Source organism: Ranitomeya variabilis, chromosome 2, assembly GCF_051348905.1.
Source record: "Ranitomeya variabilis isolate aRanVar5 chromosome 2, aRanVar5.hap1, whole genome shotgun sequence".
Lineage (NCBI taxonomy): Eukaryota > Metazoa > Chordata > Amphibia > Anura > Dendrobatidae > Ranitomeya > Ranitomeya variabilis.
In genome coordinates, this window is record NC_135233.1 from 1,072,484,827 (window position 1) to 1,072,773,184 (window position 288,358).

Here is a 288,358-nt window from a genome sequence, read left to right on the forward strand (position 1 = left end):
TGTTGCCTGGTTGCTCACATTGCACACAATACATGCTGTTAGTTTGGCTCAGCAGTTCATTAAAAATATTTCTTTGTCCACTATATTACTTTCTCTCCTTGACAGCCATAACTTTGGCTGCTTCAAATGTACAAATGGTGAATATACAAATGGCTATTTGTAATCCAGATTAAAATACTGTATACCGAATGCATTCAGACAATCACCTAGCTGCATTTCTTTTAAAACATTTACAGATGTGGGAGACAATGCCAATAGTGACACAATCTTGAGAAATGTTTGTTTATTCACTTCACAAACAGTTCTAAGCCTCTATATGTTTGCTGTTTGTCATCGTAAAACATTAAAGGGGTTGCCCACTACTTTCAATTAACCCCCCAATGTATCCCCCCGGGGCCCCTGATGAATTGTGTGATTATCTTCCGTTGCCGTTTTCACCTGTGAGCGGCGCTATACCGGCGGCTGAGTCCGGGTCACGTGACCCCCAGGCTGCAGCCACCGCTTATTTCCGCCGACGTCACGTCAATTTCCAGACTCTGGAAATTGATGTGACGTCAGCAGCAGGCGTGAGCCAGCCTCACAGTCAGCAGTCACTCCTGCGGGGCTGTGCTGGGGGCCTGCGGGGCTGTTCTGGGGGCGGGCGGGGCTGTGCTGGGGGTGGGAGGGACTTGCTGGGGGCGGGGCTAGGCAGGGAATCCACGATGTGATGTGCGGGGCTCTGCGTGCCGGCGCGGGTATGTGCGGGCCGGCGCCGGTATGTGCGGGGGGCGCCGGCCCGCACATACCGGCACCGGCACGCAGAGCCCCGGCCCGCACATACCGGCGCCGGCATGCAGGGCCCCGCTACCTGCGGGGCTGTGCTGGGGGCGGGTGGGGCTGTGCATGTGCGGGGGGCGGGGCTAGGCAGGGAATCCTCGATGTGATGTACGTGGCTCTGCGTGCCGGTGCCGGTATGTGCATGCCGGTATGTGCGGGCCGGCGCCGGTATGTGCCCCGCCCCGGCCCGCACTTACCGGCGCCGCCCGCACTTACCGGGGCTCTGCGTGCTGGCGCCGGTATGTGCTGGGGTCTGCTGCGGGGGTGGTCATTGGGGTGTGTGTGTATGTGTGTATGTGTGTCTCTGTGCAGGCATCGACCGATGGGACTACAAGTCCCATCGGGCTCTGCCTGCTACAGTGACAGTGAGTGACACATTAGCCAATGATGGGACAGTAGTAGTCCCATCATCCGGCTAATGTGTTGAATGTAAAAAAAAACAAAAAACATACAGTACATAAACACATACAGAACATGCGCCATGCACCATGTGACGACATGCAGCATGCGACGACATGCGCCATGCGACAACATGCGCCATGTGACAACATGCGACTACATGCAGCATGCAACAACATGCAGCATGCGACAACATGCGCCATGTGACGACATGCGCCATGCGACAACATGCAGCATGCGACAACATGCGACAACATGCAGCATGCGACAACATGCAGCATGCGACAACATGTGCCATGCGACGACATGCAGCATGCGACGACGTGCACCATGCGACGATATGCACCATGCGACGACATGCGCCATGCGCCGACATGCGCCATGCTACGACATGCAGCGTGCGATGACATGCAACGACATGCAGCATGTGATGACATGCAGCATGCGACGACATGCAGCATGTGACGACATGCAGCATGCGACGACATGCAGCATGCGACGACATGCGCCATGCGACAACATGCAGCATGCAACAACATGCGCCATGCGATGACATGCAGCATGCGACGACAAGCGCCATGCGACGACATGCAGCATGCAACGACATGTGCTATGCGATGACATGCAGCATGTGATGACATGCGACGACATGCAGCATGCGACAACATGCAGCATGCTACAACATGCGCCATGCGATGACATGCAGCATGCAACAACATGCGCCATGTGACGACATGCAGCATGCGACAACATGCGCCATACGACGACATGCAGCATGCGACAACATGCGCCATGTGACAACATACAGCATGCGACAACATGCGCCATGCGACGACATGCAGCATGCGACGACATGTGCCATGCTACGACATGCAGCATGTGATGACATGCGACGACATGCAGCATGCGACGACATGCAGCATGCTACAACATGCGCCATGCGACGACATGCAGCATGCAACAACATGCACCATACGACGACATGCAGCATGCGACAACATGCGCCATGTGACAACATACAGCATGCGACAACATGCGCCATGCGACGACATGCAGCATGCGACAACATGCGCCATACGATGACATGCAGCATGCGACAACATGCAACATGTGACATTATGCGACATGCCACATACAGTACATACATACATACAACATACATACAGACATACAGTGCATGTAACATAGAGTACATACTCACCATCACTTGTCACTTTGATCCCCAAAGCCATTGTCATCTGTAAAAAATATTAAAATAATAAACAAACAATATACTCCCTGATCCGCAGAAATCCAATTAAAACGAGTGTCCCTCGACGATCTCCCGTGGAGAGCAGGAGCATCTGCTGATGCGACCACTCTCCAGGGGCTTCAGGAACACAATGAGGGGAGGAAGGTATCCTTCCACAATGTATTCCCCACAATGTATTCCTACGCCCCTTTGAGAAAATAGTCCCTAGTCTCACTTTATGGCATTGCTGTATGAGAAAGTTCCCACGCAGCTTTTTGCCATAAGGTGAGACCAGTGAACTATAGTAACCTCAGTGATGCACTGCAGGAGCCATTGTTTCCTGTCAGTGTGTCACTGAGGGTCCTATAGAGCAGTGACATCACCAGATGTCACTGTTCTATAGGGGAGGTCGTCGTGGGACACTCGTTATTAATTGGACTACGGCGGACAGGTAGTATACGGTTTATTATTTTACGTTTTTTGCAGGGGCTGAAGTATAGTAAGTATGGTGAAATGAAGAATATTAAAATACTTTTTCCTAATGTTTGCGTGTTTTATTAACCCTTTATTAGTATTGGATTAATAACGGATAGGCGTCTTATTGACGCCTCTCCGTTATTAACCCGGCTTAATGTCACCTTACAATAGCAAGGTGACATTAACCCCTTATTACCCCATATTCCACCACTACACGGGAGTGGGAAGAGAGGGGCTAAGTGCCGGAATTGGCACATCTTACAGATGCGCCATTTCTGGGGCGGCTGCGGACTGATATTTGTAGCCGGGGGGGATCAGTATCCATGGCCCCTCTCTAGGCTATGAATATCAGCCCGCAGCTGTCTGCGTAGCCTTTCTGGCTATAAAATATAGGGGGACCCCACGTCATTTTTTTGGGGGGGTCCCCCTATTTTAATAGCCAGTAAAGGCTACGCAGACAGCTGCAGTCTGATATTCATAGCAGGCTACAAATATTGGCCCCCGGCCGTCGGCTTTCCCTTTCTGGTGAAGAAAATTGCGCGGGAGCCCACGCAGTTTTTTTTCCATTTTTTAATTAAATTAAACACTCATTAAGGCCTGTTTCACACTTGTGTCGGTAAGGGTCCATCGCTATGCGTCGGGCCTACGTACTGACGCATGTTGTGAAATTTGTGCACGTCGTGGGCAGAGGATGCAGTTTTTCAACGCATCCGCTGCCCATTCTGAAGTCCGGGGAGGAGGGGGCGGAGTTTTGGCCGCGCATGCGCAGTAGAAAATGGCAGACGCGAGGGTCGTGCCAACGGTCCGCCAAAACACGATGCATCCGTTGCACGACGGACGCGACGTGTGGCCATCCATCTCGATCCGTCACTAATACAAGTCTATGGATAAAAAACGCATCCTGCGAGCACATTTGCAGGATCCATTTTTTTCCCAAAAAGACGGATTGCTAAAAACGCAAGTGTGCAAGTAGCCTTAGGCTGCTTTCACACTAGCATTGGTAAGGGGCCATCGCGCTGCGTCGCTAATAAAAGTCTATGGAGAAAAAACGCATCCTGCAGACAACTTTGCAGGACGCGTTTTTTCTCCACAACGACGTATTGCGATGTGCAGTGCACGACGCTAGTGTGAAAGAGGCCTTAGAAACATCGGCCTTTCTATTATATATCTATGGATATATCTATCTATAGATATATTTATAGATAGATATATCTATAGAAACATAGATGTATCTATCCATATATTTGGCTGCTTTCACACATCAGGTTTTTGCCGTGAGGCACAATCCGGCGAGTTTTGAAAAAAACGGATCCATTTTTTTCCGCCAGATCCGTTTTTTTTTCATAGAGTTGTATTAGCGCCGGATTGCGCCTGATGCCACACGTTTCATCCATTTTTTACCGGATCCGTCAAAAAAGTTGTTTCTGCCGGATGGAAAACACATACAGAGGAACGGTTTTTTCTGTCCGGCGAAAAAACGCACAGCGATGGATGCGGCAAAAAAAGTATGAAACTGAGCTGTGAAATGATGAATCCGGCCTTGGAATCCGTTTTTTCATGCATGTTTCCATTCAAATCATGCACATTTTCCGTTTATTTACTTATTTCCAAATACGGCATTAAAACCGCGCATAAACCGCACCAAAAAAAGCATCAAAACTGCACCAAAAACTGCATCAAAACTGCACCAAAAACTGCATCAAAACCTGGTGCAGTTTTGCAGGTTTGGTGCAGTTTGCAGTTTTGGTGCGGTTTTGATGCAGTTTTTGGTGCGGTTTTGATGCATGTTGTGAACTCTGTTCTCGAACTCCCTCCTGTGGTCAGGAATGGTATTTCTGTGAGTTCTGTCCGTGGGTTCCCTCTGGTGGTTGAAAGTGGAGCTGCTGGTCTGGAAGTGGCTTCCTCAGCTGCATCGTTTAGGACTGGGCTGGTTCCTCTATTTAACTCTGCTCAGATCGTTACCTGATGCCAGTTGTCAATGTATAAGTACTGGTTCAGATCTCACTTGGATCTCCTGATGACCTGTCTACTTCAGCAGAAGCTAAGTCCCTGCTAAGCTCATTTGTTGTTCATTTGTGTGCTGAATATATTTCTGAGTACCTGCTAAGTTTTGTCCAGCTGGCTATCATGATATTGTCTTGCTAGCTGGAAGCTCTGGGTTGCAGAGTGGCACCTACTGCACCGTGAGTCGGTGCGGGGGGTTTCTTGCTCACTCTGCGTGGCTTTTTGTAGTTTTTTGTGCTGATCGCAAAGATCCCTTTATCTATCTTCTGTCTATTTAGTAAGTCTGGCCTCCTTTGCTGAAACCTGTCTCATTCCTATGTTTGTGCCTTCCTCTTAACTCACAGTCAATATATGTGGGGGGCTGCTCTTTTCCTTTGGGGAATTTCTCTGAGGCAAGGTGAGGCTATATTTCTCTTTAGGGGTAGTTACCTCTCAGGCTGTGAAGAGTTGTCTAGGCAGAGTCAGGTACGATCCACGGCTAATTCTAGTGTGTGTGATAATAGGATTAGGGCTGCGGTCAGCAGAGCTCCCACTTCCCAGAGCTCGCTCTATTTTGCAGTTTTGACTATCAGGTCATTCCAGGTGCTCCTAACCACCAGGTCCATCATAACAGATGCAGTTCTTGGTGCGGTTTTGATGCAGTTCTTGGTGTGGTTTTGGTGCGGTTTTGATGCAGTTTTTGGTGCGGTTTTTGCGCAGTTTTGATGCAGTTTTTGGTGCAGTGTTTATGCAATTATGGTGCGGTTTTGATGCATTTTTGATGCGTTTTTTATGCAGTTTTTGCACGGTTTTTATGCATTTTTTAATTCGCTTTTGTTGCGGTTTTTGCGCGGTTTTTAGGCATTTTTGTGCATTTTTGGAAGGTAAATAAAGATGTATTATTGAACAAAAAAAAAAGATTTGTGATGTCATTATTGTCCAACCTCCTCTTTTACATTTGTCCAACCCACACTCCATTAAACACACAGATAGACATATAGATGATAGATGAAATGGATAGACAAATCTACATATAGATAGATCTATAGATGCATACATCTATCTATTCATATATCTATCTGTAGATGTGTCTGGATAGATATATCTATTGATAGATGTATGGATAGCGTAGGGTGTGTGTCCACTGTCTGGATTACATCCGAATGAGCTGCAGATTGGATGCTGTGTACTTGTAGTCCCATCGGATGATGCCTGCACACACACCCCAAAAGACCCCCCGCACACACACAAACAGCCCACAGACCCCGCACACACCTGAACAGTCCCGCCCAGCGCCGCACACATCCGAACAGCCCGCAGACCCCGTCCGCACACACATACACGCGCACCGTCACCGCCCACACACTTCCATCCTCCCGAGCTGCTGCGTTTCTCGGACCCACATCCGCCTCTAAACTGCAGATCTTTTTTACATCTGCTGTTTTGCTGCGGATGTGCCCAAGTCAATGAAAGTCTAAAGGTGCAGAAACGCTGCAGTTCCGCACAAAAGAAGTGACATGCTGCGAGAAAAAAAAGCTGTGTTTCGGTGTGGTTTTTTCTGCTGCATGTGCACAACAAGTCTGCGGCTCCCATAGACTTACATTGGTTGTGCACTACACTGCGGATTTGATGCAATTCAGTGCGTCAAAAAACCCTGCGGATCTGCAATCAAATTCGCAATGTGTGCACACAGCCTTAGCATTTAGGGAACTTAGCAAAAAAGCCAAGCAAAAAACAAGTGCGGGATTGCACTTTTTTTTGCCATTTCATTGCACTTTGAATTTTTTTCACATTTTCTGTTACACGACATGGTAAAACCAATGGTATCGTTCAAAAGTAGAACTTGTCCCGCAAAAGATAAGCCCTCACATGGCAATATTGATGGAAAAATTATGGCTCTGGAAAGAAGGGGAGCGATAAACGTAAAAAGTTCCAGTGGTGAAGGGGTTTAGAAACATGGATATGGACATATCTATGGAAATAGACATAAATATATCTGTATCTATCTATCTATCTATCTATCTATCTATCTATCTATCTATCTATCCGTCTATATGTGTGTAATGCAGTGTGGGTTGGACAAATGTAAAAGAGGAGGTTGGACAGAAATGACATCACAAATCTTTTTGAAGATAGAGGAGGGAGGGGTTGGGGTGTGTTTTGGAGTGGGTGTGCCAGGTTCGTGCTTAGTAGCAGTGCAATGCATCATGGAACTTGTAGTATTAGAGCACAATAACTCAGGAGAAAGGAAGTTGTCGATTAACCCCATGAGAGCTGAATCCAGCACTAAAGATGTGCTGCTACAGCATGATAAAAGGTAATATTGCTAAAATAAACACAGTAGATGTTTTCAGTGGCACATAATAGCAAGATTTATGAAAAAAAAATAAAGGTTATAGTAGTGAACAACTTCTTTAAGGTTTACTGAAACTATGCCTGTGGTGGTTTGATCTAAATCCTTGTGGCTTTTATTTTCTAGGGGTTTATGGCCCCTCGTCTGATGACTCCATGATACAGTATCTCAGTTTCATCCAACCTTGAAAAGTGGCCACTTGAAGGTGTGGGTGAAACTAGAGTTACCACATAGTGTAAATCACTATATAAGACCAGAGAAACATGACTAAGACAGATGCCAAAACTGGGGTACCTGTACATGTACAGTGTGCTGATACCTGCATAATTGGGGACGCCCATGCAGTGTAGGTAATCTCCCAGGGGTTCTCTGTCTTGATGTTGCTTCTCTGATATTCCAGACAGATGATGTTTAAAAGCCTCTTGGTGATGATCTAAGTATACTGTATGTAGTTAATCTTCTTATATACGTAATCACTATATTTATTTAATCCTTTTATGTACTTATTAACCTGTGTATGTTAACATATACAAAAGTGTATGCACTCACACTATTCAATCATACTATTCCTTGATTTTTTTAGTTTGCAATAAAATTGCCTTGTATTGCAAGTATTAGCCTTTTTTAAAGCCATATCTGAACCTTAGTGTTAAAAACATTGCAAATAAAATTGCCAAATACTACTGTAAATAACTGTGCAAAGAGGGAACCATCATACCATTAAAAATACGAGTGGATTTTCATGGGCCCATCCATCCAGCCAACGTGTTAAACAAAGGAGTACGGGAGTACAAAATGCATATTGTGAAGAGGATTTTCATGCGCGCATCCAGTATGTGGGTTCTAAGACCTAATGGGGTGCATGTGACTATGCAGCGGGGCTGGCCTTCTGCCAATGTGTAAAACAAAGGAGGACAGGAGTAAACGTATAGAAGAAAACATTTCAGCTCACCCGTTATGAGTCAAATCACTGTGGTCACGGAAAGATCTGAGCTCGGAAATAGCGTCACTGCCTGGACGCGCAAAACTTGAAGAAAAAATAGGGAAATCCGGCTTACATGCAGACAGTTTTCATCCATCTCACACTATTCAGTACATCCCCGTAGGAGAAGCACTTAGAGCAAGGAGGAACTGCAGTAATGAACCAGCTTTCAATCGTGAAAAATCTATTATCAGAAAATGTCTCACCCATAGGAGATATCCCAAATGGACCATAGAAAGAGCTTTTAATATAGCTGACAATAAGCAGAGATCAGAACTCATAGGTAGCATGTTTGATATTTTACATAGCCGCAGTGATGTAACAAAGGAAGCACGGCAGCTAATCAAAAACACACACTCTGAACAAACTGTTCTAGTACTTACCTATAGCACATATTTCAAATCTATTTCGGAGATTGTTCTCCGTAATTTAAATCTCTTGAGAGATGATCAGATTATGGATTCAATCCTCGAAAATGGTGTCAAAGTAGTTTCCAGAAGGGCTCCTACATTGGGCAATTTCCTTTCTCCTAGCTTTTTGAATTCCAACACATCTAAAAATCCTTCAAATTGGTTGTCAACAAAAGGTTTCTTTAAATGTGGATCATACCTCGGCAAAAACTGCCTTCACACAAAAACAGACTGCAACTTTCTTTTGTTCAAAATAACCAAAACATTTCTTCATAAAAAGTTTTTTAAATTGTGATTTGGATCATGTAGTTTATATTATAGAATGTGAGGATTGCGAACTATTTTATGTGGGTTCCACAATAAGAAAACTAAAAGATAGGTTTCGTGAACATCTTTATGATATCGTACAGCCGACAATTCGTCATGTGTCTAATGCGTCTAATCATTTTATAAAAACTCACAATAGACAAACTACATCTTTGAAAGTTTTTGCTATAGAACAAGTATATGAAGACAAAGGCGGTGATAGGGAAAAAAGATTGCGTGATAGGGAAGCCTTTTGGATTTTTTGTTTAAATACCAGGGCACCCCTAGGATTAAATCTTAGGAAAGAAATTATGTTACATTACTAATAACTGTGTTGTCGATTTTTGTCTCTTCTTTTTTCTTTGCAGGGTTATCCTATTTGTATTTGTATTGTCTTGTTTCTTATTTTGCTTGTATTCACTTATTTAGTTGTTTTTTTCTTTTAGGAATGTTCACAGGTTTATTGCTAATTTTATCCACCTGTTGGGAACAGTTTACAGAAGGTGTGGATTCTCCACCTTCGTACTGAGGACTAAGGACACAGAGGTTGTTCAAAACGCGTTCAGTGGTTTATGGCTGTTCCTTAATGTTCTGCTGGTCATCTATAAGCACTTGTCAAATTTATAAAATGTTTAAATATATTTTTTGCTATTTTAATTCATGGATTTCCCTATTTTTAATTCAGGACAGGAGTACAAAATGCATATTGTGAAGTGGATTTTCATGGGCCCATCCAGTATGTGGGTTCCAAGGCTTATTTGGGTGCATATGAATTGGTAATAGGGCAGGCCTTGAATTCATTGCAACACTCTTTCAGGTGTCCCTCCTGGACATCATGAAAGGGGTATTGTGGTGCGTCGTAATTCTTGGCTGCCCATCCACTCGCAGCATAGGCTACAACAGCTTAGAAGACCCACTGTTTCATAATGGCCCTTTAAGAAGATTAATGCCGCCTGATGAACCAGTAAAAATAGGCTCTGTGACTTTAAGAGTCCCTCCTTCATAAATGAAACAAGATGGGTCTCCTTATGTGTCACACACCACATGGCCAGCTAAGAGTGTTACATGTTACAATGACATTTCCCAGTGAATGCATTTGTTGTGGTTGAAAGCAATGTTAAAGTTGAAAAACGCTTCAAAAATGCTGCTTCTGAACTAAGCCTAAGTGGGGGAGGAAATTTTCTTTCTGGGGTTAAATATTTGGCCTTACAGGCAAGTCATTAACCTGCAAAGGATGTACCTTGACATATTTCCCCACAAAATCTGGTTTCGTTTTAATGTGTTTTTTGTGGCACTGGGAAAAATGGCATGAATCTCGGAAAAAAATGATTAAAGTTGTGAACTAGGAGTCAGGAATGCTTCCAGGGGTGATCCCCATGATGTTCCTGTGTCATTTGAGCAGTGTTTCCTTAATTTCCAGACTTTTTTGACCTTTAAAGGACCCCCGGGGGGATCACGGCAAAAATACTCGGGTCTCCCATAGACTTACATTGAGCTCGTTGTTCTAGTTGAGTACCAGAATATTCCAATCTGCTCGACCCAAGCAAAGAGCACCCGATCATTTTAGTGCTCGCTCATCACTAGTCATAGTCAAACCTCTTACCTATATGACCAAGAAGGGTACTGATTTTTTTCTCTTGTTCTACTGAGGATTCTGATGCCTTTGCTGCCCTTAAGACAGTTTTCTGTAAAGATTTATGCCCTTAGTCAACCTGTCAAGATTCCTGTAGTCCTTTTACAGTTTGATCACTAGCAGCTGTTATTGTTCACCTTGAATAATTGTGCTGCAATTCCACTCTTTACCATTAAAAGCTATTGTTGTGTTCTGCAATTGCCCTTTATTAAGAAGGCAGATTCTGAATCTGTGGAATCCTTATTGTTACCTGTTTAGGCCTACTTAAAGCCATAAATGTTAGGGGTCGAGTTCCCACCTCTGCACAGGGGGAATCTCGGGCCATCTCCGCTGCGGTCTCCCATTCTTCTCCTGCCGCAGTGGAGCCTGCTCATCGGAGACGTCGGTCCCAGCGTCTCACTCACTCTGACTCTGTACAGAGTTACTACTGCTTTTCCTGCTTCTGCCATTGGAGTCAGTGCTGGGCAGCGGCGAGCAGACGCTTCTGGGACTAAGTCTTGCTTTTGTCGTTCTGAGCATGCCCAGAGTAAGATCTCTCAGTGGAGATCGAGGGTCACATGATCAAACACTGCAGATAAGGCCATTAGTCCTTCAGGAAGGTCCTGTAGGTGCTCACGCTCTGTGGCAGCCTCTCATTGGTCCTTCTAGGAAGGTCCTGTATGCGCTGCAACTATTTAAGGCTCGCATGGCTGCACGGCCATGCGCTAGTATTGTTCTATGTTGTACTTTGCGCCAGTGTGGTCATGTATGATTGTGTTCAGGGACCCGGCTGAAATAAGCCCTTAGAATGCTGGCACCTCCAGCGAGGAGTTTGTGTATTTGAGTATTCAGGGACCTGGCTGAAATAGGCCCTAGCATGCTGGCACCTCCGGCGAGGAGTTTTGCGTGCATGCATGACCACTGACTGCTCTTGTTTGGGTAGTTAGCCTGTGCCACTGTGAAGGTTAACAGGGCACAGTGCTTTGAGTTCACAGCTACTCTGTGAAGTAACAGAGGTAGCTCATACCGCCATATAGTTCCGCCATTTGCTAGCAGCAGGTTCTCCTACACAGTGGACCCCGGGCTGCGAACGCATATATCATAATAAAGTCTTTATATCCATTTGGTGCGTTCCGCTAGCCCTAACAATATGAATCCCTCACTCATTGCTTGAGTATTAGGTCCAGCTGCTAGTTTATTTCGAGTCTCCAGCTCCTTAACTTTCTTATTCAGACTGTTCTCATTAATCTCTGGATTGTTTCCTATAACTCCTTTTTCCAAGGACTTCTATTACCACTTGCTGTTCCTTGCTCGTGCTCCTCCGGTCACCGGATTCCAGTAGTGCTGCACCAGTATCGTAATGCAACCCAATGTTGGTTTCACTGTGACATCTCCCTGATACTAAGAACAACAAGTTTGAGGGGGAGTCGATGTTGGGTTCCAGATGTGTCAAACATCGATAGCAACATCACATTAAATGGAGAAGTTTTGGTCTGAAGGATATTGTTTAGGTTGACACAAAAAATGTGCATGCGGGTCATCTAGTGAGGAAGTTCTGTCAGTGGTTGGGGATCTCTGCGTCCAGTGGCCCCTGTTATGTTTCTGAATTCGATCTCTTTAGTTTTTGGTGCAGCTTTATATTCTGCCCCCTGCTGGCGTCTTCTGCTGGTGATAGTTTCTTTTGGATGTTCTGACATTCTATTGATGTTTGGTGCCAGTCTGTGCATTTCCAGCTAAGGGTTTAGATTAGGGTTCAGACAATTTAAATTGTGAGCCCCATCGGGGACAGCAATGATAATGTGTGAAAACTGTAAAGTGCTGCAGAATATGTTAGCGCTATATAAAAAATAAGGATAATTTATTATTTATTAAGAGTTTTCGCTTTGCTGCTTCTTTACTATAATTTGCACCTATCTTCTGTTTATCTTTAGGAAGTAGGCAGTATATATTCGAACAGCACTTGGTTTATACTTTCTTTGGTATTTTATTAGTTATTTTATTCACTATGGGATCCTTTCTTTTTTGGGCACATTTCTCCTATTGTAGGTAAATCACACTCTGCTCTACCCTCCGATTCTTTAGAAGGAACAGGAAGCTAATTCAACAGATTTTTAGGCAATGAGTTCCCAATTGCGATCTCCCAGTCTGTGGTTAGGGCTATCTCTGTTCCCTCAGGCACCACAAGGGACTGAGGAGTCAGGATATCTAGTTAGTACAGTAACCAGCAGGGTCAGTTGCATGTTTTTAGTGTAACACCTATTAATTCTGAGTGATGATACACAAGTATAACAGAAACTCCATTTGCAAATGTAATGTACCTTATTATGTTCTGGGGTCTCTAAAGAACCAAGAGCATATAAAAGGTTTACTCATGCTATGCTCACCTTTATGGCCCCTGTGTTCCTCACTGTCCCTAGTTCGGATCTCTCCACATCTTTTAGTTCCCAAACGTGGGAGGGAAATAGTGTCATGACATCATGACATGCAGCATGACATTTGCGCTTGCATGTGCAGATCCGTCCTGGACACCAAAACCAGAACAGTACGAGAGGCCCAAAGATTCGAATGCTAGTGGCAGGGAATCATAAGATGTGAAATTTTTATAACCTTTTCATTTCCCTTTATGGTTCAGAAAGATGGTGGCCAGCAGCTGCCATTTTGCTAAATCTTCAGTGAAGCGAACTATAAAAAAAAACTGCATTTTGACGAATGTGTATTTTTGTAAAAATCATGTTTGAAGCAATTTTTATTTAGACAATTAGACAAAAAAGCGAGAATACATTTGAAAATGAATAACCAAAACACTGCCCTTAAAAATTACCTTTATTGTTAAAATGTGAATAATTTCAGTCTTGTAAATATACAAAACAAGACAACACAGATATGAAAAATGCTAAAATGTGAACTACAATTTGTTTCTATAAAATCACTGACAGAAGGCGTTTGCACAACAGTAAGACTCCTGTATGTTAGAAAAATGATAATTCGCAAGCATCACATACAAGTATGTAAAACGATAGTGGCAATCATTACTGAGATGTACTGTATACTTAAACGGTGGAGGATGACAGAGATGAATTTGCCATGAATTTCTTTCATTTTGATTTGTGTGAATCTAGCAAAGTGTCGGCCATCTTACAGGCTTAAAAGGGCTGGGAAGGGTTTAAGAAAAGAGACATTAATGCTCACTAAAGATGAGTGAATCTTTTGAACTTGATAGTTTTGCAGTATTCTCCCTATTATAATATAAACCATCAGGTCGGTGTCCTGATGACTGCTCTAGTCATTCTCTATGGGGCCAAGAGCAGCTCTCGTCAGCCCAATAGAGGCTACATGGAGAGGTGATCATGAATACGCATTACATATCCATTCTAACAAGGGTAGAAGTGCCCTGTTCTGCTATTGGGTGAGGTTCCCACCAATTAAGAAATTCTCATCTGGTATTGAGTCACTTGGTGAGAGACTGGCAGAGTGGCTCGATTCTCTCCTGTAAACTCTAGTCCAGAGAGTCCCAGGATTTAATAAGGACACGTGTGACATTTTACACATTTTTAATGACCTGAAATTGTCCTCTCAAGATTCATAGTTTGGGTGTGATGTAGTATGATTATACTCATCTGTTCCTCATCAGGTGGCTACAAGTGCAATGGATTTACATTTAAAATAATACTTTTTTTTTTACAGATCTTTAAAATTCTATCAATGATGTTGCTTATTTCTTAATTACAACAATTAGTTTAGCTTCAATGCTCCGTTTTGCTGGGATGTGGTTCCCAGTGGCTGGAGCCCCCCAATTACTAAATTATCACTTAATCTGTGGATAGATGATAACTTGTTTTCACAAGAGAACCCTTTTTAAGGTTTTTCTATAAAGGTGACAAAGTGATCACACACGAGGAATAGCACACATCCTATAGGGCATTGGACTGGCTGTTAATCCAATGGCAGGAGTCAGGTCTAGTGTTTCCCCAGGAGGAGCCTTAAACGTGAAGTTCTGCAGCAGTCTCGTGAAGAACATGTACAGCTCCATTTTAGCCAAGTTTTCTCCAGCGCAACTTCTCTTACCTACAGCAATGAAATATGTGGAAAAGTATAAAAAGTTTATGTTGTTCCATGGCTAAAGCAAAAGATATTATATTAATTCAAAATGGGCTGTTATAACAAAATTCTAAGTTGCCAGATTCCAATGTCAACCCAACATTTAAATACGGAGGCATAACCATCCTCTTGTCACAGAGATCCCCCAAAAGGAAGAAACTGTCCCCATTCAGATTCTCACATTTTCCCAACTCATAACCCACATAAATCATAAATGTATCCTCATGGAACAGCCTCATAGGGAGAAGATTTAAACAACATTTCTATTAATTTAGTGAATGCGATGATCGAGAAATGTTCTTATTTGCTCTCATCACTCCTACAAATTGGTAAAAGAATAACTCACCGACTGAAAAAGGAATGAACGCTTCTTTCCTTACAAATTTTCCACTGGAATCCAAAAAGTGTTCTGGGTAGAACTCGTCGGCTTTTACAAAGTGATTCTTATCATGAAGTACAGAGGTCAGCAGTGGGATCACCTGGATTCCCTGAAAGGTTCAACATTTGCATAATTCATATTTAATTGGGACTCCCCCCTCCTTAGACTTTATTCATTTAAAGGGAATCTGTCAAAAAGTTTTTTCTACCTCATCTGAGAGCAAATAAACATACTGATCTTATAGTCACTACAATATATCCAGATCAAGAAGTGTTTTCAAGTTTATAAAAAAAATAATCTTTATTTTAAGCAACTTTAAGAATACATATAATGCAAAGGGAATTATAAAAGTAAAATTGTATATTAGCCTGCAGTATTTAAGGTGCACGTGCAAAGAAAGGTGCAATGCTTATACTGGGTAAAGAGAGGGAAACTAAATGGTGGCAGAGCTCTGTCCCTGTGCAAACCACCAAACTCCCAAATGCTGACAATGTGTCACTAATGCCTGCAAATATGAAAGGGGTCTAATACCGAAATGAAATATACGTATTATCTGGGTCTGCGCCTGCTGAGAACATGTGATGCCAAGTGATCACCAAGGGGTCATCTGAGAGCAGCATATTGTACGCCAAATCACCTTAAATCCAAATATGTATCACTTAGTTTACTGACACTACTCAGTGCTCGACCGAGCATCTCATTGCTCGATATGCTAGGAGCTTGCAGAGTATGTTTGCCACTCTTTAGAGAGCCATAAACATGCAGGGATTGTATGCCACACTCTGAAGTGCCGCAGCCATGTTGGTTGTGGCATTACAGTGATTGGCTGGCCACACAGCATCATCAGGTCTATAGTAGACCTGGCACCGCTATGCTCATCACAGTAACATCCAGAATCTGGCAGTGTAGGGAGAGTTGCTGCTGAGCTAGGGAGAGATTTCCTTGCTTCGTACTTTGTGTGGGTGTACCATATATAATACACATATACATTTCAACTAACAGTCTGTCTGAGAACTAATAAAGCTGCATAGATATCAGTGCTAGGCGGGCAGGCAGTGTATGTGGCAGACTGCAGAGCATAGAGCAAGAGGGTCCATTGCAGTTCTGCCTGCTGCAGCTATTACAAATATTTGTAGAAAATAGCCCCAGGTATCAGGGGCCAGGAGTATTTTTTTTTCTTTTCTTAATCCTGATTATTTGCTCAAAAAGCAATCCAGAGAACACCGTTTTCATGCTCCATTTAGTTGTTGGCACTGCAGAATACAGCCAGATTTTTTCCATACTACAGCACTAAAAATCCAGCTATTTTCAACAGTGGTTTGTCTGTCACGCGGACATCAGTGCACCCAAAATTCTGCCATCTATGACCTACATTTATATTTTGTTGCCATGTCTTAGTGCAGTTATTGACCCCAGTTTGCCGAAAAAAATATTTACCTACAGGCCAGCTAGTTTAAACAGGGGTTTGTCCGTCACACAGATCACATCTGTGTGTTCAAAATTCTGCCATTTCTGGCCTCCATTAAAATTTTGCTGCAGTGTCTTAGCAAAGTTATTGACACCAGTTTGCTGAAAAAAACATCTGTCAAGCAGATCACATATAAGTTTGCTCCAAATTCAGCCATTTGTAGTCAACGTTGAAAATATTGTCCCCATTTAAAATGGGCAAGGTGTGTGGCAAGGGATGGGAAATTGGATGTGATGGTGATGTGGCATGCAGAGGCCGAGGCCATGGGCAAGCTGAAATTGTGCCACAACAAACACCCACATTTTCTCGCCCAACCTTCCTGTCCCAATTACTAGGGGAGCACAGAACACCACTATTGAACCCAGAGAAGGCTCAAAAGGTTGTTGGTTGGCTAGCAGATAATGCTTTCAGTCACTTAGCCACCACCACCATGTCTTCCACACGGTCAAGTCTAAGTAGCCATGAGTGTGAACTGAATATTACTCACCCTGATCCTCCTTCCTCTCACCATGACATGTGCCTGGAGACAACTGATCCCACACTTGGACACCCTGAAGAGCTGTTCACTTTTTCATTTAAAGATTTGGGCCTCTGGCCAGGTCCACTTGAAGCAAGGCAAGAGAAGATCGCATAGAGAGATGACCAAATATTTGAGCAGCCACGGTCACATGAAGGCGACAGTGAGAAAGTCTCACAAGTGGTGGACGCAATTGCCACAAAGTCAGGAGGAGGACCAGGGTTCGGAAGTGGAAGACTAGGTGGTGGATGATATAGTAACTGACCCAGCCTGGCAGGAGGACATGCAGAGTGAGGACAGCTGTACACAGGGGGGAGGTGTAATACCCCAACAGGCAGGAAGAAGCAGTATGGTGGCCGCAGACAGAAGGCGGGAAAGAGTTCCCAATAACACCAACATAACGAAAGTTGCCAGTGCAACTGATAGGTCTTCCTGACTCTGCCGATAACCCCAAAAAGGCCATTTGCACCACCTGCCAGGCCAGCATCAGCAGGGGTAGCAAAACTACCAGCCTCATCAACACCAGCAAGATCAGGCACTTGGCAGCAAAGCACCTGACTTTGTGGGCCAAACCCCAGAGTCCAGGAACAGTGTCTGCGGGTTACACCACTGCTTCTTCCGCTGTTGTGCATGCAAGTCAATCCCCTGTCCATGGTGTATGCGAAGATGCCTCCTGCCCTGAACATGTTGTTGCACACACTCAACAAGCACCATCATCAAGCACATCCACGTCCTTGTCCCTCTCTGCTTACAATCAAAGAGGATGCATTGCAGGCGAAGCACGATGAGATGGAGCAAGGAACCATACAGTTTGATTACGCACAACCCAGCCTCATATCATAACAACGTGGATTGAAAGACAATGAGGAAGAGGAGGAGGAAGAACAGGAGCTATTTTCATGTGCTAGAGATGGTAGTACCTCCACAACTGTCATAATGTCTGTTCAGGTGAGGAGGAGGATGAGAGCATGGTCAGTCATCCTCTTGGTGAGGACACGGAAGTCTTGCCTGTTAGCAGTCTGGCACAAATGGCTGAGTTTATGTTACGCTGCCTTTCACGTGACCCTCACGTTCTCAACATTTTGGGTGACAGTCATTACTAGTTAGTGACACTTCTAGACACATGCTACAAGGAAAATTTCCTATCTCTTATTCCCGAGGCAGACAGGCCTACTAAAATGGGGCAGTACCAGAAGGCCCTTGTTGTGGAATTATTAAAAAAATTCTCATCTGAAAATGCTGGTGGCAGAGGTCACAGTTTGTAAGACCACCAAGGAGTACAGGTGAGAGAGACACAACTCCAATCCAGCAGAGGCAGGGGAACACTGTCAAAGTTCTGGGAGAGTTTTTTCATTCCTTCAGAACTGGTCCTAAGGTGCGAGATACTCTCACAAGGAGTGCAAAGTTTGCGAAGATGCTGAAGGAGTACCTTGTTGACCGTACCAAAATCCTCTGTGATTCCTCTGAGCCTTATAATTATTGGGTATCCAGGCTGGACGCTTGGCATGACCTGGCTCTCTTTATCTTGGAGTTCCTGGCCTGCCCTACCACTAGCATTTTGTTAGAGCAGGTTTTTAGTGCCACTGGTTGAATTATAACTAGTGTTGAGCGATACCTTCCGATATCCAGAAGTATTGGTATTGGATTGGATCGGCCGATATTCAAAATATATTGGATATCGCCGATACCGATACCCGATACCAATGCAAGTCAATGGGAATAAAATATCGGAATTAAAATAAACCCTTTCTTTCCTTGTAGGTTAATTCTACATGAAGGAAAACAACTAAGAATAATGTAGGATGTATTGGGGGAGGTGGCGGTGACATTAAAGGCATAGAGGTTTAGGCCAATCAAATGGAATAGCAGGATTTTTTTTGTTTTTTAAGACGTTCAGAGTTACCAAGATATTGACTATGTTAAGATTTTTATATATTTTGTCAGATATTTATGTTTCACTACTTGCATGCTCTTCACCTTCTTTTTAACTCCTCCCACACTTTCTTCTTCATCATCCTCAGCAGCAAAAAAGCTCCTTTATGTACTCCTATATAGTGTTTTTCCACATCTAGCAGGATACGGATGGAAAGCCACTAATAGCATAAATTTGAAAAAATGTGCAGCAGGCAGCACTAATTGAAAAAGGATAATGGAACAGTATGAGGCAGTGATGCACCCTGAGCTGACTACAACCAGCAGTGGCTGCTGAACAGACTACAGAGTGAGCCGCACTCACACAGACACCTTGCAGACAGCTGTAAACAGTGCTGCAAGGCAAAAACAAGGTTCTCACACAGAACTAAATTAGCCTGGGTAAAGCACAATTAAGAAAATCGCTATCTCAAAACTGGCCCTCAGTCAGAACACAGCATCCTGTCTCTAACTGAATTCACAGCACAGTGAACCCAAAATGGCGGCGGCGACTTTTATAGAGCATCATGACATCATTCCAGCAGCCAATCACAGCCATGCCAGTAGTTACATGCCTAACAGGCAGAACAGGATGTGCCCACACTTCTAATGATTCCTCATTAGCTGAATTCTGGCTCTTTGAATTATGGGAACTTCTGATTCCGGTATCTGATATACTGAAAGTATCAGAACTCGGTATCGGAATTCCGATACCGCAAATATCGTCCGATACCCGATACTTGCGGTATCGGAATGCTCAACACTAATTATAACTGATAAGCGCATCCGCCTGTCAACTGAAAATGCTGACAGGCTGAATCTTATAAAAATGAACAAGGGCTGGATTGGGCAAGACTTCTCAACACCACCGAATGAAAGCAGTGTAACATAAACTCAAATCCAGTATCTTTTATTGTGAGATCTATTCCCATGCACCTCTTCACACCAACACATGGGTATACTCTTCCTGATTTTGGCTATTTGCTGTTGTCCTCATCCTTCTCCTCATCCTCATCTTCCACCACCATATTATGTTCATGTATACCTCCCAGGGGTAAATTTTTTAAGCCCATACACTTAGTGCAAGTGCATTACAAGTATAGGAGACCAGCACTTTTCTAATGGGAACATTTTTTTATGAGACCCTCCTCCACATCTCTTCCAAAGGGCATTGGAGTGCCTCCAAATTATTGGAAGCCCTTGCATTCACTGCATAGGCAAACACTATGGGAGACCCACTTTCTAATAATGGGATCACTGTTTTCAGGAGACCCTCCTGTATGTTTCTTCAAAGGGGTATTGGGGTTCATCTAAATTTTGGGCTTACCTTGCATTCACTGCAAAGGCAAACAGTATGGGAGACCCACTTCCTAATAATGGGAACATTGTTTTCAGGATGCCCTCCTGTACCTCTCTTCAGAGGTGTATTGGGGTGCATCTAAATTTTTGGAGGCCCTGCGTTCACTGCGTAGGCAAACAGTATGGGAGACCCACTTCCCAATAATGGGAACATTGTTTTCAGGATGCCCTTCTGTACCTCAAAAGAATCTTTAATATTAAAATGAAAGGCAAACCATGCCACCACAAAGTGACCAAACTTAAAACAAAACCGTGTTCCACCCAGTTAAAAACTATGGGATATAACTAGCAGTCCCTGAACCAGCTCCTAGATGATACCTGCCTGCCAGCGGAGGTTGACACCCTAGGGGGGAGCGTATTGGCGCCCCCGCTCAACGATGACTGACCCTAGGGGCCCTGGTACACTCTACAACCACTGGTGAGCCCCACTACCCAAGGACCACTATGTCTATACAAACAGATGCTGTCCTAGGGAAAGCTAGCACCCAAAGAAATTTAAAAACAATCTTGTGTTGGAGAGTTGGATCACATCAAGATCACTATGGCAATGCATACCTTATATTCATTTTCATCTTCAGTTTCATTTGTATTTTTATTTTTATATTTTTTATTATTTCTTCATTTCCCAGTTTATTCATTTTTCCATGCATGTAATTTTTATTGTTGCTGTTTATATCTAATATCTCTGATATTGTCATCTTCAATATGCACCATATACTATGTAATAATAATTGTGTCTGTATCCATATTATGGTTTCCACCAGATATATTCTTAGTATGTTTATTACCGTATTTATATTTATGGTTGCAGAGAGATATATAGATACACAATTCTTCATTTATTACTGCATTATGAATGTATGTATACTACATTACTAACCCTCTTTTTTGCAGCTTATTCTTCATACTAGCATTGGCTACTTTTTTCTTTTTTTTTCCTTTTTTTTTTTTTCTCTCTCCCTTCATCCATTCTATCTCCAGGTTGGTATTTTGAGTCACTTTATATACATGTGCAATTGTGATTGTCTTCACCACTAGCTTGCTGTGTCCAGATTAATAATACTACTTGGGGAAGGGTGTTTTGTGGTCATGTTTTCATTGGTTTTTTATTCATGTTTGTGCTTTGTGTATTTATACAATAAAGTTTTGATTTTATCCGTAGCATTAAGCAGGTGTGCACATATTTGTGCAGTGGCTTTCTTCTCTTGTTTTGGTATATGCAGCTTTTCATGCATTATGTAGCACCCTGATCTAACATTGCCATATATTCTATGTTGTCCATAGTAGTGCTCCTGACACTTTATATATTCACCCATCTATACTGCTGACAGATTCCCTTTAAGGCTGGTAATGCAATTGAATAATGTTTAGTAAAAAAATTAATAAAAAAATGTGTTTTTTTATGTATGTAAAATATTTAAATGTTCACAAAGTGTAAGCAAGAAAAATTGCATATAGCGAACTCATCCAACTAAAATGTACTTTAAAGTATGATATAAACCACACAGCACTTGGCCTAATAATAACATAAAGCAAAAAAATGAGGGTCGGTTTGTGTTGAAAACATTAAATGGTAATAGAACTTTTTTCCCAACACACATCAATGTCAAAAGAAAAATGAAAAAGTCATGGGCCTTAGAATGCAGTAGCAGAAAAAAAAAAATATCTACCGTATATATTCGAGTATAAGCCGAGATTCTCAGCCCACTTTTTTGGGCTGAAAGTCCCCCTCTCGGCTTATACTCGAGTCATACCCAGGGGTCGGCAGGGGAGGGGGAGCAGGGGCTGTGTAATTATACTCACCTACTCCTGGCGTGCTCCCTGCAGGTCCCTGCTTCCCGGCGCTGCAGTTTCTTCCTGTAGTGAGCGGTCACATGGTACCGCTCATTACAGTAATGAATATGCAGCTCCACCTCCCATAGGGGCGGTGCCGCATATTCATTACTGTAATGAGCGGTAACGGTGACCGCTCACTACAGGAGGAAGCTGCGGCGCTGGGGAACAGACGTGCAGCGACGGCACCAGGAGCAGGTAAGTATGACGGGGGCAGTGCACTATAGTCACCTGCTCCTCGTTCCACCGTCGGCGCCGCTGTGTCTTCCACAGTGACGCTCAGGTCAGAGGGCGCGGTGATGCGATTAGTGCGCGCCGCCCTCTTCCTGATCGTCGGTGCAGAGGATGGGAAGACACAGCGGCGGTCAGAGGTGGAACGGGGAGCAGGTGACTATAGCAAGTGCCAGGGGCCTGAGAGGTGAGTATGTAATTTTTACATTTTTTTAATCGCAGAAAAAGCATATGGGGCATCTTATGTGGCCATGTGCAGTGTATATATGGGGGAAATATCTGTATGGGGCATCTTATGTGGCCATGTGCAGGATGATATGGGGTCAAATATCTGTATGGGGCATCTTATGTGGCCATGTGCAGCATTACATGGGGTCAAATATCTGTATGGGGCATCTGTATGGGGCCATGTGCAGCATGACATGTGTTGTGAACTCTATTTTTGGGCTCCCTCTAGTGGTCACTAGCTGTACTGTGTAGTGTTGTCTTTCTGCAGGTTGGCTGCATCAGCTGGTTCGTTATCCTTGGTTGGTTTCCTATTTAACTCACCTGGATACTCAGTTCCTTGCCTGCTATCAATGTATTCAGTGCTCTTCAGATTCCTTGTGACTACATTGCTCCCAGTCTCTCCAAGACAAGCTAAGTTCTTGTTTGTTTATTTTCTGATTATCAGCGTTCATCATGTTTTTTGTCCAGCTTGCTAAAATGTGAATTATTACTTGCTGGTTGCTCTAGGGGACTGAGTTTCTCCCCCCACACCGTTAGTTGGTGCGGGGGTTCTTGAAATCTCAGTGTGGATATTTTGTAAGGGTTTTTTACTGACCGCATAGATCCCTTTTCTATTTTCTGCTATCTAGAATTAGTGGGCCTCATTTGCTGAATCTGCTTTCACCCCTATGTTTATGCCTTCCTCTTACCTCACCATCATTATCTGTTGGGGGCTTCTATATCTTTGGGGATTATTTCTCTGGAGGCAAGAGAGGTCTTTCTTTCTCTCTAGGGGTAGTTAGTTCCTCAGGCTGGCTCGAGACGTCTAGGAATTTTAGGCACGTTCACCGGCTACCTGTAGTGTGTTTGGGTAGGTTCAGTTTTGCGGTCATTCCAGTTTACCACCTCCCTAGAGCTTGTCCTATGTTTAGTCACCTTGCTGGAGTAATTTGTGATCCTCCACCACTAAGGATCATAACAGTATAGCAGGCCAAGAAGTGTTTTATGCATCGCAGAAGTGGGATTAAAAGAAGACCTGAGTACATTTTTTTTTTCTCCCGCTTTTCCTTTGCTGCAGTCTGTTCAGCTTCTTTCATCCCCTTGAACTCTGGGTGGTTTTGAGCTCAGCTGCAGACATGAATATTCAGACTCTGACTTCTAGTGTGGATCATCTTACTGCATGGGTGCAAAGTATTCAGGATTTTGTTATTCATAGCCCTATGTCTGAACCAAAGATACCCATTCCTGAGTTGTTTTCTGGAGATAGATCTAGGTTTCTAAATTTTAAGAATAATTGTAAGTTATTTCCATCTCTGAGACCTCGTTCCTCTGGTGATTCCGCTCAGCAAGTTAAAATTGTTATCTCCTTGTTGCGTGGCGACCCTCAGGATTGGGCTTTCTCTCTGGCGCCAGGAGATCCTGCATTGCCTAATGTAGATGCATTTTTTCTGGCTCTTGGAATGCTTTATGAGGAGCCTAATCTTGAGAATCAGGCAGAAAAAGCGTTGCAGGTCCTCTCTCAAGGTCAGGATGAAGCAGAGGTGTATTGTCAAAAATTTCGGAAATGGTCAGTGCTTACTCAATGGAATGAGTGTGCCCTGGCTGCAAATTTCAGAGAAGGTCTTTCTGAAGCCATTAAGAATGTTATGGTGGGGTTTCCCACCCCTACAAGTCTGAGTGATTCTATGGCTTTAGCCATTCAGGTTGATCGGCGTTTGCGGGAGCGCAAATCTTCTCATCCTTTGGCGGTATTTTCTGAACAGAGACCTGAGTCTATGCAATGTGACCGAACTCTGACCAGAATTGAGCAACAAAGTCATAGACGTCAAAATGGGTTGTGCTTTTACTGTGGTGATTCTACTCATGTTATCTCAGCATGCTCTAAATGCTTAAAAAAGTTCGCTAAACCTGTCACCATTGGTACTATACAGCCTAAATTTATTTTGTCTGTTACTTTGATTTGTTCTTTGTCGTCCTACTCAGTTATGGCTTTTGTGGATTCAGGTGCTGCCCTGAATCTGATGGATTTGTCGTTTGCCAAGCGCTGTGGTTTTGTCCTGGAGCCTTTGGAATTTCCTATTCCTCTGAGGGGAATTGATGCTATGCCATTGGCTGAGAATAAGCTTCAGTATTGGACGCAAATGACCATGTGCATGACTCCCGTACATCAGGAGGTGATTCGCTTTCTTGTTCTGCATAATTTGCATGATGTTGTCGTTTTGAGTCTGCCATGGCTGCAGGCTCATAATCCAGTCTTAGATTGGAAAGCTATGTCTGTGTCAAGTTGGGGTTGTCAGGGAATTCATGGCGATACTCCGTTGGTGTCTATTGCTTCTTCCATTCCCTCTGAGGTCCCTGAGTTTTTGTCTGACTACCAGGATGTTTTTGATGAGCCCAGGTCCAGTGCCCTGCCCCCTCATAGGGATTGTGACTGTGCTATAAATTTAATTCCTGGTAGTATATTCCCTAAGGGACGACTTTTTAATTTGTCTATACCAGAGCATGCCGCGATGCGGAGTTATATAAAGGAGTCTTTGGAGAAGGGACATATTCGCCCATCCTCTTCCCCTCTTGGTGCAGGATTCTTTTTTGTGGCCAAGAAGGACGGTTCTTTGAGACCTTGTATAGATTATCGTCTTCTGAATAAAATTACAGTCAAATTTCAGTATCCTTTGCCACTATTGTCTGATTTGTTTGCTCGGATTAAGGGTGCCAGTTGGTTCACCAAGATAGATCTCCGTGGTGCGTATAATCTTGTGCGCATTAAGCAGGGAGATGAATGGAAAACAGCATTTAATACGCCCGAAGGCCATTTTGAGTACTTGGTGATGCCTTTTGGACTCTCTAATGCTCCTTCTGTGTTTCAGTCCTTCATGCATGACATTTTCCGAGAATATCTGGATAAATTTATGATTGTTTATCTGGATGACATTTTGGTCTTTTCTGATGATTGGGAGTCCCATGTGAAGCAGGTCAGGATGGTGTTTCAGGTCCTGCGTGCTAATGCTTTATTTGTGAAGGGCTCAAAATGCCTCTTCGGAGTACAGAAGGTCTCCTTTTTGGGTTTTATTTTTTCTCCTTCTACTGTGGAGATGGACCCAGTCAAGGTCCAGGCTATTCATGACTGGACTCAGCCCACGTCTGTTAAGAGTCTTCAGAAGTTCTTGGGTTTTGCTAATTTTTACCGTCGTTTCATCGCTAATTTTTCTAGTGTGGTTAAACCTTTGACGGATTTGACCAAGAAGGGTTCTGATGTGACTAATTGGTCTCCTGCGGCCATGGAGGCCTTTCAGGAGCTGAAGTGCCGGTTTTCTTCAGCTCCAGTCTTATGTCAGCCAGATGTCTCTCTCCCCTTCCAGGTCGAGGTTGATGCTTCTTAGATTGGAGCAGGGGCTGTTTTGTCACAGAGAAGCTCTGATGGCTCTGTGATGAAGCCATGTGCTTTCTTTTCAAGAAAATTTTCGCCTGCCGAGCGAAATTATGATGTTGGTAATCGGGAGTTGTTGGCTATGAAGTGGGCATTTGAGGAGTGGCGACATTGGCTCGAAGGAGCTAAACATCGTGTGGTGGTCCTGACTGATCACAAAAATCTGATTTACCTCGAATCTGCCAAGCGCCTGAATCGTAGACAGGCTCGTTGGTCATTGTTTTTCTCCCATTTCAACTTCGTGGTCTCATACCTGCCTGGTTCGAAGAACGTGAAGGCTGATGCACTTTCTAGGAGCTTTGTGCCTGACTCTCCGGGAGTTTCTGAGCCGGCTGGTATTCTCAGAGAGGGAGTGATTTTGTCTGCCATTTCTCCAGATTTGCAACGAGTGCTGCAGAAATTTCAGGCGGATAGACCTGACCGTTGTCCACCAGAGAGACTGTTTGTCCCGGATAGATGGACCAGCAGAGTTATTTCCGAGGTTCATTCTTCGGTGTTGACGGGTCATCCTGGGATTTTTGGTACCAGAGATTTGGTGGCTAGGTCCTTTTGGTGGCCTACCTTGTCGCGGTATGTGCATTCCTTTGTGCAGTCTTGTGGGATTTGTGCTCGAGCTAAGCCTTGCTGTTCTCGTGCCAGCAGTTTGCTTTTGCCTTTGCCTGTGCCGAAAAGGCCTTGGACGCACATTTCCATGGATTTTATTTCGGATCTTCCAGTATCTCAGAAAATGTCTGTCATCTGGGTAGTGTGTGATCGTTTTTCCAAGATGGTCCATTTGGTGCCCTTGCCTAAGTTGCCTTCCTCCTCCGATTTGGTTCCTCTATTTTTTCAGAATGTGGTTCGCTTGCACGGCATTCCTGAGAATATTGTGTCTGATAGAGGATCCCAGTTTGTGTCCAGGTTTTGGCGAACTTTTTGTGCTAAGATGGGCATTGATTTGTCTTTTTCGTTGGCCTTCCATCCTCAGACTAATGGCCAAACCGAGCGAACTAATCAGACGTTGGAAACTTATTTGAGATGTTTTGTTTCTGCTGATCAGGATGATTGGGTGACTTTTTTGCCATTGGCCGAGTTTGCCCTTAATAATCGGGCTAGTTCTGATACCTTGGTTTCGCCTTTTTTCTGCAATTCTGGTTTTCATCCTCGTTTTTCCTCGGGTCAGGTTGAGTCTTCTGACTGTCCTGGGGTGGATTCTGTGGTGGATAGGTTGCAGCAGATTTGGAACCATGTGGTGGACAATCTGAAGTTGTCACAGGAGAAGGCTCAGCGCTTTGCCAACCGCCGCCGCGGTGTGGGTCCCCGACTTCGTGTTGGGGATTTGGTGTGGCTGTCTTCTTGGTATGTTCCTATGAAGGTCTCCTCTCCTAAATTCAAGCCTCGCTTCATCGGTCCTTATAAGATCTTGGAAATCCTTAACCCGGTGTCCTTTTGTTTGGATCTCCCAGCATCGTTTGCCATCCATAATGTGTTCCATAGGTCTTTGTTGCGGAGGTATGTGGTACCTGTGGTTCCTTCTGTTGAGCCTCCTGCTCCGGTGCTGGTCGAGGGCGAATTGGAGTACGTGGTGGAGAAGATTTGGGATTCTCGTATCTCTAGACGGAGACTTCAGTATTTGGTTAAGTGGAAGGGCTATGGTCAGGAGGATAACTCCTGGGTTGTCGCCTCTGATGTTCATGCGGCCGATTTGGTTCGTGCCTTCCACGCAGCTCATCCTGATCGCCCTGGGGGTTTTGATGAGGGTTCGGTGACCCCTCCTCAAGGGGGGGTACTGTTGTGAACTCTATTTTTGGGCTCCCTCTAGTGGTCACTAGCGGTACTGTGTAGTGTTGTCTTTCTGCAGGTTGGCTGCATCAGCTGGTTCGTTATCCTTGGTTGGTTTCCTATTTAACTCACCTGGATACTCAGTTCCTTGCCTGCTATCAATGTATTCAGTGCTCTTCAGATTCCTTGTGACTACCTTGCTCCCAGTCTCTCCAAGACAAGCTAAGTTCTTGTTTGTTTATTTTCTGATTATCAGCGTTCATCATGTTTTTTTGTCCAGCTTGCTAAAATGTGAATTATTACTTGCTGGTTGCTCTAGGGGACTGAGTTTCTCCCCCCACACCGTTAGTTGGTGCGGGGGTTCTTGAAATCTCAGTGTGGATATTTTGTAAGGGTTTTTTACTGACCGCATAGATCCCTTTTCTATTTTCTGCTATCTAGAATTAGTGGGCCTCATTTGCTGAATCTGCTTTCACCCCTATGTATGTGCCTTCCTCTTACCTCACCGTTATTATCTGTTGGGGGCTTCTATATCTTTGGGGATTATTTCTCTGGAGGCAAGAGAGGTCTTTCTTTCTCTCTAGGGGTAGTTAGTTCCTCAGGCTGGCTCGAGACGTCTAGGAATTTTAGGCACGTTCACCGGCTACCTCTAGTGTGTTTGGATAGGTTCAGTTTTGCGGTCAGTCCAGTTTACCACCTCCCTAGAGCTTGTCCTATGTTTAGTCACCTTGCTGGAGTAATTTGTGATCCTCAACCACTAAGGATCATAACAGACATGGGGCAAATATCTGTATGGAGCATCTTATGTGGCCATGTGTAGCATGATATGGGGGCAAATATCTGTATGGGGCATCTTATGTGGCCATGTGCATCATGATATGGGGGCAAATATCTGTATGCAGGATCTGTATGGGGCCATGTGCAGCATTATATGGGGCCATGTGCAGCATGATATGGGGCAAACGTCTCTATGGAGCATCTTATGGGGTCATAATCAACCTTTGTGCAGCATTATATGGGGCATATTTTAATATGGAGCATCTTATGGGGCCCATCATGAACTGTATGGAGCATTATATGGGGCTCCTGATTCAATATGGATATTCAAAAACACTTAACTTACTGATGTCTCAATTAATTTTACTTTTTATTGGTATCTATTTTTACTTTTGAAATTTACCAGTAGTTGCTGCATTTTCCACCCTAGGCTTATACTCGAGTCATTAAGTTTTCCCAGTTTTTTGTGGCAAAATTGGGGGGTCGGCTTACACTCGGGTCGTCTTCTACTCGAGTATATACGGTATATATTTTTAAAATAAGGCATTTTTATTATGGTAAAATAATAGAACAAAGAGCAACAAAACCAATACATGTTTGGTATTACCATTACAAAGTAGTTAAAATGTAATAAAACAAAAATAATAATAATTTTGTTTAGCATGGAAAGCTATGAAACCTTACAGATCACTTAAGGAATTTGACATAAATTCCTGTAAAAAATGCATGTTCATGGCTTCCAACGCCTTTTTTATTTGATAAGCAGAGAGCTCAGAGGAGGACAATGGATCCAAAATCAGAATATGAGCATTGAACAAATGTGAACATTTGGGAAATGGATGGAAAATCCCTGTCCATAAGGGGTTATCCAATACTTATCACTATATAAAAAATAGGCACATGGCGGTTTCAAATTAACACTAGTCTGCACCACTGCTCATGCCCCAAATATTCTCCTTCCTTTTATGTCAGAGTGGTTCTCAAAATACTTTGTCCATACTGGTTGAAACATAACATGACTAGTTTTTAGCGATACCTTCCGATATCGGGAAATATTGGATCGAATTGGATCGGACCGATACCCAACAAATATCGGATATCGCCGATTCCGATACCAGAAACCAATGCAAGTCAATGGGAAACAAATATCGGAATGAAAATAAACCCTTTCTTTCCTTGTAGTTTAAAAAGGATCTGCGGTTTTGCTGTGAGAAACACTGCAGATCGGGAGGAGGGAAGAGTGCGTGGGTGGAGTGTGGGTGGTGCATGGGCAGAGACTGTGTATGTGTGTGGGGAAGATGTGCGTGTCTGTGTATGGCGATCGCGAGGGTCTGCGGGGATCGCGGGGCTGCTGGGGGGCTGCAACGGGCTGTAGGGGTCTGTGCCGGGCAGGGGGGGTCTGTGCCGGGCTGTCAGGGGTCTGTGTGGGCCTCTCGGGGGTCTGTGCGGGCCTCTCGGGGGTCTGTGCGGGCATCTTGGGGATCTGTGCGGGCCTCTCGGGGGTCTGTGTGGGCCTCTTGGGGGTCTTTGTGTCCTTGTGCAGGCATCGTCCGGGCTATGCCTGCTACAATGACAGTGATTGATACATTAGTCAATGATGGGACAGTAGTAGTCCAAAAAAACACAAACATGCATACTACATACAAAATACTACATACATACAACATATTACATACATACTACAGTACATACATACTACATACAACATACTACATATATACTACATACTACATACACACTACATACAACATACTAAATACATACTACATGCATACATACTATATACATACAACATACTACATACATACTACGTACATAATAATACATACATACAACATACTACATACATACTACATACAACATACTGCATACATACTACATACAACATACTACATATATACAACATATATACAACATACTACATACAGCATACTACATACATACTACATACATACTACATACATACAACATACATACTACATACATACATACAACATACATACATACGACATACATACATACTATATACATACTGCATACAATACATTCATACATTACATACAATACATACATATAGACATACAGTACATATAACATAGAGTACATACTCACCATCACTTGTCACTTTGATCCCCGAAGCCAGTGTCACCTGTAAAAAATATTAAAATAACAAACAAACAGTATACTTCCTGATCCGCAGAAATCCACGAGTGTCCCACGACGATCTCCCGTGGAGAGCAGCAGCATCAGCTGATGCGACCACTCTCTAGGGGCTCCAGGAATACAATGACGGGAGGAAGGTATCCATCCGCACAGTATTCCTCCGCCACTGTAAAAAAGAGTCCCTAGTCCCACTTTTAGCATTGCTGTGTGAGAAAATTCCCACACAGCAAATGCCATAAAGTGAGACCAGTGAACTACAGTAACCTCTCAGTGATGCACTGCAGGAGCCATTGTCTCCTGTCAGTGTGTCACTGAGGGTCCTATAGAGCAGTGACATCATCCGATGTCACTGTTCTATAGGGGAGATCGTCATGGGACACTCATTATTAATTGGACTGCGTCGGACAGGGAGTATACAGTTTATTACTTTACGTTTTTTGCAAGCGCTGAAGTATGGTGAAATTAAGAATAATAAAATACTTTTTTTCTGGCTGTGTCTTTATTTTGTTTTTAACTCTTTCACTACTCTAGGATTAATACTGGATAGGCGTCTTATTGACGCCTCCCCATTATTAACCCGGCTTAATGTCACCTTACAATAGCAAGGGTACATTAACCCCTTATTACCCCATATCCCACTGCTACTCGGGAGTGGGAAGAGAGGGGCTAAGTGCCGGAATTGGTGCATCTTACAGATGCGCCATTTCTGGGGTGGCTGCGGACTGGTATTTGTAGCCAGGGGGCCAATATTATGGCCCCTATCTAGGCTATGAATATCAGCCTGCAGCTGTCTGCGTAGCCTTTCTGGCTATAAAATATAGGTGGACCCCACGTCATTTTGTTTTAGGGTCCTCCTATTTTAATAGCCAGTAAAGGCTACGCAGATAGCTGCAGGCTGATATTCATAGCCTGGGAGGGACCATGGGTATTAACCCCTTCCCAGGCTACAAATATTGGCCCCCGGCTGTCAGCTTTCCCCCTCTGGTGCAGAAAAATGCGCGGGAGCCAACGCCATTTTTTTTCCCGTTTTTTCCTTTGTGTTCATTAATCAACATCAGCCTATCTATGGATATATCTATCTATAGATATATCTATAGATACACAGATGTTTCTATCCATATATCTGTCTGGCTAATTTCACATATCAGATTTTTGCCGTCAGGCACAATCCGGCGAGATTTGAAAAAAACTATCCGTTTTTTTCTGCTGGATCCGTTTTTTTTCATAGAGTTGTATTAGCGCTGGATTGCACCTGATGGCCACATGTTTCATCCATTTTTGCCGGATCCGTCAAAAAAGCTGTTTCCGCGGGACGGAAAACACATACAGAGGATCGGTTTTTCTGTCCGGTGAAAAAAACGCACAGCGACGGATCTGGCGAAAAGCGTATGAAACTGAGATGTGAAATGATGAATCCGCCTCCGAATCCATTATTTCATGCATGTTTCCATTCAAATCATGCACATTTTTCATTTATTTATTTATTTCCAAAAACTGCATCAAAATCGCAAAAAAATGCACAAAAAACTGCATAAAAACTGCATCAAAAACGCATCAAAACTGCATCAAAACTGCATCAAAAACCGCACTAAAAACTGCACCAAAAACTGCATCAAAACTGCATCAAAACTGCAAGAAAAACTGCATCAAAAATCGCACCAAAAAATGCATCAAAACTGCACCAATAACCGCATCAAAAACCGCACCAAAAACTGCATTAAATTGCATTTGTTTTCCGGAAACAGCTTTTTTGAAGGATCCGGCAAAAAACGGATGAAACGTGTGACCATCAGGTGCAATCCGGCGCTAATACAACTCCATGAGAAAAAACTGATCCAGCAGAAAAAAAACGGATCGTTTTTTTTCAAAACTCGCCGGATTGTGCCTGATGGCAAAAACCTGATGTGTGAAATTAGCCAGATAGATATATGGATAGAAATATCTATGTATCTATAGATAGTAGAAAAAAGGAACAGCACAACACGTATTAGTTATCTTCGGGTGCAAGGCCCCAGGCAACTAGTCCAATGATTGCACCAGATTCACAGAGATTCAAAGAAGAGGCAGCACTCCATTAGTTCAGTGAAAAATGTGGAAGGTTTAATCGACCCACATAGCCGGGCAACGTTTCAGCTCCAACTGAGCCTTTATCAAGCGATGATGAAGGCTCAGTTGGAGCTGAAACGTCACCCGGCTATGTGGGTCGAATAAACCTTCCACATTTTTCACTGAACTAATGGAGTGCTGCCTCTTCTTTGAATCTTTATGTATCTATAGATATATCTATAGATAGATATATCCATAGATAGGCCGATGTTTATTAATGAATATAATGAAAAAAAAGGGAAAAAATGGCGTGGGCTCCCGCACAATTTTCTGCGCCAGAGGGGGAAAGCCGACGGCCGGGGGCCAATATTTGTAGCCTGGGAAGGGGTTAATACCCATGGCCCCTCCCAGGCTATGAATATCAGCCCATTGCTGTCTGTGTAGCCTTTACTGGCTTTTAAAATAGGGGGACCCCAAAATAGAAATGATGTGGGGTCCCCCTATATTTTATAGCCAGAAAGGCTACGCAGACAGCTGCAGGCTGATATTCATTGCCTAGAGAGGGGCCATGGATATTGGCCCCCCCCGGCTACAAATACCAGCCCGCAGCCGCCCCAGAAATAGCCCATCTGTAAGATGCGCCAATTCCGGCACTTAGCCCCTCTCTTCCCACTCCCGAGTAGCAGTGGGATATGGGGTAATAAGGGGTTAATGTACCCTTGCTATTGTAAGGTGACATTAAGCCGGGTTAATAATGGAGAGGCGTCAATAAGACGCCTATCCAGTATTAATCCTAGAGTAGTGAAAGAGTTAAAAACAAAATAAAGACACAGCCAGAAAAAAAGTATTTTATTATTCTTAATTTCACCATACTTACCATACTTCAGCGCTTGCAAAAAACTTAAAGTGATAAACCGTATACTCCCTGTCCGACGCAGTCCAATTAATAACGAGTGTCCCATGATGATCTCCCCTATAGAACAGTGACATCGGATGATGTCACTGCTCTATAGGACCCTCAGTGACACACTGACAGGAGACAATGGCTCCTGCATTGCATCACTGAGAGGTTACTGTAGTTCACTGGTCTCACTTTATGGCATTTGCTGTGTGGGAACTTTCACACAGCAATGCCAAAAGTGAGACTAGGGACTGTTTTTTACAGTGGCGGAGGAATACAGTGCGAAAGGATGCCTTCCTCCCATCATTGTATTCCTGGAGCCCCTAGAGAGCGGTCGCATCAGCTGATGCTGCTGCTCTCCATGGGAGATCGTCGTGGGACACTCGTGGATTTTTGCAGATCAGGGAGTATATTGGTTGTTTGTTATTTTAATCTTTTTTACAGATGACACTGGCTTCGGGGATCAAAATGACAAGTGATAGTGAGTATGTACTCTATGTTATATTTACTGTATGTCTATACTGTATGTATGTATTCTATGTAATGTATGAATGTATTGTATGTAGTATGTATGTAGTATGTATGTTGTATGTATATTGTATGTACAGTGGGGCAAAAAAGTATTTAGTCAGTCAGCAATAGTGCAAGTGCCACCACTTAAAAAGATGAGAGGCGTCTGTAATTTACATCATAGGTAGACCTCAAGTATGGGAGACAAACTGAGAAAAAAAAATCCAGAAAATCACATTGTCTGTTTTTTAATCATTTTATTTGCATTTTATGGTGGAAAATAAGTGTTTGGTCAGAAACAAACAATCAAGATTTCTGGCTCTCACAGACCTGTAACTTCTTCTTTAAGAGTCTCCTCTTTCCTCCACTCATTACCTGTAGTAATGGCACCTGTTTAAACTTGTTATCAGTATAAAAAGACACCTGTGCACACCCTCAAACAGTCTGACTCCAAACTCCACTATGGTGAAGACCAAAGAGCTGTCAAAGGACACCAGAAACAAAATTGTAGCCCTGCACCAGGCTGGGAAGACTGAATCTGCAATAGCCAACCAGCTTGGAGTGAAGAAATCAACAGTGGGAGCAATAATTAGAATATGGAAGACATACAAGACCACTGATAATCTCCCTCGATCTGGGGCTCCATGCAAAATCCCACCCCGTGGGGTCAGAATGATCACAAGAATGGTGAGCAAAAATCCCAGTACCACGCGGGGGGACCTAGTGAATGAACTGCAGAGAGCTGGGACCAATGTAACAAGGCCTACCATAAGTAACACACTACGCCACCATGGACTCAGATCCTGCAGTGCCAGACTTGTCCCACTGCTTAAGCCAGTACATGTCCGGGCCCGTCTGAAGTTTGCTAGAGAGCATTTGGATGATCCAGAGGAGTTTTGGGAGAATGTCCTATGGTCTGATGAAACCAAACTGGAACTGTTTGGTAGAAACACAACTTGTCGTGTTTGGAGGAAAAAGAATACTGAGTTGCATCCATCAAACACCATACCTACTGAAAAGCATGGTGGTGGAAACATCATGCTTTGGGGCTGTTTCTCTGCAAAGGGGCCAGGACGACTGATCCGGGTACATGAAAGAATGAATGGGGCCATGTATCGTGAGATTTTGAGTGCAAACCTCCTTCCATCAGCAAGGGCATTGAAGATGAAACGTGGCTGGATCTTTCAACATGACAATGATCCAAAGCACACCGCCAGGGCAACGAAGGAGTGGCTTCGTAAGAAGCATTTCAAGGTCCTGGAGTGGCCTAGCCAGTCTCCAGATCTCAACCCTATAGAAAACCTTTGGAGGGAGTTGAAAGTCCGTGTTGCCAAGCGAAAAGCCAAAAACATCACTGCTCTAGAGGAGATCTGCATGGAGGATTGGGCCAACATACCAACAACAGTGTGTGGCAACCTTGTGAAGACTTACAGAAAACGTTTGACCTCTGTCATTGCCAACAAAGGAAATATTACAAAGTATTGAGATGAAATTTTGTTTCTGACCAACTTCTTATTTTCCACCATAAAATGCAAATAAAATGATAAAAAACAGACAATGTGATTTTCTGGATTTTTTTTTCTCAATTTGTCTCCCATAGTTGAGGTCTACCTATGATGTAAATTACAGACGCCTCTCATCTTTTTAAGTGGTGGAACTTGCACTATTGCTGACTGACTACTTTTTTGCCCCACTGTATGTAGTATGTATGTATGTAGTATGTATGCAGTATGTTGTATGTTTGTAGTATGTATGTAGTATGTATTTTGTATGTATTTAGTATGTATGCATATGTTGTATGTAGTATGTTGTATGTAGTATGTATGTAGTATGTTGTACGTAGTATGTATGCAGTATGTATGTAGTATGTTGCATGTATGTAGTATGCATGTATCTAGTATGTATGTAGTATGTGTGTTGTATGTAGTATGTTTGTAGTATGTTGTATGTTGTATGTAGTATGCATGTTTGTGGTTTTTATTGTTACATTCAACACATTAGCCGGATGATGGACTACTACTGTCCCATCATTGGCTAATGTGTCAGTCACTGTCATTGTAGCAGGCATAGCCCGATGGGACTTGTAGTCCCATCGGACGATGACTGCACACACACAAAGACTCCCGAGAGGCCTGCACAGACCCCCGAGAGGCTCACACAGACCCCCGAAAGGCCCGCACAGACCCCCGGCAGGCCCGCACAGACCACCGAGAGGCCCGCACAGACCCCCGGCAGTCCCGCACAGACCCCCGAGAGGCCCACACAGACCCCCGAGAGGACCGACAGACCCCCTAGAGGCCCGCACAGACCCCCGAGAGGCCCACACAGACCCCGCCCGCACATACAGACACACAGTCTACGCCCACGCACCACCTGCACTCCATTATAGTGCATCATAACATCTTTTCAGCAGCCAATCACAGCCATACCATTAGTTAACATGCCTAAAAGGATGTGCCCACACTTATTAGGATCCTAATTGGTTGTATAAAATCAAACTGGCTCATTGCATTATGGGAACTTCCGATTCTGGTATTCGATATTATAAAAGTATCGGAACTCAGCATCGGAACTCCGATACCGCGAATATCGGCCGATACCCGATATTGCAGTGTCGGAATCCTCAACACTAAACATGACATTCCCTGCTGTAAGAGGAAGTAAGAAGACTGGCTGGGGAAACTGGCCAAAGGCTAAGTGATTATCTATGCCAAAGTGAAAATAAATAGTGGAAACCACTTAAATTTGGTGTTACGAAAAAATAAGGTTCAATATTCATTTTTTTACTTACTTTGGGAAGGAGATATCCTCTGAAGTTTACATCCTGAGTAGTAGCATGGGGCAGGTTGTTAGGAGCAATGTTTCCAAATCGTTGAATCTCGTGGATGACGGCATCAGTATACGGCATCTCTCTACGATGAATAGCGTGGGGCTCATTTGATCCAATAACTTTATCGATCTCACTTTGGACCTTTTCTGTTTCCAACACAAATAAATAAAAACCATATGAAAAAAAAGGATATTTGGTGACAACTTTTATCCATAAAAATCATAACATTTGAGCCAGATGTTCTCTTTGGCATTTGATATCATAGTGGTTGTTATGAAATTATAGTTTACGTGACCTTAATTTCCCCACTGCAGTAAATTTTTTTCCATATTCTTCTGTTGAGAAATTCTAAGACTCCGTCACATACAACTGATCTGACAGGCGCTTCTCTTTTACTTTCATTTCTCCTTCCTCACCAGATTGTGAGGAAAGCCCCTCCCTCCAGGTAGTCTCCTGTCTCTTGAAGGTCTGTGAAACCTGATATCACAGTTGGATTTCAGAGCTTCAGGGGAGAGGACATAGCTGCACAGATCTCTCAGGCTCATTGTATGTGAATACGTCACATTCAGTAAGGTTGGTATTTTATGTTTTTATTCATCACAATAGTTTATTTAGCTTGTTTTATGAATGTATAGCACAAAATGTGAGGATATTTCATAGAAATAAGGGAGATTTTATAAAAGAAAGTGTGCTGCTCAGGCATATACAGTAGTTCCCTAACATATTCCTTCTCTTGCTTCAGATTATCTGCTGAAATGGAGAGGAAAATGTACAATTTATCCAAACAACTTGATGTTGAGGAAGTAACAAACATGCTGTTAGATGATAGAGACCTCACACTGAATGAGGATTTAGGAGAGGAAAATGAGATTGATTCTCATGATGAGGTGGAAGAATGTGTCCTGGATTCTGAAACAGAGCAAGATGGTGACAGTGGTGAGGATGAAGAAGTTGGATCATATTATATTGGAAAAGATAAAAATACTAAATGGAACAAGAAGCCATTCCTGAAAAAACGTAGGGAACCTTTAAACATTATTACTCACCTTCCTGCAGTAATAGGAACTGCACGTAATGCAAAAACTGCAGTTGAATGCTGGAACAGTATATTTACAGATGACATTCTGGACTCTATTGTCACATATACCAACCAATATATAGACATTATAAAGGACAAGTACATCTGCAACAGAACCATCAAGCCCACAGATGAAATAGAACTGCGTGCTTTTTTTGGATTACTGTACCTTGCAGGAGCTTATAGGGCAAATAGACAAAGTTTGGAGGAACTTTGGGGTAAAGATGGGGATGGAGTTGAAAAATTTAGCCTTGTTATGTCCATAAACAGATTCAAGATTCTAATTCGTTGCCTTCGGTTTGACGACAGAACTACCCGAACCGAACGCAAAACACATGACCGACTTGCTCCAATTCGTGATATATTTCAAAGATTTGTTGTAAACTGTAAACAAAGTTATTACCCTGGAGAGAATCTCACTATTGACGAAATGCTCCCTGGTTTTCGTGGTAGATGTGCCTTTCGTCAATATATTCCATCAAAGCCAAACAAATATGGAATAAAAATTTATGTCCTTGTTGATGCCAGTAAGACCTACACTTACAACCTGGAAGTTAATGCAGGAAAACAACCAGAAGGTCCTTACTGTGTGAGCAACAAACCCATTGATGTTGTAAAAAGACTGGCTGAACCCTTATTTGGATCGGGTCACAATATTACAGCTGACAATTGGTTTACAAGTTGTGATCTGATTGATTATCTGAAAATTCAGAAGCTGTCATATGTGGGAACTGTAAGAAAAAACAAAAGGGAATTGCCGCCACAGTTTGTAAGTGTGAAAGAGAGACAACAGTACAGCAGTATGTTTGCATTCCATAATGGAAAGGCTTTAGTTTCCTATGTACCACATGCCAAAAAAATCGTACTTCTTCTATCAACACTTCATGATGATGCTGCCATCGATCCTGGGACTGGGGCAGAAAAAAAACCGGAGATAATTACATTTTACAATGCCACCAAAGGGGGTGTGGATACAGCAGATCAGATGTGCTCCACTTTCAACGTCAGCAGAAACATCAAACGCTGGCCAATGGTCATATTTTTTGCTATGTTGAATTTGGGTGGTATAAATTCACAAGTGATTTATCTTGAAAACAAGCTTGAACCACTCCGTAGACGATTGTATCTGAAAAAATTAGCCCATGAACTAGTACTTGGAGAGCTACGCAGGAGAAGCGTGAAAACAATCGGTATCCCCTCTCACCTTCAAGTTCAGCTCAAAAGGTTCCGCCCAGAAGATGATGGTGAAAAGTCACCATCTGCACCACCTCACAAAAGAAGGAGATGCACCACCTGCCAAACGGAAAGCGGAACCAGAAGGCTTTCAAATTATGAATGTCTCAAATGTCATAAAGCAATTTGCCTGACACATGCAAAAATGGTGTGTAATTCTTGCTATTTGCTCTGCAAGTGTGACTTTTCTGGGGAAACCTCAGCATCTACTTCTGATTGAATATGTTTTTAATAGTACTTAAGGTACCTTAAAATTAAGTTTGTGTTCAAAAATTTTCTTTGTACATTTTTTTGAGAGAGTTGAACTGGGGACTATTTGGCGGGAGTTTTGAAAAGTTTGTATTTCATAGTTATTAGTTTTATGTTAAGTAAATGTTTTTTTTTGCAACTGATTATGTGTAGTCTCTTTTATTACATCCCTATGAAGGTCACTGATCACTTTTAGAGCACTGAAATTGCAAACATTAGATATTATAGGTATTTTTCCAGCAGGCGCCTGACAGGCACATTGTATGTGAACTCGTTAGTCCGAATATTGTATGTGACGGAGGGTTATAATTTTGCCTAAAGCAAAAGTTATTTTTGACCCCTTGGAGTTGTATTTGGAATTTGAGCTCTCTTATATAAGGATCACTATTACAAAAGATCTTATTTCTTCTGGTGGGAATCTATAATATTGTGGTTAGTAGGCCACAGTAGTAGCCTACTAAGCTTACCACAGTAGTAGCCTACTCGTCTGGTCCACAGAAATGCTCTGCCTAGCCTATTTTTCATTTAGTGCACAACGTTGGGCATCTTAACTATTAACCGAGGTTTCAGTGCCGAGAAGGCCCCTGATGTCATGACACACACCATGTACTCGCAGCAGGTCAGTCATCAGTGGTTCTCAGTTTGGACGGTTGCATATTGGCGCCGTCCAGGTTGAAAACTGTTTATCCCCCAGACATGGATTACGGTGTGGGACAGAACGACGGACAGGTATAGTATATTGTTGTTTTTTTATTTTACTTTTATTACAGGAGAACAAGGGCTTAGCTGAACTTAGGCTTTTAAATAAAAATGGAATACTGTGTTTAGTCTTATTTCAAATAAAGGACTTTATTCTGGCTGTGTCTTTATTTACCATACCATAGGATTAGTAATGGATAGGTGTCTTATTGACACTTCTCTACTACTAAGCCGTGAGCTTGATGTCACCTGACAATACAAAGGTGACATCAACCCCACAAATATGAACCCCAATTGCCACCGCTACAGGGCAAGCGGAAAGACCCGGGCAAAGCTCCAGAATTGGAGCATCTAATAGATGTGCCTTTTCTGGGAGCTTCAGGCTGCTATTTTTAGGCTGGAGGGCCTATATCCATGGCCCGTTACCAGCCTGAGAACATTAGTCCCCAGATGTCTGCTTTAGCAAGGTTGGTTGTCAAAAATGGGGGGATCCTATGCCATTTTTTAAAATCATTTTTTTAAATAAGTAAAAAAAAAAACAGCGTGGTGACCTCTCTATTCTTGATAACTAGCCTTGCTGAAGCTGACAGCTGAGGGTTGCAGCCAACAATTGTGAGTTTTGTCTGGCTGGATAGAAAAAATACAGGGGGACAAACACCGGTTTTTTTTTATTATTTATTTAGATTGCAGGAGCGATTGATGAATACCCCCATCTTCTGCTCCTGCTCTCACTGCAATTAGCGGCTGCAGGTGTCGGATGAAGGGATCAGTAGTCCCATCAGCTGACACCAGTGACTGTAGGTAAGCTTTATACCTCCAATCACAGCTGAGCCCTCATGCTGTCTTTTGCCAGTGTGAGAACCGCGGCTCTCTGACTGGTGGGGATGATTTCCTCGCCGATCAGAAGCGGTGTTTGCTGGGCTGCCATGCACATGGTGAAGTTCGTGTTTTAATTAGTAAAAACAAAATTAAGTAAAAATTATACATTCCCACACATAAGGTGGGTCTCTTACTTTGGATTTCTGGATACTTCATCATTAGTAGAAGGCCCCATCTCAGGGTGGTTGAGGTTGTCTCCATGCCAGCTTCAAAGAGATCTGCAACCAGCATTGCTAGGTTTTCATTGGTAAAGTATAATTTAGGATTTGGCTTTTCCTAATGTAGAAAATACATCAAAAACAGATTCTTTGAGAAGCCACTTTGAACGGCTGCTCTAGCATGAATCCCAACTCAAGCATTAGTTACAACCATGTATCATGGTTGATGGGAGCAGAAAAGCTAACAATAGGAGAGTGTTTGTAAATATTGTTTACTCATGGATTCTTGCCAAAGCAGCAGATCAGAGCAGCTGCTAAAGGAGCATAAAGTTGATAGTTAGAACAACACAATATGCATTGATTTACAGCATTAGCATTATAGCAATGTGAAAAAACTGTTTTCTCTCTATTTCTACAATATATTTTATCATATGTGCTGGGCATATTCATATGCTCCTATTCACTAGATCTACCTATTACACTGGTCTACGGAACAAAAAACAAAAACATTTTTCTGGCATGGACTTTAAGAACAGTTTTAGACTAATTTGAGGGTGCTGAATTCAAATCTGATCTTATAATTTCTCTATCACATCACATTTTTGCGCTATAAGTATATAGCCCATTTTCATGAATTCCATGATAAATATAAGTAGTGTATGAAAAGTGCCGGTTTATACGGTTCACTAAGGTAAATTTAGTTTTCATTTAGTCTCCCAATAAATGTGAGAATATCTTTGTTTTCTTTGAAAAGGCATAATTCCCATTTGTTATGATAACACCCTTGTTTTTTGTGCTACTGGGACAGTAGAGCTACAGCAGAGCATTGGGTGAAAACTGAATGGCCACAGCGACAGAGCTTGGCATCTGGCAATAAGAATGTCATCCATGATCCTCTAGTAGATAGGAAGGACATGGTCTTTCCTCCCTTACACATAAAACTTGGATTGATGAAGCAGTTCGTCAAAGCTCTCAATCACAGTGGAGAATGCTTTAACTGTATATGTTCAACTTTTCAACTGGTCTTAGTGAAGAGATGAAAAAGGCTGGAATATTTGATGGACCCCAAATAAGAACACTTATGAGACCCAAATTTTATCACATCAATGAATGAGACAGAAGAAAGAGCTTGGAATGCATTTTGTAATGTGGTGACGAAGGGAATAAGAAAGCAGACAACTAGGAAGAGATTGTGGAAGAGCTACTAATGAGTGTGCAAAATCTTGGATGTAGAATGAGTATCAAGATTCACTATTTACACAGCCATTTTGACTTTTTTCCAGAGAACCTTGGGGATGTGAGCGAGGAACAAGGGGAGCGTTTTCATCAGGACATTAAAACAATGGAAGAACGGTATCCAGGCCGGTGGGACTCACATATAATGGCCGACTATTGCTGGAGCTTGATGAGAGACAACCCAGAAGCTGTACATCACAGATCAGCCAAGAAAAGAAAGTTCAAATAACTGCCATTTGCCATTCATCTGTGTGCCATATATATGTGTTTTTATATTTTGTAGTTTAATTCTATAAGTATATTTGATTTGCTGTACATAGACTTTGTAATCTTTGTTAATCCTTAATTAAAAATATACAAAATGTAGTACCGAAAATCATGTGCTTTTATCATAAAACATTAGGAGTAATTTTCATCAAAAATTGAAAATATCTCGAAATCCTAATGTTATAGACAAAAACGGAGTTCATATTCGTAATCAGCAGCCAAAATTGACTTAAAATATGTTTTAAAACCTTTTGCCAGAAAAATTGCGTTGACCAGTGTTATCTATCTATCTATTAGCTATCCATCTATCCTGTGGTGTGAATAAGGCCATGTAATAAGACTGTGCGGTCTAACACGGTATAGTCCTTTTTGGTTTGCTTCATGATAGTACTGCTCTGTGGTGTAACAGAGCTTTGTGCTCTGTGCACACTGAGTGACTTTTAATTCAGTGTGGTTTAAGTGTTTTCTCGCAGCCTTGCTTCTCCATTGTGCTAGCTGCGTTTTCTCCATCACAGCACGGTGGACCCCGGGTTGCAAACACACCTTATTATAATTTCTTATTTGGTACATTCCGCCAATCCTAACAGTTTGTCATCAGCATAGGTTTGATGCTGAAAGCAGTGGGACTTTATGAGCTGTCCCAGACCAAAGGTGTAGATGAAGAAGAGTAGTGGTCCTAGAACTGAACTTTGGGGGACAACGACAGATAGAGGTGAGATGAGGAGGTGGTCTGTGATTGGGAGATTTTAAATGTTCGGTCTGTAAGTCTCTCACTCACAGACCACCTCCTCATCTCTTAGTGATAGAAAGCAGAGGGTGGTTATAAATGTTATATTCTCTAACTGAATCTCTGTGACCAGTGGGGTACCGCGGGGGTCGGTGTTGGGATCTATTTTCTTCAACATATTTATTAACAATCTGGTAGAATAAGTAAAATATCGATATTTTCAGATGATACAAAACTATGTAAAGCGGTCAATACAAGAGAAGATAGTATTCTGCTTCAGTTGGATGTGGATAAGTTGGAAACTTGGACTGACAGGTGGCAGATGCAGTTTAACAATGATAAATGTAAGGTCATACACATGGGAAGAAGGAATTAATATCACCATTACACACTGAACAGGAAACCACTGGGTAAATCTGACATGAAAAAGGACTAGGGGATCCTAGTTAATGATAAACTTACCTGGAGCAGCCAGAGCCGGGCAGCATCTGCCAAGGCAAACAGGATCATGGTTGCATAAAAAGAGGTATGGATACACATGATGAGAGCATTTGTAGCGCCCCCACACTGCCGCAGGGCCAAGGGGTACCCGGTACCGGGCCTCTGAGTCTCTGCTCTGGGGTTGTCACGGTGGCTAGGCCCGGTCCGTGACCCTGCCGAGGGGCGCACAGTCAGTGATGAATAGTGATGGGTAGATGATGGTGGTGGTGAGGCTGTAATGGTGCGGTGCAGTGGTGCGGTGCAGTAAATAACGAGGACACCAGGTTGCAGTCTCTTTACCTCTTTACTGAAGATCTCTGGGTCCTCAGTCCGGAATCCAGATCACCAGGCTGCGCAAGTCCGGCCAGTCCAATGGCACCTCCAGAGTTCCCTTAACAGGTGGAAATCTGTGCCTTCCTTCTAGCGCTATGTGTTGTAGTCCTTCCCTGCTGTGCTTACGGAAAGTCCCCACAACTGTTGTGTCTGTTTCTTAAGTTCCCTGACAACTCAATTAGATGATCTTCTGCTAATCTTCCGTCCCTCCCTGATGTTGCGGTCAGGACGGCACCCGTTTGACGGGTAGGCTCGGAGCTCTTCCAGGACCCTAGAGTCGCCCCTCTCCACAAGTTGCCCCCCAAGACTGCATAGGTGATTAAGGTGAGACAGCCCGCCTGAGACTGACTGTCCTGCCGTAGGTTCGAAGTATTGCCTGAAGCTGTAAGTAGAAATACTTCCTTCGGCGTTCCGGCCACCGGTTGTTTGCGCCTCAGTAGGATGTTGCCTCGGTCTTACAGCACGACCCCTACTGGTATTCTCCTTCTTGCTTTGATCTCGTTTCTCACTCAGCACAATCTATCTCGCTTCCAATCCCTTCTTGGGCACCGCCGCTATACTGTGCAGGCACGGTCCCGTTATGTTCGCTCAAGTTGCCAAGCCCCTGTCAGGATCCCACCCCTGACAGGGACCCTACCGAATCTTCTCCCGCAACACCCTCTGCACAAGGTGTTGCCTGGTTCCAACCCAGTCAGCTTTCTGCCTAACTTCCTGCCTGACCCCCAGTTTTACCTGTGTGTGGAGAGTGGCCTAGTAAATAGAACCCTTAGCTCCCCCTGGAGGCCCGGCGGTGAAATGTATTGGTGTCTGTGATACCTGATCAGATGAACTCCTTCAGTGCCATCAGACGTACCATAGCTCCCCTTAGTGGCGGAGCCACAGTACTGCAACGACCAGGACTCTGGGGCGCTGCACTCCCCCCCGGTTAAATCCAGTACTCCGGGACTGGGAAGAAAACAACAATACAGGTTAGCAAAAAGACACGCAATTAGTTGAGTGCAATAACAATAAGGATACTTGAACAGAGCTTCCCTTTATGGGAGGTTAGGACACTTGAACGTTACAAAACATGGTTAAATATCACAACAACAGGCTATAAATAACTTTTCTTACCCAACCGGGTATTCTACTCAGTGTAAATTCTTGAACAATAATTTAACATTGCCTTTAAAGGACGTACACTCTAAATCCACTAAAGACCTTCTTATAATCACATTATAAGGCAATTTAACTTTTACATTCTCCTTCTTTAAATCTGCAGGACCGCCTGTCCTAACGGCGCCAGACCTACTGCCTCTCCTTTCTTACAGGACTGCTCCTTTCAGCCCGAGCCTTCTGTCTTTTCAACTACTATACACAGTATAGAACATAACGTACTTTCAGTTTAGGAATACTGAGCCATCTTCATATGGCTCCTAGGAGGACTCACTGACTAACCCCTACGGGTTCACTTTCTGTCCCCATTTTCTATCAACATTATCAAACATTTTCTTAGAGCATTAACTTCTATCTTTACTTTCTTGCTAACAACTATGCAGGACACTATGTCTACCCCTACGGGCCTACTGCACCTTTCTTCCAATGAACATTATCAGCATTTCTTTTACAATTAACTAGTTCAATACATATAACTTCTACATGTAAACATTATCATTTTCTTTCAAAGCATCGTTATCACTTTACTGTTCTAAGGCAGTATCACTCATAAGTACACAGATGAACATCCCCTTTAAGAGGGGATCAAGTCTTTATGAGGTAGCATATCTTCTCAGGCTACCAGTCCATACTCAGCAAAGGCTCCGGTGCGGTATCTTCGCAAAGAGTCTCTCTTTAAGTAAAACCAGTAGGGAGCGCCTTTAAGAAGGTGCAAGCTATTTACAATAAGTTTGTATCATGCACTGTTCATGATTGCGGCAGTTCTGGAAACTTGTGCAAACTTGGAAAAAACAAACAAAACAGTAGGGATCCCGGGTCAACAAAGGGATCCCTTTAAGAGTTAACCCTAAACGGGTTCAGCAGCAAATCAGGAAACAAACAGTTAAATGAACTATTTACATTCTCAGGGTATCGAGGTTTATGCTTCCAAATCTGGGGGTGGCTTCCGTGAGTACTGCCCTCCTCCCACCACCACATAAAGGGCATCAGCACCCTGGATAGGGGTCTGAGTACTCACGGTTCTCCTCAGAGTGATGGTCCACAGACATTTGGCACACAGGGAGATTGGAGCAATGACTGTCGGTCTCGGTGAATCATCGGAGGGTGGTGCTGTCACTTCCGGCTTGTATTTACATACGTGCAAGGCATACCACCCTTTGTCTCCCCAGTGACGGGTATACCGAACTCGGTCTCCCGGGTAGAGGTCCCGGCCTGGGTGTCCCTCGATGAGGTGCGCCTCCACATCCCGCCGGTTTACAAATACTTCCAAGGCCAGACCGGGCTCCTTAATGAAGCCCCAACCTCCCTGCAGCCGGAAGGTGCTGATCACGCCATAGCTCTGCGGGCCCCAGTTCTCTTCGGCAACCTGCCTGATCTGGGCCTTAGCTTGGAGATCCTTCTTCCGCTCTGCCTGACGCCGAAGCTCTTTCTTGCGGGCCCACTCCTCTTCCTGTTGGCGCAGCTGCTGTCGTTATTCCCTCTGGCGGATGACCTCGATACTCTCCCCTTCTTCCTGCGCGTCTCCTGGAAACCCAATCAGGTTGGTGGTGGTCGCGCGGGTCCACTTGAAGGTCACCCATTCTCCCTGGAGCTGCACGGACTGCTTGGTGGGTCGCAGGGGGCGATCGGCCGTCTGCAGAGTCTCCCAGGGCCTCTCGCATTCAATGCGGCTACACACCCGCCCGGGTGGTCGTGGTGGGGGTGAGTCCACATCCACCAGCAAGGACTCTTCGGTTGCTGCAGCAGGATCGGTATCGTTACCTGCCTCTGGAGCATCCCCGGTGCCGGTCTCCTCCGCCGTCGGCTGCGGGATCGATGCCTGGTGCGAGTGCGGCCCCTCGCCGGTGATGGTCGCTCGCTGGCACAAGCTCCGGAACTGCCGACACAGCTCCTCTACCTCCGCTCCGAGGACTTCCTGGTCTGCGCGGCCTGGTATGAGCTCTCTCGGCTCCCATTGGCAGGGCCTGATACGGGTCTTCTCCCCCTCTCCCGGGTGACTTCCGCGCTCCATGCTGCCAATCGGGTTCTGCCTCGTGGCATCCACGGGTTCCTGTTCCTCCCCGTCCAGGGGGCGGCCTCTCCCTCCTCCACCATCCCATACTAGGAGGCGGACCTTTCTCGTTGATGGACATATCTTCCGGACATAGTAGTATCGGTGAGGGGTGGGTTCCATCTTCGCGCCACTCTTCCAGGCTACGCCCACAATGACACGCCCCATCCTTCCTGCGCGCCACATAGCACTATAATGGCGGCGGTTTTGGCGGTAACTTCCAGCGGCAAATGGCAATACACAGTCTCTCAACAAAGTACAGTCCAGGCACAGTAAATCATAGTTCAAAGGCACACATGACCTGATTCTTCAGGCTTAAGTAGATCCTGTTCGTGACGCCAAGATGTAGCGCCCCCACGCTGCCGCAGGGCCGAGGGGTACCCGGTACCGGGCCTCTGAGTCTCTGCTCTGGGGTTGTCACGGTGGCTAGGCCCGGTCCGTGACCCTGCCGAGGGGCGCACAGTCAGTGATGAATAGTGATGGGTAGATGATGGTGGTGGTGAGGCTGTAATGGTGCGGTGCAGTGGTGCGGTGCAGTAAATAACGAGGACACCAGGTTGCAGTCTCTTTACCTCTTTACTGAAGATCTCTGGGTCCTCAGTCCGGAATCCAGATCACCAGGCTGCGCAAGTCCGGCCGGTCCAATGGCACCTCCAGAGTTCCCTTAACAGGTGGAAATCTGTGCCTTCCTTCTAGCGCTATGTGTTGTAGTCCTTCCCTGCTGTGCTTACGGAAAGTCCCCACAACTGTTGTGTCTGTTTCTTAAGTTCCCTGACAACTCGATTAGATGATCTTCTGCTAATCTTCCGTCCCTCCCTGATGTTGCGGTCAGGACGGCACCCGTTTGACGGGTAGGCTCGGAGCTCTTCCGGGACCCTAGAGTCGCCCCTCTCCACAAGTAGCCCCCCAAGACTGCATAGGTGATTAAGGTGAGACAGCCCGCCTGAGACTGACTGTCCTGCCGTAGGTTCGAAGTATTGCCTGAAGCTGTATGTAGAAATACTTCCTTCGGCGTTCCGGCCACCGGTTGTTTGCGCCTCAGTAGGATGTTGCCTCGGTCTTACAGCACGACCCCTACTGGTATTCTCCTTCTTGCTTTGATCTCGTTTCTCACTCAGCACAATCTATCTCGCTTCCAATCCCTTCTTGGGCACCGCCGCTATACTGTGCAGGCACGGTCCCGTTACGTTCGCTCAAGTTGCCAAGCCCCTGTCAGGATCCCACCTGTTGTGAATTTGGATTCTGGGCTCCCCCGGTGGCCGCTTGTGGAATTGGACTTGTCATCCTCCTTCCTGTTTCACCTGGTTCCATCAGTAGTGGGTGTCGCTATTTAAGCTCATTTCTCTGGTGGTTTCTTGCCGGTCAACAATGTTATCTGATGCCTCTCAGTGCTTGTTCCTGCTTCTAGACAACTACTAGATAAGTTGGACTTTTGTCCATGTTTTGTTTTGCCTATTTGTTCCAGTTCACAGCTGAAGTTTTGTTACTGTGTCTGGAAAGCTCTCGTTGATCAGGGATTGCTACTCTGGCGTTATGAGTTAATACCAGAGTTTAAGGTAATCTCTGGATGGTGTTTTGTTAGTGTTTTTCTGCTGACCATGAAAGTATACTATCTGTCTTCTGCTATCTAGTAAGCGGACCTCAAATTTGCTAAGACTATTTTCCTGCTGCGTTTGTTGTTTCATCTGAACTCACCGTCATTATATGTGGGGGGCTACTGTCTTCTTTGGAATATTTCTCTAGAGGTGAGCCAGGTCTTATATTTCCCTCTGCTAGCTATTTAGGTCTTAGGCCAGAGCTGGGCATCTAGCGATAAATAGGAAATGCTACCTGGCTATTTCTAGTTGCGCGGCAGGCTTAGTTCATGGTCAGTATAGTTCCATCTTCCGAGAGCTTGTCCCTCTATAGGCTTGCTATGATCTCTGCCTGCAGAGATCATGACAGTTTGACCGGCCACTAAAGTGTTAAAGACCCAGGTTGAGAAAGGAGAGTTATAAGAAGTCTGCTGGAATTTTTTTTTTTTTTTTTTTTTTTTTTTTTTTTTCCTCCAGTCTGCCTTGCTGCAGTCTTTTTTCTCTCTCTCCTCCTAATCTCTGTATGGCTCTGTGTGCACCTGACAATAATGGATCTCCAGAGTGTAACTGCGGGTTTGAATAATCTCATCACGAAAGTACAAAATTTACAAGATTTTGTGGTACATGCTCCGGTATCTGAGCCGAGAATTCCTTTGCCGGAGTTCTTCACAGGGAATAGAGCTAGCTTCCAGAATTTCCGAAATAATTGTAAGCTTTATTTGTCCCTGAAGTCTCGTTCAGCTGGAGACCCTGCTCAGCAGGTTAGGATTGTGATTTCCTTGCTCAGGGGTGACCCTCAAGATTGGGCCTTCTCATTGCCAGCAGGGGATCCTGCGTTACGCGATGTGGATGCGTTTTTTCTGGCCTTGGGCTTGCTTTATGAGGAACCTCATTTGGAACTTCAGGCAGAAAAAACTTTGATGGCACTATCTCAGGGGCAAGACGAAGCTGAAGTTTTCTGCCAAAAATTCCGTAAATGGTCTGTGCTTACTCAGTGGAATGAGTGCGCCTTGGCGGCAACTTTCAGAGAGGGTCTCTCTGATGCCGTTAAGGATGTTATGGTGGGGTTCCCTGTGCCTGCAGGTCTGAATGAGTCCATGACAATGGCTATTCAGATTGATAGGCGTCTGCGGGAGCGCAAACCGGTGCACCATCTGGCGGTGTCTATGGAAAAGACGCCAGAAAGTATGCAGTGTGATAGAATTCTGTCCAGGAGCGAGCGACAGGATTTTAGACGGAAGAATGGATTGTGTTTCTATTGTGGGGATTCTACTCATGTTATATCAGCATGCTCTAGGCGTACAAAGAAGCTTGATAAGTCTGTTTCCATTGGCACCATTCAGTCTAAGTTTATTTTGTCTGTAACCCTGATTTGCTCTTTGTCATCCATTGCCACGGACGCCTATGTTGACTCTGGCGCCGCTCTGAGTCTTATGGATTGGTCCTTTGCCAATCGTTGTGGTTTTGATTTAGAGCCTTTGGAGACTCTTATTCCTCTGAAGGGGATTGACTCCACCCCATTGGCTAATAATAAACCACAATACTGGACACAAGTTACCATGCGTATCTATCCGGATCACCAGGAGATTATTCGTTTCCTGGTGCTGTATAATTTACATGACGATTTGGTACTGGGATTGCCATGGTTGCAGTCTCACAACCCAGTCTTGGACTGGAGAGCAATGTCTGTGTTGAGCTGGGGATGTAAGGGTATTCATGGGGACTTACCTTTGGTTTCTATTTCGTCGTCCATTCCCTCTGAAGTCCCTGAGTTCCTCTCTGATTATCAAGACGTCTTTGACGAACCCAAGCTTGGGTCGTTACCTCCGCACCGTGAGTGCGATTGTGCCATAGATTTGATACCGGGTTGTAAATATCCAAAGGGTCGTTTGTTTAATCTGTCTGTGCCGGAACATGCTGCTATGCGGGAATATATAAAGGAGTCTTTGGAAAAGGGACATATTCGTCCATCTTCTTCTCCCTTGGGAGCTGGGTTTTTCTTTGTCTCAAAAAAAGACGGCTCTTTGAGACCATGTATTGATTATCGGCTTCTGAATAAGATCACTGTTAAGTATCAATACCCATTGCCATTGCTTACTGATTTGTTTGCTCGTATAGAGGGTGCTAAGTGGTTCTCTAAAATTGATCTTCGTGGGGCGTATAATTTGGTGCGGATCAGGCAGGGGGATGAGTGGAAGACCGCATTTAATACGCCCGAGGGCCACTTTGAGTATTTGGTCATGCCTTTTGGTCTTTCTAATGCCCCTTCAGTTTTCCAGTCTTTTATGCATGATATTTTCCGCGATTTTCTGGATAAATTTATGATAATATATCTGGATGATATTCTGATTTTTTCTGATGACTGGGACTCTCATGTCCAGCAGGTCAGGAGAGTTTTTCAGGTTCTGCGGTCTAATTCTTTATGTGTGAAGGGGTCTAAGTGCGTTTTTGGGGTCCAGAAAATTTCCTTTTTGGGGTATATTTTTTCTCCCTCTTCCATTGAGATGGATCCCGTCAAGGTGCAAGCTATTTGTGACTGGACTCAGCCCTCCTCTCTTAAGGGTCTTCAGAGATTTTTGGGCTTTGCCAACTTTTACCGCCGATTTATTGCTGGTTTTTCGGATGTCGTTAAACCACTGACTGATTTGACCAGACAAGGCGCTGATGTTGCTAATTGGTCCCCTCATGCTGTAGAGGCCTTTCAGGAGCTTAAGCGCCGTTTTGCCTCTGCCCCTGTGTTGCGTCAGCCTGATGTGAATCTGCCTTTTCAGGTTGAGGTTGACGCTTCGGAGATCGGAGCTGGGGCAGTGTTGTCGCAGAAAGGTTCCGACTGCTCCGTCATTAGGCCTTGTGCCTTCTTTTCTCGCAAATTTTCGCCCGCAGAGCGGAATTATGATGTTGGGAATCGGGAGCTTTTGGCCATGAAGTGGGCGTTTGAGGAGTGGCGCCATTGGCTCGAGGGGGCTAGGCATCAGGTGGTGGTATTGACTGACCACAAAAATTTGATTTATCTTGAGACTGCCAGACGCCTGAATCCTAGACAGGCGCGCTGGTCTTTATTTTTTTCTCGCTTTAATTTTGTGGTGTCATACCTACCGGGTTCTAAGAATGTTAAGGCAGATGCCCTTTCTAGGAGTTTTGACCCGGACTCTCCTGGTAATTCTGAACCCACAGGTATCCTTAGGGAGGGAGTAATTTTGTCGGCCGTTTCTCCTGATCTGCGGCGGTCCTTGCAAGAGTTTCAGGCGGATAGACCGGATCGTTGTCCGCCTGATAGACTGTTTGTTCCGGATGATTGGACCAGCAGAGTCATCTCTGAGGTACATTCTTCTGCATTGGCAGGTCATCCCGGAATTTTTGGTACCAGGGATTTGGTGGCAAGATCCTTCTGGTGGCCTTCCCTGTCACGAGATGTGCGAGTCTTTGTGCAGTCATGTGACGTTTGTGCTCGGGCCAAGTCTTGTAGTTCTCGGGCTAGCGGACTGCTGTTGCCCTTGCCTATTCCTAAGAGGCCTTGGACACACATCTCGATGGATTTTATTTCAGATCTGCCTGTTTCCCAGAAGATGTCTGTCATCTGGGTGGTCTGTGACCGTTTCTCTAAAATGGTCCATTTGGTTCCTCTGCCCAAGTTGCCTTCTTCTTCTGAGTTGGTTCCTCTGTTTTTTCAGAATGTTGTCCGATTGCACGGTATTCCTGAGAATATTGTTTCTGACAGAGGTACCCAATTTGTGTCTAGATTTTGGCGGGCATTCTGTGCTAGGATGGGCATAGATTTGTCTTTTTCATCTGCTTTTCACCCTCAGACTAATGGCCAGACCGAGCGGACTAATCAGACCCTTGAGACATATCTGAGGTGTTTTGTCTCTGCTGACCAGGATGATTGGGTTGCTTTTTTGCCATTGGCAGAGTTCGCCCTCAATAATCGGGCCAGCTCTTCCACCTTGGTGTCCCCGTTTTTCTGTAATTCGGGGTTTCACCCTCGATTTTCCTCCGGTCAGGTGGAATCCTCGGATTGTCCTGGAGTGGATGCGGTGGTGGAGAGATTGCATCACATCTGGGGGCAGGTTATGGACAATTTGAAGTTGTCCCAGGAGAAGACTCAGCGTTTTGCCAACCGTCATCGTCGTGTTGGTTCTCGGCTTTGTGTTGGAGATTTGGTGTGGTTGTCTTCTCGTTTTGTCCCTATGAGGGTCTCTTCTCCTAAGTTTAAACCTCGGTTCATCGGCCCTTATAGAATATTGGAGATTCTTAATCCTGTTTCTTTCCGTTTGGACCTCCCTGCGTCCTTTTCCATTCATAACGTTTTTCATCGGTCGTTATTGCGCAGGTATGAGGTACCTGTTGTACCTTCAGTTGAGCCTCCTGCTCCGGTGTTGGTTGAGGGTGAGTTGGAGTACGTTGTGGAGAAAATTTTGGACTCTCGTGTTTCCAGACGGAGACTCCAGTATCTGGTCAACTGGAAGGGTTACGGCCAGGAGGATAATTCTTGGGTCAATGCATCTGATGTTCATGCTTCTGATCTTGTTCGTGCCTTCCATAGGGCTCATCCTGGTCGCCCTGGTGGATCTGGTGAGGGTTCGGTGCCCCCTCCTTGAGGGGGGGGTACTGTTGTGAATTTGGATTCTGGGCTCCCCCGGTGGCCGCTTGTGGAATTGGACTTGTCATCCTCCTTCCTGTTTCACCTGGTTCCATCAGTAGTGGGTGTCGCTATTTAAGCTCATTTCTCTGGTGGTTTCTTGCCGGTCAACAATGTTATCTGATGCCTCTCAGTGCTTGTTCCTGCTTCTAGACAACTACTAGATAAGTTGGACTTTTGTCCATGTTTTGTTTTGCCTATTTGTTCCAGTTCACAGCTGAAGTTTTGTTACTGTGTCTGGAAAGCTCTCGTTGATCAGGGATTGCTACTCTGGCGTTATGAGTTAATACCAGAGTTTAAGATAATCTCTGGATGGTGTTTTGTTAGTGTTTTTCTGCTGACCATGAAAGTATACTATCTGTCTTCTGCTATCTAGTAAGCGGACCTCAAATTTGCTAAGACTATTTTCCTGCTGCGTTTGTTGTTTCATCTGAACTCACCGTCATTATATGTGGGGGGCTACTGTCTTCTTTGGAATATTTCTCTAGAGGTGAGCCAGGTCTTATATTTCCCTCTGCTAGCTATTTAGGTCTTAGGCCAGAGCTGGGCATCTAGCGATAAATAGGAAATGCTACCTGGCTATTTCTAGTTGCGCGGCAGGCTTAGTTCATGGTCAGTATAGTTCCATCTTCCGAGAGCTTGTCCCTCTATAGGCTTGCTATGATCTCTGCCTGCAGAGATCATGACACCCACCCCTGACAGGGACCCTACCGAATCTTCTCCCGCAACACCCTCTGCCACAAGGTGTTGCCTGGTTCCAACCCAGTCAGCTTTCTGCCTAACTTCCTGCCTGACCCCCAGTTTTACCTGTGTGTGGAGAGTGGCCTAGTAAATAGAACCCTTAGCTCCCCCTGGAGGCCCGGCGGTGAAATGTATCGGTGTCTGTGATACCTGATCAGATGAACTCCTTCAGTGCCATCAGACGTACCATAGCTCCCCTTAGTGGCGGAGCCACAGTACTGCAACGACCAGGACTCTGGGGCGCTGCACATTACACTGCCTCTGTACAAATCCCTGATTAGACCGACATGGAGTACTGTGTACAGTTTTGGGCACCGGTGCTCAGGAAGGATATAATGAAACTAGAGCGAGTACAAAGGAGGGCGACAAAATTAATAAAGGGGATGGCGTAACTACAATACCCAGAGAGATTAGCAAATTTAGGATTATTTAGTCTACAAAAAAGACGACTGAGGGGCGATCTAATAACCATGTATAAGTAGATAAGGGGACAATACAAATATCTCGCTGAGGATATGTTTATACCAATTAATGTGACTATCACAAGGGGCATTCTCTGCGTCTGGAGGAGAGAAGGTTTTTCCACCAACATAGAAGAGGATTCTTTACTGTTAGAGCAGTGAGAATCTGGAATTCCTTGCCTGAGGAGGTGGTGATGGCGAACTCAGTCGAGGGTTTCAAGAGAGGCCATGATTTGTTACTGGAGCGTAAAATTGTATCTTACAGTTATTAGGTTCGTTAGAGGCACATAGACCTGGGGATTTATTCTGATGGAATATAGGTTGAAATGGACGAACAAATGTCTTTTTTTTCGGTCTTGCTAACTATGTAACTATGTAACTATGTATGAGAAAATCCAAGATAGGGCCAAGTTTGTGATGCCAAGAGATCAGAGAATATTTATTAAGAGGGAATGGTTCACTGTGTCAAAGGCAGAGGACAGGAGGAGGAGAGAAAAGTAATGTCTTTTGTATTTGGCAGGTAGTAGGCCATTGGTGACTTAAGGATGAGAGTGATCGAGGCATGTTTGAAGGATGAGGGGAAGATGCCATTTTTTGTTGACAGATTGAAGAGCTGAGTTATCATTGGGATTAAGACTGTGGTAAGTTTTTGGATGAGGTGGGACAGGATCGGGTTAAGTACACAAGTGGTGAGATGTGATATGGAGAGAAAAGAGGAAAATTGATCTTACATAATGACATTCCAAGAAGCTGGCTTTGGAGGAGTAGGGCTAAGTACTTATTAAGAGGGGGTGTGGGGATTTTAGGCAAAAGCTTTGTCTGATGTTATCAATCTTATGTGTGAAGAATGAGGCAAAGTCTTCAGCTGAGATGAAAAGAGAGGGATGGGTTTTTTAACGATGAAGGAGACAATTGAAAGTATTGAATAGCTGTTTAGGGATGTGAGACAGGGAGGATATGAGAGATGAGAAGTAGGTTTGTTTTCCTGCAATGAGTGTGGATTTATAAGTAGTGAGGTACTGTTTGCATGTGATGAAGTGCTGTTTGGAATGGGATCTTTTTCATCTCAGCAACCATTGAAGCCGGTCTCAGTTCTTTAGTCAGGCTGGTATGCCAGGGCTGCCTGATGATTGTACAAGCTTTGGTATGTGTGAGCGGGGTCAACTGATTTGAGAGCTGCAGATATTGCTGTGTTATATAAAGTGGCAACAGCATCAGAATTGTCTAAGGAACTTATATTTGCAAGAGAGAGAAGGAATTCAGAGAATGGGTGTAAATCAAGGTGTTTGAGATTTCTGCAGGGGGTGTGCAAGTTTGTGAAGTGGGAATTGTGCACCTGAAGCAGAAAGGGAAGGGTATGCAAGTAGGTTGTGGTCGGTAAGAATGAGAAGTGAGTTAGAGTGGTTAGATAGGAAACAGAGATGTGGGAAATTGAGGTCCAGTGTGTGGCCCTCTTTGTAAGTGGCTGCGGAGGAACATTGAGCGAGAATGAAGGTGGAAGTGAGACATAAAAGCTTACAGACAGCTGAGTGGGTTTTGTCAATAGGGATGTTGAAGTCACCCATGACGATAATGAGGATGACAATGGAAAGGAAGTGAAGTAAACAGGTAGTGAAGTGATTGAAGAAGATGGTGGCTGGTCTTGAGGGTTTGAGGGGGAGTAGATGTGCATAGAATGCACATTAAAAGTAGTGAGAGTAGCGGAGGACGGCAGTGGAATTTTTGTGAAGGAGCAGTAATATGACAGGAGAAAACCAACTCCACCATGCTTGCTGCTGGGGCAGGAGTGTGGGAAAGGTGGAATCCACCATAAGTGCACCTGGAAAGGTCAGAGTTGGTGAGCTAGTTTTCTGTGATGCAGAGGAAAGAAAGATTGTTAGTAATGAAAAGATCATGGATGTAGGAAAGTTTGTTGCAGACAGAGTGAGAGTTTGATAACATTCCTGTTAAAGGGACTGGGGAAACGGGGGCTGAGTGAATGCCCATAAGGTTAGAAAAGTTTGCAAATTTGTGATCGATCAATGGAGGGAGAGATGACCAGTTCATTACTAGGTGTAGGGATTAGTAGGAAGTGGAGGACTATAGGGGTGATAGTGTAAAGAAACAGATACATTCTTTACTGTGACTACAGTATGTATCCAGTTACCTTTAATTCCAATTCTTGTCTAATTCAATGTAGTACACTCAAGTAGGGAAACGGATTGGACAAATTCAAAAATCGCCGACTTTCGGCAAAGTCGGGTTTCATGAAACCCAACCCGATCCTAGTGCGGGATCGACCATGAGGTCGCCGATCTGCGCGCAAAAGTCGCATTTCATATGACGCTTTCAGGGCCATTTTTTAGCCAATTATGGAGGAGGCAGAGTGTGGCAGCGTGAGGACATAGGTCTCGGTCCCCACCATCTTAGAGAATAGCATGACAGTGATTGGCTTGCTTTCTGCGGCCTCACAGGGGCTATAAAGGGGAGTGCACGCCGACCACCATCTTACTTCTGCCTTTTGTTTTGCAGGGACAGTGGAGGCTATATTTTTATGCATCAGCTCTGTAGCATATTAGGCTGCCTTATAAGGCTCCCTGATAGCTGCATTGCTGTTTGCACGCTGCTGTGCAAACCAACTGCTTTTTTAAAAGCAAAAATCCTGTTACTCCTTTCTGCACAGTTATCTTGTTTATTTTTCCACACTTTTGTGTGCAGCAGTCCTTTTTATTGCTGCCATACTTGTCCTGAGATCATTGTAGGGAGATTGAAATTGTACTACAGTCCTTGTATTTTTTCATATATCTTCCAGCCACTTTCTGCCACTTACATTGTGTTGTTTTATACACTGGACCTGAGTTTTGGTTCAGTCTCCCAAAAAAAAGTGAGATTCAGATTCTCATAAAGTGGATATACTACAGTCCTGTTTGTTTGTCGTATGTCAGCCAGCCACTATCTGCCACTTAGATTGCGTTGTTATATACACTGGGCCTGAGTTTTGGTTCAGTCTCCCCCCAAAAAAAGGGAGATTTAAATTCTCAACAATTTTATATACACCTTCTACCTTGTTTTACAGTACCATATAACGGTTGTTATTTTAATTAGATTTTCCAAAAAATGAGAAAGTCTGTTGGAAGAGCCCGTGGGCGGTGGTTGCCAGCTGGTACTGATGGTGGTGGTGGTGGTGCATCTGGTGGTAGTGGCAAGAGCACAATAGCACCTAAGGCTGGAGGTGTTGAGCCAGCGTCATCGTCTGGCTACACAAGGCCTCGAAGGCTCCCTCATCTGGGAGTAGGAAAACAGCTTTTAAAGCCGAGGCAGCAGGAAAAAGTGTTGGCTTTTCTTGCTGACTCAGCCTCTAGCTCTTTCGCCTCCTCTTCAGAAAGTTCCAAATATAAAGCTTTTCCTCCCTTATCGATGTTCTCCCTCACAGGTCATTCCACTTTGATTACTGGGCATCTAAAATAGACACCTGGCCTGAATTGGCAGAATATGTATTACAGGAGCTCGCTTGCCCTGCTGCTAGTGTGCTACCAGAAAGAGTCTTCAGTGCTGCTGGTTCAATACTGACTGAAAAAAGGACTCGTCTGGCTACCCAAAATGTTGATGATCTAACCTTCATTAAAATTAACCAATCATGGATTTCAAATTATTTTGCCCCACCTTCCCCTGCTGACACGTAGCTTGCCTGAAAAATGTCTTGCTTTTGGCCTCCTCTTACTGACTTCTCCAATTCCTCCATTTGCAGCTGTTGAATGTCCACCATAGGCCATTTTTATACCTCCCTAAGGCAGGTTTCACACGTCAGTGGCTCCGGTGCGTGTGGTGACAGTTTTCTCACATACCGGAGACTGACTCACGTAGACACATTAAAATCAATGTGTCTCTGCACATGTCAGCATGTTTTCACGGACCGTGTGTCCGTTTGAAAAACACGGAGACATGTCAGTGTTCGTGGGAGCGCACGGATCACACGGACCTATTAAAGTCAATGGGTCCGTGTAAAACACGTACCGCACACGGATGCTGTCCGTGTGCCGTCCGTGTGCCATGCAGGAGACAGCGCTACAGTAAGCACTGTCCCCCCAGCTTTTGGTGCTGAAGCCACCATTCATTTCTTCTCTCCACCAGCGTTCACTGGAGAGAAGGAATGAAAAATCATTGTTTTTTTTATTTTTTTTGCGGTTGAAATAAAGTTCCCGATAACCAATCCCCTATCATTCCACATAGAGACAGAAGCCAATATCTCTGGCAAGATGTTAAAGGGAACCTGTCAGACTGATTGACTCACTTAGCATGTTATCAAGTCCCTGTGGGCATGATAACATGGCTTACAAGCACCCGCATCATTGATGTGCTGTACATCATAGAATCATAGAATGGTAGAGTTGGGAGGGACCTCCTGTGTCTTCACTAAATCATCCCAGACAGATGTCTGTCCAGCCTCTGAAGACTTCCATTGAAGGAGAACTCACCACCTCTTGTGGCAGCCTGTTCCACTTATTGATCACCTTGTCAAGAAGTTTTTTCTAATATCTAATCTGTGTCTCCTCCCATTCAGTTTCATCCCATTGCTTCTTGTCTTTCCTTGTGCAAATGAGAATAAAGATGATCCTTCTACAATGTGACAGCCCTTGTAGCCCTTGTATACCTCACCCATACATGCAGCTCTTTTCCCTTACTGCATTGATCCTCTGAAGTCAGGTGTATGTGTGCCAGCACTGCACATGATTAGAAATTTTCTACATTTTCGATCATGTGCAATGTGTCTCTTTGAAGCCAGAACACATACACCTAGCTTCAGAGGATCAATGCAGTAAGGGAAAGAAGCCATGAGCATGAGCGAGGTATGTATAGCGCTGGTGATGATGCCGATACTAGTGCGCAATACCTTCCGATATTCAAAAGTATCGGTATCGGATTTGATCGGCCGATATCCAAAAAATATCGATATCGCAAATACCGATACCCGATACCAACGCAAGTCAATGGGAGACAAATATCGGAAAGTAAATAAGCCCTTTCTGTCCTTCTATATGCTGTGCCGGTGGGGGGAAGAGTGTGGACTATGCGTGGGCGGTGCATGGGTGGACACTGAGTGTCTGTGTGTGCGGGCAGCGTCTGTGCGGGCCTGCCAGGGATCTGTACGTGCCTTCTGGGGCTGTATGCGGCGTGCAGGGGATCTATGCGGCGTGCCGTGGCTGTATGTGGGCTGCCCGGGCTCTATGCGGCGTGGGGGAGTCTCTGTGCAGTGTGGGGGGTCTCTGTGCGGCGTGGGCGGTCTCTGTGCGGCGTGGGGGGTCTCTGTGTGGCATGCTGGGGCTCTGTACGTGTGTGCAGGCATCATCCGATGGGACTACAAGTCCCATCGGACGATGCCTGCTACACTGACAGTGATTGACACATTAGCCAATGTTTAAGTGAACTTTTTTTGTCCATCGCGTCCGCCATTTTCTACCGCGCATGCGCGGCAGATACTCCACCCCCTCCTCCCCGGACTTCAGAATGGGCAGTGGATGTGTTGATAAACTGCATCTGCTGCCAACGTCGGGCACAAATTTCACAACATGCGTCAGTACGTCGGCCAGAAACAAAGCGACGGACCCGTACCGACGCAAGTGTGAAAGAGTCCTTTATGAGCGTTGAATTAAATGCATGGGCTCCCGTGTGATTTTCTGCACCAGAGGGGGAAAGCCGATGGCCGGGGGCCAATATTTGTAGCCTGCTATGAATATCAGCCCGCAGATGTCTGCGTAGTCTTTACTGGCTATTAAAATAGGGGGACCCCCCAGAAAAATGACGTGGGGTCCCCCTATATTTTATAGCCAGAAAGGCTACGCAGACAGCTGCGGGCTGATATTCATAGCCTAGATAGGGGCCATAATATTGGCCCCCTGGCTACAAATACCAGTCCACAGCCACCCCGGAAATGGCACATCTGTAAGATGCACCAATTCCGGCACTTAGCCCCTCTCTTCCCACTCCCGTGTAGTGGTGGGATATGGGGTAATAAGGGGTTAATGTCACCTTGCTATTGTACGATCTCCCCTATAGAACAGTGACATCGGGTGTGTCACTGCTCTATAGGACCCTCAATGACACACTGACAGGAGACAATGGCTCCTGCAGTGCATTTCTCAGCCAGTGAGACTAGGGACTTTTTTTTACAGTGGCGGAGGAATACCTTCCTCCCATCATTGTGTTTCTGGGGCCCCTGGAGAGTGGTTGCAGCAGCTATTGCTGCCGTTCTCCAAGGGAGATCGTCGTGGGACACTCGTGGATTTCTGCGGACAGGGAGTATATTGGTTGTTTGTTTTTTCATATTTTTTACAGATGACACTGGTTTCGGGGATCAAAATGACAAGTAATGGTGAGTATGTAATCTATGTTTAATGTACTGTATGTCTATATGTATGTCATGTATGTAATGTATGAATGTACTGTATGTAGTGTGCATGTATGTATGCATGTAGTATGTATGTAGTATGTATGTAGTACGTATGTAGTATGCATGCAGTATGTATGTATGTAGTATGTATGCAGTATGTATGTATGTAGTATGTATGTAGCATGTATGTAGTATGTATGCAGTATGTATGTAGTATGTATGTAGCATGTATGTAGCATGTATGTAGCATTTAGCATGTATGTAGCATGTATGCAGCATGTATGTAGTATGTATGTAGTATGTATGTAGCATGTATGTAGTATGTATGTAGTATGTATGTATGTAGTATGTATGTATGTAGTATGCATGCATGCAGTATGTATGTTTGTAGTATGTATGAATGTAGTATGTACAGTACAGACCAAAAGTTTGGACACACCTTCTCATTTAAAGATTTTTCATGACTATGAAAATTGTCTTTCTGTTGTGAATTCTGTTCTTGGGCTCCCTCCGGTGGTTATAAGTGGTAGCGCTGCTGTCTTTGGATCGCAGCATTCATCAGGTGTGTCCACTTTTTGCAATTCTGACTGGGCTATTTAGTCTTGCTTGACCCTTTAGTCAGTGCCAGTTGTCCATTGTTCCTGGAGGATTCACATCCCTGCCTGGTCTCTCCTGCTTTGCTTTTCATTTCAACAAAGATAAGTTCTGGCTTAGTTTTTTGCAGTCCACATGCTGTGGGCCTTATTGTTCAGTTCTTTTCCATGTTTTGTCTTGTCCAGCTTGGTCTGTATAAGGATTTGTTCAGCCAAGCTGGTATCTCTGGAGATGCAGATATACCCTCCATATCTTTAGTTAGATGTGGAGATTTTGTATTTTCTGTGGTGGATATTTTCTAGTGTTTTAATACTGACCGCATAGTACTCTGTCCTATCCTTTCTATTTAGCTAGAAGCGGCCTCCTTTGCTAAATCCTGATTTCAGTCTGCGTATGTTATTTCCCTCTCCTCTCACAGTCAATATTTGTGGGGGGCTGTCTATCCTTTGGGGATTTTCTCTGAGGCAAGATAGTTTTCCCTTTTCTATCTTTAGGGATATTTAGTCCTCCGGCTGTGTCGAGATGTCTAGGGAGTGTTAGGTACATTCCACGGCTACTTCTAGTTGCGGTGTTAAGTTCAGGGTCCACGGTCAGTACAGGTACCACCTTCTCCAGAGTACGTCTCATGCTGATCCTAGGCCACCAGATCATAACAAAATTCACACGGAAGGCATCAAAACTATGAACTAGCACTTGTGGAATTATATACTTAACAAAAAAGTGTGAAACAACTGAAATTATGTCTTATATTCTAGGTTCTTCAAAGTAGCCACCTTTTGCTTTGATGACTGCTTTGCACACTCTTGGCATTCTCTTGCTGAGCTTCAATAGGTAGTTACCGGAAATGGTTTTCACTTCACAGGTGTGCCCTGTCAGGTTTAATAAGTGGGAGTTCTTGCCTTATAAATGAGGTTGGCACCATCAGTTGTGTTGTGGAGAAGTCTGGTGGATACACAGCCGATAGTCCTACTGAATAGACTGTTAGAATTTGTATTATGGCAAGAAAAAAGCAGCTAAGTAAAGAAAAACGAGTGGCCATCATTATTTAAGAAATGAAGGTCAGTCAGTCCGAAAAATTGGGAAAACTTTGAAAGTGTCCCCAAGTGCTGTGGCAAAAACCTTCAAGTGCTACAAAGAAACTGGCTCACATGAGGACCGCCCCAGGAAAAGAAGACCAAGAGTCACCTCTGCTTCTGAGGATAAGTCTATCTCAGTCACCAGCCTTAGAAATCACAGGTTAGCAGAAGCTCAGATTAGAGACCAGGTCAATGCCACACAGAGTTCTAGCAGCAGACACATCTCTGCAACAACTGTTAAGAGGAGACATTGTGCAGCAGGCCTTCATGGTAAAATAGCTGTTAGGAAACCACTGCTAAGGACAGGCAACAAGCAGAAGAGACTTTTTTGGGCTAAAGAACACAAGGAATGGACATTAGACCAGTGGAAATCTGTGCTTTGGTCTGATTAGTCCAAATTTGAGATCTTTGGTTTCAATGACCGTGTCTTTGTGCGACGCAGAAAAGGTGAACGGATGGACTCTACATGCCTGGTTCCCACCGTGAAGCATGGAAGAGGAGGTGTGATGGTGTGGGGGTGCTTTGCTGGTGACACTGTTGGGGATTTATTCAAAATTGAAGGCATACTGAACCAGCATGGCTACCGCAGCATCTTGCATCGGCATGCTATTCCATCCGGTTTGTGTTTAGTTGGACCATGATTTATTTTTCAACAGGACAGTGACCCCAAACACACCTCCAGGCTATGTAAGGGCTATTTGACCAAGAAGGAGAATGATAGGGTACAGTCACTAGACCTGAACCCAATCGAGATGATTTGGGGTGAGCTGGACAACAGAGTGAAGGCAAAAGGGCCAATAAGTGCTAAGCATCTCAGGGAACTCCTTCAAGATTGTTGGAAGACCATTCCCGGTGACTACCTCTTGAAGCTCATCAAGAGAATGCCAAGAGTGGGCAAAGCAGTCATAAAAGCAAAATGTGGCTACTTTGAAGAACCTAGAATATAAGACATATTTCAGTTGTTTCCCACTTTTTTGTTAAGTATATAATTCCACATGTGTTAATTCATAGTTTTAATGCCTTCAGTGTGAATGTACAATTTCCCTAGTCATGAAAATACAGAAAAATCTTTAAATGAGAAGGTGTGTCCAAATTTTTGAAGTATGTATGTATGTATGTAGTATGTACAGTATGTAGTATGTATGTAGTATGTATGTATGTATGTAGTATGTATGTAGTATGTATGTATGCAGTATGTATGTAGTATGTATGTATGTAGTATGTAAGTATGTATGTAGTATGTATGTATGGAGTATGTATGGAGTATGTATGGAGTATTTTTTTTTTATCATTCAACACATTAGCCGGATGATGGGACTACTACTGTCCCATCATTAGCTAATGTGTCAATCATTGTCAGTGTAGCCAGCATCGTTCGATGGGACTTGTAGTCCCATTGGACGATGCCCGCACAGAGACACCCTGCACGCCGCACAGAGACCCCGCACGCTGCACAGAGACACCCCGCACGCCGCACAGACACCCCGCACGCAGCACAGAGACACCCCGCACGCCGCACAGAGACACGCCGCACAGAGACACCCCGCACGCCGCATAGAGCCCCGGCCCACACGCAGAGAGCCCCATGGTCACGCTCAGACACCGCCCGCACATGCGCACACGCACACACGCAGTCTCCACCCATGCACCACCCACACTTCATTATACTGCATAATTTCACTATAGGAACTTCCGATTCCGATTTCCAATATCGCAAAAATATCGGAACTCGGTATCGGAATTCCGATACAGCGAATATCAGCCGATACCCGATATTTGCAGTATTGGAATGCTCAACACTAGCCGATACTTGTAAATCATGTTATCGCACCCACAGGGGCGTGATAACATGCTAAGGGAGATGACTAGTCTGACAGGTTCCCCTTAAATCTTGCCAGAGGCATTTGCTTCTACCTGGACTGATCTTTACCTCTCATAAATCGTAAAATCTGTATTCAGCAGGAGAGAACACCCCATTAACTAGTCAAAGGCCTCATTTATATATCAGAAACGAACCTTAGAAATCCATTTTATAAAGATCTGTTTATGTTTGTAATGTAACAAAAGGACTGTTAGGCAGTGCATTTACATATGAAGAACTACTTCTCGTTCTGGGGCACGGGGTACCTTACAGGTCCCCTTCATAGCTCACCAGGTGAGGTGGATCCTCTAAGCCTATCCGGGATGGCACATGAACCCTGGTGTTGATGCATCAAGCAAGAAGGCACGTGGGCAGCGAGAACTGTAAAAGCGCACCAGGAATATCTGTATTAGCACAATGGATGAAGTGATATCCAGCAGGGATGAATTCAACAACAAACGCTGAACCCAAACAGCCAGATGATGGATCACACCTAACATAGGACTAGGAGTCTAAGTCAAAAGACACAGGTGTGTGTGTTAATAGGCATTAGGTAGGTTTAGGTAGATGACATCATTGATCCACGATGGGCAACTTGCAAAACCCAACGTGGAGCACAACAGAGGGCAGCAGACTCAGGGGAAGGAAGAGGAACCTGGCATACCTGGGACAGGTAAATAATATAAGATATAATACAGATTTTCATGTGTACTATTGATTTATTAAATCAAAATTATTGCAACTTTTACTCCTTCTATTTCCTGTAATCTGAAACAGCCCCAGCTACCATGTGCCATTTATAATACTATGAAATTTACACTTCTAAAATACAGTAATGACATCCCAGCAAGCCATATAGCTCCACAACTAGACAGTTTTCCTATATAAAATAAAAATATATTGTGTTTTCAGCATGAATGCCAGATGACAAGCTCAGCTCTGCCACACGTGTAACAGTATGTATGTTATTACCTCTCGTTGTTTCACCAAGAACGAGTCGATAAGATTCCTCTGGTCATTTACATCCAGTTGTTCCCTCTGGTTGGTGAAGATCTCTCGAGTGAATGCGTGCATTTCATGTATATTCCTGACCACTTTTTCAGCCACACTCATAAACCAGCGCATCACAGATGGATATGTGTTATAAAGCTGCACAGAAAGAAATAGATGACCTTAGTATTTCTATTTCTAATCAGGTATGTTCCTAAAACTGTTATCCAAAACACAATAGTTCCACTTATACACAAGATATTTGCAATTGTTTTTTTTTTCCACTTGAAAAAGACACTAGTCCAGCACTGAAACACATTGTGGAAATAAAAACCTTCAACTCATCTTGGTCCTAAGGATTCTTCATTACAGCAGTACAACCTCATATCATGTTATCATCCAAATTGGTCAGCTTATCAGCATTGACTGATATCAAATGACAATAGAAGATCAAATTTGTAGTGGTAAAACACGGCACTCGTACTATCATGCGAGTTAGGTGATCAAGTAGGGCATCCAGCCCAAAGCAATCCAGACAATAGAGAAACTTGGCACTCAAAAAGTACTTTGGAGTGGATAGTACTTTATTCAATGTGCATCCATAGAGTCAAAAGTTGAACGTTTTCGGTCTACATCCGGACCTTCATCAGAACAATTATACTGGTATACTGGGAAATACGACACATGGAGGGCGACAGAAGTCGCATGGTGAGTTGCGAAACTCACACGCGACTTCTGTCGCCCTTCATGTGCGCGGACACACTCAGGATTCCTCTTCACATCAAGGCTTTTTTGAAAACTCTGTTGGAACCAGTTTTGACAGGATATACATATTTCCCAGTATATCAGTATAATTCTTCTGATGAAGGTCCGGATGTGGACCGAAAACGTTCAACTTTTGTCTCTATGGATGCACATTGAATAAATAACTATCCACGCTAAAGTACTTTTTTTGAGTGCCAAGTTTCTCTATTATCAAATGACAGAAGGATTTGGCGTTTTGGAGGTTTTTTTTTCAATTTTTAAGGCTATCCAGCATTATAAAGCTGAATTTATCCAGATTCCAGGAATCTGTGAATTTGACATGGTGGGGAAGTAAGGTTTCAGCATACCCAATCCTGTGTTTATTCCCCTATCTCCTTTAAACATCAGTTGAGTCAATTTTGTATATGTTGAAATAGATTGGGTCGTTTTGCTGTACACAGAGGTAGACACGGAAACACTGTCTCTTTATTATATATGCAGCATAAACTTAAACCACGGTGAAGTAAAAACAAAAACGGCCCTTTGGGCAAAAAGTGGAAACCAAAACAAAGTGGTAACACAAAGCACAGTCCTTTTGGTAGTGTTGATCCACCCTCTCAGGGTTATCAAAAACACAAGGTACAGGTTAGCAAAAACACAAACCCTTTTCTGGAGTTAGCCTCTCCAGGCACACTTAACACTGAATGCCTCCGGAGGCTGACTATTTAAACCCCAGACCGCACCCTTTGGTTCATATTATGAGGACAACCTCCCACCCACTCTGTGGTTGTCCACAAAAACCGAGCCCTTAAAACACCATAGTGTGCTGGAGAAAACTTCTGTGTTTCAAATCACTGAAGCTAATAGCCTCAATGAAACGTATAGCAAAAGGTGCAGCCAGCAAGTGTAACAATCTCCCTAATCGTCTGCTTCAGAGTTAATAATTGCATATTCGACTCACAGACTGATATTTCACATATTCTAAATAAAATGCATGATAAATATAGATATTTAAAATTATGAAAATTTTTTAAAATTATTAAGAATTATTTTAGCTACACCTGTTGTAGGGAATTAGAAAATTAAAAATATCTAGGTGGGGGCCTTTCTCTAATTACTCAGGGTTGAAAGAAACTACAGTATATTTCCAATAAAATGAGAGTGCAAACCAGCATTTAGTCAACACACCCCTTTTATTGTTAGGGAGGTTGGTACACTTGCAGGTAGCACCTTTTGCTATTTAAGTCCAACTCATACATGACACTTTTTTTGTCTTGAAAATATTTTAAACGTATTTCAATAAACATATAATTTTTAATAGATGATTTTCATTTGACATCAATTTATCTGGGATTCTCCAGATATGCTTTTTTTAGCTATCCTTAATACTATATGGAATTAAATATGTTTTTGCTTTTTCCTTGATTTGGGCTCCCATCTGTTACCAATACGCAATCCTAGGGAGCAAGTCTATAAATAGGTGGCTCACTCGGGTGGACCATACACTAATGAAGAAGAACGTAGTCTCCTTTGAAACGCATCAGTTTTTTTCCAATCTGAGAGCCTGTAATGCTGTGACACACTCTGCCACGCGCCCTCGCTTGCTTTGATACTCAGCGGCAGCGCTTCAGGCCAGAGCGTGCAGAGTTTGTACACCTTTTGCAAGCCCCAGGGAGGCATGCTAATGGGAGGATGGATCCAACATACAACGCCTGCTCCACTAGGACTTTGCCAGTGTCCAACTTAGATAGAAGTTGCAACTCATTCATCCCAGTAAGTACCGCACTCTGAACAGTCCTTTTGTCTTTGTGGCATTATGTAAAATTAATTCTAGCGGTTGACAGTCTTTACTCAAACAGGATTCACTCACTATTTATATTGTGCAGTATTGTGGTAGCTTTTTTGCCTTGATATAAACTGGAATATGAGTTTAAGCTTCGATACCTCAAAGTAACTCCCTTTTACTCTTATGACAGCTTTACAACCTCTTGGCATTCTACCATGCTGCTTCATCAGACAGTCATCTGGAATGGCAATGAGTAGGTCTATCTCATTAAGAGTTTATTTGTTGAAGACCCAGCCTTCAGAAACTATCTGCGGCAATCAGGTGTGTTTTGCAGAGGCAATGTTGGTACACAGTCTCTATTTTATGACTTTCTTATGACAGAATAAAATAAGAACTATTCTAATAAATAAAATTTGACAGGCCATCATTACTAGAGTTGAGCAAATTTTTCAAAACTCAGTTCCGATTATGATTGTTTTTGCAATATTCGCTGAACACAGTGGAACATTATTAGAGTCAATGGGAGTAGAAATTAATGAATATATTCAGAACTGATCATCAAACATAAATTTGGCACAAATAGGGTAAGAATTTGGTATGAATATGGCACTTTCAGATTCGGCATATTCGCTAAACTCTAATCATTACCACAAAATATCAAGGTAAGACAATCTAGAAAATTGCTAGAACCTTAAAGGTATGTTCAAATGCCGTCATGAAAACCATAAATTTGTATCCTGGTGACAACCCTAGGAAAGGAAGACAAAGGATTAGCTTTGCTGCAGAGGATAAGTTCATCAGAGTTACCAGTCTCTGAAACTGGGCTTTGGATCAGTGGAAATCTATTCTGTAAAATGAGGAGTCAACATTTCAGATTTTTTTATTGACAGCTATGTCTTTGTTGTTACGATGGTTTCTAGCTGTGTCAGCAGCATAGAGCGTGATGGTGAGCGTGAGCTTTGTTGTTTGACACTGATGATGATTTATTCCAAATTCAAGAATACGTAGCCAGCATGGCTACCACAGAATTCTGTAAAGACATGCCATTTTTCTGGTTTACACTTACTGGTACCATAATTTGTATTGCAACAGGACAAGGACCCAAAAGCAGACATACAAGTTATGTGAGGACTATGTAACCAAGAGAGAGAGGGATGGAGTGCTTTGACAGATGACATAACCTCCACAAATCATCCAATTGACTTGTATAAACAATGAAGAAAGCGGCAGCACTCACCAAACTTCTTATGCAGGTCACTTTATTGTGTCGGTATCTTCACGGCACGGGGGTGTATTTACAAGGTAATGTGGCAGCTGAACAACGGCCGTTTCGCACCTATCCGGTGCTTCAACGGGTTCAATAGGCAGGCGGACATGACGCCTTAAGAAGAACACACAATCAGTGTACCTCCCTGCAGCGTCATCCCGCTGTCCAATCAAGGCTTCAAACACATAAAACACATTAAAAACAACGTATTAAAAGCAATACTCACATAAAGCATAAATATACATGCTGATATATATCTGTACATTCTGACATACTAATGTAACTGGATTTTGTGACAGATATTACAGAGCGGATTAAAAGTCACCTTACTAATATGTTCATTTTATATAAATCTACTTGCGACTTTAATGGACAATCACCGTCAAATGATACAGAATTTAGAAAGAGTGCGCATATTAAACCATACCTATCCACACATAACGGTATCTGCGTACTAGCTGATCAAAGTTGGTTTCAGGTGTATAAATTCATAACGCTAAGAGCATATCACTATTTAGTCTAAACTTATACGTTTCTATAAAAATATCGCCATATCTATTTTTTCGTTTAAACCTGCCGGGCCCATCGCTTTTTTTCGCATGATCCATATAGCCTCACATTTAAGTAAAGCATTGTGATGGTCGCCCGCTCTAGTGGGTCTCCTCACTTGTTCTATGCCTGCAAACGTCATGACTGCTGGATTCCCCTCATGTATCTCACGTATATGATTGATAAGTCTTGGCACGCCTTTTCCTGTTATCACTGATCTACAGTGTTCCCTAAAGCGTATATTTAGGCACCTGATAGTTTTGCCTATATAATATCTGCCACATGGGCACCAGACCACATATACCACATATTTAGTGCGACAGGTGATGAGCTGCATGACTTTATGTTCAATGGGCCCAATATATAAGATCCCATCCGTAACATGTTTTCCGCACTGTGAGCAATGCCCACATCGATGGTTCCCCTGAGGGGTAGTGCGCTCCAGCCAATTGTTGGTTCTATCATCCGTAACCCGATTCTGCACGATTATGTCTCTTATCCGTGTACTTCTTCTATTCGAGATAAGAGGGCCTCTAGCCACAACTTCAGCTAAATCCCTTTCCCCATCTAGTAGGTGCCAGTTATTTCTAATTGCTGCTCTGATTTGCTGGTCCATTGGGCCATATTTAAAACAAAACGTAAACCGTTTATCCTTGGAATTGCCAAGATTAGCTGTTTTGTTACTCTGGTTACCCATTTTTCTGCGAGCTCCCTGCCATATGTGGTCAGGGTACCCCCCATCCTTCAATCTTTGTTCTAAATCATTAGATTGTCTAGTGAACCCCTCTGCTGTATTGTTCGCTCTTTTTGTTCTGACTAATTGGCCATAGGGTAATGCGCGTTTCGTGTGACTAGGGTGGTAACTATCAAAGTGCATAAGTGCATTAGTGACTACTGATTTCCGATATAAAGAAGTCCTGATTTCTCCATCCACTATATCGACGGCCACATCTAGGAAATCCAAGTGTAAATCTCCGAACACCGAAGTGAAAGCCATTCCCATGGTGTTGTCATTTAGGAGGGTAACAAACTCTTCAAAAACCTCCTCTGACCCATCCCATACTAGGAACATGTCGTCGACATAGCGTAAGTATAACCGTATAACTATGGCTATTAAACCTCCAGTTAACTGTTTAGTTGGCTGTCATACACCATGGAGGCGGATGCTGGTTCGGCTAGCACAGGTCTGAAAGCCGGCCGGGTGGATGTCATTAACTACTTCAAGGAATGCGAGCATGCTGATGAGGCGATATTTTTATAGAAACGTATAAGTTTAGACTAAATAGTGATATGCTCTTAGCGTTATGAATTTATACACCTGAAACCAACTTTGATCAGCTAGTACGCAGATACCGTTATGTGTGGATAGGTATGGTTTAATATGCGCACTCTTTCTAAATTCTGTATCATTTGACGGTGATTGTCCATTAAAGTCGCAAGTAGATTTATATAAAATGAACATATTAGTAAGGTGACTTTTAATCCGCTCTGTAATATCTGTCACAAAATCCAGTTACATTAGTATGTCAGAATGTACAGATATATATCAGCATGTATATTTATGCTTTATGTGAGTATTGCTTTTAATATGTTGTTTTTAATGTGTTTTATGTGTTTGAAGCCTTGATTGGACAGCGGGATGACGCTGCAGGGAGGTACACTGATTGTGTGTTCTTCTTAAGGCGTCATGTCCGCCTGCCTATTGAACCCGTTGAAGCACCGGATAGGTGCGAAACGGCCGTTGTTCAGCTGCCACATTACCTTGTAAATACACCCCGTGCCGTGAAGATACCGACCTGCATAAGAAGTTTGGTGAGTGCTGCCGCTTTCTTCATTGTTTATATGAACCACGACGTATTGCTCTGGCTATAGCACCCGACACTCAGCAGACCAGCGGGAGTTAATTTACTCACATGCTCGCAGCCTGACGGATCGGTGGTGCGGATCATTGCTTTTTCTTCTTGGACATGACATCCAATTGACTTGGTTTGGGATGAGTTGGATGCAGAGTGAAGGCGAAGCAGCCAACAAGTGCTCAGCACCTCTGTTAACCTTCTTCAAGACTTTTGTAAAGCCATACCATGTGACACTTGAAGCTGCTGGATGTTAAGGGTGTAAAACTGTCGACATAATAAAAGGTAGGGTTTTAAGGAATTTTAGGTTCAGTATAAATTCTGTTTTGGCTTGTTTTTTTTACTTATTTTTTCAAAATTAATTTCTTTGTTGCTTTGCTGCCATCAGTTTGAATTTATAATTTGCACATTCCAAACAAGGGAAAACATTGCTTGATGAACATGTAAGGAGGTTGACCAGACCACGGGTACCTGCATGCCGGGTTCAGAAGTAGAAAGGCTGCATCTTCTGTTCCCAGGGGACAGCTTTGAGGAGGCAAACCTTCCCCTGTAGCCTGAGGGAAGCCTGAGTGGGAGGGACCTTCCTGCAGACCCGGAGAGTCGGGGAGAGTCAGAAAAAGGTTCACAGCGTCTGGCACATTAAATGAAAAAGTGCACGAAGCAGGGGAGTCTGGCGCCAGCAGAGAGGAGTGAAGGGAGCAGCACAGAGAGCGAAGTTCAGAACTGTACGCAGCGCAGTGAGCAGTGCATTCTGCTTCCCCCATCTGAGTGTACCAGTGTGGCAATGGGCCATATAGAAAGAGCCCTCATCGCCTGCAGAGCAGAGAAGAGCCGTGCAGAGACGAGCCATTTACAGCGAGCCGAGCTGTACAGACAAAACAGAGATGAGCCAGCTGTGCAGCAGCCAGAGAGAGAAGTGCCCTGCCCTGAGAGCACCAGCAGTGTGCAAGCCAGTACCTGTCGTCGCCCGCCACCAACAGCAGGGACCAGAGAGAAAGAGACGTGCGGTGTGAGTCCTGTCTCCCTGTCCGTGAGTACTACACACATGCCCCATAAGAGTGACCAGGGACAGGACAAACGTTTACACCATGACCGTGCCATTAAACACCTACGGAGCCACTTTGGGCTCGTACAAGACCATGATCCATATTATCGTCAGCCACTTTGGGCCCGATTGACCGAGGCTGTCAGGAGATTTGTGCAGGAGACACATTGGGCTTAGACAGTACCGTGGCTCAACACCTTGTAGGCATCTACAGTATAGCGACTAGGGGCAGTGGAAGGTACCGGAGACCGACCACTGTTACCAGAAGACGGGGTATTGTTGGCTTGCTGGACCCCCGTTGATAAGGACACTGCATCGGCCATTGTCGGTGCCATTGAGTTCACAGCAGTAGCTGCAGTTTAAGGACTTCCTGACATCTGTGCTATTGGACCGCCGTTATTTTGTACCTTAAGAATATCCTTTGATCTAATGTACTGTTTGTCCCCCCCTGTATACCCCTTTTTCTCCCTACATCCTTTTCCATTCATGCTCTTTAACCCTATACCGCCCTGCTTGAAGTTTTCCCCTGTTAATAAACCTGTTTAACCCTTGCTCTGCTGCCTACGTACCATCACTGCATCCCACGTTAATAATAAATAATAATAATTTTATTTATATAGTGCCAACATATTCCGCAGTGCTTTACAAATTATAGAGGAGATTTGTACAGACAATAGACATTACAGCACAACAAAAATCACATTTCAAAATAGAAACCAAGAGGAGTGAGGGCCCTGCTCGCAAGCTTACAAACTATAGGAAAAAGGGGAGACACGAGAGGTGGATGGTAACAATTTGGTTGGTTGTTCAGACCAGCCAGAGTGTAAGGATTGGGTGTTCATGTAAAGCTGCATGAACCAGTTAACAGCCTAAGTATGTAACAGTACAGACACAGAGGGCTATTGGGCTAACTGTATAAAGTGTATGAGAACATGATGCGAGGAAACTGATTATGGTTTAAGTTTTTTTAATGGGCCACACAGGGATAGTTGGGTTAATGCGTTGAGGCGGTAGGCCAGTCTGAACAAATGAATTTTTAGGGCACGCTTAAAACTGTGTGGATTGGGGACTAATCGTATTAACCTGGGTAGTGCATTCCAAAGAATTGGCGAAGCACGTGAAAAGTCTTGCAGACTGGAGAGGGAAGGTTCTGATTATTGAGGATGCTAACCTGAGGTCATTAGCAGAATGGAGAGCACAGGTAGGGTGGTAGACTGAGATGAGGGAGGAGATGAAGGGTGGTGCTGAGCCATGGAGTGCTTTGTGGATAAGGGTAATAGTTTTGTAATGGATTCTGGAGTGGATGGGTAACCAGTGTAATGACTGGCACAAGGTAGAGGCATCGGTGTAACTGTTGGTGAGAACGTTCCTGCTTGTTACCTTAAAAGCATTCCAAATTATTGACTGGCAATGAAGACACACTTGAGAAATATGTTTGTAAAATTATAAGTTTAAGAGAAGGGGCACCTTATCGGTTGCATCCCTACTAATCACACATTACATATCTTGTGAATGACCTAAAACACTATTTCTCAAATACATTCAGAAGTAAAGCTGCTTACCATAGCCATTGGGCTACCAGTTAATTGGAAATTTTCTTTCACCATCTTTAACAGCTTCAAAAGTGTGGGATCTTCATAATCAAATCGTTTACTCAGTAAGATGGAGGTGATTATATTAGATACAGCAGCATTTATATTCATGTTGTTATCGAAGGGTTCACCTGGAAAAACAGTGAGAAAATGAGAGCCATAATTACAAAAAACAAAAATCACAAGCACCTCTGAACAAAATAAAGCAAGTGTGAACAGGAGCAAGCTACAATGACTGCACAACGTACTAACAAAAGAATACAGCTGCCTCAGGAGCGCTAAGATGTATGCAAGCAACAAATACTCTGCTCAAAAAAATAAAGGGAACAATAAAATATCACATCCTAGATATTTCTGAATGAAATATTCCAGTTGCAAATTTTTATTCATTGCATAGTGGAAAGTGTTCAGATCAATAAAACATAACAATTGTCAATGTAAATCAAAATTAATATCCCATGGAGGTCTGGATTTGGAATGATACTCAAAATCAAAGTGGAAAATCAAATTACAGACTGATCCAACTTCAGTGGAAATGCCTCATAACAAGGAAAAGATGCTCAGTATTGTGTGTGGCCTTCACGTGCCTGTACAACCTCCCTACTGCACATGCTCCTGATGAGGCGGCAGATGGTCTCCTCAGGGATCTCCTCCCAGACCTGGACTAAAGCATCTGCCAACTGCTGGACAGTCTGTGGTGCAACGTGATGTTGCTGGATGGAGAGAGACATGATGTCCCTGATGTGCTCAATTGGATTCAGGTCTGGGAAAGGGGCGGGCCAGTTCATAGCTTCAGTGCCTTCATCTTGCAGGAACTGCTGACACACTCCCGTTACGAGGTCTGGCATTGTCCTGCATTAGAAGGAACTCAGGGCCAACCACACCAGCATATGGTCTCACAAGGGGTCTGAGGATCTCATCTCGGTACCTAATGACAGTCAGGCTACCTCTGGTGAGCACATGGAGGGCTGTGCGGCCCTCCAAAGAAATACCACCCCACACCATTACTGACCCACTGCCAAACCGGTCATGCTGAAGAATGTTGCAGGCAGCAGATCGCTCTCCATGGCATCTCCAGACTCTGTCACATCTGTCACATGTGCTCATTGTGAACCTGCTTTCATCTGTGAAGAGCACAGGGCGCAAGTGGCGAATTTGCCAATCCTGGTGTTCTATGGCAAATGCTAAGCATCCTGCACGATGTTGGGCTGTGAGCACAACCCCCATTTGTGGACGTCAGGCACTCAGACCATCCTCATGGAGTCTTTCTAAATGTTTGTGCAGACATATGCACACTTGTGGCTTGCTGGAGGTCATTTTGCAGGGCTCTGGCAGTGCTCCACCTGTTCCTCCTTGCACAAAAGCGGAGGTAGTGGTCCTGTTGCTGGGTTGTTGCCCTCCTACTGCCCCCTCCACATCTCCTGGTGTACTGGCCTGTCCCCTGGTAGCGCCTCCAGCCTCTGGACACTTCGCTGACAGACAAACCTTCATGCCTCAGCTCGCATTGTTGTGCCATCCTGGATGAGCTGCACTACCTGAGCCACTTGTGTGGGTTGTAGAGTCCGTCTCATGCTACTACGAGTGTGAAAGCACAACCAACATTCAAAAGTGACCAAAACATCAGCCGGAAAGCATTGGTACTAAGATGTGGTCTGTGGTTCCCACCTGCAGAACAACTCCTTTATTGAGTGTGCCTTGATAATTACCAATAATTTCCATCTGTTGTCTATTCCATTTGCACAATATAATGTGAAATTGATTGTCAAACAGTGTTGTTTCCTAAGTGATTTCACAGAAGTTTGATTTACTTGGAGTTATATTCTGTTGCTTAAGTGTTCCTTTTATTTTTCTGAGCAGTGTATATGACATAATTCAGTCAGGATAAGATGTACCTTTTTGATGGATCCCTAAACCTAATATTTATCAATCATGCCTCTCTTGGGCTAAAATCTACAAATATTAAGGGCAGGTATGAATCACCCAATAATTATTCACTTTTAATGACAAGGGCCAATTTTTATAATGACAAGGGCCAATTTTTACAATTTTGACCACTGTCACTTTGTGTGGTTATAACTCTAAAATGCTTCAAGAGATCCTGGTGATTCTGAGAATGTTTTTTCATGACATATAGTAGTTCATGATAGTAGTAATATTTCTTTGATATGACCTCCGTTTATGTGTGGGAAAAAAAAAAGAAATTTGGCAAAAATTTTGAAAATTTAGCAATTTTTCTACTTTGAATTTTTAAATCACAGAGATATGGCACACTAAATAGTTAATATATAACATTTACCACATGTCTACTTTACATCAACACAATTTTGGAACCAATATTTTTTTTGTTAAGTTATAAGGGTTAAAAGTGGATCAGAGATTTTTCATTTTTACATCAAAATTTACTAAGCCATTTTTTAGGGACCACATCACATTTGAAGTCACTTTGTAGGGTCTATATGACAGAAAATACCCAAAAGTGACACCATTCTAGAAACTTAACCCCTCAAGGTGCTTAAAATCACATTGCAGAAGTTTATTAACCATTCAGGTGCTTCACAGGAATTTTTGGAATGTGAAAAAATGAACTTTTATCTTTATTTCACACAAAAAATCACTTTAGATCAATTTTTTTTTATTTTGACAAGGGTAACAGGAAAAAATAGACCACAAAACTTGTTGTGTAATTTTTTCCTGAAGATGGCATGCCAATACCCCATTTGAGGGAGAAAACTACTGTTTGGACACACAGCAGAGCTTGGAAGGGAAGGAGCACCATTTGACTTTTTTAACCTACAATTTCTTGGAACAATTGGAGGATGCCATGTCGCATTCGAAGAGCCTTTTATGCGACTAAACAGTGAAAATACATCACAAGTGACACCATTTTGCAAACTAGACACCTCAGGGAACTGATCTAGATGTATGGTGAGCACATTGAACCCTCAGGTGCTTTACAGAAGCTTATAACGTTGAGCCATAAAAATAAACAAAATTCTAATTTTCCTCACAAATAAGATTTTAGCACAAAATATTGCATTTTCATAAGAGTAAAAAGAGAAATTGCATCACACATTTTGTTGTGCAATTTCTACCGAGTACGCCGATACCCAATATGAGGGCGAAAACTACTGCTTGGGTACACGGCAGGGCTCGGGAGTGAATGAGCATCATTTGGCTTTTTGAAAGAAAAATTTCCTGGAATCATTAGCGGATGTCATGTCCCATATGGAGAGCACCTGATGAGACTAAACAGTGGAAACCCCCCTCATATGACCCCATTTTGGAAACTAGACATATCAAGGAATACAGTTGTGGCCAAAAGTATTTACACCCCTGCAATTCTGTCAGATAATACTCAGTTTCTTCCTGAAAATGATTGCAAACACAAATTCTTTGGTATTATTATGTTCATTTAATTTGTCTTAAATGAAAAAACACAAACGAGAATGAAGCAAAAAGCAAAACATTGATCATTTCACACAAAACTCCAAAAATGGGCCAGACAAAAGTATTGGCACCCTCAGCCTAATACTTGGTTGCACAACCTTTAGCCAAATTAACTGCGACCAACCGCTTCTGGTAACCATCAATGAGTTTCCTACAATGTTCTGCTGGAATTTTAGACCATTCTTCTTTGGCAAACTGCTCCAGGTCCCTGATATTTGAAGGGTGCCTTCTCCAAACTGCCACTTTTAGATGTCTCCACAGGTGTTCTATGGGATTCAGGTCTGGACTCATTGCTGGCCACCTTAGAAGTCTCCAGTGCTTTCTCTCTAACCATTTTCTAGTGCTTTTTGAAGTGTGTTTTGGGTCATTGTCCTGCTGGAAGACCCATGACCTCTGAGGGAGACCCAGCTTTCTCACACTGGGCCCTACATTATGCTGCAAAATTTGTTGGTAGTCTTCAGACTTCATAATGCCATGCACACGGTCAAGCAGTCCAGTGCCAGAGGCAGCAAAGCAACCCCAAAACATTAGGGAACCTCCGCCATGTTTGACTGTAGGGACCGTGTTCTTTTCTTTGAATGCCTCTTTTTTTCTCCTGTAAACTCTATGTTTATCTAACTATGCCTTTGCCCAAAAAGCTCTACTTTTGTCTCATCTGACCAGAGAACATTCTTCCAAAACGTTTTAGGCTTTTTCAGGTAAGTTTTGGCAAACTCCAGCCTGGCTTTTTTATGCCTCGGGGTAACAAGTGGGGTCTTCCTGGTTCTCCTACCATACAGTCCATTTTTATTCAGACGCCGACGGATAGTATGGGTTGACACTGTTGTATCCTCAGACTGCAGGGCAGCCAGAACTTGTTTGGATGTTAGTCGAGGTTCTTTATCCAAAATCCGCACAATCTTGCCTTGAAATCTCTTGTCAATTTTTCTTTTCTGTCCACATCTAGGGAGGTTAGCCACAGTGCCATGGGCTTTAAACTTCTTGATGACACTGCGCACGGTAGACACAGGAACATTCAGGTCTTTGGAGATGGACTTGTAGCCTTGAGATTGCTCATGCTTCCTCACAATTTGGTTTCTCAAGTCCTCAGACAGTTCTTTGGTCTTCTTTCTTTTCTCCATGCTCAATGTGGTACACACAAGGACACAGGACAGAGGTTGAGTCAACTTTAATCCATGTCAACTGGCTGCAAGTGTGATTTAGTTATTGCCAACACCTGTTAGGTGCCACAGGTAAGTTACAGGTGCTGTTAATTACACCAATTAGAGAAGCATCACATGATTTTTCGAACAATGCCAATACTTTTGTCCACCCCTTTTTTTATGTTTGGTGTGGAATTATATCCAATTTGGCTTTAGGACAATTCTTTTTGTGTTTTTTTCATTTAAGACAAATTAAATGAAGATAATAATACCAAAGAATTTGTGTTTGCAATTATTTTCAGGAAGAAACTGAGTATTATCTGACAGAATTGCAGAGGTGTCAATACTTTTGGTCACAACTGTATATTTAGATGCTTCACAGAAGTTTATAACATTGAGCCTTGAAAATAATAAAATTACATTTTCCTCACAAAAATGTTATTTTAGTCCCAAATTTTGCATTTTCTTTAGGGTAACAGGAGAAATTGCACCATACAATTTGTAGTGAAATTTCTCCTGGGTATACCGATACCCCATATAAGGGGGGAATACTACTTTTGAGGAACACTGCAAAGCTCAGAAGGGAAAAGGTGCCATATTGGAGTTAAGATTTTGCTGAAATGGTTTGAGGGTGACATGTCACATTGACAGAGGGCCTGAGGTGCTAGAACAAGAGAAACCCCCAATATATGAGCCCATTTTACAAACTACACTCCCCAATGAATTCATCTAGTGGTACAATGATCATATTGACACCATGACACCATATGCGCCTCACAGAATTTTATACCAATGAGCAGAGAAAAAAGAATAAACTACATTTTTACCACTAAAAGATATTTTAGCCACAAGTTTTTCATTTTTGTAACCCATGACTCCTTGGGTATTTTCCAGAAACAAGCAGCAATGAATGTTGCAGAGTAAAAATTGGAAACTGCCATTGTAGTGACCAGTATGCTGTAGTGATCAGTATGTTGCAGTTACCAGTATGTTATGTCCAGCCTGTGCTTCTGGAGACATGCACCCGTAAGTTAGGCGGGTTCTCATCACTTCAGAAATGCCAAATGGGGACAATATATGTGGTTTAGGCACACTGTGGAGTTCAGAAGGGAGGGGAGGCATTTGGATTTGGGAGCTCAGAAGTTGCAGAATTTCTTTTGGTGGGCACGGAGCCATTTCAGTTTTCCAGAGCCTTTGTACTACCAGTAAGATAGAAGCCCCTTATATTTCCTTTAATAGATGATAGACCTGTTAAATGACGTTTTTAGTACGTGCCGTCTGTCTGAACAGTCACAGCCAGAGGACCCGGAAGAAACAGCGGCGTGCGGCGGTGGAACAAGGCCAGGTGAATATCACAACTGCCAGGGGCCTGAGCCAGCGGCGACTCCGGCACTTGGCCCCCATACCGCACCAGTTTCCCCGCCTGCTCAGGACACTGGCACCTGGTCCCCCAGCTATGAGAGATGAGTATGTCATTTTTATTTTTATCACAGCAGCAGCATATGGGGCAAATTATTCTATGAAGCATCTTATGGGGCCATCATTAACCTTTTATGCAGCATTATATGGGGCATATTTTAATGTGGAGCATCTTATGGGGCCATTATTACCCTTTGTGCAGCATTATACAGGGCATCTTTTTTATATGGAGCATCTTATGAGGCCCATCATGAACTGTATGGAGCATTATATGGGGCTCCTGATTCAGTATGGACATTCAAAAACATTTAACCTACTGATGTGTCAATTAATTTTACTTTTATTGGTATCTATTTTTATTTTTGAAATTTACCAGTAGCTGCTGCATTTCCCACCCTAGGCTTATACTTGAGTCAATAAGTTTTCCCAGTTTTTTGTGGCAAAATTAGGGGTCTCGGCTTATACTTGGGTTGGCGTATACGCAAGTATATAAGGTACTTTGGGGTTTCCATCTAAATCACTGAGTAACATGATTCAGATGAAACCCTGAGGGATCCATTCACTATAATGTGGCAGCAGAGTTACTGTCGACTCTGTCTGGCCTCTGTTCAGAGGTGTTATTTTCAGAAGTGCACAAAACTGTAGCCGACAGCACTTTTATGCAATCTTAAAAAGACGGACACTGCCGGATCACAGTTCAGGCGGCGTCCACAGTACATCCATCTGTCTCATAGTGAATTTTTCAGTGGTTCCGTTTGAATCATGCTCAGCACAAAGCGTAGGATAAATGTGCACGGAGCCTTACTTCAATCTTTGGGAAGCAGATTGAAATAATCAACAGCAGGTGAATAATTGGTTTTACTTATTCCTTACGCTGTTCCTCGTGCGGTATAAGTGATTAGACGACTTTATTCTTCAGGTCAGTGTGATTACAGCGATACCAGATTTATATTGGATTTTTATGTTTGGCAGCTGTCACAAACTAAAAGACATTTTTTATTGCAAAAAATAGTTATTGCGTCCCTACAACTAGGGTTAGGGTTAATGGGTTCCTGTCCTCCCCTATCCACATCAGCAACAGTACACAGTAGGGGTTTCCTCTGTCCCCTCTCTTGTATGTATTGATAATGGAACATCTGGCAATAGCCATTAGAAAGAACCCCAGCATTCATGGTATTCCATTTGGGGTAGGTCAATGTAAATCGGCCTTGTATGCAGATGACCTTCTCATGTTTATTTCACAGCCTCGCATTTCCATCCCCTCCAAAGTCAAAGAATTTGAGACATTTTGCCATCTTAGTAATTTTAAAGTGAATTATTCTAAATCAGAGGCCCTTAATATAACTTTATCTAGAGATGAAGTTCAGCATCTTGAAGATAATTTTCCCTTTAATTGGCGGGAAACAGCATTAAGATGCTTGGGAGTAACCATCCCGACAGATCATACTAAGTAGTAAAAGATAATATGAACCACTGCGCTACCCAAGGTCAAAATACAAAAACTTACTTACTTGTTAAGAGGTCAGTTTTTGTATAAGAGCCACCTATTTCTTTAGGAGAGAGGTTGAACCTGATTGTAGTATTTTACTGAAAAGGATATCATAGAGTCAGTGAAATTGATATTATCAGGATCGTGCAGATGGATAATCACGGATATTGTATATATACACTTACTTATTGTGTGAGGCTATATGAGCTACACTTAAGGTATTCCTATGTGGGTTTTGATGCTTATCCTTCCACAGGTTTAAAGAATGATTCTGAGGGAAATCGTAGAATATATATTAAATATTATAGAGCGTTGATATCCTATCAGACCTCAACCTTGTGTTAATAATAATATCGATTCGGAACACTTACTGCTTACATTAAGCTCTGATGGCTGCACCTGGAGTGCTTGCTTGCCACAGTCTGGTGAACCGATACTGATAAGGAGAGGGATAAGGTGGTAGTGTGAACAATCTGTCCTAGAACTTTTAGAGCTAGCAGTACCAACGATATAGAATAAAACTATCCGTCACTCACCATATGCTTTCTGGAGTAAGCGCTGATCCTGATGTGAGTAGTATTATTTGTAGCGCTAATTCCTCTTGGCAATTGGTGGTACGGGCAGTGCCAGGGGTTACCTGAGGAGTCGCGTACTAGTAGGAGCGCGGGAGAGCACCAGCGCCTCGCGAGCCCCGGCCGGAAGCAGCGCTGAGGACGCGGTGATGAATTGGGGGCGGAGCTGATGTGACGTCACACAGAGTAGGGACGGGTGCGCGATGGAGACAAGCTGCCTACGCGTTTCGAGGGTTAACTTCCCTCTTCGTCAGGGCTATGTCTCCATTGTAGAGACCCGTTTTTAAATAGCCGCATGATTACTAATTGAGCGCCCTTTGGAACCCCTAATTGGTAATTGGCACAATAATTTGAGCTGATTGCCCACATTTAGCGATCCCTGATTGTCAATTAACATTATAGTTTGGACTATAGTTGCCAGACAGTTGGTTATTACGTGTATTGCCGTCAATTCAGAGCTAATTGGTAGAATAGTAAAAGAAACTTGGGGCTCTGTGTAGAAACGATAAATGTCTCTGCATGTACCATTAGACATTTTAATAATAAAAACATCTTTTATTAATTTATAGATTAACGCTTAGGATAATATAAATTAAAATTAGAGTTAAAATTAATCTTTTAAAAACAAACCAGAAATATATAAAAATAACCGAATATCCCTTCTGCGAAATTCCCTATATTTATTAAAAACCTAGAGGGATTAGAAAGATTTTGATGTGGATAAAAAATGTTTTTGTAATCATAATATATACTAATGTAAATGACTAACGAAAAAGTGGTGGATAAAACGAAATTATGATGTATAACTAAAAATATATCTGAGTATATATAATAGTACTGATCTCAAATCGCACAACTTGCTTACATATCTCCGCTTGTGTGTGTGATGAGGTTATAGGGGGGTGGGGTTCTTAAAAAGCATACAGTTCTATTTCTTGATTTAAGCCAGTCGGAGCCAGACTGTCTAAGGTGAATATCCACCTGGACTCTACCCGGGACATAGCTTTTATATAGTCCCCCCCTCGAGAATTGCGTGGGACCACTTGGATGCCCCAAAAAGAAATTCCACAGATGGAGTGGTTATGTTGTTCCAAAAAGTGTCGGGATAATGGATGTCCCATAAACCCCTTACTAATGTTATTAAGATGTTCCTTAATCCTATCCATCAATCTTCTTTTTGTACGGCCTACATAGATCTTTTCACATTTTAGTATGTAAATAACCCCTGTGGTTTGACAAGTGATATAGTCATTGATGAGATATTCATTCATTTCATTGGCGTCCTTGAAGCTGGTGCGAATCTCTTTTTTAATAGAAACTCGTCTACAGCATGTGCATTTGCCACATGGCATGAAACCTTGTAGTTTTACTTTGGGATTAGTTAGACACGTTTGTTTTTTATTAGAATTTTTGATGGGAATTACTGATTTCGTGGTTGGTGCAAGTAGAAGTCCTAGGTTTTGTGCTTTTGTGTAAACAAACTTAAGGCCCCGTCACACACAGCGACGCTGCAGCGATACAGACAACTATGCTGATCGCTACAGCGTCGCTGTTTAGTCGCTGTGTGGTCGCTGGAGAGCTGTCACACAGACCGCTCTCCAGCGACCAACGATGCCGAAGTCCCCGGGTAACCAGGGTAAACATCGGGTTGCTAAGCGCAGGGCCGCGCTTAGTAACCCGATGTTTACCCTGGTTACCAGAGTAAAAGTAAAAATAACAAACAGTACATACTCACCTTCACATCCCCCGGCATCCGCTTCCCACACTGACTGAGCGCCGGCCCTAACAGCAGAGCGGTGACGTCACCGCTCTGCTGTACTTTCACTTTACGGCCGGATCTCAGTCAGAGCGGGAAGCGGACGGCAAGGGACCTGACGGACACTGGAATGTGAGTATGTACTGTTTGTTTTTTTTAACTTTTACGATGGTAACCAGGGTAAACATTGGGTTACTAAGCGCGGCCCTGCACTTAGTAACCCGATGTTTACCCTGGTTACCAGTGAAGACATCGCTGAATCCGTGTCACACACACCGATTCAGTGATGTCAGCGGGACCTCAATGACCAAAAAAAGGTCCAGGCCATTCCGACACGACCAGCGATCTCGCAGCAGGGGCCTGGTCGCTGGTACGAGATCGCTACTGAGGTCGCTGTTGCATCACAAAACTTGTGACTCAGCAGCGATCTCGCTATGTGAGACGTGGCCTTTAGGTTTTGAAGGCAACAGATTGCCAATACACTTATCCCCCTTCAGAATGGGCCAGTGCTTATGAATGATGTTTTTAAAACGTCTGTGACCTGAATGAAATTGCGTTATTATTGGGACTTGCCCTATTTGTTCGTGTATAGTAGGGGGATTGCAGGTAATTGTGGTTTTGTGGATTAAGGAGTCCCTTGGTATGGTTTCTACTTCTGTTCTTGTTTTGTTTAGGGTGGATATATCATAACCTTTTTCCTCGAATTGTGCTACCAAGTGGTCTGTACAGTTTCTTCTAATTCTCAAGAATTGGCTTTTTGGGATATTAGAAAGCCAAACTGGCAAGTGGCAACTGCTAATATGAATGTAGCTATTTGAGTCCACTTGTTTGTGGAAGCCCTTGGTTATTAATTTGTTCTGTTCTACACAAATTGTTAGGTCCAAAAAGTTTACGCTGGTGTGACTAATGGTAGGCGTGAACTCCAGGCCATAATTGTTGGAGTTGAGACTGGAAATAAAAATTTGTAGGTCTATTAGTGAACCATTCCAAATAAAAAGGATGTCATCTATAAGGCGGTGCCAGATTTGCAGGCCTTCTCGGAGATCACTATCCTTGTAGATGAACTCGAGCTCCCACTTGCCTACATATAAGTTTGCGAAACTGGGCTCAAACCGCGTACCCATAGCGGTCCCGTGTGTTTGCAGGTAATACTGTTTTTCATATAGGAAATAGTTGTGCTTTAGAATGAACTCAATACCCTCAATTATGAATTGAATCTGTGTGTTCTTATAGGTGCCTAGATTTTTAAGAAAAAATTCTGCTGATTGGCAACCCTTTAGTGGGTCAATCACAGTGTAAAGGGACTTAATGTCCAGAGTTCCTAGGATGAAGCCGTTTTTCCATTCTATTGTTTCCAGAATTTGTAAAGTGTGTGTGGTGTCTTTTAAATACGCAGGTAGTAGTGGCATGCACTTCTGTAGGTGGGTGTCCACGTACCTGGATAGGTTAGCTGTCAAACAGTTTATACCCGATATGATGGGTCTTCCTGGTGGGTTGTCTGTACTCTTATGTATTTTTGGAATATGGTAAAATATGGCTGTGGAGGGGGTTCTGTTGTTTATAAACTGGTATTCTTTTTTATTAAGGACACCTAAAGTTTTCCCTTTTATAGCCAACGTATTAAGCTCTTTCATGAAGCTTAATGTGGGATCAAATGTCATTTTTTTATATGTGACTGTATCGCCCAACAGGTTTAGGGATTCTTTGTGGTATTTCATGTAATCCAATATGACAATACCACCCCCCTTATCCGCCGGGCGGATTATAATGTTGTTGTTTTCCTGTAATTGGATGATAGCATTCCTACTAAACTATAATCTTTAAACTTCCAACCCCTTTTGGATAAGACTTTGAAAGACTTATATAGCTATTATAAGTGGTTCAGCCGTATCAATGCAATAAAAATGGATGTACTTCCTCGTTTCCTGTATATTTTCCAGACAGATCATCTAATTCCTCCTCCTTCTTTCTTTTCCAGAATCCAATCAGCCATCTTGAGATTTGTGTGGTGGAATGGTAGACCCCGGATCGGTGTGGGTACTTTATATAGGCACAAAGGCTCAGTGGGCGCGGGTCTTCCGAATTTCAAATGGTATCACAGAGCAGCGCTATTGACACGCATGCTAGACTGGCAGTTCCACAGTTCAGACAAACAATGGGTGGGAATAGAACAAATTAGCTCTACAATTCCACTCCATAACCTCCCCCGGATCAGCCCTAAAAGTAGAGGTCAATTCAGTTCTGAAGCTGACCTACTTAAAGATACACTTAGAGGATGGGATCTGGAGACCCGCAGAGGCTCTCTGTCCTTAGGCAGTGGACCTCTTACGCCTCTCTTCTCTAATCCGGAGTTTCCCCCGGGGGTCGAGATAGATCGTTTTCTTGGGTGGGAGAGGGGACAATACCAGATGCTTTCATGTCCTCAAGGGTTCGGCCATGCCGCCTTTCGAATCAGTGCAGCCGTTAGAGGGAGGGGGCCCTTCTGATTGGTTGGAATACCTCCAACTAAAATCCTTCCTCTCGTCTCCAGAGGGCACAGGCTCATACTCCTCCCTTCCTATGCCGTTTGAAAAGCTTTTCCTATTGGGGTCGCCGCCTGCACATGCTGTCTCCTTAATATATGCTCTTTTGAAGGAAAGTGGAGGAAGGCATTCGTATATTCACATAAATTCTCTATTGCCTGTGCCGCAGAGGAAAAAAAATTCAAAATTCTCACCAGGTGGTATCGCTGTCCTGATGTCTTACACGCCGCATTTCCTTCCGTCTCCGACAGGTGCTGGCGTTGTGGAGTAGAGAGAGGTACCATGCTACACATTTGGTGGGGATGTAAGCATATTAAGCCATTTTGGGATTCTGTGTTTTCCGCTTATCAACCCCTTAGCGGTCATTTGGTGACCAAATCCCCCCAGGTGGCTTTATTTTCTATCCTCCTGGGCTCGTTTCGCTTCCAGAAAAAGGGGCTCCTAAGATTTTGCTTAACTGCTGCATGCACTGTGATCCCGAGACATTGGAAATCCTCCCAATCTCCAAATGTGTCTGAATGGGTCAAGGGGATGACCAGCCTTAAACGTATGGAGGAATTGTCCGCTGAGGTTAATGGTTCAATGGAGAAGTATCTGCAGGTTTGGAGTCCTTGGATTTTGTATATGGACTCTCAGGATTTTCAATCCCTCTTTTCTAAGCCATAAGGAAGATAGATTGAACAATACAGGTTAGACGGACGTCATTATAGGGGTGGAAGTTGCCCCCTTCTATTTCAGACTCCATGGTTCCTCCCCCTCCCCCCTTTTTTCTTCCTCTCTCCTCCCCCCTATTCCTCTTCTTAGTCTCATTCTTTCCTTTCATGCTTATACCATTATTACTTGGAGTGACCTAGCTCCTCTTGTTTGGGTCACTCTATTTCAGCGGATACCTCATATGCATCGCCAAAGGTCATACAGTCTCCCTGGATAGGGGATACCTACATCCGCCATGGATTTTTTTTTCTTTTTCTTTTCAGATTTTATTGGACTTGATTGAAAATGACTTGACCTGAAAGTTACCGTATTTTTCGCTTTGTAAGACGCTCCGGATTATAAGACGCACCCCAAATTTTGAGGAGAAAAATAGGAAAAAACTTTTTTTAATAAATTGGTGGGGCGTCTTATAATCCATGCGTCTTATTACTTACCAGGGGTTGTTGCTGCGGTGGATCAGGGTCCCAGGGTCGTTGCTGGAGGCAGGAGTGTATCATTGCTGCAGGCTGGGATGAGGAGGTCTGCAGGGGGGCTCCTATGCAGCAGGCTGGGATGAGGGGGTCTGCAGGGGGGCTCCTGTGCAGCAGGCTGGGATGAGGGGGTCTGCAGGGGGGCTCCTGTGCAGCAGGCTGGGATGAGGGGGTCTGCAGGGGGGCTCCTGTGCTGCAGGCTGGGATGAGGCAGTCTGCAGGGGGGCTCCTGTGCTGCAGGCTGGGATGAGGCGGTCTGCGGGGGGCTCCTGTGCTGCAGGGGGGCTTGGGGGCTTCGGGGCTTCAGGGCTGTTTCCAGTGCTGCGGGGGCTCTGCCGACATATTGTGAAAGGCCAGAGCCCCCTGGCAGTTCGTCCATGTATTCCTGTATGACTGACTCCGGGAAAATGGCCGCCGGAATCTCGAGAGATGAGATCTCAGCCCTGAAATCTCATCTCCCGAGATTTTGGCGGCCATTTTCCCGGAGTCAGTCATACAGGAAGGAACGCATGGACGAACTGCCTGGGGGCTCTGGTCTTTCACAAAATGTCGCCAGAGCCCCCGCAGCACCGGAGTAGCAGCGGACAACCGCGGTGGCGGGCGACAGCGGTGGCGGGCGGCAGCAGCAGCGGTGGCGGGCGGCAGCAGCGGTGGTGGGCGGCAGCAGCAGCGGGCGGCAGCGGACACCCCCTCATCCCAGCCTGTAACGGTAAGCAGTATATCTGCTTTGTAAGACGCACCCCCATTTCCCCCCCAAATTTGGGGGAAATAAAGTGCGTCTTACAAAGCGGAAAATACGGTATACTATTTCGGGACTTGTTGGTTACAGGTCTTGATATACAGTTGTAAAACATCTCTGCTCACTGTTATCTGCTGCCTATCATCCTGTAACCTTCCCCTTTAATAGTATAAACATCTCTGCTTACTGTTATCTGCTGCCTATCATCCTGCAACCTTCCCCTTTAATGGTACAAACATCTCTGCTCGCTGTTATCTGATGCCTATCATCCTGCAACCTTCCCCTTTAATGGTACAAACATCTCTGCTCGCTGTTATCTGCTGCCTATCATCCTGCAACATTGCCTATAATGTCCCTGCTGAATGTTTGCTAAGTTCATTTGTTGCATTGTATTACTTACTGCTGTACATCCATGCTGGGGTCACAGGAGATATTATCGTGTTCAAGGTGTTAGAGCATATGGTTGCAGCCAGGCTCAGTGCCTTTGATCATGTAACCTCCCCTGGGGTGTTGGCTAGGGTTGAGCGACTTTCATTTTTTAAAGATCGAGTCGGGTTTTGTGAAACCCGACTTTGTCCAGAGTCGAGTCGAGTGCAGTCGGCCGATTATCGCTAAAAGTCGGGGATCGACCGAAACACGAAACCCAATGCAAGTCAATGGGGAAGCATAGTCGGCAGTGAGTGGAGGCCAGGAAAACACCTACAGTGCCCATTTTAATGCCAAAAACATCCATTCTTGTTTCTGAAGCTTGTCAATCTTAATTAACTTTATAATAATAGTTGTTCAATGGAACTTGGGGGTCATTTGGCAAAAGTTGTGGGGGGTAGGGCTGGTTCAAGGTTTTAGTGGGCCCAGGAATCGTGGACTACGTCACGGCGGTAGAGCAGGGAGAGGTAAGTATTTCAACGTTGCAAGTGCTGTGATCCTGAGCAAGCAGGGGGGCACACTCGTTCGCATTGGCACTGGCACAGGGCCCCTCAAAGTACAGCGGTGTGTTTGCACGGCGGGGGCGCCTCCCACCAGCAGCGACACTTTTGCGTACTCTGAGGGGCCCTGTGCCAGTGACGTCGCCAACGAGTATGCCCCCCCCACCTGATGAAGGAACCTGCACTTTCATCTGCACCTTCCTCTTTGTCCCTGTGTAAGGTGGTATAACATGCGGGAAGGGGAACCTTACTTTCAGCAGGGTCAGATTCTGGCTGTGTAAAGTGCAAGGGGAATGTAGTGGTCTAGGTCAATGTACCAGCAGACTCATCTAGCAGTGGCTGGGCAATGGGCAGGATGAGGAGGAAACAGATATAGAGCCAAAGAATAAAGTAGGCTAAATGCAGTTCAAAATTGGTAACAGGACTAAACAGGCGGCATTGCTTTGTTCAGTGGAGTAGCAAACCCAGGAGCAGCAGACACTGTTTTAAGGGCCCAAACACACTAATAGGCCAAATGCAGTTTAATATCTGATACTTTAGGCCGAAAGCCAGAAGGTGGAAGCTCAGCTTTATTCAGTTGAGGGCAAACACCAGGGAGGGGCAGACACCATTAGTAGGCCCTAACCACCAATTTTTAAAAACACAGCACTTAATGAGAGCCAGAAGGATGAAGCTCAGCTTTATTCAGTTGAGGACAAACACCAGGCAGGGGCAGACACCGTTAGTAGGCCGTAACCAAAGTTGAAGGCCAAATGCAGTTTAATATCTGATACTATAGGCCGAAAGCCAGAAGGTGGAAGCTCAGCTTTATTCAGTTGAGGGCAAACACCAGGGAGGGGCAGACACCATTAGTAGGCCCTAACCACCAATTTTTAAAAACACAGCACTTAATGAGAGCCAGAAGGATGAAGCTCAGCTTTATTCAGTTGAGGACAAACACCAGGCAGGGGCAGACACCGTTAGTAGGCCGTAACCAAAGTTGAAGGCCAAATGCAGTTTAATATCTGATACTATAGGCCGAAAGCCAGAAGGTGGAAGCTCAGCTTTATTCAGTTGAGGGCAAACACCAGGGAGGGGCAGACACCGTTAGTAGGCCCTAACCACCAATTTTTAAAAACACAGCACTTAATGAGAGCCAGAAGGATGAAGCTCAGCTTTATTCAGTTGAGGACAAACACCAGGCAGGGGCAGACACCGTTAGTAGGCCGTAACCAAAGTTGAAGGCCAAATGCAGTTTAATATCTGATACTATAGGCCAAAAGCCAGAAGGTGGAAGCTCCGATTTAGACAGTGGAGGACAATTTGAATTAGGGACTGCAGACAGACTTAGTAGGCTGTCCCCTGTGGACCATGCATCCAACACAGTAACCCATAGTGCCGTAATGGACACGTAATCTTCCGTGGCCATGCCTACAGGTCCATGCGTCTGTTGTCAGGTGCACCTTTGTACTCACAGATTGCCAGAGTGCATGGACAATGCGGTCTTTTACATGCTGGTGGAGGGTTGGGATGGCTTTGCTCGCAAAAGAAGTGTCGACTGGTTAGCTTGTAGCGTGGTACAGCGTAGTCCATCATGGCCTTATTAATAGTAAATGAAATATATAACTAGGCTCTATGAACTTTTAAATAGGTTCCAGGGGTACACGGGCAGCATTGGTGTGGTCAGTGGAGGAGTATTGCAAGTATGGGCCGCAGACAGGCTAACAAAGGCCTAAAATAACAAACAGTAGGCAGTCATGGCAGTTTGAAATCGGTTACATGGATACACAGGCAGGCAGCATTGTGGTCAGTGGAGGAGTATTGCAAGTAAGGGCCGCAGACAGGCTAACAAAGGCCTAAAATAACAAACAGTAGGCAGTCATGGCAGTTTGAAATCGGTTACATGGATACACAGGCAGGCACTCCAGGCAGCATTGTGGTCAGTGGAGGAGTATTGCAAGTAGGGGCCACGAACAGGCTAACAAAGGCCTAAAATAACAAACAGTAGGCAGTCATGGCAGTTTGAAATCGGTTACATGGATACACAGGCAGGCACTCCAGGCAGCATTGTGGTCAGTGGAGGAGTATTGCAAGTAGGGGCCGCGAACAGGCTAACAAAGGCCTAAAATAACAAACAGTAGGCAGTCATGGCAGTTTGAAATCGGTTACATGGATACACAGGCAGGCACTCCAGGCAGCATTGTGGTCAGTGGAGGAGTATTGCAAGTAGGGGCCGCAGACAGGCTAACAAAGGCCTAAAATAACAAACAGTAGGCAGTCATGGCAGTTTGAAATCTGTTACATGGATACACAGGCAGGCAGCATTGTGGTCAGTGGAGGAGTATTGCAAGTAGGGGCCGCAGACAGGCTAACAAAGGCCTAAAATAACAAACAGTAGGCAGTCATGGCAGTTTGAAATTGGTTACATGGATACACAGGCAGGCACTCCAGGCAGCATTGTGGTCAGTGGAGGAGTATTGCAAGAAGTGTCTGACACAGTTAGTACTCCCAAAAAATAAATAGATGTTAATGTCTCGCAAAACAACTATAAATAAAAAAAGGGTGGCATGCTTAGGTACAGGGGTGGGCTCATCTGCAGAGTTTATGACAAAGTAATTTGGCAGTAAATTAGTATTTACTGGTGTCAATATAGGACACTGACCCAGACTACTTTAACTAGCATCATAGATGTCAACAAATTGTTATTGTTTGTCAGTGCCAGGCATTGAATGATGTCAGCGCATAGACTAAACATTGGTGGAGCTGTGCGAGATAATTTTGCACGTGGTAGAGCACAGTTTGTGCTGGGGGGAGGGAACTCTCTTGTGGCCGGCGGTACCGCCCCAGGGCCCCTCATGTTACAACGGTGTGTCTGACGTTGGGTGCGCACCACCACCACCAGAGACACTACATTGTACTATGAGGGACCCAGTGGCAGTGCCGTCGACCAAAAGCGGGCACACCCACCTCTTCTGACAAACAGCACTGTAACTAACGGGTGCTTGCGCCAAGTGTCGAGAGTGAGACAACGGCCCCGTGGGGGGAGTTTTCCCATTGGGGGATGTGTAAACATGTCGTATGCTGGTCATACAGCTGCTGCAAATTAAGAGATTGGAACACTCAGTAAGACCAGTCCACAAGCAAGACCTTTTTATAGGAAAGATAGGTGTCAGCCGGGAAAGGTGGGGCAAAATAATTTGAAATCCAGGAGTGGTTCATTTTAATGAAGGTGAGATCATCCACATTTTGGGTAGCCAGACGAGTCCTTTTTTCGGTTAATATTGAACCAGCAGCACTGAATACTCTTTCTGATAGCACACTAGCTGCTGGGCAAGCAAGCTCCTGCAACGCATATTCTGCCAATTCAGGCCAGGTGTCTAATTTGGATGCCCAGTAATCAAATGGGAATGACGGTTGAGGGAGAACATCGATAAGGGCTGAAAAATAATTAGTAACCATACTGGACAAATGTTGTCTCCTGTCACTTTAAATAGATGCTGCAGTACCTGTCCTGTCTGCGGTCATTGTGAAATCACTCCACAACCTTGTCAGAAAACCCCTCTGTCCAGCGCCACTTCTGATCTGTGCACCTCTAACACCTCTGCCATGTAGCCCCCTGCAGCTTGTGTGAGAACCATCACCGGCGCTGTGTGCTGGGAATGCCTGAATCAAACGGTCTACAAGAGTAGCTTGTTTGGTTGCTAAGATTTGTTCGAGGTTCTCATGTGGCATAATATTTTGCAATTTGCCTTTATAGCGAGGGTCAAGGATGCAGGCCAACCAGTAATCGTCATCACTCATCATTTTAATAATGCGTGGGTCCTTTTTGAGGATACGTAAGGCATAATCTGCCATGTGGGCCAAAGTTCCTGTTGGCAAATCTGCGGTTGTGCTGGTTTGAGGGGCAGTTACAGGCAAATCTACGTCACTTGTCTCCCTTAAAAAAACAGAACCCGGCCTTGCAACGCCACTAATTTCTGTTGGCCCAGGAGAAGCTTCCTCATTCAAAAAGTACTCATCCCCATCATCCTCCTTGTCCTGCTCCTCCTCTTCGCCCGCTACCGCGTCCTCTACACGGCCCTGACCAGACAATGGCTGACTGTCATCAAGGCTTTCCTCTTCCTCGGCTGCAGACGCCTGCTCCTTTATGTGCGTCAAACTTTGCATCAGCAGACGCATTAGGGGGATGCTCATGCTTATGATGGCGTTGTCTGCACTAACCAGCCGTATGCATTCCTCAAAACACTGAAGGACTTGACACAGGTCTTGTAGCTTCGACCACTGCACACCTGAAAACTCCATGTCTGCCATCCAACTGCCGGCCCGTGTATCCTCCCACAAATACATAACAGCACAGTCTCTGAAGCATGTGCAGTGTGGAGTTCCACCTTGTTGAAACGTCGATGATTAGGCGATGCTGGGGAAGGTTCAAAGACCGCTGATAGTTCTGCATACGGCTGGAGTGTACGGGCGAACGGCTGATATGCGAGCAAAGTCTGCGCACTTTGAGGAGCAGGTCGGGTAGCCCCGGGTAACTTTTCAGGAAGCACTGCACCACCAGGTTTAAGGTGTGAGCCAGGCAAGGAATGTGTTTCAGTTGGGAAAGGGCTATGGCTGCCATGAAATTCCTTCCGTTATCACTCACTACCTTGCCTGCCTCAAGAAGTATAGTGCCCAGCCATGACTGAGTTTCATTCTGCAAAAACTCGGACAGAACTTCCGCGGTGTGTCTGTTGTCGCCCAAACACTTCATTGCCAATACAGCCTGCTGACGCTTGCCACTAGCTGTCCCATAATGGCACACCTGGTGTGCAACAGTGGCAGCTGTGGATGGAGTGGATGTGTGACTGCGGTCTGTGGACGAGCTCTCGCTTCTGCATGAGGAGGAGGAAGAGGAGGAGGGGGGGCGAACGCCTACAGCCAACTCTTTCCGTGACCGTGGGCTAGGCAGAACTGTCCCAATATTGCTGTCCCCTGTGGACCCTGCATCCACCACATTCACCCAGTGTGCCATGATGGACATGTAACGTCACTGGCCATGCCTACTGGTCCATGCATCTGTTGTCAGGTGCACCTTTGTAGTCACAGACTGCCTGAGTGCATGGACGATGCGGTCTTTAACATGCTGTTGGAGGGCTGGGATGGCTTTTCTAGAAAAGAAGTGCCGACTGGGTAGTTCGTAGCGTGGTACAGCGTAGTCCATCAGCGCTTTGAAAGCTTCGCTTTCAACTAACCGGTAGGGCATCATCTCTAATGAGATTAGTCTAGCAATGTGGGCGTTCAAACCCTGTGTACGCGGATGCGAGGATGAGTACTTCCTTTTCCTAACAAGAGTCTCCTGTAGGGTGAGCTGGACTGGAGAGCTGGAGATCGTGGAACTAGCAGTGGTGCCGGTGGACATGGGTGACTGGGAGAGGGTTGGAGAAGGTATTCTTGCCGGTGCCCTACATGCAGTGTTTCCTACTACTAACCTGGTGATTCCCTGACTGCTTTGGCCTGGTGACGAAAGCTGCACAGATACTGAAGGTGGTGTGGGAAATGGTCGGCTTACAAGGAGGGAAGGGATGTAGCGTTGCTGACTAGCTTCATTGGCCGAGGGTGCTGCAACCTTTAGGGACGTTTGGTAGTTAGTCCAGGCTTGCAAATGCATGGTGGATAAATGTCTATGCATGCAATTTGTATTTAGACTTTTAAGATTCTGACCTCTGCTTAACGTAGTTGAACATTTTTGACAGATGACTTTGCGCTGATCATTTGGATGTTGTTTAAAAAAATGCCAGACTGCACTCTTTCTACTATCGGATACCTTTTCAGGCATTGCAGACTGAGCTTCTTTAACCGGATGGCCACGCTGTCCTTCAACTGGTTTTGGTTTTGCCACTTGTTTTTGGCCAGATATGGGCCCGGTAGATGGAACCTGTTGTGATGTTGATGCCTGCTGCGGCTCCTCCTCCTCCGCTTCAGAACTACTGCCGCCTGCACCCTGTTCCCCCAATGGCTGCCAATCGGGGTCCACAACTGGGTCATCTATGACCTCCTCTTCTATGTCGTGTGCGATTTCGTCTGTGTCACCGTGTAAGCCGGTGGTATAGCATCCGTGACGGGGCACCATAGTCTCCACTGGGTTTGATTCTGCCTCAGTACACTGCGAGGGCAATGTTCTGGTCTGAGTCAAAGGAACAACATAGTAATCTGGCTGTGGCTGTGCATCTGTGCACTCCATGTCCGATTCAACTTCTAATGGGCATGGCCTGTTAACTGTTTCACTGTCTAACCCAGGAACGGTATGTGTAAAGAGCTCCATGGAGTAACCTGTTGTGTCGACTGACGCATCCTTCACTGTTGTTTTTAGTGAAGGACACAAGGAAGCGACTTGTTCCTGACCGGGAGCATCCACTGACGATGCACTGCTCTGACATTTGGCACTTTCCGAGGAGGAGGCGAAAGAGCTAGAGGCAGAGTCAGCAATGAAAGCCAATACTTGTTCCTCCTGCTCCGGCTTCAAAAGTGGTTTTCCTACTCCCAGAAAAGAGAGCGTTCGAGGCCTTGTGTAGCCAGACAACGAACCTGGCTCAACAACTCGAGACTTAGGTGCTGTACTGCTTTTACCACGACCACCTGATGCTCCACCACCACTACCATCATTACCAGCTGACAATGACCGCCCACAGCCACGACCTCTTCCACTAGACTTCCTCATTGTTTGCAAAACGTAACCAAAGTAACGCTATTTGTTACTGTAAAACAACTTATAAGGTGAACTCAAACTTCTGTAGGATTTATATATACCTTTATAGGTGCCTGACACTGAAAGGAAAATCAGGCCCAATGTTACACACTAGGTTTTCTGTGGCCCAATAATTTGAGACAGATGGCACACACAGGACCAGCACTCAAGCAGAAATGCCAATCTTAATCTCCCACTATTTATTTATTTTTTTTCTGGGAGAATTTACCCAAATAAAAAAAAAGGCACAGTATTACACAGTGGTTTTCGGTGGCACACAATGAGAGACAGATGCCACACACAGCAATGGCACGTAGGCAGACTTTCCAATATTTATCTCCCACTAATTTTTTTTGGGGAAAAGGGAGAATTTAGCAAAAAAAAAAAAAATGGCACGGAGGCAGACTTGCCAATATTTATCTCCCACTAATTTTTTTTTTGGAAAAGGGAGAATGTACCCCCCACCAAAAAAAAAGGCCAAGTATTACACAGTGTTTTCGGTGCCACACATGTTATGACCCCAATGGCAGAGGGTCTCAGAAGTTATTACCAAGTCTGCAAACACAAAAAAACAGCTCATAGGGCAGTGGTATCTAGGCTGACCGTATACCTAATCCTAACACCACAAATAGCAGCAGCCGGGGAACGTACCTACGTTGGTTCTAGACGTCTCGCGCCAGCCGGAGAACTAACTAACCCTAGAAGGGAAAAGATAGACCTTTCTTGCCTCCAGAGAAAAGACCCCAAAAGTTGGATACAAGCCCCCAACAAATAATAACGGTGAGGTAAGAAGAAAAGACAAACGTAAGAATGAACTAGGTTTTTAGCAAAGAGAGGCCCACTGACTAATAGCAGAATATAGTAAGATGACTTATACGGTCAGCAAAAACCCTATCAAAATTTCCACGCTGAATATTCAAGAACCCCCGAACCGTCTAACGGCCCGGGGGGAGAATATCAGCCCCCTAGAGCTTCCAGCAAAATCAGGAATCACATTTAGTGCAAGCTGGACAAAAAATAAGAGCAATGCAAATAACCAAAAAACAAGGAAGCAGGACTTAGCTTATTTTGCAAGAACCAGGACCAGCAGACAGGAGCAAACAGAAAAGAACTGATTACAACGATGCCAGGCACCAGACTGAAAATCCAGGAAGCTAAATAGCAACACACCTGGACTAACGAGCCAGGTGGGTACCAAGCTGGGGAAAGAAACTCAAAGTGTCATGTCGCTAGTGACCACAAGAGGGAGCCAAATAATCCAATTCAAAACAGTACCCCCCTTAAGGAGGGGTCACCGAACCCTCACCAAGACCACCAGGACGATCAGGATGAGCAGCGTGAAAGGCACGAACCAAATCGGCCGCATGAACATCAGAGGCGACCACCCAGGAATTATCCTCCTGACCATAGCCCTTCCACTTGACCAGATACTGAAGCCTCAGTCTGGAGAGATGAGAATCCAAGATCTTCTCCACCACGTACTCCAACTCGCCCTCAACCAACACCGGAGCAGGAGGCTCAACAGAAGGAACCACAGGCACAACGTAGCGCCGCAACAAAGACCTATGGAACACGTTGTGAATGGCAAACGACACCGGAAGATCCAAGCGAAAGGACACTGGATTAAGGATTTCCAAAATCTTATAAGGACCGATGAAGCGAAGCTTAAATTTAGGAGAGGAGACCTTCATAGTAACAAACCGAGAAGACAGCCACACCAAATCCCCAACACGAAGTCGGGGACCCACACCGCGGAGGCGGTTGGCAAAACGCTGAGCCTTCTCCTGTGACAACTTTAAGTTGTCCACCACATGATTCCAGATCCGCTGCAACCTATCCACCACAGAATCCACCCCAGGACAGTCAGAGGGCTCAACATGTCCCGAGGAAAAACGAGGATGAAAACCAGAGTTGCAGAAAAATGGCAAAACCAAAGTAGCGGAACTAGCCCGATTATTAAGGGCAAACTCAGCCAATGGCAAGAAGGTCACCCAATCATCCTGATCTGCAGAAACAAAACACCTCAAATAAGCCTCCAGAGTCTGATTTGTTCGCTCCGTTTGGCCATTAGTCTGAGGATGAAAGGCAGACGAAAACGACAAATCAATGCCCATCTTAGCACAAAAGGATCACCAGAACCTGGAAACAAACTGGGATCCTCTGTCAGACACGATATTCTCAGGAATGCCGTGCAAACGAACCACATTCTGAAAGAACAAAGGAACCAGATCGGAAGAGGAAGGCAGCTTAGGCAAAGACACCAAATGGACCATCTTGGAAAAGCGATCACATACCACCCAGATGACAGACATGCCCTGAGACACTGGAAGATCTGAAATGAAATCCATGGAAATGTGTGTCCAAGGCCTCTTCGGGACAGGCAAGGGCAAGAGCAACCCGCTGGCACGAGAACAGCAAGGCTTAGCTCGAGCACAAGTCCCACAGGACTGCACAAATGACCGCACATCCCGTGACAAGGAAGGCCACCAAAAGGACCTAGCCACCAAATCTCTGGTGCCAAAAAATCCCCGGATGCCCTGCCAACACCGAGGAATGAACCTCGGAAATGACTCTGCTGGTCCATTTATCAGGAACAAACAGTCTGTCAGGTGGATAAGAGTCAGGTCTACCAGCCTGAAATCTCTGCAACACACGTCGCAAATCCGGAGAAATGGCTGACAAGATTACTCCCTCTTTAAGAATACCAGCTGGCTCTGAGACTCCAGGAGAGTCAGGCACAAAGCTCCTTGAAAGAGCATCAGCCTTCACATTCTTTGAACCTGGTAAATACGAGACCACAAAGTCAAAACGGGAGAAAAACAATGACCAACGGGCCTGTCTAGGATTCAGGCGTTTAGCAGACTCGAGATACATCAGATTTTTGTGATCAGTCAAGACCACCACACGATGCTTAGCACCCTCGAGCCAATGACGCCACTCCTCAAATGCCCACTTCATGGCCAGCAACTCCCGATTGCCAACATCATAATTCCGCTCAGCAGGCGAAAACTTCCTGGAAAAAAAAGCACATGGTCTCATTACAGAGCAACCAGGGCCTCTCTGCGACAAAACGGCCCCTGCCCCGATCTCAGAAGCATCCACTTCAACCTGAAAGGGAAGTGAGACATCAGGCTGGCACAAAACAGGCTCCAAAGTAAACCGGCGCTTCAGCTCTTGGAAAGCTTCCACGGCTGCAGGAGCCCAGTTAGCAACATCAGAAACTTTCTTGGTCTTATCCGTCAAAGGTTTAACAATGCTAGAAAAGTTAGCGATAAAATGACGGTAGAAGTTAGCAAAACCCAAGAACTTCTGAAGACTCTTAACTGACGTGGGTTGAGTCCAATCATGAATAGCTCGGACCTTGACTGGGTTCATCTCCACCGCAGAAGGGGAGAAAATAAAACCCAAAAAGGGAACCTTCTGTACTCCAAAGAGACACTTTGAGCCCTTAACAAACAAAGCATTCTCACGCAAAACCTGAAACACCATCCTGACCTGCTTTACATGGGAGTCCCAATCATCAGAAAAAAACAGAATATCATCCAGATAAACAATGATAAATTTATCCAGATACTTCCGGAAGATATCATGCATAAAGGACTGAAACACTGAAGGAGCATTAGAGAGCCCAAAAGGCATCACCAAGTACTCAAAATGACCTTCGGGTGTATTAAATGCAGTTTTCCATTCATCTCCTTGCTTAATGCGCACAAGGTTGTACGCACCACGAAGATCTATCTTGGTGAACCACTTGGCACCCTTAATCCGGGCAAACAAGTCCGACAACAGAGGCAAAGGATACTGAAATTTAACAGTGATTTTATTCAGAAGCCGATAGTCTATACAAGGTCTCAAAGATCCGTCCTTCTTGGCCACAAAAAAGAATCCCGCACCAAGAGGGGAAGAGGATGGACGGATATGCCCCTTCTCCAGAGACTCCTTGATATACGAACGCATTGCGGTATGCTCAGGTACAGACAGATTAAATAATCTTCCCTTAGGAAATGTACTACCTGGAATCAAATCTATAGCGCAGTCACAGTCCCTATGAGGAGGAAGAGCACTGGACCTGGACTCGCTGAATACATCCTGATAATCAGACAAATACTCAGGAACTTCCGAAGGAGTAGAGGAAGCAATAGACACCGGCGGGGAATCAGCATGAATTCCCTGACAGCCCCAACTTGACACAGACATTGCCTTCCAAACCAAGACTGGATTATGGGTCTGTAACCATGGCAGACCCAAAACGACCAAATCATGCATTTTATGCAGAACAAGAAAACGAATCACCTCCCGATGTTCAGGAGTCATGCACATGGTTACCTGTGTCCAAAACTGCGGCTTATTTTCCGCCAATGGCGTAGCATCAATACCTCTAAGAGGGATAGGATTTACCAACGGCTCAAGAACAAAACCACAGTGCTTGGCAAATGACAGATCCATAAGACTCAGGGCAGCACCTGAATCCACAAACGCCATAACAGGGTAGGAAGACAATGAGCAAATTAAAGTCACAGACAAAATAAATTTAGGTTGCAAATTACCAATGGCGACCGGACTAACAACCCTTGTTAGGCGTTTAGAGCATGCTGATATAACATGTGTAGAATCACCACAGTAAAAACACAACCCATTCTGACGTCTATGATTTTTCCGTTCATTTCTAGTCTGAATTCTACCACATTGCATTAAATCAGGTGTTTGTTCAGACAACACCACCAGAGGATTAGCGGCTTTGCGCTCCCGCAAACGCCGGTCAATTTGAATAGCCAGCGCCATGGAATCATTCAGACTTGTAGGAATGGAGAAACCCACCATCACATTCTTAATGGCTTCAGAAAGGCCATTTCTGAAATTTGCGGCCAGAGCACACTCATTCCACTGAGTAAGCACGGACCATTTCCGAAAGTTTTGGCAATACACTTCAGCTTCATCCTGGCCCTGAGAGATAGCCAGCAAGGCTTTTTCTGCCTGAATTTCAAGATTGGGTTCCTCGTAAAGCAACCCGAGCGCCAGAAAAAACGCATCAATATTTGCCAATGCCGGATCTCCTGGCGCTAACGAGAAGGCCCAATCCTGAGGGTCGCCCCGCAAGAAAGAGATAACAATTTTAACTTGCTGAGCTGAGTCTCCAGACGAACGGGGTCTCAGAGATAGAAACAATTTACAATTATTCCTGAAATTCCTAAACTTAAATCGGTCTCCAGAGAACAGTTCAGGAATAGGTATTTTAGGTTCAGACATAGGACTACTGGTAACAAAATCTTGAATGCCCTGCACACGAGCAGCAAGCTGATCCACACTAGTAATCAAAGTCTGGACATTCATGTCTGCAGCAAGCTCAAGCCACTCAGAGGTAAAGGGGAGGAAGAAAGAGAAAAAAAAACAAAACTCAGAATTTCCTTTCTTATTATCCCACATCTGCAATGCATTAAACATTCACCTTCGGCCTGGCATACTGTTATGACCCCAATGGCAGAGGGTCTCAGAAGTTATTGCCAAGTCTGCAAACACAAAAAAACAGCTCATAGGGCAGTGGTAACTAGGCTGACCGTATACCTGATCCTAACACCACAAATAGCAGCAGCCGGGGAACGTACCTACGTTGGTTCTAGACGTCTCGCGCCAGCCGGAGAACTAACTAACCCTAGAAGGGAAAAGATAGACCTTTCTTGCCTCCAGAGAAAAGACCCCAAAAGTTGGATACAAGCCCCCAACAAATAATAACGGTGAGGTAAGAAGAAAAGACAAACGTAAGAATGAACTAGGTTTTTAGCAAAGAGAGGCCCACTGACTAATAGCAGAATATAGTAAGATGACTTATACGGTCAGCAAAAACCCTATCAAAATTTCCACGCTGAATATTCAAGAACCCCCGAACCGTCTAACGGCCCGGGGGGAGAATATCAGCCCCCTAGACTTCCAGCAAAATCAGGAATCACATTTAGTGCCAGCTGGACAAAAAATAAGAGCAATGCAAATAACCAAAAAACAAGGAAGCAGGACTTAGCTTATTTTGCAAGAACCAGGACCAGCAGACAGGAGCAAACAGAAAGGAACTGATTACAACGATGCCAGGCACCAGACTGAAAATCCAGGAAGCTAAATAGCAACACCCCTGGACTAACGAGCCAGGTGGGTACCAAGCTGGGGAAAGAAACTCAAAGTGTCATGTCGCTAGTGACCACAAGAGGGAGCCAAATAATCCAATTCACAACACACACAATGAGAGACAGATGCCACACACAGCAATGGCATGGAGGCAGACTTGCCAATATTTATCTCCCACTAATTTTTTTTGGGGAAAAGGGAGAATGTACCCCCCCCCCAAAAAAAAGGCCAAGTATTACACAGTGTTTTTGGTGCCACACAATGAGAGACAGATGCCACACACAGCAATGGCACGGAGGCAGACTTGCCAATATTTATCTCCCACTAATTTTTTTTTTTGGAAAAGGGAGAATGTACCCCCCCAAAAAAATGGCCAAGTATTACACAGTGTTTTCAGTGGCACACAATGTGAGACAGATGCCACACACAGCAATGGCACGGAGGCAGACTTGCCAATATTTATCTCCCAATAATTTTTTTTTGGGAAAAGGGAGAATTTAGCAAAAAAAAAAAAAATGGCCAAGTATTACACAGTGTTTTCGGTGCCACACAATGACAGACAGATGCCACACACAGCAATGGCACGGAGGCAGACTTGCCAATATTTATCTCCCTGCAGTTATCTCAGAAAAGTATGGCAGGCAGCTGTAAAAAGGACTGCTGCACACAAAAGTGTGGACAAACACACAAGATAGCTGCGCAGAAAGGAAGGAAAAACAGGATTTGTGCTTTGAAAAAAGCAGTTGGTTTGCACAGCGGCGTACACACAGGCACAGCAACGCTGCTATCAGGGTCAGGGAGCACTCTAGTGCAGCCCAATGAGCTACAGCGCTGAGGAAAAAAAAATTTAGCTTCCACTGTCCCTGCAATCAAAGGGTGGTGTTGGACAGTGGAAATCGCTACAGCACAAGCGGTTGTTAGCTTTATGTACCCTGCCTATCACTATCCCTGCTTCCGAAGAAGTTGTAGCAACCTCTCCCTACGCTCAGATCAGCAGCAGTAAGATGGCGGTCGGCAGGAACGCCCATTTATAGCCATGTGACGCCGCAGAAAGCAAGCCAATCACTGCAATGCCCTTCTCTAAGATGGTGGGGACTGAGATCTATGTCATCACGCTGCCCACACTCTGCGTCCACCTCCATTTTCTGAGAAATGGCGCTTTTAGCGTCATTGAAATGCGACTTTGGTGCAAAAGTCGCGTACCGCATGGCAGACCCCACACAGGGATTGGCTCGGTTTCATGAGACTCCAACTTTGCCAAAAGTCGGCGACTTATGAAAATGAACGATCCGTTTCGCTCAACCCTAGTGTTGGCCAATTGATAATTTATCCCAAATAAGGACCCACAATCCCTCTCACCTGATCCTTTACTCAGTCCTATAAATTTAGTAGCATCTTAAGGGGTGCACGAGTGTGGGGTCAGGCACGCGCATTCCTGCAGCAAAGCATTATGCAGCTAAGCATAAAGACGTCACAGTTATTTCAACAGCAGTTAGTCACGGCAGGAGTAAGAAGCCCACTCTATGTATCTGTCTCTTTTGGGTATGTTTGCTGTGTAAGCACTTCTTATTACTTGGACCTAGCTTTTCTATTAACTCATCTTAGGGTACTGTCACACAGTACCATTTTGATCGCTACGACGGTACGATTCATGACGTTCTAGCAATATCGTTACGATATCGCAGTGTCTGACACGCAGCAGCGATCAGGGATCCTGCTGAGAATCGCACGTCGTAGCAGATCGTATGGAACTTTCTTTTGTCGCTTGATCACCCGCTGACATCGCTGGATCGTTGTGTGTGACAGCGATCCAGCGATGTGTTCGCTTGTAACCAGGGTAAACATCGGGTAACTAAGCGCAGGGCCGCGCTTAGTAACCCGATGTTTACCGTGGTTACCAGCGCAAAAGTAAAAAAAAAACAAACAGTACATACTCACATTCCGGTGTCTGTCCTCCGGCGTCTCAGCTTCTCTGCACTGTGTGAGCGCCTGCCGGCCAGAAAGCGAGCACAGCGGTGACGTCTGACGTCACCGCTGTGCTTGCCGGCTATGGCGCTTACACAGTGGAGAGAAGCAGAACGCCGGGGACAGACACCGGAATGTAAGTATGTACTGTTTGTTTCTTTTTTACTTTTACGCTGGTAACCACGGTAAACATCGGGTTACTAAGCGCGGCCCTGCGCTTAGTTACCCGATGTTTACCCTGGTTACCGGGGACTTCGGCATCGCTCCAGCGCCGTGATTGCAACGTGTGACCGCAGTCTACGACGCTGGAGCGATAATCATACGATCGCTGCGACGTCACGGATCGTGCCGTCGTAGCGATCAAAATGGTACTGTGTGACAGTACCCTTACTCCTTCACCATGTTTACCTATGCCCTTACAGTGTTTGCTCCACTAATCCTCTCTCTCCTTCCCTATCACAAACCCCAGCACTCTCTATCCTAATACTCATCGCCCCTTCTCTCTTACCTCCCCACCTGTCCTCGTCCGCTGACCTGCTCCTCAACCTCAAATCTTTCCTAAGAAAACATAAAACAAGCCTGCCACTCTCTTTGTCCCACCTGCTCTCCCTTTCTCTGCTTCTCCTCACTGCTGGAGACATATCTCCCAACCCTGGACCCCCACAGCTCATACCTCCCATTACTACCCCCTCCTACCATCCCCTATCTAATATGAACTACCGCAATCTTTCCAACATAAAACCCGTGCCCCTGACACCCACCCCCCTGCTCCCCCTCTTTGGAGCACTCTGGAATGTCCGCTCAATCTGCAATAAGCTTCAAGTGATTCACGACCTTTTTCTCTCTCACAATCTTGCCTTCATCGGCCTCACAGAAACATGTCTAACACCCTCTGACACCGCCGCCCCTGCTGCTCTGTGTTATGGAGGCCTCCACTTCACCCACACCCCTCGCCCCGGCAACAGACAAAGTGGAGGAGTCGGTCTTCTCCTTTCTTCAAAATGCACCTTTAACACAATCCCACCTCTTCCATCCCTTATCCTCCCTTCTTTTGAAGTCCACTCTGTCCACATCTACTCTCCCTCCAACCTCCAAGTGGCCATCATAGACCGACCTCCAGGCCCGGCCACTGCCTTTATTGACCAATTCTGCACCTGGCTTCTTCACTTTCTCTCTGCTGAAATTCCCACCATCATCATGGGTGACTTCAACATCCCCATTGATACCCTTCAATCAACAGCCTCCAAACTTATGTCCTTTACTTTATCCTTTGGACTTACTCAGTGGTCTTCCGCAGCCACCCACACAGACAGACATATATTAGACCTGGTATTCACCCATCTCTGCTCTCTAACTTCACCACCTCCCCTCTCCCTCTATTCGACCACCATCTGCTCACTTTCTCAACCCTGTCCTCCACACCGGTCACCCATGTCCAGCAACATGCACACCCCCGCAGAAACCTTGCACACCTAGACACCCACACACTCTCTGACTCCAATCTACCACTGGCATCCATAACCTCACTCCACGACACAGACAGTGCCGCTGCTTTCCACAATGCCACTCTTGCATCAGCTATTGACACGGTTGCCCCGCTCGTCCACGGCAGAGTGTGATGTATCAATAGGCAACCTTGGCACAATAACACCACTAAAAAGCTTCTGCAAGTGTCCAGGGTTGCAGAGCGGTGTTGGAAGGAAACACACTCGCAAGATGACTTCACTGTATTCAAACAAACAACACTCGCTTTTAAATCTGCTCTCACCTCTGCTAAACAGGCCTACTTCACAACCCTCGTATCTTCCCTATCTTACAACCCCAAACAGTTATTCAAAACCTTTAACTCCCTCCTCCAACCCCCACTGCCCCCTCCAAACTCCCTCATCTCTGCTGAGGACTTTGCCACACACTTTAAAAATAAGATCGACCAGACAAGGCAAGTCTTCATTGTTCAACCACCACACCCCCTTTGTATACCAGACCAATGCCCAAACACCATAACCTCCCTATCCAACACCACTGAAGGGGGGCTAAATGTCTCCTCTCCAAATCACACCCCACCACCTGTGCGCTTGCCCTCATCCCATCCCACCTCCTCCTGTTGTGAATTCCGTTCTGGAGCTCCCTCCTGTGGTTGCTAATGGTATTTTTGTGAGTTCTGCCCTTGGGCTCCCTCTGGTGGTTTCGAGTGGAACTGCTGCTCCTTTAGGTAGCTGTAGCAGCTGCCTTCACTAATCGCCTTGCCTGTGTTTGTTATTTAAACCTGCTCTGGGCTTTAGTTCATGCCAGCTGTCAATGTTCTTGGTTGGATTTGGTTCTCTCCTTGGATTTCTCATATGGCCTGTCCTTGTCAGCAAAAGATAAGTTTTTGCTAGTTTTTGTTTGTCCATTTGCTTGGACTCTATTGCTCTGCAAATATGTCTTTTTTTGTCCAGCTTGTCACTATGTCATATTCAGGCTAGCTGGAAGCTCTGGGAAAGCAGATTTGCACCTCCACACCGTGAGTCGGTGTGGAGTTCATTTTTGTAAACTCTGCGTGGATTTTGTAGTTTTTAATACTGACTGCTCAGTATCCTTTTCTCTCTGTCTATCAAGTTTAGTATTGGCCTCCTTTGCTGAAATCTGATTTCATTTCTGTGTACGTCATTTCCCTCTTCACTCACAGCCAATATTTGTGGGGGGCTGTCTTTCCTTTTGGGGTTTTCTCTGAGGCAAGATAGCTTTCTATTTCCTTCTTTAGGGGTAGTTAGTTCTTAGGCTGTGAAGAGGTGTCTAGGGAGAGTTAGGAACATCCCACGGCTATTACTAGTGTTGTTGTTAGGATTAGGGACTGCGGTCAGTAGAGATACCACCTTCTCAGAGCTCATTCCATGTTGCGTTTTAGCCACCAGGTCATATCAGTGTGGCCTCTTAACCACCAGGTCATAACAGTACAGCTGGCCCACAATGTGTTAAATGCATCTCAAAAGAGGGAAAAGAAAGTTCTGAGTCATTTTTTTTCCTTTGTAGCTTGTTTTGTCTTTTTTTTCCCCTTAATCTCTGGGTGGTTCAGGATTTTGGTGCTGATATGGAGGTTCAGGGTCTGTCCTTGCGCGTGAATCAACTCGCTGCAAGGGTACAGAGTATCCAAGATTATGTTGTCCAGACTCCGGTATTAGAGCCTAGAATTCCTATTCCTGATTTATTTTCTGGGGATAGATCTAAATTTTTGAACTTTAAAAATAATTGCAGATTGTTTATTGCTCTGAGACCCCGTTCCTCTGGTGACCCCATTCAGCAGGTGAAGATTGTTATTTCTTTGCTGCGTGGCGACCCGCAGGACTGGGCATTCTCCCTTGAGCCAGGAAATCCTGCATTGCTCAATATTGACGCATTTTTTCAAGCGCTCGGATTGCTGTATGACGAGCCTAATTCAGTGGATCAGGCAGAAAAAAATTTGCTGGCTCTGTGTCAGGGTCAGGAAGCAGCAGAAGTATACTGCCAGAAATTTAGAAAGTGGTCTGTGCTCACAAAATGGAATGAGTATGCCCTGGCAGCGATTTTCAGAAAGGGTCTTTCTGAAGCCCTTAAAGATGTTATGGTGGGGTTTCCTACGCCTGCTGGTCTGAATGAGTCAATGTCTTTGGCCATTCAGATTGATCGGCGCTTGCGCGAGCGCAAGGTGGTGCACCATATGACAGTGTCCTCTGAGCAGAGTCCTGAGCCTATGCAATGTGATAGGATTTTGAATAGAGCAGAAAGGCAGAAATTCAGATGTCAGAATGGCCTGTGTTTTTACTGTGGTGATTCTGCTCATGCTATTTCTGATTGCCCTAAGCGTACTAAGAGGGTCCCTGGGTCTGTTACCATTAGTACTGTACAGCCTAAATTTCTCTTGTCTGTTACCCTGATTTGCTCATTGTCATCCTTTTCTGTTATGGCATTTGTGGATTCTGGCGCTGCCCTGAACTTAATGGACTTAGAATTTGCCAAGCGCTGTGGTTTTTCCTTGGAGTCTTTGCAGAGCCCTATTCCCTTAAGGGGGAATCGATGCTACGCCATTGGCCAAGAATAAACCTCAGTACTGGACACAGTTAACCATGTACATGGCTCCAGCACATCAGGAAAATATTCGCTTTTTGGTGTTGCATAATTTGCATGATGTTGTTGTGCTGGGTTTTCCATGGTTACAGGTACATAATCCAGTGCTGGATTGGAGATCTATGTCTGTAACTGGTTGGGGTTGTCAGGGGATACATAGTGATATTCCTTTGATGTCCATTTCCTCGTCCCCTTCTTCTGAAGTTCCTGAGTTTTTGTCGGATTTCCAGGATGTATTTGATGAGCCCAAGTCCAGTTCCCTGCCTCCTCATAGGGACTGCGATTGTGCCATTAATTTGATTCCTGGCTGTAAGTTCCATAAGGGCCGACTTTTCAATCTGTCTGTGCCAGAGCATGCCGCTATGCAGAGTTATGTAAAGGAGTCCTTGGAGAAGGGGCATATTCGCTCGTCTTCGTCACCGTTGGGAGCGGGATTTTTTTTTGTTGCCAAGAAGGATGGCTCCTTGAGACCCTGTATAGATTATCGCCTTCTCAATAAGATCACTGTCAAATTCCAGTACCCTTTACCTTTACTTTCTGATTTGTTTGCTCGGATTAAGGGTGCCAGTTGGTTTACTAAGATTGACCTTCGAGGGGCGTATAATCTCGTGCGTGTTAAACAAGGTGATGAATGGAAAACAGCATTTAATACGCCCGAAGGCCATTTTGAATATCTTGTGATGCCATTCGGGCTCTCTAATGCTCCATCGGTATTTCAGTCCTTTATGCATGATATCTTCCAGAATTATCTGGATAAATTCATGATTGTGTATTTGGATGATATTTTGGTTTTCTCCGATGATTGGGAGTCTCATGTGAAGCAGGTTAGGATGGTATTTCAGGTCCTTCGTGCTAATGCGTTGTTTGTGAAGGGGTCTAAGTGCCTCTTTGGAGTTCAGAAGGTTTCTTTTTTGGGTTTCATTTTTTCACCCTCGGCTATTGAAAAAGGACCCTGTTAAAGTCCAGGCCATTCATGATTGGACTCAACCTACATCTGTAAAGAGCCTTCAGAAATTTTTGGGCTTTGCCAATTTTTATCACCGCTTTATTGCTAATTTTTCTAGTGTGGTGAAGCCTCTGACCGATTTGACGAGGAAGGGCGCTGATGTGATGAATTGGTCCTCTGCGGCTGTTGAGGCCTTTCAGGAGCTTAAACGTCGTTTTACTTCTGCCCCTGTGTTGCGTCAGCCGGATGCTTCTCTCCCTTTTCAGGTTGAGGTTGATGCTTCTGAGATTGGGGCAGGGGCCGTTTTGTCTCAGAGAAATTCTGATGGCTCTTTGATGAAACCATGTTCTTTCTTCTCCAGAAAGTTTTCGCCTGCTGAGCGTAATTATGATGTCGGCAATCGGGAGTTGTTGGCTATGAAGTGGGCATTTGAGGAGTGGCGACATTGGCTTGAGGGAGCCAAGCATCGCGTGGTGGTCTTGACTGATCATAAGAATCTGATTTACCTCGAGTCTGCTAAGCGGTTGAATCCTAGACAAGCTCGGTGGTCTGTTTTTCTCACGTTTTGATTTTGTGGTCTCGTATATTCCGGGATCTAAGAATGTGAAGGCTGATGCCCTTTCTAGGAGTTTTTTGCCTGATTCTCTGGGAGTTCTTGAGCCAGCTGGGATCCTCAAGGAGGGGGTGATTCTTTCTGCCATCTCCCCTGATTTGCGGCGGGTACTTCAGGAGTTTCAGGCTGATAAACCTGACCGCTGTCCTGTGGGGAAACTGTTTGTTCCTGATAGATGGACTAGCAGGGTAATTTCAGAGGTTAATTGTTCGGTGTTGGCTGGTCACCCTGGGATTTTTGGTACCAGAGATTTAGTGGCTAGGTCCTTTTGGTGGCCTTCCTTGTCGCGGGATGTGCGTTCGTTTGTGCAGTCCTGTGGGACCTGTGCTAGGGCTAAGCCTTGCTGTTCCCATGCCAGTGGGTTGCTTTTGTCTTTGTCTATTCCTGAGAGGCCCTAGATGCATATTTCCATGGATTTTATTTCTGATCTTCCTGTTTCTCAGAAGATGTCTGTCATCTGGGTGGTTTGTGACCGGTTTTCTAAGATGGTCCATTTGGTACCGTTGCCTAAGTTGCCTTCCTCCTCTGATTTGTTTCCATTATTTTTTCAGCACGTGGTTCGTTTGCATGGTACTCCGGAGAATATTGTGACTGACAGAGGTTCCCAGTTCGTTTCTAGGTTTTGGCGGTCCTTTTGTGCTAGAATGGGCATTGATTTGTCTTTTTTTTCAGCATTCCATCCTCAGACAAATGGCCAAACGGAGCGAACCAATCAGACCTTGGAAACCTATTTGAGATGCTTCGTGTCTGCTGATCAGGATGATTGGGTGACCTTTTTGCCGTTGGCCAAGTTTGCCCTTAATAATCGGGCTAGTTCGGCTACCTTGGTTTCGCCTTTCTTTTGTAATTTTGGTTTTCATCCTCGTTTTTCTTCGGGGCAGCTTGAGCCTTCTGACTGTCCTGGTGTGGATTCTGTGGTGGACAGGTTGCAGCAAATTTGGACTCATGTGGTGGACAAATTGACGTTGTCTCAGGAAAAGGCTCAATGTTTTGCTAACCGTCGTCGGTGTGTTGGTCCCCGGCTTCATGTTGGGGATTTGGTCTGGTTGTCTTCTCGTCATGTTCCTATGAATGTTTCTGCCCCTAAGTTCAAGCCTCGCTTTATTGGGCCTTATAAGATTTCTGAAATTATCAATCCGGTGTCTTTTCGTTTGGCCCTTCCAGCTTCCTTTTCCATTCATAATGTGTTCCATAGAACCTTGTTGCGGAGATATGTGGTACCTATGGTTCCCTCCGTTGATCCTCCTGCTCTGGTGTTGGTTGAGGGGGAATTGGAATATGTGGTGGAGAAGATTTTGGATTCTCGTTTTTCGAGGCGGAAGCTTCAGTATCTGGTCAAGTGGAATGGTTATGGCCAGGAGGATAATTCTTGGGTTGTTGCCTCCGATGTTCATGCTGCCGATTTGGTTCGTGCTTTCCATTTGGCTCGTCCTGGTCGGCCTGGGAGCCCTGGTGAGGGTTCGGTGACCCCTCCTCAAGGGGGGGGTACTGTTGTGAATTCCTTTCTGGAGCTCCCTCCTGTGGTTGCTAATGGTATTTTTGTGAGTTCTGCCCTTGGGCTCCCTCTGGTGGTTTCGAGTGGAACTGCTGCTCCTTTAGGTAGCTGTAGCAGCTGCCTTCACTAATTGCCTTGCCTGGGTTTGTTATTTAAACCTGCTCTGGGCTTTAGTTCATGCCAGCTGTCAATGTTCTTGGTTGGATTTGGTTCTCTCCTTGGATTTCTCATATGGCCTGTCCTTGTCAGCAAAATATAAGTTTTTGCTAGCTTTTGTTTGTCCATTTGCTTGGACTCTATTGCTCTGCAAATATGTCTTTTTTTGTCCAGCTTGTCACTATGTCATATTCAGGCTAGCTGGAAGCTCTGGGAAAGCAGATTTGCCCCTCCACACCGTGAGTCGGTGTGGAGTTCATTTTTGTAAACTCTGCGTGGATTTTGTAGTTTTTAATACTGACCGCACAGTATCCTTTTCTCTCTGTCTATCAAGTTTAGTATTGGCCTCCTTTGCTGAAATCTGATTTCATTTCTGTGTACGTCATTTCCCTCTTCACTCACAGCCAATATTTGTGGGGGGCTGTCTTTCCTTTTGGGGTTTTCTCTGAGGCAAGATAGCTTTCTATTTCCTTCTTTAGGGGTAGTTAGTTCTTAGGCTGTGAAGAGGTGTCTAGGGAGAGTTAGGAACATCCCACGGCTATTACTAGTGTTGTTGTTAGGATTAGGGACTGCGGTCAGTAGAGATACCACCTTCTCAGAGCTTGTCCCATGTTGCGTTTTAGCCACCAGGTCATATCAGTGTGGCCTCTTAACCACCAGGTCATAACACCTCCCCAACCTCACCACCACACTTATCCCATCCCTAACCCACCTCTTCAACCTATCACTAACTTCTGACATCTTCCCTTCTGCTTTCAAACATGCCATAATCACGCCTATCTTAAAAAGCCAACCCTCGATCCAACTGCTATGTCCAGCAATTGCTCAATATCGCTGCTCCCTTTCACTTCCAAACTCCTGGAGCAGCACATCCACTCTGGACTTTCTTCCCACCTCTCATCTAAATTGCTCTTTGACAATCTACAATCTGGTTTCTGCCCCATCACTCAACTGAGACAGCCCTGACCAAAATCTCTAACGACCTACTTACCGCCAAAGCTAGCGGACAATACTGTGTACTCCTCTTTCTAGACCTGTCCTCAGATTTCGACACAGTTGACCACTGCCTCCTACTACAGATCCTCTCCTCCTTTGGCATCAAAAGACCTTGCCCTATCCTGGATCTCCTTGTAACTTTCCAACCACACATTCAGTGTCTCCCACTCCCACACTACCTCCTCATCCCACCCTCTCTCTGTTGGAGTCCCCCAAGGCTCTGTTCTAGGACCCCTGCTCTTCTCAATCTATACACTTGGCCTGGGAGAACTCATAAAGTCCCATGGATTCCAGTACCACCTCCATGCTGATGACACTCAGATCTACCTCTCTGGCCCAGACGTCACAGCTCTGCTGTCCAGAATCCCAGAGTGTCTATCAGCCATATCCTCCTTCTTCTCCTCTCACTTCCTCAAACTCAATGTGGACAAATGTGAACTCATCATCTTTATTCCATCCCATAGATCTTCCTTACCTGACCTATCTATTGCAATCAATGACATCATGCTTTCCCTCGTACCCGAAGTCCGCTGCCTCGGAGTAACCTTTGACTCTGCCCTGTCCTTCAAACCGCACATCCAAGTTCTGTCCACCTCCTGTTGCCTCCAGCTCAAAAATATCTCCAGAATCTGTCCTTTCCTCAACTGTCAATCTACTAAAATGCTTGTGCATGCCCTCGTCATCTCCCGCCTTGACTACTGCAACATCCTTTTCTGCGGCCTCCCTGCTAACACCCTTGCACCTCTCCAATCCATCCTTAACTCTGCTGCCTGACTAATTCATCTCTCTCCTTGATACTCCTCCGCTTCCCCCTCTGCAAATCTCTTCACTGGCTCCCATTCCATCAGCATATCCAGTTCAAATTACTAATACTGACCTACAAAGCCATCCATAACCTGTCTATTCCATATATCTCTGAACTAATCTCCCGATATCTTCCCTCATGTAATCTCCGGTCCTCCCAAGACCTCCTTCTCTCCTCCACACTTATTCGCTCCTCATCCAGTCGCCTCCAAGACTTCTCCCGAATATCCCCCATCCTCTTGAATTCTCTGCCCCAACACGTCCGACTATCAACTATGTTCGGATCCTTCAGACAGAACCTGAAACCCATCTCTTCAAGAAAGCCTACAGCCTGCACTGACCCCGCTGCCTCCTCATCACTACCGAAGCTACCGCCTCACCAACACCGGAGCTCCTGCAGCCCTTTTTGCAGGACGAGTTGACGTTTTTATTGGTACCATTTTTTGGGAACATGAATTTTTAAATCGCTTTCTATTCTGATTTTTGAGAAGCGGAATGAACAAAACCAGCAATTCAGAATTTTTTTTGGTGAGGTTTATTCCTTTCCGTGTGTGGTAAAATTGATAAGATAGTTTTTTTTTTTGGGTCAGTATGATTAACGCGATACCTAATTTATATAATTTTTTATGTTTGGTGCTTTTTCACAATAAAACCTATTTCATAGAAAAAAATAATTATTTTTGCATCACTTTATTCTGAGAGCTATAACTTTTTAATCTTTCCGCTGATGGAGCTGTACGATGGCTTGTTTTTTGCAGGACAAGATGACGTTTTCAGCAGTAACATGTTAATTTATATCAGTCTTTTTGATCATCTTTTTTTCCCCACTTTTTATTGGGAGGTATGATGATAAAGCATTGTTTTTTGCCTTGTTTTTTATTTTTTTTTATCATGTTCAATAAAAGAGCTAAGTAGTGGAAAGTTTTATAAGTCAAATCATTGCCGATGCGCCAATACCAAACATGTGTACTTTTACTGCTGATATTTTTTTCATACAAATATTTATTTATAGATACATCTTTTAATTTTATTATTTTTTATATTAAAAAAAATAATTGGAAATATGCTGTATTTACATTTTTATTTTTTATTTTTTTTATTTTTTTTACTTTGTTGTAATTTGATACTATCATTTCTTGCAGGCTGACTGCTTGTGCAGCATGGGGATGCAGCAACCTACTCTGCACTGACAGACAAAGTTGCTGATCATGCACTGTGCATGATCAGCAAGTTTCCTAGCCCTGGCAACCAGGATGTCATCATGATAACATTGGGTCATCATGACAATGATAGGGACCTGGGGTCTATAATCCAAATGCAGAGAGGCCGTCAGCACTGGGCCAGCCCCTGGAATGCTGTGATTGCTTTCAATCGCAGCATTTAGGGGGTTAAAGTGCTGGGAGTGGTGCGTAACCACTCTTGGCAGTTAGTGCTGGGTGTTAGCTCTCAGAATCAGCTGACACCCGGCGGCGATCGCTTACGCACAGCCAATGTGCACGGCCGATCGCCATGGAGTAATAATACGTCCCTGATCAGATAGGCCCAGGGCACAGGGACGTATTATTACGACAAATATCAGAAAGGGGTTACAAACAGATTTAAGCTGATGAGAGGTGATTTGAATTATGATTGATTATGAATCTCCACTAAAATTTGGATATGCTAGAATCCGACAAATTTGGGATTTGATACATATAAATCCAAACAAAGATTAAATTCTATTGAGGGTTAAAAAAGGTTAAAATGATTTAAAACTTTTTCCCCTTTCATCCGTTCTGCCCGCTCCTATCTTTCACTCCGGTCTTCTTTTTTTGCATGGGTGGTGTCTCCATTACAGCTTCTTATGTTCATATCATGATGTGCATCGCTTCACACTTACCCTGTGACCATGTAAGACCATTCACAGTTATCAGATTGGCCTCGGCGCTGGAATGGAGTGGCTTCAGTGATCGGTACAAAGAGGTTTGGAGATTTGGCAGAGGCGGCAAAACAAGTGAGGAAAGGAGAAGATAAAGATTTTTCTCTTCCCTGTCCTAACAACAATCATGACAGTTTCAATTTGGAACAAACAATCTCCGAATATGCCAAATTTGAGTGAATTGAATCAAAAAGACTTTCATTAGATTTGCTCATCTTTAATAACCACTCAAGGCTAATAGGGTTCTGTTTTTATGGACGTTCAGAATTATCTCCACTGATGGGCTCATGACATAGTAAATTCTTTTCATGAAGCTATGCACAAAGTGTAAAGCATCCTTTCACCAACCTTTGTAAGATCTGAACTTTTGCACCAAAAAATCTGATTCTTCAGAAATCTTGTTTTCGATGGTTTCCTTGCCCATTCCAAAATCTCGAAGTGCTGACAGAGTAAACCGTCTCATTGTTCTCCAGTTATCCATGGAAGCAAAAATAAGTCCTGAGGACACATTTTATAAGAAGAGAAGATGAGAGAAGCAAGATGGCAACCAATACTTCATATCTACTGGTTAACTCAGAGCACGTTAAAGACGCAAAAGGCCAAATTTCTAATGTGTCGAAAAATATTTTGTGATTAACAAAACAATGTCTACTTAAAATGAGACATGTTTTAAGAAAGTCCTATGTGAATGACTTAAGGTGTGCAACATTTTCCAAATGTATCTCTAGCAGACGCAATCGGTGTTTACCCTACAGTAAAATATGTTATATTTCTCAGTAAATTTACATTTTTGGCAGAAGTTGGGAAGTATTAGAAGATATGGAAATTAAGTCATTGTAATATTAACCAGTTGAACATGAACTTAAAGTAAACAGTAGATCAAGAAATGAGAAAGGAATAAAACCGGAGGACAAACATATGCCAAATGATCAGGCCACAAATCATAATGTAGGTTCTTGCACCAACCTGCCAGAAAAGATCTTTGATTAGGTGTGAGGACTAGTTGAGTAGGTGTGAATTGATTTGGCTGTCAACAGATTTGCCAGTCTATATGAAGACACAGATGACAGTATAACTCAGAAGGGGATTGCAACATAATGCTCGGACTGACCGTCGGCCCTCCTAACTAGTGATGAGCTAATTTGTTCGGAAAACGTTCGTGATACATTTGGATTCGTGATCAGAAACCAGAGCAAAATTTTATAAAATCTGTAAAAATCAATGACATTCGGTAAAAGTGCTGGAAAATATTTGCATTGCTACAAAAACATTTTCAGCACTTTAGCAACGATAACACCCACAATGTCCTGACACAACTGCTTGTGTCATTGGCTACTGAAATCACATGTCCCTCTCCATTTAAATCGCAGACATCTTGTTTTAGTGCCAGTTTGACACTGTAGCAGCATAGAGAGGCTGCTCCTGATGCTGCCACTGTAACAGCAAGAATTCAGTTATTTAGTTAGGCGGTTGTATATCAGTCACATAGTGTAGCTAGTTAGTGTCCAGTGTGGCTGTAAAATTTACCTTCTGGATTTTTTTTGGGGGGAGGCATTACTGAGGTTGTCAGACAAAGGCAGCAGGGCACATGTCCTACAAGTGTGTTGTGCACTGGTTCTATAGTGCTCCATGCACGAGTATAGCTGTAACAACCCTGCAGGCATCACTGCATGGCCTTCCATCGCCCACCTGCTTGATACATCAATTCACTCACCCTGTGCCATGCTGTGTGATCTGTCTGCTGCCGGCTCCATGTCCTGTGCTTCATGGCCGCTTGCTCTGTGTACACTTTCTGTCTGTTTGCATAGGGGGGCGGCGCCAGCAACTCCTGTTTCTTATTCAGTCTGTGTGCACCTCCCTAAGGTGTCTCTGGCCAATATCCTAGAGGCCTCTGATTCTTATGGCATCCTCACCCATTGGAGGATGCCTCAGCAAACTTACTTCCTCAGTTAGTACTTTGCTGCTGAGGTGTTTGGTTTTGTCTCTGTGTCCGCCATCCAGTGGGGCGTTGTACCCTGGTCTGTGTTCGCCACCCAGTGGGGTGTCATACCCTGGTCTGAATCTGTGTTCTGTTACTTCTGTGTCTGACTCTGAGGCCTGCAATCCGCAGGCCTGTATCCGTATCCAGTTCTAGATTTGTGTCTGTTCCTGTTTGAACTCTGGTCTATGTCCGTTCCTGTTGTCTCTTTGCTTGCTGACCATTTCCACTCTTCTGTGTGCACCTCTGCCTTATCTCTCTGCTCTCTTTGCCACTACCAGTGGTTCAGCACCTCTCTCCTCCGCTCTCGGCTCTGCCCGCTGTGTCTTGCTCTGCTTTGCTCTCAGCTCTGCCCTCTGTGTCCTGCTCAGCTCTTGGCTCTGCACTCAGTATCCTGCTCTGCTCTGCTCTCAGCTCTGCACTCTGTGTCTAGCTTAGCTCGACACTCAGCTCTGCACTCTGTGACTTTGCTCTGTGGCTCTGCTCCTTGTGGTTCTACCTGGCTCCGCTCTTTGCATTCTGCCTTGCTCCATTTCTACGTCTCCTGCTCTTGGCTCTGCCTCCTTCTCTTGGCTCCACCTCCTGCATTTCCATTCTTGGCTCTTGCCCTTGGCGCCTCCTCCTGTGCTCCTGCTTTGCTTCCGCTCTTGCGGTCTTTCCCTTCCTCCGTTCCTCCTGTTGGAACAGGTTCCTACCTGTTCCTAAGTACTTACTTTGCCTGTCAGTATAATGGTCCATACCGGTCTTGCCAGTGTCCCAGTTCAGTCCTCCTCTCCTGCCTGAGTGCCAGCCGTGCCCGCCTGCCAGTGTCTCCGTCAAGCCAGTCCACCTGTCAGAGCCTCTGCCGTATCTGTCCGTCAGTCAGTGTCACAGCCGTGACTGCCTGTCTGTGTCCTGTTCCCCGGTGGGATCAGGTGGTCATATATCAGGCAGATAGTGTAGATGGATAGTGTTCAGTGTGGCTGTAAAATTTATCTTCTGTATTTTTTTTTTGGGGTGGGGGCATTTCTGAGGTTCTCAGACAAAGCCGGCAGGGCACATGTCCTACAAGCATGTTGTGCACTGCTTCTATTGTGCTCCATGCACGAGTATAACATATTAAATAATATTTTTTTAATAGCTAATTGTGAAAAAACCTGCTGTATCCCACCTTGTCATTTATTGGTGTGGTAGAGGTGATGGATGCACACCAGTTACTAGATGAAAAGTACAGGGTAGGCCATTTATATGGATACACCTAAATAAAATGGGAATGGTTGGTGATATCAACTTCCTGTTTGTAGAACATTAGTGTATGGGAGGGGGGAACCTTTTCAAGATGGGTGATGACCATGGTGGTCATTTTGAAGTCGGCCATTTTGGATCCAACTTTATTTTTTTCAATGGGAAGAGGGTCATGTGACACATCAAACTTATTGAGAATTTCACAAGAAAAACAATGGTGTGCTTGGTTTTAACGTAACTTTATTTTGTCATGAATTATTTACAAGTTTATGACCACTTATAAAATGTGTTCAAAGTGCTGCTCACTGTGTTGGATTTTCAATGCAACCCTCTTCTCCCACTCTTGACACACTGATAGCAACACCGCAGAAGAAATGCTAGCACAGGCTTCCAGTATCTGTTGTTACAGATACTGCACATCTCGTATCTTCACGGCATAGACAATTGCCTTCAGATGACCCCAAAGATAAAAGTTCAATGGGGTCAGATGCTCAGACCTGACAAACATAATGTGGTAGGGCACCATGTTGCTGGAATAACTCAGGGAACGTGCCATCTTCAGTGCAACACATCATATTGTAGCAATTTCAGATATCCAGTGGCATTGAGGTTCCACTGATGAAGAATGGCCCCACTATCTTTGTACCACATATACCACACCATACCATCAATTTTTGTGTTCCAACACATTATGGGTGTCAGGTCTGGATTTTTCAGGGAATGGGAGATGTTGTCTGTGACTTGTTGCAGTAGCGCAGGCACATCTTTCTTAGAAAAGTAATGGTGACTGGGCAACTGGTATTGGGGGGACTGCGACGACACTCAGCTTTCGAAAACATCTGTATCCATAAGGCGGAAAGGCTGAATTTCTGTGGCCAACAGATTGGAGTGGCCATGCAATAATCACAGAAATCACAGGCTATGAGTCATACAGAAACAAGCGCTGTGATGTTAGTAGCGAATAGCTCTCAGTTAGCCCCTGTCATCCAGACAATGACACGATTGAGCCACAAATCATCTGAGAAGGCTGCAGGCTGTTCACAATAATTAGCTCTCAGAAAAGTAATAGTGAGGGTACGGCTTATCCATGTCCAGATTACGACACATGGAAAATGCATTTGTCACGCTCTACTTCCACTGCTAACTCCACAATAAACCTACACTCCTCGCGGCCAACAACAATTCTGTTTTTAACCCAATAAATAAATGCAGGCCGATTGGACACCATTCTACCTTTGAGGTTCACACAGTCAGAATGTTCTATCCCCTCTCCCTCATAGTAGCAGTCATATACCAGCCCCAAGGCTCACCCACCCACTTCCTTTATCACTTTTATGTGTTGCAGCCACACTTCATGTCCTCTGAATTGACAAACCTTATCCTGGGAGACTTCAAAAGCTCCACCTCCCCAACTGCATCCCAGCTTCTATCTCTAGCCAATTCTCAAGGTGTCCCAAAACTTTCAAAGTCTGATACAAACAAAGAGAGTAACACCTCTGATCTGGACTTTTTTCAGTTCAGTTCAATCTCCTACCTAGATGACTCAACTCTTACCCTTTTTCTCCCATGAAAATAGGAGTATAACTGTTGTGAATTCCGTTCTCGGGCTCCCTCCTGTGGTCATGAGTGGTACTTTGTGAGTTCTGTTCATGGGCTCCCTCTGGTGGCCTTGAGTGATTTGGCTGTCTTTAGCTGGGCTCCAGCTGCCTCGTTTTCTGCTATGCTGGTTTCCTATTTAACTCCACCTGGACCTTTACTTGTTGCCAGCTGTCGTTGTATTCAGTACTGGTTCAGAACTCTCTTGGACTTCCCTTGTGACCTGTCTCCTCCTGGAGAAGCTAAGTTCATGCTAGTTCATTTCTGCTCTTTGTTTTTTGAAAATGTTTCTCTGTATATAACGAGTTCAGTCCAGCTTGCTTATATGCTATTTTATTGCTAGCTGGAAGCTCTGGGGTGCAGAGTTGCGCCCCTCACATCGTGAGTCGGTGTGGGGGTCTTTTGCATCCTCTGCGTGGATAATTTTTTGTAGTATTTTATACTGACCGCACAGTTCCCTTGCTATCTTCTGACTATCTAGTGATTAGCGGGCCTCATTTGCTAAAACCTGTTTTCATTTCTATGTTTGTGTTTTCTCCTTAACTCACCATTATTATTTGGGGGGGCTGTCTAAACTTTGGGGGAAATTTCTCTGAGGCAAGTGAGGCTGTGTTTCTCTCTAGGGGAAGTTAGTTCTCAGGCTGTGAAGAGGCATCTAGGCAGACTTAGGAACGCTCCACGGCTGCCTTTAGTGTGTGTTTGATAGGATCAGTATTGCGGTCAGTAAAGTTCCCACATTCCCAGAGCTTGTCCTTATTTTCTAGTTTACCTATCAGGTCATTCATGTGTCCTTACCACCAGGACCATAACAGTATAGCTGGCCAATAAAGTGTTAATGCATCGCAAAAGAGGGATAAGAGAAGTTCTGAGCTCATTTTTTTTTTCTCTGCAGTGTGTTTAGCCTCTCTTCTCCCCTTAATCTCTGGGTGGTTCCGGACTCAGCTGCAGATATGGACATTCAGAGTCTGTCCTCTAGTGTGGATCATCTCGCTGCAAGAGTACAGAGCATTCAAGATTATGTAGTTCACAGTCCTGTGTCAGAGCCTAAGATACCAATTCCTGAGTTGTTCTCAGGAGATAGATCTAAGTTCTTGAATTTCAAAAATAATTGCAAATTGTTTCTTTCTCTGAGACCCCGTTCCTCTGGTGACCCTGTTCAGCAAGTTAAAATTATTATTTCTTTGTTACGTGGTGACCCTCAAGATTGGGCATTCTCCCTGGCACCAGGAGATCCTGCATTGCTAAATGTGGATGCGTTTTTTCTGGCGCTTGGATTGCTTTATGAGGAACCTAATCTAGTGGACCAGGCAGAAAAGATTTTGCTGGCTCTGTCTCAGGGTCAGGATGAAGCTGAGGTTTACTGTCAGAGGTTTAGGAAGTGGTCTGTGCTCACTCAATGGAATGAGTGTGCCCTGGCAGCGATTTTCAGAAAGGGTCTTTCTGAAGCCCTTAAGGATGTTATGGTGGGGTTCCCCACGCCTGCGGGTCTGAATGAGTCAATGTCTTTGGCCATTCAGATTGATCGGTGTTTGCAGGAGCGCAAACGGTGCACCATCTGGCGGTGTTTCCTGAGCAGAAGCCTGAGTCTATGCAATGTGACAGGATTCTGACCAGAAGTGAACGGCAAAATCACAGACGTCAGAATGGCTTGTGCTTTTACTGTGGCGACTCCACTCATGTTATCTCTGACTGTTCTAAGCGCACCAAAAGGTTCGCTAAGCCTGTCACCATTGGTACTGTACAGCCTAAATTCATTTTGTCTGTTACTTTGATTTGCTCTCTGTCATCCTACTCAGTTATGGCCTTTGTGGATTCAGGCGCTGCCCTGAATTTGATGGATTTGTCATTTGCCAGGCGCTGTGGTTTTATTTTGGAGCCTTTGCAATTCCCTATTCCATTAAAGGGAATTGATGCTACGCCATTGGCCAAGAATAAGCCTCAGTACTGGACTCAAGTGACCATGTGCATGAATCCTGCACATCAGGAGGTTATTCGCTTTCTGGTGTTACATAATTTGCATGACGTTGTCGTGTTGGGTCTGCCATGGCTGCAGGTTCATAATCCAGTCCTGGATTGGAAAGCAATGTCTGTGTCTAGTTGGGGTTGTCAAGGGGTACATGGCGATGTTCCTTTGGTGTCAATAGCTTCTTCTACTCCTTCTGAAGTCCCTGAGTTTTTGTCGGATTACCAGGATGTATTTGATGAGCCCAAATCCAGTGCCCTACCTCCTAATAGGGATTGTGATTGTGCTATAAATTTGATTCCTGGTAGTAAGTTCCCTAAGGGTCGACTTTTTAATTTATCTGTACCAGAACATGCCGCTATGCGAAGTTATATAAAAAAGTCTTTGGAGAAAGGGCATATTCATCCGTCCTCGTCACCTTTGGGTGCAGGGTTCTTCTTTGTGGCCAAGAAGGATGGTTCTCTGAGACGCTGTATAGATTATCGCCTTCTAAATAAAATCACGGTCAAATTTCATTACCGTTTGCCTCTGCTGTCTGATCTGTTTGCTCGGATTAAGGGGGCTAGTTGGTTCACCAAGATAGATCTCCGAGGAGCTTATAATCTTGTGCGTATAAAACAGGGCGATGAATGGAAAACAGCATTTAATACGCCCGAGGGCCATTTTGAGTACTTGGTGATGCCTTTTGGGCTTTCTAATGCCCCTTCCGTGTTTCAGTCCTTCATGCACGACATCTTCTGAGAATATCTGGATAGATTTATGATTGTGTACCTGGATGATATTTTGGTCTTTTCTGATGATTGGGAATCTCATGTGAAGCAGGTCAGGATGGTATTTCAGGTCCTGCATGCCAATGCTTGTTTGTGAAAGGCTCTAAATGTCTCTTCGGAGTCCAGAAGGTTTCCTTTTTGGGCTTTATTTTCTCCCCTTCTACTATCGAGATGGATCCAGTTAAAGTGCAGGCAATTTATGACTGGACTCAACCTACATCGGTGAAGAGTCTTCAGAAGTTCTTGGGCTTTGCTAATTTTTACCGTCGCTTCATCACTAATTTTTCTAGTGTGGTTAAGCCTTTGACGGATCTGACCAAAAAGGGTGCTGATGTGGCGAATTGGTCTTCTGCGGCCGTTGAGGCCTTTCAGGAGCTGAAATGTCGGTTTTCTTCGGCTCCTGTCTTGCGTCAGCCGGATGTTTCTCTTCCGTTCCAGGTCGAGGTTGATGCTTCTGAGATTGGAGCAGGGGCTGTCTTGTCGCAGAAAAGCTCTGATGGCTCTGTGATGAGGCCATGTGCTTTCTTTTCTAGAAAGTTTTCGCCTGCCGAGCGGAATTATGATGTTGGTAATCGGGAGTTGTTGGCAATGAAGTGGGCATTCGCGGAGTGGCAGCATTGGCTTGAGGGAGCCAAACATCGCGTGGTGGTCTTGACGGATTACAAGAATTTGATGTATCTCGAGTCTGCCAAGCGGTTAAATCCTAGACAGGCTCGATGGTCGCTGTTTTTCTCCCGTTTCGATTTCGTGGTTTCGTACCTTCCGGGTTCGAAGAATGTGAACGCTGATGCCCTTTCTAGGAGTTTTGTGCCTGACTCTCCGGGAGTTTCTGAACCGGCTGGTATCCTCAGGGAAGGGGTGATTTTGTCTGCCATCTCTCCTGATTTTTTCTAAGATGGTCCATTTGGTGCCCTTGCCTAAGTTGCCTTCTTCCTCTGATTTGGTTCCGCTGTTTTTTCAGAATGTAGTTCGTTTGCATGGTATCCTGGAGAATATTGTGTCTGACAGTGGGTCCCAGTTTGTGTCTAGATTCTGGCGGTCCTTTTGTGCTAAGATGGGCATTGATTTGTCTTTTTCTTCGGCCTTCCATCCTCTTATCTGAGATGTTTTGTTTCTGCTGATCAGGATGATTGGGTGACTTTTTTGCCATTGGCTGAGTTCGCCCTCAATAATCGGGCAAGTTCTACTACTTTGGTTTCACCTTTTTTTTGTAATTCTGGTTTTCATCCTCGTTTTTCCTCAGGTCAGGTTGACCCTTCTGACTGTCCTGGGGTGGATTCTGTGGTGAATAGGTTGCAGCAGATTTGGAACCATATTGTGGACAATTTAGCTTTGTCAGAGGAGAAGGCTCAGCGCTTTGCTAATCGCCGTCACTGTGTGGGTCCCCGACTTCGTGTGGGGGATTTGGTTTGGTTGTCTTCTCTGTTGTGAATTGGATTATTTGGCTCCCTCTTGTGGTCACTAGCGACATGACACTTTGAGTTTCTTTCCCCAGCTTGGTACCCACCTGGCTCGTTAGTCCAGGGGTGTTGCTATTTAAGCTTCCTGGATTTTCAGTCTGGTGCCTGGCATCGTTGTAATCAGTTCCTTTCTGTTTGCTCCAGTCTGCTGGTCCTGGTTCTTGCAAGATAAGCTAAGTCCTGCTTCCTTGTTTTTTGGTTATTTGCATTGCTCTTATTTTTTGTCCAGCTTGCACTAAATGTGATTCCTGATTTTGCTGGAAGCTCTAGGGGGCTGATATTCTCCCCCCGGGCCGTTAGACGGTTCGGGGGTTCTTGAATATTCAGCGTGGAAATTTTGATAGGGTTTTTGCTGACCATATAAGTCATCTTTATTCTGCTATTAGTCAGTGGGCCTCTCTTTGCTAAAAACCTAGTTCATTCTTACATTTGTCTTTTCTTCTTACCTCACCGTTATTATTTGTTGGGGGCTTGTATCCAACTTTTGGGGTCTTTTCTCTGGAGGCAAGAAAGGTCTATCTTTTCCCTTCTAGGGTTAGTTAGTTCTCCGGCTGGCGCGAGACGTCTAGAACCAACGTAGGTACGTTCCCCGGCTGCTGCTATTTGTGGTGCTAGGATCAGGTATACGGTCAGCCTAGTTACCACTGCCCTATGAGCTGGTTTTTTGTGTTTGCAGACTTGGTAATAACTTCTGAGACCCTCTGCCATTGGGGTCATAACAGTATGCCAGGCCGAAGGTGAATGTTTAATGCATTGCAGAAGTGGGATAATAAGAAAGGAAATTCTGAGGTTTTTTTTTTCTCTTTCTTCCTCCCCTTTACCTCTGAGTGGCTTGAGCTTGCTGCAGACATGAATGTCCAGACTTTGATTACTAGTGTGGATCAGCTTGCTGCTCGTGTGCAGGGCATTCAAGATTTTGTTACCAGTAGTCCTATGTCTGAACCTAAAATACCTATTCCTGAACTGTTCTCTGGAGACCGATTTAAGTTTAGGAAATTCAGGAATAATTGTAAATTGTTTCTATCTCTGAGACCCCGTTCGTCTGGAGACTCAGCTCAGCAAGTTAAAATTGTTATCTCTTTCTTGCGGGGCGACCCTCAGGATTGGGCCTTCTCGTTAGCGCCAGGAGATCCGGCATTGGCAAATATTGATGCGTTTTTTCTGGCGCTCGGGTTGCTTTACGAGGAACCCAATCTTGAAATTCAGGCAGAAAAAGCCTTGATGGCTATCTCTCAGGGCCAGGATGAAGCTGAAGTGTATTGCCAAAAATTTCGGAAATGGTCCGTGCTTACTCAGTGGAATGAGTGTGCTCTGGCCGCAAATTTCAGAAATGGCCTTTCTGAAGCCATTAAGAATGTGATGGTGGGGTTCTCCATTCCTACAAGTCTGAATGATTCCATGACGCTGGCCATTCAAATTGACCGGCGTTTGCGGGAGCGCAAAGCCGCTAATCCTCTGGTGGTGTTGTCTGAACAAACACCCGATTTAATGCAATGTGGTAGAATTCAGACTAGAAATGAACGGAAAAATCATAGACGTCAGAATGGGTTGTGTTTTTACTGTGGTGATTCTACACATGTTATATCAGCATGCTCTAAACGCCTAACAAGGGTTGTTAGTCATGTCGCCATTGGTAATTTGCAACCTAAATTTATTTTGTCTGTGACTTTAATTTGCTCATTGTCTTCCTACCCTGTTATGGCGTTTGTGGATTCAGGTGCTGCCCTGTGTCTTATGGATCTGTTATTTGCCAAGCGCTGTGGTTTTGTTCTTGAGCCGTTGGTAAATCCTATCCCTCTTAGAGGTATTGATGCTACGCCATTGGCGGAAAATAAGCCGCAGTTTTGGACACAGGTAACCATGTGCATGACTCCTGAACATCGGGAGGTGATTCGTTTTCTTGTTCTGCATAAAATGCATGATTTGGTCGTTTTGGGTCTGCCATGGTTACAGACCCATAATCCAGTCTTGGATTGGAAGGCAATGTCTGTGTCAAGTTGGGGCTGTCAGGGAATTCATGCTGATTCCCCGCCGGTGTCTATTGCTTCCTCTATTCCTTCGGAAGTTCCTGAGTATTTGTCTGATTATCAGGATGTATTCAGCGAGTCCAGGTCCAGTGCTCTTCCTCCTCATAGGGACTGTGACTGCGCTATAGATTTGATTCCAGGTAGTAAATTTCCTAAGGGAAGATTATTTAATCTGTCTGTACCTGAGCATACCGCAATGCGTTCGTATATCAAGAAGTCTCTGGAGAAGGGGCATATCCGTCCATCCTCTTCCCCTCTTGGTGCGGGATTCTTTTTTGTGGCCAAGAAGGACGGATCTTTGAGACCTTGTATAGACTATCGGCTTCTGAATAAAATCACTGTTAAATTTCAGTATCCTTTGCCTCTGTTGTCGGACTTGTTTGCCCGGATTAAGGGTGCCAAGTGGTTCACCAAGATAGATCTTCGTGGTGCGTACAACCTTGTGCGCATTAAGCAAGGAGATGAATGGAAAACTGCATTTAATACGCCCGAAGGTCATTTTGAGTACTTGGTGATGCCTTTTGGGCTCTCTAATGCTCCTTCAGTGTTTCAGTCCTTTATGCATGATATCTTCCGGAAGTATCTGGATAAATTTATGATTGTTTATCTGGATGATATTCTGTTTTTTTCTGATGATTAGGACTCCCATGTAAAGCAGGTCAGGATGGTGTTTCAGGTTTTGCGTGAGAATGCTTTGTTTGTTAAGGGCTCAAAGTGTCTCTTTGGAGTACAGAAGGTTCCCTTTTTGGGTTTTATTTTTTCCCCTTCTGCGGTGGAGATGGACCCAGTCAAGGTCCGAGCTATTCATGATTGGACTCAACCCATGTCAGTTACGAGTCTTCAGAAGTTCTTGGGTTTTGCTAACTTCTACCGTCGTTTTATCGCTAACTTTTCTAGCGTTGTTAAACCTTTGACGGATATGACCAAGAAAGGTTCTGATGTTGCTAACTGGGCTCCTGCAGCCGTGGAAGGTTTCCAAGAGCTGAAGCGCCGGTTTACTTCGGCGCCTGTTTTGTGCCAGCCTGATGTCTCACTTCCCTTTCAGGTTGAAGTGGATGCTTCTGAGATCGGGGCAGGGGCCGTTTTGTCGCAGAGTGGCCCTGGTTGCTCTGTAATGAGACCATGTGCTTTTTTTTCTAGGAAGTTTTCGCCTGCTGAGCGGAATTATGATGTTGGCAATCGGGAGTTGTTGGCCATGAAGTGGGCATTTGAGGAGTGGCGTCATTGGCTCGAGGGTGCTAAGCATCGTGTGGTGGTCTTGACTGATCACAAAAATCTGATGTATCTCGAGTCTGCTAAACGCCTGAATCCTAGACAGGCCCGTTGGTCACTGTTTTTCTCCCGTTTTGACTTTGTGGTCTCGTATTTACCAGGTTCAAAGAATGTGAAGGCTGATGCTCTTTCAAGGAGCTTTGTGCCTGACTCTCCTGGAGTCTCAGAGCCAGCTGGTATTCTTAAAGAGGGAGTAATCTTGTCAGCCATTTCTCCGGATTTGCGACGTGTGTTGCAGAGATTTCAGGCTGGTAGACCTGACTCTTGTCCACCTGACAGACTGTTTGTTCCTGATAAATGGACCAGCAGAGTCATTTCCGAGGTTCATTCCTCGGTGTTGGCAGGGCTTCCGGGGATTTTTGGCACCAGAGATTTGGTGGCTAGGTCCTTTTGGTGGCCTTCCTTGTCACGGGATGTGCGGTCATTTGTGCAGTCATGTGGGACTTGTGCTCGAGCTAAGCCTAAGCCTTGCTGTTCTCGTGCCAGCGGGTTGCTCTTGCCCTTGCCTGTCCCGAAGAGGCCTTGGACACACATTTCCATGGATTTCATTTCAGATCTTCCGGTGTCTCAGGGCATGTTTGTCATCTGGGTGGTATGTGATCGCTTTTCCAAGATGGTCCATTTGGTGTCTTTGCCTAAGCTGCCTTCCTCTTCCGATCTGGTTCCTTTGTTCTTTCAGAATGTGGTTCGTTTGCTCGGCATTCCTGAGAATATCGTGTCTGACAGAGGATCTCAGATTGTTTCCAGGTTCTGGCGATCCTTTTGTGCTAAGATGGGCATTGATTTGTCATTTTCGTCTGCCTTTCATCCTCAGACTAATGGCCAAACGGAGCGAACAAATCAGACTCTGGAGGCTTATTTGAGGTGTTTTGTTTCTGCAGATCAGGATGATTGGGTGACCTTCTTGCCATTGGCTGAGTTTGCCCTTAATAATCGGGCTAGTTCCGCTACTTTGGTTTCGCCATTTTTCTGCAACTCTGGTTTTCATCCTCGTTTTTCCTCGGGACATGTTGAGCCCTCTGACTGTCCTGGGGTGGATTCTGTGGTGGATAGGTTGCAGCGGATCTGGAATCATGTGGTGGACTACTTAAAGTTGTCACAGGAGAAGGCTCAGCGTTTTGCCAACCGCCGCCGCGGTGTGGGTCCCCGACTTCGTGTTGGGGATTTGGTGTGGCTGTCTTCTCGGTTTGTTCCTATGAAGGTCTCCTCTCCTAAATTTAAGTCTCGCTTCATCGGTCCTTATAAGATTTTGGAAATCCTTAATCCAGTGTCCTTTCGCTTGGATCATCCGGTGTCGTTTGCCATTCACAACGTGTTCCATAGGTCTTTGTTGCGGCGCTACGTTGTGCCTGTGGTTCCTTCTGTTGAGCCTCCTGCTCCGGTGTTGGTTGAGGGCGAGTTGGAGTACGTGGTGGAGAAGATCTTGGATTCTCGTCTCTCCAGACGGAGGCTTCAGTATCTGGTAAAGTGGAAGGGCTATGGTCAGGAGGATAATTCCTGGGTGGTCGCCTCTGATGTTCATGCGGCCGATTTGGTTCGTGCCTTTCACGCTGCTCATCCTGATCGTCCTGGTGGTCTTGGTGAGGGTTCGGTGACCCCTCCTTAAGGGGGGGTACTGTTGTGAATTGGATTATTTGGCTCCCTCTTTTGGTCACTAGCGACATGACACTTTGAGTTTCTTTCCCCAGCTTGGTACCCACCTGGCTCGTTAGTCCAGGGGTGTTGCTATTTAAGCTTCCTGGATTTTCAGTCTGGTGCCTGGCATCGTTGTAATCAGTTCCTTTCTGTTTGCTCCAGTCTGCTGGTCCTGGTTCTTGCAAGATAAGCTAAGTCCTGCTTCCTTGTTTTTTGGTTATTTGCATTGCTCTTATTTTTTGTCCAGCTTGCACTAAATGTGATTCCTGATTTTGCTGGAAGCTCTAGGGGGCTGATATTCTCCCCCCGGGCCGTTAGACGGTTCGGGGGTTCTTGAATATTCAGCGTGGAAATTTTGATAGGGTTTTTGCTGACCGTATAAGTCATCTTACTATATTCTGCTATTAGTCAGTGGGCCTCTCTTTGCTAAAAACCTAGTTCATTCTTACGTTTGTCTTTTCTTCTTACCTCACCGTTATTATTTGTTGGGGGCTTGTATCCAACTTTTGGGGTCTTTTCTCTGGAGGCAAGAAAGGTCTATCTTTTCCCTTCTAGGGTTAGTTAGTTCTCCGGCTGGCGCGAGACGTCTAGAACCAATGTAGGTACGTTCCCCGGCTGCTGCTATTTGTGGTGCTAGGATCAGGTATACGGTCAGCCTAGTTACCATTGCCCTATGAGCTGGTTTTTTGTGTTTGCAGACTTGGTAATAACTTCTGAGACCCTCTGCCATTGGGGTCATAACACTTCTCGTTATGTTCCCATGAAGGTTTCCTCTCCTAAGTTCAAGCCTCGTTTCATCGGTCCTTATAAGATTTCAGAAATCCTCAATCCTGTGTCATTTCGTTTGGATCTCCCGGCATCTTTTACCATTCATAATGTGTTCCATAGGTCATTGTTGCGGAGGTATGTGGTGCCTGTGGTTCCTTCTGTTGATCCTCCTGCTCCGGTGTTGGTCGAGTGAGAATTGGAGTATGTAGTGGAGAAGATCTTGGATTCTCGCATTTCGAGACGGAGGCTTCAGTACTTGGTTAAATGGAAGGGTTATGGTCAGGAGGATAATTCCTGGGTGGTTGCCTCTGATGTCCATACTGCCGATTTGGTTCGTGCCTTTCACTCGGCTCATCCTGATCGGCCTGGGGGCTCTGGTGAGGGTTCGGTGACCCCTCCTCAAGGGGGGGGGTACTGTTGGAATTCCGTTCTTGGGCTCCCTCCTGTGGTCATGAGTGGTACTTTGTGAGTTCTGTTCATGGGCTCCCTCTGGTGGCCTTGAGTGATTTGGCTGTCTTTAGCTGGGCTCCAGCTGCCTCGTTTTCAGCTATGCTGGTTTCCTATTTAACTCCACCTGGACCTTTACTTGTTGCCAGCTGTCGTTGTATTCAGTACTGGTTCAGAACTCTCTTGGACTTCCCTTGTGACCTGTCTCCTCCTGGAGAAGCTAAGTTCATGCTAGTTCATTTCTGCTCTTTGTTTTTTGAAAATGTTTCTCTGTATATGACGAGTTCAGTCCAGCTTGCTTATATGCTATTTTCTTGCTAGCTGGAAGCTCTGGGGTGCAGATTTGCGCCCCTCACATCGTGATTCGGTGTGGGGGTCTTTTGCATCCTCTGTGTGGATAATTTTTTGTAGTATTTTATACTGACCGCACAGTTCCCTTGCTATCTTCTGACTATCTAGTGATTAGCGGGCCTCATTTGCTAAAACCTGTTTTCATTTCTATGTTTGTGTTTTCTCCTTAACCCCTTACTGACCTCGGACGTACTATACCGTCCGAGGTCAGCTCCCCTGCTTTGATGCAGGGCTCCGCGGTGAGCCCGCATCAAAGCCGGGACATGTCAGCTGTTTTGAACAGCTGACATGTGCCCGCAATAGGCGCGGGCAGAATCGCGATCTGCCCGCGCCTATTAACTAGTTAAATGCCGCTGTCAATCGCAGACAGCGGCATTTAACTACCGTCATCGCCGACCCCCGTCACATGATCGGGGGTCGGCGATGCTTCTGAATGGTAACCATAGAGGTCCTTGAGACCTCTATGGTTACTGATCGCCGGTGGCTGTGAGCGCCACCCTGTGGTCGGCGCTCACAGCACACCTGTATTTCTGCTACATAACAGCGATCTGATGATCGCTGTTATGTAGCAGAGCCGATCGGGCTGTGCCTGCTTCTAGCCTCCCATGGAGGCTATTGAAGCATGGCAAAAGTGAAAAAAAAAAGTTTTTAAAAATGTGAAAAAAATAAAAAAAACATAAAAGTTTAAATCACCCCCCTTTCGCCCCAATCAAAATAAATCAATAAAAAAAAAATCAAACCTACACATATTTGGTATCGCCGCGTTCAGAATCGCCCGATCTATCAATAAAAAAAAGCATTAACCTGATCGCTAAATGGCGTAATGAGAAAAAAAATCGAAACGCCAGAAATACGTTTTTTTGGTCGCCGCGACATTGCATTAAAATGCAATAACGGGCGATCAGAAGAACGTATCTGCACCAAAATGGTATCATTAAAAACGCCAGCTCAGCACACAAAAAATAAGCCCTCACCTGACCCCAGATAACGAAAAATGGAGACGCTACGAGTATCGGAAAATGGCGCAATTTTTTTTTTTTTTTTTGCAAAGTTTGGAATTTTTTTTCACCACTTAGGTAAAACATAGCCTAGACATGTGAGGTGTCTATGAACTCGTACTGACCTGGAGAATCATAATGGCAGGTCAGTTTTAGCATTTAGTGAACCTAGCAAAATAGGCAAGCAAAAAACAAGTGTGGGATTGCACTTTTTTTGCAATTTCACTGCACTTGGAATTTTTTTCCCGTTTTCTAGTACACCACATGGTAAAACCAATGATGTCGTTCAAAAGTAAAACTCGTCCCGCAAAAAATAAGCCCTCACATGGCCAAATTGACGGAAAAATAAAAAAGTTATGGCTCTGTGAAGGAGGGGAGTGAAAAACGAAAACGGAAAAACGAAAAATCCCAAGGTCATGAAGGGGTTAACTCACCGTTATTATTTGTGGGGGGCTGTCTAAACTTTGGGGGAAATTTCTCTGAGGCAAGTGAGGCTGTGTTTCTCTCTAGGGGAAGTTAGTTCTCAGGCTGTGAAGAGGCGTCTAGGCAGACTTAGGAACGCTCCACGGCTGCCTTTAGTGTGTGTTTGATAGGATCAGTATTGCGGTCAGTAAATTTCCCACATTCCCAGAGCTTGTCCTTATTTTCTAGTTTACCTATCAGGTCATTCATGTGTCCTTACCACCAGGACCATATCATATAACCACCACTTAGGCTAGTTTCACACTTGCGTTTTGATCTGCAGCGTTTTAAAAAAAAACGCAGGTGGTGAAAAAACGCATGTAAACGCGGCAAAATGCCGCATTTTTTAGACGCATGCGTTTTTGCATGCAGAAAAAAAATGCGGCATTTTGCCACGTTTACATGCGTTTTTTCCTGCGTTTGCGTTTTTTAAACGCATGCTGAGAAGTGTGTGACAGCTGCCAATCATCAAAATCAACTAGAAAACCCACAATATTCAGAAATAGCTAGGGTTAGGGTTAGGGTTAGGATCCCTAGTAACCCTAGGAATCCTAACCCTAACCCTAACCCTAGGGATCCTAACCCTAACCCTCACCCTAACCCTGGGGATCCTAACCCTAACCCTAACCCTAGGGATCCTAACCCTAACCCTAACTCTAACCCTAATCCTAACCCTAACCCTAGGGATCCTAACTCTAACCCTAACTGTTGTGAATTCTGCTCTTGGGCTCCCTCCGGTGGTTGTAAGTGGTAGCGCTGCTGTCTCTGAATCACAGCATTTATGAGATGTGTTCACTTTTTGCAATTTTGACTGGGCTATTTAGTCTTGCTTCAACCTTCAGTCAGTGCCAGTTGTCCTGGAGGATTCACATCCCTGCCTGGTCTCTTCTGCTTTGCAGTTCATTTCAACAAAGATAAGTTCTGGCCTTGATTTTTGCTGTCCACATGCTGTGGCCTTATTGTTCAGTTCTTTTCCATGTTTTTGTCTTGTCCAGCTTGGTCTGTATAAGGATTTGTTTAGCCAAGCTGGTATCTCTGGAGATGCAGATATACCCTCCATATCTTTAGTTAGCTGTGGAGATTTTGTATTTTCTGTGGTGGATATTTTCTAGTGTTTTTATACTGACCGCATAGTACTCTGTCCTATCCTTTCTATTTAGCTAGAAGTGGCCTCCTTTGCTAAATTCTCATTTCAGTCTGTGTATGTTTTTTCCCTCTCCTCTCACAGTCAATATTTGTGGGGGGCTGTCTATCCTTCGGGAATTTTCTCTGAGGCAAGATAGTTTTCCCTTTTCTATCTCTAGGGGTAATTAGTCCTCCGGCTGTGTCGAGATGTCTAGGGAGCGCTAGGTACATTCCACGGCTACTTCTAGTTGTGGTGTTAAGTTCAGGGTCTGCGGTCAGTACAGGTACCACCTTCTTCAGAGTACGTCTCATGCTGCTCTTAGGCCACCAGATCATAACAGTACAACTGGCCAACAATGAGTTAACCGCATCTCAGAAGAAGGGAAGGAAAGTGCTGAGCCATTTTTTTTTCTGTAGTCTGTTGTGTTTTTTTTTTCTTCCCTCTTTACCTCTGGGTGGCTCAGGAGTTCAGCGCTGGTATGGATATTCAGGGATTGGCTTCTCATGTGGATCAACTTGTTGCTAGAGTACAGGGTATTGTTGTGAATTTGCTCTTTGCTCCCTCTAGTGGTTACTAGTTTTTTGACTCTGGTTTTTCTGTCATTCCTTTTATCCGCACCTGGGTCGTTAGTTAGGGGTGTTGCTATATAAGCTCCCTGGACCTTCAGTTCAATGCCTGGCAACGTAGTTATCAGAGCTAGTCTGCTGTGCTCTTGTCTACTGATCCTGGTTCCAGTTATATCAGCTAAGTCTGCCTTTTGCTTTTTGCTATTTGTTTTGGTTTTGTATTTTTGTCCAGCTTGTTCCCAATCTACATCCTGACCTTTGCTGGAAGCTCTAGGGGGCTGGTGTTCTCCCCCCGGACCGTTAGACGGTTCGGGGGTTCTTGAATTTCCAGTGTGGATTTTGATAGGGTTTTTGTTGACCATATAAGTTACCTTTCTTTATTCTGCTATCAGTAAGCGGGCCTCTCTGTGCTAAACCTGGTTCATTTCTGTGTTTGTCATTTCCTCTTACCTCACCGTCATTATTTGTGGGGGGCTTCTATCCAGCTTTGGGGTCCCCTTCTCTGGAGGCAAGAGAGGTCTTTGTTTTCCTCTACTAGGGGTAGCTAGATTCTCCGGCTGGCGCGTGTCATCTAGAATCAACGTAGGAATGATCCCCGGCTACTTCTAGTGTTGGCGTTAGGAGTAGATATATGGTCAACCCAGTTACCACTGCCCTATGAGCTGGATTTTTGTATTCTGCAGACTTCCACGTTCCTCTGAGACCCTCGCCATTGGGGTCATAACAGTTTGCCAGGCCAGTATTAAATGTTTAATGCATTGCAGAAGAGGGATTATAAGAAAGAAGATTCTGAGTTTTTTTTTTTTTTTTTTTCCTTCTTCCCCTTTACCTCAGAGTGGCTATGCTTGCTGCAGACATGAATGTCCAGACCTTGATTACAAGTGTGGACCAGCTGGCTACTCGTGTGCAGGGCATACAAGACTATGTTATCAGAAATCCTATGTCAGAACCTAAAATACCGATTCCTGAACTGTTTTCCGGAGACAGGTTTAAGTTTAGGAATTTCGTGAATAATTGTAAATTGTTTTTGTCCCTGAGACCCTGTTCATCTGGAGATTCTGCTCAGCAAGTAAAAATTGTTATTTCGTTCTTACGGGGCGACCCTCAGGATTGGGCTTTTTCGCTGGCACCAGGAGATCCGGCATTGGCTGATCTTGATGCGTTTTTTCTGGCGCTCGGTTTACTTTATGAGGAACCCAATCTTGAGATTCAGGCAGAAAAGGCCTTGCTGGCTATGTCTCAGGGGCAGGACGAGGCTGAAGTGTATTGCCAAAAATTTCGGAAATGGTCCGTGCTGACACATTGGAACGAGTGTGCACTGGCCGCTAATTTTAGAAATGGCCTTTCTGAAGCCATTAAGAATGTTATGGTGGGTTTTCCCATTCCCACAGGTCTGAATGATACTATGGCACTGGCTATTCAAATTGACCGGCGGTTGCGGGAGCGCAAAACCGCAAATTCCCTCATGGTGTTGTCTGAACAGACACCTAATTCGGTGCAATGTGATAGAAAAACCGCAAATTCCCTCATGGTGTTGTCTGAACAGACACCTGATTTAATGCAATGTGATAGAATCCTGACTAGAAATGAGCGGAAAATTCATAGACGCCGGAATGGCTTGTGCTACTACTGTGGTGATTCTACACATGTTATCTCAGCATGCTCTAAACGTATAGCTAAGGTTGTTAGTCCTGTCACCGTTGGTAATTTGCAACCTAAATTTATTCTGTCTGTAACTTTGATTTGCTCACTGTCATCTTATCCTGTCATGGCGTTTGTAGATTCAGGTGCTGCCCTGAGTCTCATGGATCTCTCATTTGCTAAGCGCTGTGGTTTTACTCTTGAACCATTAGAAAATCCTATTCCTCTTAGGGGTATTGATGCTACACCATTGGCAGCAAATAAACCGCAGTATTGGACACAGGTTACCATGTGCATGACTCCTGAACACCGCGAGGTGATACGTTTCCTGGTTTTACATAAAATGCATGATTTGGTTGTTTTAGGGCTGCCATGGTTACAGACCCATAATCCAGTCCTGGACTGGAAGGCTATGTCAGTCTCAAGTTGGGGCTGTCGTGGTATTCATGGGGATTCCCTGCCTGTGTCTATTGCTTCTTCTACGCCTTCGGAAGTTCCGGAGTATTTGTCTGATTATCAGGATGTCTTCAGTGAGTCTGAGTCCAGTGCACTGCCTCCTCATAGGGACTGTGACTGTGCTATAGATTTGATCCCAGGCAGTAAATTTCCTAAGGGAAGACTGTTTAATCTGTCGGTACCTGAACATACCGCTATGCGTTCATATATCAAGGAGTCTCTGGAGAAAGGACATATTCGTCCGTCTTCTTCCCCTCTTGGTGCGGGATTCTTTTTTGTGGCAAAAAAGGACGGATCTTTGAGACCTTGTATTGATTATCGGCTTTTAAATAAGATCACTGTCAAATTTCAGTATCCTTTACCGCTGTTGTCTGACTTGTTTGCCCGGATTAAGGGTGCCAAGTGGTTCACCAAGATAGACCTTCGTGGTGCGTACAACCTTGTGCGCATTAAGCAAGGTGATGAATGGAAAACCGCATTCAATACGCCCGAAGGTCATTTTGAGTACTTGGTGATGCCTTTTGGGCTCTCCAATGCGCCTTCAGTTTTTCAGTCCTTTATGCATGACATTTTCCGGAAGTATCTGGATAAATTTTTGATTGTTTATCTGGATGATATTTTGTTTTTTTCTGATAATTGGGATTCGCATGTGGAGCAGGTCAGGTTGGTCTTTAAAATTTTGCGTGAAAATTCTTTGTTTGTCAAGGGCTCAAAGTGTCTCTTTGGTGTACAGAAGGTTCCCTTTTTGGGGTTCATTTTTTCCCCTTCTGCTGTGGAGATGGACCCAGTCAAGGTCTGAGCTATTCTTGATTGGACTCAGCCCTCGTCAGTTAAGAGTCTTCAGAAGTTCTTGGGCTTCGCTAACTTCTACCGTCGTTTTATCGCTAATTTTTCTAGCATTGTGAAACCTTTGACGGATATGACCAAGAAGGGCTCCGATGTAGCTAACTGGGCTCCTGCTGCCGTGGAGGCTTTCCAGGAGTTGAAACGCCGGTTTACTTCGGCGCCTGTTTTGTGCCAGCCTGACGTCTCACTTCCCTTTCAGGTTGAGGTGGATGCTTCGGAGATTGGGGCAGGGGCCGTTTTGTCGCAGAGAGGCCCTGGTTGCTCTGTTATGAAACCTTGTGCCTTTTTCTCTAGGAAGTTTTCGCCTGCCGAGCGAAATTATGATGTGGGCAATCGGGAGTTGTTGGCCATGAAATGGGCATTTGAGGAGTGGCGTCATTGGCTCGAGGGTGCTAAGCATCGTGTGGTGGTCTTGACTGATCACAAAAATCTGATGTATCTCGAGTCTGCTAAACGCCTTAATCCGAGACAGGCCCGCTGGTCATTGTTTTTCTCCCGCTTTGATTTTGTTGTCTCGTATTTACCAGGTTCAAAGAATGTGAAGGCCGATGCTCTTTCTAGGAGCTTTCTGCCTGATGCTCCTGGAGTCGCTGATCCTGTTGGTATTCTTAAAGATGGAGTTATCTTGTCAGCTATTTCTCCGGATCTGCGACGTGTGTTGCAGAGATTTCAGGCTGATAGGCCTGAGTCTTGTCCACCTGACAGACTGTTTGTCCCGGATAAGTGGACCAGCAGAGTCATTTCCGAGGTTCATTCCTCGGTGTTGGCAGGTCACCCGGGAATTTTTGGCACCAGAGATCTGGTGGCCAGGTCCTTTTGGTGGCCTTCCTTGTCAAGGGATGTGCGGTCATTTGTGCAGTCCTGTGGGACTTGTGCTCGAGCTAAGCCTTGCTGTTCTCGTGCCAGCGGTTTGCTCTTGCCCTTGCCTGTCCCGAAGAGACCTTGGACACATATCTCCATGGATTTCATTTCTGATCTTCCGCTATCTCAGGGCATGTCCGTTATCTGGGTGATATGTGATCGCTTCTCCAAGATGGTCCATTTGGTTCCTTTGCCTAAGCTGCCTTCCTCTTCCGATCTGGTTCCTGTGTTTTTCCAGAACGTGGTTCGTTTGCACGGCATCCCTGAGAATATTGTGTCAGACAGAGGATCCCAGTTCGTTTCCAGGTTCTGGCGATCCTTTTGTAGTAGGATGGGCATTGATTTGTCGTTTTCGTCTGCTTTCCATCCTCAGACTAATGGACAGACGGAGCGAACCAATCAGACTTTGGAGGCTTATTTGAGGTGTTTTGTCTCTGCTGATCAGGACGATTGGGTGACATTCTTGCCGTTGGCTGAGTTTGCCCTTAATAATCGGGCTAGTTCCGCCACCTTGGTTTCGCCTTTTTTCTGCAACTCTGGTTTCCATCCTCGCTTTTCTTCGGGTCATGTGGAGCCTTCTGACTGTCCTGGGGTGGATTCTGTGGTGGATAGGTTGCAGCAGATCTGGAATCATGTGGTGGACAACTTGAAGTTGTCACAGGAGAAGGCTCAGCGCTTTGCCAACCGCCGCCGCGGTGTGGGTCCCCGACTACGCGTTGGGGATTTGGTATGGCTTTCTTCCCGCTTTGTTCCTATGAAGGTCTCCTCTCCCAAATTTAAACCTCGTTTTATTGGGCCTTACAAGATATTGGATCTTCCTGTGTCGTTTGCTATTCACAATGTATTTCATAGGTCCTTGTTGCGGCGGTACATTGTGCCTGTAGTTCCTTCTGCTGAGCCTCCTGCTCCGGTGTTGGTTGAGGGCGAGTTGGAGTACGTGGTGGAGAAGATCTTGGATTCTCGCCTCTCCAGGCGGAGGCTTCAGTACCTGGTCAAGTGGAAGGGCTATGGTCAGGAGGATAATTCCTGGGTGGTCGCCTCTGATGTTCATGCGGCCGATTTAGTTCGTGCCTTTCATGCCGCTCATCCTGATCGCCCTGGTGGTCGTGGTGAGGGTTCGGTGACCCCTCACTAAGGGGGGGGTACTGTTGTGAATTTGCTCTTTGCTCCCTCTAGTGGTTACTAGTTTTTTGACTCTGGTTTTTCTGTCATTCCTTTTATCCGCACCTGGGTCGTTAGTTAGGGGTGTTGCTATATAAGCTCCCTGGACCTTCAGTTCAATGCCTGGCAACGTAGTTATCAGAGCTAGTCTGCTGTGCTCTTGTCTACTGATCCTGGTTCCAGTTATATCAGCTAAGTCTGCCTTTTGCTTTTTGCTATTTGTTTTGGTTTTGTATTTTTGTCCAGCTTGTTCCCAATCTACATCCTGACCTTTGCTGGAAGCTCTAGGGGGCTGGTGTTCTCCCCCCGGACCGTTAGACGATTCGGGGGTTCTTGAATTTCCAGTGTGGATTTTGATAGGGTTTTTGTTGACCATATAAGTTACCTTTCTTTATTCTGCTATCAGTAAGCGGGCCTCTCTGTGCTAAACCTGGTTCATTTCTGTGTTTGTCATTTCCTCTTACCTCACCGTCATTATTTGTGGGGGGCTTCTATCCAGCTTTGGGGTCCCCTTCTCTGGAGGCAAGAGAGGTCTTTGTTTTCCTCTACTAGGGGTAGCTAGATTCTCCGGCTGGCGCGTGTCATCTAGAATCAACGTAGGAATGATCCCCGGCTACTTCTAGTGTTGGCGTTAGGAGTAGATATATGGTCAACCCAGTTACCACTGCCCTATGAGCTGGATTTTTGTATTCTGCAGACTTCCACGTTCCTCTGAGACCCTCGCCATTGGGGTCATAACAGGGTATTTCCGATTATATTGTTCAGACTCCGGTTTTAGAGCCTAGAATTCCAACTCCTGATTTGTTTTTTGGGGATAGGTCCAAATTTCTGAGCTTTAAAAATAACTGTAAACTGTTTTTTGCTCTGAAACCCCGTTCCTCTGGTGATCCCATCCAGCAGGTTAAAATTGTTATATCTCTGCTGCGTGGTGACCCCCAGGATTGGGCATTTGCCCTGGAACCTGGGAATCCAGTGTTGCTTAATGTAGACACCTTTTTTCAGGCGCTTGGGTTATTGTATGACGAACCTAATTCAGTGGATCATGCTGAGAAGACCTTGTTGGCCCTGTCTCAGGGTCAAGAAGCGACAGAATCATATTGCCAGAAGTTTAGAAAATGGTCTGTACTGACTAAATGGAATGAGGATGCCTTGGTGGAAATCTTCAGAAAGGGTCTTTCTGAATCCATTAAAGATGTTATGGTGGGGTTCCCCACGCCTGCTGGTCTGAGTGATTCTATGTCTCTGGCCATTCAGATTGATCGGCGCTTGCGCGAGCGCAGAGTTGTGCACACTATGGCATTGTCTTCCAAGTGGAGTCCTGAGCCTATGCAGTGTGATAGGATTGTGTCTAGAGCTGAACGACAAGGATTCAGATGTCAGAATAGGTTGTGTTTTTACTGCGGCGATTCTGCTCATGTTATTTCTGATTGCCCTAAGCGTACCAAGAGAATCGCTAGTTCTGTTACCATCAGTACTGTACAACCTAAATTTCTGTTATCTGTGACCCTGATCTGCTCATTATCGTCATTTTCTGTCATGGCATTTGTAGATTCAGGTGTGGCTCTAAACTTAATGGACATAGAATTTGCCAGACGTTGTGGTTTCGCCTTGCAGCCTTTGCAGAGTCCTATTCCTTTGAGGGGCATTGATGCTACACCGTTGGCTAAAAGTACACCTCAGTTTTGGACACAGCTGACCATGTGCATGGCACCAGCCCATCAGGAAGATTGTCATTTTCTGGTGTTGCATAATTTGCATGATGCTATTGTGCTGGGTTTCCCATGGTTACAGGTGCATAATCTGTTATTAGATTGGAAATCTATGTCTGTGACTAGTTGGGGTTGTCAGGGGGTTCATGGTGACGTTCCTTTGATGTCAATTGCCTCCTCCCCCTCTTCTGAAATTCCTGAGTTTTTGTCAGATTTTCAGGATGTATTCAATGAGCCCAAGTCCAGTTCCCTTCCACCGCATAGGGACTGTGATTGTGCTATTGACTTGATTCCAGGCTGTAAGTTCCCTAAGGGCCGACTTTTCAACCTGTCTGTGCCAGAACATACCGCCATGCGGAGCTATGTTAAGGAGTACTTGGAGAAGGGTCATATTTGGCCATCTTCTTCACCATTGGGAGCAGGTTTTTTTTTTGTTGCCAAAAAAGATGGCTCCTTGAGACCCTGTATTTATTATCGCCTCTTGAATAAGATCACGGTCAAATTCCAATACCCTTTGCCTTTGGCTTTCTGATCTGTTTGCTAGGATTAAGGGGGCTAATTGGTTTAATAAGATTGACCTTCGAGGGGCATATAATGTTGTTCGTATTAAGCAGGGTGATGAATGGAAAACTGCGTTTAATATGCCCGAAGGCCATTTTGAATACCTTGTGATGCCATTCGGACTCTCTAATGCTCCATCTGTGTTTCAGTCCTTCATGCATGATATATTTCGGAATTATCTTGATAAATTCATGATTGTATATTTGGATGATATTTTGATTTTTTCAGATGATTGGGAGTCTCATGTGAAACAAGTCAGGATGGTATTTCAGATCCTTCGTGATAATGCCTTGTTTGTGAAGGGATCTAAGTGCCTCTTTGGAGTACAGAAGATTTCTTTTTTGGGCTTCATTTTTTCTCCCTCATCTATAGAAATGGATCCGGTTAAGGTTCAGGCCATTCATGATTGGATCCAGCCCACATCCGTGAAGAGCCTTCAGAAATTTTTGGGCTTTGCTAATTTTTATGGGGGGCTGTCTATCCTTTGGGAATTTTCTCTGAGGCAAGATAGTTTTCCTTTTTCTATCTCTAGGGGTAATTAGTCCTCCGGCTGTGTCGAGATGTCTAGGGAGCGCTAGGTACATTCCACGGCTACTTTTAGTTGCGGTGTTAAGTTCAGGGTCTGCGGTCAGTACAGGTACCACCTTCTCCAGAGTACATCTCATGCTGCTCTTAGGCCACCAGATCATAACACCTAACCCTAACCCTAAGGGTTAGGATCCTAACCCTAAGGGTTAGGGTTAGGATCCCTAGGGTTAGGGTTAGGGTTACTAGGGATCCTAACCTTAGGGTTAGGGTTAGGGTTAGGATCCCTAGTAACCCTAGGGTTAGGGTTAGGGTTTTCTTGTTTTTTCTTGTGGTTAGGGTTAGGGTTTTCTTGTTTTTTCTTGTGTTTTCTTGTGTTTTTCTATAAAAACGCATGCGTCTACATAGACAGCAATACATTTTTTGCAGCGAATAAACGCATGTGTTTTTTTTGCGGCAAAAAAACGCCGCTAGAAATTACTACAGGTTGCATTTCTGCAACTAAACGCACAAAAAACGCATGCGTTGCCGAAAACGCATGCTAAAAAACGCATGCGTTTTTTAATGTTAAGTATAGAAAAAAAACGCATGCGTTTTTTAGCGCTAAAACGCTGTAGATCAAAACGCAAGTGTGAAACCAGCCTTAGACATTTTTAGGTGCTTTCTAAAAACACATCTGTTTAGGGCGGTCTATCACATTCCCTAATCAAAGTTATTTTTATATATAAACAGCTTAGTCTCTACTTCTCTGGACATAATTCACCATCAAACTCCACTGTACCCAAAAGGCTCATGCAGCCATTATCTTTCACTCATTTCCTCAAGATGGTTGTATCATCATTGCAAATAAGCAACTCTAATTGGTCTGCAGTCTGCAGTGTGATCCCTAGAAGTGTGTCCTAAAAGTGTGGATTACATTAGAATTAAAACCTGAAAGATGTATACAGACTGTGCCCTGCTACCTACCACCATCGCACTCTAACAAGCATCTCTATTCTTCCAACAGGTATGTTCATCCACCCAGCTCTCCTGCTATGAAGTGTACATAGTACATCACCCAGCTTTGCACACAGACTTTCCTCTGCTCCTAGCATTTTCATGGTATGTTCATCCACCCAGCTCTCCTGCTATGAAGTGCACATAGTACATCACCCAGCTTTGCACACAGACTTTCCTCTGCTCCTAGCATTTTCATGGTATGTTCATCCACCCAGCTCTCCTGCTATGAAGTGCACATAGTACATCACCCAGCTTTGCACACAGACTTTCCTCTGCTCCTAGCATTTTCATGGTATGTTTATCCACCAAGCTCTCCTGCTATGAAGTGCACATAGTACATCACCCAGCTTTGCACACAGACTTTCCTCTGCTCCTAGCATTTTCATGGTATGTTCATCCACCCAGCTCTCCTGCTATGAAGTGCACATAGTACATCACCCAGCTTTGCACACAGACTTTCCTCTGCTCCTAGCATTTTCGTGGTATGCCTTTCAGCTAACCCCAACTTACCCTGTGATATTTATGACCTTGTTTACTTAGGCTTGATTGTATGCATCTGGTCCACCCTTAATTCTCTGACCAAGATGAGCAGATACCACTCCTCTCTGCTTCACACCTGAACGCACTTAGTTTTCCATATATTACATAGCAAAAGTCTGCATAGACTTCAGTCTGCAGTGTGATTCCTAGAAGTGTGAAGATAGCAGTAGAATTAGAACCTGAATTGAACCTGAAGGGAACTGAAGGTAACTGGCCAGGCACTGCAAACAATGTTTCTGTTTATTTTCACTTTCACCCCTATAATCTTTCACTTTCTGCTACCTCCCCCAATCCCCACACCAAGTAAGGAGCTGTTCATCTCCCCTTCAATCCTCCCCATCCATCTCACCTCCTCCTCAGAACTGTTCCTTAACATACAATCCTCTGTCTCAAAGCACAGGCAGCCCCCTCATGCCCTCTCCTGCTCCCACCTGCTAACACTATCTCTGATCCTTCTCACTGCTGGTGATATCTCTCCAAATCCTGGTCCTCCTCACCATATTCCCACAGTCATTTGTACCTCCCATCCACGCTCCATCACAAACTTCCGTAACCTCTCTAACCTTATACCCATTCGCCCAGCCCCCACTTCCCCAGTCCCACTAACAGGAGCTCTGTGGAACGCTCGCTCGGTCTGTAACAAGCTTTCCTACATCCATGATCTCTTTGTTACTACCAAACTTTCCTTCCTTTCCATCACCGAAACCTGGCTCACCCCTTCTGACACAGCCTCCCCTGCTGCACTCTCTTACGGTGGCTTCCACCTTTATCACACACCCTGCCACAGCAGCAAGCATGGCAGAGGAGTTGGTTTTCTCCTGTCAGATAACTGCTCCTTCACCCCAATCCCACTGCCACCCTCTGTTACCCTCCCTTCCTTTGAGGTGCACTCTGTGCGCATCTACTCCCCCTCCAACCTCCAACTGGCTGCCATTTACCGCCCCCCAGGGCCAGCCACCACCTTCTTTGACCACTTCACCACCTGGCTACTTCATTTCCTTTCTGCGGACATCCCCACTATCATCATGGGCAATTTCAACATCCCCATTGACACTTCCCTCTCAGCTGCCACTAAACTTCTATCTCTCACTTCCTCCTTCGGCCTCACTCAATGGTCTTCTGCAGCCACTCACAAAGATGGTCACACACTGGACCTCATCTTCACACGCCTCTGCTCCCTATCTAACCTCTCTAACTCACCTATTCCTCTCTCTGACCACAACCTTCTCACATTCTCATCTCTCTCCACTCCATGTCTACAATCCCCACCCCACAAACTTTCACACCCTCGCAGAAATCTTAAACATCTTGACCTACATTCATTCTCCGAATCCCTCCTCCCTCTCACAGTCATAAGTTCCATACACAATGCGGATGACGCTGCCGCTCTATATAACACCACAATAGCTGTAGCTTTGGAATCTGCTGCCCCACTTACACATACCAAAGCTCGCAAAATCAACAGACAGCACTGGCACACCAGCCTGACCAAAGAACTGAGGCGAGCTTCCAGGGCTGCTGAGCGCAGATGGAAAAGATCCCACTCCAACGACCACCTCATCGCATTCAAACAGTCCCTCACTACTTTCAAGACCACACTCGCCACAGCTAAACAAACCTACTTCTCATCTCTCATATCCTCCCTGTCTCACAACCCTAAACAGTTATTCAACACCTTTAATTCTCTCCTCCGTCCCCCAGCACCTCCTCCCTCCCCACTTATCTCAGCTGAAGACTTTGCCTCATTTTTCAAGCAGAAGATTGATAGCATCAGAGACAGTTTTGGTCAACAAGCCCCAGAGCCCTTCCTCCCGACTTCCCAGCCCTCCACCTCCAAAACCAACTTCTCCACCATTACAGAAGATCAACTCTCCACTCTACTCTCAAGATCGCATCTCACCACATGTGCACTTTACCCACTCCCATCCCACCTCATCCCAAACCTCACCAGTCTTCATCCCAACCCTAACCCATCTCTTCAACCTATCACTAACAACTGGTGTTTTCCCCTCAAGCTTTAAACATGCCTCCATCACACCTATCCTCAAATTGCCCTCTCTTGACCCATCCTCTGTATCTAGCTATCGCTAGATCACTTCTCCCTTATGCCTCCAAACTACTGGAACAACACATCTACCTTGAACTGTCCTCCCATCTCTCTTCTTGCTCCCTCTTTGACTGCTTACAATCTGGCTCCCGGTCACACCACTCCACTGAAACTGCCCTAACTAAGGTCACCAACGACCTCTTAACCGCCAAGAGCAAGCAACACTACTCTGTTCTCCTCCTCCTCGACCTGTCGGCTGCCTTTGACACAGTGGACCATTCCCTATTATTACAGACCCTCTCATCCCTTGGCATCACAGACTTGGCCCTATCCTGGATCTCATCATACCTAACAGACCGGACATTCAGCGTCTCCCACTCACACACCACCTCCTCACCTCGCCCCTTATCTGTCGGAGTCCCACAAGGTTCAGTCCTTGGGCCCCTGCTCTTCTCCATTTACACCTTTGGCCTGGGACAGCTCATAGAATCTCATGGCTTTCAGTATCACCTCTATGCTGATGACACACAGATCTACATCTCTGGACCAGATATCACCTCCCTACTAACCAGAATCCCTCAATGTCTGTCCACTATTTCATCCTTCTTCTCCACTAGATTTCTGAAACTTAACATGGACAAAACAGAATTCATCATCTTTCCACCATCTCATGCGACCCCCCCAACGAACCTAACCATTACAGTAAATGGCTGCCCACTCTCCCCAGTCCCACAAGCTCGCTGCCTCGGGGTAATCCTTGACGCTGATCTCTCCTTCAAACCACATATCCAAGCCCTTTCCACTTCCTGCCGACTTCAACTCAAAAATATTTCACGAATCCGTTCATTCCTCAACCAAGAATCTGCAAAAACACTAGTCCATGTCCTCATCATCTCTCGCCTTGACTACTGCAACCTCCTGCTCTGTGGCCTCCCCTCGAACACTCTCGCACACCTCCAATCTATTCTAAACTCTGCTGCCCGTCTAATCCACCTGTCCCCCCGCTATTCCCCAGCCTCTCCCCTCTGTCAATCCCTCCACTGGCTCCCCATTGCCCAGAGACTCCAGTACAAAACCCTAACCATGACATACAAAGCCATCCACAACCTGTCTCCTCCATACATCTGTGACCTCGTCTCCCGGTACTTACCTACACGCAACCTCCGATCCTCACAAGATCTCCTTCTCTACTCCCCTCTTATCTCCTCTTCCCACAATCGCATACAAGATTTCTCTCGCATATCACCCCTACTCTGGAACCCTCTACCACAACACATCAGACTCTCGCCTACCATCGAAATCTTCAAAAAGAACCTGAAGACCCACCTCTTCCGACAAGCCTACAACCTGCAGTAACCACCGATCAACCAAACCACTGCATGACCAACTCTATCCTCACCTACTGTATTCTCACCCATCCCTTGTAGATTGTGAGCCTTCACGGGCAGGGTCCTCACTCCTCCTGTACCAGTTATGACTTGTATTGTTTAAGATTATTGTACTTGTTTTTATTATGTATACCCCTCCTCACATGTAAAGCGCCATGGAATAAATGGCGCTATAACAATAAATAATAATAATAATAATAATAATTGGTGTTACCCCCACTTCATTGTAGATTGTAACCTATGAAGAGCAGGGTCATAATTATTTTTGCTTTAATTGTTTGATTATCTTAAACTTGGTAACTTTTGACTGTTTTATATGAACTGCTGATTTGTAAAGCTATGCCTAATGTGTCTCTGTGTATTGCATTGATTTTCTATGGTATGCACTGACTTTACCCAACTCTCCCTGGATCCTGAATGTCTCTGTATATTGCATTGCTTTTCTATGGTATGCACTGACTTCCCCCAACTCTCCCTGGATCCTGAATGTCTCTGTATATTGCATTTCTTTTCTATGATATGCACTGACTTTCCCCAACTCTCCCTGAATCCTGAATGTCTCTGTATATTGCATTGATTTTCTATGGTATGCACTGATTTTCCCCAACTGTCCTTGGATCCTGAATGTCTCTGTATATTGCATTCATTTTCTATGGTTTCCCTGACATCTGATTGTCTATGTGCAGCACATATAATCTTTTTCTGGTATGCTTTCTTACCTATCATCTTGTTTCCATGACCTGTTTCATGTGTCTCATTATGTTATTCTGGCATATCTTTGAGTGGTCACTGCAGCCCTTTCCTCTCTTTATGACCTTTGCTTAACTCTCTACATCTGGTCTCCGCATACCCACCAACCTCCTCATTGACACCTCATTGCCCATAGCTGGGGATATATTCAGACCCACAAGTCTGATCTAGACTTTAGTCTGATCCATATATCTTTCAAAATCCATCTTTCAAATACAGATTTCTAATTACTAAACTTTACTATTAGTGATGAGCAAGTATAATCGTTGCTCGGGTCTCCCCGAGCACGCTCAGGTGATCTCCGAGTATTTGTTATTGCTTGGAGAATTAGTTTTCAACACCTCAGTTGCATGATTTACGGCTGCTAGAAAGGCTGAATACATGTGAAGAATGCCTGTTTGTTAGGGAATCCCCACATGTAATTAGCCTGTCCAGAAGCTGTATATCATTGAGCTGAGGCAATGAAAACTAAATCTCTGAGCACATCCAAATACTCGGAGATCATCCGAGAGTGCTCAGGGAGACCCGAGCAACAATGCTACTCACTCATCACTATTTACTATACTTTGAATTAGACTTGAATTGGAGTAGAATTTGACTGTAATGTAATGAAATTAGTGTTGAGCGATACCATCCGATACTTGAAAGTATCGGTATCGGAAAGTATCGGCCAATACCGGCAAAGTATCGGATCTAATCCGATACCGATACCCGATACCAATACAAGTCAATGGGACTCAAGTATCGGACGGTATCCCTGATGGTTCCCAGGGTCTGAAGGAGAGGAAACTCTCCTTCAGGCCCTGGGAACCATATTAATGTGTAAAATAAAGAATTAAAATAAAAAATATTGCTATACTCATTTTAAAATGCGCGCGTGTCCAGCCTCCCTTGACGTCACGGCTTGTGATTGGTCGCGTCGCCCATGTGACCGCGACGCGACCAATCACAAGCCAGAACGTAATTTTAAAATCCTGAAGGACCTGAAATTACGTCACGGCTTGCTGTGATTGGTTGCGTCGCGGCCACATGGGCGACGCGACCAATCACAAGCCGTGACGTCACGGGAGGCTGGACACGCACGCATTTTAAAATGCGCGCGTCTCCTGCCTCCCGTGACGTCACGGCTTGTGATTGGTCGCGTCGCCCATGTGACCGCGACGCGACCAATCACAAAGCCGGAACGTAATTTTAAAATACTGAATGCCTAGAAGGACCTGAAAATTACGTCACGGCTTGCTGTGATTGGTCGCGTCGCGGCCACATGGGTGGCACGCGACCAATCAGAAGCCGTGACGTCACGGAAGGAAGGAAAAGCGCGCATTTTAAGCAAACAACGCTGCCGGTTCCCTCGGTGAGGTCCAGGCTCCAGGTGAGGTCAGAGAGGTGAGTATAGCAATATTTTTTATTTTAATTCTTTCTTCTACACATTAATGTTGTTTCGATACCGATACCCGATACCACAAAAGTATCGGATCTCGGTATCGGAATTCCGATACCCGCAAGTATCGGCCGATACCCGATACTTGCGGTATCGGAATGCTCAACACTAAATGAAATATCAAACCACTACCATGTTTCGGTTTCTTTTCTCTTTCACACCTATACTACTCTATTTTTTCCTTCCACCTGTTATCCCCCACCTAGTAATCCACTAGTAATTTCACCCTCCATCCTCCCCAGCCATCTCACTTCCTCCTCACAGCTGTTCCTCCACATACAATTCTCTTTCTCCAGACAAACACGGCCGCATCATGTCCTAGCCTGCTCCCACCTTCTAACGCTCTGTCTGCTACTCCTCATCTCTGGTGACGTATCCCCAAATCCTGGCCCTCCTCAACACATCCCCACACTCATTTCTAACCCCCTGCCACGATCCTCTACATGTTTTCCCAACCATGATAACCTCATATCCATTCATCCAGTCCCCACTCCCCCAGTCCCCTTACCTTACCTAGAGCACTATGAAACGCACGCTCCGTCTGCAACAAACTGCCATTTATCCATGACCTCTATCACCAACAAACTCTCCTTCCTCGGTATCACTGAAACCAGACTTACCCCCTCTGACTCAGCCTCTCCAGCTGCACTTTCCTATGGCAGATTCCACCTCTCTCACACCCTTCGCCCAGGACCAAAAATGGTGGAGGAGTTGGCTTGCACGTGTCCGACACCTGCTGCTTTACCCCAATTCCACTACCACCCTCCGCTACTCTTCCTTCAATTGAGGTGCACTCTGTTCGCATCTATTCCCCCTCCAACCTCCAGCTGGCTGTCATCTACCGCCCCCCAGAACTGGCCTTCTCCACCTTTTGACCACTTCACCACCTGGTTACTTCATTTCCTCTCTGCTGACATCCCCACTATCATCATAGGTGACTTCAATATCCCCATTGACACTTCCACCTCAGCTGCCTCTAAACTTTTTTTGCTTACTGCCTCCTACGGCCTCACTCAATGGTCTTCTGCGGCCATTCACAAAGATGGATACACACTAGACATTATCTTTACCCGATTCTGTTCCCTTACTAATCTCACTTAATCACCCCTCCCGCTGTCTGACCACAAGCTACTGACATTCTCTTCCCTCTCCTCTCCTAGTGCACAGCCCCCTCTCCACAAAACCACTCACCCTTGCAGAAATCTCAAACATCTCAATTTACAATCACTCTCTGAGTCCCTTCTCCCTCTTACAGACATAGCTTCCCTTCATGACACAGATGCTGCTGCAACTTTTTATAACACCATAATAACAGCAACACTCAATTCGGCCACCCCCTTATGCATAGCAAAACTCACAGAATCAACAGACAGCCCTGTCTGACCAGCCTGACCAAAGAACTGAGATGGGCTTCCAGGGTCGCTGAGCGGAGATGGAAGATATCCCACTCTGCCGAGCACTTCACCGCATACAAGCAGTCCCTTTCCAGCTTCAAGTCCATGCTCATTGTTGCAAAACAAACTTATTTCTCATCTCTCATATCCTCCCTGTCTTACGACCCTAAACAGTTTTTCAACACTTTCAATTCTCTACTCCGTCCCCCAGTACCTCCTCCTTCCCCTCTCATTTCTGCTGAAGACTTTGCCTCTTTCTTTAAACAGAAGATCAATATGATCAGATAAAGCTTTGGCCCGCAGCGCCTAATGCCTCTCTTAGCTGCTCAACCCTGTTCCTCCAAAACCAGCTTCTCCACCATGACAGAAGATTAACTCTCCACCCTCCTGTCTAGATCACATCTCACCATTTGCACGGATGATCCGCTCCCGTCTCACCTCATCCCTAACCTCACCACAGTCTTCATCCGAACCCTCACACATCTCTTCAACCTCTCAATCACAACTGGTGTCTTCCCCTCATCCGTCAAACATTCCAAGATCACACCCATCCTCAAAAATCCCACCCTCGACCCATCCTCTGTGTCTAGCTATCACCAAATATCTCTTCTCCCTTATGCCTCAAAACTACTGGAACAGCATGTCCATCTTGAACAGTCCACCCTCCTGTCCTCCTGATCCCTCTTTGACCGGTTACAATCTGGCTTCCGACCCCATCACTCAACTCAAACTGCCCTAACTAAAGTCACCAATGACCAACTAACCGCCAAGAGCAAGCAACACTACTCTGTCCTCCTTCTCCTAGACCTGTCTTCTGCCTTTGACACTGTGGATCATTCCCTTCTGCTACAGTTTCTATCTCTCTTGGCATCACAGACTTGGCCCTATCCAGCATCTTGTCATATCTAAAAAAATGAATTTTCAGTGTCTCTCTCTCCCACACCACCTCCTCACATCGCTCCTTGTCTGTCGGTGTCCCTCAAGGCTCAGTTCTGGGAACCCTGCTCTTCTCCATCTACACCTTCAGCCTGGGACAGCTCATAGAATCCCATGTCTCTATGCAGATGACATGCAGATCTACCTATCCGGACCTGAACTCACCTCCTTACCAAAATCCCACACTGTCTGTATGCTGTCTCGGCCTTCTTTTCTGCTCGCTTTCTAAAATATGAACATGGACAAAATGGAATTCATCATCTTTCCCTCATATCACTCTACCCCTCCACCAGACCTATCCATCAAGGTCAATGGCTGCTTATTTTCCTCAGTCCCGCATGCTCGGTGACCCGGGGTGATCTTTGAATCTTCCCTCTCTTTCAAGCCACATATAGTAACATAGTAACATAGCAACATAGTTAGTAAGGCCGAAAAAAGACATTTGTCCATCCAGTTCAGCCTATATTCCATCATAATAAATCCCCAGATCTACGTCCTTCTACAGAACCTAATAATTGTATGATACAATATTGTTCTGCTCCAGGAAGACATCCAGGCCTCTCTTGAACCCCTTGACTGAGTTCACCATCACCACCTCCTCAGGCAAGCAATTCCAGATTCTCACTGCCCTAACTGTAAAGAATCCTTTTCTATGTTGGTGGAAAAACCTTCTCTCCTCCAGACGCAAAGAATGCCCCCTTGTGCCCGTCACCTTCCTTGGTATAAACAGATCCTCAGTGAGATATTTGTATTGTCCCCTTATATACTTATACATGGTTATTAGATCGCCCCTCAGTCGTCTTTTTTTCTAGACTAAATAATCCTAATTTTGCTAATCTATCTGGGTATTGTAGTTCTCCCATCCCCTTTATTAATTTTGTTGCCCTCCTTTGTACTCTCTCTAGTTCCATTATATCCTTCCTGAGCACCGGTCCCCAAAACTGGACACAGTACTCCATGTGCGGTCTAACTAGGGATTTGTACAGAGGCAGTATAATGCTCTCATCATGTGTATCCAGACCTCTTTTAATGCACCCCATGATCCTGTTTGCCTTGGTAGCTGCTGCCTGGCACTGGCTGCTCCAGGTAAATGTATCATTAACTAGGATCCCCAAGTCCTTCTCCCTGTCAGATTTACCCAGTGGTTTCCCGTTCAGTGTGTAATGGTGATATTGATTACTTCTTCCCATGTGTATAACCTTACATTTATCATTGTTAAACCTCATCTGCCATCTTTCAGCCCAAGTTTCCAACTTATCCAGATCCACCTGTAGCAGATGGATATCTGGATAAGATATCCAAGCCTTTGCCTCCTACCATCTCAAACTCAAAAATATTTCACGGATCCGCGCATTCCTCGACAACGAAACCACAAAAACACTAGTGCATGCCCTTATCATCTCCTGCCTTGACTACTGCAACCTCCTAATCTCTGGCCTCCCCTCTAGCACTCTGGCACCACTCCAATTCATCCTACACTTTGCTGCCCAATTAATCCACCTGTCTCCCCGTTATTCCCCAGCCTCCCCTCTCTGCCAAGCCCTTCACTGGCTTCCTATCATCCAGAGACTCCAGTTTAAAATCCTTACTATGACATACAAAGCCATCCACAACCAGTCTCCTCCATACATCTGTGACATTGTCTCCCGGTACTTAACTACACACAACCTTCAATCCTCACAAGATCTCCTTCTCTACTCCCCTCATATCTCTTCTTCTCACAACCGCATCCAAAACTTCTCCTGTGCTTCCCCCATACTCTGGAACTCTCTACCCCAACACATCAGACTCTCGCCTACCATAGAAACATTCAAAAAGAACCTGAAGACTCACCTCTTCTGACAAGCCTACAGCCTGCAGTGATCCTCACCCTACTGAACTGCCGCACAACCAGCTCTACCCTCCCCTAGTGTATCCTCGCCCATCCCTTGCAGACTGTGAGCCCTCACGGGCAGAGTCCTCCCTCCTTCTGTAACTGTTAGTGCCTTGTTTTTTTGCTCATGCTTATTGTACTTGTCTATATTTGCCCCCTTTTTACATGTATAGCACCATGGAATAATTGGCACTATAAAAATGTATAATAATAATAATATTAATAATAATAATAATGTGTTTGTGATATACAAATAAAGTTTATTATTATGAATAGATTGAAAATGGTGAAATTCAAACTGCTAACTGTGCCATATCTAGGAGTGAAGAATCTTTTATGCAGGCACAAATGCAGAAATGAGGGTTTGCTGCTGTGCCGACACAGGGTGGAGTAGGGTGAAAATGACAAGCTGCTGGACTGTGAGAGAGGTGCAGGTGGGGATTTTTGTTGTGAATTTGCTTTTTGCTCCCTCTAGTGGTTACTAGTTTTTTGACTCTGGTTTTTCTGTCATTCCTTTTATCCGCACCTGGGTCGTTAGTTAGGGGTGTTGCTATATAAGCTCCCTGGACCTTCAGTTCAATGCCTGGCAACGTAGTTATCAGAGCTAGTCTGCTGTGCTCTTGTCTACTGATCCTGGTTCCAGTTATATCAGCTAAGTCTGCCTTTTGCTTTTTGCTATTTGTTTTGGTTTTGTATTTTTGTCCAGCTTGTTCCAAATCTATATCCTGACCTTTGCTGGAAGCTCTAGGGGGGCTGGTGTTCTCCCCCCGGACCGTTAGACGGTTCGGGGGTTCTTGAATTTCCAGTGTGGATTTTGATAGGGTTTTTGTTGACCATATAAGTTACCTTTCTTTATTCTGCTATCAGTAAGCGGGCCTCTCTGTGCTAAACCTGGTTCATTTCTGTGTTTGTCATTTCCTCTTACCTAACCGTCATTATTTGTGGGGGGCTTCTATCCAGCTTTGGGGTCCCCTTCTCTGGAGGCAAGAAAGGTCTTTGTTTTCCTCTACTAGGGGTAGCTAGATTCTCCGGCTGGCGCGTGTCATCTAGAATCAACGTAGGAATGATCCCCGGCTACTTCTAGTGTTGGCGTTAGGAGTAGATATATGGTCAACCCAGTTACCACTGCCCTATGAGCTGGATTTTTGTACTCTGCAGACTTCCACGTTCCTCTGAGACCCTCGCCATTGGGGTCATAACAGATTTTACAGTGGATTGAGAATGATGGGGTGTGCTTGGTAGGTAAGATCAGTCAAAAACAGCAGGCATGTTCAATTCCATTTCAGCTGACAGGCTGTAAATCACCCCAACAGTAGGGGTAAACAAGTGAAGGTTCTTCCGCCAGAGACCTGAGTGACAACAGTTGCCTTAGTGAGGGAGGTGGAAGAATCAGAAGATGCAGTCGATGAGGTGGACAGTGGTTGGCGAGACCCGTTAGTCTGCATTTTAACACAATGACATTCCCAGATTAACGCATGTTAATCATGAATGTGGCAGGTCATGCATGTAGTACTGAAATTATTTTCATTTTTTTTACTCTACTAGGTTGTTTTTTAAAAAATTGACCGATAACATGATTTTTAAGATTTTTGCCAATATGAAAAAAAGACCCAAGCTAGGCAACTGGGGAACCATGTATGCTGCTGTCCACTGCCAGAGATGGGCCTCCGGATGCATTGGTTGTCTTGATTGCATACCTCTGAATGTACGTAACCTTCTCATCTTCCTCCTCCTCCTCCTCTGCTGAGCTACTCAGCTGCATGCCTGTGGGTTTACAAGTGTGATCTACTTCCTAATCGTCATCCTCTCTGTTCTCCTACTCCTTGCCCTGGGAGTCACCCTCCTTCTCTTCCTCCTTTGACAGCACAATACAGTCTGTGGGCACCTCAAATATCTGAGTCTCATCACAAATGGATCACCTTCACCCAATGGGATTAACGTCTGTTGAAGAGGGTTTGGTTTAGGCTTGGACAAAACTTTGTCCGGCAATAGATCTCAGTCAGAAAAAATTTGGCCATCATTGCAGATGATTTCCTCCTCTTGACTCTGTGAATCTTTAGAGCAGACTTCTGATACCCATGGAATAGAATGTGTGAACAGCTCTGCATAATGGTGCATAAATGTGGTCCCCCCACAGTTAGTTGGGTGCTTGGAGAGTTGTGATGTGGGGGAAAAAAAAGGTTAATTGGGGTGCCACCACTGAGGACTTTACTGTGTGTGATGTTAAGGTGGAGGAAGAGGAGCAAAGACCACTTGATGCAGTGCTTGCCATCTACTGGAGCACATGTAATTTCTGGCCCGCATCTACAAAGTGTGCCTTTGCAGGGCTGCCAAAGAAAGGCAGTGGAGTTGCCCATCCAGTAATAGAAGTTGTAAAAATGCTGCACAAATTCTGACTGCAGCAAAACAAACCAACTTCTCATCCCTCACATCATACTTGTCTCACAACCCTAAACAGCTATTCAGTACTTTCAATTCTTTCCTGCATCCACCAGTTCCTCCTCCCTCTCCTCTCATCTGAATACTTTTCAACACCACCTGTGAACATGACACAATAACATCCCACCTCATTCCAAACTTTACCACAGTCTTCATCACAAGCACCTCTTCAACCTGTCACTAACAACTGGTGTCTTCCATCCCCACAACCATCACAACCATCCTCAAAAAGCCCACCTTTGACCCATCCTCTGCGTCATCTATGCCACCAAACTACTGGAACAACATCCATTTTGAACTGTCCTCCCACCTCTCCTCTTGCTCCCTCTTTGCAAGCATACAATTTGACTTCAGACCACACTATTCTGCTGAAACTGTCCTGTCTAAAGTAACCAATTACATACTAACCGCCAAATAAAAGTGATGCTAGGTTGTCCTCCTCTTTCACCTGGACTTGGCATCTGTTTTTGACACAGTGGACCATTCCCTCTTACTACAGACTTTCCGATCTGTTGACATTATAGACTTGGCCCTTTGAGGGATCTCCTCATATCTTACAGACAGGACATTCAGTTTCACCCACTCACAGACCACCTCCCCATCTCTACCCCTATGTGTTAGTGTCCACCAAGGTTCAGTTGTAGGACTGGGGACTATGCTTAGGGGGCACACTGGCGCACTCGCTCCCTCTTAAAGAGACCGCATGCATCAACCTAAGGTACTCCCAACCTATAACTGGGAGACACATTCTATCTAAGGTTTATCCTCTGATATGGAGGTGCCTGAGCTACATTGTTAGTTTGCCTTGCATTCTTGCTAGTTGTCAGGATCCCCAGGTCCTTTTGTCTGCTTGTCTTCTCTGTACCCGTCTGACTCTTATCTGTCTGTGCCCATTTGCTCATACCTGTCTGCACTCTTCTATCCATCAGCCAGTCCAGATCACAACTGCCAGCACTCATCTGTCTAACATGTGGTACAGATCGTACCTGCCAGTTCTTTTCTGTTCCTCAGCAGGTCCCATCTGCACCCATGGATCCAGAGTCCCTACAGTGGCTGCCTGCATTTTATATACATACTTTGGGCCTTAGCAGCTTACCCGCTGTAGGGGGTCAGCTGCCACATTAGGTAGGTCAGACATGGAGTAGCACCTGGTGCCACCTATTTGTTACTCCTTGGTTCGCAGTTTTTGCCTGCTGCCTCTTGTCCCAATAGGGATTTGGTAGGCCATCTAGTTACGCCCCTTCCAGGCTTTCAGAGGGATACGAAACAGTGATTCCACCACTTTTCCCATTACAGTCTCCATCTGCTGTGTTGGCTGTAGGTTGAAGAGGTGTCAGTCCCCTCTATACAAATTCTACTTTATTGCAATTGATGACACTTTGTTGATGTCTGCCACAAGTTTTTGCAAATGTGTAGACTCCTGGTTGGGTCTCTGTCTTGCGTGTTGCCTGTAGTGGTAGGACACAGTGACCGTTAGGTCTCCACTTCCTTATGCTCAGCTACCCATGTTACTATCCTTAAATTTTTCTGACAATGGTATTCTAGAAAACTGATATTTGCGCCACCTGAGTGTGGCTCAGCATGAAAGCCGGTAGAGGTGTTGCATGTGGTATCAGGGATCACAGCAAAGGGGCAATACACCGATCCCTTACCAACCTCATCTTACTGTGACATTCATTGGAAAGCTGTAAATGCTGTCCCAGACCTCGATACCTCATGCTTGGCTGATTGCTGCAGTTCCATGGAGCTATTTTTACTGTGGGTGAATTGAGGCAACTTTCCTGGTGTCTGTTCCTCATTTGATGTGTTTTAGCAGCATTTAGGGCCGTTTTAAGGTGTTTTGCATGCGTTTGTTTTTGTCTCCCATTGACTGTAATGGCATTCGGTTATTGAAATATTAGCTCATTTCTACTCCTAACCTGAGCATGACAGCATGTATTTCTATGAAGCTGTCACGCTTGGCCAGGAGTACCAGTCTGAGCATTTCATTGCAATTCCCATTAACATTACATTATACAGCTGTCTGACTCTTACCTAAACCTCACTGTTTCCTAGATTATTTATAATTTCCTACACTTGTGTCTCTATTAATGGAATACATTTAAGCAACACTCCAGTCTGCCATGGAGTTAACTCTTTCATGTATATTTGCTTAGGTCTTGACCACTTTATGACCTTTTTTTTTCGAACTGTCTAGGAGTAAATTTATTTTGTTCATGTAATCTTGGAACAGGAGGAAAAGAGGGAGGGATAAGGGCCTCAATTCTTCAAAGTGCTTTTGCCAGAATTCTGACATAAAAAATTATGAAATTTCACAAATGTTTTGCGATCAGAAGTTTACTCAAACATGTTGTGACTTTTGCTGCTTTCATGCCCATTTCGCCGAGCTGTAACAAACTATCTGGAGCTAAGGTGGTACGGGGATATGAAGACCATGATGACCCCTGCTTGTTAAATTCATGATGAGAATAGGTTGTGTGCCTCCAGAAGATTATATAAATATTTTCTAAATTGAGGTTTAACATGTAAAGTAGGAGTTGATGTTATAATTTCTGAACCAAGACGTAGTACATAGTTGTGATCATAAGTAGAGATGAGCGAATATTTCAATATTCGGTTTGTTTCATGATCGTCAAATTTGCAATATTTGTTGATTTCATCATCAATGAAATTGCCAAATATAGCCAAACATACACAGCACAAAAGCCAGTGTTTCCCAAGCTGCGTGACAGCGTGGGAAACACTGGCATAGTTCTTCTGATCGGTGGTGAAATCATCCCCGCTGGTCAGAGAGCCACAGTTACTGCACTGTCAGAAGACAACGTGAGCACTTAGCTGTGTTTGGAGGTAAAAAGTTTACCTCTGGCCACTGGTGTCAGCTGATTGGAATACAGATCCCATCATCCGACACATGCAAACGCTAATAACAGTGAGAGCAGGATGGGTGGATGGGAGTATTCGTCAGCCACTCCTGCGCTGTAAATAAATTAAAAAAATATAATGGGGTCGAGCAAAGCGGACCCTAACCCGACTCACTTGAATGGCGGCCCGACAGTACAGTTTTGACTCGTTGTCATATGCTGTCATCGGCAAACACCGATTCTGATCAGCAGTGAAATCATCCCTACTGGTTAGAGAACCGTGATTCCAATGCTGTCAAAAGACAGCGTGAGTGCTCAGCTGTGATCGGAGGTATAAAGTTTTACCTCTGGTCATTGGTGTCAGCTGATCGGACTACTGATCACATCATCCGACACCTGCAGCCGCTAATAACAATGAGAGCAGGAGCGGTGGATGGGAGTATTCATCAGCTGCTCCTGCGCTGTAAATGAATAATGATAAAAAAACCCTGTATTTTTTATATCCAGTCAGGCAAAACTCACAGCTGGGGGTTGCAACCCTCAGCTGTCAGCATTAGCAAGGCTAGTTATCAAGAATAGAGAGGTTCCCACCCTGTTTTTTTTTTAATTATTTAAATAAATAGCTAAAAAATACGGAGTGGGGCCTCCCCATTTTTGACAACCAGCCTTTCTAAAGCAGACAGCTGGGGGCTGATATTCTCCGGCAGGTAAGGGGTCTATTAGATACGCTTTTCCCAGCTCTTCCCACTTGCCCTGTAGCTGTGGCAAGTGGGATTCATATTCACAAATCATTCACAGTGATGCTGTTGTTTTACACCAGGTATTCATACTTTTGGCAGTGTAAGCAGGTGTCAAGTCCTGTTGGAGAAATGCTCTAAAATTTCCTGGTAGACGGCTGTGCTGACTTTGGTCTTGATATAACACAGTGGACCTACACCAGCAGATGACATGGCTCCCGAAACCATCATTGATTGTGGATACTTCACACTAGAACTTGGAAATCAAGGTCCCAGAGTTTGAAGGAAGAGTGGAGAGGCACACAATCCAAGCTGCTTGAGATTTAGTGTGAAGTTTCCACAATCAGTGATGGTTTGGGGAGCCATGTCATCTGCTGGTGTAGGTCCACTGTGTTTTATCAAGACCAAAGTCAGCGCAGCTGTCTACCAGGACATTTTAGAGCACTTCATGCTTCTCTCTGCCGACAAGTTTTTTGGAGTTGGAAATTTCATTCTCCAGCAGGACTTGGCCCCTGTCCACACTGCCAAAAGTAACAATACCTGGTTTAAAAACAACAGTATCACTGTGCTTGTTTGGCCAGTAAACTTGTCTAAAGTTAACCTCATAAAGAATCTATGGGGTATTGTTAAGAGGAATATGAGAGACACCAGACCCAACAATGCAGACGAGCTGAAGGCTGCTAGCAAAACAACCTGGGCTTCCATAACACCTCAGCAGTGCCACAGGCTGATCAGCTCCATGCCATGCAGCATTGATGCAGCAATTGATGCAAAAGGAGTCCCGACAAAGTATTGAGTGCATTTATTGAACATTAGTGATGAGCTAGTGCAGCGCCCCAGAGTCCTGGTCATTGCAGTACTGATGCTCCGCCGCTAAGAGGAGTGATGGTACGTCTGATGGCACTGAAGGAGTTCACCTGACCAGGTATCACAGACACCAATACACTTCACAGTCTGGCCTCCAGGGGGAGCTAAGGGCGCTATGTATTAGGCCACTCCTCACAGTCTGGTAAAACTGGGGGTTAGATAGAAAGTTAGAGAGAAGCTGACTGGGTTGGAACCAGGCAACATCCTGTGGCAGAGGGTGTTGCATGGAAATATTCAGGGGGGTCCCTGTCAGGGGTGGGATCCTGACAGAGGCCTAGCTAAAAGGAAAGAACGTTAAGGAACCGTGCCTGCACTACATCGCGGCGGTATCTCAAGAAAGGACAAGAAGCGAGGTTTATTGTGGAGAGTGAGAAACGAAATCAAAGCAAGAAGGAGATAATACCAGTAGGAGTCATGCTGTAAGATCGAGGCAACATCCTACTGAGGCGCGTAGCCGGTGGCCGGAACACCGAGGAAGTATTGAGCTCCAAGCATTACTTCAAACCAACGGCAGGACAGTTAATTATAGGTTGGCAGTCTCACCTAAATCACCTAAGCAGACATAGGGGGCAACAGTGGGTGAGGGGCGACACTAGGGTCCCTTAAGAACTCCAGGCCTACCCGTCATACGGGTGCGTCCTATCCATATCATCTGGGGGACGGAGAAGAACATCAGAACAGATATAAGTTGTGGGAAGAACATCAGAGAGAGAAACATCAGAGATAGACACAACAGTTGTGAGGACTATCCCGTGGTGCTCAGCAGGGAAGGACTACAACACACAGGCGCTAGAAGGAAGGCACAGATTTCCACCTGCAAAGGGAACTCTGGAGGTGCCATCGGATCGGCTGGTCTCAGCCAGCCCTGTTAACCGTACTCTGGATTGCGGACCCTGAAGCCTTCAGTAAAGAGGTAAAGAGACTGCAACCCTGTGTCCTCGTTATTCACCGCGAACTGCACCACGCACCATTACCCACACCTTTCATTGGACGCCCCTTAGCAGGGTCACGGACCGGGTCTAGCCACCGTGATGACCACAGAACTGAGACCGAGGGACCCGGTACCGAGTACCCCGTGGCCCTGCGTCTGGGGGCGCTCCAAACTTGGCGTCACGAACAGGATCTACTTAAGCCTGAAGAATCAGGTCATGTGTGCCTTGGAACTGTGATTTATTGTGCTTGGACTGTGACTTATTGCAAGGACTGTGGATTGCCATCTGCCGCTAGAAGTTCCCGCCAAAACCGCCACCATTGCAGCACTAAGAGGAGCGCAGGAGAAGAAGAAGGGGGTGGAAGAAGGCGTAAACAAGCTGAAGAGCGCGAAAGACAATGGCCGCCCAGTCTAAGTATTTCTGCACCGTGAGGACGTGTCCGTCAGCAGCCGAGATCCGCCTCCTGATCCTCAATGGTGGGCGGAGACAAAGAAAGCGAAACCTCCCACGAAGGAGAGAGCGGGAGAAGGACGAGGAAGAAGGAGCGAACCATGTGGAGGACACCATGGCGAGCTGCCCGGAACCAGAGCGTGGGGTCGGAGCAGAGGACTCCCCCAGCTATCCGGAAGGACACCGTGACCAGGCCTCCACCGCTGATATTGAATTCCTGCAGGCCGGAGTGGATGAGCTCAGCGACCAACTCCGGTAGACGCAGCTGAGCACTGAGGCCGGGTGGAAGAAGACCTTCATCGGGAGCCTCACCAGACGTCTGTCGGCAGCCTCGTCTGGTCCGGAGCAAGAAAGAAGTCCCAGAGCTCCGAAGCCAGAAAGCAAGGCCCTGCTGGAAAGCGAGATGCTGCAACCAGAGATGACAACGCCGCAGCGCAAGGCCCTGCAACCAGCGTCCCAGATCCCAGCGGAGACGGAGCAGATCGGCACTGGAGGGACCGCATCTGAAGCAGGTATGAAGAATGACCCTGCCCCGCCAGCAGAGGACCTGCTGATAGGCCTGTTGTGAACTATACTTCTTGGCTCCCTCTTGTGGTCTCTAGTGGTATGGCACTGGGATTGTCTTTCCCCAGCTTGGTACCCACCTGGTTCGTTAGGCCAGGGGTGTTGCTATTTAAACTTCCTGGATTCTTAGTCTGGTGCCTGGCATCGTTGTAATCAGTTCATTTCTGTTTGCTCCTGTCTGCTGGTCCTGGTTCTTTGCAAGATAAGCTAAGTCCTGCTTCCTTGTTTTTGTTTATTTGGCATTGTTCTAATTTTTGTCCAGCTTGTACAAAATGTGATTCCTGATATTGCTGGAAACTCTAGGGGGCTGATATTCTCCCCCCACACCGTTAGTCGGTTCGGGGGTTCTTGAATATTCAGCGTGGATATTTTGATAGGGTTTTTTGCTGACCGTATAAGTCATCTTCCTATATTCTGCTATTAGTCAGTGGGCCTCTCTTTGCTAAAACCTAGTTCATTCTTACATTTGTCTTTTCTTCTTACCTCACTGTTATTATTTGTTGGGGGCTTGTATTCAACTTTGGGGTCTTTTCTCTGGAGGCAAGAAAGGTCTTATTTTCCCTTATAGGGTTAGTTAGTTCTCCGGCTGGCGCGAGACGTCTAGAATCAACGTAGGTACGTTCCCCGGCTACTGCTAGTTGTTGTGCTAGGATCAGGTATACGGTCAGCCTAGTTACCACTTCCCTATGAGCTGATTTTTGTATTTGCAGACTTTGCTGAAACCTCTGAGATCCTCTGCCATTGGGGTCATAACATAGGCCCCGTCGTGGTACCCCCTCTCCCTGGGACCTATAGACTCCAGCGCCTTACACCCTGGGATCAGGCCCTGGGTATGTAGCACTTCTTAAAGGCCCCGATCATGCCGATCCCCTTCCCGGGCGAGGTCTATGCGGAGCTACGGCCACCAGAGCAAGAGTAAACCTCGATACCATGGATATGTACTTTATATAGTTCATTTAACTGTTTGTCTTCCTGCTTTCTGCTGCTAAATCCCGACTCGGGTTATTTCTTAAAGGGGTCCCTTTGTTTACCCGGGATCCCTATTACCTTTTAATTATTACTTTTATTTTTATTTTTGCTCCTCGTTCACCCCTGTTATAAAGACTACCAAATCATGGACAGTGAATGATTCACAAATTGCATTGTAAATAGTTTGCACCTTCTTAAGGGTGCCCTCTACTGGTTTTACAAGAAGGAGAACTCTTTGCGAAGAAACTGTTCTTGGAAACAGCATCAGAGTTCCTGCCTTACACGGACTTGCAGCATGAGTAGCTGCATCACCTTAAAGAGACTTGGCTCCCTCTTAAAGGGAACGTTTGCTAGTTGTATTTAAGATACAATGTCGCCTTGAAAGAGAATAGATAGAAATAATGTTTGACATAGAAAAGTTATATGTAATTAGTTAGTTGATTATAGAAAATGTTTAATAATGTGTTAGAGAACGAGGACAGGAGAGTGAACCCGTAGGGGTTAGTGAGTGAGTCCTCCTAGGAGCCATAGAGAGATGGCTCAATGATACTGTACTAAAAAAAGAGGCAGTAGGCCTGGGCAGATAGACAGGTGGTCCTGCATGAGACAATCAGAGAGTAAAAAGAAAATATTGCACTTAGGAAAGAAAGATGAAGAAAAGTTAATTCATATTTTAGAAGTTTTATTATAGGCCTTTAGTGGATTCAGCTTACACGTCCTTAGAGGCAAAGTTAAATTATTGTTCAACATTTGCACTTAGTAGAATACCCGGTTGGGTAGTAGATGTTATTTATAGACTGTTATTTAAAAATAATAAACCATGTTTGTAACGTTCAAGAGTCCTCACCTCCCATAAAGGGAAGCATTGTTACTTTCACTTGTTATTGGTTTACTGCATTTCAAAATTTGTATGTCTTTTGCTGACATGTATTGTTGTTTTCTTCCCAGTCCGGGAGTACTGGATTTAACCGGGGGGGAGTGCAGCGCCCCAGAGTCCTGGTCATTGCAGTACTGATGCTCCGCCGCTAAGGGGAGTGATGGTACGTCTGATGGCACTGAAGGAGTTCACCTGACCAGGTATCACAGACACCAATACACTTCATAGTCTGGCCTCCAGGGGGAGCTAAGGGCGCTATGTATTAGGCCACTCCTCACAGTCTGGTAAAACTGGGGGTTAGATAGAAAGTTAGAGAGAAGCTGACTGGGTTGGAACCAGGCAACATCCTGTGGCAGAGGGTGTTGCAGGGGAAGATTCAGGGGGGTCCCTGTCAGGGGTGGGATCCTGACAGAGGCCTAGCTAAAAGGAAAGAACGTTAAGGAACCACGCCTGCATTACATCGCGGCGGTATCTCAAGAAAGGACAAGAAGCGAGGTTTATTGTGGAGAGTGAGAAACGAGATCAAAGCAAGAAGGAGATAATACCAGTAGGAGTCGTGCTGTAAGATCGAGGCAACATCCTACTTAAGCGCGTAGCCGGTGGCCGGAACACCGAGGAAGTATTGAGCTCCAAGCATTACTTCAAACCAACGGCAGGACAGTTAATTATAGGTTGGCTGTCTCACCTAAATCACCTAAGCAGACATAGGGGGCAACAGTGGGAGAGGGGCGACACTAGGGTCCCTTAAGAACTCCAGGCCTACCCGTCATACGGGTGCGTCCTATCCATATCATCTGGGGGACGGAGAAGAACATCAGAACAGATATAAGTTGTGGGAAGAACATCAGAGAGAGAAACATCAGAGATAGACACAACAGTTGTGAGGACTATTCCGTGGTGCTCAGCAGGGAAGGACTAAACACACAGGCGCTAGAAGGAAGGCACAGATTTCCACCTGCAAAAGAAAACTCTGGAGGTGCCATCGGATCGGCTGGTCTCAGCCAGCCCTGTTAACCGTACTCTGGATTGCGGACCCTGAAGCCTTCAGTAAAGAGGTAAAGAGACTGCAACCCTGTGTCCTTGTTATTCACCGCGAACTGCACCACGCACCATTACCCACACCTTTCATTGGACACCCCTTAGCAGGGTCACGGACTGGGTCTAGCCACCGTGACGACCACAGAACTGAGACCGAGGGACCCGGTACCGAGTACCCGCGGCCCTGCGTCTGGGGGCGCTCCACTAGCATACTCGGTAATGCTTGGTACTGGCCCGAGCATCACAGTGCTCGTGATGCTCAGCATGCATGAGCATTTCCGGGTTTGCTTGGCGGGCCCTCGGGTCCCTGCCCTGCATGTTTGGCGCTCTTTGGAGTGACAATCAACATGCAGGAATTGTATAACATGCACTGTATTGTCAGAGCGATGTTGGTTGTGGCATTTCAGTGATTAGCTGGCCGCACAGCATCATCAGGTCTATATCAGACCTGCCGCCGCCCTGCTCGTCCCAGTCAGCTCCAAAATCACCAGTGTAGGGAAAGTTGCTGCAGCAATAGGGACAGAATACAGTAGGTGGGGTATCAGTGTGGGTATACCATTGTTGAATCCACAAATCAGCTAAACCAACAGTCCCTCTAAGGACTAATTACGGGGTATATACAGCTCTGGCAAAAATTAAGAGACCACTGCACAGTTTTTTAAAAATCACCATCTCTAGATGTCTGACAGCCATTACATTCCACTGTCAGTTGAATTCCAACCAAAGTACACCTCATTCTACTTAATGTGCTTCTGATTAGACCATAGAGGCCTGGAGTAAGGTAATCTTCCCTGATGAGTCTAATTTACTGCTTTGCCCAACACCTGGTCATCTAATGGTTAGATGGAGACCTGGAGAGGCGTACAAGCCACAGTGTTTTGTACCCAATGTGAAATTTGGTGGTGGATCAGTGATGATCTGGGGATGCTTCAGCAAGGCTGGAATTGGTCAGGTTAATCTTTGCAAAGGACGTATGAATCAAGCCGCATACAAAGTTATCCTTGAAAAACACTTGCTTCCTTCTGCTTCGGCAATGTTCCCCAACTCCCGGGACTGCTTTTTCCAGCAGAACAATGTCCCATGCCACTCAGCTAGGTCAATCAATGTGTGGATGAAGGACCACGACATCAAGACCCTGTCATGACCAGCACAATCTCCAGACCTGAACCCCATTGAAAACCTCTGGAATGTAATCAAGAGGGAGATCTATAGTCACAAGCTATTAAACAAAGAAGAACTGCTTCAATTTTTGTACCATAAGGCATAAGGTCACCCAAAAGCAGTGTGAAAGACTGATGGAAAGCATGCAGAGACACATGAAAGCTGTGATTAAAAATCATGGTTATTCCACAAAATATTGATTTCTGAACTCTTCCCGACATAAAACATTAGTATTGTTGTTTCTACGTGAATAAGAACTTGTTTTCTTTGCATTATTTGAGGTCTGAAAGCATTGTTTTGTCGATTTCTCATTTGCTGCAAATAAATACAAAATTTTCAGCTTTACATTTCGGAGACATGTTGTCAGTAGTTTTTAGAATAAAACGACAATGCACATTTTGCTCAAAAAATATACATATAAAGAGAAAAAATCAGAGAAACTGAAAATTTTGCAGAGGTCTCTTCATTTTTGCAACCGCTGTAAATTGCAGTGCCAGGTAGGCAGGGAGTGTATGAGGGTATATAGATATCAGTAGCAGGCAGGCATTGTATGTGCCATACTTTATTGCATACAGCAAGAGGGTCCATTCCATTACTGTCTGCTGCTGCTGCCTATTACATATAGTGACCATATATACAGTCATATGAAAAAGTTTGGGCACCCCTATTAATCTTAAGCTTAATGTTTTATAAAAATTGTTTTTTTTGCAACAGCTATTTCAGTTTCATATATCTAATAACTGTTGGACACAGTAATGTTTCTGCCTTGAAATTAGGTTTTTTGTACTGACAGAAAATGTGCAATCTGCATTCAAACAAAATTTGACAGGTGCATAAGTATGGGCACCCTTATCATTTTCTTGTTTTAAATACTCCTACCTACTTTTTACTGACTTACTAAAGCACTTTTTTTGGTTTTGTAACCTCATTGAGCTTTAACCTTCATAGCTAGGTGCATGCAATCATGAGAAAAGCTACTTAAAGTGGCCACTTGCAAGTTGTTCTCCTGTTTGAATCTCCTCTGAAGAGTGGCATCATGGGCTCCTCAAAACAACTGACAAATGATCTGAAAACAAAGATTATTCAACATAGTTGTTCAGGGGAAGGATACAAAAAGCTGTCTCAGAGATTTAACCTGTCAATTTCCACTGTGAGGAACATAGTAAGGAAATGGAAGAACACAGGTACAGTTCTTGTTAAGGCCAGAAGTGGCAGGCCAAGAAAAACATCAGAAAGGCAGAGAAGAAGAATGGTGAGATCAGTCAAGGACAATCCTCAGACCACCTCCAGAGAGCTGCAGCATCAACTTGCTGCAGATGGTGTCACTGTGCATCGGTCAACTATACAGCACACTTTGCACTAGGAGAAGCTGTGTGGGAGAGTGATGCGAAAGAAGCCGTTTCTGCAAGCACGCCACAAACAGAGTCGGCAGAGGTATGCAAAAGCACATTTGGAGAAGCCAATTTCTTTTTGGAAGAAGGTCCTGTGGACTCATGAAACCATGATTGAGTTGTTTGGTAATACAAAAAGGCGTTATGCATGGCGGCAAAAAAACACAGTGCGTTGTATAGTTGACCGATGCACAGTGACACCATCTGCAGCAAGTTGATGCTGCAGCTCTCTGGAGGTGGTCTGAGGATTGTCCTTGACTGATCTCACCATTCTTCTTCTCTGCCTTTCTGATGTTTTTCTTGGCCTGCCACTTCTGCCCTTAACAAGAACTGTACCTGTGTTCTTCCATTTCCTTACTATGTTCCTCACAGTGGAAATTGACAGGTTAAATCTCTGAGACAGCTTTTTGTATCCTTCCCCTGAACAACTATGTTGAATAATCTTTGTTTTCAGATCATTTGACAGTTGTTTTGAGGAGCCCATGATGCCACTCTTCAGAGGAGATTCAAACAGGAGAACAACTTGCAAGTGGCCACTTTAAGTAGCTTTTCTCATGATTGCATACACCTGGCTATGAAGTTCAAAGCTCAATGAGGATACAAAACCAAAAAAGGGCTTTAGTAAGTCAGTAAAAAGTAGGTATGAGTATTTAAAACAAGAAAATGATAAGGGTGCCCATACTTATGCACCTGTCAACTTTTGTTTGAATGCAGATTGCACATTTTCTGTTAGTACAATAAACCTCATTTCAAGGCAGAAACATTACTGTGTCCAACAGTTATTAGATATATGAAACTGAAATAGCTGTTGCAAAATAAACCATTTTTATAAAACATTAAGCTTAAGATTAATAGGGGTGCCCAAACTTTTTCATATGACTGTACATAGTCCCAGGTATCAGTGGCCAGGAATATTGTTTTTTTGCATCTTATCCCTGATTATTTTATTTAAAAGCAATCCAGAGCACATGGTATTTTTTTTCTGCACTTGCTTGTTGGCACTGCAGAATACAGCCAGATCCTTAAAGGGAACCTGTCACCTGAATTTGGCGGGACCGGTTTTGGGTCATATGGGCGGGGTTTTCGGGTGTTTGATTCAACCTTTCCTTACCCGCTGGCTGCATGATGGCTGCAATATTGGATTGAAGTTCATTCTCTGTCCTCCAGAGTACACGCCTGCGCAAGGCAATATTGCCTTGCGCTGGCGTGTACTACGGAGGACACAGCATGGACTTCAATCCAATATTGCGGCCAGCATGCAGCCAGCGGGTTTTATGTGGAGCATCTATGAGGCAATAAGGAAATGTATGGAGCATTATACTGTATGTGGCACAGTTTTATATGGAGCATCTATGGGGCCATAATGAAATGTATGGAGCATTATATGTGGCACAGCTTTATATGGAGCATCTTATGGGGCAATAATGAACGGTATGGAGCATCTATTTTTATGAAATTCACCGGTAGCTGCTGCATTTCCTACCCTAGGCTTATACTTGAGTCAATAAGTTTTCCCAGTTTTTTGTGGCAAAATTAGGGGGGGCGGCTTAAACTCGGGTCGGCTTATACTCGAGTATATACGGTAATTCACATTATTTTGCTGGGTTTTTTTTTAAGAAAATACAGGCCAGATAAATTTAAGCGGGGGATCTCTGTCACAGGCCTCACCAATCTGTGGGCTATAAATTGGGGAATTTTTAGGCTCAATTGAACTGTTGTTGCTGTGTTTTAACTTAGTTATTGACACAGTTTTGCTGTAAAAAAAAAATCCAGGCCAGATAATTAAAAATGGGGGATCTCTGTCACAGGCCTCACCTATCTGCGATTTAAAAACTGGGGCATTTTGGGGGCTAAATTGAACAATTGTTATTGTTGTATCTTAACCTATTTATTCACACTCTTTTGCTGTTTAAAAAGAATCCATGCCAGATAATTAAAAGTAGGGGATCTCTGTCACAGGCCTCACTTTTCTGTGTGCTATAAATTGGGGCATTTTTTGTGCTCCATTAAACTGTTTCTGCTGTGTCTTAGCCTAGTTATTCATACTATGTTGCTGTTTTTAAAGAAAATCCATGCCAGATCATTTAAAGAGAGGGATCTCCGTCACGAACCTCACCTATCTGTGGGCTAAAAATTGGGGCATTTTTGGGCTCAATTGAACTGTTGCTGCTGTGGCTTAGCCTAGTAATTCACATTATTTTGCAGTTTTTTAAAGAAAATCCAGGCCAGATAATATAAAGCGTGGGATCTCTGTCACGGGCCTCACCTATCTGTGGGCTAAAAATTGGGGCATTTTTGGGGCTCAATTGAACTGTTGCTGCTGTTTAGTAGTCTATTTATTCACACTCTTTTACTGTTTAAAATATATCCAGGCCAGATAATTAAATGTGGGAGATCTCCGTCATAGGCCTCACCTATGGCCGGACTCACACTAGAGCGTAATACGGACGAGTACTATGCGATAAAAAATCACACAGCACTCGGACCAATGTTAATCTATGGGGCAGCTCTCATCATGCGCAATTTTCTCAGCCTTATTTTACTTGCGTAGGAAATCGCAGCATGCTGCGATTGTCACCGTATTACGCCCGAAAAATGAAAAGGCAAGTCTATGGGTGCCAGAAAAACTTGCACACCACACAGACTATCAGTGTGACTTGTGAGAAGTATGCACCTGTGTCCTATAGAAAAGCCGGCAATTCAGTGCGGTGTACAGTAAAATCACACTGACAGGTTACAATAGAATAGATAAAATAAATGTCTACGCATAGTATAGGTAGATTATATATATATATATACATATATATATACAGTGTCGGACTGGGGTGCTAAGGCCCACCAGTAACATTGACATTGAGGGGGCCCACTTTTCACTTGCATTCAAATATTACACTATCCTCATTCAAAAACTTACCTATATCTCTATATAATAATAAATTGGGCAATTGGGTTAATAAATAATGAGATGCTGCTTTTTTTCTGTACAGGGTGAATCAATTGATTTATACTAAGTACTGCCCATATAGTGGGGTTGGGGGCATATATCTGCACAGGGGCTCACCGGGGGATTCCCCTGTTACTCTATGGACCAGTCCGAGCCTGTATATATGTGTATCATTATATTTCATAGAGTTAGGTAGCAGCATAGCGGATAATTCAATTGGGGGCATCTGTAAAATCATTACAGAACCCGACAGGATATGAGACATGGTTTACTGTTGTGAATTCTGCTTTTGGGTTCCCTCCGGTGGTGGTAGGTGGTAATGCAGTTGTCCCTGGGTTGCAGTCCTGGTCAGGTGTGTCTGCTGATTGCAGTTCTGACTGGGGTATTTAGGTGTGCAGGATTCATTAGTCCTTGCCAGTTGTCAATTGTTGTTGGGAGGTGTTGGACCTCTCCTTGGTTCCTCCTGCCTTTCTGCCAAATCAGCAAAGATAAGTGTCTGGTTTTGTTTCTGTGGCACACATGCTGTGTGCTTCATAATTCAGTGCTATTCTTTTGTGTTTTCTTGTCCAACTTAGATTGTGTCAGTATTTCCTCAGTCTTGTTGGATTCTCTGGGGTTGCAGATATTCATTATTGTGGAATTTTTTGTATTATCTGCTGTGGATATTTTTGGAAGGGTTTTAATACTGACCGCCTAGTATTCTGTCCTATCTTTCCCTATTTAGCTAGAGTGGCCTCTTTTGCTAAATCCTGTTTTCTACCTGCGTGTGTCTTTTCTTATCCTACTCACAGTCAATATTCGTGGGGGGCTGCCTATCCTTTGGGGTTCTGCTCTGAGGCAAGGTAGTATTCCTATTTCCATCTATAGGGGTATTTAGTCCTCCGGCTGTGTCGAGGTGTCTAGGGTTTGTTAGGCACACCCCACGGCTACTTCTAGTTGCGGTGTTAGTTCAGGATTTGCGGTCAGTACAGTTTCCACTTACTCCAGAGAAATTTTCATTTCATGCAGCTCCAAGGTCACTGGATCATAACAGTTTACGTACAGAAAACCATTGCATATCCGTCAGATTTTTATATGTCCGTCATTCGTAATGTTAGTAGTGTGTGTAAAATTTTGGAGCTGTAGGTGTTAAATTAAAGGATTAATTCACGAAAAAAAACTGGTATGGGCTCCCGTGCAATTTTCTCCGCCAGAGAGGGAAAGCCAGTGACTGAGGGCAGATCTTAATAGCCTAGAGAGCGACCATGGTTATTGTTCCTCCTGGCTAAAAACAGCCACCCCAGAAAAGGCACATCTGTAAGATGCACCTATTCTGGCACTTAGCCTCTCTCTTCCTACTGCCTGCAGCGGTGGCATGTGGGGTAATGAAGGGTTAATGTCACCTTGCTATTGTAAGGTGACATTAAGCCTGGTTAAAAATTGAGAGGTGTCAATAAGATACCTATCCATTATTAATCCAATAGTATGAATGGGTTAAAAATAAACACACATTAAGAATAAAGTCTTTTAATGAAATAATGAAACACACAGGTTTACCATCTTTTTTACACTCTCAATCCAAGCGAAGCCCTCGTTCTTCTGTAAAAAAATCCAAAATAAAAAAACAAAAACATCCCATATTTGTCCGCCGTACAGTCAAGTCCCATGCTGCAATCCATCTCAAGGGGTTAAATGGTTTACAACCCAGAGCGGTGCTAATGTAAACCGCAGAGGAATGAATGAAAAGCTGCTTGCACAGCCTCCCCGCCTTACCCGACATGAACTCATTAGCATGGGAACGTTTCTGAATATTTTCCCACGCCTTCAATTTCAGCTCAGTTCAGGCGGGACCGACTACCGCTGTCGTCACTGAGGCTGTGCAGACTCCCCGCCTGACACGGTGAACTTGACAGCGAACTTGAAATAACTTGAATCTGGCAAAAGTAATAATAACTAAAAAAATCTATGAAAATGAACAAGTGAAAGTCATACATTGCTTTTCAACCATGCTTACACAGAATTTTTTTAAGCATAAAACCCAAGAAATAGGCATCGACAGAAATGATGGTACCCTTAACTTAATATTTGGTTGCACAACCTTTTGTGGCAATCACTGCAATCAAGCGATTCCTGTAACTGTCAATGAGACTTCTGCACCTCTCGACAGGTATTTTGGCCCACTCCTCAAGAGCAAACTGCTCCAGTTGTCTCGTGACTAAAGGTTGCCTTTTCCAGATGGCATGTGTCAGCTCTTTCCAAAGATGCTCAATAGGATTAAGATCAGAGCTCATAGAAGGCCATTTCAGAATAGTCCAATGTTTTCCTCTTAGCCATTCTTGGGTGTTTTTAGCTGTGTGTTTTGGGTCATTATCCTGTTGCAAGACCAATGACCTGCGACTGAGACCAAGCTTTATGACACTGGGCTGCACATTTCTCTCTAGAATCCCTTGATAGTCTTGATATTTCATTGTACCCTGCACAGATTCTAGACACCGTGTGCCAGATGCAGCAAAGCAGCCCCAGAACATAACAGAGCCTCCTCCTTGTTTCAAAGTAGGGACAGTTTTCTTTTCTTAATAAGCTTCATTTTTCCATCAGTGAACATAGAGCTGATGTGCCTTGCAAAAAAAAAATCCATTTTTGTCACATCTGTCTACAGGACATTCTCCCAGTAGCTTTGTGGCTTGTCAACATATAGTTTGGCAAATACCAGTCTGGCTTTTTTATGATTCTTTTTTAACAATGGTGTCTTCCTTGGTCGTTTCCCATGAAGTCCACTTTGGCTCATACAACGACGGATGGTGCAATCTGACACTGATGTTCCTTGAGATTGAAGTTCACCTTTAATCTGTTTAGAAGTTTTTCTGGACTCTTTTGTTACCATTCATATTATCTGTCTCTTTTATTTGTCATCAATTTTCCTCCTCCGGCCAGGTCCAGGGAGGTTGGCTACAGTCCCATGGAGCTTAAATTTCTGAATATGTGCAACTGTTGCCACAGGCAGGGCCTTATTTGCCATTAGGCACTGGAGGGCACATACCTAGAGCGCCGGGTTGCAGGGGGCGGCACCAAGACAGGGAATAACTTTTTTTGTAACTTCCCCTCCCCTTTGTTAGACAATCCAGGAAATCAGTTGTCTTTTCGGAGGAGGGAAGGTGGGGTTGGGGGCGGGGGTGCACTTCCATATTCACCTCGATGCAGGGAGCTGAGTGACCCAGGTAGTAGTAGTGCCGTAACTTCCGGGGTCAGAGAGGTCCTTGCATCCAAGGTGCTGCAGCATCTGTGCATGCGAGGAGGATGCCAACAACAACACCGCACTAAAAGTAAGGCTTCTAACTCCACCTGGCTAGGGGGATTCCTGAGATGCTTCCAAACAAGCCAGACCACCACCAGCACCTGTGTTCCGTGCCCTGGACTGTGGCTGCCTTGAACCAAGTAAAGAGGTAAAGAGACGGCAACCCCTTGTCCTCTGTTTCTTACTACACCACATACCACCATCTTCATCTACTACACTGGAAGCCCTGGGGACCCAGCTTCAACTGTGGGAAGCCATACCATCCCTGCTGCCATAACATCACCCCAGTGGACCCCTTTAAGCAGCGTCGGTCACCCAACACCGAATACCACAGGTGGCGTCACAAACTTTTATTATTCAACTAACCCCTTTAAAAACGTCCCTTTAACATGGGGGCGCCCAGGGCCATGGACTGGGCCGCCAACACGTGACACATCCCTTTAAGTACCGGACCCAGTACCAAGTACCCCACGACCCTGGCGGGTGTTTCAGCTGCTGTATACTGGTGAACAAGGGAGGCTGGTGACAGGGGAGGCTGCTGTATACTGGTGAACAGGGAAGACTGGTGACAGGCAAGGCTGTGCTGTATACTGGTTAACAGGGGAGGCCGGTGACATGGGAGGCTGGGGACAGGGGAGGCTGGTGTCATAGGAGGCTGTGCTGTATACTGGTGAACAGGGGAGGCTGCTGCTCTATACTGGTGAACAGGGGAGGCTGCTGCTATATACTGGTGACAGGGGAGGCTGGTGCTGCTATATAGTGGTGAACAGGGGAGTCTGGTGCTATTCAGGCTGAGGATTTGGGGTAAGATGACGCTTTAGAATGGGATTAGGGGGCATATTCCTATAGAATAGTTTTTATTGGCGCTATAACATAAAATCTACTTTATTTACTATGCAAATGAGGTTGTTTTGCAGCACTCTCGTATTTGTATACTAAAGCTTGTCTTTATTGTCAGTGCTCTGTTAGTAAAAGGGAGTGCTGTCTAAAATCAGCTTGCAAGTTTGCGCTTACTCACTGAGGCTGGTTTCACACTTGTGTTTTTTTCAAGTCAGGCAAAATCAGGTTTTTCAGCCAAATCCTGATCCTTTCAGGATCCAGTTTCTGGTTCATTCACTTTCATGGTGTCAGGAAGCAACCTGAAACAAATGTATTCTACCCGACACCCTTTCAGGTTCAGGTTTTTGCCCATTCACTTTATTGGTGTCTGGTAGAATACAATTATTTCAGGTTGCTTCCTGACACCATTAAAGTGAATAGACAAAAAACTGGATCCTGAAAGGATCAGGATTTGGCTGATAAACCTGATTTTGCCAATTTTGAAAAGGAAGGGTGAAACCAGCGACACTGGATGAGTGCAGCAGCGTGCTCCAAGAGTCAGTGTGGGTGCACACAATCTGGTGCTCGTTCTGACGCCTGCTACCTGTCTGCTCTCGGCTACCCTTTGAACACCTTCAGTATAGAGGAGAGGTGAATGAGCAGACAACATGTCCCTTTATCACTAGGCCTCTCCTCACTGAAGCAATGGTTAGGTCACCTATTTTAATCTCTTGATGACTTTAGGCTCAAGGTGTTAAAAAAACGCTCAAAAGACTGAACCTGTGTGCAGCAAGTTCTTTCTTTAGTGTTTAATTAGCGCTTTTTAAAATGTTTTACAGAGTAGATCTGCCTTAAACAGATGTCGTGTGCAGAGACTCAGTGTGTGACATCAGTAAGGGGCGCGACCACAAAAAGTGCCTAGGGCAGCGTGAAGGCCAAATATGGCCCTGGTCACAGGAACATCAAGCTGCTTGGAGATGGTCTTATAACTTTTACCTTTAACATGTTTGTCTATAATTTTCTTTCTAATCTCCTGAGACAACTCTTTCCTTCGCTTCCTCTGGTCCATGTTGAGTGTGATACACACCATGTCACCAAATAGCACAGTGAGTATCTGTAGCCCTATATACCGGCCACTCACTGATTCCAAAATTGTAGACACCTGTGATACTAGTAAGTGGACACACCGTGATTTAACATGTACATGTCCCTTTTGTCACATTATTGTCAGGGGTGCCATCATTTCTGTCCAGGCTTATTTCATGAGTTTTTTTTTTTTTAATTCTGTGGAAGTATGGTTGACAAGCAATGCCTGACTTTCATTTGTTCATTTTCATAGGTTTTTTTTTATTTATAATTACTTTTGTTAGATTCAAGTTATTTATGTCACCTGTATGGGTTTTTCTGACAATAAACGAGGGGTACCAACAATTTTGACCATGTGTGTATGTGTATGCAGTACTGACCAAAAGTTTGGACACACCTTTTCATTTAAAGATTTTTCTGTATTTTCATGACTATGAAAATTGTACATTCACACTGAAGGCATCAAAACTATGAATTAACACATGTGGAATTATATACAGTCATATGAAAAAGTTTGGGCACCCCTATTAATCTTAAGCTTAATGTTTTATAAAAATGGTTTATTTTGCAACAGCTATTTCAGTTTCATATATCTAATAACTGTTGGACACAGTAATGTTTGTGCCTTGAAATGAGGTTTATTGTACTAACAGAAAATGTGCAATCTGCATTCAAACAAAAGTTGACAGGTGCATAAGTATGGGCACCCTTATCATTTTCTTGTTTTAAATACTCATACCTACTTTTTACTGACTTACTAAAGCCCTTTTTTGGTTTTGTATCCTCATTGAGCTTTGAACTTCATAGCCAGGTGTATGCAATCATGAGAAAAGCTACTTAAAGTGGCCACTTGCAAGTTGTTCTCCTGTTTGAATCTCCTCTGAAGAGTGGCATCATGGGCTCCTCAAAACAACTGTCAAATGATCTGAAAACAAAGATTATTCAACATAGTTGTTCAGGGGAAGGATACAAAAAGCTGTCTCAGAGATTTAACCTGTCAATTTCCACTGTGAGGAACATAGTAAGGAAATGGAAGAACACAGGTACAGTTCTTGTTAAGGGCAGAAGTGGCAGGCCAAGAAAAACATCAGAAAGGCAGAGAAGAAGAATGGTGAGATCAGTCAAGGACAATCCTCAGACCACCTCCAGAGAGCTGCAGCATCAACTTGCTGCAGATGGTGTCACTGTGCATCGGTCAACTATACAACGCACTGTGTTTTTTTGCCGCCATGCATAACGCCTTTTTGTATTACCAAACAACTCAATCATGGTTTCATGAGTCCACAGGACCTTCTTCCAAAAAGAAATTGGCTTCTCCAAATGTGCTTTTGCATACCTCTGCCGACTCTGTTTGTGGCGTGCTTGCAGAAACGGCTTCTTTCGCATCACTCTCCCACACAGCTTCTCCTAGTGCAAAGTGTGCTGTATAGTTGACCGATGCACAGTGACACCATCTGCAGCAAGTTGATGCTGCAGCTCTCTGGAGGTGGTCTGAGGATTGTCCTTGACTGATCTCACCATTCTTCTTCTCTGCCTTTCTGATGTTTTTCTTGGCCTGCCACTTCTGGCCTTAACAAGAACTGTACCTGTGTTCTTCCATTTCCTTACTATGTTCCTCACAGTGGAAATTGACAGGTTAAATCTCTGAGACAGCTTTTTGTATCCTTCCCCTGAACAACTATGTTGAATAATCTTTGTTTTCAGATCATTTGTCAGTTGTTTTGAGGAGCCCATGATGCCACTCTTCAGAGGAGATTCAAACAGGAGAACAACTTGCAAGTGGCCACTTTAAGTAGCTTTTCTCATGATTGCATGCACCTAGCTATGAAGGTTAAAGCTCAATGAGGTTACAAAACCAAAAAAAGTGCTTTAGTAAGTCAGTAAAAAGTAGGTAGGAGTATTTAAAACAAGAAAATGATAAGGGTGCCCATACTTATGCACCTGTCAAATTTTGTTTGAATGCAGATTGCACATTTTCTGTCAGTACAAAAAACCTAATTTCAAGGCAGAAACATTACTGTGTCCAACAGTTATTAGATATATGAAACTGAAATAGCTGTTGCAAAAAAAACAATTTTTATAAAACATTAAGCTTAAGATTAATAGGGGTGCCCAAACTTTTTCATATGACTGTACCATCAGTTGTGTTGTGCAGAAGTCTGGTGGATACATAGCTGGTAGTCCTACTGAATAGACTGTTAGAATTTGTATTATGGCAAGAAAAAAAGCAGCTAAGTAAAGAAAAACGAGTGGTCATCATTGCTTTAAGAAATGTAGGTCAATCAGTCTTAAAAATTTGGAAAACTTTGAAAGTGTCTCCAAGTGCAGTGGCAAAAACCATCAAGCGCTACAAAGAAACTGGCTCACATGAGGACCGTCCCAGGAAAGGAAGACCAAGAGTCATCTCTGCTTCTGAGGATAAGTTTATCCGAGTCATCAGCCTCAAAAATCGCAGGTTAACAGCAGCTCAGATTAGAGACCAGGTCAATGCCACACAGAGTTCTAGCAGCAGACACATCTCTACAACAACTGTTAAGAGGAGACTTTGTGCAGCAGGCCTTCATGGTAAAATAGCTGCTAGGAAACAACTGCTAAGGACAGGCAACAAGCAGAAGAGACTTGTTTGGGCTAAAGAACACAAGGAATGGACATTAGACCAGTGGAAATATGTGCTTTGGTCTGATGAGTCCAAATTTGAGACCTTTATTTCAACCACCGTGTCTTTGTGCGACGCAGAAAAGGTGAACGAATGGACTCTACATGCCTGGTTCCCACCGTGAAGCATGGAGGAGGAGGTGTGATGGTGTGGGGGTGCTTTGCTGGTGACACTGTTGGGGATTTATTAAAAATTGAAGGCATACTGAACCAGCATTCCATCCGGTTTGCATTTAGTTGGACCATCATAAATTTTTCAAAAGGACAATGACCCCAAACACACCTCCAGGCTGTGTAAGGGCTATTTGACCAAGAAGGAGAGTGATGGGGTGCTACGCCAGATGACCTGGCCTCCACAATCACCAGACCTGAACCCAATCAAGTTGGTTTGGGGTGAGCTGGACCACCAAGTGAAGGCAAAAGGGCCAACAAGTGCTAAGCATCTTTTGGGAACTCCTTCAAGATTGTTGGAAGCCCATTCCTGTGACTACCGCTTGAAGCTGATCAAGAGAATTCCAAGAGTGTGGAAAGCAGTCATCAAAGCAAAAGTTGGCTACTTTGAAGAACTTGGAATATAAGACATAATTTCAGTTGTTTCACACTTTTTTGTTAAGTATATAATTCCACATGTGTTAATTCATAGTTTTGATGCCTTCAGTGTGAATGTACAATTTTCATAGTCATGAAAAAACAGAAAAATCTTTAAATGAGAAGGTGTGTCCAAACTTTTGGTCTGTACTGTATACACTGTATGTATGTGTCACTGACATCTATATATCTAACTATTCTCTGTGTATATATCTATTCTATCCATTCTATTCTAACCTGTGACGCTGTGATTTTACTGAATGAGGCACATGTATTATCGACTTTTATTCTATCTTTTACTGAATGTTACCAACTTTTTCCAATTTTAAGAAAAATGCTTGTGTTACACATCACGAATCCTAATGTACCATATTTGTGCTGAATTTATGTTTGGTGATCAGTTTCTGAACATATTCGCTCATCACTAATCGTAAGCTAATTTTGGAGGATAGATCTGGTGTCCACATGAGATCAAGTTGACTTTAAGGACCCACAATTTTAGTTGAAGATTTCCAGACCAGACAATCTACTTACAAAGGAAATTAAATTGAAAAAGCAAAATCAATCCATCACCCAATCAGTGATAATTTTATGATTGTTACCGTGTCCTCTGTATACTTCTTCAATTAATGCCACTTTAGGTCTTCCTGAAAATTCATCGGCATGATTGACAAGGGCGTCTTTTATAGCCTCGTACCCACATATGACAACAACTTTCTCAGGGCCAATTTGTAAGGTGTACACGGCTCCATACTTCTTAGACAGCTGAAAAGTGAAATGACTGTTGTTTAGTGAATTTCTTAATGATATTTTGCCTCTTTTTTAAGGTGAACATATTCTAATAGTAGAGCAAAATTTATTAGATATGTTTTCTGAATTCATCATAATAAACTTTAACCTGTAATTAACAGGATCATCAATTACCAAACGATACTCATCCTAAGGGCTCATACTCGCGAGAAATACGGACAATTGTAATCCGATAATAAATCGGATTGCACTTGGACCAATGTCATTCAATGGGTGACATCTCATCTGCAATTTTTTTTCTCAGCTAAAATCGGACTGAGAAAAAAATTGCAGCATGTTGCGTATTTCTGCGTATCTTGGATGAGACTCGCCAATACAAGTCAATGGGTGCGAGAAAAAAATCACACAGCACTCGCACCAAAAAAATACACCTCCCTTTTAGCATGTATACACATGGAACATTTTGGCTTTTTTTTTTCCTTTAACATTTGTGAGGGCTCTCACTCCTAAATTTGGGAGGTCGCTCCCTCATGCCAAATAGTTGGCAAGATAGTGGAATACATATTCCCCATCCCTCTGCAATGCCATTTCAAACATGGTCACTTGAATTTTGGCCCTTTCCAGACACCACTGCCATGTCATTATGCGGCCTTCGCTTACAATTTTCAGAGGGCCACCAGGTGCTGTGAAACCTGCATTTTGTAAGGTCCACAATGGAATGACAATGGAACCACTGTCATAGCAGGTAAATCCATTGTAAGGTGAATGCAGGAGTTGGGTGATCTGTGTGATCAATGTCAGTAAGTTGGATTCTACCAGACACCAAACGCATTACAATTAAATTTGAAATACAGTGTATGCAAGCTAAGGCCTGTATTGTGGTCAATCTGTCAGGCCTAACATCCATATGTAGGCTTTACTGACAGAGGTGTCCACATTTACAGATGCATACGGACATTGGCCTTCGGTAAGTGTTCACATTTGGACAGGGAGGTCAGGGACCCATCAGATTAATGAGACCACCTTGACGATGGTTGATGGGCTCACACTATTTGGCCAAATTCTGTGCTAAGTGTCTCACAAATATTTTTCCTAATGTTCAAAAAGCCATTTGCTATTCATATTTCATGTATTTCATATTCGACATGCTTTGGCACGATAGAGTGCAACTTTTTTTTGTATTTTTTTTGTATAAGGCCTAAAACCCATGTCAGGAACATGTACAAACCTCATTTTACTTGGAAGCAGCTTTCTCAAGGGAAAGAGACAGGAGTGTCATTGACCAATCTGAACAATCCTACGCAGTTCTTGTGGAAACTACCCAACCAGGCAGAATGTATCTTTTGCATGGTTTTGAGCAACAATGGAGTAATAACAAGATATTTTCCAGAGAGTGTCGAGGTCTGTGGAGTGTATTACTGAGGTGACAGGCCGTGCTACAGAGCTCAGGTAAAGGCCTTATCGTGGCAATGACCATGGTCCAATATGCATAACGCTGCTGCCTGAATAGGTGTGTGGAGCATATTAATCCAGTCTCTTAGCTGTGCTTAAATTATACAGAAACTGGCCAATACCCCACGAACATTTTTTTATAAGGACCCAAATATAGAAAATGAAAGGGAAACAACAGTTTAATAAAGTGACACAAGTCTCATTCATTTAGGAGCCTGGAAAAGTCAGCAATGGTCTTTGTCCAGCACCGTACAATGTAAAGTGCTAACAAATATGTATGCCCCATCTAGCAATTTGTGAACAGACATATATGCTGACATGGGACAACTGAACGCTGCGCTGGGACAACAAACTGGACATGGTTGCTGACTGTTATGTCTGCGCAACTGCAGGTTGTGGACAGGAGACCTCAGCACCTCCTTCCTGGACAGCCGAGTGGGAATGGCGTAACACAGGGGAAGGGCCAGTGGTTTCACCGTCATACACATATTTTGTACCCAGGTGTTCTGTCCACCTACTAGGGTGTTGCGTATATGAGCAGTATATGGCGTATGCTAACAGAGGTATTATGTCGAATATCCCTTTATGAAGGGTGCGTGAGTAAGATCTTTGAACTAGCAGAAGAAACATAGAGCATGATTCATTACTCATACTATTATTCTGTGTAAGTCTGAAACCTGAAGAATTGTTTGGAGCATAGTAATTAATGTATTAATGTTCCAAAATGTCCAAGTGCAGACCCAAAAAACATCAGGCTACCAGATAAACGCTTAAAGAGACAATGAAAAGGGCAACACAATAAAAAAAAATAGAATAGAATATATAGAGATTGAGAGTAAAAATTTGACCATTGCACAATGTATAAAGGTTTTTAAAAATTACCCCAATGGGTCTGTTTCATAAACGCTGAAAGAGACCATGATGGGGACAACACAATACATTTTGCAGTTATCACAAGAGTTAGAGATAGAGAGTACAAGTTTCACCATTGCACAATGTGCAAAGGTTTAAAAATATTAGCCAAGGGGTCTCTCTCAGACCAGCGGAAAGACGCCGTGATGGAGACTTCACAATACACTTAGCAGTTATTACAAGAGGTACAGATATAGAGTACCAGTTTCACATTCCACAATGTGCACAGATTTCAAAAAGTACAAAACAATACCCACATGGGGTACTCATCGTACTTGTTGCAGAAGCAGAAGGAGGACGAGGAGTTAATTTCATGAACAAAATGGTTTTGGTTGGTAAGGGGTGGACGTTAAGACAAATTAAAAAGAAAAAAAATTATTTGTCCTGCATTTACATAACATTGCTGCCATATGAAGGGCTTAAAAAGTCGGATGAAATCCATCCCTTGTTCAATTTTAGAAGAGTCAGCCTGTCTAACAGCTGTGTGTGCCTATCCGTTATGATTGCACCTGTAGGACTAAAAACCCGTTCAGACAATACATATGAGGCAAAGCATGGTAGCACCTCCATGGTGTACAAGGAGAGGTCGGGTCAAGTGTGCAACTTGGACAAGCAATAGTTAACAGGCACTGATAAATCAGGAAAGATGCTGGTATGGTCACTTAGCTAGTCCTTCACAATTTTGGTCAACTTCTCCCTCCACATCATAGTTAACCAACATATAGCCCTTGCTGATGGGTCAGTCTCATGAAAATGGCCTAGTTGGTGGACATTCCCCCTGAGTTGCACCTGGTGTTTGTGGCCCTCTACAGTAATCCTTGTGGGCAAAAAGAGCTGGTACCTCTGTACCAGCAATGTCTCTGGGTAATCTTTTGAACAAGTCTTCCACTTCGGACCTCTGGCATGCATGCACTGAAAATGGCACGTATGCTTCCGACATCAGAGAAGCAAATTACTCCTTGTACCGTGGGTCAGGAAAGGTGCACAGCCAGTATTGCATGGTGAACAAAATGTCTTTCACGCGAGAGTCTTGGAAAAGGCATCTGGACATGAACTCTGCCATGTGTGGCAGACTACAGAGAGCGAAATGTACAGTGTCCTCATCAGGAAGAGCAATAACCGTCCTCCTCACGACGCATAGCCTCCTGCTTCTCCTCCTCTTGTTTGGATTCGAAGTCCCCTCTGTAGAGCAGATCAAAAAATCCTGTTCTTCCTCCTCCTCATCCTCCTCCTCTTGTTCCTCATCATTACTCAATGTGGCCTGTAAATACTGTGTGATGCTGGGCTGTGTGGTATCAGCCACTGTACAATCTTGCTCAAAAGCCATAGCTCAGCATTCAAAGCTTCCTCTTTCACAATCTGTAGTGAACATTTTAATCGACAGAGCAGTGGGATGGTTATGCTCATAATAGTGAAACGCCTGCCAGGGCCATGGTGTACTTGGTAAAGTGTTCTGTCCTTAAAGGGATGTGTCACGGCAGTGGTGACCCAGTCCGTGGCCCTGGGCGACCGTGTTTAAGGGACGGTCTTTAAAGGGGTGTGTGAAATAATAAAATTTTGTGACGCCACCTGTGGTATTCAGTCATGGATGACCGATGCTGCTTAAAGGGGTCCACTGGGGTGATGTTATGGCAGCTGGGATGGGGTAGCTTCCCAAAGGTGAAGCTGGGTCCCCAGGGCTTCCGGTGTAGTAGATGAAGATGGTGTAGTAAGAAACAGAGGATGCAAGGTTGCAGTTTCTTTACCTCTTTACTTGCTTTAACCCTGCTGTTATGTTCGGTCAAAAATGACCGTTTTTGAACTTTGATATTTTTTAAAAACTTCATTATGCGGTTCTGAAACTTGTGGTTACTTCTATTTTCCTAATTTGAGGCGTTCGTTCTAAGGGTACTTTTTTTTTTTAGTTTAGTTTTTGCATCACATTTTTTTTACATTTGTACTGTTCCCAGTCAAAAATGACCGAATAGCATTCTATGCTAATTTCAGCCATTTTTTGAGTAAAACAAATGAGTTATCATTTCTTTTGATACTACTTATTGCATCTACTATTGTTTATGAAGTAAACAGTTGCTTTAGGTGCAGATTTACATATGCTTTCAGTACAAACCATATGCATTGGCTTTCAGTACAGTTCTGTGCAATTTTTTTTCTCTGTATGTTATTTACACTGCTTTTCCTCTAAAAATATAAACTATGCTTTTCTTCTCAAATCATTCATTTCTGTTGCTTAAGTTGCATATTGTAAAGCAACAATTATTTTTATATTGCTTATGCATTGTTTGTTTACTGTCATGATGTAAGATAATTGTCACTGCCTGCTTTTGTGCAATGATGGCAATCACTTTTTACAGCTTGCATGGCACATATGTTCAAGTTGATTGATTCTTTGTTATTCAAGAGAATGAGGATGAGGTCTGTGACTTTTATGGAGTGGTATATTTTCACTGCGGTGAGAGCATGAATGCATGCTTAGATGGATGACATTGAGTAAATAATTGAACTGTATATACTGTTGTATATAATCTGTTATTGTTGTAAAACTGGTTACAGTTTTTCTGATTTTATTACTATTATTTATTTATTTATTTTTTATTATTTTTACTATTTTTTTTTTCAAAATGTTTGCACGCAGTTACATTTTACACTATAGTTAATTTTAGTTATAGTTATAGTTAGTTATAGTTGTTATAGTAGTAGTAGTAGTTGTTTTAGTTAGTTAGTTAAGCTAAAATTTGTAATTTCTGTACCGAATTCAATAAGCCCTTGTAACCTTCATAAACACAAAATAAATAAAAAAAATTGAGTTTTTTACGTATTTTTTTTTTATAATGACCAACCATGTTCACATGCAGTATAATAATGCAACAGGTATTAAAAAAAAATGTAAGTAGCTAAAACAGCATTTTAATAGGTCCGGTCAAAAATGACTGGAGCAGTACAAGTGTATAGTGGAAACGAACAGAACAGCAGGGTTAAGGCAGCCATCATCCAGGGTGTCGGATCACAGGTGCTGGTATTTTCTGGCCGGCTTGGAAACGTCTCAGAAATCCCCCTAACCTGGTGGGGTTGGAAGCCTTCCTTCTAGTACTGTGTTGTAGTCCCTTGCTGCCTTAGGCCTCACACAAGGTCCTCATGTTCTCTCTGTCCCCCTTTAGGTAGGACACTAACCCGTACGACAGGAAACTCGATCCTTTATACAGGATCTCTATCAGGACCCAGACTCTATCTGCTACTGTGTCCTCGGGTGTTAATGGTGGACAGGTAGCTTGCAATCTGCTGTCCGTTGGTTTCTGCTGTGAGACATAAAGTACTGCACAACCTTGGTCTTCCGGCTACCGGCATCCATGCTCAGCTTCTCTTTCCAGCTCTTTCACTCCACCTTTGCTCCTTCCTCCTTTCAGTCTCTTTACAAACTGCTCTGCTCTCTTTTTCCTTCCAAGGAGCTCCAAAATCACTCGTCTGCACGGCCCCAGCTTTCCTTCCTCACTCCTCACCCTCCTCTCACCAACTGACTAACTCTCCCCAACTGCTTAACAACTGCCTAGCAACTTACTCCTTCTCCTGACCAGAGAGAGCAGCTCCCCTGAAGTCGGGTGTAGAGCTCCCCCTTCTGGTCTGGAGTCAGAACGATGTTGTATGTGCTGAATACCTGTTAAAGGGATCCTTCCTCGCTTCCAACCATGACATCGCTCTCCCCGTGAAGAAAGCAATGCCATTGTAACAACCGGCTACCTGGGGTGTTACACTAGCATCCTCAGCACTCACCATCATGATGCAGTACTCAAAGTTTTGTAGAACCTTACATAGGTCAACTATCAACACCCACGTGACAGCTGTTATGTGTGAGGGCTGAGTGTTACTGTGGCGGGCATTAAGAAGCTGAATTTCACAGACTGCTCTCTGCTGCTGACTAAGCTATGCCAACATATGGAAGGTCGAATTCCAGTGTGTGGGCAGGTCACAAATGAATCAATGACGAGGCACATTAAAGAGCTGCTGCAGCGAAGCTGGACCGGCGAAAGCCTGAGATAACTTTAGGAAATGTGCGCTGACACAGCGAACCTTGGCAAGTAGGTCCGGCAAATCAGATTATGGTTTTAAATCCTGCTATACAACCAAGTTTAGCATGTGAGCCATGCATGGAACATATACCAATTTGCCAAATTTTAAAGCCGCCACAAAGTTGTGTCCATTATCTCACACAACTAGACTTGGTTGGAGGTTCAGCAGGGAGAGCCGTTTATCAGTCTGTTCTTTTACCCCTTTCAACAACTTGGCTGCGTTGTGAGCTTCATCACCTAAACAGATGAGCTTCAGCAAAGTGTGCGGCTGCATCACCAGGGCAGACCTGCAGATTTCCAAGCTGTGGAGCAATTAGAAGACTAATTCCAGTGAGGATGAGGATGAGAAGAGACAGGAAGCAGAATATGAGGAGACTAAAACCTTGATGGAAGTTGGGCCCGCTATTCTTGGTGTGGGTAAGATGTGTGATGTCACAGCCTCTGACTCTGTCCCAGACTCCACTAAGTTTACCACTGTGCTGTCAGGGACATGTATTGTCCCTGTCTACATGAACTTGTCCACGTGTCTGTGGTTAGGTAGATCTTCCCCATGACTGCGTTGGCCAGAGCATGGCTGATTTTGTGTAATTCACGCTTATTAGTGATGAGCAAGCAGTAAAATGCTCGGGTGCTTGTTGCTTGGGCCAAGCAAATTGGAATGCTCGGGTGCTCGACCCAAGCAACAAGCCCAATGTAAGTCTATGGGAAAACCGAGCATTTTTGCTGTGATCCCCAAATGCCATGGGAACATCATGGGGAATACCCCCGGAAGCATTTCTGACTCCCTGTTCACAGCTGGGAACAATGTTGTCAGAGTATTACTCCACTTTTACAGGCGCACCCAAAAACATAAACAAAACCAAAATGGATTTTCCTGGGAAATATGCTAAGGAACATCCTTTCCAGGGTAATGATTTGTATGTAACACAAAATAAAGAATCCCCCAAAAATGTAACTTCACCACTAGGGCTATGTTCACACGTATCATTTTTGATGCGTTTTTCCACTGTAGAAATGCTTTCAACCAGTAAATGTCATTTTAACATTTAACAACCTTAGCTGGCCATGTGGAGTGTGACACATCAGCAGACACATCCTGTTTCATTTATGAAGGAAGGACTCTGAAAGTCACAAACTCTATTTTTATAGGCTCAGCAATGGGCCCTCACTTTTCTTAGAGAGCCATAAGCCGGCTATGCATTGTTGTTCCCATTTTTACACAGTGGGTTATTGCCTACGTAGTGAGTGGCTTGGGCTGCCAAAAATTAGGATGCACCCCAATACCCCTTGGACAAGACATACCGGAGTGCCTCATGAAGAAATGCACCCATTATAAGAAAATGGGTCTCCCATTTTCATTTGGTACTGCCATACTGTTAGCCTATGCATTGAATGCAAGGCCTGCCTTGCCCCAATAAACACACCCCAATAACCCTTTGAACCGACATACTGGATGGCCACATGAAACCAAAGTTCCCATTATTATGATTTTTGTACTACCAGAAAGTTTGCCCATAAAGTGAATGCAAGGCCTGCCTTTCCCCAAAGTTAAACACACCCCAATAACCCATTGAACTGACAACGTACTGGATGGCCACATGAAACCAAAGTTCCTATTACTATGATATTGCAAGGCCAGCCCCAAATTTGCACGCACTCCAATCCCCCTTGTAAGGCTAGGTTCACATTGCGTTAATGTGTGCATGCTAACGGACAGCGTTGCACGGCAAAAATGTCGCAATTAACGCCGTGCAATGGGTCCGTTAGCGCACCCATTGACAGCAATGTGAAGTTTCCCTCTAGCGCATCGCAAGCGCGTGCCTTTTTCGTCTCGCGCTAGCGATGTGCCGTTCTTCTGTGGCGCGCCTCGGACGATGCTTGCAGCGTCCGCGGCACGCCTGAGGTCCGTTCCCCGCTCTCGCAGATCGGGGATCTGCGAGAGCGGGGACGTTAACGCGACCCCTAGCGCGGCCCCTAAATAAACATTGCGTTAGCGCAATCCGCTAGAGCTAGCGCTAAACGGATTGCCCTAACGCGATGTGAACCTGGCCTTATAAATGTGGATGATGCCCTATGAAAAATAAAAAAAATAAAAAAAGTCTCCTATACTTGTAATACCCATACACTAAGAGAAGGGGCTGACAAACATTTCCCCCTGGTGGGGGTACACCTCAACATAATGGGTAAACATTTTTAGAACGGGAATCATAAACACCCTTGAAAAAATTACTTGGCTGTTGCATCACGGAACACGTTCACCCTGGTGATCTAGTGGTGGTGTCAGAAGAGACATGGAGGATGGCCTCCGAAAATAGTTTTCCCAATTTAAAGGAGCAGGTCTCCTATACTTTTAATGCCCATACACTAAGTGTATGGGCTGACAAACATTTCCCCCTGGGGGATACACATCACCATACTGTGTTAAAAAAAATTTTAAAGGCCATCAAAACAACCCTTTTACACAATAAGTTGGCAGTCGCATCATGGACCATGGACACCATGGTGATCTAGTGTTGGTGGATGATGAGCCAAAATCAGGAAGCGTATACCCATGTGTGGGTGTGAAGAGGTGCATGGAAATACATCTCCAAAAAAAAGACACTGCATTGGAGGCTATGTTTTGCTGTTATTTAGCAGTGTAGAGAAATATGACTCAGTCCAGCACTTGTTCATTTTTATAAGATTAAGCCTGTCAGCATTTTCAGTTGACAGGCGGTTGCGCTTATCAGTTATAATTCCACCAGCGGCAATCAAAACACTCTCTGACAAAATGCAAGCGGCAGGGCAGGTCAGGACCTCCAAGTCATAGAGAGCCAGTTCATGCCATGTGTCCAGCTTGGATACTCAATAATTAAAAGGCACAGAGGAATCTGGGAGGACGTTGGTGCGGTCAGCAAGGTACTCTCTCAGCATCTTCCCAAACTTTGCACTGCTTGTGAGAGTACCCGCACCTCTGGGCCTAGGCGATGGAAGGGACTGAAAAAGACTCTCCCAGAACTTTGCCATTGTTCCCATGCCTCTGCTGGATTGGAGTTGTGTCTCTCTTGTCTGTACTCCTTGGTTGTCCAACACACTGTGACCTCTGCTGCCAGCGTTTTCAGATGGGAATTTTTTAAATAATTTAGTGACAATGACCCTCTGGTACTGCAACATTTTAGTACACCTATCTGCTTCAGGCAGAAGAGATTGAAAGTTCTCCTTGTAACGTTGGTCTAGAAGTGTCACCAACCAGTAATGAGTATCACCGAAAATTTTGATAAAGAGCGCCCAACATGCAGGGCGGGGACCTGATTTCCCACCTAGCAAACCTGGAAATGCTCGGTGCTCACCAAGTACCATGAGTACAGTGATGCTGAGGCGAGTAACGAGCATTATCGAGTATGCATGCTCATCACTAATGCTTATGTAATGCGGGTACGGCAATCCAGGAAAAATAGTGGCGGCTGGGAAATAAGTACCGTGGGGCTGTCACTGCCAAGAGACCATGGAAAGACTCAGTTCCCACATGTAAAAATGGCAACATTTCCAGGGCTAGCAATCTAGCAATGTTTAGTGTTTGGGCCTGTAGGTGGGTGAATGGATATTTCTGCTTTCTAGCAAATGTCTAGGGCAGGGACGACTGAATGCTATCCTGGGACAATGAAGTGGATGTGGTTGCTGACTGGTGTGTGTGCAACCGCTGGTTGTGGGCAGGATGAATCAGTGCCTGATCCATGGTGAGCAGATTGGGAAGGCCTTAACACAGGGGAAGGTTCACCTGGATTCACCTTCTTCCTCTTTTTGAAGACTGGAACAACATTTGCTCTTCTCCAGTCTTCTGGGACTTCTCCTGTTCTCCAAGAATTTTCAAAGATCATGGAGAGTTGTACAAAATTTGATCCGTAGCAAGAAATCAGGCAAGAAGAGGTAGTGGTTTGACCAGAGGAAGAACTCTGTCAACTGACACACAGAGGCCTCCATTTTGCTAGATAACAGGCCAAGGGTGAGTTGTTCTTGCCAACCTGAGCACAACCAGCATGCAAAAACACATGGCAGCCAACCACCCCAGTAAGTAGACAGAACGACTTGGTACCAAATCTGTGTCTGAGGGTCAAACCACTGATGATGGGTGTGATGGTGGCATGTTTGAAGGCAGAGGGGAAGGTACCAGAAGATAGCGATAGGTTGAAGAGATGGGTTAGGGCTGGAATGAGCATGTTAGTGAGGTTGGGGAGCAAGTGGGAGGGCATGGGGTCAAGTGCACAGGTGGTGAGGTGTGATTTGGAAAAGAGGCGAGTAAGCTCTCCTTCAGTGATGTTGGAGAGGGAGGTTATTCTTCTTATTACTTCAGCTCTCATCGCATGTGGAAGAGGAAGGGAGAAGTTAAGATAAGTGAAAGTTTAATAACCAGACTATTGTGTTACGTCATCATAATTTGTGTTGGAAATTAGAGAGGAAATTAGTTCCAGTATTATTGTTATAAATTAAACTGCATTGTTGTTAAGCATTGTTCTGCATTCCCTGCATTTCTGCATCCTCACACCTGCTTACAGCCTCATTGTTGACCACGTTGTCTTCAAATTCCCAACTCTGATTGTCCTTCTGAGCTGCAATTTTATGCTAATCTGATGGCAACTGTGCTTTATGACTATCCTGTACGTCTTTAGACATCAATTGACCTTCACCAACTTGCCTTTCTTGTGACAGTGGGTGCTCAAATATTTGGGCATCACTGCACTCCACCTCCTCATGACCCTCTTTAATGGTGAACATTGAGAAGCCTGACAAATTACAAGGGAACGTAAACAGTTCCTCAGAGGGGCCAGCATTGGAGTCATATGTCTACTGGGGCTTTTGATGGTGGAAGGAAGAAGTAACAGGTTGAGGATTCAGAAACCCAGATTTTTGGCTACTGAGACTGGACAGTGTTGAAGACTTTGTGGTGCTGCTTGTCAACACACTGGAGCCTTTGTCTGCCATCCAACCCACAACATTCTCGCACTTGTTTGGGTTCGTTAGTGGTGTACCACGCTAACCAAAATTTTGACATGAACCTAGAACGAGAGACAGTCACCTCCAGATCTGTGACCCCACATCCCTTAATGTCACCCTTTCTCATCTTGCATGTGTTATGCTTATGAAACCATATGGCTACTTTTTTGGAGATCACCTTGCTGCAACACTCCAAATACAGAGTAATGAAGATTATTGCCCCTGCTAAATTGTCACGTAAGATTATCTGTACCCGGATTGCGCCTTTCGCATAACTGCTAGATAAAGATACTGTATTTTTTTAAATTACTAGAAAACAATGATTTATGATTTTTTTTTCAATCACAAAAGATTATCTCTACCCGGATTGTGCCAGTCGTACAACTGCTAGACAAATATTGTGTAATTTAATCAATAGATTCTGAATATTATATAGCAATTAGACTTTAAAATGGATGTTAATATACACTCACTGGCCACTTTATTAGGTACACCTGTCCAACTTCTTGTTAACACTTAATTTCTAATCAGCCAATCACATGGCGGCAACTCAGTGCATTTAGGCATGTAGACATGGTCAAGACAATCTCCTGCAGTTCAAACCGAGCATCAGTATGGGGAAGAAAGGTGATTTGAGTGCCTTTGAACGTGGCATGGTTGTTGGTGCTAGAAGGGCTGGTCTGAGTATTTCAGAAACTGCTGATCTACTGGCATTTTCACGCACAACCATCTCTAGGGTTTACAGAGAATGGTCCGAAAAAGAAAAAAAATCCAGTGAGCGGCAGTTCTGTGGGCGGAAATGCCTTGTTGATGCCAGAGGTCAGAGGAGAATGGGCAGACTGGTTCGAGCTGATAGAAAGGCAACAGTGACTCAAATCGCCACCCGTTACAACCAAGGTAGGCCTAAGAGCATCTCTGAACGCACAGTGCGTCGAACTTTGAGGCAGATGGGCTACAGCAGCAGAAGACCACACCGGGTACCACTCCTTTCAGCTAAGAACAGGAAACTGAGGCTACAATTTGTACAAGCTCATCGAAATTGGACAGTAGAAGATTGGAAAAACGTTGCTTGGTCTGATGAGTCTCGATTTCTGCTGCGACATTCGGATGGTAGGGTCAGAATTTGGCGTAAACAACATGAAAGAATGGATCCATCCTGCCTTGTATGGAGCATCTTTGGGATGTGCAGCCGACAAATCTGCGGCAACTGTGTGATGCCATCATGTCAATATGGACCAAAATCTCTGAGGAATGCTTCCAGCACCTTGTTGAATCTATGCAACGAAGAATTGAGGCAGTTCTGAAGGCAAAAGGGGGTCCAACCCGTTACTAGCATGGTGTACCTAATAAAGTGGCCGGTGAGTGTATACAGCCACTAAGGAATATTATTTTGTGGTTAAGAAAAAAATGTTTATAGGCTGCTACACAGGAATATTATGTAGCTCCAAAAAATTGGTTTTGTATATGCTGGCACTCTTATACTATTAATATAATTTGTGTATTTTGGTAGTAAAATAAAAAAGTGTGTAAAAGTACACTATTTATTAAACCAATGGAAAATTATAATTTTTTTCTAGATTGCCTTGCTGACACAATTCAACAGTGGAGTCATGGAAATTATTGCCACTGATAAATTGTCATGTTTGATTATCTCTACCCGGATTGCAGCAGTCGCACAACTGCTAGATAAAATACACTATTTTATTAACCAATAGAAATTTTGGGGGATTTTTTAACATCTCCTTTATGATACGTGCCAACAGAAGACTCAGGGAAATTAATGGTATATACTGACATTTCTGTAGCTCAAGAGGTTTTGCGCAAGTCGCACAACTGTTAGAGAAATATTAGGTACTTAAGCAATAGATGATGAATATTATTTAACAATTAGCTTTAAAAATGGATCTATAATATAACGCTGGGAGCGTCACTCTGTCCGAAGCCTTTATAGACTGCGCAAGCGCAAGCGCCGGCGCAGTCTGGACCCCACAGAGTGACGCTCCCAGGAGATCGTGGTATGCGTAAACACTGAACGTACACCGCGATCTCCACCGGAGAGGCAGGGACCGCCAGGAGGGTAAGTATAGTCACCTGTCCCCCGTTCCAGCGCTGCGTGCGGCTCCGTCTCCGTGTCCCGGTCCTCTGCCTGTGACGTTCACAGTTCAGAGGGCGCGATGACGCGCTTAATGCGCGCCGCCCTCTGACTGAACAGTCACAGCCAGAGGAGCCGGAAGAAGCGGCGGGCAGCGCTGGAACGGGACAAACAGGTGAGTATAGCAAGTGCGGGGGGGGCCTGAGCTGGCGGCGATACCGGCATCTGACCCCCACAGCACGCCGGTGTCCCCACCTGCTCAGGCCCCCCAGCACTCGGCGCCCAGCGACGATAGGTGAGTATGGTATTTTTTTTTTTATATCGCAGCAGCATACGGGGGCATATATTATGGAGCATCTTATGGGGCCATCAACCATAATGGAGCAGTGTACGGGGGCATATATTATGGAGCATCTTATGGGGGCCATAAACCATAATGGAGCAGTGAACTGGGCATACACCATGGAGCATCTTATGGGGGCCATAAACCTTTATGGAGCAGTGTACGGGGGCATATAATATGGAGCATCTTATGGGGGCCATCAACCATAATGGAGCAGTGTACGGGGGCATATACTATGGAGCATCTTATGGGGGCCATAAACCATAATGGAGCAGTGTACGGGGGCATATATGATGGAGAATCTTATGGGGGCCATAAACCATAATGGAGCAGTGTACGGGGGCATATATTATGGAGCATCTTATGGGGGCCATAAACCATAATGGAGCAGTGTACGGGGGCATATATGATGGAGCATCTTATGGGGGCCATAAACCATAATGGAGCAGTGTACGGGGGCATATATTATGGAGCATCTTATGGGGGCCATAAACCATAATGGAGCAGTGTACGGGGCATATATTATGGAGCATCTTATGGGGGCCATAAACCATAATGGAACAGTGTACGGGGGCATATATGATGGAGCATCTTATGGGGGCCATAAACCATAATGGAGCAGTGTACGGGGGCATATATTATGGAGCATCTTATGGGGGCCATAAACCTTTATGGAGCAGTGTACGGGGGCATATAATATGGAGCATCTTATGGGGGCCATCAACCATAATGGAGCAGTGTACGGGGGCATATAATATGGAGCATCTTATGGGGGCCATAAACCATAATGGAGCAGTGTACGGGGGAATATAATGTGGAGCATCTTATGGGGGCCATCAACCATAATGGAGCAGTGTACGGGGGCATATACTATGGAGCATCTTATGGGGGCCATCAACCATAATGGAGCAGTGTACGGGGGCATATACTATGGAGCATCTTATGGGGGCCATCAACCATAATGGAGCAGTGTACGGGGGCATATACTATGGAGCATCTTATGGGGGCCATCAACCATAATGGAGCAGTGTACGGGGGCATATACTATGGAGCATCTTATGGGGGCCATCAACCATAATGGAGCAGTGTACGGGGGCATATACTATGGAACATCTTATGGGGGCCATAAACCTTTATGGAGCAGTGTACGGGGCATATAATATGGAGCATCTTATGGGGGCCATAAACCTTTATGGAGCAGCGTATGGGGCATATGGATGGGAGCAGCAAATTACAGAATGGTGGCGCAGGATGGGAGCAGCACATGACAGAACGGTGGCGCAGGATGGGAGCAGCACATGACAGAAGGGGGGTGCAGGATGGGAGCAGCACATGACAGAATGGGGGCGCAGGATGGCAGCAGCACATGTCAGAATGGGGGCGCAGGATGGGAGCAGCACATGTCAGAATGGGGGCGCAGGATGGGAGCAGAACATGTCAGAATGGGGGCGCAGGATGGGAGCAGAACATGTCAGAATGGGGCCGCAGGATGGGAGCAGCACATGTCAGAATGGGGGCGCAGGATGGGAGCAGCACATGACAGAATGGGGGCGCAGGATGGGATCAGCACATGTCAGAATGGGGGCGCAGGATGGGAGCAACACATGTCAGAATGGGGGCGCAGGATGGGAGCAGCACATGTCAGAATGGGGGCGCAAGATGGGAGCAGCACATGACAGGATGGGGGCGCAGGATGGAAGCAGCACATGACAGGATGGGGACGCAGGATGGAGCAGCACATACCAGGATGGAGACCATATACCAATATAAATGCTCGCCACCCGGGCGTAGAACGGGTTCAATAGCTAGTGTTACTATATGCAGGCACAGAGGAATATTATTTTTTGGTAAAAAAAAATGTTTATAGGCTGCTACACGGGAATATTATGTATATGCTGGTACTACCTAATATTATTTACCTCTACAAATAGGTGATTTTTATATTTTGGTACTGGATGAAACCCTCCCCATTTCACCCTAATACCACAGTCTGTTTATAATACTAACTACTCTACAACACAGTGGAAAATAGCACAGATCTGCAGCATCTATAATATAACACTGGGAGCGTCACTCTGTCCGAAGCCTTTATAGACTGCGCAAGCGCAAGCGCCGGCGCAGTCTGGCCCCCACAGAGTGACGCTCCCATGAGATCGCGGTATGCGTAAGCACTGAACGCACACCGCGATTTCCAACGGAGAAGCAGGGACGAGCCAGGAGGGTGAGTATGCAATATTTACCTGTCCTCCGTTCCATTGATGCGCGCTGCTCTGTCCTCCACATCCTCTGCCTGTGACGTTCAGTTCAGAGGGCACGATGACGCGCTTAATGCGCGCCGCCCTCTGACTGAACAGTCACAGCCAGAGGATGTGGAGGATGGAGCAGCGCGCATCGGTGGAACGGGGGGACAGGTGAATATAGCAAGTGCCGGGGACCTGAGCTAGTGGTGACTCTGGCACCTGACCCCCACAGCGCGCCGGTGTCCCCACCTGCTCAGGCCCCCAGCACTCGGCGCCCAGCACAGCCGCCCGCACTCTCAGCACCACCACGCACAGCCGCCCGCACTCACCACAGCCACGCACAGCCGCCCGCACTCACCACAGCCACGCACAGCCCCCCGCACTCACCACCGCCACGCACAGCCGCCCGCACTCAGCACAGCCATGCACAGCTGCCCGCACTCACCACAGCCACGCACAGCCGCCCGAACTCACCACAGCCACGCACAGCTGCCGGCACTCAGCACAGCCGCCGGCACTCAGCACAGCCACACAAAGCCGCCGGCACTCACCACAGCCACGCACTGCCACCCGCACTAACCACAGCCACGCACAGCCGCGCACACTCACCACAGCCATGCACAGCCGCCGGCACTCAGCACAGCCACGCACAGCTGCTGGCACTCAGCACAGCCACGCACAGCCACCCACACTCAGCACAGCCACGCACAGCTGCCCGCAGTCACCACAGCCACGCACTGCCGCCCGCACTCACCACAGCCACGCACAGCTGCCCGCAGTCACCACAGCCACGCACTGCCACACGCACTCACCACAGCCACGCACAGCCACCCACACTCACCACAGCCATGCACAGCCACCTGCACTCACCACAGCCACGCACAGCCGCCCGCACTCACCACTGCCATGCACAACCGTCCGCACTCAGCACAGCCACGCACAGATGCCCGCACTCACCACAGCCACGCACAGCCGCCCGCACTAACCACAGCCACGCACAGCCACCAGCACTCACCACAGCCACGCACAGTCGCCCGCACTCAGCACCGCCATGCACAGCCGCCGGCACTCAGCACAGACGACCGCACTCACCACAGCCACACACAGCCGCCCGCACTCACCACAGCCACACACAGCCGCCCGCACTCATCACTGCCACGCACAGCCGCCCGCACTCACCACCGCCACGCACAGCCGCCCGCACTCAGCACAGCCATGCACAGACGCCCGCACTCGCCACAGCCACGCACAGCTGCCCGCACTTACCACAGCCACGCACAGCCGCCCGCACTCAGCATCGCCATGCACAGCCGCCGGCACTCAGCACAGCCGCCCGCACTCACCACAGCCACGCACAGCCGCCCGCACTCAGCACTGACACGCACCGCCGCCTGCACTCACCACAGCCACGCACAGCCGCCCGCACTCACTACAGCCACGCACAGCCACCCGCACTCACCACAGCCACGCACAGCCGCCCGCACTCAGCACTGCCACGCACAGCCGCCTGCACTCATCACCGCCACGCACAGCCGCCCGCACTCAGCACTGCCACGCACAGCCGCCTGCACTCACCACAGCCACGCACAGCCGCCCGCACTCACCACAGCCACGCACAGCCACCCGCACTCACCACAGCCATGCACAGCCGCCCGCACTCAGCACTGCCGCCGGCACTCAGCACAGCCACGCACAGCCGCCCGCACTCACCACAGCCACGCACAGCCGCCCGCACTCACCACAGCCACGCACAGCCGCCCGCACTCACCACAGCCACGCACAGCCGCCCGCACTCACCACAGCCACGCACAGCCGCCGGCATTCAGCACAGCCGCTCGCACTCAGCACAGCCACGCACAGTCGCTGGCACTCAGCACAGCCACGCACAGCCGCCTGCACTCACCACAGCCACGCACAGCCGCCCGCACTCACCACAGCCACGCACAGCCGCCCGCACTCACCACAGTCACGCACAGCCACCCGCACTCACCACAGCCACGCACAGCCGCCCGCACTCACCACAGCAACACACAGCCACCCGCATTCACCACAGCCATGCACAGCCGCCTGCACTCACCACAGCCACGCACAGCCGCCCGCACTCACCACAGCCACACACAGCCGCCCACACTCACCACAGCTACGCACAGCCATCGGCACTCAGCACAGCCGCCCACACTCACCACAGCCACGCACAGCCACCGGCACTCAGCACAGCCACCCGCACTCAGCACCGCCACGCACAGCCGCCCGCACTCACCACAGCCACACACAGCCACCCACACTCACCACAGGTACGCACAGCCACCGGCACTCAGCACAGCCGCCCACACTCACCACAGCCACGCACAGCCACCGGCACTCAGCACAGCCACCCGCACTCAGCACCGCCATGCACAGCCGCCCGCACTCAGCACAGCTGCCCGCACTCAGCACCGCCACGCACAGCTGCCCGCACTCACCACAGCCACGCACAGCCACCCGCACTCACAGCCACACACAGCCGCCGGCACTCAGCACAGCCGCCCGCACTAACCACAGCCACGCACAGCAACATATGGCAGAATGGAAACAGAAACAGGCAGAATGGGTGCAGCACATTACAACAGAATGGGGGCGCAGGATGGGAGCAGCACATGATAGAATGGGGGCGCGGGATGGGAGCAGCACATGACAGAATGGGGGCGCAGGATGGGAGCAGCACATGACAGAATGATTGCGCATGATGGGAGCAGCACATGACAGAATGGGGGTGCAGGATGGGAGCACATAACAGGATGGGGTGCAGGATGGGAGCACATGAAAGGATGGGAGCAGCACTTGACAGAATGGGGGCACAGGATGGGAGCAGCACATGACAGAATGGGGGCACAGGCATGACAGGATGGGGGTGTGAGATGGAGCAGCATATGACAGGATGGGGGCGCAGGATGGGAGCACATGACAGGATGGGGACGCAGGATGGAGCAGCACATGACAGGATGGGAGAGCAAGATGGGAGCAGCACATACCAGGATGGAGACCATATACCAATATAAATGCTCGCCACCCGGGCGTAGAACGGATTCAATAGCTAGTATACTTATAATGATGAGAGCACCCAGGTGCCTGCCTTTTACTCTCCCTCCTATTACATCTCGCCCTACTTAAATCCCCACTTAATAAACAACTCTTGACAGTCAATCTTCACACACTATAAGCTCCTTTCACTATCACTATGCTGACACTACGCTCTCACTATTCTGTTTCCATCTACAATGTGTGCAAGATGGCGCCAGCAGCCTTTAAATAGTCCCTATGATGCTGGAAAGCCAGCCAATTACAGTAATGCCACACCAAAGATGGCACCAGCATTACTGTGATTGGCAAGCCAGCCCAGCATGTTTATTGGCTGCAAATAAAGTGCCAAATATGCTGGGTGCAGGCCGAGATTACTAATCTGCCGAGCCGAGCAGATGCCTGCTGGGCTGGCGGCTCTTAGCGGCAAAATGGGCCGCCGGTCCTTTAAATGTTCTGCAAGGCTCTCACGCACATGCTTTCTTGGTGCACACGCTGACCAGGGCAACGGTGGCCCACATCAGTGTATGAGAGAAACCCTTGTTCGTGCTTGCGCGCGCATCTGCGGCCCTGGTCAATGCCTGCAAGCAGCGCGCACAGGATGCCCGCTTGAGCCTCACTCTGTCAGACGCTGGCCAGTACTAGCATCAGAGAACAGTGCTCTCCTCACCAATCTCCGTCCGACATCCACGACAAGTCATCCTCAGCACAGTGGCTGGACAGTGGACTGTTATGAACTATACTTTTGGGCTCCCTCTTGTGGTCACTCGCGGTATGGCTCTTGTATACTCTTTCCCCAGGTTGGTAGTCACCTGGTTCGTTAACACTCTGGGTGTTTCTATTTAAACTTCCTGGAGTCTTAGTCCATTGCCTGGCATCCATGTAATCAGTCCTTGTCTGGTTGCTCTTGTCTACTGGTCCTGATTTTTGCAACATAAGCTAAGTCCTGCTTTCTTGTTTTTTGTTATTTGTATTATTCTGTTTTTTGTCCAGCTTGTTCATAATGTGATTCCTGATTTTGCTGGAAGCTCTAAGGGGGCTGATATCCTCCCCCCATACTGTTAGTCGGTACGGGGGTTCTTGGATATTCAGCGTGGATATTTGTGTAGGGTTTTTTGCTGACCACATAAGTCCTCTTTCTATATTTCTGCTATTATTTAGTGGGCCTCTCTTTGCTGAATCTAGTTCATACTTACGTTTGTCTTTTCCTCTTACCTCACCGTTATTATTTGTTGGGGGCCTGTATCTACTTTGGGGTACCTTTCTCTGGAGGCAAGTGAGGTCTGTATTTTCTCTGAAAGGGTTAGTTAGATCTCCGGCTGGCACGAGACGTCTAGAACCAACGTAGGTACGTTCCCCGGCTGCTGTTAGTTGTGGGCTAGGATCAGGTATGTGGTCAGCTTAGTTACCACCTCCCTAAGAGCTAGTTTTTATGTTTGCAGACTTTGCTGAAGACCCTGAGATCCTCTGCCATTAGGATCACAACAGTATGCCAGGCCAGTGAATAGTTAATGCATTGCAGAAGTGGGATTAAAAGAAAAAGAAGTTCTGAGTTTTTGTTTTTTTTTCTCTTCCTTCCCCTTTACCTCTGAATGGCTTGAAACTCTGCTGCAGACATGAATGTGCAAACTCTGATTACTAGTGTGGATCAGCTTGCTGCTCGTGTGCAAGGCATTCAGGATTTTGTTACTAGCAGTCCTATGTCAGAACCTAAGATTCCTATTCCTGAGCTGTTCTCTGGAGATCGATTTAAATTTAGGAATTTTAGGAATAATTGTAAATTGTTTCTATCTTTGAGACCTCGTTCGTCTGGAGACTCAGCTCAGCAAGTTAAAATTGTTATCTCCTTCTTGCGGGGCGACCCTCAGGATTGGGCTTTCTCATTGGCGCCAGGAGATCCGGCATTGGCGAATATTGATGCGTTTTTTCTGGCGCTCGGATTGCTTTATGAGGAGCCCAATCTTGAAATTCAGGCAGAGTAGGCTTTGCTGGCTATTTCTCAGGGCCAGGATGAAGCCGAAGTGTATTGCCAAAAATTTCGGAAATGGTCCGTGCTTACTCAGTGGAATGAGTGTGCTCTGGCCGCAAATTTCAGAAATGGCCTTTCTGAAACCATTAAGAATGTGATGGTGGGCTTTCCCATTCCTACAAGTCTGAATGATTCTATGACGCTGGCCATTCAGATTGATCGGCGTTTGTGGGAGCGCAAATCCGCTAATCCTTTGGCGGTGTTGTCTGAACAGACGCCTGATTTAATGCAATGTGATAGAATTCAGACTAGAACTGAACGGCAAAATCATAGACGTCAGAATGGGTTGTGTTTTTACTGTGGTGATTCTACACATGTTATATCAGCATGCTCTAAACGCCTAACAAAGTTTGTTAGTCCTGTCGCCGTTGGTAACTTGCAGCCTAAATTTATTTTGTCTGTGACTTTAATTTGCTCATTGTCTTCCTACCCTGTTATGGCGTTTGTGGACTCAGGCGCTGCCCTGAGTCTTATGGATTTGTCGTTTGCCAGGCGCTGTGGTTTTGTCCTGGAGCCTTTAGAAAATCCTATTCCTCTTAGAGGAATTGATGCTACGCCATTGGCGGAGAATAAACCGCAGTATTGGACACAAGTGACCATGTGCATGACTCCTGAACATCGGGAGGTGATTCGTTTTCTTGTTCTGCATAAGATGCATGATTTGGTCGTTTTGGGTCTGCCATGGTTACAGGCTCATAATCCTGTTCTGGATTGGAGGGCTATATCTGTGTCAAGTTGGGGTTGTCAGGGAATTTATTGCGATTCCCCGTCGGTGTCTATTGCTTCCTCCACTCCTTCAGAAGTTCCTGAGTATTTGCTTGACTATCAGGATGTGTTCAGTGAGTCCAGGTCCAGTGCTCTTCCTCCTCATAGGGACTGTGACTGCGCTATAGATTTGATTCCTGGTAGTAAGTTTCCTAAGGGACGATTATTTAATCTGTCGGTACCTGAGCATGCCGCGATGCGTTCTTATATAAAGGAGTCTTTGGAGAAAGGACATATTCGTCCATCCTCTTCCCCTCTTGGTGCGGGATTCTTTTTTGTGGCCAAGAAAGACGGATCTTTGAGACCTTGTATAGACTATCGGCTTCTGAATAAAATCACGGTTAAATTCCAATACCCTCTGCCACTATTGTCGGACTTGTTTGCTCGGATTAAGGGTGCCTGTTGGTTCACCAAGATAGATCTTCATGGTGCGTACAACCTTGTGCGCATTAGGCAGGGAGATGAATGGAAAACTGCATTTAATACGCCCGAAGGTCATTTTGAGTACTTGGTGATGCCCTTTGGGCTCTCTAATGCTCCTTCAGTGTTTCAATCCTTTATGCATGACATCTTCCGGAAGTATCTAGATAAATTTGTGATTGTTTATCTGGATGACATTTTAGTTTTTTCTGATGATTGGGATTCTCATGTAAAGCAGGTCAGGATGGTGTTTCAGGTTTTGCGTGATAATGCTTTGTTTGTGAAGGGCTCAAAGTGTCTCTTTGGAGTGCAGAAGGTTTCCTTTTTGGGTTTTATTTTTTCCCCTTCTGCTGTGGAGATGGACCCAGTCAAGGTCCGAGCTATTCATGATTGGACTCAACCCACGTCTGTTAAGAGTCTTCAGAAGTTTTTGGGTTTTGCTAATTTCTACCGTCGTTTTGTTGCTAATTTTTCTAGCGTTGTTAAACCTCTGACGGATATGACCAAGAAAGGTTCTGATGTCGCTAATTGGGCTCCTGCGGCCATTGAGGCCTTCCGGGAGCTGAAGAGCCGGTTTACTTCAGCGCCTGTTTTGTGCCAGCCTGATGTCTCCCTTCCCTTTCAGGTTGAAGTGGATGCTTCTGAGATCGGTGCAGGAGCTGTTTTGTCGCAGAGAGGCTCTGGTTGCTCGGTGATGAAACCATGTGCTTTCTTTTCCAGGAAGTTTTCGCCGGCTGAGCGGAACTATGATGTTGGTAATCGGGAGTTGTTGGCCATGAAGTGGGCATTTGAGGAGTGGCATCATTGGCTTGAGGGAGCTAAGCATCGTGTGGTGGTCTTGACTGATCACAAAAATCTAATGTATCTCGAGTCTGCTAAACGCCTGAATCCTAGACAGGCTCGTTGGTCATTGTTTTTCTCCCGTTTTGACTTTGTGGTCTCATACCTGCCTTGTTCGAAAAATGTGAAGGCTGATGCTCTCTCTAGGAGCTTTGTGCCTGACTCTCCTGGAGCCTCAGAGCCGGCTGGTATTCTTAAAGAAGGAGTGATTTTGTCGGCCATTTCTCCTGATTTGCGACGTGTGTTGCAGAGATTTCAGGCTGGTAGACCTGACTCTTGTCCACCTGATAGACTGTTTGTTCCTGATAAATGGACCAGCAAAGTTATTTCCGAGGTTCATTCTTCGGTGTTGGCAGGGCATCCTGGGATTTTTGGTACCAGAGATTTGGTGGCTAGGTCCTTTTGGTGGCCTTCCTTGTCACGGGATGTGCGTTCTTTTGTGCAGTCCTGTGGGACTTGTGCTCGGGCTAAGCCTTGCTGTTCTCGTGCCAGCGGGTTGCTTTTGCCCTTGCCCGTCCCGAAGAGGCCTTGGACACACATTTCCATGGATTTCATTTCAGATCTTCCGGTGTCTCAGGGAATGTCTGTCATCTGGGTGGTGTGTGATCGTTTTTCCAAGATGGTCCATTTGGTGCCCTTGCCTAAGTTGCCTTCCTCTTCCGATCTTTTTCCTTTGTTTTTTCAGAATGTGGTTCGTTTACACGGCATTCCTGAGAATATCGTGTCTGACAGAGGATCCCAGTTTGTGTCCAGATTCTGGCGATCTTTTTGTGCTAAGATGGGCATTGATCTGTCATTCTCATCTGCCTTTCATTCTCAGACTAATGGCCAAACGGAGCAAACTAATCAGACGCTGGAGGCTTATTTGAGATGTTTTGTTTCTGCGGATCAGGATGATTGGGTGACCTTCTTGCCATTGGCTGAGTTTGCCCTCAATAATCGGGCTAGTTCCGCTACTTTGGTTTCGCCATTTTTCTGCAACTCTGGTTTTCATCCTCGTTTCTCCTCGGGTCATGTTGAGCCTTCTGACTGTCCTGGGGTGGATTCCGTGGTTGATAGGTTGCAGCGGACTTGGAATCATGTGGTGGACAACTTGAAGTTGTCACAGGAGAAGGCTCAGCGTTTTGCCAACCGCCGCCGCGGTGTGGGTCCCCGACTTCGTGTTGGGGATTGTGTTTGGTTGTCTTCTCGGTTTGTCCCTCTGAAGGTTTCCTCTCCTAAGTTTAAGCCTCGCTTTATTGGTCCTTATAGAATTTTGGAGGTCCTTAATCCGGTGTCTTTTCGTTTGGATCTTCCTGTGTCGTTTGCCATTCACAATGTGTTCCATAGGTCTTTGTTGCGGCGGTACATTGTGCCTGTGGTTCCTGCTGTTGACCCTCCTGCTCCGGTCTTGGTTGAGGGCGAGTTGGAGTATGTGGTGGAGAAGATCTTAGATTCTCATCTCTCTAGATGGAGGCTTCAGTATCTGGTCAAATGGAAGGGCTATGGTCAGGAGGATAATTCCTGGGTGGTCGCCTCTGATGTTCATGCGGCCGATTTGGTTCGTGCCTTTCACGCTGCCCATCCTGATCGCCCTGGTGGTCGTAGTGAGGGTTCGGTGACCCCTCCTTAAAGGGGGGGTACTGTTATGAACTATACTTTTGGGCTCCCTCTTGTGGTCACTCGCGGTATGGCTCTTGTATACTCTTTCCCCAGGTTGGTAGTCACCTAGTTTGTTAACACTCTGGGTGTTTCTATTTAAACTTCCTGGAGTCTTAGTCCATTGCCTGGCATCCATGTAATCAGTCCTTGTCTGGTTGCTCTTGTCTACTGGTCCTGATTTTTGCAACATAAGCTAAGTCCTGCTTTCTTGTTTTTTGTTATTTGTATTATTCTGTTTTTTGTCCAGCTTGTTCATAATGTGATTCCTGATTTTGCTGGAAGCTCTAAGGGGGCTGATATCCTCCCCCCATACCGTTAGTCGGTACGGGGGTTCTTGGATATTCAGCGTGGATATTTGTGTAGGGTTTTTCGCTGACCACTAGTGTTGAGCATTCCGATACTGCAAGTATCGGGTATCGGCCGATACTTGCTGTATCGGAATTCCGATACCGAGATCCGATATTTTTGTAGTATCGAAACAACATTAATGTAAAAATGTGTAAAAGAAAAAATTAAAATAAAAAATATTGCTATACTCACCTCTCCGACGCAGCCTGCACCTTACCGAGGGAAGCGGCAGCGTTCTTTGTTTAAAATTCGCGCTTTTCTTTCCTTTACAAGAAGTCCAGGCTTGTGATTGGTTGCGTGCCGCCCATGTGGCCGGGACGCAACCAATCACAGCAAGCCGTGACGTAATTTCAGGTCCTTCAGGATTTTAAAATTACGTTCCGGCGTTGTGATTGGTTGCGTCGCAGTCACATGGGAGACGCAACCAATCACAAGCCGGGACGTCACGGGAGGCTGGACACGCGCCCATTTTAAAATGCGCGCGTGTCCAGCCTCCCGGCTTGTGATTGGTTGACCGCGGCGCAACCAATCACAAGCCGTGACGTCACGGGAGGCTGGACACGCGCGCATTTTAAAATGCGCGCGTGTCCAGCCTCCCGTGACGTCACGGCTTGTGATTGGTTGCGTCTCCCATGTGACTGCGACGCAACCAATCACAAAGCCGGGACGTAATTTTAAAATCCTTAAGGACCTGAAATTACGTCACGGCTTGCTGTGATTGGTTGCGTCGCCCATGTGACTGCGACGCAACCAATCACAACGCCGGAACGTAATTTTAAAATCCTGAAGGACCTGAAATTACGTCACGGCTTGCTGTGATTGGTTGCGTCCCGGCCACATGGGCGGCACGCAACCAATCACAAGCCTGGACTTCTTGTAAAGGAAAGAAAAGCGCGAATTTTAAACAAAGAACGCTGCCGCTTCCCTCGGTAAGGTGCAGGCTGCGTCGGAGAGGTGAGTATAGCAATATTTTTTATTTTAAATCTTTCTTTTACACATTAATATGGTTCCCAGGGCCTGAAGGAGAGTTTCCTCTCCTTCAGACCCTGGGAACCATCAGGAATACCGTCCGATACATGAGTCCCATTGACTTGTATTGGTATCGGGTATCGGTATCGGATTGGATCCGATACTTTGCCGGTATCGGCCGATACTTTCCGATACCGATACTTTCAAGTATCGGACGGTATCGCTCAACACTACTGACCACATAAGTCCTCTTTCTATATTTCTGCTATTATTTAGTGGGCCTCTCTTTGCTGAATCTAGTTCATACTTACGTTTGTCATTTCCTCTTACCTCACCGTTATTATTTGTTGGGGGCCTGTATCTACTTTGGGGTACCTTTCTCTGGAGGCAAGTGAGGTCTGTATTTTCTCTGAAAGGGTTAGTTAGATCTCCGGCTGGCGCGAGACGTCTAGAACCAACGTAGGTACGTTCCCCGGCTGCTGTTAGTTGTGGGCTAGGATCAGGTATGTGGTCAGCTTAGTTACCACCTCCCTAAGAGCTAGTTTTTATGTTTGCAGACTTTGCTGAAGACCCTGAGATCCTCTGCCATTAGGATCACAACAGTGGACCCACCTTATCCTCCTCCATCTCAGCTGATTACCAATATGAAAGCTTTTTATGTATATACAGCATTTGCAGTTTGATCTGTATAATGTGTATAGAATGCTGTATGTATATATAGCTGTATATAATCACTGTACCACCTATATAATGTATGTACAGCAGTCTATATACATTATATACGCAACACTGCTACTGATGTATATATGCGTTATATAGGTGATACTGGTGTATATATATACCATGACTATACACTGCTATCACAGTATCACCTATACTATATATTGTATATACAGCATTTGCAGTTTGACCTGTCTAATGTATATTGACTGTTGTATATACAATATACCACATATACTCGAGTATAAGCCGAGATTTTCAGCCCATTTTTTTGGGCCGAAAGTCCCCCTCTCGGCTTATTCTCGAGTCATACCCAGGGGTCGGCAGGGGATGGGGAGCGGGGGCTGTCTAATTATACTCACCTGCTCCTGGCGTGGTCCCTGCAGGTCCCTGGCTTCTTCCTGTACTGAGTGGTCACATGGTACCGCTCATTACAGTAATGAATATGCTGCTCCACCTCCCATAGGGGTGGAGACGCATATTCAATACTGTAATAAGCGGTAATGGTGACCGCTCAATACAGGGAGCGCTGCGCGATATTCACCTGCTCCCCATTCCAGGCGCCGCTCTGTCTTCAGCGTCTTCTGAATTGACGCTCAGGTCAGAGGGCACGATGACGTGGTTAGTGCGCGCCCTCTGCCTGAACGTCAGTGCAGAAGACGCTGAAGATGGAGTGGCGTCGGAACGAAGTCAGGTGAATATTGAAAGTGCCGGGGGCCTGAGCGACGGATAGGTGAGTATGTGATTTTTTTTTTTTATCGCAGCAACAGCAAATGGGGCATGTGTCTGTATGGAGCATCTTATGGGGCCATAACGTTTGTGCAGCACTATATGGGGCAAGTGTCTGTATGGGGCAATAATCAACGTTTGTGCAGCAGTGTATGGGGCCATAATCAATGTTTGTGCAGGACTATATGGGGCAAGTGTCTGTATGGGGCCAAAGTCAACATTTGTCCAGCACTATATGGGGCAAGTGCCTGTATGGGGCTATAATCAACTTTTGTGCAGCACTATATGGGACAAGTGTCTGTATGGGGCATTTTATGGGGCTATAACGTTTGTGCAGCACTATATGGGGCAAGCGCCTGTATGGGGCATCTTATGGGGCCATAACGTGTGTGCAGCACTATATGGGGCAAATATCTTTATGGAGCATCTTATGGGGCCATAATAAACGTTTGTGCAGCATTGTATGGGGCAAATGTCTGTATAGATTATATTATGGGGCCATAACGTTTGTGCAGCACTATATGGGGCAAATATCTTTATGGAGCATCTTATGGGGCCATAATCAAGGTTTGTGCAGCACTATATGGGGAAAATGTGTCTATGGAGCATCTTAGGTGGCCATTATTATCCTTTATGCAGGATTATATGGGGCATATTTTAATATGGAGCATCTTATGGGGCTATCATAAACTTTATGGAGCATTATATGGGGCTCCTGATTTAATATGGATATTCAAAAACACTTAACCTACTGATGTCTCAATTAATTTTACTTTTATTGGTATCTATTTTTACTTTTGAGATTTACCGGTAGCTGCTGCATTTCCCACCCTAGGCTTATACTCGAGTCATTACGTTTACCCAGTTTATGTGGCAAAATTACAGGGGTCGACTTATACTCAGGTTGGCTTATACTCGAGTATACTGTATATGGTATAAGTGATAATGCAATTATATACTGCAGTAGCAGTATCATCTATATAATGTATGTACAGCAGTCTGTATACATTACATAGGTGAAGCTGCGACTGCAATATGCACGGTACATTCTATAGGTTATACCAAAGAGTGTAATATACCCATATACCCCTACAGGCGAGATGCAGTATATCTACATTGTACACTGCTCAAAAAAATAAAGGGAGCACATAAACAACAGTATATAACTTCAAGTAGATCAAACTTCTGTGAAATCAAACTGCCCACTTAGGAAATAACACTGATTGAGAATCAATTTCATATGCTGCTGTGCAAATGGAATAGACAACAGATTTAAATTATTGGCAATTATCAAGACACCCTCAATAAAGGAGTGGTTCTGCAGGCGGGGACCACAGACCACATCTCAGTACTAATTCTGGCTGATGTTTTGGTCAATTTTGAATGTTGGTTGTGCTTTCACACTTGTGGTAGCAGTAAACAATGCACACAAGAGGCTCAGGTAGTGCAGCTCATCCAGGATGGCACATCAATGCGAGCTGTCGCATGAAGAGTTGCGGTGTCTGTCAGTGTAGTGTCCAGAGGCTGGAGGCGCTACCAGGAGAGAGGGCATTACACCAGGAGATGTGTAGGGGGCCGTAGGAGGGCAACAACCCAGCAGCAGGACAGCTACCTCCACCTTTGTGCAAGGAGGAACAGGAGGAGCACTGCAAGAACCCTGCAAAATTACCTTTAGCAGGCCACAAATGTGCATGTGTCTGCAAAATATGTAGAATTGAGAGTCCTCAGTGGTTGATACCTTTTAATGGCTAACTGAAAAGATGGTAACAAATTGCAAGCTTTCGAGACTACATACGTCTCTTCATCAGGCAAAGACTAAAACAAATTCTGAAGAATCACATATTTATGCACAACATAGTATAGAAAAAAAAAAAGAGGGGAAAAAACCATGGATAAGCCAGGTGACATAAAGCAGAATTACCATGGGTGATAAACAGTTATGTCCATAAATATTGGGCCAGTTCTTAGATAAGGATTGTTTTATTGTCCTGTGATTAGGGTCTCTGTTGTGATGACCCCACATGGTCTGATGGGCAAGTTCCTTAGTTAACCCTGCTGTTCTGTTCGGGTCATAGTGACCCGAACAGACTTTTTGCGGCCCTGTAGATTTTTTTCTGTAAGTCTCTAAAACTTGAGACTCCTTGACTTTTCCTCATTTGGGGGGACCTACATATGAGTATATATATATATTTTTTTTTTTCGTTTACTTTTTGCTACACGAAAAAAGTTACACTAGTTCTGTTCGGGTCATAGTGACCCGGCATCGTTTTTTACAGCTGTGAGGCCATATTTTCAGTGAAATAAAGGACTTATAACCTCAGTTGGGTCTATTTATTGCATCTACTATTGTATATCAATTGATTTTTTTCCTAAATTATTTCAATGGGGTCGTACGCGCGCTCTACCGGGGGTATGCATTGAGATCTGCGCACCATAAAAATGGCTTTATATTGATTATTTTTGGTGCGCAGTCTATTCTAAAATGTAGAGTGCATCCGGAGAGATCACTAGGTGTGCACTACACGTGTATATTTTGCGCAGAACGGACTGCTCAGAACGCGCTGTCTAAGACGGTTTTTGTTTGTAAATCTGAGCTGTAAAGTCTTGCAAATAATTTTTTTGGCTAAGTAAGTCTGTCTTCCTGGCTTATCTGCTTGTTTTCAGAAGTTTTCAAAATGTTTGATTTGATTGTTTTGATTTTTTTTTTTTTTTACAAAAATGTGTATTTTTCTATTTTCGTTTTGCTCATTGATCTGTTTTTTCAGAATAAAAACAAAAAAAAAAGATTTCTGTTTCATTTTTCTTTTTTTTACTACCAAACATGTTCACAAACAGTCTAGTAAGCAAAAAGTTATAAAAAAAAATGAGTTAGAGTGTCTAAAATCAAGGTTTAATAAGCCGGGTCATAGTGACCCGAACAGAACTAGTGTATAGTAAATGCGAACAGAACAGCAGGGTTAATGTAAAAAGACATAAATCCGTGTGACACTTTCATTCCTGCAGTTAGAGTGTCAAAGGTCGTCATCAGTTTATATTCCCAGACTCTCCTGTCTTTCTGCGATTTGAAGTTACCTTTTAGTACAAGTAATTTCATGTCCATAATGTTATGATTTGGGAGACAGAAATGTATTGCCACAGGTATATCCATTCTTTTTTCTCTTATTGTATGGCGGTGAGAGTTCATCCTTGTTCTCAGTTTCTGCCCTGTCTCCCCCACATACAGACCCCCAGTTGGACATTTAGTACAAATGATTAGGTACACCACATTAGAAGTGACGCAGCTGAAAGTACCTGGTATCGTGTAGTCCTGATGTGAGTTGGGAATCTTTATCTTGTCCGTGGTCATTATAAATGGACAGGTTTTGCCTTTTTTCTGGTTGCAAGGAAAGGTACCTGCAGCTGTTGGAGAGGACAGGGAGCTCCTGACAATGATGCTTCTTAGATTTGGGGGCTGCTTAAAACACAGTAGTGGGGGGTCTGGAAAAATGGATTGTAAGCGGGCATCTTTTTGCAGTAAAGGTTGTAATTTCCGTGCAGCTCCCCTTAGCGCCTCCAGATTTGGATTGTAGGTAACTACTAGAGGTACCCGGTTATTTTCTTCTTTAGTTTTGTAATGTAGCAGGTGATTCCTTGACATTCTGGTGGCTCTTGTTATCTGGTTTTCAATTGTTCTTGGATGGTAGCCCTGATTCAAAAATGCAAAACCTGTCCATTTATAATGACCACGGACAAGATAAAGATTCCCAACTCACATCAGGACTACAAGATACCAGGTACTTTCAGCTGCATCACTTCTAATGTGGTGTACCTAATTATTTGTACTAAATGTCCAACTGGGGGTCTGTATGTGGGGGAGACAGGGCAGAAACTGAGAACAAGGATGAACTCTCACCACCATACAATAAGAGAAAAAAGAATGGATATACCTGTGGCAATACATTTCTGGCTCCCAAATCATAACATTATGGACATGAAATTACTTGTACTAAAAGGTAACTTCAAATCGCAGAAAGACAGGAGAGTCTGGGAATATAAACTGATGACGAGCTTTGACACTCTAACTGCAGGAATGAATGTGTCACATGGATTTATGTCTTTTTACATTAACTAAGAAACTTGCCCATCAGACCATGTGGGGTCATCACAACAGAGACCCTAATCACAGGACAATAAAACAATCCTTATCTAAGAACTGGCCCAATATTTATGGACATAACTGTTTATCACCCATGGTAATTCTGCTTTATGTCACCTGGCTTATCCATGGTTTTTTTCCCCTCTTTTTTTTTTTTTTCTATACTATGTTGTGCATAAATATGTGATTCTTCAGAATTTGCTTTAGTCTTTGCCTGATGAAGAGACGTATGTAGTCTCGAAAGCTTGCAATTTGTTACCATCTTTTCAGTTAGCCATTAAAAGGTATCAACCACTGAGGACTCTCAATTCTAAATATTTTTCTATCTACTGGCTAACACGGTACCAAGATATATTTCTTTCCTGTATCATGTGTCTGACAAATGGTTAGAAACTGACTCCATGAGGATGGTCTGAGTACCCGATGTCCACTGGCACCCTGTGCTCTTCACAGATGAAATCAGGTTTACACTGAGCAAGTGTGACAGACGTGACAGAGTCTGGAGATGCCATGAAGAGCGATCTGTTGCCTGCAACATCCTTCAGCATGACCTGTTTGGCAGTGGGTCAGTAATGGTGTGGGGTGGCATTTCTCTGGAGGGCCGCACAGCCCTGCATGTGCTCACTAGAGATAGCCTGACTGCCATTAGGTACCAAGATGAGATCCTCAGACCCCTTGTGAGACCATATGCTGGTGCAGTTGGCCCTGGGTTCCTCCTAATGCAGGACAATGCCTGACCTCGTATGGCTGGAGTGTGTCAGCAGTTCCTGCAAGATGAAGGCATTAAAACTATGGACTGGCCCCCCAATTCCCAGACCTGAATCCGATTGAGCACATCTGGGACATTATGTCTCGCACCATCAACCAAAGTCACATTGCACCACAGACTGTCCAGGAGTTGGCAGATGCTTTAGTCCAGGTCTGGGAAGATATCCCTCAGGAGACCATCCGCCGCCTCATCAGGAACATGCCCAGGCATTGTAGGGAGGACATACTGGCACGTGGAGGTTACACACAATACTAGGCATCTTTTCCTTGTCATGAGGCATTTCCACTGAAGTTGGATCAGCCTGTAATTTGATTTTCCACTTTGATTTTGAGTATCATTCCAAATCTAGACCTCCATGGGATATTCATTTTGATTTACAGTGATAATTGTTATGTTTTATTGTTCTGAACACATTCCACTATGCAATGAATAAAAAATTGCAACTGGAATATTTCATTCAGAAATATCTAGGATGTTGTATTTTAGTGTTCCCTTTATTTTTTTGAGCAGTGCATATATACATATATAGAATATATATTCAAGCCAAAAAATACAAACAAACTGTGTGAAGGAAATCTACAATAAATAAACCCTTTAAATATTTACTATTTTCATTATGTGGCTTTATTATATTCCCATTCCTTCCAGGCAACAGAATCATAATGATTTAGGATAAAAAAGTCAAATTACTGAATGTTACCTCGTGCATTGTCAGATGTGGTCTCTTCATATCTAGAATGTGCAGATTTCCAATGATTGGTAGCGGTCGAGGTCCGGGGGGCAAATTATAAGCATTTTTCTTCTGTCCAAAGAAGAACAGGACAAAAAAAAGACATAAAATAATAGACAGAACCAATGTGATGGGATCAGATGGGATCATAATGCCAGGAAGGGTTTCTGTAGAAAGATAAAGAGAAGCATATAAATGTGCAAATATCTATAAACATTATCTTATCTATATTTAGATAATGCATGTTTCTTTCTCTTTCTTCCTTTCTTCCTTTCTTCCTTGTGCAAATATCTGTGAACATAATCTTATCTATATTTATTTATGTATTGCATGCCTTTCTTTCTTTCCACAGAATTTCTATACACCTATCCTACCATACCTAAAATCCTTCTGTATTCTCAGTATTATTTTTCTATCCCTCAGCATTTATGCTTACTTTGTTAATGAAATGTCCCCGACTGATCCTGCTCTTCTGTGTGATTTGGCAGTTCTGATTCACCTTATATAACACTGAAAATGTAATGTGATATTTACAATCCGCCCAGATATTCGGGCCAAGAAATTGTTTTTTTTGAGATTTGCTGTGCCATGGAGCAAAGTTTTCCAATAAGAGTACAGCTACAAATTAAATCTAAGTGACTGGAGGACCCAACATGTCCATGAATAGCACAGACCAGTGGTGAGGAATTTCAGATTGGTTGTCTACAGCTGGAGCTGGTTATATACAAATGTGGTAGCTATTGGCGGATCGTAGGCTCAGTGGTAGTCATGGCTGAGGACATATGATCCATCACACCCTGGCCTCCCCTCACATAAACATAGTGTCCCTTAGTCAGCATACCTGTGTTTTCAGGTCCAGCATCGTCAGGTTCTCTTCTGCGCCACTAAAGGCTTTCTGCAGCTGAATTTGCAAGAATTGAGACACTTCAACTTGAAACTCACAGCATTAACCACAGATTGCACATCACATGTATCTTCATCTTTCCCTGCACTACTTGCCACGTCCTCCAGTACATTATGGGGCAATAGCGCCTTTGGCAGTACTGCAGTATCCTCCTTGTCCAGACTCACTGAATTTGGGGGTCCCTTCATCCGTTTCGCCCCTGATCGGAGGGCATCAGCCCATGCAATGATCTGCCATATATTGGACAATCAGCTCCCTGTACTCTTTCCGGACCGCTTTCTTTCTTCCCTCCCAAAATGCTGTAACATTGATACTTCATACTGTCCGTTTGTCCTAAGGATCCCCGATTGGCTGGGCTTCACTGCTTCCTTAACATTACAAGTCTGCTGTGACGTCCTGGGCCTATAAACCATGCAGATGGTTCAGGTGCCTGGGCCCTTCTGCCATTCCTAACACTGTACACTCACTTACTACACAGCAGCCCCTCCTATAGTTAACTATTTCCTATAATAAAATAAATACACCTACAATTATCCTGCATAATGTGTCATGGGAGACCTAGGTAGGAAAGAGCTAATAACCCGGGCCCCTGCGAATTCCCTCAGACTAGGGAAACCCTGACTGACCCTCTCCCAGAGTTTACTGTTGTGAAATTGGATTTTGGGCTCCCCCGGTGGCCACTGGTGGAATTGAACTGGTGTGCATCATCCCCTCTGTTCACCTGTTTCCATCAGGATGTGGGAGTCGCTATTTAACCTTGCTCCTCTGTCACTTCCATGCCGGTCAACATTGTAATCAGAAGCCTTTCTGTGCATGTTCCTGCTACTAGACTACTCCCAGCTAAGTTGGACTTTTGTCCTTGTTTGTTTTTGCATTTTGTTCCCGTTCACAGCTGTAGTTTCGTTTCTGTGTCTGGAAAGCTCTTGTGATCTGAAATTGTCACTCTGATGTTATGAGTTAATACTAGAGTCTTAAAGTAATTTCAGGATGGTATTTTGATAGAGTTTTCAGCTGACCATGAAAGTGCCCTTTCTGTCTTCCTGCTATCTAGTAAGCGGACCTCAATTTTGCTAAACCTATTTTCATACTACGTTTGTCATTTCATCTAAAATCACCGCCAATATATGTGGGGGCCTTTGTCAGCCTATCGGGGAAATTTCTCTAGAGGTGAGCCAGGACTATATTTTCCTCTGCCAGGATTAGTTAGTCCTCCGGCCGGCGCTGGGCGTCTAGGGATAAAAACGTAGGCAACGCTACCCGGCTACTGTTAGTTGTGCGGCAGGTTTAGTTCATGGTCAGTTTAGTTTCCATCCTTCCAAGAGCTAGTACTCATGTTTGCTGGGCTATGTTCTCTTGCCATTGAGAACCATAACAGTTTGACCGGCCCCAAAAAGGGTTAAATTAATTGACAGAGAAAGGAGAGAAAAGAGAAGTCTGCTGAAGATTTTTATTTTTTTTTTCCCTTTCCTTCAGTTCTGAGTGTGCTTGTAATTGAATCTCTTGCAAGTCTGCCTATATTGCAGCCTTTCTCTCTCTCTCTCTCCTTCTAATCCTGGAATGGCTCTGTGTTCACCTGTTTAAAATGGATATTCAGAGTTTAGCTGCAGGTTTGAATAATCTCACCACGAAAGTTCAAAATTTACAAGATTTTGTTGTTCATGTTCCTATATCTGAACCTAGAATTCCTTTGCCTGAATTTTTCTCGGGGAATAGATCTTGCTTTCAAAATTTCAAAAATAATTGCAAGTTGTTTTTGTCCCTGAAATCTCGCTCTGCTGGAGATCCTGCTCAGCAGGTCAGGATTGTGATTTCCTTGCTCCGGGGCGACCCTCAGGATTGGGCTTTTGCATTGGCTCCAGGGGATCCTGCGTTGCTCAATGTGGATGCGTTTTTTCTGGCCTTGGGGTTGCTTTATGAGGAACCTCAGTTAGAGCTTCAGGCGGAAAAGGCCTTGATGTCCCTATCTCAGGGGCAAGACGAAGCTGAAATATACTGCCAGAAATTCCGTAAATGGGCTGAGCTTACTCAGTGGAATGAGTGCGCCCTGGCGGCGAATTTCAGAGAGGGTCTCTCTGATGCCATTAAGGATGTTATGATGGGGTTCCCTGTGCCTGCGGGTCTGAATGAGTCCATGACAATGGCTATCCAGATCGATAGGCGTCTGCGGGAGCGCAAACCTGTGCACCATTTGGCGGTGTCTACTGAGAAGACGCCAGAGAATATGCAATGTGATAGAATTCTGTCCAGAAGTGAACGGCAGAATTTAAGACGAAAAAATGGGTTGTGCTTCTATTGCGGTGATTCAACTCATGTTATATCAGCATGCTCTAAGCGTACTAAGAAGCTTGATAAGTCTGTTTCAATTGGCACTTTACAGTCTAAGTTTATTCTATCTGTGACCCTGATTTGTTCTTTATCATCTATTACCGCGGATGCCTATGTCGACTCTGGCGCCGCTTTGAGTCTTATGGATTGGTCCTTTGCCAAACGCTGTGGGTATGATTTGGAGCCTCTTGAAACCCCTATACCCCTGAAGGGGATTGACTCCACCCCATTGGCTAGTAATAAACCACAATACTGGACACAAGTAACTATGCGGATTAATCCGGATCATCAGGAGATTATTCGCTTTCTTGTGCTGTATAACCTACATGATGTGTTGGTGCTTGGATTGCCATGGCTGCAATCTCATAACCCAGTCCTTGACTGGAAAGCTATGTCTGTGTTAAGCTGGGGATGTAAGGGGACGCATGGGGACGTACCTGTGGTTTCCATTTCATCATCTATTCCCTCCGAGATTCCTGAATTCTTGACTGAATATCGTGACGTTTTTGAAGAACCTAAGCTTGGTTCATTACCTCCGCACCGGGAGTGCGATTGTGCCATAGATTTGATTCCGGGTAGTAAATACCCTAAGGGTCGTTTATTTAATCTGTCTGTGCCTGAACATGCTGCTATGCGAGAATATATAAAGGAGTCCCTGGAAAAGGGACATATTCGTCCTTCGTCATCTCCCTTAGGAGCCGGTTTTTTCTTTGTGGCTAAGAAAGATGGCTCTTTGAGACCGTGTATTGATTATCGGCTTTTGAATAAAATCACGGTTAAATATCAATATCCGTTGCCACTGCTGACTGATTTGTTTGCTCGCATAAAGGGGGCCAAGTGGTTCTCTAAGATAGATCTCCGTGGGGCGTATAATTTGGTGCGAATTAAGCAGGGGGATGAGTGGAAGACCGCATTTAATACGCCCGAGGGCCACTTTGAGTATTTGGTGATGCCTTTTGGTCTTTCAAATGCCCCTTCAGTCTTTCAGTCCTTTATGCATGACATTTTCCGTGATTATTTGGATAAATTTATGATTGTGTATTTGGATGATATTTTGATTTTTTCGGATGACTGGGACTCTCATGTCCAGCAGGTCAGGAGGGTTTTTCAGGTTTTGCGGTCTAATTCCTTGTGTGTGAAGGGTTCTAAGTGCGTTTTTGGGGTTCAAAAGATTTCCTTTTTGGGATATATTTTTTCCCCCTCTTCCATCGAGATGGATCCTGTCAAGGTTCAGGCTATTTGTGATTGGACGCAACCCTCTTCTCTTAAGAGTCTTCAGAAATTTTTGGGCTTTGCTAACTTTTATCGTCGATTTATTGCTGGTTTTTCTGATGTTGTTAAACCATTGACTGATTTGACTAAGAAGGGTGCTGATGTTGCTGATTGGTCCCCTGCTGCTGTGGAGGCCTTTCGGGAGCTTAAGCGCCGCTTTTCTTCCGCCCCTGTGTTGCGTCAGCCTGATGTTGCTCTTCCTTTTCAGGTTGAGGTCGACGCTTCTGAAATCGGAGCTGGGGCAGTTTTGTCGCAGAGAAGTTCCGATTGTTCCGTGATGAGACCTTGTGCCTTTTTCTCGCGTAAATTTTCGCCCGCCGAGCGGAATTATGATGTTGGGAATCGGGAGCTTTTGGCCATGAAGTGGGCTTTTGAGGAGTGGCGTCATTGGCTTGAGGGGGCTAGACATCAGGTGGTGGTATTGACTGACCACAAAAATCTAATTTATCTTGAGTCCGCCAGACGCCTGAATCCTAGACAGGCGCGCTGGTCGTTGTTTTTCTCTCGGTTTAATTTTGTGGTGTCCTACCTGCCGGGTTCTAAGAATGTTAAGGCGGATGCCCTTTCTAGGAGTTTTGAGCCTGACTCCCCTGGTAACTCTGAACCTACAGGTATCCTTAAGGATGGAGTGATATTGTCTGCCGTTTCTCCAGACCTGCGGCGGGCCTTGCAGGAGTTTCAGGCGGATAGACCTGATCGTTGCCCACCTGGTAGACTGTTTGTTCCTGATGATTGGACCAGTAAAGTCATTTCTGAGGTTCATTCTTCTGCGTTGACAGGTCATCCTGGAATCTTTGGTACCAGGGATTTGGTGGCAAGGTCCTTCTGGTGGCCTTCCCTGTCTCGAGATGTGCGAGGCTTTGTGCAGTCTTGTGACGTTTGTGCTCGGGCCAAGCCTTGTTGTTCTCGGGCTAGTGGATTGTTGTTGCCCTTGCCTATCCCGAAGAGGCCCTGGACGCACATCTCGATGGATTTTATTTCGGATCTTCCTGTTTCTCAGAAGATGTCTGTCATCTGGGTGGTGTGTGACCGTTTCTCGAAGATGGTCCATTTGGTTCCCCTGCCTAAGTTGCCTTCTTCTTCCGAGTTGGTTCCTCTGTTTTTTCAAAATGTGGTCCGTTTGCATGGTATTCCGGAGAATATCGTTTCTGACAGAGGAACCCAATTCGTGTCTAGATTTTGGCGAGCATTCTGTGCTAGGATGGGCATAGATTTGTCTTTCTCGTCTGCTTTCCATCCTCAGACAAATGGCCAGACCGAGCGGACGAATCAGACCTTGGAGACATATTTGAGGTGTTTTGTGTCTGCAGATCAGGATGATTGGGTTGCTTTTTTGCCTTTAGCGGAGTTTGCCCTCAATAATCGGGCCAGCTCTGCCACCTTGGTGTCTCCTTTTTTCTGTAATTCGGGGTTTCATCCTCGATTTTCTTCTGGTCAGGTGGAATCTTCGGATTGTCCTGGAGTGGATGCTGTGGTGGAGAGGTTGCATCAGATTTGGGGGCAGGTAGTGGACAATTTGAAGTTGTCCCAGGAGAAGACTCAGCTTTTTGCCAACCGCCGGCGTCGGGTTGGTCCTCGGCTTTGTGTTGGGGACTTGGTGTGGTTGTCTTCTCGTTTTGTCCCTATGAGGGTTTCTTCTCCTAAGTTTAAGCCTCGGTTCATCGGCCCGTACAAGATATTGGAGATTCTTAACCCTGTGTCCTTCCGTTTGGACCTCCCTGCATCTTTTTCTATTCATAATGTTTTTCATCGGTCATTGTTGCGCAGGTATGAGGTACCGGTTGTGCCTTCCGTTGAGCCTCCTGCTCCGGTGTTGGTTGAGGGCGAGTTGGAGTACGTTGTGGAAAAAATCTTGGACTCCCGTGTTTCCAGACGGAAACTCCAGTATCTGGTCAAATGGAAGGGATACGGTCAGGAGGATAATTCTTGGGTGACTGCCTCTGATGTTCATGCCTCCGATCTGGTCCGTGCCTTTCATAGGGCTCGTCCTGATCGCCCTGGTGGTTCTGGTGAGGGTTCGGTGCCCCCTCCTTGAGGGGGGGGTACTGTTGTGAAATTGGATTTTGGGCTCCCCCGGTGGCCACTGGTGGAATTGAACTGGTGTGCATCATCCCCTCTGTTCACCTGTTTCCATCAGGATGTGGGAGTCGCTATTTAACCTTGCTCCTCTGTCACTTCCATGCCGGTCAACATTGTAATCAGAAGCCTTTCTGTGCATGTTCCTGCTACTAGACTACTCCCAGCTAAGTTGGACTTTTGTCCTTGTTTGTTTTTGCATTTTGTTCCCGTTCACAGCTGTAGTTTCGTTTCTGTGTCTGGAAAGCTCTTGTGATCTGAAATTGCCACTCTGATGTTATGAGTTAATACTAGAGTCTTAAAGTAATTTCAGGATGGTATTTTGATAGAGTTTTCAGCTGACCATGAAAGTGCCCTTTCTGTCTTCCTGCTATCTAGTAAGCGGACCTCAATTTTGCTAAACCTATTTTCATACTACGTTTGTCATTTCATCTAAAATCACCGCCAATATATGTGGGGGCCTCTGTCAGCCTATCGGGGAAATTTCTCTAGAGGTGAGCCAGGACTATATTTTCCTCTGCCAGGATTAGTTAGTCCTCCGGCCGGCGCTGGGCGTCTAGGGATAAAAACGTAGGCAACGCTACCCGGCTACTGTTAGTTGTGCGGCAGGTTTAGTTCATGGTCAGTTTAGTTTCCATCCTTCCAAGAGCTAGTACTCATGTTTGCTGGGCTATGTTCTCTTGCCATTGAGAACCATAACAGTTTACACTGATGGTGTGCATGTCTGGGCCTCCACCCTCACCCTATCTCCTGTTTCAACCCTAGGCTGAAACCACAACCCACCACCCAGTGAAGAGACCACACTCCAATACCCACAGTTAGCACAGACAAGGATAACAGAAAAATAAGCACCACGCCGCAGTCACTCAGGAATACACTATAAATGCAAAGGGCAAAACAAATACAAATATGGGAAGGAGAAAATAAGACGAAAGGAAATACACCACCAGCAACGATACTCCAACTACTAGCTCACCACTCCAGACCGAGATTACCACGCAGAAGACAGAAGCTATAAGCGGCGACGCCCAATGTTCAGAAGAACTGTTTAAAGGCAGTGGGCATGGCCCAGCTTCCAATCCGAGCACTAGGTAAATTAACCCCGGACCAGCTAGATAAAATCTAGCCAACGCCAATGAGCGCTTAGTGGACAAAAGCAGAATTACCGCTGTCTGTCGAACGACCTGGTCTGAAAAGCGTCCGACATGACAGTACCCCGCCTTCTACGAGGGACTCCAGGGCCCTCACGGCTTATAGGACCCGGCTTGTCCGGATGGTGTCGGTGGAAAAACCTGACCAGCCGATCCGCATGAACATCCGAGGCTGGTACCCAGGACCTCTTCTCAGGCCCATAACCACGCCAGTGTACCAAGTACTGTAAAGTGCGGCGCACTACACAAGAGTCAACTACCTTGGAGACTTCAAATTCCAAATTACCATCCACCAAGACTGGAGAAGGCATTGGTGTCGTGTCCACAAGACCCACCACCTTCTTTAACAACGATCTGTGGAACACGTTGTGTATTTTATACACCGTAGGAAGCTCCAACCGATACGCTACTGGGTTAATGACAGCGGCGACCCTAAATGGACCAATAAACCATGGACCCAATTTAAGGGATGGTATTTTGAGTCTTATGTTTTTTGTGGATAACCACACCCAGTCATCCACACTCAGGTCCAGACCTGGCACACGCCTACTGTCAGCCACACGTTTGTACCTAGCACCCACACTCAACAGGCGCTGTTTAACTCTCCTCCAGACTGATGATAATTGTGCTCCTAACTGGTCTTCCTCCGGGATGCCGGAAGAGCCCCCCTGACTCAAAGTACAAAATTGAGGATGAAGCCCGTAAACACAAAAAAATGGAGACTCCCCAGATGACTCCTGGCGGTGATTATTGATGGCAAACTCAGCCAAAGGAAGAAACTTCGACCACTCCTCCTGGTTATCTGAAACAAAGCAGCGTAAGTACTGTTCCAAATTTTGGTTCATACGCTCGGTCTGACCATTTGACTGAGGATGAAATGCCGAAGAATGAGACAACTTGATCCCCAGCCGTGAACAAAATGCTTTCCAAAATTTTGCCACAAACTGAGACCCCCTATCAGAAACGATGTCAGACAGAACCCCATGAAGTCTGACCACCTCCTGCACAAATACCTGAGCCAGAGTCTTAGCGTAAGGCAAAGACATAAAGTGCAACATTTTTGAGAACCGATCAACAACAACGTTGTGTATTTTATACACCGTCGGAAGCTCCAACCGATACGCTACTGGGTTAAAGGCAGCGGCGACCCTAAATGGACCAATAAACCGTGGATGTTGTGATCCTAATGGCAGAGGATCTCAGGGTCTTCAGCAAAGTCTGCAAACATAAAAACTAGCTCTTAGGGAGGTGGTAACTAAGCTGACCACATACCTGATCCTAGCCCACAACTAACAGCAGCCGGGGAACGTACCTACGTTGGTTCTAGACGTCTCGCGCCAGCCGGAGATCTAACTAACCCTTTCAGAGAAAATACAGACCTCACTTGCCTCCAGAGAAAGGTACCCCAAAGTAGATACAGGCCCCCAACAAATAATAATGGTGAGGTAAGAGGAAAAGACAAATGTAAGTATGGACTAGATCCAGCAACGAGAGGCCCACTAAATAATAGCAGAAATATAGAAAGAGGACTTATGTGGTCAGCGAAAAACCCTACCAAAAATATCCACGCTGAATATCCAAGAACCCCCGTACCGACTAACGGTATGGGGGAGGATATCAGCCCCCTTAGAGCTTCCAGCAAAATCAGGAATCACATTATGAACAAGCTGGACAAAAAAACAGAATAATACAAATAACAAAAAACAAGAAAGCAGGACTTAGCTTATGTTGCAAAAATCAGGACCAGTAGACAAGAGCAACCAGACAAGGACTGATTACATGGATGCCAGGCAATGGACTAAGACTCCAGGAAGTTTAAATAGAAACACCCAGAGTGTTAACGAACCAGGTGACCACCAACCTGGGGAAAGAGCATACAAGAGCCACACCACGAGTGACCACAAGAGGGAGCCCAAAAGTATAGTTCATAACAGTACCCCCCCTTTAAGGAGGGGTCACCGAACCCTCACTACGACCACCAGGGCGATCAGGATGGGCAGCGTGAAAGGCACGAACCAAATCGGCCGCATGAACATCAGAGGCGACCACCCAGGAATTATCCTCCTGACCATAGCCCTTCCATTTGACCAGATACTGAAGCCTCCGTCTAGAGAGATGAGAATCTAAGATCTTCTCCACCACATACTCCAAAGAGACACTTTGAGCCCTTCACAAACAAAGCATTATCACGCAAAACCTGAAACACCATCCTGACCTGTTTTACATGAGAATCCCAATCATCAGAAAAAACTAAAATGTCATCCAGATAAACAATCACAAATTTATCTAGATACTTCCGGAAGATGTCATGCATAAAGGATTGAAACACTGAAGGAGCATTAGAGAGCCCAAAGGGCATCACCAAGTACTCAAAATGACCTTCGGGCGTATTAAATGCAGTTTTCCATTCATCTCCCTGCCTAATGCGCACAAGGTTGTACGCACCACGAAGATCTATCTTGGTGAACCAACAGGCACCCTTAATCCGAGCAAACAAGTCCAACAATAGTGGCAGAGGGTATTGGAATTTAACCGTGATTTTATTCAGAAGCCGATAGTCTATACAAGGTCTCAAAGATCCGTCTTTCTTGGCCACAAAAAAGAATCCCGCACCAAGAGGGGAAGAGGATGGACGAATATGTCCTTTCTCTAAAGACTCCTTTAAATAAGAACGCATCGCGGCATGCTCAGGTACCGACAGATTAAATAATCGTCCCTTAGGAAACTTACTACCAGGAATCAAATCTATAGCGCAGTCACAGTCCCTATGAGGAGGAAGAACACTGGACCTGGACTCACTGAACACATCCTGATAGTCAAGCAAATACTCAGGAACTTCTGAAGGAATGGAGGAAGCAATAGACACTGACGGGGAATCGCAATGAATTCCCTGACAACCCCAACTTGACACAGACATAGCCCTCCAATCCAGAACAGGATTATGAGCCTGTAACCATGGCAGACCCAAAACGACCAAATCATGCATCTTATGCAGAACAAGAAAACGAATCACCTCCCGATGTTCAGGAGTCATGCACATGGTCACTTGTGTCCAATACTGCGGTTTATTCTCCGCCAATGGCGTAGCATTAATTCCTCTAAGAGGAATAGGATTTTCTAAAGGCTCCAGGACAAAACCACAGCGCCTGGCAAACGACAAATCCATAAGACTCAGGGCAGCGCCTGAGTCCACAAACGCCATAACAGGGTAGGAAGACAATGAGCAAATTAAAGTCACAGACAAAATAAATTTAGGCTGCAAGTTACCAACGGCGGCAGGACTAACAAACTTTGTTAGGCGTTTAGAGCATGCTGATATAACATGTGTAGAATCACCACAGTAAAAAACACAACCCATTCTGACGTCTATGATTTTGCCGTTCAGTTCTAGTCTGAATTCTATCACATTGCATTAAATCAGGCGTCTGTTCAGACAACACCGCCAAAGGATTAGCGGATTTGCGCTCCCGCAAACGCCGATCAATCTGAATGGCCAGCGTCATAGAATCATTCAGACTTGTAGGAATGGGAAAGCCCACCATCACATTCTTAATGGTTTCAGAAAGGCCATTTCTGAAATTTGCAGCCAGAGCACACTCATTCCACTGAGTAAGCACGGACCATTTCCGAAATTTTTGGCAATACACTTCGGCTTCATCCTGGCCCTGAGAAATAGCCAGCAAAGCCTTCTCTGCCTGAATTTCAAGATTGGGCTCCTCATAAAGCAATCCGAGCGCCAGAAAAAACGCATCAATATTCGCCAATGCCGGATCTCCTGGCGCCAATGAGAAAGCCCAATCCTGAGGGTCGCCCCGCAAGAAGGAGATAACAATTTTAACTTGCTGAGCTGAGTCTCCAGACGAACGAGGTCTCAAAGATAGAAACAATTTACAATTATTCCTAAAATTCCTAAATTTAAATCGATCTCCAGAGAACAGCTCAGGAATAGGAATCTTAGGTTCTGACATAGGACTGCTAGTAACAAAATCCTGAATGACTTGCACACGAGCAGCAAGCTGATCCACACTAGTAATCAGAGTTTGCACATTCATGTCTGCAGCAGAGTTTCAAGCCATTCAGAGATAAAGGGGAAGGAAGAAAAAAAAAAAAACAACTCAGAACTTCTTTTCTATTTATCCCACTTCTGCAATGCATTAACTATTCACTGGCCTGGCATACTGTTGTGATCCTAATGGCAGAGGATCTCAGGGTCTTCAGCAAAGTCTGCAAACATAAAAACTAGCTCTTAGGGAGGTGGTAACTAAGCTGACCACATACCTGATCCTAGCCCACAACTAACAGCAGCCGGGGAACGTACCTACGTTGGTTCTAGACGTCTCGCGCCAGCCGGAGATCTAACTAACCCTTTCAGAGAAAATACAGACCTCACTTGCCTCCAGAGAAAGGTACCCCAAAGTAGATACAGGCCCCCAACAAATAATAACGGTGAGGTAAGAGGAAAAGACAAACGGAAGTATGGACTAGATTCAGCAAAGAGAGGCCCACTAAATAATAGCAGAAATATAGAAAGAGGACTTATGTGGTCAGCGAAAAACCCTACCAAAAATATCCACGCTGAATATCCAAGAACCCCCGTACCGACTAACGGTATGGGGGGAGGATATCAGCCCCCTTAGAGCTTCCAGCAAAATCAGGAATCACATTATGAACAAACTGGACAAAAAAACAGAATAATACAAATAACAAAAAACAAGAAAGCAGGACTTAGCTTATGTTGCAAAAATCAGGACCAGTAGACAAGAGCAACCAGACAAGGACTGATTACATGGATGCCAGGCAATGGACTAAGACTCCAGGAAGTTTAAATAGAAACACCCAGAGTGTTAACGAACCAGGTGACCACCAACCTGGGGAAAGAGCATACAAGAGCCACACCGCGAGTGACCACAAGAGGGAGCCCAAAAGTATAGTTCATAACACGTGGACCCAATTTAAGGGATGGTATTTTGAGTTTTATATTTTTTGTGGATAACCACACCCAGTCTATTTTGAATTCCGCTCTTGGGCTCCCTCCGGTGGCTGTAAGTGGCACTATTATGAATTCTGTTCTTGGGCTCCCTCCGGTGGTTATAAGTGGTATGGCTGCTAATTGGATTTAGCAGTCTGCAGCTGCTTCCACTGATTGTCTATTCGGGCTCGGCCATTTAGCCTGGCTCTATCCTTCTGTTAGTGCCAGTTGTCATTGTTCCTGGTTGGAGTCACATCTTTGCTTGGATTTCTCTGCTATTCTGACCAGATCATCAAAAATAAGTCCTGGCTTGGTTCTTTGCAGTCCATATGTTGTGGACTTAATAGTTCCGTACTTTCTATGTTTTTTCTAGTCTAGCTTGTCAGTATGGATTTATTCAGTTAAGCTGGTAGCTCTGTAGAAGCAGATTTAACCTCCACACCTTTAGTCAGGTGGTGGAGATTTTTGTAAACTCTGTGGTGGATTTTTCTAGTATTTTAATACTGACCGCACAGTATTCTATCCTCTCCTATCTATCTAGCTAGATTGGTCTCCTTTGCTAAATCCTGGTTTCATTCTGTGTATGTCATTTCCCTCTCCACTCACAGTCAATATTTGTGGGGGGCTGTCTTTACTTTGGGAATTTTCTCTGAGGCAAGATAGCTTTCCTGATTCTATCTTTAGGGGTATTTAGTCCTCCGGCTGTGACGAGATGTCTAGGGAGTGACAGGAACATTCCACGGCTACGGATAATTTCTATTTCTATATGTCTACCTATATAGATCACTAAGGTACCGTACAGTACGCACACACCACGTGTAGTAATATACAGGTACCATAGGTTATACTGCGTGCATGACACAGGTCATCTTTAGTTCCTTCTATATAGTCCATAGATCCCATGGGATTCCGTCTCTGCCACACTCCTAGACATAATGTCTATACTCCTTTCATAACCCCTCCTCTCTCCACCTCCCTCTCACCTCAGGTATACGGCAATCATACTTTATCAATATGCATACATGACATGTCCCCGCAGCTGTCACTACATTATATGACTGCCCGCATGTATTGCGTTCAATTTCTAGATGTAACCACAACAGCGCTACTTCAGTGGAGCGCATGTCCACATAGTGAAATGCACGGCCATGTACTTCCGCCCTGGCTGGGATGCTTGACATCATATCCGGTCTCGGCGCTCCATCACAGCGTAGGCGCTGTGTTTTAAATAGCGCGGTATCCACACACACCTCAGACAAGCGGTGGACACCACGTCTGAGAGGATAACACGCACGTCCAGGCGGCTCCCCTCCAGGTATGGCTTGTCACGCCCTGGCATAGTACATGTAAGTGGCTCTATACGCATTGACAATCTCTTTTATTACATTCCCCTTAGCCCCTGCTTCAATGCTGGCCGCTCTTGAGGCTATTACCTCTAGCCATATATACAATCTATACAAGGTAAATAATGCATAAGGGAGTCACCTCAGAATATAGACCTAATACAACATGTAAATATATGCTCACATAAACCTTTTTTCCTCCCCTGTTATTATCATTTCACAGCTCTCACGCATTTTGCCTATTATATCAATTTACCTCCTCATTTTAAAGCAGTCATCGACTGTGAGTATTACTTCATTCTATCTGGGTCACAGCATCTAAAGCCCTTGCTATATGACTATAAAATCCTGTCCTTTTCTTATGCTACATTAGGCAACATGCACGATCTGCATCCTAATTAAGGACATAATTGACACACACTGAAAGGCACAGCACGGTATGTGTGTTTTCTCCATTAACCATAGAATATATCGAGCGAGAATGTATATGCATGTGTTCACTGTAACATGATACCTATGATGACCTTGCAGATTTGGCTATTGTTAGACTTTGTGAAAATTTGTATATACTTTGGTTTTTGTATGTTTTTGTTTGCACACTGTATTTTATGTATTTTTTTCTTCAAATGTTGTAGTGACTGATGAAAGCTCGATAAGGGCTGAAACGTTTCCAGTGCTACCTTAGTACCAATAAATCTATCAATCAATAAGATTTAAGTTGAGTGCGAGAATTCTTTACAATTATGTAGTTAGAAGTGGCCTCCTTTGCTAAATCCTGTTTTCATTCTGTGTAGGTCATTTCCCTCTCTACTCACAGTCCATATTTGTGGGGGGCTGTCTGTCCTTTGGGAATTTTCTCTGAGGCAAGATAGCTTTCCTGTTTCCATCTTTAGGGGTAGTTAGCTTTCCGGCTGTGACGAGATGTCTAGGGAGTGACAGGAACATTCCACGGCTACTTTTAGTGTTGTGTTAGGTTCAGGAACTGCGGTCAGTAAAGATACCATCTCCTCAGAGCTCGTCCATGTTGCTCCTTAACCACCAGGTCATAACAGGGAGCCACAGAATCACGCCAAGTCCACCACAGCTGTTTCCTGCTCGTGCTCAGAGGTATGTGGGGAGAATCAAAGTGTTAAATGCTGTGCCAGGATATGCCTAATCAAAGTTTATCCAGAAGGGCAACCAGAGAAGGCAGTAAAAACGTATGCCATCATTGACGATCAGAGCAATCGATCCCTAGCTGGACCTAAGTTCTTTGAAGCCTTTAGAATCAAGGGACCAGCAACGCCCCACACTCTGAATACTTGCTCGGGGCGCATAGAGACTAGCGGCAGAAGAGCACAAGGTTTCCTTGCTTCTCCTGTCGATGGAGACGTAGAAATACCCCATACCAGACCAAAGGGATGAGATCCCTACCCCAGAAGCTGCTTTCCAACCATACTTAAAGGGAACCTGTCACCCCCAAAATGGCTGGTGAGGTAAGCTCACCGGCATCAGGGGCTTATCTACAGCATTCTGTAATGCTGTAGATAAGCCGCCGATGTTACCTAAAAGAGGAGAAAAAGACATTAGATTATACTCACCCAGGGGCGGTCCCACTGCGGTCCGGTCGGATGGTTGTATTCGGTCCGCTCCGGCACCTCCCATCTTCGTTCCATGACGTCCTCTTCGGGTCTTTATGCCACGGCTCCGGAGCAGGCGTACTTTGTCTGCCCTCAACAGGGCAGACAAAGTACGCCTGCGCCGGAGCCGCGGCGTAAAGACCCGAAGAGGACGTCATGGAACGAAGATGGGAGGTGCCGGAGCGGACCGAATACAACCATCCGACCGGACCGCAGTGGGACCGCCCCTGGGTGAGTATAATCTAATGTCTTTTTCTCCTCTTTTAGGTAACATTGGCGGCTTATCTACAGCATTACAGAATGCTGTAGATAAGCCCCTGATGCTGGTGAGCTTACCTCACCAGCCATTTTGGGGGTGACAGGTGCCTTTTAAGGCACCTAGACAGCATTATCCCACCTTTGGACACAGATGCTGAAATCCTACTTCTGCTCGGCCGGGATAATTTAAGGATACATAAGGTCCGCCAACAGTTTAATGGTCCTGACTACTCCCCCTACGCCCAGAGACTTGACTTGGGGTGGGTAGTCATAGAAAATGTATGTTTGGACTGAACAAGAGCCTATTCCTTTAAGACCTGCGTACGCCAGGATGGGTGCACTACTTTCTGCAAACCATGTACTCATCACTATGAGGTGAAGGAAAAGCCTCCAGATCCTGTACAGCTGCCTAATGTTATCCCTTCTCCCTATGCAGATGACTTGGGAAGATCGCTGTTTCGTACCACTAAGGATAACAACAAGGTCGCCCCATCTATGGAAGACAAGGACTTGGTCAGGATAATGGACAATGAGTTCCTTAAGGACAAGACTAATCACTGGGTTTTTCCCCTCCCCTTCCTAGCTATCAGGGTAAGGATCCCGAACAATCGTGAACAAGCCTTGTCCAGATTCAACTCTCTCCAGCGCACACTAAGCAATAAACCGGAGATGAAAGAACACATCGTCACCTTTATGGGCAAAATATTCCATAACAACCATGTGGAGCCAGCGCCTCCCTTAAAGGAAAACGAGAAGTGCTGGTATTTGCCCTCACTTGGAGTATATCACCCGCGGAAACCTAAGCAAATTAGAGTTGTCTTTGATTCAAGCGCCAAACATTAAGGCGTATCTCAATGATGTCCACCTCACAGGTCCTAATCTGACAAACAAACTAGTAGGAGTGTTGATGAAGTGCAGGAAAGAGCCCATTGCCATCACAGCCGACATTGAACAGATGTTCCACTGCTTCATAGTCAAAAAGGACCACGGGAATTTCCTCAGGTTCCTGTGGTACAAGGACAATGACCCCAGCAAAGAGATGGTGGAGTATCGCATGCGGGTGCACGTATTCGTTCGGGAACAGCCCCTCACCCGCAGAGGCAACCTATGGCCTGTGGAGAACCGCACTAGAAGGAGAGTCCGAGTATGAAACAGACACCAGAGACTTTGTAGAGAAAGACTTCTACGTAGATGATGGATTAATATCTCTACCAACAGAAGAAGCGGCAATCGATCTGCTTAAAAGGACCCAACATATGCTGTTCCGAACTAAGCTTAGACTGCACAAAATTGCTTCAAACAGCCTGGCTGTCATGAGTGCCTTTGAGTCAAGTGACCACGCACCTGGATTCAAGGACATAGACCTGGGACCAGACCGTCAGCCTGTGCAGAGAAGCTTAGGCCTGAAGTTGAACCTGTCAGTCGGTTTCCAATTCAACTGTGCAGACAAACCCTTCACTAAACGTGGTGTCCTGTCAGTGGTAAATAGCCTATAGGACCCACAGGGATTCATAGCACCAATCAACATACAAGGTAAATCCCTGCTGAGACAGATTTCTGAAACCGTCAAGGACTGGGACGCCCCGCTCCCTCCTGATAAGTAACCAAAATGGGAAATGTGGAAGCAGTCTTTGTGTGCCTTGGATAAAATCCATATACTGAGGATGCTATGCCGGAATGTCACTTGCTGCTAGCACTAGGATGGAACTCCATGTGTTCTCGGATGCATCCATGGAGGCCATTGAAGCTGTTGCCTACCTGAAGGTGACCGGATCCGACACTCAAGATCATGTTGGTTTTGTTTTTGACAAGGCTAAGTTGGCTCCCAAGCCTGACCAAACTATTCCCAGGCTTGAACTCTGTGGGACTGTGCTTGCAGTAGAACTTGCAGACTTTATTCAGCATGAGCTGGACACCAACATACTACAGTGACAGTAAGGTTATCTTAGGTTACATCTACAACCAAACAAGGTGCTTCTACGAGTTCATCAGTAACCGCATTGAGAGAATAAGAAGGTCTTCCAAACCTGAACAGTGGCACTATATCCCATCTGAACTTAATCCAGCCAACCATGCCACAACACCTACGTCTATAAATTATTTTGCTAACTCTTCTCGGCTTTCAGGTCCAAAGTTTCTGCTGGAATAGAAGGGAAGTGAATGTTTCCAGGAAGTCTTCAGCATCCAAGATCCGGATGATGATCCAGTAGTACGCTCCGAGGTCAGTGCTCTGGCCACAAACGCTACACCAACCTCCACCCTCGATTGCCAGCGCTTCGAACACTTCTCCAATTGAATGAAACTCGTTAAAACTATCACAAGGATAGTCCATATTGTGAGATATTATCATAATTCACATGGAGACAAAGATTGTCATGGTTGGCACGTCTGCCAAAAGCCACTCTCTGCTGAGGACATTTCTCACTGCGAGTACCTTATAATACTTAATGTCCAGCAGAGTGTATTCAGTACTGAATGGGAATGCTTATACCACAAACATGAAGAGAGGATTATGGGTCACAAGGACCCAGAATAACGACCAACATGTCCAAAAAATAACGATGTATAAAAAAGTTTAAATTTTATTATTTCACAACAATTGTAGAAAAAATACAAATATACATCACATTTATAAGAAACAGGTGAAGTACAGTACTGCAGGGTGTGCATAGACACCACAAAAGAGCATACTAAGGGCGCACGGAGCCGGGAACCAAAACCCACCCATATAGAGAATAGTCAGCAAGGGGTTAGAATACCTCCGATATCATAGGGGTCAGGGGAAAGATAGAAAAAAACCCACTGTCTTTCATGATTAAATACATAAAACCACCCTGCTATAGCTAATAAAGTGCTTCCATCATACATCTACATGAAGAGACCATAGGTCCAAGTATCAAATGTGATTGACAAGTGTCCATTACCTTTTAGTAGAGAAAGCGGGTGAGATGTACCCAGGGTCTGTGCGCCCTCCCCGACGCACGTTTCGGTAGTGACTGGGAAAGGATGATCGGGATCTCACGCAACATCTTGAACTCTATGCTTATGGACATGAACGCTTCAAGACTTACGCATCAGACCTTGGTTACTCTTCTGGCTGAAGTTTCTGCCATAATCAACTCAAGACCCCTTGTCAAAGTGTCAATGGATCCTGAAATGCCAACCATTCTTACACCGGCTACTCTTCTTACCCAAAAGATCGGGAACCCGCTAACAGTCAGTGAAGAGTTTACTCACGCAAACTCCTACCAGAAGCAGTGGAAACACGTACAGTACCTCTCTGATTACTTCTGGAACCAGTGGAGACAGAAATATCTTGCGGCTCTGCAAGGAAGAAGAAAATGGCGACAGAGTAAACCGAACTTGAAAGAAGGAGATATCGTGTTAATGAAGGAACAACAAGCTCAAAGGATCGACTGGCCTATGGGAATCATTACAAAGACTTTCCCTAGTGAAGATGGTATGGTCCGGAAGGTGGAGCTGAAAGGCCTTAGGAAAGGTGAACTTAAGACATTTCAGAGGCCAATCCACAAGCTCATATTGGTACTACCGATCGAGGACATTCTGGTAGGATAAACTATGAACAGAACTCTGCAATAGTACTTTGTCCATTGGATTACAGTTGAGTTAGAGATAAATGGCCTAGTGCGGCTTTTTTGATCCGAAGATGGTTTTCCTTTGGATTATCTCAGAACCTGACTTAAATTAATGTCTTATCTTGTTTAAAGTTGTTGTTATTGCATTGCATGCATGTTTAGTTTCATTTTATAGGTTGTTGGACTTTATTTCCAGGACATTAACCCCTTCACCCCGAAGCCTGTTTTCACCTAAGTGACAAGGCCAATTTTTACAGTTCTGACCACTGTCACTTTATGAGGTCATAACTCTGAAATGCTTCAACGGATCCTGCTGATTCTGACATTGTTTTCTCGTGATATATTGTACTTCATGATAGTGGTAAAACTTCTTCGATATGACTAGCATTTATTTGTGAAAAAAACAAAAATTTGTCGAAAATTATGAAAATTTAGCAATTTTCAAACTTTTAGTTTTTATGCCCTTAAATTAGAGAGTTATATCTCATAATATAGTTTATAAACAACATTTCCCACATGTCTGCTTTACATCAGCACAATTTTGGAAACATAATTTTTTTTTGTTAGGGAGTTATAAGGGTTAAAAGTTGACCAGCAATTTCTCATTTTTGCAACAAAATTTGCAAAACCATTTTTTTTACGGACCACCTCACACTTGAAGTGACTTTGAGGGGTCTATATGACAGAAAATGTCCAAAAGTGACACCATTCTAAAAACTGCACCCCTCAAGGTACTCAAAACCACATTCAAAAAGTTTATTAACCCCTCAGGTGCTTCACAGGAATTTTTGGAATGTTTAAAAAAAATTGAACATTTAACTTTTTTTTCACAAATTTTTTACTTCAGATCCAATTTGTTTTATTTTACCAAGGGTAACAGGAGAAAGTGGACCAAAAAAGTCGTTGTACAATTTGTCCTGAGTACTCCGATACCCCACATGTTGGGGTAAACCATTGATTGGGCACATGGCAGAGCTCGGAAGGGAAGGAGCGCCATTTGACTTTTCAATGCAAGATTTGCTGGAATTGAGATCGGAACCCATGTCGCGATTGGAGAGCCCCTGATGTGCCTAAAACAGTGGAAACCCCCACAAGTGACACCATTTTGGAAAGTAGACCCTCTAAGGAACTAATCTAGATGTGTGGTGAGCACTTTGAACCTCAAAGTGCTTCACAGAAGTTTATAATGTAGAGCCGTAAAAAAAATTCATATTAATTTTCACAAAAAATTATATTTTTCCCCAAATTTTTTATTTTCCCAAGGGTAACAGGATAAATTGGACCCCAAAAGTTGTTGTGCAATTTGTCCTGAGTACGCTGATACTTCATATATAGGGATAAACCACTGTTTGGGCGCATGGCAGAGCTCGGAAGGGAAGGAGCGCCATTTGACTTTTCAATGCAAAATTGGCTGGAATTGAGATCGGAACCCATGTCGTGTTTGGAGAGCCCCTGACGTGCCTAAACAGTGGAAACCCCCACAAGTGACACCATTTTGGAAAGTATACCCTCTAAGGAACTAATCTAGATGTGTGGTGAACACTTTGAACCTCCAAGTGCTTCACAGAAGTTTATAATGTAGAGCCGTAAAAAAAAATTCATATTAATTTTCACAAAAAATGATCTTTTTGCCCAAATTTTTTATTTTCCCAAGGGTAACAGGATAAATTGGACCCCAAAAGTTGTTGTGCAATTTGTCCTGAGTACGCTGATACTTCATATATGGGGATAAACCACTGTTTGGGCGCATGGCAGAGCTCGGAAGGGAAGGAGCGCCATTTGACTTTTCAATGCAAAATTGGCTGGAATTGAGATCGGAACCCATGTCGTGTTTGGAGAGCCCCTGACGTGCCTAAACAGTGGAAACCCCCACAAGTGACACCACTTTGGAAAGTAGACCCTCTAAGGAACTAATCTAGATGTGTGGTGAACACTTTGAACCTCCAAGTGCTTCACAGAAGTTTATAATGTAGAGCCGTAAAAAAAATTCATATTAATTTTCACAAAAAATGATCTTTTTGCCCCAAATTTTTTATTTTCCCAAGGGTAACAGGATAAATTGGACCCCAAAAGTTGATGTCCAATTTGTCCTGAGTACGCTGATACCCCATACATTGGGGGAACCACTGTATGGGTGCATGGCAGAGCTCGGAAGGGAAGGAGCGCCGTTTGAAATGCAGACTTAGATGGATTGGTCTGCAGGTGTCATGTTGCATTTGCAGAGCCCCTCATGTACCTAAACAGTAGAAACCCCCCACAAGTGACCCCATATTGGAAACTAGACCCCCCACGGAACTTATCTAGATGTGTTGTGAGAACTTTGAACCAACAAGTGTTTCACAACAGTTTATCACGCAGAGCCGTGAAAATAAAAAATATTTTTTTTTCCACGAAAATTATATTTTAGCCCCCACGTTTTTATTTTCCCAAGAGTAACAGGAGAAATTGGACAACAAAAGTTGTTGTCCAATTTGTCCTGAGTACGCTGATACCCCATATATGGGGTGGAACCACTGTTTGGGCGCATGGCAGAGCTTGGAATGGAAGGAGCGCCATTTGAAATGCAGACTTAGATGGATTGGTCTGCAGGTGTTATGTTGCATTTGCAGAGTCCCTGATGTACCTAAACAGTAGAAACCCCCCACAAGTGACCCCATATTGGAAACTAGACCCCCCAGGGAATTATCTAGATGTGTTGTGAGAACTTTGAACCCCCAAGTGTTTCACTACAGTTTATAACGCAGAGCCGCGAAAATAAAAAATATATTTTTTTTCCACGAAAGTTATATTTTAGCCCCCACGTTTTTATTTTCCCATGGGTAACAGGACAAATTTGACCCCAAAAGTTGTTGTCCAACTTGTCCTGAGAACGCTGATACCCCATATGTTGGGGGGAAGCACTGTTTGGGCACACAGGAGAACTCGGAAGGGAAGGAGCACTGTTTTAGTTTTTCAAACCAGAATTGGCTGGAATTGAGATCGGACGCCATGTTGCGTTTGGAGAGCCCCTGATGTGCCTAAACAGTGGAAACTCCCCATTTCTAACTGAAACCCTAACCCCAACCCTAACCCTAGTCCTAACCCTAGCGCTACTTTCACACTAGCGTTTTTTTGCGTACGTCACAATGCGTCGTTTTGGTGAAAAAACGCATCCTGCAAAGTCATCTGCAGTATGCGTTTTTTTCCCCATAGACTAACATTAGCGACGCATTGCAACGTATTGACACGTCTCAACCGTCGTGCGACGGTTGCGTCGTGTTGTGGCGGACCGCCGGCAGCAAAAAACGTTACATGTAACTTTTTTTGTGCCGACGGTCCACCATTTCCGACCGCGCATGCGCGGCTGGAACTCCGCCCCCACCTCCCCGCACCTCACAATGGGGCAGCGGATGCGTGGAAAAACAGCATCCGCTGCCCCCGTTGTGTGGCGCTTGCACAGTATGCGTCGGTATGTCGGGCCAACGCAGCGCGACGGCCCCGTACCGATGCTAGTGTGAAAGTAGCCTAACGGGAAAATGGAAATAAATATATTTTTTAAAATTTTATTATTTTTCCCTAACTAAGCGGGTGATGAAGGGGGGTTTGATTTACTTTTATAGCTTTTTTTGGGTGGATTTTTATGATTGGCAGCCGTCACACACTAAAAGACGCTTTTTATTGCAAAAAATAGTTTTTGCATCACCACATTTTGAGAGCTATAATTTTTCCATATTTTGGTCCACAGAGTCATGTGAGATCTTGTTTTTTTCGGGACGAGTTGTCGTTTTTATTGGTACAATTTTCGGGCACATGACATTTTTTGATCGCTTTTTATTCCAATTTTTGGGAGGCGGAATGAACAAAAACCAGCAATTCCTGAAATTCTTTTAGGGGGGGCGTTTATACCGTTCCGCGTTTGGTAAAAAGGATGAAGCAGTTTCATTCTTCGGGTCAGTACGATTACAGCGATACCTCATTTATGTAATTTTTTTATGTTTTGGCGCTTTTACACAATAAAAACTATTTTATAGTAAAAATAATTGGTTTTGCATCGCTTTATTCTGAGAGCTATAACTTTTTTATTTTTCTGCTGATGATGCTGTATGGCGGCTTTTTTTTTGCGGGACAAGATGATGTTTTCAGCGGTACCATGTTTATTTATATCCGTCTTTTTGATCGCGTGTTATTCCACTTTTTGTTTGGCGGTATGAGAATAAAGCGTTGTTTTTTGCCTCCTTTTTTTTTTTTTTGTTTTTTTTTTTACGGTGTTCACTAAAGGGGTTAACTAGTGACATAGTTTTATAGGTGGGGTCGTTACGGACGCGGCGATACTAAACATGTGTACTTTTATTGTGTGATTTTTTTTATTTAGATAAAGAAATGTATTTATGGGAATTTTTTTTTTTTTTCTTAATTTAGGAATTGTTTTTTTATTTTTTTTTACACATGTGGACATTTTTTTTTTTTACTTTGTCCCAGGGGGGGACATCACAGATCGGTGATCTGAGAGTGTGCACAGCACTCTGTCAGATCACCGATGTGACAGGCACTTTGCAGAGGCTTGCCGGCGCCTGCACTCAGCAGCTCTCAGCAGGCGCCGGCAAGCAGGGTCATCTCATGACCCGAAAGGAGTCCCGCGGCCATCTTGGATCCGGGGACTCCTTCCAGGTCACCGGAGCAGCGCGATCTCGTCGCGCTGCTCCGGTGGGAGAGCGCAGGGAGCCCCCGTCCCTGCGCGATCTGTTGTGAATTAGACTTTTTGGCTCCCTCTTGTGGTCACTAGTGATATGACACTTTGATATTCCTTCCCTTGCTTGGTACCCACCTGGCCTCGTTAGTCCAGGGGTGTCGCTATTTGAACTTCCTGGATTTTCAGTCTGGTGCCTGGCATCGTTGTAATCAGATCCTTCTGTTTGCTCCTTTCTGCTGGTCCTGGTTCTTTGCAAAATTAAGCTAAGTCCTGCTTTCTTGTTTTTGGTTATTTACTGTGCTCTTATTTTTGTCCAGCTTGTACTAAATGTGATTCCTGATACTGCTGGAAGCTCTAGGGGGCGGATGTTCTCCCCCCGTGCCGTTAGACGGTTCGGGGGTTCTTGAATATTCCGCGTGGAGTTTTTGAGAGGGTTTTTGCTGACCATATAAGTCATCTTCCTATATTCTGCTATTAGTTAGTGGGCCTCTCTTTGCTAAAACCTAGTTCATTTCTTGCGTTTGTCTTTTCTTCTTACCTCACCGTTATTATTTGTTGGGGGCTTGTATCCTACTTTTTGGGGGTATTTCCTCTGGAGGCAAGAAAGGTCTTTCTTTTCCCTGCTAGGGTTAGTTAGTTCTCCGGCTGGCGTGAGACGTCTAGAATCAACGTAGGTACGTTCCCCGGCTGCTGTTATTTGTGTGCTAGGTTCAGGTATATGGTCAGCCCAGTTACCACTGCCCTATGAGCTGGGTTTTATGTTTGCAGACTTCGCTATTTGTCTTTGAGACCCCCTGCCATTGGGGTCATAACAGTGATCCCCCTCTATGCCGCTGTCACTATTGACAGCGGCATCAGAGGGGTAAATGCCCACGATTGGCGATAGCGCCGATCGTGGGCATTGCTGCGGGGTGTCAGCTGTCATATACAGCTGACACCCGCACCCGATCACCGCGGCGCTCAGCGCGAGACCGCGGTGATCGATGCGCCGTACTAGTACTGCTGCTGGCACTAATGCAGTGCCGGCAGCGCAGTACTAGTACGGCGCATGTCGCGAAGGGGTTAATATAGTGAAATCCCTTACGGAATTTCAGACGGGGAGTGTGCTGTTCCATGTATGTTGTTATATTTTACTCTGTTGCCACCCAATGGCCTTTTTCCATATGGCAGCTTGTTATTCATTAATTCTTGCGGGCATGTCTTTCACTTCCAGTTCAGGGGTCAAGTCTTCTCTTCCTCTGGCAGCCATTTCATTTTCAGTTTACATGCTGTTGTGAGAGGACACGCTTGAACCGGGCTTAGGAAGGCATCAGTCTTTCGACTTCTTGCTGTCCACTCTTGCTGCTCACACTTGCAGTCATACTTGGTGCTACATCTTACTGTACCTTGTCTACACCTGCATTTCTGGAGGAAGTACTGTATTACCAGTTATACGCTGTATATCCAGATTTCCAAATAAACAAGTATGGATTGCACAATCCCTGGTGTGCATCATCTCTCCAGATGCTGAACAGCATTGATCCTGTCTACCTCACATCGAGGAAAACTGAAGGTACAAAATCTCTCACAACCCTTATTAATCAACTAAACCTCCATTTGCCTCATGTGGGGACAGAACACAGCATAAGACACTCAAAAAAGGCTTCACAAATGACCATGCATATAATTAAAATGAAAATTGTATTGAGAACACATACATATCAAATATGTACTAAAAAGCCTGGAAGAAGCATTTCCAAGCGAAACGCGCTTCGGGTGTGGTGGGTCTCCCGGATCTAATCTCCCCAAGTAATTATACCATATAGCATATTTTTCGCTTTGAAAAACGCTCCGGATTATAAGATTCTCCCCAAATTTTGAGAAGAAAAATAGGAAAAAACTTTTTTTAATAAATTGGTGGTGCTTCTTATAATCTATGCAACTTATTGCTTATCGGGGGTGGTGGTGCGGTGAAGCGGGGTCCCAGGGTTATCGTTGGAGAAGGCAGGAGTGGAGCGTTGCTGCAGGCTGGGATGAGGGGGTGTAAAAGAGTCCTGTGCTGCGGGGGTCTCCTGTGCTGCGGGGGTGTCTCCGGTGCTGTAGGGGGCTCTGCTGACATTTTGTGAAAGGCCAGAGCCCCTAGGCAGTTCTTCCATGCTTTCCTGTGCAGTGGACTTTGGGAAAATCAACAGTATATATATATGTATTTGCGCTAAAGGTTCATGTAGCTCTTAACATAAAAAGGATTAACCCAGAAGTTACCACAAAATTATAATATCAGTCCTCATACATATCATTACCTTCCTAAAGATCAATCCTGCAGTCCTCATAAAATGCTGCAATCCATCCACTGGTCCTTGTAGGTGGCTGAATCCGGATGTCCAGAAGTATATATTCCCGTGAGAGATAATTTTATATCCGCGGTGATTCTGAAACTAGGGGGAAGGGGTGTCAACCTGTCCCGGCCGGTGACAGGTACCCCTTTGTCCTTTGTCCTATAAGTAATTCCCGGCGCTTTACTTGTGGCACACGCTTCCGCATACAGTTGCCGGCGAGGTGCAGGACCTCGCGTGACGTCACAAGCACGTGATACCTCACGTGATCGGCTTGCAAGGATGTACAGAGCGCACCTTGGACCACAATTCATCCAACGCATTTCGGGGTCATCAGACTCCTTCCTTAGGGATAATGACTTTTGGAAAATGGCTGCCGAGAGGCAGCGCACACGTAGATGGAGATCTCAGGACTAAGATCTCTAGAGATGACATCTCAGGCCATTTTCTCGGAGTCCATTGCACAGGAAAGCATGGACGAACTGCCGGGGGGCTACGGCCTTTCACAATATGTCAGCAGAGCCCCCCCGCAGAACCAGAGATGCCAGTATCACCTTGGGCAGTGGCAGACACCCTGGGCAGCGGCGGCGGACACCCCCTCATCCCAGCCTGCAACGGTATCAGTAATCAGTATATTCGCATTGTAAGACGCACCCCCATTTCCCCAAAAAATTTGGGGGAAATAAAGTGCATCTGTAACGACCGGTATGCCGGTCACTGCTCGAGAATGGAATACGGCGCTGCTATGAATGACTCAGAGCACAATATATTAAACCAACTTTTCTTTATAACTTGTGCAAAGAATGACAGAATTTTCTCTCCCAACACAATATAGGCCACAACAGCCACAACTCACAGATTATAAGTTATGCAGCCTGAGAGACCCCAAGTGCCGGCTTCACAGACAGGAATCAGACTACCCCACAACTATACCATCCCCTCCCTTAACTGTAACGGCCTACACGGGGTTATACTGTGCCTGTGACATGGGGTTATACTGTGCCTGTGATACGTGGTCCTCTCAGGAATACAATCTGACACACGCCTCCCGCCTAATTTACAATAAATCACGGGTACCTGGTTTTTCCCAACATATATACACTCACCGGCCACTTTATTAGGTACACCATGCTAGTAACGGGTTGGACCCCCTTTTGCCTTCAGAACTGCCTCAATTCTTCGTGGCATAGATTCAACAAGGTGCTGGAAGCATTCCTCAGAGATTTTGGTCCATATTGACATGATGGCATCACACAGTTGCCGCAGATTTGTCGGCTGCACATCCCAAAGATGCTCCATACAAGGCAGGATGGATCCATGCTTTCATGTTGTTTACGCCAAATTCTGACCCTACCATCCGAATGTCGCAGCAGAAATCGAGACTCATCAGACCAAGCAACGTTTTTCCAATCTTCTACTGTCCAATTTCGATGAGCTTGTACAAATTGTAGCCTCAGTTTCCTGTTCTTAGCTGAAAGGAGTGGTACCCGGTGTGGTCTTCTGCTGCTGTAGCCCATCTGCCTCAAAGTTCGACGCACTGTGCGTTCAGAGATGCTCTTAGGCCTACCTTGGTTGTAACGGGTGGCGATTTGAGTCACTGTTGCCTTTCTATCAGCTCGAACCAGTCTGCCCATTCTCCTCTGACCTCTGGCATCAACAAGGCATTTCCGCCCACAGAACTGCCGCTCACTGGATTTTTTTTCTTTTTCGGACCATTCTCTGTAAACCCTAGAGATGGTTGTGCGTGAAAATCCCAGTAGATCAGCAGTTTCTGAAATACTCAGACCAGCCCTTCTGGCACCAACAACCATGCCACGTTCAAAGGCACTCAAATCACCTTTCTTCCCCATACTGATGCTCGGTTTGAACTGCAGGAGATTGTCTTGACCATGTCTACATGCCTAAATGCACTGAGTTGCCGCCATGTGATTGGCTGATTAGAAATTAAGTGTTAACAAGAAGTTGGACAGGTGTACCTAATAAAGTGGCCAGTGAGTGTATATCACAGTATATACTCAGTGTATACGCAGCGCACTGTCTTATTGGTGATTGCTCAGAGTGTACTCTTTCACAATATATGCTTCAACAGTAAATAACTGAATTTGTTATAGAGACGTCCAGCAGTGGATTAAAGAGGTGTTTGAGCCACCAAATCTTCTGATACAGATCCAGATAAAGTTCATATCCCACAGCCAAAATCTTGAAGAACAGTACTCCACACTATCTCTATTAGTTCACATGCAATTCTTAATACAAGAGTGTCCTTAAATAGGCTGTGATTCCTATCTAGCTATCCCTAGCTAACTACACAGTCGGTGACCGGTCACACTTCTGTGTTTACTCACAAGAATAGCTTTCTTGAAATCTCAGAGTCCCAAAACAGAAATGCCTCAAGATCTAAGTAAGTAGAGGTAACTGTCCTGTTTCCAGAATCTTCTTGTCTGTAACTCAAGGGTGACCTCCGGTGGCTGAGCAAAATTACTGCAAGAACATTGTAATTATCCTATATATTACTCAAGGGTGACCACCGGTGGCTAAACTCAGTTACTGCATCAACACTATTTATGATAGAAAAAACATCACTATATTACACGTCTTACAAAGCGAAAAATACAGTACATGTCTGTGATTATTATGTGATTATACTATCCTATGGTGTACTTACTATTGATTTATCTGCATGTTTAATAATACTATTAGGGTTTGACATACAGTATATACCCCTTTGTTTATTGCTGCTGAGCATGTTTTCGTGTGCCCCGTCATTTGAATGCAACATTGCTCTTACTAAATGGAGATGTACTCATGCTTGCATGTGCTCTGGCAGTAATTTATTTGTTTACAGCAAGGCATCTTGGTATGATATGTGTAAATAATAGGATGATGGACTGATACATTTTTTAGTCTTTTCTAATACTTGTTGTTTTGGGAGAATTACTCTATATATTCCCAGTGTGTACCCACCTTTTTGTACCTGTGGTTACTGTCTTATTGCTTTTTAATACATATTTGTTATGTGTGTGTTCTCAATAAAATTTTCATTTTAATTATGTACATGGTCATTTGTAAAACCATTTTTGAGTATCTTATTTCCTATAGTAAACTACATCCAAATTGTATTACTAGTGTTGAGCGATACCTTCCGATATTGAAAAGTATCGGTATCGGATTGGATCGGCTGATATTCAAAAAATATCGGATATCGCCGATACCCGATACCAATGCAAGTTAATGGGACAAAAATATTGGAATTAAAATAAACCCTTTCTTTCCTTGTAGGTTAATTCTACATGAAGGAAAACAACTAAGAATAATGTAGGATGTATTGGGGGACGTGGAGGAGACATTAAAGGCATAGAGGTTTAGCCCAATGAAATGGAATAGCAGGAATTATTATTTTTTTTTTTTTAAGATGTTCGGAGTTACAAAGATATTGACTATGTTAAGATTTTTTATATTTTGTCAGAAATTGATATTTCACTAATTCCATGCTCTTCACGTTCTTTTTTAATTCTCCGACACTTTCTTCTTTATCATCCTCAGCAGCAGCATCTTTTACATCAACTTCTTCTTCACCTTATTCATCTTCTTCTTCCCTTCTTCCTATTATTCTGTTTTGTTACATTCTTCATATTCTTTTTATTAAACTATTATTCTTCTTCATATTCTACTTCTTCATCATATTCTTATTTGTGACAGACATTCCTGTAGTTGTTATCTATAAAAGTTTGAAGATTACACCTTCCGTTCTCCTGTCACAAATTAGTTACAACTAGTGTTGAGCGATACCGTCCGATACTTGAAAGTATCGGTATCGGAAAGTATCGGCCGATACCGGCAAAGTATCGGATCTAATCCGATACCGATACCCGATCCCAATACAAGTCAATGGGACTCAAGTATCGGACGGCATCCCTGATGGTTCCCAGGGTCTGAAGGAGAGGAAACTCTCCTTCAGGCCCTGGGAACCATATTAATGTGTAAAATAAAGAATTAAAATAAAAAATATTGCTATACTCACCTCACCGAGAGAACCGGCAGCGTTGTTTGCTTAAAATGCGCGCTTTTCCTTCCTTCCGTGACGTCACGGCTTCTGATTGGTCGCGTGCCGCCCATGTGGCCGCGACGCAACCAATCACAGCAAGCCGTGACGTAATTTCAGGTCCTTCAGGATTTTAAAATTACGTTCTGGCTTGTGATTGGTCGCGTCGCGGTCACATGGGCGACGCGACCAATCACAAGCCGTGACGTCACGGGAGGCTGGACACGCGCGCATTTTAAAATGCGCGCGTCTCCTGCCTCCTGTGACGTCACGGCTTGTGATTGGTCGCGTCGCCCATGTGACCGCGACGCGACCAATCACAAAGCCGGGACGTAATTTTAAAATACTGAATGCCTAGAAGGACCTGAAATTACGTCACGGCTTGCTGTGATTGGTCGCGTCACGGCCACATGGGCGGCACGCGACCAATCAGAAGCCGTGACGTCACGGAAGGAAGGAAAAGCGCGCATTTTAAGCAAACAACGCTGCCGGTTCCCTCGGTGAGGTCCAGGCTGCGTCGGAGAGGTGAGTATAGCAATATTTTTTATTTTAATTCTTTCTTTTACACATTAATGTTGTTTCGATACCGATACCCGATACCACAAAAGTATCGGATCTCGGTATCGGAATTCCGATACAGCAAATATCGGCCGATACCCGATACTTGCGGTATCGGAATGCTCAACACTAGTGTTGAGCGATACTTTCCGATATCGGAAAGTATCGGTATCGGAAAGTATCGGCCGATACCGTCAAAATATCGGATCTAATCCGATACCGATACCCGATCCCAATGCAAGTCAATGGGACGAAAATATCGGAATTAAAATAAACCCTTTATAAACTTGTAGGTTCATTCTACATGAAGGAAAACAACTAAGAATAATGTAGGATGTATTGGGGGACGTGGCGGAGACATTAAAGGCACAGAGGTTTAGCCCAATGTAATAGAATAGCAGGATTTTGTTTTTTTTTATGACGTTCGGCGGTAGAAAGATTTTGACTATGTTAATTTTTTTTTTATTTTGTCAGATATTGATGTTTCACTACTCCCACGCCCTTCACCTTCTTTTTTACTTCTCCCACACTTTCTTCTTCATTATCCTCATCATCAGCTTCTTTGACATCAACTTCTTCACCTTATTCATCTTCTTCTTCATCTTCTACCTATTATTTTTTTGGTTACATTGTTCATATTCTTTTTATTTTACTATTATCTTCATCATATTCTACTTCTTCATCATATTCTTATTTGTGACAGGCATTCCCGTAGTTGTTATCTATAAAAGTTTGAAGATTACACCTTCCGTTCTGCCTGTCACAAAAGAGTTACATTTGTCCGCGTTCAGTTTGGCCTGCAGCATCAGGCTTTATCCAGGGGCACCACGAGGAGGAACGGACTCACTCCCATACACTGCTTAGTCTTCTTCTGCTTATAATTTAGATAATATTTTTTGCTCTGATATTTAGTGTTGTGCTTAATGTTCTTCTGCTCTTTGTTCTGCAGCCTCTTGTTCTTCTGCTTCTCGGTCTTCCAGGTCGTCGTTGTCTCCAGGGTCGTCGTCTCCGGGGTCGTCGTCATCGGGGTGGTCTTCAGGGTCATCGTCTCCAGGGTCGTCGTCATCACGGTGGTTGTCGTCTCTGGTGTCGTCGTCATCTTAGGGGTGGTCTTCCGGGTCATCGTGTTTAGTCTCTTGAACTTGGAAATGTAGCAGAAGGTACAAGAAGGCTGAGAAAATGCCGAGAACCAGCTGATGGAACTGGAACTCGGATGGCTACCCGAAGGTCCAAGAGCCAATGGAACTACCGAGGACCAGCTGACGTTACTGGAACCCGGTTACTAAGCAGGAGGTACCCGTGCCTGAAAGCACTACCAAGGACCACCTGACGTTGGTGGAACTCGGATACCCAGAGGGAGGCACCTAAGCCAAAGGCTCTGCCCGGAACCAGCTGACGGTACTGGAACCAGGATGGGGAGCAGAAGGTACAAGAGCAAAAGACACTGCCGAGAACCAGCTGACGGTGCTGGAACCCGGATGGGTAGCCGAAGGTCCAAGAGCCAATGGAACTACCGAGGACCAGCTGACATTACTGGAACCCGGTTACTAAGCAGGAGGTACCCGTGCCTGAAAGCACTACCAAGGACCACCTGACGTTGGTGGAACTCGGATACCCAGAGGGAGGCACCTAAGCCAAAGGCTCTGCCCAGAACCAGCTGACGGTACTGGAACCAGGATGGGGAGCAGAAGGTACAAGAGCAAGTGTCTGCGTGGCTTTGCAGGACACGATGCCGGCTGCGCAGCAGGGGAACAGCTGGCGGTGCTGAACCCCACTGACACATTGGCTGGTGTTTTTCTCTGTGCAGCTAGCAGTACCGGGCCCCAACTGGCGGTGTTAGAGCCCGGGGTCAGCAGGAGGAGGATATGGAGCAGAGTGTAGGCCGAAGCCTGCACTGGTGGCAGCTTTGGGTCTGTTGTGCCTGCGTGGCAGTTGCAGGACACGTTGCCGGCTGCACAGCAGGGGAACAGCTGGCGGTGCTGAACCCCACTGACACATTGGCTGGTGTTTGGCTCTGTGCAGCTAGCAGTACCGGGCCCCAACTGGCGGTGTTGGAGCCCGGGCTCTGCAGGGGGAGCAGAGTGTAGGCCGAAGCCTACTTGAACCAATTTCAAAGGTAACCTTTAACCCCCCCTCAGGGGTTACAAAGTAGAAGAGCCACAGCTTATGCAGCAGTAGTGCTGCACAAGTCAAAGGTTGCTCTTTTAATTTTGCTCCTTGCACACGCCGAATGAAACACGTATAACATTTAGCCCTTTATACAGTCAAACTGTGTTGGAGGCGCGAGTTCCCTTCATAATGAGACGCAGCACAGATGTCAAGAATCCCACCTTGGTGCTGGGTGCAGCCTCCTGAGCGTTGTTATTTGCTGTACAGGAGTCTGCGCTGTTGTGTTATCCCCCGGCCTAGCGCTGTTAGCGCTGCCCATCTTCTGACCTCATTTAATGTCGGCCGGTGCGGTTCGCGATGACCATGAATCCCAGCCCCGCAGTGTCTTAACATTGTTAAAACACTGCGGGGCTGGGATTCATGGCCTGGCGCAGCACATATGTTCGCCTCTCGCACTCGGGTCCTTACACCCGCTTCAGACTGTGCGGCGTCAGCTGATCCCTTATCGCATGCCGCGGCCATGAAGCCGCACAGTCTGAAGAAGGCGGAAGGAGAAGAGGGACAGGCGAAGTGATGCACCGCTCATGCCCATCAATCACACCCTCGCAGTCCCAAGAAATAAGACACCGAGGGGCGTTGTGTGGGTCAGGGCAGCCGCAGAGGCGCAGGCAGCCAAACAATGATGCCAGAAGACGGGCAGCGCTACCAAGGGGGTTGCAGCGTGTCATTACAAAGGAAAGTCACACTACCGGGACGGTTAAATGGTCACACAGAGGACACATTTTAGACGTGTTTTCAGTTCCACATGTGCGAGGAGAATACGTTTATGAGCCACCTTGCACACATGCAGCATTACCGCTGTACGAGGTGGCTGTAAAACATAGAAACACCTGGGGGAGGGGGGACAGGTTCCCTTCAATTTCAGTTCTTGTGTCTGCGTGGCTGTCGCAGGACACGTTGCCGGCTACACAGCAGGGGAACAGCTGGCGGTGCTGGACCCCACTGACACATTGGCTGGTGTTTTTCTCTGTGCAGCTAGCAGTACCAGGCCCCAACTGGCGGTGTTAGAGCCCAGGGTCAGCAGGAGGAGGAGCAGGAGGAGGAGCAAGGGGGAGGGGAGTGTAGGCCGAAGCCTGCACTGGCGGCAGCTTTGGGTCTGTTGTGCCTGCGTGGCGGTCGCAGGACACGTTGCCGGCTACACAGCAGGGGAACAGATGGCGGTGCTGGACCCCACTGACACATTGGCTGGTGTTTTTCTCTGTGCAGCTAGCAGTACCGGGCCCCAACTGGCGGTGTTAGAGCCCAGGGTCAGCAGGAGGAGGAGCAGGAGGAGGAGCAAGGGGGAGGGGAGTGTAGGCCGAAGCCTGCACTGGCGGCAGCTTTGGGTCTGTTGTGCCTGCGTGGCGGTCGCAGGACACGTTGCCGGCTACACAGCAGGGGAACAGCTGGCGGTGCTGAACCCCACTGACACATTGGCGAGGTGTTTGGCTCTGTGCAGCCAGCACTTCCGAACAGCAACTAGCGTTGTTGGAGCCCGGGCTCTGCCGGTGGCGCAGAGTGTAGGCCGAAGCCTAATTGAACCGATTTCAAAGGTAACCTTTAACCCCCCCTCAGGGGTTACAAAGTAGAAGAGCCACAGCTTATGCAGCAGTAGTGCCGCACAAGTCAAAGGTTGCTCTTTTAATTTTTCTCCTTGCACACGCCGAATGAAACACGTATAACATTTAGCCCTTTATACAGTCAAACTGTGTTGGAGGCGCGAGTTCCCTTCGTAATGAGACGCAGCACAGATGTCAAGAATCCCACCTTGGTGCTGGGTGCAGCCTCCTGAGCGTTGTTATTTGCTGTACAGGAGTCTGCGCTGTCGTGTTATCCCCTGGCCTAGCGCTGTTAGCGCTGCCCATCTTCTGACATCATGTAATGTCGGCCGGTGCGGTTCGCGATGACCATGAATCCCAGCCCCGCAGTGTCTTAACATTGTTAAAACTGTCATGATTCTCAATGGCGAGAGAACATAGCCCAGCATATATGAGAACTAGCTCTTGGAAGATGGAAACTATACTGACCATGAACTAAACCTGCCGCACAACTAGAAGTGGCCGGGTAGCATGCCTACGTTTTTTTATCCCTAGATGCCCAGCGCCAGCCGGAGAACTACCTAATCCTAGCAGAGGAAAAGACAGTCCTGGCTCACCTCTAGAGAAATTTTCCCAAAAGGCAGACAGAGGCCCCCACATATATTGGCGGTGATTTTAGATGAAATGACAAACGTAGTATGAAAATAGGTTTAGCAAAAATCGAGGTCCGCTTACTAGATAGCAAGAAGACAGAAAGGGCACTTTCATGGTCAGCAGAAAACTCTATCAAAACACCATCCAGAAATTACTTTAAGACTCTAGCATTAACTCATAACACCAGAGTGGCAATTTCCGCTCACAAGAGCTTTCCAGACACAGTAACGAAACAGCAGCTGTGAACAGGAACAAAATGCAAAAACACACAAGGACAAAAGTCCAACTTAGCTGGGAGTTGTCTAGTAGCAGGAACATGCACAGAAAGGCTTCTGATTACATTGTTGACCGGCATGAAACTGACAGAGGAGCAAGGTTATATAGCGACTCCCACATCCTGATAGGAGCAGGTGAACAGAGGGGATGATGCACACAAGTACAATTCCACAAGTGGCCACCGGGGGAGCCCAGAATCCAATTTCACAACAGTACCCCCCCCTCAAGGAGGGGGCACCGAACCCTCACCAGAACCACCAGGGCGATCAGGATGAGCCCTATGAAAGGCACGGACAAGATCGGAGGCATGAACATCAGAGGCAGTGACCCAAGAATTATCCTCCTGACCGTATCCCTTCCATTTGACCAGATACTGGAGTTTCCGTCTGGAAACACGAGAGTCCAAGATCTTTTCCACAACGTACTCCAACTCACCCTCAACCAACACCGGAGCAGGAGGCTCAACGGAAGGCACAGCCGGTACCTCATACCTGCGCAACAATGACCGATGAAAAACATTATGAATCGAAAAGGATGCAGGGAGGTCCAAACGGAAGGACACAGGGTTAAGAATCTCCAATATCTTGTACGGGCCGATGAACCGAGGCTTAAACTTAGGAGAAGAAACCCTCATAGGGACAAAACGAGAAGACAACCACACCAAGTCCCCAACACAAAGCCGAGGACCAACACGACGACGGCGGTTGGCAAAAAGCTGAGTCTTCTCCTGGGACAACTTCAAATTGTCCACCACCTGCCCCCAAATCTGATGCAACCTCTCCACCACAGCATCCACTCCAGGACAATCCGAAGATTCCACTTGACCGGAGGAAAATCGAGGATGAAACCACGAATTACAGAAAAACGGGGACACCAAGGTGGCAGAGCTGGCCCGATTATTGAGGGCGAACTCCGCCAAAGGCAAAAAAGCAACCCAATCATCCTGATCCGCAGACACAAAACACCTCAAATATGTCTCCAAGGTCTGATTAGTCCGCTCGGTCTGGCCATTAGTCTGAGGATGGAAAGCAGACGAAAAAGACAAATCTATGCCCATCCTAGCACAGAATGCCCGCCAAAATCTAGACACGAATTGGGTCCCTCTGTCAGAAACGATATTCTCCGGAATACCATGCAAACGAACAACATTTTGAAAAAACAGAGGAACCAACTCGGAAGAAGAAGGCAACTTAGGCAAGGGAACCAGATGGACCATCTTAGAGAAACGGTCACACACCACCCAGATGACAGACATCTTATGAGGAACAGGCAGATCCGAAATAAAATCCATCGAGATGTGCGTCCAAGGCCTCTTCGGGATAGGCAAGGGTAACAACAATCCACTAGCCCGAGAACAACAAGGCTTGGCCCGAGCACAAACGTCACAAGACTGCACAAAGCCTCGCACATCTCGTGACAGGGAAGGCCACCAGAAGGACCTTGCCACCAAATCCCTGGTACCAAAGATTCCAGGATGACCTGCCAACGCAGAAGAATGAACCTCAGAGATGACTCTACTGGTCCAATCATCAGGAACAAACAGTCTACCAGGTGGGCAACGATCAGGTCTATCCGCCTGAAACTCCTGCAAGGCCCGCCGCAGGTCTGGAGAAACGGCAGACAATATCACTCCATCTTTAAGGATACCTGTGGGCTCAGAATTACCAGGGGAGTCAGGCTCAAAACTCCTAGAAAGGGCATCCGCCTTAACATTCTTAGAACCCGGTAGGTAAGACACCACAAAATTAAACCGAGAGAAAAACAACGACCAGCGCGCCTGTCTAGGATTCAGGCGCCTGGCAGACTCAAGGTAAATTAAATTTTTGTGGTCAGTCAATACCACCACCTGATGTCTGGCCCCCTCAAGCCAGTGACGCCACTCCTCAAAAGCCCACTTCATGGCCAAAAGCTCCCGATTCCCAATATCATAATTCCGCTTGGCGGGCGAAAATTTACGGGAAAAAAAAGCACAAGGTCTCATCACGGAGCAGTCGGAACTTCTCTGCGACAACACCGCCCCAGCTCCGATTTCAGAAGCGTCGACCTCAACCTGAAAAGGAAGAGCAACATCAGGCTGACGCAACACTGGGGCGGAAGAAAAGCGGCGCTTGAGCTCCCGAAAGGCCTCCACAGCATCAGGGGACCAATCAGCAACATCAGCACCCTTCTTAGTCAAATCAGTCAATGGTTTTACAACATCAGAAAAACCAGCAATAAATCGACGATAAAAGTTAGCAAAGCCCAAAAATTTCTGAAGACTCTTAAGAGAAGAGGGTTGCGTCCAAACACCAAAAGCCTGAACCTTGACAGGATCCATCTCGATGGAAGAGGGGGAAAAAATGTATCCCAAGAAGGAAATCTTTTGAACCCCAAAAACACACTTAGAACCCTTCACACACAAGGAATTAGACCGCAAAACCTGAAAAACCCTCCTGACCTGCTGGACATGAGAGTCCCAGTCATCCGAAAAAATCAGAATATCATCCAGATACACAATCATAAATTTATCCAAATAATCGCGGAAAATGTCATGCATAAAGGACTGGAAGACTGAAGGGGCATTAGAAAGACCAAAAGGCATCACCAAATACTCAAAATGGACCTCGGGCGTATTAAATGCGGTTTTCCACTCATCCCCCTGCCTGATTCGCACCAAATTATACACCCCACGGAGATCAATCTTAGAGAACCACTTGGCCCCCTTTATACGAGCAAACAAATCAGTAATCAGTGGTAACGGATATTGATATTTAACCGTGATTTTATTCAAAAGTCGATAATCAATACACGGCCTCAAAGAGCCGTCTTTCTTAGACACAAAGAAAAAACCGGCTCCTAAGGGAGATGACGAAGGACGAATATGTCCCTTTTCCAAGGACTCCTTTATATATTCTCGCATAGCCGCGTGTTCAGGCACAGACAGATTAAATAAACGACCCTTAGGGTATTTACTACCCGGGATCAAGTCTATGGCACAATCGCACTCCCGGTGCGGAGGTAGTGAACCAACCTTGGGTTCTTCAAAAACGTCACGAAAGTCAGACAAGAATTCAGGAATCTCAGAGGGAATAGATGATGAAATGGAAACCAAAGGTACGTCCCCATGAGTTCCTTTACATCCCCAGCTTAACACAGACATAGCTCTCCAGTCGAGGACTGGGTTATGAGATTGCAGCCATGGCAATCCCAGCACCAAAACATCATGTAGATTATACAGCACCAGAAAGCGAATAACCTCCTGGTGATCCGGATTAACACGCATAGTCACTTGTGTCCAGTATTGTGGTTTATTACTAGCCAATGGGGTGGAGTCAATCCCTTTCAGAGGTATCGGAGCCTCCAATGGCTCCAAATCATACCCACAGCGTTTGGCAAAGGACCAATCCATAAGACTCAAAGCAGCGCCAGAGTCGACATAGGCGTCCGCGGTAATAGATGACAAAGAACAAATCAGGGTCACAGATAGAATAAACTTAGACTGTAAAGTGCTAATTGAAACAGACTTGTCAGGCTTCTTAGTACGCTTAAAGCATGCTGATATAACATGAGTTGAATCACCACAATAGAAGCACAACCCATTTTTTCGTCTAAAATTCTGCCGCTCGCTTCTGGACAGAATTCTATCACATTGCATATTTTCTGGCGTTTTCTCAGTAGACACCGCCAAATGGTGCACAGGTTTGCGCTCCCGCAGACGCCTATCGATCTGAATAGCCATCGTCATGGACTCATTCAGACTCGCAGGCACAGGGAACCCCACCATAACATCCTTAATGGCATCAGAGAGACCTTCTCTGAAAATCGCCGCCAGGGCGCACTCATTCCACTGAGTAAGCACAGACCATTTGCGGAATTTTTGGCAGTATATTTCAGCTTCATCTTGCCCCTGAGACAAGGACATCAAGGCCTTTTCCGCCTGAAGCTCTAAATGAGGTTCCTCATAAAGCAACCCCAAGGCCAGAAAAAAATGCATCCACATTGAGCAACGCAGGATCCCCTGGTGCCAATGCAAAAGCCCAGTCTTGAGGGTCGCCCCGGAGCAAGGAAATTACAATCCTGACCTGCTGTACAGGGTCTCCGGCAGAGCGAGACTTCAGGGACAAAAACAATTTGCAATTATTTTTAAAATTTTGAAAGTGAGATCTATTCCCCGAGAAGAATTCAGGCAAAGGAATTCTAGGCTCAGACATAGGTGCATGAACAACAAAATCTTGCAAATTTTGTACCTTTGTGGCGAGATTATTCAAACCTGTAGCTACACTCTGAAGATCCATTTGAAACAGGTGAACACAGAGCCATTCAAGGAGTAGAAGGAGAGAAAGAGAGGAAGGCTGCAGTATAGGCAGACTAGCAAGTGATTCAATTAAGAGCACACTCAGAACTAGAGGAAAAAGAAAAAAAAAAAAAAAAAAAAAAATTGTAGCAGACTTCTTTTTTCTCTCCTTTCTCAGCCAGTAATTTAATCCTTTTTTTTTGGGCCGGTCAAACTGTCATGATTCTCAATGGCGAGAGAACATAGCCCAGCATATATGAGAACTAGCTCTTGGAAGATGGAAACTATACTGACCATGAACTAAACCTGCCGCACAACTAGAAGTGGCCGGGTAGCATGCCTACGTTTTTTTATCCCTAGATGCCCAGCGCCAGCCGGAGAACTACCTAATCCTAGCAGAGGAAAAGACAGTCCTGGCTCACCTCTAGAGAAATTTTCCCAAAAGGCAGACAGAGGCCCCCACATATATTGGCGGTGATTTTAGATGAAATGACAAATGTAGTATGAAAATAGGTTTAGCAAAAATCGAGGTCCGCTTACTAGATAGCAAGAAGACAGAAAGGGCACTTTCATGGTCAGCAGAAAACTCTATCAAAACACCATCCAGAAATTACTTTAAGACTCTAGCATTAACTCATAACACCAGAGTGGCAATTTCCGCTCACAAGAGCTTTCCAGACACAGTAACGAAACAGCAGCTGTGAACAGGAACAAAATGCAAAAACACACAAGGACAAAAGTCCAACTTAGCTGGGAGTTGTCTAGTAGCAGGAACATGCACAGAAAGGCTTCTGATTACATTGTTGACCGGCATGAAACTGACAGAGGAGCAAGGTTATATAGCGACTCCCACATCCTGATAGGAGCAGGTGAACAGAGGGGATGATGCACACAAGTACAATTCCACAAGTGGCCACCGGGGGAGCCCAGAATCCAATTTCACAACATAAAACACTGCGGGGCTGGGATTCATGGCCTGGCGCAGCACATATGTTCGCCTCTCGCACTCGGGTCCTTACACCCGCTTCAGACTGTGCGGCGTCAGCTGATCCCTTATCGCATGCCGCGGCCATGAAGCCGCACAGTCTGAAGAAGGCGGAAGGAGATGAGGGACAGGCGATGTGATGCACCGCTCATGCCCATCAATCACACCCTCGCAGTCCCAAGAAGTAAGACACCGAGGGGCGTTGTGTGGGTCAGGGCGGCCGCAGAGGCGCAGGCAGCCAAACAATGATGCCAGAAGATGGGCAGCGCTACCAAGGGGGTTGCAGCGTGTCATTACAAAGGAAAGTCACACCACCGGGATGGTTAAATGGTCACACAGAGGACACATTTTAGACGTGTTTTCAGTTCCACATGTGCGAGGAGAATACGTTTATGAGCCACCTTGCACACATGCAGCATTACCGCTGTACGAGGTGGCTGTAAAACATAGAAACACCTGGGGGAGGGGGGACAGGTTCCCTTCAATTTCAGTTCTTGTGTCTGCGTGGCTGTCACAGGACACGTTGCCGGCTACACAGCAGGGGAACAGCTGGCGGTGCTGGACCCCACTGACACATTGGCTGGTGTTTTTCTCTGTGCAGCTAGCAGTACCGGGCCCCAACTGGCGGTGTTAGAGCCCAGGGTCAGCAGGAGGAGGAGCAGGAGGAGGAGCAAGGGGGAGGGGAGTGTAGGCTGAAGCCTGCACTGGCGGCAGCTTTGGGTCTGTTGTGCCTGCGTGGCGGTCGCAGGACACGTTGCCGGCTACACAGCAGGGGAACAGCTGGCGGTACTGGACCCCACTGACACATTGGCTGGTGTTTTTCTCTGTGCAGCTAGCAGTACCGGGCCCCAACTGGCGGTGTTAGAGCCCAGGGTCAGCAGGAGGAGGAGAGGGAGCAGAGTGTAGGCCGAAGCCTGCACTGGAGCAAGTTGAAAGGGAAACTTTAACCCCCCCCCCCAGGCGTTTGTAGCTGAAAGAGCCATCGTGTACAGCACTAATGCTGGAAAAGGTAAACTTAGCTCTTTTAATTATGGTCCTTGCACATGCTGAACCTAACACTTATAAAAAGTGTCCCCTCCTACCGTGATACCGTCCGGTAGGTGGAACTTTCCTTTGTGATGTGACGCAGCACAGCCGTCATTCTTAACCCCTTGGCGCCGTGCGCCGCCTCCTCAGCGTTGTTTGAATCAGTCCCGGAGCCTGCGCTGTTAGGTTAGCCCTTGGCCATGCACACATTTTGCGCTGCCCGTCTTCTGACATCATTTGGTGTCAGGCTGGCTGCGCCTGTGCGGCCGCGCTGGCCGAGATCCCGCCTCGTACTGTCTTCTGATTTCATCCCACTGGGGGCCTGAGATCCATGGACATGCGCAGTGCATATCTGAACCTCCACCTCTCACTCATCTCCCTACGGCTTCTTCTGACTGTGCGGTGTCACGGCCGTGGCATGCTATTAGGGACCAGCTGACACCGAACAGTCTGAAGAAGCCGTAGGGAGATGAGTGAGAGGTGGAGGTTCAGATATGCACTGCGCATGTCCATGGATCTCAGGCCCCCAGTGGGATGAAATCAGAACACAGTACGAGGCGGGCTCTCGGCCAGCGCGGCCGCACAGGCGCAGCCAGCCTGACACCAAATGATGTCAGAAGACGGGCAGCGCAAAATGTGTGCATGGCCAAGGGCTAACCTAACAGCGCAGGCTCCGGGACTGATTCAAACAACGCTGAGGAGGCGGCGCACGGCTCCAAGGGGGTAAGAATGACGGCTGTGCTGCGTCACATCACAAAGGAAAGTTCCACCAACCGTACGGTATCACGGTAGGAGGGGACACTTTTCATAAGTGTTAGGATCAGCATGTGCAAGGAGCACCACGAAAAGAGGCACTTTTTCCCTTTGCATCATTACTGCTGCACAAGGTTGCTCCTTCAGTAACAAACGCCTGGGGGGGGGGCAGGTTCCCTTAAATTTATCTTGTTGTGCCTGCGTGGCGGTCGCAGTACACGTTGCCGGCTGCACAGCAGGGGAACAGCTGGCGGTGCTGAACCCCACTAACACATTGGCGAGGTGTTTGGCTCTGTGCGGACAGCACTTCTGGACGGCAACTAGCGGTGTTGGAGCCCAGGGACAGGTGGAGGAGGAGGAGGAGGTGGAGGAGGTAGGAGGGATTGCCACACACACAGCAGGGGAACAGCTGACGTTACTGAACCCCAATAACAGAGGAGGGACTGTCGGGACTGTGCGTACAGCACTACCAGGCAACAACTAGCGGTGTTGGAGCCCAGGGACAGGTGGAGGAGGAGGAGGAGGTGGAGGAGGTAGGAGGGATTGCCACACACACAGCAGGGGAACAGCTGACGTTACTGAACCCCAATAACAGAGGAGGGACTGTCGGGACTGTGCGTACAGCACTACCAGGCAACAACTAGCAGTGTTGGAGCCCAGGGACAGGTGGAGGAGGAGGTGGAGGAGGTAGGAGGGATTGCCACACACACAGCAGGGGAACAGCTGACATTACTGAACCCCAATAACAGAGGAGGGACTGTTGACTGTGCGTACAGCACTACCAGGCAACAACTAGCGGTGTTGGAGCACAGGGACAGGTGGAGGTGGAGGAGGTGGAGGAGGTAGGAGGGATTGCCACTCACACAGCAGGGGAACAGCTGACATTACTGAACCCCAATAACAGAGGAGGGACTGTTGACTGTGCGTACAGCACTACCAGGCAACAACTAGCGGTGTTGGAGCCCAGGGACAGGTGGAGGAGGAGGAGGTGGAGGAGGTAGGAGAGATTGCCACACACACAGCAGGGGAACAGCTGACATTACTGAACCCCAATAACAGAGGAGGGACTGATGACTGTGCGTACAGCACTACCAGGCAACAACTAGCGGTGTTGGAGCCCAGGGACAGGTGGAGGAGGAGGAGGTGGAGGAGGTAGGAGGGATTGCCACACACACAGCAGGGGAACAGCTGACATTACTGAACCCCAATAACAGAGGAGGGACTGTTGACTGTGCGTACAGCACTACCAGGCAACAACTAGCGGTGTTGGAGCCCAGGGACAGGTGGAGGAGGAGGAGGTGGAGGAGGTAGGAGGGATTGCCACACACACAGCAGGGGAACAGCTGACATTACTGAACCCCAATAACAGAGGAGGGACTGTTGACTGTGCGTACAGCACTACCAGGCAACAACTAGCGGTGTTGGAGCCCAGGGACAGGTGGAGGAGGAGGTGGAGGAGGTAGGAGGGATTGCCACACACACAGCAGGGGAACAGCTGACGTTACTGAACCCCAATAACAGAGGAGGGACTGTCGGGACTGTGCGTACAGCACTACCAGGCAACAACTAGCGGTGTTGGAGCCCAGGGACAGGTGGAGGAGGTGGAGGAGGTAGGAGGGATTGCCACACACACAGCAGGGGAACAGATGACGTTACTGAACCCCAATAACAGAGGAGGGACTGTCGGGACTGTGCGGACAGCACTACCAGGCAACAACTAGCGGTGTTGGAGCCCAGGGACAGGTGGAGGAGGAGGAGGTGGAGGAGGTAGGAGGGATTGCCACACACACAGCAGGGGAACAGCTGACATTACTGAACCCCAATAACAGAGGAGGGACTGTTGACTGTGCGTACAGCACTACCAGGCAACAACTAGCGGTGTTGGAGCCCAGGGACAGGTGGAGGAGGAGGAGGTGGAGGAGGTAGGAGGGATTGCCACACACACAGCAGGGGAACAGCTGACATTACTGAACCCCAATAACAGAGGAGGGACTGTTGACTGTGCGTACAGCACTACCAGGCAACAACTAGCGGTGTTGGAGCCCAGGGACAGGTGGAGGAGGAGGAGGTGGAGGAGGTAGGAGGGATTGCCACACACACAGCAGGGGAACAGCTGACATTACTGAACCCCAATAACAGAGGAGGGACTGTTGACTGTGCGTACAGCACTACCAGGCAACAACTAGCGGTGTTGGAGCCCAGGGACAGGTGGAGGAGGAGGAGGTGGAGGAGGTAGGAGGGATTGCCACACACACAGCAGGGGAACAGCTGACGTTACTGAACCCCAATAACAGAGGAGCGACTGTTGGGACTGTGCGGACAGCACTTCTGGACGGCAACTAGCGGTGTTGGAGCCCAGGGACAGGTGGAAAAGCAGAGGAACACAATGTAGGCCGAAGCCTGAGAAAGTCGAAAGGGAACCTTTAACCCCCCCCAAGGCGTTTGTAGCTGAAAGAGCCAGCTTGTGCAGCACAAAAGATGCAAAAGGAAAAGGTGGCTCTTTTCATCATGCTCCTTGCAAACACAGAACTAAACACTTATAAAATGTGTCCCCTGAAACCGTGAAACCGTCCCGGAGGTGGGACTTTCCTTCGTAATATGACGCAGCACAGCCGTCATTCCTCCCCCCCGGGCGCCGCGCCCCGGCTCCTCAGCGTAGTTTGATTCCGTCCCGGAGCCTGCGCTGTTATGTTATCCCTTGGCCAGGCACACTTAGCGCTGCCCATCTTCTGACATCATTTGGTGTCAGGCTGGCTGCGCCTGTGCGGCCGCGCTGGCCGAGAGCCCGCCTCGCAGTGTCTTCTGATTTTATCCCACTGGGGGCCTGGGATCCATGGCCATGCGCAGTGCATATCCTCGCCTCTCACTCCCCTCCCTACGGCTTCTTAAGACTGTGTGGTGTCACGGCCGTGGCATGCTATTAGGGACCAGCTGACACCGAACAGTCTGAAGAAGCCGTAGGGAGATGAGTGAGAGGTGGAGGTTCAGATATGCACTGCGCATGTCCATGGATCCCAGGCCCCCAGTGGGATTAAATCAGAAGACACTGCGAGGCGGGCCCTCGGCCAGCGCGGCCGCACAGGCGCAGCCATCCTGACACCAAATGATGCCAGAAGACGGGCAGCGCTAAGTGTGCCTGGCCACGGGATAACATAACAGCGCAGGCTCCGGGACGGAATCAAACAACGCTGAGGAGCCGCGGCGCCGGGGGGGGAGGAATGACGGCTGTGCTGCGTCATATTACGAAGGAAAGTCCCACCTCCGGGACGGTTTTACGGTATCAGTGGACACATTTTATAAGTGTTAAGTTCTGCGTGTGCAAGGAGCTAAACCAAAATAGCTACCTTTTCCTTGTGCAGCATTACTGCTGCACAAGGAGGCTCTTTCAGTAACAAACGCCTTGGGGGGGGGGACAGATTCCCTTACATTTCAGTTGTTGTGTCAGCGTGGCGGTCGCATGACACATTGCCGGCTACACAGCTGGGGATCAGCTGACGTTACTGAAACCCAATAACACTGGGTCGTATGTTTTGACTGTGCAGACGGCACATCTGAGCCTCAACTGGCGGTGTTGGAGCCCAGGAATTTAAGTTCAGGTGGTAGAAAGATGAACACAACAGGAGACCTGGATAACGTATACAGTGACCTAATTATTTAATCAGGAGGAGGAGTGGCAAATTCCTGCGAGATCCAGGCCTTGTTCATTTTCAGGAAAGTAAGCCGGTCAACGTTATCGGAGGATAGTCGCATGCGACGGTCAGTTAGTACACCACCTGCAGCACTAAAGACACGTTCCGATAATACACTGGCCGCAGGGCAAGCCAGCACCTCCAATGCATACTGGCTTAGCTCTGGCCATGTGTCCAGCTTTGAGACCCAAAACTTGAAAGGGGAAGAGCCGTCTGGGAGTACAGCAAGAGGGCAAGACATGTAGTCTGTCACCATCTGACGGAACCGTTGCCTCCTGCTGACTGGAGCCGTCTGTGATGGTGTAGACTTTTGTGGGGGGCACAGAAAACTGTGCCACAGTTGGGCCATACTGGTCTTGCCTTGGGCAGAGGCACTGCTTCTGCTCCCTCTTTGTGCAGAGCCTCCACCACTGCCTGGACGCACTGAGCTGCTTTGGAATGCACTAGCAGCACTTCTCTCAGTTGGAATGGAGAAGATGATGGAATTGACCAGTGTGTCTTGGTACTCCCGCATTTTTCGCTCCCGGTTCAACGGTGTGATGAGGCTTTCTACGTTGTCCCGGTAGCGAGGATCGAGGAGGGTGAACACCCAATAATCAGACATGTTGAGAATGTGGGCGATGCGGCGGTCGTTTCTCAGGCACTGCAGCATTTAATCCACCATGTGCTGCAGACTGCCAACTGCCCAAGAAACGCTGTCCCCTGCTGGAGGCGTGATATCTGCCCGCTCGTCATCACCCCACCCTCGCTGTACACACTGAGTACTGGACAATTCGGTAACTCCCTCCTCTGGACGGATGTCTTCCTCCTCCATTGACTCCTCCTCATCCTCCTCACAAACTGTCCCCTGCCTACGCGTTTGTGAGGAACCACGTGGCGCTGACTGTCCAGAAGATGATGGAAATGGTGAATCCTCATCCTCCACCTCTTCCACAATATCATCCCTTAGCGCTTGCAGTGATTTTTCAAGCAGGCAGATAAGGGGGACAGTCATGCTGACTAGTGCATCATCTGCACTCGCCATCCGTGTGGAATAATCAAAGGGACGCAAAACCTGGCAGACGTCATTCATAGTGGCCCACTCTGTGGTTGTGAAGTCTGTACGGCGCTGAGTGCGACTTCTTTGCGCCTGAAGCAGCTGGTACTCCATTACAGCTTGCTGCTGCTCACACAACCGCTCCAACATATGTAACGTGGAATTCCACCTGGTAGGTAGGTCACATATGATGCGATGTTCTGGCAGGCGGTGTCGGCGCTGCAGAGCCGCAATGCGCGCTTTTGCCGTGCTGGAACGCCGCAAGTGAGCACACTCTAGGCGGACCTTGTGCAGCAGTGCATCAAGATCCGGATAGTCCCTCAAAAAGCTCTGCACGACCAAATTGAGCACATGTGCCAGACATGGGATGTGAGTGAGGTTGCCGAGGCCCAGAGCTGCCACCAGATTTCGGCCATTATCACACACTACCATGCCTGGCTGGAGATTCGCTGGCACAAACCACACATCGCTCTCCTGCTTGATGGCATTCCAGAGCTCCTGCGCTGTGTGGCTACGATTCCCCCAAAAAATTAATTTCAAGACGGCCTGTTGACGTTTGGCCACGGCTGTGCTCATGTCGGTCGTAACAGGTACACGTTCATCACGGGTCCATGTGGAGGTGGACTGTGACGGCTCCTGCAGCGATGATTCTGAGGAACTGGTGTAAGAGGAGGAGTCAATGCGTACAGAATGGATTCCTGCAATCCTTGGAGTGGGCAGGACACGTCCTGCGCCACTCGCACGGTCTGTACCCGGCTCAATGACATTAACCCAATGGGCAGTGAGGGAAAGGTATCGCCCCTGTCCATGTTGACTGGTCCACGCATCGGTGGTGAGGTGGACCTTGCTACTGACGGCGTTCAGTAGCGCGTGTTTTATGTGTCCCTCCACATGCTTGTGCAGGGCAGGGACGGCTTGCCTGCTGAAGTAAAAGCGGCTGGGCACATTGTACTGTGGGACTGCCAATGACATCAAGTCACGGAAGCTGTCAGTCTCCACCAGCCTGAATGACAGCATTTCTAGTGACAGAAGTTTGGCAATGCCTGCAGTCAGAGCCTGTGCTCGTGGGTGGTTTGACGAGAAAGGCCGCCTTTTCTCCCATGCCTGTACTACCGATGGCTGTAGACTGGGCTGGGAGTGTGTGGATGACTGGGAAAGTGGTGCTGTGGGTGGAATTACAGCGGGTCTCTGGACAACAGGGCCAGAGGTTCTTCCACGGCGATCCTGGGAGGAAGCCGAACCAGCTGCGTGTGAGCTAGAGGAAGAGGCAACACGAGCTGAAGAGGTGGTTGCTGCCGCTGTTGGTTGGCCTAGCTCTTCAGTGTGTTTTTCTAACTCCGCCGGGTGCCTGTTGCGCACATGTTTCCACATGTTGGAGGTATTGAGGTTGCTGACATTTCGACCTCTTTTGACTTTTTGATGACACACCTTGCATCTGACATAGCAAATGTCATCTGCAACTGTGTCAAAAAAGACCAGGCACTGCAAGTCTTGGGAGTGCCCTTTTTGGCTTTTGGAAGAGACATGCTCCTAACGGGTGCCAAAGCGGAGGCTGCAGGATCCGCAGTCTTCCCCCTCCCTCTCCCTCTTTGGGCCGTACGGGGAATCTCTTCCTCAGAGCTGCTCCCACCATCTTCCTGTCCCTCACGCCAAGATGGGTCAAGGACCTCATCATCTACACTACCCTCTGCCCCCAACTGCTCCTCCTGGGTAGTCTCAGCAGCAGAGCACGCACCAGTAAGTGGCACCTGAGTGTCATCATCAGCTGATGCGGCCTGCAATGTGGTGACCGGAGCCACTGGCCCACCCGCCTCTTCAGAGGAAGAGAGAAAAAGCTGTTGGGCATCACTGCACCCTGCCTCTTCTTCCATTTCTCCAATGCTGCTTGGCTGGCCCCCTGTTTCCAAGCCAAGAGATTCAGAGAACAGAAGTAGAGATGGCTCCTGTCCTGGGCTCTCTGTCTGCCTGGGCAATTTGGCAGGTGGTGAAGAGACAGATGGCTGCTCTCCAGTGCTCTGTGTCTGAGAGGATGTGGCACTAATTGAAGTTGATGCATTAGCTGCCATCCATCCGACAACGGCTTCAATTTGTTCTTCACGCAGCAGCGGTGTATGGCGCTCTGACACAAAGCTGCGCATGAATGACTGTTGCCTGGTGAAAGTGGGTGCTGATGAGTCACCGGTGCCCGCAGCAGGCACAGAATCCCCACGTCCCCTCCCTGCTCCGCGCCCACGCCCACGCCCACGTGCCTTACTCACTGCCTTCTTCATCTTGGTTGACTGATAAAGATAAGCAGAAAAGTACTAACGGCTTTGTGTGCTTATTCCTGAGCAACTCCTCCTAACAGGTATAAGAAACACTAATTTTCTAAAGTGTGGACTAGACTTTAATATGAGCTAATGTGGCCTACACAAATGTAAAGTGGTGTAACTGGTGTGTTTGGTGAACTTTATTATTTATTTATTTTTTGGGGGCTGAACTGACAACGGATAGAGCTGCAGTCACACGGAGACCGTGCAGACAGACGTAAACGGCGCTGCAAGGCCCAAAAACCCTCCTCTACGTTATCCTATGTAGTGTTTTTCCACAAGTTAGCTGGAGACGGGTGGAAAGACACTAATAGGATTTTTTTGAAAAAATGTGCAGCAGCCTGCACTACTTAAAACAAAATGAAAATTGATTTGGCGGTATGACGCAGTGAACAACCCTGAGCTGGAGACAACCAGGCTATGGCTGCTCACAGACTACAGGGCGAGCTGCAGTCACACGGAGACCGTGCAGACAGCCGTAAACGGCGCTGCAAGGCCCAAAAACCCTCCTCTACGTTATCCTATGTAGTGTTTTTCCACAAATTAGCTGGAGACGGGTGGAAAGACACTAATAGGAATTTTTGGAAAAAATGTGCAGCAGCCTGCACTACTTAAAACAAAATGAAAATTGATTTGGCGGTATGACGCAGTGAACAACCCTGAGCTGGAGACAACCAGGCTATGTCTGTTCACAGACTACAGGGCGAGCTGCAGTCACACGGAGACCGTGCAGACAGCCGTAAACGGCGCTGCAAGGCCCAAAAACCCTCCTCTACGTTATCCTATGTAGTGTTTTTCCACAAATTAGCTGGAGACGGGTGGAAAGACACTAATAGGATTTTTTTGAATAAATTAGCAGCAGACTACACTACTTGGAAAAAAAAAAAAAAAAGAACAGTATGAGGCAATGAACCACCCTCCCTGAACTGAATACAACCAGCTATGGATGGCCTATGTGGCTGCACTCAGACTAGAGAGTGGGCTGCACTCACACACACACACACACAGACCTTGCAGATCGCTGTGAAAACAGCGCTACAAGGCAAAAGCAAGGTGAATAGTAGGTGAACACAGCGGTTGCTAAATTAGCCTTTGGAAAGCACAAAGAAGCAAATTGCTATCTCTAAACTGTCCCTCAGTCAGCAAACAGCGTCCTGTCACTAACTGAATTCACAGCAGAGTGATCGCAAAATGGCGCCAGCGACTTTTAAACTGCATCATGACATCATTTCAGCAGCCAATCACAGCCTTGCCAGTAGTTTCATGCCCTCCATGCTAAACAGGATGTGCCCACACTTGGAATCATTCTCATTGGCTGAATTTCTGCATTTTGAATCTTGGAACTTCCGATTCCGGTATCCGATACGCGGCAAGTATCGGAATCCCGGTATCGGAATTCCGATACCGCAAGTATCGGCCGATACCCGATACTTGCGGTATCGGAATGCTCAACACTACTCAACACTAGTTACAACAGGATTTGTCCGCATTCAGTTTGGCCTGCAGCAGCAGGCTTTTTCCAGGGGCACCAAGAGGAGGAACGGACTCACCCCCATACACTGCTTAGTCTTTTTCTGCTTATAATTTAGATAATATCTTTTGCTCTGATTTTTAGCTCTTTGTTCTGCAGCTTCTTGTACTTCTGCTTCTCGGTCTTCAGGGTCGTCGTCTCCAGGGTTGTCGTCTCCAGGGTCATCGACTTTGGGGTCGTCGCCGTCTTCGGGGTGGTCTTCAGAGTCGTCGTCTCCAGGGTCATCGTCTCTGGGGTTGTCATCTTAGGCGTGGTCTTCAGGGTAGTCGTCTTTAGGGTCTTGAACTTGGAAATGTAGCAAAAGGTACAAGAAGGCTGAGGAAATGCCGAGAACCAGCTGACAGTACTGGAACCCGGATGGCTACCCGAAGGTCCAAGAGCCAATGGAACTACTGAGGACCAGCTGACGGTACTGGAACCCGGTTACAAAGCAGGAGGTACCCGTGCAAGAAAACACTACCAAGGACCACCTGACATTGGTGGAACTGAGATACCGAGAAAGAGGCAACCAAACCAAAGGCTCTGCCCGGAACCAGCTGACAGTACTGGAACCAGGATGGAGAGCAGAAGGTACAAGAGCAAAAGACACTGTTGAGAACCAACTGATGGTACTGGAACCCGGATGGGTAGCAGAAGGTACAAGAGCCAATGGAAGAACCTAGGACCAGCTGACGTTACTGGAACCGGTTACTAAGAAGGAGGTACCCATGCCAGAAATCACTACCAAGGATCACCTGACGTTGGTGGAACTCGGATACCCAGAAGGAGGCACCTAAGCCAAAGGCTCTGCCCGGAACCAGCTGATGGTACTGGAACCAGGGGGACCTATTCAAGATTGTCTTCCTAAGAACCAGCTAATGGTGCTGGAACTCAGATAAGCAGTAGAAGGTCCACAGAAAAAACAAAAGTTGCTAGGCCGCGAGCCGGCCGTAGTTACTGAAAATCCACAGTCCTACAGGAGGAGCTTATCCTATTGGCACTACGGATCCAGCCATGATGGCCAGTTCCCGCAGCCCACATAGGAAGCACCTAAACTGCAGGCACCATAGAGTCGGCTAACCCAACACGACAGGGCAATGTATTGGAAGCAAAGTTACCTTGACACTACCCGGAAACAGCTGCGTGCTGGAACCAGGCTGGGCAGGAGGGAGTACCCGTGCCAAAGACACTTCTGAGCAGAAACTGGCGGTGTTGGAGCCCAGGGAATAAAGGAGAAGCAGAGTGTAGGCTGAGGCTTAATTGGAGCAAGTTGCAAGGGAACCTTTAACCCCCCCAGGCATTAGCAACTGGAAGAGCCACCTTGTGCAGCAATAATGCTGCACAAGGAAAAGGTGGCTCTTTTAATTATGCTCCTTGCACACGGTGACCGAAACACTTACAAAATTGGGCCACTCATACCGTGAAACCATCCCGGAGGCGGGACTTTCCTTCTTAATGAGATGCAGCACAGCTGTCATTCACACCCCCTTGGCGCCGGGCGCAGCCTCCTGAGCGTTGTTTGTTTGTGTACCGGAGTATGCGCTGTTATGTTATCCCTTGGCCATGCACAGTTAGTGCTGCCCATCTTCTGACATCATTTGATGTCAGCCTGACTGCGCCTGTGCTGTCGCGCTGCCCGAGATCAGGCCCCGCAGCATCTTCTGATTTATTCACACTGTGGGGCTGGGATTCATGGCCTTGCGCAGTGCATATCTTCGCCTCTCTAACTCATCTCCTTCCGCCTTCTTCAGACTGTGCGGCGTCAGCTGATCCCTAATCACATGCCACTGCCGTGACGCCGCACATTCTAAAGAAGGTGGAAGGAGATGAGTTAGAGAGGCGAAGATATACACTGCGCATGCCCATGAATCCCAGCCCCGCAGTGTCTTTTGATTTATTGACACTGCGGGGCTGGGATTCATGGCCTTGCGCAGTGCATATCTTCGCCTCTCTAACTCATCTCCTTCCACCTTCTTCAGACTGTGCGGCGTCAGCTGATCCCTAATCACATGCCACGGCCGTGACACCGCACAGTCTGAAGAAGGCGGAAGGAGATGAGTGAGAGGTGAAGATATGCACTGCGCAAGGCCATGAATCCCAGCCTCGCAGTGTGAATAAATAAGACACTGCGGGGCGTGATCTCTGGCAGGGCGGCCGCACCGGAGCAGCCAGCCTGACACCAAATGATGTCAGAAGACGGGCAGCGCTAACTGCACATGGCCAACGGATAACATAACAGCACAGATTCAAACAACGCTGAGGAGATGGTGAACAGCGCCAAGGGGGTAGGAATGACGGCTGTGCTGCGTCTCATTAAGAAGGAAAGTCCCATCTCCGGGACAGTTTGAAGGTACGAGGGGACACATTTTATAAGTGTTAACTTCAGCGTGTGCAAAGAGAATAACTAAAAGAGCCACCATGTCCAAATGCAGCATTAGTGCTGCAAAAGGTGGCTCTTCTAGTTACAAACACCATGAATCCCAGCCCCGCAGTGTGAATAAATCAGAAGACACTGCGAGGCGGCATCTTGGTCAGCGCGGCCGCACAGGCGCAGTCAACCTGACACCAAATGATGTCAGAAGACGGGCATCGCTAACTGCGCATGACCAAGGTTTAACATAACAGCGCAGGCTTCGGGACAGATTCAAACAACGCTGAGGAGGCAGCTCACGGCGCCAAGGGTTTAGGAATGACGGCTGTATTGCGTCTCATTACGAAGTAAAGTCCCACCTCCAGGATGGTTTCACGGTAAGAGGGGACACATTTTCTAAGTAGTGTTGAGCAATACCTTCCAATACTCAAAGGTATCGGTATCGGATGGGATCGGCCGATATCCAAAAAATATCGGATATCGCCGATACCGATACCCGATACCAATGCAAGTCAATGGGACACAAGTATCGGAAGCTATCCTGGATGGTTCCCAGGGTCTGAAGGAGAGGAAACTCTCCTTCAGGCCCTGGGATCCAAATTCGTGTAAAAAATAAAGAATTAAAATAAAAAATATGGATATACTCACCCCTCCGGCGGCGCCTGGACCTTAGCGATGTAACCGGCAGCCTCCGTTCCTAAGAATGAGGAGTGAAGGACGTTAGATGACGTCGCGGCTTGTGATTGGTCGCGTGACCGCTCATGCGACCAATCACAACTCGCGACGTCATCGCAGGTCCTAAACTCACTGCATTCTTAGGAACGGAGGCTGCCGTTTACATTGCTAAAGTCCAGGGGCCGGCGGAGGGGTGAGTACATCCATATTTTTTATTTTAATTCTTTATTTTTTACATGAATATGGATCCCAGGGCCTGAAGGAGAGTCTCCTCTCCTCCAGACCCTGGGAACCATACATGTTATGATCCTCAGTGGCTTAGGATCACAAATCTAACCAGCTAAGTAGAAGATAATAGGACGAGCTCTGGGGATGTGGTAACTGGACTGACCGCAAACCTGATCCTAACCGCACACACTATAGGTAGCTGTGGAACGTTTCCTGAAATCCTAGACATCTCTTCACGGCCTGAGAAACTGACTACCCCTAGAGAGAAAGTAAGACCTCACTTGCCTCAGAGAAATAACCCCAAAGATATAGAAGCCCCCCACAAATAATAACGGTGAGTTAAGAGGAAAAGACAAACGCAGAGATGAAACAGGTTAAGCAAATGAGGCCCGCTAACGCTAGATAGCAGAAAATAGCAAGGGATCTCTGCGGTCAGTAAAAAACCCTATGCAAAAATATCCACGCAGAGAATGCAAGAACCTCCACACCAACTAACGATGTGGGGGGAGCAACTCAGCACCCCAGAGCACCAGCAAGCAGGAAAATCACATATTAGCAAGCTGGACCAAACACATCATATACTAGGAAACATCTTGAACACAGATGAGCAAAAATAAGCAAACAAAACTTAGCTTCTCTTGGAGAGACTGATAATGGATGTAGACAGGAGCAATCAGAATAGCACTGAATACAACGACAACAGGCAAGGAATGAAGGACCAGGTGGATTAAATAGGAAACCTGACTAGCAGATGACGACACAGCTGGTCCCAGCCAGAAACCTGCAAAATAACAAAAAGAGCCACCAGGGGAGCCAAAAGAGAGAACTCACACAGTACCACTCACGACCACAGGAGGGAGCCCAGAAACAGAGTTCACAACACATACACTGGGAACTTCCGATTCCGATTTCCGATATCACAAAAATATCAGAACTCGGTATCGGAATTCCGATACAGCAAATATCGGCCGATACCCGATACTTGCGGTATCGGAATGCTCAACACTATTTATAAGTCTTAAGTTCAGCGAGTGCAAGGAGCAATTCTAAATGAGCCACCTTTTCCTTGTGCAGCATTACTGCTGCTCAAGGTTGCTCTTTCTGTAACAAACGCCTGGGGGGAGGGGACAGGTTCTCTTTAATATCTGTTATAGTGTCAGCGTGGCGGTCGCAGGACACATTGCCGGATACACAGCAGGGGAGCAGCTGACATTACTGAACCCCACTAACACAGGATCGAGTGTTCTTCTTTGTGCAGACGGCACTTCCGGGCAGCAACTAGCAGTGTTGGAGCCTAGGGAATGCAGGTGGAGCAGACTGGAAGTATTGCCGCACACACAGCAGGGGAGCAGCTGGCGTTACTGAATCCCAATAACACGGCAGCAAGTGTTGACTGTGCAGACAGCACTTCTGAGCAGCAACTAGCGGTGTTGGAGCCCAAGGAATGCAGGAGAAGCAGTGCGTAGGCCGAGGCCTGCACTCGAGGCAGTTTAATATCTGTTGTAGTGTCTGTGTGGCGGTCGCAGGACACATTGCCTGACACACAGCAGGGAAGCAGCTGACGTTACTGAACCCCACTAACACAGGAGCGAATGTTTTTCTCTGTGCAGACGGCACTTCTGGGCAGCATGTGGTGGTGTTGGAGCCCAGGGAATGCAGGAGAACCAGAGTGTAGGCCGAGGCCTGCACTCGAGGCAGTTTAATATCTGTTGTAGTGTCTGTGTGGCGGTCGCAGGACACATTGCCGGACACACAGCAGAGGAGCAGCTGACGTTACTGAACCCCACTAACACAGGAGCGAGTGTTTTTCTCTGTGCAGACTGCACTTTCGGGCTGCAAATGGTGGTGTTGGATCCCAGGGAATGCAGGAGGAGCAGACTGGAGGTATTCCCGCACACACAGCAGGGGAGCAGCTGGCATTACTGAACCCCAATAACATGGCAGCAAGTGTTGACTGTGCAGACTGCACTTCTAAGCAGCACTTGGTGGTGTTGGAGCCCAGGGAATGCAGGAGAAGCAGTGTGTAGGCCGAGGCCTGCACTCGAGGCAGTTTAATATCTATTGTAGTGTCTGCGTGGCGGTCGCAGGACACATTGCCGGACACACAGCAGGGAAGCAGCTGACTTTACTGAACCCCACTAACACAGGAGCGAGTGTTTTTCTCTTTGCAGACGGCACTTCTGGGCAGCAACTGGTGGTGTTGGAGCCCAGGGAATGCAGGAGGAGCAGACTGGAGGTATTGCCGCACACACAGCAGGAGAGCAGCTGGCGTTACTGAACCCCAATAACACTGGAGCAGGTGTTGACTGTGCAGACAGCACTTCCGAGCAGCAACTAGCGGTGTTGGAGCCCAGGGACAGCAGGAGGAGCAAACTACAGTTATTGCCGCACACACAGCAGGGGAGCATCTGGCATTACTAATCCCCAATAACACGGCAGGAAGTGTTGACTGTCGGCAGACAGTAATTCCGAGCAGCAACTGGCGGTGTTGGAGCCCAGGGAATGCAGGAGAAGCAAAGTGTAGGTGGAGGCCTACTTGGAGCAAGTTGAAAGGGAACCTTTCACCCACCCCAGGCGTTTGTAACTGGAAGAGCCACCTTGTGCAGCACTCATGCCGCACAAAGAAAAGGTGGCCTTTTATTTATGCTCCTTGCAAACGCAGAACTAAACATTTATAAAATGTGTCCCCTCATATCGTGAAACCGTCCCAGAGGTGGGATTTTCCTTTGTAATGAGATGCAACACAGCCGTCATTCCTACCCCCTTGCTGCCATGCGCCACCTCCTCAGCATTGCTTGAATCTGTCCCGTAGCCTGCGCTGTTATGGTAAATAGTCCATGCAAAGATAGAAAGAAAGTGCACTTACCCGTGTTCGATGGTCACAACTTTATTTGGACATGTTACAAACAATGCAGGGAAAGGTGTGAAAAAACGTGGAAAACGGCCGTTTCGTGCCTCAGCACTTCAACGGGTCCTTAGCACTGCCCATCTTCTGACATCATTTGGTGTCAGGCTGACTGCGCCTGTGCGGCCGCACTACCTGAGATCCCGCCTTGCAGTGTCTTCTGATTTAATCACACTGTGGGCCAGGGATTCATGGGCATGCGCAGTGCATATCTTCGCCTCTCACTCATCTCCTTCCGGCTTCTTCAGACTGTGCATCGTCATGGCCGTGGTATTCAATTAGGGATCAGCTGATGGCACACAGTTTGAAGAAGGTGGAGGGAGATGAGTGAGAGCTTGAAGTGAAGATATGCACTGTGCATGCCCATGAATCCCAGCCCCGCAGTGTGAATAAATCAGAAGACACTGTGAGGCAGGATCTCGGTTAGCGCGGGCGCAGTCATCCTGACACCAAATGATGTCAGAAGATGGGCATCGCTAACTGCACATGACCAAGGTTTAACATAACAGCGCAGGCTCCGGGACAGATTCAAACAACGCTGAGGAGGCAGCTCACGGCGCCAAGGGGGTAGGAATGACAGCTGTGTTGCGTCTCATTATGAAGGAAAGTCCCACCTCCGGGACGGTTTAACGGTACGAGGGGACACATTTTATAAGTGTTAAGTTCAGCGGGTGCAAGGAGCATAACTAAAAGAGCCACCTTTTCCTTGTGCAGCATTACTGCTGCACAAGGTGGCTCTTTCAGTAACAAACGCCTGGGGGGGGACAGGTTCCCTTAAATTTCTGTTGTACTGTCAGCGTGGAGGTAGCAGGACACATTGCCGGATACACAGCTGGGGATCAGCTGACGTTACTGAAACCCAATAACACTGGATCATGTGTTGACTGTGCATACGGCACTTCTGAGCAGCAACTGGCGGTGTTGCAGCCCAGGGATTACAGTACAGGTGGTAGAAACATGAACACAACAGGAGACCTGGATACTGTTGCCAACCAATTATTTAATCTGGAAAAGGACTGGCAAATTCCCTAGAGGTCCAGGCCTTGTTCATTTTCAGAAAAGTAAGCCGGTCAACTTTATCGGAGGATAGTCGCATGCAAAGGTCTGTTAGTACACCACCTGCGGCACTAAAGACGAGTTCCGATAATACACTAGCAGCAGGGCAAACCAGCACCTCCAATGCATACTGGCTAAGCTCTGGCCATGTATCCAGCTTAGAGACCCAAACTTGAAGGGGGAAGAGCCGTCAGGGAGTACACTGAGAGGGCAAGACATGTAGTGTGTCACCATCTGATGGAAACGTTGCCTCCTGCTGACTGGAGCTGTCTTTGATGGTGTAGACATTTGTGGCTGGCACACAAAACTGTGCCACAATTGGGCCATACTGGTCTTGCCTTGCGCTGAGGCACTACTTCTGCTCCCTCTCTGTGGAGAGCTTCCTCCACTGCCTTGATGCACTGAGCTGCTTTGTAAAGCACTACCAGCACTGCTCTCAGTTGGACTGGAGAAGATGATGGAATTCACCCGTGTGTCTTGGTACTCCCGCATTTTACGCTCCCGGTTTAACGGTGTTATGACGAGGCTTTGTAAGTTGTCCCGGTAGCGAGGATCAAGGAGGGTGTACACCCAATAATCAGCTGTGTTGAGAATGTGGGCGATGCGGCCGTCGTTTCTCAGGCACTGCAGCATTAAATCAACCATGTGCTGCAGACTGCCAACTGGCCAAGAAACACTGTCCCCTGCTTGAGGCGTGATCTCTGCCTGCTCTGCATCACCCCATCCTCACTCTACACACTGACTACTGGAGAATTGTGTAACTCCCTCCTCTGGACAGATGTCTTCATCCTCCATTGACTCCTCCTCATCCTCCTCACAAAATGTCCCCTGCCTAGGCCTTTGTGAGGAACCACATTGCGCTGACTGTCCAGAAGCAGATGGAATTGGTGACTCCTCATCCTCCACCTCTTCCACAACATCCCTTAGCGCTTGCAGTGTTCTTTCAAGCAGGCAGATAAGGGGGACAGTCATGCTCACTAGTGCATCATCTGCACTCGCCATCTGCGTGGAATCATCGAAGGCATGCAAAACCTGGCAGACGTCCTTCATAGTGGCCCACTTAGTGATTGTGAAGTCTGAACGGCGCGGAGTGTGACTTCTTTGCGCCTGATGCAGCTGGTACTCCATTACTGCTGGCTGCTGCTCACACAACCGCTCCAACATATGTAATGTGGAATTCCACCTGGTGGGTAGGTCACATATGATGAGATGTTCCGGAAGGCGGGATCGGCACTGAAGAGCTGCAATGCGCGATCTTGCCATGCTGGAACGATGCAAGTGAGCACACTCTAGGCGGACCTTGTGCAGCAGTGCATCAAGATCCGGATAGTCCCTCAAAAAACTCTGAACGACCAATTTGACCACATGTGCCAGACATGGGATGTGAGTGAGGTTGCCTAGGGCCAGAGCTGCCACCAAATTTCGGCCATTGTCACACACTACCATGCCTGGCTGGAGATTCGCTGGCACAAACCACACGTCGCTCTCTTGCTTGATGGCATTCCAGAGCTCCTGCGCTGTGTGGCTTCGATTCCCCAAAGAAATTAATTTCAATATGGCCTGTTGACGTTTGGCCACAGCTGTGCTCATATCGGTTGTAACAGGTAAGTGTTCACGGGTCCATGTGGAGGTGGACTGTGACAATAGCTCCTGCAACACTGATTCTGAGGAACTGGAGTATGAGGAGGAGTCAATGTGTATAGACTGAATTCCTGCAATCCTTGGAGTTGACAGAACACGTACAGCACCACTCTCACGATCTGTACCCGGCTCCACAACATTTACCCAATGGGCAGTGAGGAAAAGGTATCGTCCCTGTCCATGGTGACTAGTCCACGCATTGGTGGTGAGGTGGACCTTGCTACTGATAGCGTTTAGTAGCGCATGTTTAATGTTTCCCTCCACATGCTTTTGCAGGGAAGGGACGGTGTAATACTATTGTAGGAACTCTAAGATTCTGGTAGCATGGGGCAATGAACAGACAGAGACGGGTTTCTTTAGTGTAAATAGTGTATTTGTAACACAGCAAAAACACACAAACAATATACTGATAATGAAAACAAGTCCCTTAACCATATACAGCAAAACAGAAGAGTTCTTAGGCCAAAGTCCTTGGCAAGGTGAGTAAGACGGGTGACGTGCAGATCCAAGCACAGCTGGTGCAGAAAGAGTCAAATCCAGGTATGAAGTAAACTCAGGGAAGTCCAGAAACAAGTCCTCAGGTTAATCCCAGGTGTGGGACGAACACGGGTAAGTCCAGAAACAAGTTCACAAGTTAATCCCAGGTGTGGGACGAACACGGGTAAGTCCAGAAACAAGTTCATAAGTTTATCTCAGTTGTGGCATAAACACGGGTAAGTCCAGAAACAAGTTCACATAAAGAATTATACTGGTGTAATCTCCAGTAGCTCCCACCGGGGGGAGTAAATAAGAATTAAATAGCAAACTTAGTCTAAGTCCAGCAGCAAGCTCCAAACACAGTTCCAAAACAGAGTTCTTACCCGGAGGAGTGAACCAAGGGTTAAGTTCCCAAGCCAACAGACTGAGAGTGTAACTTACATAGGCAGAGAATGTCCAGAGCCACGGGTAGCAGTACAGCAAACAAGCAGCTGAGCTGATGGAGAAACCAAGCAGAATACTCCAGCAGTGAGGCTGACACCTGACCCGGGTTTTAAACAAATGAACGGGAAGTAGGGCAGACAAAAACAGCAAACTCCATCTTAACAAAGGGCAAAATCACTCACAAGGTAACTTGGAAAACCCGGAACACTGACAGACGGCTTGCCTGCTGAAATAAAAGTGGCTGGGCACGTTGTATTGTGAGACTGCCAATGCCATCAAGTTACGGAAGGTGTCAGTCTCCACCAGCCTGAATGGCAGCATTTCAAGGGACAGTAGTTTTGCAATGCCAGCATTCAGAGCCTGTGCTCGGGGGGTGGTTTGCTGAGAATGGACACCTTTTCTCCCATGCCTGTGCTACCGATGGTTGTAGACTGGACTGGGAGTGTGAGGATGACTAGGAACGTGGTGATGTGGGTGGAATTACACTGGGTCTCTGGACAACAGTGCCAGGGGTTCTTCCATGGCGATCCTGTGAGGAAGCCGAACCAGCTGTGTGTGAGCTGGAGGAAGAGGCAACAACACGACCTGAAGAGATGGTAGGTGCCGCTGTAGGTTGGCCTAGGTCTTCAGTGTGTTTTTGTAACTCCACCGCGTGCTTAGTCCACACGCTTCCACATATTTGTGGTATCGAGGTTGCTGACACTTTTCCCTCTTTTGACTTTCTGATGACACACCTTGCATTTGACAAAGCAAATGTCATCTGCAACTCTGTCAAAAAAGGACCAGGCACTGCAAGTCTTGGGAGTGCCCGTTTTGGCTTTTGGAAGAGGCATGCTCCTAAAGGGTGCCGAAGTGGAGGCTAGAGGCACCATAGTCTTCCCCCTCCCTCTTTGGGCCGTTCGGGGAATCTCTTCCTCAGAGCTGCTCCCACCTTCCTGTACCTCACGCCATGATGGGTCAAGGACCTCATCATCTACAAGACCCTCTTCCACCAACTGCTTCTCCTGGGTAGTCTCGGCAGCACAGTATGCACCGGAAAGTGGCACCTGAGTCTCATCATCAGATGTGTACTGAGGTGTGCTGACCGGAGGTACTGGCCCACCCATCTCTTCAGAGTCAGTGAGAAAAAGCTGTTGGGCATCACTGCATACTGCCTCTTCTTCCATTTCTCCAATGCTGCTTGGCTGGCCCCCTCTTACCAAGCCAAGAGATTCAGAGAACAGAAGTAGAGGTGGCTCCTGTCCTGGGCTCTCTGACTGCCTGGGCAATTTGGCAGGTGGTGAAGAGACAGATGGGTGCTCTTCAGCGCTCTGTGCCTGAGAGGATGTGACACTAATTGAAGTTGATGTGTTAGCTGCCATCCATCCGACAACGGCTTCAATTTGTTTGTCCCGCAGCAGCGGGGTACGGCGAGCTCCTACAAAGCTGCACATGAAGATCTGTTCCCTGCTAAAACTGGGGGATGATGAGTCACCGGTGCCCGCAGCAGGCACAGAATCCCCACGTCCTCTCCCTGCTCCACCTCCATGCCCACGCCTACGTGCCTTACTCCCTGCCTTCTTCATCTTGGTAGACTGATAAAGATAGGCAGAAAAGTACTAAGGGCTTAGTGTGCTTATTCCTGAACCCTCTGCTAACAGGTATAAGGAACCTAATTTTATCAAATGTGGACTAGACTTTAATATGAGCTAATGTTGCCTACACAACTCTAAAGTGGATTGTTTGGTGAACTTTATAAACTGTGTGTTTTTTCCGCAGAACAGACTACAGAGTGAGCTGCACTCACACAGAGACCATGCAGACAGCCGTTAACAGTGCTGGAAGGCCAAAAAAAGCTCCTCTATGTACCGTATTTTTTAGACTATAAGATGCACCGGACCATAAGACGCACCCCAAATTTGGGGTGAAAATTGCAGAAAAAAAGATTTTTTATAAGGGGGTCCGTCTTATTGTCTGAATTTACAGTATCTTACCTGAGGGCTGGCGGTGGCAGAGCAGAGTCACAGGAGGCATAATGTCGGCAGAGGTGGGGTGATGCGGTTTGGCGTGCACCTGAGCAGGGTCCCTTCCTGCTTAGGTGGGCGATGCCACGGCCTGGTGTCCATGGGAGGGTTGCAGCAGTGGTGTGGCGACGGCAGAGGTGCGGGTATAATGAGCGGTATGGCGTGAGCAGGGTCCCTTCCACAGGTGAGGTGACGCAGCGGAGCCGGGTTAATACAGGCTTACCGGCAGTGGTGTGGCGGCGGCAGAGGTGTGGTGACGGCAGAGGTGTGGGTTTGAGGAGGTGCAGTGAGCGGTATGGCGTGAGTGGGGTCCCTTTCACAGGTGAGGTGATGCAGCAGCCCGGTAAGCAGCAGAGCCGGGTTAATCATGTTGTTATCGGTGGTGGCGGCCATCTTCCTGAGGCCACGCGTGCGCAGATGGAGTGCTCTGCTTCCCAGGGCTTCAGGAAAATGGCCGCGGGAGGCCACGCATGCACAAATGGAGATCGCGGTGGCCATTTTCCTGAAGTTGAGATCTAAATCTGCGAACTCGGCTACAGGAAAATGGCCACTGCGATCTCTATCTGCGCACGCGCGGCCTCCCACGGCCATTTTCCTGAAGCCCCAGAAAGAAGAGCACTCCATCTGCGCACGCGCGGTCTCAGGAAGATGGCTGCCCCCTCTGATAACAACATGATTCACCCGGCACTGCTGCTTACTGGGCTGCTGCATCAACCTCACCTGTGAAAGGGACCCCGCTCACGCCATACCGCTCACTGCGCCGCCTCCATCCCCGCACCTCTGCCGCTGCCGCACCTCTGCCGCCGCCACACCACTGCCCGTAAGCCTGTATTCCAACTATAAGATGCACCCCCCCATTTCCCCCCCTTTTTGGGGGTGGAAAAGGTGAGTCTTATAGTCGGAAAAATACGGTAATCCTATATAGTGTTTTTCCACAATCCAGCAGGATACGGATGGAAAGCCACTAATAGGATAAATTTGAAAAAATGTGCAGCAGGCTGCACTAATTAAGAAATGGACAATGGAACGGTATGAAGCAGTGACACACCCTGAGCTGACTACAACCGGCTGTGGCGGCAGAACAGACTACAGAGTGAGCTGCACTCACACAGAGACGGTGCAGACAGCCGTAAACGGCGCTGCAAGGTAAAAAAAAACTCCTCTATGTAATCCTATATAGTGTTTTTCCACAATCTAGCAGGATATGGATGGAAAGCCACTAATAGGATAAATTTGAAAAAATGTGCAGCAGGCTGCACTATTTGAAAAACGGACAATGGAACGGTATGAGACAGTGATGAACCCTGAGCTGACTACAACAGCGGTGGCTGCAGACCAGACTACAGAGTGAGCTGCACTCACACGGACACCTTGCAGACAGCCGTGAACAGCGCTGCAAGGCAAAAAAAAAGTTCTCACACAGCGGCTGCTATATTAGCCTGGGTAAAGCACAAAGAAGCAAATCGCTATCTCTAAACTGGCCTTCAGTCAGAACACAGCATCCTTTCCCTAACTGAATTCACAGCAGAGTGAACCCAAAATGGCAGCGGCGACTTTTATAGTGCATCATGACATCATTTCAGCAGCCAATCACAGCCATGCTAGTAGTTACATGCCTACCATGCAGAACAGGATGTGCCCACACTTCTAATTATTCCTCATTGGCTGAATTCTGGCTCTTTGAATTATGAGAACTTCCCATTCCGGAATCCGATATACTGAAAGTATCGGAACTCGGTATCGGAATTCCGATACCGCAAATATCGTCCAATACTCGATACTTGCGGTATCGGAATGCTCAACACTAGTAGCTACACTTACTATGATGCCCCATCTAGTGGCCAATATTATAACTGCACTTACCCTATGCACAGCAGCACAAAGGAGCATCTTATCAAATACACATTTAGCAAGAAACGGTAATACACATAATAGTGTAGCAGTGACATTATATAGAAACAATTATTCATACACTTATAATACACTATAACATACGGCACCAGGACGAACGAGAAAGGAAAGGTATAGCAGTAATATAGTATACCCCTTACACAACCAAAGGAGAGGGATGAATAAGTTGCTGTCAGACACCTCCGGGGATGACTTACCACCAATGAAAACAAAAAGAGCAGCGTGTTAAAGTTCAAATTGCTAAATCCTCCTCTTCCCCCAAATCATCTGTTGAATGGGATTCTGGAGGTCTTCATTGACGGTCAGTCAATCCCACCAATATTGGAGTGTTCAGCTGACTTTAATCTAATGTGTACCCTGCCCTTTACAGCTGGGGGGCTTTATATTGGGCACTGTGTGATCTACTTACAGGAAACCGTCTGACCAAACTGTAGGTCACCTATATTTCTCAAAAAGGACTGAAAACTAGAAGTGCATTAATCAATTTTTTTTTCATTCCAGCAAACTAATGGCCTTTTTAACTGAATTTTAAAGACTAGGATGGTTGTAAAAAAATTCTTCACTAGATCCCACGCTGTTATGTGAATGTTATGCCGCAGTCACTTGGGGCACAACATAAATCATTGACATACAAAGTGTAGCATCATAGCTTTAAACAAATCTGTCAGCAGGATTGTGCTCAATAAACTACAGACACTGTCAGGTCGGCGCCATATACTGATTAAAATTATACCTTGGTTAATGAATTCCGCCTTGTGGTTGTTGTTTAATCTTTATTTGTAGTTTTCAGTTAATGAGATTCTCGTGCTTCTTGGCAGCCTGTGGTCGGGGCTGTGTGTAGCCTGTGGTCAGTGCTTTATGTGGTGCTTTGTTCGAATATGCATTTGTATTGGCTTATGAGCCTTCACTGACCTATCTCCTATTTTACATAATTTATAGAATATTGTGAGGTCCCCTTGTCCGCTTTGTCTGATCCTTGGTTGTCTAACCTATATCATGCTTCAATATCCATCATGTCTGCTATCCAGAGATGCACAGTCCATACCAGTACTAGACTAGTACTAGTGGCCATCCTGTCCGCTACCCTGAGCCACACAGTACCAATTCCAGTTGCTGTTTGGCCTACTACCCAGACCCTCACAGTCTCAACTAGTTGCAGTCCTTTCCTCTACTCAAAGCCGCACAGTCTGAACCAATATCAGTGGCTATCCTATCCTGTCTAGGACACTGTATCCAAACCAATGTCTCTGACCTTTGTGTCAGCTGCTACTTTTCCTGACATTGTCCTGGAGTGGTACCTGACAGCTATCTGCTTAACAAGCCTGACTTCATCATCAGAGTCTAAAAAGTTTACCTCTGGTCACCTGAGTCAGCTGATGGGACTACTGCTTCCATCAGCCTACTACTGCTGTCACTAATAACAGCAAGAGCAGGCGGCAATTGATGGGAGTATTCATCAACCATCACCTGCTCTCTAGATAAATGATTACAAAAAAATAACAGGTTCCAATGTATATTTGATAACCCGCCAGGCAAAACTGACAGCTGAGAACTGCAATCCTCAGCTGTCAGGGTTGACATGGGTAGTTATCAAGAATAGAGGGATCACCTCAATGTTTTTTTTTAATTATTTAAATAAATAATTTTTAAAAACCACACGGAGTCCCCCAATTTTTGACAATAGTTACATAGTTACATAGTTATTAAGGTTGAAGGAAGACTATAAGTCCATCTAGTTCAACCCATAACCTAACCTAACATGCCCTAACATGTTGATCCAGAGGAAGGCAAAAAAAAAAACCATGTGGCAAAGAGTAACTCCACCATGGGGAAAAAATTCCTTCCCGACTCCACATACGGCAATCAGACTAGTTCCCTGGATCAACGCCTTATCAAGGAATCTAGTGTATATACCCTGTAACATTATACTTTTCCAGAAAGGTATCCAGTCCCCTCATAAATTTAATCTGTCAACCCGATCAGCGATGTGTTGGACTCGAGCGCCAGGCAGGCAGCACACCGTTCGACGATCCCTGTCTTTGTGACAGATTGCCCTATCTGTTCCCCTAATAATTGAGTCACCCACTACCAGCACCTGTCTGGCCTGTACTGCTCTCCTATTTCCCTCCTTACTGTAGCAGTCACTCCTCCGGCTTTCAGAGGACATGCCTGGCTGCAGCAGTGCTACCCCTGTACTGGCACACCCCTCATCTGCCAATTTAGCAAATTTATTGGGGTGTGCCAGATCAGGACTAGCCTCCCTGGCACTCTTCCCTCTACCTCGCTTCCTAACTGTCACCCAGCTTGCTACTTCACTGTCCTGCAGCTCCAGCCTACCATCCCCTCCCCTCATCTATCCCATTGAGCGTCTGCTCAGTGAGCAGAAGACTCCTTTCCATATTGTCTATGGATCTCAGTGTTGCCAGCTGCACATTTAGATTCAGAATCTGGGTTTCCAAATGCACAACATGCTCACATCTCGCACAGCAGCATGTGTTGTGAACTATACTTTTTGGCTCCCTCTTGTGGTCACTAGCGGTATGGCCTTGGATTGTCTTTCCCCAGGTTGGTAGTCACCTGGTTCGTTAGACCCTGGGTGTTCCTATTTAAACTTCCTGGATTCTTAGTCCATTGCCTGGCATCAATGTAATCAGTCCTTGTCTGGTTGCTCCTGTCTACTGGTCCTGATTTTTGCAAGATAAGCTAAGTCCTGCTTTCTTATTTTTGTTCATTTGTATTGTTTTGTTTTTTGTCCAGCTTGTTCATAATGTGATTCCTGATTTTGCTGGAAGCTCTAAGGGGGCTGATATTCTCCCCCCACACCGTTAGTCGGTGCGGGGGTTCTTGGATATTCAGCGTGGATATTTTTGTAGGGTTTTTCGCTGACCACATAAGTCCGCTTTCTATATTTCTGCTATTATATAGTGGGCCTCTCTTTGCTGAATCTAGTTCATACTTACGTTTGTCCTTTCTTCTTACCTCACCGTTATTATTTGTTGGGGGCGTGTCTTTACTTTGGGGTACCTTTCTCTTGAGGCAAGTGAGGTCTGATTTTCCCTGAAAGGGTTAGTTAGTTCTCCGGCTGGCGCGAGACGTCTAGAACCAACGTAGGTACGTTCCCCGGCTGCTATTAGTTGTGGGTTAGGATCAGGTATGCGGTCAGCTCAGTTACCACCTCCCTATGAGCTGGTTTTTTATGTTTGCAGACTTTGCTGAAAACCCTGAGATCCTCTACCATTGGGATCATAACAGAATGCCAGGCCGAGTGAATAGTTAATGCATTGCAGGAGTGGGATTAAAAGAAAAGAAGTTCTGAGTTTTTTTTTTTTTTTTTTTCTTCTTCCCCTTTATCTCTGAGTGGCTTGAAGCTCTGCTGCAGACATGAATGTTCAGACTCTGATTACTAGTGTGGATCAGCTTGCTGCACGTGTGCAGGGCATTCAGGATTTTGTTATTAGCAGTCCTATGTCAGAGCCTAAGATACCTATTCCTGAGCTGTTCTCTGGAGATCGATTTAAATTTAGGAATTTTAGGAATAATTGTAAATTGTTTCTATCTTTGAGACCTCGTTCATCTGGAGACTCAGCTCAGCAAGTTAAAATTGTTATCTCCTTCTTGCAGGGCGACCCTCAGGACTGGGCTTTCTCATTGGCGCCAGGAGATCCGGCATTGGCAAATATTGATGCGTTTTTTCTGGTGCTCGGATTGCTTTATGAGGAGCCCAATCTTGAAATTCAGGCAGAGAAAGCTTTGCTGGCTATCTCTCAGGGCCAGGATGAAGCTGAAGTGTATTGCCAAAAATTTCGGAAATGGTCCGTGCTTACTCAGTGGAATGAGTGCGCTCTGGCCGCAAATTTCAGAAATGGCCTTTCTGAAACCATTAAGAATGTGATGGTGGGCTTCCACATTCCTACAAGTCTGAATGATTCTATGACGCTGGCCATTCAGATTGATCGGCGTTTGCGGGAGCGCAAATCCGCTAATCCTCTGGCGGTGTTGTCTGAACAGACACCGGACTTAATGCAAGGTGATAGAATTCAGACTAGAACTGAACGGCAAAATCATAGACGTCAGAATGGGTTGTGTTTTTACTGTGGTGATTCTACACATGTTATATCAGCATGCTCTAAACGCCTAACAAAGTTTGTTAGTCCTGTCGCCATTGGTAATTTGCAGCCTAAACTTATTTTGTCTGTGACTTTAATTTGTTCATTGTCTTCCTAAGCTGTTATGGCGTTTGTGGATTCAGGTGCTGCCCTGAGTCTTATGGACTTGTCGTTTGCCAAGCGCTGTGGTTTTGTTCTGGAGCCTTTGGAAAATCCTATTCCTCTTAGAGGAATTGATGCTACGCCATTGGCGGAGAATAAACCGCAGTATTGGACACAAGTGACCATGTGCATGACTCCTGAACATCGGGAGGTGATTCGTTTTCTTGTTCTGCATAAGATGCATGATTTGGTCGTTTTGGGTCTGCCATGGTTACAGGCCCATAATCCAGTTTTGGATTGGAGGGCTATGTCTGTGTCAAGTTGGGGTTGTCAGGGAATTCATTGTGATTCCCCGTCGGTGTCTATTGCTTCCTCCACTCCTTCAGAAGTTCCTGAGTATTTGTTTGACTATCAGGATGTATTCAGTGAGTCAAGGTCCAGTGCTCTTCCTCCTCATAGGGACTGTGACTGCGCTATAGATTTGATTCCGGGTAGTAAATTTCCTAAGGTAAGATTATTTAATCTGTCTGTACCTGAGCATGCCGCAATGCGTTCTTATATCAAGGAGTCTTTGGAGAAGGGGCATATTCGTCCATCCTCTTCCCCTCTTGGTGCGGGATTCTTTTTTGTGGCCAAGAAAGACGGGTCTTTGAGACCTTGTATAGACTATCGGCTTCTGAATAAAATCACGGTTAAATTTCAATATCCTTTGCCACTATTGTCGGACTTGTTTGCTCGGATTAAGGGTGCCTGTTGGTTCACCAAGATAGATCTTCGTGGTGCGTACAACCTTGTGCGCATTAAGCAGGGAGATGAATGGAAAACTGCGTTTAATACGCCCGAAGGTCATTTTGAGTACTTGGTGATGCCTTTTGGGCTCTCTAATGCCCCTTCAGTGTTTCAGTCCTTTATGCATGACATCTTCCGGGAGTATCTGGATAAATTTGTGATTGTTTATCTGGATGACATTTTAGTTTTTTCTGATGATTGGGATTCTCATGTAAAGCAGGTCAGGATGGTGTTTCAGGTTTTGCGCGATAATGCTTTGTTTGTGAAGGGCTCAAAGTGCAAAAGGTTTCCTTTTTGGGTTTTATTTTTTCCCCTTCTGCTGTGGAGATGGACCCAGTCAAGGTCCGAGCTATTCATGATTGGAGTCAGCCCACGTCTGTTAAGAGTCTTCAGAAGTTTTTGGGTTTTGCTAATTTCTACCGTCGTTTTATTGCTAACTTTTCTAGCGTTGTTAAACCTCTGACGGATATGACCAAGAAAGGTTCTGATGTTGCTAATTGGGCTCCTGCGGCCGTGAAGGCCTTCCGGGAGCTGAAGCACCGGTTTACTTCGGCGCCTGTTTTGTGCCAGCCTGATGTCTCACTTCCCTTTCAGGTTGAAGTAGACGCTTCTGAGATCGGTGCAGGGGCTGTTTTGTCACAGAGAGGCTCTGGTTGCTCTGTGATGAGACCATGTGCTTTCTTTTCCAGGAAGTTTTCGCCTGCTGAGCGGAACTATGATGTTGGTAATCGGGAGTTGTTGGCCATGAAGTGGGCATTTGAGGAGTGGCGTCATTGGCTCGAGGGAGCTAAGCATCGTGTGGTGGTCTTGACTGATCACAAAAATCTGATGTATCTCGAGTCTGCTAAACGCCTGAACCCTAGACAGGCTCGTTGGTCATTGTTTTTCTCCCATTTTGACTTTGTGGTCTCATACCTGCCTGGTTCGAAAAATGTGAAGGCTGATGCTCTCTCTAGGAGCTTTGTTGTTGTGGATTCTGTTTGTGGGCTCCCTCTGGTGGTTGCTGCTGGTACTGGGTGACTTTGGTGGGTTGCGGCCTTTGGTTTCCACCTGTCCATCAGAGTCTGGGTGTTTCCTATTTTACCTGGCCTTTCTGTCATTCCCTTGCCGGCTATCAATGTATTCAGATGTGCTCTGTTTGGTTCCTGCCTACCTGCTCCCAGATCTTTCAGGATAAGCTAAGTGCTGATTTTCAGTTGTTTGGTTTTTTGTCCAGCTTGCTTATTATGTCTCTATGCTAGCTGGTAGCTCTAGTGGACTGAGGTTCTCCCCATGTGCCATGAGTTGGCACATGGGTTCTTGTAATCTCAGGATGGTATTTTTGGTTAGGGTTTTTTGCTGACCGCTCAGTCCCCTTTTGTATCTTTCTGCTTTCTAGTTTACAGCGGGCCTCAATTTGCTAAAGCTATATATATCATCTCTATGTGTGTGCCTTCCTCTCATTTCACCGTCAATACATGTGAGGGGGCAACTATATCTTTTGGGGTTCATTCCTCTGGAGGCAAGTGAGGTCTTATTTTCTCTGCAGTACTAGTTAGCTCTTAGGCTGGTGCGTGGCGTCTAGAACCAACGTAGGCACGCTCCCTGGCTATCTCTAGTTGCGTTTGTCAGGCGTAGGGCAGCGGTCAGCCCAGGTTCCATCACCCTAGAGCTCGTCCGTTAATTATTTGTACTTTGCTTGTCCTGTGCTATCCCTAGCCATTGGGGATTCATGACAGTATAGCCGGACCACAAAGTGTTAATATTTTGGGCTGAAGCAGGAGAAATAGAAGCGTTTAAGGGAAATCTTTTTTTTTTTTTTTTCCCTTCAGAGTTTTGCTGCCTAGCCCTTAATTGCTGTCTAGCTGCTTCTTACCTCCTCTTAACCCTTGAATGGCTCTGATCTTAGCTGTTTAACATGGATGTCCAGAGTTTGGCTTCTAGCCTGAGTAATCTCGCGGCAAAAGTTCAAAACATACAGGATTTTGTTGTTCACACTCCCATGTCTGAACCTAGAATTCCTATTCCAGAGTTCTTTTCTGGAGATAGATCTACCTTCCTGAATTTCAGGAACAATTGTAAATTGTTTCTTTCTTTAAAATCTCACTCCTCTGGAGACCCTGCTCAACAGGTCAAGATTGTAATATCTTTCCTGCGGGGCGACCCTCAGAATTGGGCATTTGCATTGGCACCAGGGGATCCTGCATTGCTCAGTGTGGATGCGTTTTTTCTGGCATTGGGATTGCTCTATGAGGAACCTAACCTGGAGATTCAGGCTGAAAAGGCTTTATTAGCCCTCTCTCAGGGGCATGATGAAGCGGAAATATATTGTCAAAAATTTCGGAAATGGTCGGTGCTTACTCAGTGGAATGAGTGCGCCCTGGCTGCAAACTTCAGAAATGGTCTTTCTGAGGCCATTAAGGATATTATGGTGGGGTTCCCTACGCCTACAGGTCTGAATGAGTCTATGGCTATGGCCATTCAGATTGATCGGCGTTTACGGGAGCGCAAACCCGTGCACCAGTTGGCGGTGTCTTCTGAACAGGCACCTGAGACTATGCAATGTGATAGAATTCAGTCCAGAAGTGAACGGCAAAATTATAGGCGGAAAAATGGATTGTGTTTTTATTGTGGTGATTCAGCTCATGTTATATCAGCATGCTCTAAACGCACAAAAAGGGTTGATAAATCTTTTGCCATTGGTACTCTGCAGCCTAAGTTCATTTTGTCTGTGACTCTGATTTTTTCACTGTCTTCCATTTCCGTCGATGCCTATGTGGATTCGGGCGCTGCCCTGAGTCTTATGGATTGGTCATTTGCTAAACGCTGCGGTTTTAGTCTGGAGCCTCTGGAAGTTCCTATTCCTCTGAAGGGAATTGACTCTACACCATTGGCTATGAATAAACCGCAGTACTGGACACAAGTGACCATGCGCATGACTCCCGTTCATCAGGAGGTGATTCGCTTCCTTGTACTGTATAATTTACATGATGTACTAGTGCTTGGTCTGCCATGGTTACAAACTCATAATCCTGTCCTGGACTGGAAAACAATGTGTGTGTTAAGCTGGGGATGTCAGGGGGTTCATGGTGATGCACCTCCGATTTCAATTGCTTCATCTACTCCTTCTGAGATCCCTGCATTTTTGTCTGACTACAGGGATGTTTTTGAGGAGCCTAAGCTCAATTCGCTCCCTCCTCATAGAGAGTGTGACTGTGCTATAGAGTTGATTCCTGGCAGTAAGTTCCCTAAGGGTCGTTTATTTAATCTGTCACTGCCAGAGCATACTGCTATGCGGAATTATATTAAGGAGTCCTTGGAAAAGGGACATATTCGTCCATCTTCGTCCCCTCTGGGAGCAGGTTTTTTTTTCGTGGCTAAAAAAGATGGTTCCCTGAGGCCTTGTATAGATTATCGCCTTCTGAATAAGATTACAGTCAAATATCAGTATCCATTGCCATTATTAACTGATTTGTTTGCTCGCATTAAGGGGGCTAGGTGGTTCACTAAGATAGATCTTCGCGGTGCATATAATCTGGTGCGGATAAAACAGGGTGATGAGTGGAAAACCGCATTTAATACGCCTGAGGGCCATTTTGAGTATTTGGTAATGCCTTTTGGACTCTCCAATGCTCCGTCAGTCTTTCAGTCCATTATGCACAATATTTTCCGTGAATATCTGGATAAGTTTATGATTGTGTATTTGGATGATATTTTGGTGTTTTCTGATGACTGGGAGTCTCATGTTCTACAGGTCAGGAAGGTGTTTCAGGTTCTGCGGGCCAATTCTCTGTTTGTGAAGGGCTCAAAGTGTCTCTTCGGAGTCCAGAAGATTTCTTTTTTGGGGTACATTTTTTCTCCTTCTACTATTGAGATGGATCCCGTCAAGGTTCAGGCTATTTGTGACTGGACACAACCTACATCTGTTAAGAGCCTTCAGAAGTTCTTGGGGTTTGCTAATTTTTATCGTCGGTTCATTGCTAATTTTTCCAGTATTGTTAAACCTTTGACTGATTTGACTAAAAAGGGTGCTGATGTTGCTGATTGGTCTCCTGCGGCTGTGGAGGCCTTTCAGGAACTTAAGCGCCGGTTTTCTTCTGCTCCTGTGTTGTGTCAACCAGATGTTTCACTTCCTTTTCAGGTTGAGGTTGATGCTTCCGAGATTGGAGCGGGGGCGGTTTTGTCGCAGAGAAGTTCTAATGGCTCGGTGATGAAGCCATGTGCATTCTTCTCTAGAAAATTCTCGCCCGCCGAGCGCAATTATGATGTGGGTAATCGGGAGCTTTTGGCCATGAAGTGGGCATTTGAGGAGTGGCGTCATTGGCTTGAGGGTGCTAAACATCGTGTGGTGGTCTTGACTGATCACAAGAATCTCATTTACCTTGAGTCTGCCAGGCGTTTGAATCCTAGACAGGCTCGTTGGTCGTTGTTTTTTTCTCGTTTCAATTTCGTGGTTTCATACCTGCCAGGTTCAAAGAATGTAAAGGCAGATGCTCTTTCCAGGAGTTTTGTGCCTGACTCTCCTGGAGACTCTGGGCCTACTGGTATCCTTAGGGATGGGGTAATATTGTCCGCCGTATCCCCAGACTTGCGACGTGCATTGCAGGAGTTTCAGGTGGATAAACCGGATCGTTGTCCACCAGAAAGACTGTTTGTCCCGGATGATTGGACCAGTAGAGTCATCTCCGAGGTCCATTCTTCTGTGTTGGCTGGTCATCCTGGAATATTTGGTACTAGAGACTTGGTGGCCAGGTCTTTTTGGTGGCCTTCCTTGTCTAGGGATGTGCGTACCTTTGTGCAGTCTTGTGAAGTGTGTGCTCGAGCTAAGCCTTGCTGTTCTCGGGCCAGTGGGTTGTTGTTATCCTTGCCCATCCCGAAGAGGCCTTGGACGCACATTTCCATGGATTTTATTTCTGATCTCCCGGTTTCACAGAAAATGTCCGTTATCTGGGTTGTGTGTGACCGCTTTTCTAAGATGGTTCATTTGGTGCCCTTGCCTAAGTTGCCCTCCTCCTCTGAGTTGGTCCCTTTATTTTTTCAGAACGTGGTTCGTTTGCATGGGATTCCGGAGAGTATCGTTTCTGACAGGGGATCCCAGTTTGTGTCTAGATTTTGGCGGACGTTTTGTGCCAAGATGGGCATTGATTTGTCTTTTTCGTCTGCATTCCATCCTCAGACGAATGGCCAGATGGAGCGAACTAATCAGACCTTGGAAACTTATTTGAGGTGTTTTGTTTCTGCTGATCAAGATGACTGGGTTGCTTTTTTGCCACTGGCCGAATTTGCTCTTAATAATCGGGCTAGTTCTGCCACGTTGGTTTC

At 45.7% G+C, this 288,358-nt stretch overlaps 1 protein-coding gene across 1 annotated transcript; it reads right to left on the reverse strand.

Moving 5' to 3' along the window:
- Positions 1–13,374: 13,374 nt before the first annotated feature.
- LOC143808677 (cytochrome P450 2K1-like) lies at positions 13,375–213,544 on the reverse strand. Its single transcript, XM_077291581.1, has 10 exons — positions 213,495–213,544; positions 213,029–213,225; positions 179,688–179,850; positions 116,011–116,160; positions 74,641–74,801; positions 65,817–65,993; positions 41,260–41,401; positions 36,949–37,133; positions 15,014–15,155; positions 13,375–14,634 (listed from the first exon to the last, which is right to left on the reverse strand). The coding sequence occupies exons 2-10, from the start codon at positions 213,206–213,208 to the stop codon at positions 14,456–14,458; spliced, it is 1,479 nt and encodes a 492-aa protein (XP_077147696.1). The 5' UTR covers positions 213,209–213,225; positions 213,495–213,544; the 3' UTR covers positions 13,375–14,455.
- Between the last annotated feature and the right edge of the window lie 74,814 nt (positions 213,545–288,358).

Bases quoted from the DNA above. Each gene is read 5' to 3' on its own strand.
- LOC143808677 (XM_077291581.1), bottom strand. From the start codon at position 213,208: ATGATCCCATCTGATCCCATCACATTGGTTCTGTCTATTATTTTATGT. The intron at 179,851-213,028 runs GTAACATTCAGT...TTCACTTTTCAG, and splicing joins CACATCTGACAATGCACGAG to CTGTCTAAGAAGTATGGAGC. The intron at 14,635-15,013 runs GTGAGTTATTCT...TCATTGCTGTAG, and splicing joins GTTCATTCCTTTTTCAGTCG to GTAAGAGAAGTTGCGCTGGA.